The 283914-nt window shown below is 41.8% G+C and overlaps 16 protein-coding genes, 1 long non-coding RNA gene, 1 other non-coding gene and 1 pseudogene across 34 annotated transcripts in view; 7 read left to right on the forward strand and 12 right to left on the reverse strand.

Annotated features, from left to right (window-relative positions):
- Nucleotides 1-37138: 37138 nt before the first annotated feature.
- Nucleotides 37139-45533, reverse strand: hbp1 (HMG-box transcription factor 1). Its single transcript, XM_084933789.1, has 11 exons — nt 45411-45533; nt 43867-44030; nt 43598-43775; nt 43149-43269; nt 42906-43020; nt 42348-42466; nt 41369-41525; nt 41078-41222; nt 40598-40885; nt 38184-38325; nt 37139-38044 (listed from the first exon to the last, which is right to left on the reverse strand). The coding sequence occupies exons 2-11, from the start codon at nt 44003-44005 to the stop codon at nt 38027-38029; spliced, it is 1422 nt and encodes a 473-aa protein (XP_084789915.1). The 5' UTR covers nt 44006-44030; nt 45411-45533; the 3' UTR covers nt 37139-38026.
- A 421-nt stretch (nt 45534-45954) lies between these two features.
- prkar2b (protein kinase, cAMP-dependent, regulatory, type II, beta) lies at nt 45955-52880 on the reverse strand. The gene is made up of 11 exons (XM_084933790.1): nt 52313-52880; nt 51188-51223; nt 50084-50136; nt 49910-49993; nt 49554-49660; nt 49254-49407; nt 47972-48073; nt 47808-47882; nt 47638-47706; nt 47413-47548; nt 45955-47270 (listed from the first exon to the last, which is right to left on the reverse strand). Exons 1-11 carry the CDS (start codon nt 52575-52577, stop codon nt 47137-47139), a joined length of 1215 nt encoding a protein of 404 aa, XP_084789916.1. The 5' UTR covers nt 52578-52880; the 3' UTR covers nt 45955-47136.
- Nucleotides 52881-55360: 2480 nt separating this feature from the next.
- On the reverse strand, nt 55361-60954 carry hsp90b1 (heat shock protein 90, beta (grp94), member 1). The gene is made up of 18 exons (XM_084933783.1): nt 60780-60954; nt 60202-60304; nt 59734-59875; nt 59524-59640; nt 59108-59439; nt 58741-58852; nt 58505-58630; nt 58200-58316; nt 57977-58114; nt 57803-57880; nt 57633-57698; nt 57112-57381; nt 56777-57022; nt 56521-56657; nt 56352-56430; nt 56032-56187; nt 55732-55827; nt 55361-55629 (listed from the first exon to the last, which is right to left on the reverse strand). Exons 1-18 carry the CDS (start codon nt 60826-60828, stop codon nt 55606-55608), a joined length of 2388 nt encoding a protein of 795 aa, XP_084789909.1. The 5' UTR covers nt 60829-60954; the 3' UTR covers nt 55361-55605.
- Nucleotides 60955-64545: 3591 nt separating this feature from the next.
- Nucleotides 64546-76240, forward strand: nt5dc3 (5'-nucleotidase domain containing 3). Of its 2 annotated transcripts, none has more exons than XM_084933786.1 (14): nt 64546-64973; nt 66033-66217; nt 66664-66738; nt 66833-66888; nt 66995-67085; nt 68095-68232; nt 69048-69108; nt 69270-69372; nt 70039-70140; nt 70284-70365; nt 70464-70550; nt 74481-74621; nt 74751-74815; nt 74923-76240. In XM_084933786.1, the coding sequence occupies exons 1-14, from the start codon at nt 64682-64684 to the stop codon at nt 75182-75184; spliced, it is 1740 nt and encodes a 579-aa protein (XP_084789912.1). In that variant the 5' UTR covers nt 64546-64681; the 3' UTR covers nt 75185-76240. The 2 variants fall into 2 exon arrangements, with proteins under 2 accessions (XP_084789912.1, XP_084789913.1); XM_084933787.1 differs by lacking the exon at nt 64546-64973 and adding an exon at nt 65017-65500.
- A 395-nt stretch (nt 76241-76635) lies between these two features.
- parietopsin lies at nt 76636-79761 on the forward strand. Its single transcript, XM_084933791.1, has 4 exons — nt 76636-77055; nt 78590-78918; nt 79068-79313; nt 79451-79761. The coding sequence occupies exons 1-4, from the start codon at nt 76704-76706 to the stop codon at nt 79604-79606; spliced, it is 1083 nt and encodes a 360-aa protein (XP_084789917.1). The 5' UTR covers nt 76636-76703; the 3' UTR covers nt 79607-79761.
- On the forward strand, nt 79622-84585 carry LOC146382841 (uncharacterized; annotated as a pseudogene).
- Nucleotides 84586-84896: 311 nt separating this feature from the next.
- LOC146382842 (A-type voltage-gated potassium channel KCND2-like) lies at nt 84897-116505 on the reverse strand. 2 transcript variants are annotated; one of them, XM_084933784.1, is made up of 7 exons: nt 115957-116504; nt 114470-115657; nt 90245-90407; nt 89608-89706; nt 88423-88521; nt 87152-87372; nt 84897-86287 (listed from the first exon to the last, which is right to left on the reverse strand). In XM_084933784.1, the coding sequence occupies exons 2-7, from the start codon at nt 115579-115581 to the stop codon at nt 86113-86115; spliced, it is 1869 nt and encodes a 622-aa protein (XP_084789910.1). In that variant the 5' UTR covers nt 115582-115657; nt 115957-116504; the 3' UTR covers nt 84897-86112. The 2 variants fall into 2 exon arrangements, with proteins under 2 accessions (XP_084789910.1, XP_084789911.1); XM_084933785.1 differs by lacking the exon at nt 89608-89706 and having other exon boundaries at nt 115957-116505.
- A 3155-nt stretch (nt 116506-119660) lies between these two features.
- LOC146382843 (uncharacterized) lies at nt 119661-150777 on the forward strand. 3 transcript variants are annotated; one of them, XR_014800680.1, is made up of 5 exons: nt 119661-119787; nt 120069-120227; nt 137338-137447; nt 149697-149824; nt 149907-150777. It is a non-coding gene; the product is annotated as an uncharacterized LOC146382843 (long non-coding RNA). The 3 variants fall into 3 exon arrangements; XR_014800678.1 differs by having other exon boundaries at nt 147369-149824; nt 149907-150770; XR_014800679.1 differs by having other exon boundaries at nt 120069-120139; nt 147369-149824; nt 149907-150770.
- LOC146382844 (filamin-C-like) lies at nt 149090-173232 on the reverse strand. 2 transcript variants are annotated; one of them, XM_084933792.1, is made up of 47 exons: nt 172492-173232; nt 169981-170229; nt 168367-168464; nt 167039-167189; nt 166482-166600; nt 164842-164919; nt 164570-164732; nt 164281-164481; nt 164000-164116; nt 163209-163346; nt 162917-163043; nt 162679-162815; nt 162378-162571; nt 162175-162288; nt 161932-162075; nt 161633-161756; nt 161198-161358; nt 161014-161104; nt 160717-160886; nt 160476-160593; nt 160127-160389; nt 159433-160030; nt 159092-159265; nt 158153-158315; nt 157667-157995; nt 157450-157573; nt 157125-157281; nt 156856-157045; nt 156734-156757; nt 156385-156626; nt 156183-156282; nt 155949-156089; nt 155696-155824; nt 155430-155603; nt 155145-155309; nt 154802-155005; nt 154568-154720; nt 154327-154449; nt 153966-154214; nt 153584-153853; nt 153342-153479; nt 153060-153175; nt 152114-152246; nt 151815-151991; nt 151488-151706; nt 150778-150999; nt 149090-149277 (listed from the first exon to the last, which is right to left on the reverse strand). In XM_084933792.1, exons 1-47 carry the CDS (start codon nt 172865-172867, stop codon nt 149090-149092), a joined length of 8235 nt encoding a protein of 2744 aa, XP_084789918.1. In that variant the 5' UTR covers nt 172868-173232. The 2 variants fall into 2 exon arrangements, with proteins under 2 accessions (XP_084789918.1, XP_084789919.1); XM_084933793.1 differs by lacking the exon at nt 164000-164116.
- A 2365-nt stretch (nt 173233-175597) lies between these two features.
- On the reverse strand, nt 175598-196404 carry LOC146382845 (uncharacterized). Of its 7 annotated transcripts, none has more exons than XM_084933797.1 (10): nt 195619-195747; nt 195321-195465; nt 188470-188787; nt 184237-184311; nt 183375-183677; nt 182272-182389; nt 181538-181814; nt 181323-181454; nt 179533-179645; nt 175598-177795 (listed from the first exon to the last, which is right to left on the reverse strand). In XM_084933797.1, the coding sequence occupies exons 2-10, from the start codon at nt 195370-195372 to the stop codon at nt 177783-177785; spliced, it is 1401 nt and encodes a 466-aa protein (XP_084789923.1). In that variant the 5' UTR covers nt 195373-195465; nt 195619-195747; the 3' UTR covers nt 175598-177782. The 7 variants fall into 7 exon arrangements, 6 of the variants coding, with proteins under 6 accessions (XP_084789923.1, XP_084789924.1, XP_084789927.1 ...); XM_084933798.1 differs by having other exon boundaries at nt 195321-195468; XM_084933801.1 differs by lacking the exons at nt 195321-195465; nt 195619-195747 and adding an exon at nt 196297-196404.
- Nucleotides 196405-203727: 7323 nt separating this feature from the next.
- LOC146382846 (transmembrane and coiled-coil domain protein 3-like) lies at nt 203728-216832 on the reverse strand. Its single transcript, XM_084933806.1, has 4 exons — nt 216571-216832; nt 206355-207328; nt 206005-206140; nt 203728-205739 (listed from the first exon to the last, which is right to left on the reverse strand). The coding sequence occupies exons 1-4, from the start codon at nt 216649-216651 to the stop codon at nt 205434-205436; spliced, it is 1497 nt and encodes a 498-aa protein (XP_084789932.1). The 5' UTR covers nt 216652-216832; the 3' UTR covers nt 203728-205433.
- A 3465-nt stretch (nt 216833-220297) lies between these two features.
- On the reverse strand, nt 220298-227457 carry nr2c1 (nuclear receptor subfamily 2, group C, member 1). Of its 3 annotated transcripts, none has more exons than XM_084933803.1 (14): nt 227343-227457; nt 225037-225171; nt 224635-224868; nt 224413-224491; nt 224117-224296; nt 223885-224035; nt 223481-223577; nt 223070-223257; nt 222574-222727; nt 222342-222463; nt 222070-222212; nt 221566-221703; nt 221367-221472; nt 220298-221186 (listed from the first exon to the last, which is right to left on the reverse strand). In XM_084933803.1, exons 2-14 carry the CDS (start codon nt 225106-225108, stop codon nt 221015-221017), a joined length of 1836 nt encoding a protein of 611 aa, XP_084789929.1. In that variant the 5' UTR covers nt 225109-225171; nt 227343-227457; the 3' UTR covers nt 220298-221014. The 3 variants fall into 3 exon arrangements, with proteins under 3 accessions (XP_084789929.1, XP_084789930.1, XP_084789928.1); XM_084933804.1 differs by lacking the exon at nt 227343-227457 and adding an exon at nt 227150-227316 and having other exon boundaries at nt 223070-223254; XM_084933802.1 differs by lacking the exon at nt 227343-227457 and adding an exon at nt 227150-227315.
- Nucleotides 227458-229715: 2258 nt separating this feature from the next.
- Nucleotides 229716-246108, reverse strand: LOC146382848 (FYVE, RhoGEF and PH domain-containing protein 6-like). 2 transcript variants are annotated; one of them, XM_084933808.1, is made up of 20 exons: nt 245176-246108; nt 242687-244538; nt 239602-239740; nt 239272-239339; nt 237969-237999; nt 236247-236398; nt 235663-235819; nt 235463-235550; nt 234880-234930; nt 234692-234750; nt 234529-234600; nt 233699-233767; nt 233314-233397; nt 233133-233212; nt 232865-232967; nt 232596-232742; nt 232314-232502; nt 230879-231007; nt 230647-230786; nt 229716-230544 (listed from the first exon to the last, which is right to left on the reverse strand). In XM_084933808.1, exons 1-20 carry the CDS (start codon nt 245186-245188, stop codon nt 230508-230510), a joined length of 3660 nt encoding a protein of 1219 aa, XP_084789934.1. In that variant the 5' UTR covers nt 245189-246108; the 3' UTR covers nt 229716-230507. The 2 variants fall into 2 exon arrangements, with proteins under 2 accessions (XP_084789934.1, XP_084789933.1); XM_084933807.1 differs by having other exon boundaries at nt 242687-246108.
- Nucleotides 246109-246207: 99 nt separating this feature from the next.
- LOC146382849 (uncharacterized protein C3orf20-like) lies at nt 246208-253480 on the reverse strand. 2 transcript variants are annotated; one of them, XM_084933810.1, is made up of 17 exons: nt 253309-253479; nt 253134-253228; nt 252577-253016; nt 252205-252243; nt 252004-252103; nt 251218-251424; nt 250934-251083; nt 250672-250786; nt 249772-249897; nt 249623-249694; nt 249242-249413; nt 248741-248960; nt 247945-248025; nt 247499-247856; nt 247256-247372; nt 246544-246686; nt 246208-246385 (listed from the first exon to the last, which is right to left on the reverse strand). In XM_084933810.1, exons 1-17 carry the CDS (start codon nt 253363-253365, stop codon nt 246283-246285), a joined length of 2595 nt encoding a protein of 864 aa, XP_084789936.1. In that variant the 5' UTR covers nt 253366-253479; the 3' UTR covers nt 246208-246282. The 2 variants fall into 2 exon arrangements, with proteins under 2 accessions (XP_084789936.1, XP_084789935.1); XM_084933809.1 differs by having other exon boundaries at nt 246208-246686; nt 253309-253480.
- Nucleotides 253481-254036: 556 nt separating this feature from the next.
- On the forward strand, nt 254037-260036 carry LOC146382850 (methionine aminopeptidase 2-like). 2 transcript variants are annotated; one of them, XM_084933812.1, is made up of 11 exons: nt 254037-254211; nt 254931-255044; nt 255259-255321; nt 255864-255966; nt 256274-256435; nt 256621-256802; nt 257045-257139; nt 257757-257853; nt 257957-258060; nt 259064-259179; nt 259296-260036. In XM_084933812.1, exons 1-11 carry the CDS (start codon nt 254067-254069, stop codon nt 259546-259548), a joined length of 1434 nt encoding a protein of 477 aa, XP_084789938.1. In that variant the 5' UTR covers nt 254037-254066; the 3' UTR covers nt 259549-260036. The 2 variants fall into 2 exon arrangements, with proteins under 2 accessions (XP_084789938.1, XP_084789939.1); XM_084933813.1 differs by having other exon boundaries at nt 254043-254206; nt 254908-255044.
- Nucleotides 260037-260211: 175 nt separating this feature from the next.
- On the reverse strand, nt 260212-268681 carry LOC146382851 (netrin-4-like). Its single transcript, XM_084933811.1, has 10 exons — nt 268324-268681; nt 267649-268196; nt 265745-266017; nt 264847-264973; nt 264452-264640; nt 263613-263820; nt 263380-263492; nt 263164-263232; nt 262404-262577; nt 260212-261989 (listed from the first exon to the last, which is right to left on the reverse strand). The coding sequence occupies exons 1-10, from the start codon at nt 268433-268435 to the stop codon at nt 261847-261849; spliced, it is 1956 nt and encodes a 651-aa protein (XP_084789937.1). The 5' UTR covers nt 268436-268681; the 3' UTR covers nt 260212-261846.
- A 7071-nt stretch (nt 268682-275752) lies between these two features.
- On the forward strand, nt 275753-275839 carry trnay-gua (transfer RNA tyrosine (anticodon GUA)). Its single transcript is given in 2 exon segments — nt 275753-275789; nt 275804-275839. It is a non-coding gene; the product is annotated as a tRNA-Tyr (tRNA).
- A 140-nt stretch (nt 275840-275979) lies between these two features.
- LOC146382853 (ETS domain-containing protein Elk-3-like) overlaps nt 275980-283914 on the forward strand; it is a 20469-nt gene continuing 12534 nt past the window's right edge. Inside the window, exon 1 of the mRNA XM_084933820.1 lies at nt 275980-276486. The gene's annotated coding sequence lies outside the window, so the exon portion shown is untranslated. The remainder of the gene's footprint in view (nt 276487-283914) is intronic.
- hal (histidine ammonia-lyase) overlaps nt 276766-283914 on the reverse strand; it is a 7348-nt gene continuing 199 nt past the window's right edge. Inside the window, exons 1-20 of the mRNA XM_084933815.1 lie at nt 283685-283914; nt 283427-283487; nt 283186-283213; nt 283030-283104; nt 282877-282949; nt 282696-282762; nt 282542-282579; nt 282319-282444; nt 282053-282192; nt 281832-281879; nt 281336-281483; nt 281122-281217; nt 280750-280808; nt 280454-280534; nt 280234-280299; nt 279988-280153; nt 279617-279751; nt 277829-277937; nt 277641-277710; nt 276766-277561 (exon numbers count right to left, since the gene is read on the reverse strand). The exon at nt 283685-283914 is cut by the window's right edge and continues 199 nt beyond it. Of these exons, the coding sequence (XP_084789941.1) occupies nt 277430-277561; nt 277641-277710; nt 277829-277937; nt 279617-279751; nt 279988-280153; nt 280234-280299; nt 280454-280534; nt 280750-280808; nt 281122-281217; nt 281336-281483; nt 281832-281879; nt 282053-282192; nt 282319-282444; nt 282542-282579; nt 282696-282762; nt 282877-282949; nt 283030-283104; nt 283186-283213; nt 283427-283487; nt 283685-283914 (1948 nt within the window). The 3' untranslated portion in view covers nt 276766-277429. The remainder of the gene's footprint in view (nt 277562-277640; nt 277711-277828; nt 277938-279616; nt 279752-279987; nt 280154-280233; nt 280300-280453; nt 280535-280749; nt 280809-281121; nt 281218-281335; nt 281484-281831; nt 281880-282052; nt 282193-282318; nt 282445-282541; nt 282580-282695; nt 282763-282876; nt 282950-283029; nt 283105-283185; nt 283214-283426; nt 283488-283684) is intronic.

Genomic DNA, 283914 nt, shown 5'->3' on the forward strand with positions numbered 1-283914 from the left:
CCATAGAACAAGGTGTTACCTCTGGGTAGTGAATAAGAAGGCAACGTGCAATCATAGAATTTCGTAACCTGACCGTAAATATCAGTTGCTGTACATTTAATTTAACTTTGATCAATCTTCCCTTCAAGGAAACCCCGTAGCTCACTTTCGCTCGTACAGTAAAGCACAAACTTGTTTAAATAGCAAAGATTCTGTGTTCAACTCAGCTAACATTCATGTGTAGGGTCATCACTGATGAGAGTTCCCAGTGTCCAAGTCCAAAGGCTGTGCATCAGGTGAGAAGCAGAATCAGGAGCATTTTATCAACATGTGCAGCTGACACAAGATCAAATGCAAATACTGTGCAATGACATCATGGGTATGCTAATCAGCACTGTTAAGCTGTGTGTCATGGGTTAAACATGCCTGTGACATTTGAGCGCCTCATAGAAAATACAGAGATATGCAATATACAGTTTATTGTCATTCAACCTAAAAATACCACAATCTAAGTTTTGGTCCATCTGCATCAGAAAAAGCTGAACAGCTGTGTTACTATTAAGCAGTGCAACTTCTTAACTTCTGCAAGTTTTCAAATATTTAATCTTCATACAGTTACAGTTGATGTGATCTAAAGTGTGCAATGTTTTGTCATTTTAACCAGAAATGTTTAAGATGTGAAGCTTTGATCGTGCTCCTTTTTTGTGTTCTCATCCTAGCCTGATTCAAAGACAATTAGTTATTACACATACAAAATATTCCACGTTTACATTTTTCTGTAGTTGCAAGGTTCCAAGATGGATGTATGGCTCAAATTTTTATGCTAAATGCTAAACACAGCAAAATTCCCATACCACCAATGTATCAGTATCAGATCAGAGCATCAGAATGAGGAGAATAAAACACAGTAAGCCCAGCGAAGCCTGGAGTAGCATTTGTTTGACCCTATCAATCCTAAAAAAAAAAGGTTTGATCCATGCCAACAACAATCCTTTGGAATAGCTTGGGGCAATAATTCATGGTGCATCATACTCCTTATATTGCTCATCATGTCCTAAATTATTCTGTACAAATTTCAAGGCATAGAACAAAGTGTTATTTGGGTTCACTTGTTTCCATGTTTCTGCTTCTGTGTTGTACACAGTGTCCTCTTGGTGTCACTTCAGAGTTAGGACAGCTGGCACAGGACTATTTGTTTCCCTCTGTAACGTCTTTTAATTATGAATAAAATTAGATCTCACAGGGCCGTAGCTTATATGCAGATCCAATTCACACCAGTTTGTCCTTTGGGCTGCTGGTACCCTTTTTGCTACATTGTGCAATATGACGAGCCTGCTCCCCTCTATGAAGAAAGAATTAGCATATCTGAAAAACCCATTCCCTGCACAGGTCTTTGACCATTATGTGCATTTGATAATTTTGTTTCTCTCGAAGTGGCTTTTGAAATAGAATTCACAGATACAACTGTACGCTTCTGTATCTCTTTCCCACTCATTTTGCTCAGAGCAGTGGAGCAGAAAATGGGAGTGTGGTGCATTGGATTGTGTTTATGTGCGTGTGTGTGTGTGTGTGTGTGTGTGTGTGGAAGGGGGGGTGTACGTACTTGTGCATATTTGGAGTGGGTGTCGTTTAAAAGATGTGAGATTATGTGCATGTGAATTATCTGGTATTTTCTTATGTGGTTCAGGGACATCAGCTCATTTATCAGCGAACAGCCTAATTACATTAATTCAAAAGCCGCGTGCTTTTCAGGTTAAGTGACATTTAAATTTTGCAGTCTGTTTTCGAAAGGTCTTTTTAACGATGTTGCACACGATGGAGAAGGGTATGTGTGCATGTGTGTGTTTTTGTGCGCGTGCGTTTTTGTGAGAGAGCGAAGCAAAAAGACAGAGGGGGTGTGTGCATAGAGAGGTGAGAGAGAAGGAGGAGGGATGTGAATCCATGATTAATGCAGTATTGCCCTTGTATGTTTCAGAGGAGAGAGGACGGAGGTAAGCCTAACAGCATTAGCATTCTGCTGTACTCCTGGAGTAGTCTGCTGTGCCACTGTACAGATGCTCCATTGCCTTTCCGATTACTTGATATGTGCTTCACAGACACACTTTAGTCTGGATGCGCACTAAACAGACATTTTCCAAAATCAGTTTTAGGCCTATAGTGTACTCATAGATCGCTTTATTCTTTAATACAGTTTGTTATGCTGTGTCCATTCATCTGGTCTCAGCTGTCATCTCTCTTCATAGCTCTCATTCTAAAGCTATTATTGAATACATAAACAATAGAGTTTGCTACCTACCATAATTGGGGACTCACTTTAATGTTACTGGGAAAGTGAAATATTATTGCCTTTGAGTGACAATGTTGTACAAGGGCCTGGTTTCAAGCTGACTTCAAAACTCATCACATATTTAAATCCCGCCACGCTGCCAAAAACCTTTGGGGTGTTATTTGGAGTAGTGACAGCAGGCACTTCAGGGTTACTGGTATGCAGAGCAAGCCGTTCCAGCACATGGAAGAGCTACTAGCCTGACGGTGCAACTTTTGACATTTCTGGTTCTGTGCTGCATTATAATGTGAAATATGAGCACCAACCTAGCAGAAAACTCCGTCACCAACTTAACTTTGGTTCTGTACATGCCTGAGCAGGACCAATTCTGTCCAAACTACAGACACAGGTGTCCCAATTTAACATTTTTCTTCTCACGTGTGACACAGATCTGAATGTGAGCAGCAAAAAGCACAAGAGCATTATTTTTCTAGTTTAAGTTGGGTCAGCTTTTGTTAAAACCTCAATGAAACAATTTAGAATGCTTACACTGAGGATGAACCCATGCTTGGAACAATCATTCATCAGCACACAATATATGAAGTATTTAAAGTTTCAAGTGTTTCTCCAGCATTATTTGTTCTCAGGAGCAAAACCATGGTATACAAATTGACTGCTGATCATTTTCAAGACCAAACAATCTTCTGTTAGGAGTGTTTTCCAACCTTTAACATATACGTAGTTTGAAAATGACAAATTATTTCTGTTTCTGTTGCTTGTATTACTCACTTATGGCAACAGTACCTCAACAGTGTTGAGGTAGTCTCTCAGAAAATGTAATTCATTATGCGTTACTCATTCATTTCCTTAAAAGTAATGCAATTCATTATTTTTATTCACTGGACAGAGTACTTTGTTATACTACTCATTACCTTACTGTGGTCATGAAGCGTACTGTCACGTAATTAAGGGCTAACGATATGAAACTAAGGCTACCATCCAACACACACACACTTTCTTTTACTTTTTGTATGAACACAGAAATCAAAAACGTAAAGCAAAGTTGAAAACATGTGCAGCTTCAGCATCACTCTGGGGTTATTGCTAGCTTTGTGTTAGCATACTTCTGTCCAGATGCTTGCTTGCTAGCTAGAGTTGTGCTAGCATAAAAATGTGGTTGTTCCGGTCTTGGAAGCAGTTTGAATTTCACCTTTCAGGCAATTAAAAGTAATGTCCAAATCTCCATTCCTCAAAAGCTGTATATCACTCGACCATTTTCCTCTTCCTGCACACATTACAACGCAGGAAGTAGGGTTGATTGTAGCGCTAAGGAAGAAAAGAACATGTTTTTTGGAGTTTTTTCTTTCTATCTGCCCGTCGTGCTGATAACTGCAAAATCTTTGTAATATGAGTAATGACCTTATTGTAACTCTAATGTAATTACTAACTTATTTAGTACGGTAATTTACAGTAATAAAAAGTGCATTTTCTTCTATCTGACAAATGTAATGTGATTGCTGAAGCATGTTATTTTGGAACGCATTACACAAAACATCATGACAACAGTAAAATCAGATGATGGAAAAGGCATTTTTTCATGACAATGCAAGAATTTGCTGTGAAACCATGCGTCTTGGTATGTTGTTTTTACTTTGACATATACTAACCACCAAAACATTGCTACAGTGAGCACCACCCCATAACCTCAGCCCTTTCACACTGAAGAAATTACTTGAGGAATGCAACAAAGTAGACCCCAAACAATTAGCCAGATCCAACCCCAGACCTACTCAGCAAAGAACCCAAACAATCTATTGTCACCTTTGTGATCTGGACATCAAAGGACACCCTCGGAGGTCCTGCATCCATGACCGAGAACTTTAACAGGTAACAAAGGCAGTGATGAGCAGTCAGGCTTGTAGTGTTGTAGCCTTGCACATGCCTATGAGAGACTGAAGTCTCCTGCTGTATAAAAAGCTACATCAACGTAGAGTCAGCCTCAAAAGATGCACAATAATGAGATATTGATATTGTGGGGGAAAATAGACAGCTCTTGACATTTAATTGCGATGGAAAATTGATCTTTGCATTTACTCAGTCAGTACCTCTCAATGGATCAAACCTAGTATTTCATTAACATCCAGAGGTAATCCATATGTTCACACTGGTCGTGTAGAATTAAGTAATGCTTGAAAGTTAATCACAGGTGTAGGTACTAAAATGGTCAAAATCTCATAGTTCTTATATTTCGCGGTATAAAAATTGTCATCTCGTGTTATTGTGGCTGAAAGAGGCTTGTTTCACAAACAACGTGAGCATCTCTTTGTGTTGTAGGAACTGCTTGATTTTTGTGCCGGCAGTGGAGGGGCTGTTTAAGAATGTCTTTTTGATCCATAGAGCCGAGATCATCACAGCTGCCATTGTACCAATCGATTCCTGCATTTACCCTCCAGTGCTTGTCGTTGTCCTCGTGTTTCTCCTCCGCTGGGTTAAGGAAATGTTTGCACACATGGCTTGTTCGGGTACTTATTTCTGCTCCTGCCTCAGGTCACATATTGAGCTGAACCTGGCAGTAATGTTTGTTATATTGTTGGTCAGACATTAACTCTGCATTGTCTCCTTGTTACATGCTATGCCAGAATGATTTTTTTTAGCAGTTTGACGTAACTATCATTCTTAAAGGACAATCAGTGTGGTATGGTTATTTTGTCTATACTCATCCTTAAGTTTGAATATCACCACAGATCAGTGTCATATTGTTAACTAATGGAATCTTGGTTAATCAACCAGCTGATATGCCAAATTTATGTTATCACTGATAATGTGTATACACTCATCAGCCACTTCATTATATCGTGCTAGTTCTGGGTTGCCTTCCAAACAATCCTCGGAGATATATTGACATGATAGAATCACAGAGTTGCTGCCAATTTGCTGGCTCCACATTCATGATGTGAATCTCCTGTTTCACCACATCCCAAATGTCCTATATTGGATTGAGATCTGGTGACTGTGAAAGCCATTTGGAGTACATTTGAGAACTCATTGTTCTGTTCAAGAAACCAGCTTGAGATGATTTGAGTTTTGTGACATGGTGTGTTACCCTGCTGGGAGCAGCCATAAAAATATGGGTACATTGTGGTCATAAAGGCACGGACATGGTCGGCAAATGTACTTAGGTAGGCCGGGACTTTTAAACAATGTTTTCGCTAATGGGCCCAAAATGAGCCAAGAAAATATCACCGACACCATTACACCAGCAGCAGCAGCCTGAATTGCTGATACAAGGCAGCATGGAGCCATGCTTTCATTTTGTTTATGCCATATTCTCACCCCACCATATCAATGCTACTATAGAAATGAAGAGTCATCAGACCAGGCAAGATTTTCACAATCTTATATTGTCCAGTAAGCGTGACAGAACTGGAGCCTCAGTTAGGTTATTAGAAAGGAGTGGCCAGTGTGGTCTTCTGCTGCTGTAGCCCATCTGTTTCAAGGTTGGCATGTTGTGTATTTAGAGATGGTATTTACCATACTTGAGTTATAACAAGTGGTTATTTGAGTTGCTCTTGCCTTCCTATCAGCTCGAAGCAGTCTCCTTCAAGCTCCGGCATCAACAAGTCATTTTCACTCGGAGAACTGCAGCTCACTGGATATTTTCTCCTTTACCAGAACATTCTCTGTAAAATCTAGAGATGGTTGTGTGCATAGTCATCCTAATCTAAGGAGCTTGGAAAGAAAAGCGTCCGGACTTTTTCAAGTTGCTTGAAGACATTTCACCTCTCATCCGAGAAGCTTCTTCAGTTCTAGGGTCAAATCGTGGAGAGTCCCAGATATAAGCTTTGTGGGCGTAACCCACCGAGAGGGACAAAGGACCTCCTAATGATCCTCTACCTAATCACATGAGCCAAGGTGTGAAAATGCTCATGTGATTAGGTAGAGTTTAAATCTGGGAGTCTCCACCATTTGACCCTAGAACTGAAGAAGCTACTCGGATGAGAGGTGAAATGTCTTCAAGCAACTTAAAGAAGTCCAGACGTTTTTCTTTCCAAGCTCCTTAGACTACGATGACCTGGATGACTGAGAACCTTCACAGACATAGTCATCCTAAGTTCATTGAAAATGTTGGGCAGTATTATTATTTGAGTTAATTAGTCAATAAACCCGTTAATTTATGATTACCTATGAAGCAACAAAGTCACTATGTAACTATTATAGGGATAGTATATCTGAAATTATTTTAATAATGAAATGCATACAGATTAGATGAAGTTTAACTTTGTTTGATGGGTGTAAATGTAACCTTAGTATTGTAAAACCTGTTACTTCACTCATTTCAGCAGTTCTGAAACTTTTCTGGCACCACCATAGACTCACATGAGAAACTGGAACAACCTCAAACTCTACACCTTAAAGGTCTTTTATCAATCTTTAGAAAGGAAAAAAAAGGATCCAGGCTTAATTTTGCTTAAATAATGAAGGTCAACATTTTCACAAGATTCAGTAAAGTCCTGCTTATTAACTTCTTATTTTTCACCTGGTTGTCCACACCCTAACCTGAAGGGTTTCGGCATCCCACCATGGGGGGCAAACAGTTTGAGAACCACTGATCCGATCCAACACTGCTGAATAACAGCTGAAGGAACCAGTTTATATCTTCAGATGTTGCAGACAATAGGCACGTAACTACGGTGGCCCCTAGAGACTAAGCACGTACAAACTCCAAAACACTTGCAAACTCCAAAACACTTGCAAAATCCAAAACACATGCAAACTCCAAAACACATGCAAACCCCAAAACACATGCAAACCCCAAAACACAACGGAAGTGCTCCAGGACGCTAGGGGCAGTGTTGAGCTTTTGTTACCTAGTAACTACACAAGCCAGGAAGTACCAATGACTGGATTTGGGCTGTATCCCAATTCAGGGTCTGCAGCCTTAAAGGCCGCATTTTAAGGCCGATTACGTCACAGCGACACGACGAAGGCTGTCCCAATTCGAAGGCTGCTCGAAATGCGGCCCTCAAATGCGTCCTTAATTTCCCTGAATTTTAAGGATGGGCCCAACATATCCCAGATTTCATAGCGCGGTGGTGGTGTGGATAATTTTGCCGAAAAAAACGGCGGAAGCGGAGCCGCCGAAGAGTAAACTTTCAGAAGTAAGTACTGAATATTATGTCACTTATTTATGCGCAAATGTTTTTATAATGAAGAACATTAAAACATTACTGTTGGCCACATGTCGGGAAAGTTATGTGACATTAGCGATGTTTGTACTAACTTGGTTTTAAAGCCTTTACTTCAAAATATACGCCGTTGACTTTAATCTTACAGAGAATGTGATGATTTTGTGGATAATTAAAGTCAGTCATATATCCACAATCACAACAAGCTGAAAGTCAGTGATGCTGCTCGGTTTGCAGTCCTGAATATCACGGCACAAGCAGGATTCACTGCACTGTTAATGTTATATTGCTGCCTCTGTTCGGTGGTGTCGAGCCAAACGGACTTTAACGTGTGTTTGAACGAGCTGATGGTTCACTCGTTAAGCTGAAAGAAAGATGCTTTAATCACAGGAGTCACACATGTGTCCACTGTACCATCTGGGAACTCTTTTTGTTTCGTAATAACACAAACTAAATCCTCCTTCTTTTGTGCTGTTTTGTAGCAGTGTGTACACCTGAGACTGTCACCTGTCTGTCTGTCCTTCACTCTCTCTGTTTCTTTCTCTCTGATTGTGTAATAAAAGTATGAACATTCATTTATAAGTTACACTTGTGTTTGAATCCTGCAGCTTATCACACATTTGATTTCCATGTGTGACAACTGCAAGTGTCCAGAGTGAGGACAGACTGAGGGACCCACTGCTGCACATCATCTGTGAGGCTTTGCACCCCTGATGATCGACCAGGACAAACTCAGCAGTGTGTGAGGAAGAGGAGGAGGAAGAGCCAGCAGCAGCTGACAGATGGAGAGAATAGACAGACTGTTCCCTGTTTGTGAAGGACTGCTAGAAAAGTTTAGAATCACTAATTGTCTGTCCTGAATCAGTCTTATTAGGTAATGTTCAAATAATTTTATCCTCCCAGTGTTTTCAGTGTGGGAGAAAGTACTCAGGGCCTTCAAGTTACACACTATGAAAGGCAGCAACAAGTTTAACATTCAGAAACCTAAAGTATGTATCAGCAGCAGAATGGACCTAAAAATAAATGTTTGTTTCAGTTCTATGAAGCTTTGAGTATTTTGGATTAGTAGTACTGCTGTGTTTATTGCATCATATTGCTGTAATTGTTTATATGCTTTATATATTCTGAGGTAAGTTGATCTATAGTGTTACATCATATTTTATAAGGATGTTATGTGTTTGTATACTTTCTGCCCAGTTTGACCCATTTAGCTATTCTGTATGACTTAAAGCAGTTATGACATGGTCTGATTTTCTCACCCAATAAAGGAATATTCAATATATCAGTCTACTCTTCATTTTATCATAAACAGTTATCACAGCTTGTACATTTTCTTTTTATAAATATATGTAAGCAATGAGCCAAATTTAGTAATGCCAACATACTGAAGGAACAACATTTGTCTCTTATATATGATACACCTATATATGCACTGTCAAAGACACTTGTCTTTGAGTGAAGATTTAAGGTGATAAGACATATAAATAACTGCAACTTGAATCTGTACTGAGGCTCAGTATTTGACACAGAGTTCATGTTCACTGCTGTAATAGCTAATAATGATTAATATTATAACTATAATATTGGCCATATTATATTTACATTACCAAAGTGATATGACTTTAGTCTCATGAACAACATTAGCTAATTGTTATTTACTAACTAATCTTAAATGACTGTTCAGTACAGAAATGAAGCCCAAAAATCATGTTTTACTGTCCTGTGGTCTCAGCCTCAGATACTTATCAAATCACACAAAGCTCTTGTAGAAACAAACAAACAAATTAACAAAATATGTTCTCCTTCATTTCTGTCAAACAAAGTTGTATGACACGTTTCCAGCGGTTAGTATCATGGTTGCTAGGCAACCTGGGAAGCCAGACGGAGACTAGACCGTCCCATACAGACAAACTTGCCGTTTATTTTGCAAATCGAGCTCAACACTGCCCCTAGCGTCCTGGAGCACTTCCGTTGTTTTGGAATTTGCATGTGTTTTGGAGTTTGCAAGTGTTTTGGATTTTGCAAGTGTTTTGGAGTTTGCAAGTGTTTTGGAATTTGCATGTGTTTTGGAGTTTGCAAGTGTTTTGGAGTTTGCAAGTGTTTTGGAGTTTGCAAGTGTTTTGTATTTTGCAAGTGTTTTGGAGTTTGCGTGTGTTTTGTCTCTAGGGGCCACCGTATGTAACTGGTGCACCTGATGTCTCGGTAATTTCAGAAATTGTCTGAACTTATGTCATGGGATGGGATTTTCTCATTCATGCTTTCAGGAATCATAAAATCTTCCCATTCTTTGCTATCGATGTCTCTGCAGAGGGTACGAATGTCAGCCTCAGAGGTAACTTTTGTTCACCAAATTCACAAATGTGATACGCATACTTTTAACCTTATTCACATCAGTTACACAGTTTTAATAGTTTTTTTTCTTTACGTGCTGTGAACTAAAAAATGACTTTCATCAGTTAAAATGTAAAAAATCTGCTATTTAAACAGCAAAACCTTATCCACGGGTAACCTCAAGTATCACATCTTCCTTGTATACATAGTATTTCAGTGTAGTTCATTATGCAGGCATATTGTGTTCAGCCACATTTAAATCAGAATCTGTTTTCAGTTAACAACCCACATTCATCTGTTCACATCTTCTACCTTTGATACTATCATCCATATTTATCTGGCATATTTTAGATGTGCATAACACAGTGGTTTGGATGTGCACTGTGGGACTTGTGAACGTTGTTAGCCAAAACAGCTTGCATATGTTAAACTGTAGGTAATTTCCATAAGTTATCATTGATTACCATGTAATTGTTAACGTCTTTTAGAAGCATAGTTATTAGTTAAAAATCTTGCTGAATGCTAAATCCATTTTATGTCACTTACAATACTTAAACACTTCTGTTAAGACAATATATAAGTTTTAAAATTTAAGTGAAGTTTGTCTCTAGCTCAGAAGTAGCAAAAGTGTTATTTTTCACAAAAAACAAAGCCTTCAGCTCCTGCCTAGTCATGTGTTGGACTGGCTGTCTGAACAGTCGTTGCAGTGGCATCTTCTTCTTTTCTTTCTTTCTTTTTTTCCCCCTTTTTTTTACTGCCCTCTGCTTCACTGCATTGTGGAAACGGATGACAGCACCGATACAAACAATGCTATAAAGTTACGCACCACAGATTCAAGTTTAGAAAACTTTTTCTTCCCCTTTTCATGTTCCGCCTTTAAATATCTTTTGCTGCAGCTTCACCATTTATTGAAACAGACATAACCTTTGCTTTCCCTCATTGTATATGGTTCCCCTGTGCTTTTGGTGCATCCTAAAATACCTCTAAAAATTGTTTCATGTGTTACTGAAGTAGGGAAAGCAGGCAACCTTTGGGCATCCAAATATGGGTCATGAAATAATTTGAGTCCTGTGGATGTGAGGATATCTTTGTGGTGGAGTTAAAAATATCAGCAAGATGAAATGTCATGGGGGTCGTGTCTATTAGTGAATAGATTTTTTTAGGGGGATCAGGACCTGTTGCTGTTTCTAGGAGTGACTTTCATGACTCTTAGCTTTCCCCAGCACCTGGGCCCCAGAGCTGGGTTTCTGTGTTTGATGTAGCTTCATTACTTTACCTGTGCTGTAGAAGTCAAGGTCTCCACCTGTCTCCGATGCCTGAAGTATAGTTCATTTTGCATCTTTAGCTATCCTTTAAAATTGACGTCAATTCACTCCTGCTTGGCTTAAAGTGATAGTCAAGTAGCATCCTTCCTGCCACTTTCATATACACAACTTTTATTTTACAGGAAATTTTCCTCTTTATTTATCCTGCTGTACCTCAAAACATTTTATTCTGAAAGCATCGTAACAACAACAAACCAAAACATATGATTAAAAAAAGTATTTTCAGCAACAAGACGAACAAAGAGTGTGTAACAAATGGTTTGACCTTAACAGAGACTTGATCTAAATATCCTCAAGTCAGTCTGATATTACAGAGAAAGATAGAGACAGAAATACTGAAACAGACAAAATCTGCAGAAGTGGGGCAAATTCTCTAAAATGCTCACGCAGATAAATTGTCTGATATTTGCATTTCAGCATGGACGTCGCTGCCAACTATGTGTATGGACACTTGTTCAGGAACCATTAATACTATTTTTCCATAAGCAGGCACTTCTTTTACCCAAAATCACCACCTTTTCCAAGTAGTTCCCCCAAACTGTGGCCTCCTAGATATGGACAAAGTTACAGCTTAAACATTTGTCATCCATCCTGCCTTTGTATACAAAGTCCTGCTTCAAACAGGACTGTTTAGTGTCCAGTAGCCGTGGTTAATACGTCAAGGCACTGACACCCTGTGTCTGTCACTTAGCATTTGATGCCCTTAGATGTGACTGTATTGAAGATCTTCTTTGCATTGTTTTTGAAGGGGTACTGATTTAACATCAGCGCTGCTAATGCTGTATTTATACAGGGTTTTTCTTTGTTAAAAATAATGCAGTCTGTATACCTCTGTCCACCCAAATCTTACACAGTGACTCATGGCAACATATTTCAGGCTAATGTACTCAGAGCAGGTATGTAGTTTCAAATATTGCAGCTTTGAATAACTGAAATGCTGTCAGAACCACCCCACCTAAAGTATTGCTTTGGACATCATTCTTTGTTACTGCACCTTATGCCCTAAATTATTTTCTGTCCTGTCAAAGTGTTTAATGATAATATGCTGCAGATGATTCATTATCACTGTGGTTTAGAACAGAGTATATAAAATGAGGCTGATATTGCTCAATTCATCTTAACCCATGCATATGCTGTATATGACCGCAGACTCTGTGTTAAACTGCAGCCACAATCACTAATATAAATTCTCAGCTGTTGAATATTTCTCCTGAGATGTGTATGCAAAGCCAAATAATGTACTCTCTCCTCTGTTGATAATTAGAGACGTTCACCTAATCAGGGTTGTGAGACCACCTACAGTAATGTTAATATATTAAAGTCCCCGATCTTCCCGGTGAGATCTTATTCCTCTGCAGTTCACTGTGTTAGACTTTTAAGACCCAGATCTTCTCAGCGGTAGCTTCTCCGACCCTTATTTTTCAAACATTGTATTATTCTCCTGCTGTGCCCCAGGTTTGAGGCTGTTGTCGTCATTAATTCTGGATACAGCGCAGTGTTGCTGTGACCCATTATAACCCACATCTCCATCTTGGTTCTGTGGTGATGCATTGCTCTATAATTCTCATTAATAATCCCAACCTCAAATAGCTTGGTGGTGGGATGAGGCATGGCAAATGCACTACAAAAGGCAAGAAAGCAGTGTTTAGATAAAGCGAAGCAGAAGTAGCTGATGGCAATACTGAATGGAGCATTAAACCACCTGTGTAGGTTAATTACTGTGATGATCCATTAAAGTAGCTATGTCCACTGATGCTCCTGGGAAATGTAGTACTAAACCAACTGGTCACGGTTGTGCATTATTAACTTTCAAGGAGCTAAGACAGACCGAAGGGAGGTTTGTGATATCACAAATATAAGGCAGGCATGTTTCCCTCCCACAGCCTTCGCTGTAGCTGAAATGATAAATATTTTTTAGGAAACAATCTGTTTGTGCTTCCTCAAGTTTTCAGTGTTCAAAATGTAAATTTTAACATTTAAAACATGTCTGAGGAGATCAGTCATCATGTAAAGCTATTATGTTTTCTAGTGGTGAGGAAAAATGTCAAATAATTAATCGATGGGAGATAAACAACATGTAATTTGTGATAGCTGCGAGTCTGTAGCGTTAGTGCAATAATTTATAGCAAACAAAACTGCTGCAATGTCAGGAGAATCTGGCTGTAGTACACAACAGAAGACAGGCAGAAAGATTCAAGGGTTAAGCACGGTTGCTGCCTGGGTAGGACATGCAGGACACGTGACATGCTAGATGTGATTTCTCTGGAATATTACCTGCACTCTACTCACACAGACTTTTTCCTCTGCAGGTTAAAGGCTGTTTAATGTCTCATGTTGGACATTTCAGGTCTCACATCAACCTCCATCAGATAATGTCTACTAAAGTTGTACAAAAAGGGTGCAGTGCATGTGGAAAAATGGCTTTAGAAAAAGGCGAGAACAAAAAACTGTTAATGAATCATTTATTCTGTCGGTTCACAGAAATTTACATTATTGCGGTGCACTTTTAGAGCTTTCAGCAATAAATTGCATGGATTTTCTTAACAACTTGTTGACAGTTTTCTAGTGTCTTTCAGGATGATGTGTAATATTTTACAAAGATGGATATTTGCTGCAAAAAAGCAATGTTTGTGGATCTTTACTGCTAGCGAGCGTTTTTGTAAATTCAATAAGGAAGATCTGATCTCTTATCTGCCTGCTTTCCTGGGTGTTCTGCTGCTTTTCTGTTCTTTACATGACTACAGCTTTCCCACGCTGTCAATCTCAATACTGACATCATTACTTTAGACCAGGGGTGTCCAATCCCAGTCCTCGAGAGCTACCGTCCTGCAGGTTTTAGATGCATCCTTGTTTTGACACACCTGAATCAAATGAATGGCTTGTTATCAGGCCTTTGCCAAACTTGATGGCATGCTGAAGAGGTAATCAAACCATTAGGGATGCATCTAAAAACTGCAGGACAGTAGCTCTCGAGGACTAGGATTGGGCACCCCTGCTTTAGACTCTCCACCTCAGACACCTCAAGCCTCAGTCTTCATCTTCTCCACCACCAGCAGCTAGACTCAGTGGTGTCCTGTCCTAAATCCTATCACCGCTGGGATTCTCTTCTGCCGTGATGGTTCATCGGAGTCTGATCGCTAAATACATAAATTTCACTACCTCAATAAATCACGTTCAATTCTTTGGAGTCTGAAGGCACTACGAGCTCCATCGCCAAAAGTCACGCCATGTGTTGTTAATTTCTGTTATTTTTAGACTACACGTGCACAGATAATGGCCTGCATTGTCAAAAATTTCATGTAGCCAGTGAGCTGATATTTCTAGTGATTGTTGTTAGCACATACTGTACAGTACAGTGCTTTAGGCTGCTGCTGGATTTCTGATATTCTTCATATCATAATTAGATCTAAACAGCTGAGATGGTCTTATCAAACACGCAGAGCTTGTTCGGTAGTCTTGTTAGTAAATGGAACTGAGGCAAAAAATTGGACTCAGACATGAAGGACATACTCTATTCACTGCACCATTCAACATTGTGCGAAAGTCTTATAGTCTATGTCTGTGAAGGTTCTCAGTCATCCAGGTCATCGTAGTGGACGACACCTGGGTCAAAATCAAGACACAAGAAGTGGAATCCTTCACTGCGCACATTAACGCTGTGGATAAAAACATCAAGTTCACCAGGGAAGACACAAAGGACAACTGTTTGCCTTTCCTGGACTGCGCTGTGCACATTGAAGAGAACGGCAAACTCAACATCGAAGTTTACCGGAAGCCCACACACACGGACCAGTACCTCCTCTTTGACTCCCATCACCCTTTGGAACACAAACTTGGAGTAATTAGGACCCTACACCACCGGGCAGAACATGTTCCCTCTAAGCCTGAAGGAAAAAAGAAGGAACACACACATGTAAAGGAAGCACTCAAAACGTGCGGCTATCCTAAATGGGCGTTCTTAAAGTCAGCAAAGAGGCACAGAAAAGAAGACCAGACACCAGCGAGGGAGGATAAGAAGGACAGACGCAACAACATTGTCATCCCCTATGTAGCCGGTGTATCAGAAAAACTTAGGAGAGTTTTCTCCAAGCATGACATCCCGGTGCATTTCAGACCCAGCAACACGCTCAGACAAAAACTGGTTCACCCGAAAGACAAAACGCCAAAACACAGACTTAACAATGTGGTGTATGCTGTACAGTGCAGCGAGGAATGCCCAGACCTCTACATTGGAGAGACCAAACAGCCACTTCACAAGCGCATGGCACAACACAGAAGAGCCACCTCCACAGGACAAGACTCAGCAGTCCATCTGCATCTTAAGGATAAAGGACACTCTTTCGAGGATGCCAATTTTCACATTTTGGACACAGAGGACAGATGGTTTGAAAGAGGAGTGAAAGAAGCCATCTATGTCCACTGTGAGCGACCATCTTTGAACAGAGGCGGGGGTTTACGACACCAACTCTCTGCCATCTATAATCCAGTTTTGAGATCCCTTCCCAGACGCCTTAACGCCCACTCACATCCTGGGCCATCTGACCTCAGGAATTCGCATGATAAGGTGGGGCCAGGTTTCACAATGAACACACCCGAAACTCTGGCTGATTGGGACCCACACCCAGTTTCACACCTTGGCTCAGGCGATTAGAGGATCATCAGGGGGTCCTTTTGTCCCTCTGTGGGGGGATACTCCCACTAGGTTTATATCTGGGACTCTCCACCATTTGACCTTAGAACTGAAGAAGCTTCTCGGATGAGAGGTGAAACGTCTTCAAGTAACTTAAAGAAGTCCAGACGCTTTTCTTTGCAAGCTCCTTTGACTCTTATAGTCTATATTTTCCTGGGAAAAGGCTTACCAAGCAATTTACGTGCAGCAATTTATTCAAACAAGCAAGCATGGAAACGCTGTATAAAAGACTAAAACAAAGCTTGTACAATTATAACGAGCTTGAAAGTCAATATTTGGTATGACCACCGCTATTCTCCAGCACAGTATGAGCACTCTTTACTTTACTGTGTTTCTCTAAGTAGCCTCCAGATTTCTTGAAAGGCATTCAAAGCTCTTCTTTGGATGCTGTTTGCCTTTTTGTTGCATTTGCTGTCCAAATGATCCCACACTGCTTCCAAAATTTTGAGTTCTTGGCTGTGGGGAGGCCAGTCCATGACTGATAGGGTCCCATCGTGTGTTTGTGATCGTTGTTATTCTGAAAATAAAGCCGTTGCCAGTTAGATGTTTTCCTGATGGTATTGCATGGTGGATCAAAATCTAACAGCAATGTTCTCAGTTCATAATCCCATCAGTTTTGACAACATCCCCACCACATTACTGACTGAAGCTGTAGCTCTGAATCAGAACAGAGCCACCTCTGTGTTTTACTGAGTGCTGTTGACTCTCACTGTTGTACCTCACCTGATGAAGGCTCAATCGTCCACATGAAGAAATCCCAGAAAGTTGATTCTGTTCATCTGGATGCAGCTTTTTCAGCTGGAGAAACGTTTCTAACCTATAAGAGAGGATCATTTATGAAGATGACAAAAGCTCAGAGAGTCTGGTGGAAATATGTTTGCTGAAAATGAAGCAGTAAAACTATTTAATATCCTATTTGTTTTGGAGGTTATCTCTCCCATCTTCCATTTTCTTCTTTTCACTATCTCTGACTGGATCACATGGAAAGGCTTACCTGTTTGAGCCTACTCACTATTCACTCAAATACAGGTCTGTCAGGCCTAAATGAAGAAAACTTTTTGGTGCTAATCAAGAGCATATGTTACTTGCCACCAGGGTGACTAGGAACCTCACTGACAACGCAATTTGGCACACTACAGAACTCCCAGAATTAACAGTATGTTGAGTGGCACTGCCAGGACTCCTTGATGAATCCATCACACTGTCACTGTGATACTCAGAGGATTCCTCATTAATTCAGGTATTTTTTCACATGACCACATTCACTTTAATGGTAAATGGTGAATCTTTCTATGTAAGTGCTTTCTATCTACCATTCACACACATTCATACTCTGATGGATGTATCAGAGAGAAACTTGGGGAGCGAACCCTCTGATTAGTAGGTGACCTGCTCCACCACCTGATCTACAGCCACCCCATAATTGTGATACTGTTCTCTTGATTGTCTATTGACAGTCACTGAATTGGCTGATTTATTATTAGTAGTATTTTTTTAAAGACTGCTACTGTTACTTTTAAATGAGATTTCAGCTATATTTGATTGCTCAGGGCAGCCCCTTCAGGTACCGTTTCTCCATCTGTCAATCTTTCTGATTTGTTGCATGGCAAAAAACAAAAATGCAGCTCACAGTATTGACCATTGCAGATTTATGTCTTAAAATTAGTTGTCATTTTTTAAACTGTGGGCAGCTAACTGCAGGCAAAAGCAGAAAAACATTTGATATCTTTCTGATTATCACTGATTCTGATGGATGGACAAATGTTACAGGTTGCAGGTGGGCTACAGCTAATTCAGCTAAAACAAACTCCACTAACTTGTTAAAAAATACTGCCTGTGAGGCATGAAGTTAAGGGCTTATGCAGACAAGTGTGTCATTTTCATCTGGTCATTTTTCAACAAAAAAAGGTGACTACTTGTAAAGGAATGTGCTCTAGCTTGATCACATCCATTAACCCTAAACAAGTTGTGTTTACTGCCGTGACCTAATCACCACATGCTAGAAAAGTTTAACATGAAGGGTAAGGGCTGCCTGCTCACTGAGTTTAGCAGGGGATCTGTATGTCATGAGGCAAATGCAGCAGCCCTGGTTCAAATATTCCCTGAGGCCAGTTATTTCCTTCCCCCGTCTTTCTCCCAGCTTTCCTGCCTTCTCTCTCTCTCTTGGCTGTTATACCTGTCACTTAAGTGTCAACCCAGGGTGGAAACATTAAATTCAAATGTCAGCATACCCAAGATGATGATCCATGTGGAACAGAGGAAAATAAAAGAACAGCATTGCTTTGTATACAAAGTTTACCACAAGTATAGAATAAGAACAAATATTCAGTGTTATTATTTTAGTGTACATGGTTTTTTTGGTTTTTGTAAAAAATGTGTTTGCCATCTCTGGTAACACTGAGATTTCACGATTTTTGTTGGGAGTGACCAGCAGGGACAGGATTGAAAATCAGAGGGACAGCTCAGGTTGAGTGGTTTGGAGACAAACCTAGAGAGAAAAGGTTGACGTGGTTTGGACATGTGCAGAGGTGGAGTGCCACAGAAAAGATTAATGGATGTTGTGATGAAGGACATGCAGAGCATTGGTGTGACAGAGGAGGAGGCTGGGGTTAGAGCGAGATGGAGGCAGATGATCTGCTGTGGCCATCCCTAAAGGGAGCGGACAGAAGAAGGAGACCATCTCCGGTAACACTGACAGGACTGCTAAAAGTAAACATCCCCAAAAACTAATAAAGACCTGTACAGAGCTGGTAATGTTACACTAAAATCTGATATCTGAGAGAAGCAAGCCAGGTCACTGTGCTGTTGCTCTTATGTTCTCATCTTGGAGAGCCCAAAATATGACACCACTCTCCAAACCATCTAAATATGCCTCAGTTCATTCCCACCAATTTAGGTGTTTAGAGGTCAAGTGTGTTTGGTTCTTTTGTATTTATTTGTATTTTCAGTAAAATGCAAATTCTCCGCTGTTTATATTTTTCATAACATTTAGATGGATTGTTGCTGTTTTATACGATTTATACGAGAACCAAAAAAAGACAGATTTGGGGGATTTACGAGTATGGATTTAAACTCCAACTTGCAGAAATGGATTTTTTTTTTACATCTAGTTTTAAAATGTTAAACTGTTGGAAGGCGCTCCTTTAGTTGTCCATAAAGATTAACTACTCAAGTGCAGACATCTGGGGAGACTTCCTCAGCAACTGTGATGCTTATGACTCTGCCCGCACACAGCAAACACTTGATGGCTTAAAAGGAGAGTTTGTGAAGTGCCACTTAATATACTGATCATCACCTACTGTAAGTGTGAAAGTCCAGGCATGTCGCTCCATCTGTTAAGAAGAAGCAGTGATTATTAGCTCGCGTTAGGGTTGTTGTCACTGCTAGAGCTGGCCAAAAAGCAATGTGTTCAAAGATTAACCTTAAAGCTTGGAAGATTTGTGCCAATGTATGAGAGGGGGAGGGGGTCAGAGTACAGCATGTATTATTCAAAAACACTTATTTAATCATCAAAAAAAAAAAAAGAAATTCATTATTGACCAGTTGCTCCGCAAATAACTATGACTTTATTTGTTTGAAAGCACCGGATAGCAGTGGTAAGAATCGGATAACAAGCAAGGGCGCCGATGCAGTCTCCTCGTCTGTCTCTGATCCTCCTGACTTTCCCATCCCGAGAGTATAACCGTCATCTGTGGGCTAAGATCAGTGTCTTAGCTTAGAAGATCTTCTTTCCTCATATGCAGGCTATGCAAGTGTTTTATTTTGTGGGTACAGTCACAGGATGATCACGAATGGTGGCAACCACGTATTTAATGATTGGTTGTTTTTTTCTTCTATGGAAAATCAGAAAGACGTGCTTTATTCACACTAAGTTTTCTATAAAGATAATTTTGCATTTCTGCCACATTGGTTCTGTTAGACTGGACAAAAGTTGCACAGTTTTTGTTCTGTGTAATTTTGCAGAAATATTTCAATGATTTTTTTTTCCTGTGGACGGCTGAAAGAGAATAGAACAGTCTGGCAGACTGTGGCATAACACTCTTTCTTATTTACATAATATGTCAAATTCACTGGAGAAGAAATGATATTAGAGCCCACTGGTGCTTTTGCAGCTTTTAGTAAAATGTTGGGGGGGGGGGGGGGGGTTCTTGCTTCTCCATCACAGCAAGAAAATGTGGAATTTATTGAATTTCATTTCATTTTTTCTCACTTAACATAGCGAGATTACATATCCACTATGACAGAAAATAATACACAATCGACATAATCTTCCCTTTGCCTGGAACAGTGAGGAAAGAGATGAGCAGGTAGCTGATAGTGAAATAAATATATAAATTTCAGAATCAATTTTCCTCAAAAGTGTATGTCACAGAGTTCATCAAGCTCCATCTCTGACCTTAGAACGTGAGGCGAGTGAGCACACCTACATGAATGCATGAATGAATGTGACAATTACGTTCAGGCTGCACTGCGCTTGCTGATCAGATCAGCCCTGTGTTTACATTCCTGATGCCTCCCATTCATCACGTGAAAAGAAGACTATTTTTTAAGCGCTAAGCATCACTATGAATGAATTATGCGATCGTTTTATAGCTGAACGTGGCAGAAGTCCATTTTGATTTGCACTCCAAAGATAAAGAGGTGTGTAATTCAGCAGTGCTTTTACTTATTTTATCCATTTTATTTTTTAGACCTAGTCAGCCTCGTTGATTTGTATTGAATCTGGCAGAGATGCAAAACTCTTTATTATCTGCTTTGACTGGCTAAGAGCCTCAATAAGTGGATTGCATACATGTACAGATAGTAGTGCTATAATACGTAGATATGTAGATTAACTGAAATGTCATCTTTCCAACTTTATTAGATTTTGCAGGTATTATGGGGATTACTGAAACATGCTGCAGAACATAACCATTCAGAAAGCGATGATAGGGCAACCAGCAAATGGTCTCTGGCAAATCCTGCAGAGACCATATGTCAAGCAGTATCTTTGAAAGAGTTACAGCTGGGTATTTTCCTCGCACGTTCACATTTTCCTTCAGTACTGATGGCTATAAAAAAATAAATAAGAATAAAACTGGGCTAGTCTCTTGGCGCTAGGGGTTCCAGAAATACCTGCAGGTGATAACTAGCTGAGACTTTGTAGCAGGTGTCCTGTCACCTTCACCATTATCATAGCTGTGGGTGGAGGTGGTAATTAACTGTTGTTTGCCTTTTTTTAGAATGTTGCCATGACAGCTCTCCTGGTCTCTCTCTCGTTTCACCACTATTTTCTCAATAACTGTCACCTACTTCCAAATGTCTCTGCTTCTACATTTTTACCCTCTAGCTATGTGCCATTACACTCGTTCCTCGTTGTTACATATTTTTTTTAAAATAGAAAGTCTGCACTATGCAGTTAAAATAGAATCATCTCACCTTACAAATGTGTGTGCATGTGTTTGTGTTTTCTTCAAATAAGGATGGTTTTGATGGGCTGACAATGTCATCCATCACGGTCAGATCAGTTCATGCACTCTGCCCAGTGGGCGGTGGCCTGCAGGTAACAACAGCTGCAGCACAGTGTCTCAGCTGTCATCGGGGTACCGAACATCAGTGCGACAAGCCCTGCCCATGTCAGCCTATTGTAATTCAATGGGCACACACATAAAAAAATCCCTGTTCTTGTTGTGCTCTGAGCCCTTTAAAGCCTGTTCTTTGATCGATGTTGATATCCAGGCGTATGGGTTTTAAATTACAGTCTTGCAAAAGAAGAGAAGATTTTTTTATAGTTGGGTTTATTTATAACAGTGAAATGATTAGTAATTATTTGTTAGCTGATAGACAAATGCTTAAAGGGGAACTATTAGAGTCATATCTGGCTCCATATTTTTATTCTTGAACTCATCACAGGTCATCACAGCGGGCGGCTCCGCATATCGGATTTGGCTGATTTTTTACGCCCGCTGCCCTTCATGACACAACCCCCAAGGGATTGGTGTCTCCTCTGGGGGGCTTTCACTTGTCCTTGTTTATCTTACCTACTGAGCTTGTACTCGTGCAGCCCTTCAGTCCATCCACAGTCCAAAACAAGTCGTTTTAGGTCCATTCTCTTGAAGCCAATTTTCTTCTGACTGGCTGCACCTTGCAGGCAGTAGATTTGAAGAGCATAAGGGAGGGCTTGCTGTGTTGACAACTAGAGCTGTGTGCCTGACATGACTATATGAAGTATATCTGCTCTCACTGACATGATTCAGAGCCAAGAAGAAAAAAAAATGGAGAGGTCTGACTCCCGATCTTTTCCACACTGGGATTACTTGCACATATGCTGCCCACAGGATTTGAAACTTTTACCATGTTTAACATGACCATCCTCCATTGTTACAGTGCACAGATGACAGAAAATACTGAAAAGCATATCAGATCTCTTCGAATTCTCAGAGTTTCTGCAGAAATCCTCGTAATTTTCAAGCTCCACAAAGCTATTCTTGCGACCTTTTTCTTTTTAGCTCTTCCTCTTGTCTCATTCAAATGCACTTACTGCAAGTTGCTTTGGGCAAACGTAATTGTCCCGGGAATGTAATGTTAAGGTTCAGCCATGTATTGTGCTCAGAGGGAAATGGAACACTTAGAAATGATTCTCAAATAATCTGTAATCTACTGTACCCGTGGATTTGTTTTTTCTGTGGAAAGATGATTCGGTGTTGCTGCTGTTGGCTTCGAGGTTTCCTGCTCTGTGTGGATTTAGTCATATGCATCTTACAGCGAATAAGCATGTGGTACTACCTCTGCTTATGCTTGTCTCCCTTCTGTAGCACTATAGCTAGATGCTGAAATTCCACTGTCTTAATGCGGGGATGAGGATGAAAAACGGGTGTATAGAGAGTGCAGGTGGGATGATGGGGTGACATTACTCTCTAATTTAGTGAGTGAGTACCCCCGTGAACACCAGGCTGCGGCACACAAAAATGAACTCACTTCATATCGTTATGTATTAAACTCCTATTAGGTCAGTCCCAAATCATTCCGGCCCACTTCAACCCCTGACTGTGCTACCTCCCTTACTACAGATGAGTTTTTTTGTGATGACAGTTTGTCATTCAGAGTCAGTCACTGGTGAGTGAGCACCATCATAGCATTGATGGACAGGTCCCTTCGAGGGGACCCTTTCCCCCAAAGGAGCAGAAGCTCAGACTTGTCCAGGTCGAGTTTTCAGGCAGTCCATCTCAATCTGCTCTCAGATGTCAGCCAGGCAGGCATCAATCTGCATGGAGAGTAGCGTATCTGGTAGCAGATAGGTCAAGGAATATGAGGACAGAAGAGTCTCCTGTAGCGGAATGAAGCTCTCGTGCCACTGCGAGGATAGGCAAACTAAACTGGTGGGGATCTAAGAGGTAAGCAATTCTGTTTTGGCCGTTTGTGGGTCCAGTGTGTGTTGACAGTGTGATAGTGATAGCGGCAAATTTGACAGGAGTAGAAAAACTAGACAGGTTTTGATAGGGTTGGTCCAAAAGGAGAGAAGGTTGGAGGTGACAGACTAGTGGAGGATAGATAAATGGTAGCAGGTGGGAGCAACTGGAAGTCTAAATAGGAGGCGGGGTATAAGATTGGATTATTTTAAATTGAATTAGATTGTCCAGGTGTTACTGAATGAGCACGTTGTTACCAGTACAAATTGTCACATTAAAAATTATGTCTAACCTCTCTAGTTCACTGACAAATAAAGTAATAACATGAAAATAGTGTCACGGCAAAATATTTGTTATTTAAAAACCAGGATAAGAGATATTAATGTTGTGACTGAAAATACTAGTGCAGCATCATCAAAAGGTGAGTATTAGTTGAAGAAGGAGATGATGTTTGAGTAATGATATCTCAGGTCTGCGAAAGCTCTCCTGTGCATCTGTTTCAACACTGGTGATGGAGAACAAAGTTGATAAAGAGCAGACATGCCAGCATTAACATGCTACTGTAAATCACTTAGGCTTCTGCCATTTGGGGGCCTATTTTGTAGATTGCTTGCAAGGCTCAAGCGCTTGTTATCTGTACATGTTTTCACCATCAGAGAGTAAAAGGCTATATCTTCTGTATTTCATCTTCAGCTGGTTGATTGAACTTGATTTGATCCTGTATTCTTCTGTGCTTAAATTGATCTACCACAATGATGTCTAAAGTGTGCTGTGTTAAATCTAGCAGACCATAACACAGACAGCACTGTAGCACATTTTAATGGTTTTACTGCTGGGAGTGTGCGAATGAGGATGATCTGTTTGGTTGTTAAGGATGTTTTACTGAATTAGACACACAGCCCCTGTGGAAATGCAACATAGCTGTTTTCAAATCATGCAGACTCTTAATTCTAAATCTCTAAAGCAGGGGAGTCAAAAAAGTCAGTCAAAATTGGCCTAGTAAAGACTCCAATCCAGCTAACTGAATGGCTTTAGAAAATGTGAAGGGGCGCATACATTTTGGACTTTCAGCTTTTGCTCCTCTATCATGGTCATTCATACTACACCAGAGTAATAAAGAATTAGATAAATAATTACATGACAGAATAGCTTTTTCACAAGAAAGTCCAGGTTTTTATAATTGGGTCCAGAGTAAAATAAATAAATAAACTAATGAAATAAAGACATTCTTAAAAACAGGGTATTCTCTGTGAATTAACAAAAACTGTGCAATGAGCTAGCAGAAGTTTTATACAAGTTAATTTTATACATTTTAAACTCAAAGAATCCTTTCTTTTATTTACCACAGCAGCATGTCTCTATCATGTAGAAAAACTGAGACGTACTGTTGATTTTGCATTTCTTATCTTAAGATATCTCTGGGATAAGATGTGTAGTTAAACTCTTTTACACTGACAGGATGGAAAGTTTGACTGCTCCAGCCCTCTTAAGATCAAAGTGGGCTGCATGTGGCTCATGATGTAAAATGAGTTTGACATCCTGCTCTAAAGAGACACGTATGTTTGCAGGAGCGCTACTAAAACTGACAGTAAATTTCATTCTCGTGATTCCCGCCAGACATCCGTGAGAAGCCGATATTCTGCAACAGCATTGATTTTTTTTCTTTCTTTTTTTTTTGTACGGTCTCAAATTACAAACTTCAGCTGGTGTTTTTGGAAATCTTTGTTGAATGTACTACAGGGAGTGCAGAATTATTAGGCAAGTTATATTTTTGAGGAATAATTTTATTATTGAACAACAACCATGTTCTCAATGAACCCAAAAAACTCATTAATATCAAAGCTGAATGTTTGTGGAAGTAGTTTTTAGTTTGTTTTTAGTTTTAGCTATTTTAGGGGGATATCTGTGTGTGCAGGTGACTATTACTGTGCATAATTATTAGGCAACTTAACAAAAAACAAATATATACCCATTTCAATTATTTATTTTTACCAGTGAAACCAATATAACATCTCCACATTCACAAATATACATTTCTGACATTCAAAAACAAAACAAAAGCAAATCAGCGACCAATATAGCCACCTTTCTTTGCAAGGACACTCAAAAGCCTGCCATCCATGGATTCTGTCAGTGTTTTGATCTGTTCACCATCAACATTGCGTGCAGCAGCAACCACAGCCTCCCAGACACTGTTCAGAGAGGTGTACTGTTTTCCCTCCTTGTAAATCTCACATTTGATGATGGACCACAGGTTCTCAATGGGGTCCAGATCAGGTGAACAAGGTGGCCATGTCATTAGTTTTTCTTCTTTTATACCCTTTCTTGCCAGCCACGCTGTGGAGTACTTGGACGCGTGTGATGGAGCATTGTCCTGCATGAAAATCATGTTTTTCTTGAAGGATGCAGACTTCTTCCTGTACCACTGCTTGAAGAAGGTGTCTTCCAGAAACTGGCAGTAGGACTGGGAGTTGAGCTTGACTCCATCCTCAACCCGAAAAGGCCCCACAAGCTCATCTTTGATGATACCAGCCCAAACCAGTACTCCACCTCCACCTTGCTGGCGTCTGAGTCGGACTGGAGCTCTCTGCCCTTTACCAATCCAGCCACGGGCCCATCCATCTGGCCCATCAAGACTCACTCTCATTTCATCAGTCCATAAAACCTTAGAAAAATCAGTCTTGAGATATTTCTTGGCCCAGTCTTGACGTTTCAGCTTGTGTGTCTTGTTCAGTGGTGGTCGTCTTTCAGCCTTTCTTACCTTGGCCATGTCTCTGAGTATTGCACACCTTGTGCTTTTGGGCACTCCAGTGATGTTGCAGCTCTGAAATATGGCCAAACTGGTGGCAAGTGGCATCTTGGCAGCTGCACGCTTGACTTTTCTCAGTTCACGGGCAGTTATTTTGCGCCTTGGTTTTTCCACACGCTTCCTGCGACCCTGTTGACTATTTTGAATGAAACGCTTGATTGTTCGATGATCACGCTTCAGAAGCTTTGCAATTTTGAGACTGCTGCATCCCTCTGCAAGATATCTCACTATTTTTGACTTTTCTGAGCCTGTCAAGTCCTTCTTTTGACCCATTTTGCCAAAGGAAAGGACGTTGCCTAATAATTATGCACACCTGATATAGGGTGTTGATGTCATTAGACCACACCCCTTCTCATTACAGAGATGCACATCACCTAATATGCTTAATTGGTAGTAGGCTTTCGAGCCTATACAGCTTGGAGTAAGACAACATGCATGAAGAGGATGATGTGGACAAAATACTCATTTGCCTAATAATTCTGCACTCCCTGTATATACACTTGATGGACAGACCCTATATCAAGGATTTAACCATACCAGCGGGCTTAGAGCAGCAGCTTATTAGGTTTTCATTAATGTCTCCAAAGATTCAATAAAAGATAAAGCATCCAGATCTGAAGCAGTGCTTGCCCCTCTTCTTCTGTGTCCTTGGCACAGACTAATTCTCACTCATGCTGGCATATTTATGGTGTGAAGCACAGGTTGACTGCCAGGTTAAAAGATTTACTTTTGAATTTAAGAGGATGTTTGGAGTGAGGGGGGCTTGAAAGAAAGTTCATATTATGTGGTTGGGAAATAGGCCTGTATATATTGTGAGGCTATAAATTTACCAGTCTTCAGATATTTTTACTACACTGTTTACACCGTGGCAGCTGTCACTTTTATAAAGGTAGCTTCGGATGCAGCAGGTCTTTGTGCACTATGTTCTAAAGTACTGAGGGCAGCAGCTTTATGGCAGTATTCGATTTTCAGCCATTCTATGAACTCAAGGAATGTCACAATTGATCTGCCTGCCAGCCTGTCCAGAATAAAATCTCTATTTATTGGACGGACTGCTGAAATTTGTCATTTCTACAGTATAAATCTGGATGTTTTTCGACAATGCCTCGATTTTTCAACCAAACCTATCAAGTACAGTTAATCTTTGCATATTTTATGGGTTTGTTGGCTTGCCAAAAGTTATTTATTTTACTTATGCACAGTTTTCAGGTCAGAATTGATCTAACATCTATCTTAGGCCAATTGATGAAATTCCCTTTTGCTGTAACTGGTGTTAAGTAAGTAAGTAAGTAAGTAAAGTTTATTTATATAGCACCTTTCACAGACATGTGTCACAAAGTGCTTTACAAGAAAGGTAGGAAAACACAATACAGTCATAAAAACATCATAAAACCCCCGGTCTAATTAAAAGCTTTTTGAAATAAAAATGTCTTTAGCTGCGTTTTGAAGGCAGAAATAGAGGAAGTGCATTCCAAACAGCTTGGAAAGATCGGTCCCCTCGAGTTCTGAAAAGAGTGTGGGGACCACTAAAAGGTTTTGATTCGCTGACCTCAGGTTACGAGAAGAGGTACGTGTACGAATCAAATCAGCAATATAGGGAGGGGCCTGTCCCTGTAATGCTCTAAAGGTTAAAACTAGAATTTTAAAATGGAACCTAAATCTGATTGGTAGCCAGTGTAGCGACATTAAAACAGGGGTCATATGAGCTCCCTTGTTCGAGCGGGTCAGTAGCCTCGCTGCAGAGTTTTGAACAACCTGTAGACGAGCTAGCCCTTTCTTGTTTAGACAAGTAAACAGACTGTTACGGTAGTCGAGTCTTGTAGAGACAAAAGCATGGATTGTCATCTCAAGTTCACTTGTTGACATGATAGATCTAAGTTTTGAAAAGTTCCTCAAGTGAAAAAAGCAGATTCTTACTATCTGATTTAAATTTCCCTTTAAAGAAAAAGCTTAATCAAAAATAGCACTTAGATTTCTAAGGTTATGCTTCTGTGAGGAACCTAAATCACCCAGTCGCTGTTTAATATCAGACATTGCACTGTCTGGTGCAATAATCAAAGTTTCTGAACTTTGATCTTATGAACTTCAGAAGGCTTAAATGAGTAGTATAGCTGAATATCGTCAGCAAAAAGATGATCAGATACATCAGGAAACTACCGTATTATCTAGCCTAAAGGAAGGATGTATATTAAAAACAGAATAGGTCCCAGCACGGAGCCCTGAGGAACTCCCCACAGCAGCTATGTAGATTTTGACATAATCTGGTTTGCAGATACACTAAAACTCCTTTCAGATATGTAGGATGAAAACCAGTCTAGAACAGAGCCAGACATCCCAACCAGTTCTCTCAGTCTGTTTATCAGGATGGTATGATTAACTGTGTCAAAGAAAGAGGTAAGGTCTAACAAGACTAGGACTGTGATGATAAGCTGGTGTTAGTAGGCCAAAGGGCTAAGCACACAAGATGAACAGTTGTTTCCATCATTCTTTGTCATTATACGCATGATCTGCTGCCTCACAGACCTGCTACCGCTGCTGAAGACTTACAATATGCTGACAGGCTGCAGGGTCCTGTGTTTGAGTCTTGCTTTCTGTTCCCCCTCTATTCTCCTATCAAAAAAAGGTTGATATATTCCTTTAAATACTGTATAGGAATACTTAAAATGACATGTACTTTAACAGAGGCTTTGGTCTACAATGAACCCCCCTGCTTTGTGCAAAGGCGTTGTCATTGCCTGTCTATGGAAGCATACAAACACCACTACACACAGTCATTAGCGCTGAAATTCTCCTTTTAATTCATATGTAAATTGCTGGAGCCTGATTAAGTCAGGATTAAGATAATGAAATTAAACAGCAAAGGTTCAGAGATGGTAAAAAGGTTTTGAGAAGAGTGTGTAAGGCACCTGTGGGAGTTTAGTAACAACAATGCCTGGATGTCTCAGAGCAGCAGTGTTGTTAACCTGTATTGTTACCCTTCTCTGCGGCTTCCTGGGCTTTTGTTTGGGATATTTAGTATCGTTATGTAGTGTAACACAATAAAGGACCCACGCGCACAGGGTTGTAGGTTGAGTATTATTATTTTCAGAGTGTCTTTGCGGCAGCTTTCAGCTCACCCCCCCTTCTGTTTCACGGCGCACACGGTTTTGTCTTCTTATTCCAGCGACATATTCAAATGGAGAGACATGATCAAATGATGGAGGTCAGATGTGTGAGTCAGCCTCCCCTGACACCACACCCTGAACTCACTGCTCCACCCCTCCAGCTGAGCCACAAACCACACCCCACAACATGCTGATTAAAATGATTTCCTTCACAGATTCATAGTCAAATTAATCTCTCTCTTACTCTCACTTATTAGCAGTGCATCAGATGGTAGCTTATGTATTAGTTAATGAATCACTCACACTTGAATTTATTTAAATTATTGCTAACATATGTTGAAATACAATATATAAGGCAATTATTGAGCTTCAAAGTCGATACTTGGTATGAACACAGCCTGAACTCTCTTACCTTTCTTTAAGTAGTCTTCAAGAATAGTTCTTCAGGCTTCTTGAAGGACATCCAAAGCTCTACTTTGCCTTTTTTTTCTGTTCTCTGTCAAGATGATCCCACACTGTAATATTAAGGTCTGGGCTCTGGGCTCTGGGGAGGCCAGTCCATGCCTAATAGTATTCAGTTGTGCGTTTGGGTTCATTGTCATGCTGGAAAATTGAGCTATTGCCAGTGTGGCGTGATCCACATGGTATTGCATAACAGATCAAAATCTGACAGCATTTTTTTCCACTCATACTTCTATCAGTTTTAACAAGATCCTCAACACCCCTGGCTGACATGCAGCCCCAAACCATGACAGAACCTCTACTGTGTTTTACAGATGGCAGATGTAGACACTGTAACTCTCTCCTCACCTCCTCTTTAGTTATTTACAATGTCAAAAGTACAGCACACTACCAACACCCTATCGGTATTAGATCTCATGGCTGTCGTGAAGAACTAGTCGACTGCATAATTATTTAAAATCTGCTTCTCACAAAGGCTCCTGAGCAAATAAGAGGGCAATAACATTATGTTGAGGTAGTAGTGATTTAATTTAATAAAAGCATTTTTTAATCCACCTAAACATATGAGAACAATCAATGAATTATATTTCCCAGTGAGACCACATTCTACCAGTATTTTATGGCACCTTATAGAAAAACTATTTATTAAGCATCCATTCACTCTCAGTGAACCCACTGGAACATAATGTGAGTAGAGTCTGATGCCTGACTCCATCCGTCTCTCTTTCATGTCTTGAAGTCTCATTAGCTGCATGCTCTAGGGCTATTGATCTCGAACAGACGTTAATTACATTATCAGAGCTCGAGTTGTATCCTTCGTTATAGTAAACACAGGAAATGAGCATATGAGGCTGGTTTTAGTCATGTACTGACTCGGGCCTCTAAGTGAACCTCCAGTTTCACTGTTTGAATAATATTATTCAATTAATATATGAGCAGCAATAAAAGCTCCTTGTATCTTGTTTAATATTTTCCTGTGAGAGATGCCTTTTGCTTTCTAGCTTCCTCTCTCTTACTTCCTTTACATTTACAGTGAACTAACAGTATTTTTTCTTGATTGTTAATTTTTGAGAATGAATCACTGCACCACTTCCTGTCCCAGTCCCAAGATCCACGCTCATTCTTTGGGTTATTATTATATGTTGAATACAACACATAACAGGTAGTAAGCTGATTGGTATCACTTCTAAATAAATTACCACTGAGTAGACTGATCATAAATGTCATCTGTGACAATTAAAGATTAATGGATTCAACAATCATACACCGTTAATGATACTTTAAATAGAATATCTACATTGTGTTACTGTGTTCCAGCAGCATATTGGACCTAATGCAAGTTTTTCTTAGTTAAAGGCTAATTCATCAGTACAAAAGCTCTTTTCCCGTTCTGTTAGCACAGCTGATAAAAGGAGTAATAAATCTGGCTAGCTGGATGCCCGGAAGCATTACCCTGGTACAAATGTCTCAAAGTGGGGGGAAAAAAGGCTTGTTTTAAAACTGTCAGAACACTCTTGGGGTTAAGAAATGCGGGCTACTTTATCAAGGACATTTCCAAATTTCGTACAAACATTATATACTACTCTATTCACAGAACAGCACAAAATGGGAAAATGGGTCTAACCTTAATGGAAGAAATGATGTCTTCTCTGGTTGAGAAGCAGTTGCCTCAGCTGGCAGCTTTGTTACTTCAGCTGGCAGCTTTGTTAAACGGTACCTGCAAACCATCAGGATGTAGGCCTTCTCGCTGTAGTAGGACATAAAAAGACAGGAGTTAGAATGACCCATGAAGCGAGGGATTAAGATAAACACAAGAAGACCAAAAGACTGCAAAAAGATATTAACAGCAGACAAATTAGATTCTAGATGCTTGGATCAAAATTAAGGACATCTGTGAACAGACAAAGACAAGGAGTGCTTGAAGTCTTTTTGTTGGGAAGTCTAGATATTTACTGAATTATCCTGATATTTTGACCTGTACTGTAGTGGATCACAGTTGTTTTGGTGATTCTTTGAGTTTTTATGTCTCCTGATAGATTTTAACAACACTCACTAGATGAAGTGACATAAAAATGACACATTCTAACAACTGTCCTCAGGTTTTCATGATGTTGACATTTTACTTTGTACCATAAGCAGCTTAAATTATATATTAATTAACAAAATTAATGTTTTAATTTTTCATTGCCCTTCTCATTCTCTGATCATTTCAGCCCCAGTTTACTTGGTTTTTAAAAAGTTCTGTAACCCAATTGTGACACAACTTTTTTTTCATACTCCAAAATCAGTCACGCAGAAAGTGTGCGTTGTTAACATTAACAGCTATCGCACATAATCCAGGGCAGCAGCTACTCTTTGAGCATTAGTGTAGATTAGTATGAAACAGCGGCTTCTCTGGAGCAATGTTCAACTCGTGTGATTTCTGTCCTTTCAGCTGTTCTGTTGTTCAGCTGTCAGAGCAAAGTGCAAATTCTATCAGCAGGAGTTTATTCAATCCAGTTTTCCCCAGCCTGAAACCTGTGGACCGAGAAAATGGAACGATTTTCCCCCCTTTCACAGTGTTCACGCACCATCCAATTAGAGCGCCGAAACACAAGGGACAGCGCAATAGGCAGGCAGAAATGTGGGCAGTGTTAAAGGACAAAAGAATGGTAGTACGGCAGGTCATAGAATATTATTAGAGAAGGAAGGACACACAAAGAGGCACAGAAGTGGTGTCCTTGAATGCCAATTATGTGCTTGTATATGAAAATTAATTGAATACATTAACAAATGAAAGTTCACTCTGTAATTACATGTGTTTTCTGTGTGGTGCAAAAACTGAGTATTTTAGAGCTAGGACCAATATATTGCCCAAGATTTTCTTTTGGTTACTAAATCAGATATAAATGTTCAACTGCTCATTATTGCAAATATCCAATTAGCCAATCACATCTCACAACCAGCTCTAGTGTTTACAGAAAATGGTCCAAAAAAGGGAGTAAAATCTCCAGTGAAAGACAGGTCTCTGGGTGAAAATGTCTGGTTGATGACCTGATAGGAAAAGACCCATAACTGAAAAAAACGATTACTCAAACTAAACTAAACAGCCAAGGTATGCAGAAGAGCATCTGTGAACACACACCACGATAAACATCGAAGCAGAAGACCACACAGGTACACTGCTGTGAGCTAAGAACAGGAAACAGACTACAATTCCCATGGTTTTACTACAACTCAGCAACAGAAGAGGCCTTCCAGCTGTTCTGTTTTTCAGCTGTAATAGCTAATTCTATCAGTTCAATTCAGTTTTATTTACAGAGGGTTATATCACGGCTGTGTGTGTGTCGAGATGGGTCAAAATCTCTGAGGAATGTTTGAGACTTTAAATAGTAAAAACACTCAAATATCTTTTAAATCGATGTTTTCTTTCAACTGCATTAGGATTGATTTTAAAAGTCCAAGCTGTCTTATAATTTAATTATATACACTTAAATCTATAGATCAAGTTCCAAATCTCTGACATGAATAAAAATGATTAGTGTTGTTGCAATTTGGCACTACATGAATTGAATCGAACTGAGTAGTGCGCAGGCAGTAGTGGATTTCTTGGTTTTTATACCATACATGAATTCTAGGGTGCATGTCTTTGTGGCATGCACTTTGCCACCAGACAGATCTCCTGCTACATGCTGCCACTGCATCAAAAGGCGTCCCCTGAATCATCGTTAACCTCGGCGAGCAGAGATTTCGTGATGATAGGTGTCGGTCCTTCCCACACAGCACTGATGGAAAGGACCAACACCTTCTTCTTCCAGCGGTCAATTTTAAATCACAGGGGGTGACCGAGTTTCTGCTTGAGTAAGGCAAAAGTGGCAAGATAACAGTCGCTCTTCTTTTCTGGACTCTTTGCAGTTAGAACAAAAGCAAAGTGACAAATATCTTTTAGGTTCGGTGCTGCTGAGCTTATCCATCACTTTGGTAGCAGAGCTGTCAAAAATCGGAGTGTTCGGCAGCCAAATTGTGATTTATGTTTTGTATTTTAGGGCAACTAAAAGAAATAAAAGTACTGACTTTTCTCTGACGCAACTAAAGTGTAGGTTTTTTTTTGTCTATTTCTAGTATCAGTTAAATAAAAAAGAAAAACACAGAAATATGTTTTTCAGCAATGTAAAATTGTTAATATTAAAGTGCTTTTCAGTAGACTTAACACAGCTAAAAAAAGATGCAGGGGCATCTCACTCTTCCAAACCTTTTATTTAATTTGCATCAACTCCTAATGAGAAGTTCGTGCATATTAGATAAAGATCACGAGCTCGTCTTTTTCTTAAATCCCAACCTTTAACTGTTTTTTATGTTCCCCGAGTCAGACTGTCGCGGGTGATAGCTTTGCATTTTAAAGCAGCATTTAAAATTATTCACTGTGCAAGTAAAGTTCAAGGAGAATTAAGCAACCAAGAAATTTTGTAGTAGGATGGGGAAAAAACACTTAGTGCAGCAATATATCCTATCACATTCTCTTGTGACATGTTATATACAAACTGTATGTTTTTGTATATACATACAGACGTTCTAATGAGAACTCTAGTCCCATTTTTAGTAACATCACCATAATGACCAACTGACTGTAAACAAGAAACTCAATTAACAAGGGAAAACATTTCACAAAGTTAATTAAGTCAGCTGGCACATTATTGGAAATATGCTTATTATTATTATTATTGGAATAACATTGATAATCCATATACACACTGATGGAATGGAATGAATAAATCCACAAGTTTTGCTTTTTTTGCCTTTGTAGTGTTGTGTTTATTTCTTGTATTGTACAAGTATCATGATGTAACCAAAATCAATCAAAAATCTTGAAAATACATCATGATATTTGGAGAATATTTGGTCACTTTGTTACAAATACCTTGTTAGTACCAAATTGGACCCTTTTACCTTTTGCATAGTTTCAACAAGGTGCTGGAAACATTCCTCAGAGATTTTGGCCCATATTGACATATTGGCATCACACAGTTGCACATCCATGATATAAATCCCCTGTTTCATCACATCAAAAAATGGGTACACTGTCATAAAGGGATGGGCATATTCAGCCACAATAAGCCTGTTTGGCTCTGGTATTTAAACAATCCAGCCTCAGTTTCCTGCTGTTAGCTGACTGGAGAGGTCTTCTGCTGTCTGTTGCCCATCTGCTTCATGAATGGATGTGTTGTATATATTTAGAGATGTTCTTCTGCATATGGTCTCGCTATTTTCCTGTGATCTCTCACATCAACCAGGCATTTTCTGTTGCTCACTAGATGTTTTCTCCTTTTCAGACCATTTTCTGTAAACATTTGAGATGGCTATGTGGGAAAATTCTGGTAGATCTAAACTTTCTGAAACACTCAGACTAGCACCAACCAACAGCCATGCCATGTTCAAAGTCACTTAAACCCAATTTCTTTCCTGTTCTGATGCTCAGTTTGAACTTCAGCAGGTTGTGCCTAAAAGCATCGAGCTGCAGTCATGTGACTGGCTGATTAGACGTTTGCCTTGAGGAGGAGTTGAACGTGTGCGCCTCACAAACTGGCCAGTGAGTGTATCGTGATAGTATCGTATCTTGTGCTCCCTTAATTCAAACATCTATCAAACAGACATGATTGTGTGGACTGGTGGGGCATGAGATTGCCTAAAAAGAACCCTTTTGTAGCTCACTTAAGTGACACATACGTCTTTCCCGTCACTACTGACAACCCAGTGAGCCTGCAAACATGTTCAGCTCTCTTCAGATGCCAAGGCAAAAGTGAGCTGCTGCTGATGGCTGTAAAGACTTGTCTTTTTACAAGTCATCTCCTTTTTTTCCCCTAAATCGTCAGAGCATCTTACACTGCGACATGTGACAAATAGGCCTCTTGCATGCATTCAGCAATGTACTCACATAATATCACACAATGTTTGTCCCACAGAGCTTCTTTTTTGTGCTTTACCAGATTTTAAAATGTGTAATGCTTAGTGTGTGTTAGTGGGGGGGAAAGGCAGCCATGTATCCATAAGAAAAATGTCATTAACACATTACTGCCAAACACTTTGCTCTTACAAAGACACCAAGAGTCTGCTATCTCTCAGTGAATTACTAAAGCTAATTGCCCCTAATTAGAAAGCCTTGATTAAGGCGCAGCTTTTGATTCAGGAGGAAGCCAGCAGTGATGATCCCCTGAGTTTCTCGCCATTCTAATTTTTCATTTTAGTATTCGTCATTTCTTCCTGCAAAAATAAAGGGGCTTTATGCATGAAGGCAAGTCATTTGTCCATGATTACAATTTTTCTGGATGGCTGTGTGGATTGCAACTCAGCGACCTCTCACATGAATTGTCTCTATCTTTATTCGTTTTCTAGAAAAATCATCCAAGATGGCATTTTTGTAAGATTTTTTTAAGGGTTTCCATCCTTTTGTTAAACATGACAGCAGCAGACCTTTAAAATCCAAATGTGAGAGGACACAGCTTATGGGTTTTTACTGTTGGGTGTCAGGTTTGCTCACTGTCCACACCTTAATGTTCATAAATAAGACACCACAGCCGTTTCTGTGTTATCCTTATGGCAGTGATACATTGTTTTAATTTACAGAGCGGTGACAAGATTTGAAAAATGCTTTTAATTTTCCACCACAATTATGACATTCTTTAGTTCTCCTTTCAGACGTACAGCAGCGTTCAGCCAGGAGCACGTCAGACTCAACTTTTCATTCCCCTCAAAACACCATAAAGTATTAAACATCGACTATTTTAGAGCAGTCTGCTATGGATATGCTATAATTAGATTCCTATGCTTGAAAGGCCTGCAGGGTGTTGATCATTGTTATTTTATGAGGCATGTTTTTCTCGCCAGTTTTAAAATTACCATTTTCTGCTAGCAGCCAAACAGGGGCCCCCCAAATTTTTTCTAAGCATAAAAATGCCTTTATTTGAGCACCAATCACCCGAGGACTATATTACTCTTTTATTGTTTAATTACAGTAAGGAGAAAGGAAAATCATTTTCTTTCTGTTTTTCATGCTGAAGCATCATTTTGTAAAATTCACACATGCTGTTATACATGTTCCCTTTATGATGACCTAGAAATCAGGGTATTTTTTATAAAGAGAAGATTGACATGAAAGATGTTTGTCATGGGGAAAAAGCAACTGTCTCTTTACAAAAACTGGGTGATTGCACCCTCTGGTGGTAACCATACATATCTATATATGTAACGCCTAAAATTATTGCTTAGATTAGACAGACAGACAGACAAACAGGCGCATGCCAAGGTCTGATTCCACTGAGCATAAGATTCAGCTAAAACCTTTAACGCTGCTGTGATTCAGCACAAGAATGAATTCGGCACACTTACAACTTTGTACGTGGTGGCTTTGGTGTGGTAGACAAACAAAAGATTAAACTGCATTAACCTGTGATGAAATTGTCAGTCTTTCCCAGTTGGACTTTCAGCTCAGTGAATATCAAGAGCTTTTAAAACTTGCTCATGTAGGAAACTGATAATTACTCAAAGGATTACCAGAACAAGCTATAAACATGTCAAAATATATTCACACTTAAAGCCAATCATCAAAGAAACACACAGCTGGAGAGAATTTTAAAAAATTATTTATAATATGATACAAGGATATTTTGTGCAAGAGGTTGTTGGTGCTGTAAAACCTGTACATTATGAACAAAAGCATTTAAAATTTAAGAGAAACCTGAAAGCAGAGCATGGCTGCTGGGCCACGATTGTGTCAAATGGCTAACTGTCAAGAGACAAGCTGTATTATACAAACAGTTTCCCCCTGTATACAATGGCTGTATAGGATTAGATTACATATTTATATAAAGTGCAGAAGAAATAAACACTTACAGTGAAAGCCTGAAGTGCTTTATGACTGAGTATAAACCCACCACCGCATGCGGAAAGCCCTGTCATCATGTGACCGGGTGGTCGGGCAAAAACGACCTAAAGACTTGCAGGGCAGTAATCACAAACTGTTCGCCATAGTTCAGCGGCAGAATATGCTGTATACTGTAATACAAAATGTTTTAATAGATTATCTATCTGTGCAATATACTGAATATTAAAAATATCACTATGAACAGTTTTGAAAAAGTTATCTGAAATTCCCCCTTTTGTCTTTTTTTTTTTGACTGAAGCATAGCACCACAGGCTCTCATGTTTTCCCACCACTGGATATGAAATAACCTGAAATTCATTCTCATTTCAGAGGAATAAGACCATTTTGGACATTAAAGATATAAGAAAATATATGCACTGTTAGTGACTAGATTAAATGCTTTGTATATATATCTCATAACTCTGTTTTGTCACTATAATGTTTCATGGTTATAAAAAGCAAGTGAATTCAGCATCACAGTCGAGTCTCAAGAATACAGGAGAGCAAAGAGGCATCAAGCGGTCCATCAGACTCTGTCCAGCACCTCTCCATGCCAAAACAACAGCAGCCAGGGATGTGGGTAGATTATCTAGGTCTGCTGGGAACCCTGTGCAAAGACAACAGGAGTTGTAAATACACAGCAGACTGGACCCATGTTTAAAACCATAAAAATGCAATGTCAGTGTGCAATGTGGAAACGGTTGTGAAATAGAAATCAGTGCGTTTTATCTGATTTTGGTCCTTACCGAGTTGGTTCTTTTACGTTTCCAACAGTCTGGATTGAGCCTTTTCTGCTCTTCGGCCAGGGCCTTGGCCTCCATGGTGTACATCCTCCTCTCCTCGTTCTTCATCTTCTTCCACTTGTCACCCAGAATGACACTAATGGCTCTGGAGCGAAAGGTTAGAGACAAATCGAGATTCAGTTTTTCAGATTTTTGACATGCCAGAATGTGTCTTTGTTTTCCTTTTAACACCGTCCCGTTTGCTCCTTTTGTCCAGGATATAGAAAAGCGGCCCGCATACGTTTGATTAAGAAGTGAAACTAAATGTCTTTAGAAAAAAAAATGTAATTTAATTTAATCTAAACACTGTCAGCTGTCAGTCACTGTCAGTGTTAAATCTGTGACAGAGTTTTAGAGTGGAACCCCAAGGTGTAGATTAGCCTCATCTACATCTAATGTTTCATGTCCACTCTAACTTTTGACCTAAGAAAATAAAAACAGCTACACTTGGTTTTACTATTGCTTTGTAACAATTAAAGCGGGTAAGCCATCTGTGGGTGGAGAATAAAGCCTTAATTATAATGTGCTGGGAGACGTGTGTCTTCATACACGGGTTGGGTTCCTAAATGAGAAAAGAGTTTTAGTCCTTCTGGTTTACTACGACTTGTTTACAGCTTATCTACATATCAGAAATTCTAACCCACCACTGAATGAACAGCTTCTCTATCAGAAGCATGACCCACAGTGGCTCTGCTGTTTTGTTTTGTTTTTTTGTTTGTTTGTTTTGGGGGGAAAGTTTGGGTTTCTTGGAGTGTTATTTTATCCTTGCTGTCAGGCTACAGTGGCCAATAAGGAATTATCTTTGTGTTCAACTACAAGGCTTCATTCACTAGATCATGGACGTTTCATGCGTTGCTTTGGGCTTGTCAGCTCTAGCTTGAAGCATTTAGCAACCTCTAACACAAAAATAATAGTTTTCATATTAAGTCAATTCACACTTTTCTAGCTCTGCAGTCATTCTCTATCAGAAAATTTGCAGTTTTCTATTCTGAAAAACATATTAAAGTAGGACAAACAGTCAAGTTTCATCAAGAACAATGAGCTGAAAGATCAGGAACCAGAGGAAGTTAGCGTGGGAAGGAAGACACAAAGCGATCATAAAGCTGTGGGCATTTTGAATCATGTGAAACTGTTCCACATGTTCCTCCGTTGTCCTGGGGTTACAATAACCCATTTGGCAAACAGGCCAAAGGGATACATTTTGATCCAAGGTCACAGAAAAATTCAAACTAAAGGCCGGATAAAAATTAAATCATTAAAAAAAAATCTAACCAAAGAACATCTAACCATGACAGGGGTTTGGTTTATCAAGTCAATTAATGCTCACCTATGACTCATTCAAGCATTAAAAAAAAAAAAGAAAAAAAAAAAGGGAAACACCTTACTCCAGGGGTGAATCAGTGTCATGTTGACATACAGACAACTTAGCATAGAACCAATTTTAAATTGGTAATAGCAACCTCAAAAAACTTGTAAACTGGAGAAGCGGAAGACAAAAAATTGTCATGAAAAAAAAAAAAAAAAACCCATCTTGAGCAAATGAAGAATATCTGAAAGTCATGTCCTTGAAAAAAGTGCATCAAAGCTCTGGCTGTTAAGTTGATCCGTCTATTGCTCAATGAAACCTCATCAGAAGTTATCTCAATTGCGCTCAAGAGTCCATTATTAAGGAAGGGAAACAAGGAGGAAAGGCTGAGGTATGCCAAATCAGTGAGAACAGGTCTGATGGATCCAAATGTAAAAGTTCAGGTTCAAATCATCGTCAATATGCACAGAGGAGGTAAAACGTAGAGTGTCTACAGCCACCTGTAAAGTATGGTGGAGGCTCTGTCATGGTTTGGTGCTGCATTTTAGCCATTGCTATTGGAGATCTTGTCAAAACTGATAAAATTATGAAAGGTAATGACAAATTTTGATCCGCCGTGCATAGAAAAAACCCACAATAGAACACGAACAGTCATGGTTTGGGCTCCCCAGAGCTCTGACCTCAACATTGTTGAAGCAGTGTGTGATCATCTTGAAAGAAAACAAAACAAAAAAACATGCAACATCCAAAAAAAGAGCCTTGAATGTCCTTCAAGAAGCCTGGAGAACTATTCCTAAAGAAATGACCAAAAAAAGAGTTCAGTCTGTATTGAAAAATAAAGATGTTGATACCAAATATTGGCTTTCAGCCTTGTTAGAATTGTACAGACTGAGTCTTTGCCTTACATAATCTATAGATTTCCAACTATGTTTGCACGTTTCATTAAATTATTGCACTTTTTTCATATTTTCCTAGCAAAATATGGAAAAATTCGTGGTGGCACAAGACTTATGCACAGTGCTGTAACTGGGAATATCTGTAAGTATATTGTATTTCAGTGACATTTGCACACCTGTTGTCCTTCCCAGGATACATCTGTGTGTACTCCACCCTGTACTTCTTGGCAAAGAGCATGAAGGCATTCATTGGCCGCTTGCATTTCGTAGGTGTGGCACCACTGGCTATCCCTGAGTTGTGGCTCCTGTTCGATTTGCTACTGGAGGAGTGAGGGGAGCTGGAGCGCTCGAGTTTATCACAGTCTGGACTGACAGCACCCCCACTGGACAAGGAGGCCCTCCGTTGACGAGCCATGCTGCTCAGAACATACACCGCTGAGGAATCTAGTGGAGTAAAGTCATAGCTGCAGGAGACAGAAAGGAAGAATTCAATTAACCAATCAATAACCAGAACCTTCTTCTGGTGTGTGGCACAAACAGTATTTCTAAACAGCCAGGTTTCATGTGAAAATATTTACAACTATTTGGACTTATCATATATCCAAGTGAATGTGAAACGACTGCAAAAAAATTAGATGACAATCTAAAGAGCATACCTTCTGAAAGTGTCAAAGACGACTGAGTCATCACAGTTAATGGCATCTGGGTGGTTTGGCGGCAGGCACACATCACCCAGCTGCATCTCATAGCAAGGGATCCCATGGTGCACCACAGTAAGGCTTGGATAAAAGGAAGACCACCCTGAAACAGGATATTATATATTAGTTTGATCCTAAAGGTGTTTACTGAAATGCAAAAACTAAATAGATTGGATTCAGCAAATTATTTAAGTGGAAGATTCTAACAGCAAAGATCAATTTAAAAGGAAAGAACATGTGTTTTTGTACCTTTGTTTTTGACAAAAAAGGGGTGATCCAATCGGCATTCAGCTGTTAGCAGGCCTTCATCTTGTGAGCCTGGGTCAAAGGTCAGTTTCAAAACTGCCTGCCCAAAGGATAATGTCTCCTCGTGGTTCACCAGTTTAAGCCCATCAGAGCCATATCTCTGTAAAGGAAACATAAATGCAGATAAGAAATGTTTCTATTAACTGGAAAAACGTGCATGACAAATTCACTACCAGAGAAGAATTAGTGTAGATACAAATCAGTGTCCAACTGCTTAAAGACTCAGTACGCAAGACACCTACAGTGCTTAATGTAATAGACCACCTATGATTAAATAATTATTTTTAATTAAAAAAAAAAAATTAAAAAACAAATATTTTTTGAAATCTGTCAAAAACTAAAAATAACTGAATTCATGTTTTTATACCCAAACTTCAGCCACCACTCTGGAGAATTTAGAAATTACTCAAGCGTAATATTTGACCACTAAAGCTCATTTTTCTGTTCGGGAATGGAGTTAAGTTTATTTTAATTAACAAATAATAATTTGCTTTAATATTATTTTCCCTTTTGCAAAACCGGAAATTTGAAAATTTGTGGATTAAAGACACTAAATTGATTAAACAGTTTGTACACACTGGTGGATCAACCATTACAGAAACATAAAAGATCATTTTAGTTATTACCAATACTGTTAATTTAGGACAGCTGTGGCATAAACCTTACTTGGGTGATAGTCTAATAAATTAGTTAATTACTTTACACCAACACACGCATATATATAAAAACGACCATTGCTGCAAATCATTTGAGACTCATTTGTGCACACAGTTACTCAAATTTACTGTCAGTCACTTTCTATAAAGTACAAAGTAAACTACATATTATAAAGTACCTTATACAAGTGTCCACAATTATTTACTCATCTAGTCAGATTATCAGAATTTTTAAGACATACTAAAGGCACCATACGTTGCCATACCTTGAAAGAGGATGAGGATGGAGGCATGCTTTCATCATCTGAGTCATCATCCGAATCCCCGAGTTCATCAGCTTCCTGCCACTCCACATTTGGACCTCGATGGAAGCGCAGACGAGTCCCTGAATAGCAACAGAACAATGAAGCATGACAAATTAGCATAAGTGTGCTGATGTTGCAGAGAGGATGCTAGAAACTGGATGCAATGCTGCTGTTTGGACACCAGAGGTAAGAACTGGTCTTCTTTGCAATTTGTGCTAATCCTATCGGAAGAAAATGTTAACAAAATCATCCTGAATTAATCTCTAGTTGTCCTCAGCACATTTTGAAGGATTTTCCTGCCTTCATCAAGAGATGACATTTGAAAAGAAAAAAAAAAAAGTGAATTTTGCATTCATGTTTAAATATCAAGCAAACACTATGAGGAATTTTCAAGACAATTGTTTCAAGTACTTCAAACGTTCACCATTAACTCCAACATGTGTGACTGAATTGACTTCTAGGTGTGTGTGTGTGTATGCACTGATGGATGCATATGGTCATGTGTTCTTATGTATGCACCTTTTAGGAAACAATGCCAGGCCGTGGAGGGCCAAGAGTGAGACCATGCCATGTCTTCATCATCAGAAAACGATGATGACATTGAGAAAACCCCAGACTCTGATTCACTGCTGGCCTGTTTTTGATAATTAAGAAAAAAAAATTACAATCATATCAGCATTGAGACAGGTTGAAAATCCATGAGTCTGTCAGAATGAATGATTATCAGGTTTTTGAGGGAGAATGTTAGAAATGAAAGGTTACCCTGACACGCCTGCGCTCCCTGAGGTGGCCTCTGGACGGGTTGGGTGCACTACTGGCTAACGGGGGCCGGGCATAGGAATGTAAACTATTGCTGTTGCCAAAGATGTGAACTGGAGATGATCTGAAAAACAGTGATAATGTCACAAACATCAGTAGTTAATTTGTTGTGCAAGTAGATATATTTGTCACACACTCAAATGCACTTATATGCAGCTTTATGTGATTCTTTTGTAATTAAAACAGATTTTGCTCAGTCCTGGTTGTAATGTTGCATGCCCCAACTGCAGTTAAAAATCTGCACAATTTTAGGGGCTATTTTTGCTGTTGTTCTGCTAAACTGCTACTCTTAATCTTGTGAAATTACCCCCAGGTGTACTGGGGTGTACTGTTACTACATGTGTAAAGGTGTCTCTGTGTTTACATCACACATGCAGGCATTCCTTAAACACCTTTTGTGTGGGGCGTCCTTCAGTAGAGGGCTCTGAGGACTGGTGGCTATGTTGGCCAACTCGGCAAGCCAGTTGGTGCTAGGAGAGCAGCTGAGCTCCTGGTGAGACACTGCTCCAACTTGAAATAACCTCGGAGACCTCTGGTCCTCCTCCACCTCCTGCAGCTCTGGCATGTCGTCTAAGGAGATAATTCAGTACTTTTCATACGCATATCTGAAGGGTTCGGTTTGCTTAACTGCAGACTGCACATTCTTTTTGGCTAGTTTTACCATACTCCATGTGGCACCCAGGAGAGGAAGGCAGGTCCTCATTACACTTGAGCGGATCGAACGACTCGTCCATTTTCAAGATGTTCGGTTTCCTCTTTTTCAAAATAAAAAGCGGGCTACTGTCCAGCTTACTCAGCATCCATCGTCATATTCTGACACATCATCTGGTTTTGGGCAAAACCAAAAGACAAAGTTAGAGCTAAAATGGAGCTACTGCTGACATCTGAATCAGGGCTGTGCAATAACCAGTTGCACTTGAAGCCCTTGAGGCAACTGTTGTTGTAATTTTGCACTATATATAAATATATAAATAAAAATTGAGCTCCATTGAATTGAAATGAACTAAATCAAAATAAAGTTTTTGCGGTAAAATTGTAAAAATTGTATGTATGTCTGCGTTTGTTTGTTTTTTATGGTAATATGGTTTGAAAGAATAATCAACTGAAAGAAAAACACGACTATAACACCCATAAGCTATCAAAGATCATCACCACAGCAAAACAAAAACACCACAGTTAGTACTGAATCATTGCATATCACGTATGACATCAATATTACGGAAAAGGCACAAAGCCTTTGGGGACTCCTTTGTCTCAGAATCGACACAGCAAACCTCTGTGAATAGTCATGTGACTCCCTGCGTGGAGGCCTTGTTTATAAACTTAAAAGGGTTTGACGCATGCGTACCAGAGCTCATTCATTCATAACTGCGCAGCGAAAGCGAAAAATACCAGAAATTCGTCTTAAAAAGTGTCTTACAGACGTTGGAAAACATCGATTTTGAAAACAAAAGTATGTGAGTGTCAATGACAAAGTAAAATATATCATTCTTATTGGGAATTTATATTGTGTTAATCGACAAACAATGTATGGAAAATCGTTAAAATATAAAGGTGACCGTGACTTCCTGAATTTAACACATTTAAATGAAAAACTGACGAACACTAACGGTCTGCCAACCGATCAAAGGCCTCAGGTTCGGAGACACCGTTGTTTCGACTTCGTAAGCAAGGATACACGAACAACATAATACCGTTCAGAAAACGCTTCAACAGTCTTATATTGTCGAAAAAGACGGTTGGGGGCTCGGCCTGCTCTTTCTCCAACATTTAAATGCAGCAGTACTTTCCTTCGCTCAAACCTCGAAGCTCTGGGGTCTAACACTGTAAACAAAAGAATGTCAACAAGTTGAGGCATGACGCAACATCTTTGCCCCGTTCAAAATGAATGACACGAAAACCTATAGAAGCCTTTTGACGGCATTTTCACACTATTCAAAGCATATTCTACTAATTTGAAGACTTGTTTTAATACAAACAACTGCTGTCGGATGGGTTTCTTGCAACAAAAACAACGAGCGTCACAACGGAGGAAAAAAAGCCCCACTGTCGATCTCAATCTTCCAGTCGACGTCAAATTAACGCGTGACAACCTCGCTTAAACATTATACAAGAATTGCAAAGACACGAGTCTCACACGGACCGAGTTAAAAATTACTTTCAACCGTTTATTTCTTCGAAAAAACTCACCAACTTCCCACTTACCAGAGCTGTCGACATCAAGTAACTCTGTGGCATTCACTCGAGGGGAGGGATTGAATGGCTCCAGAGGAAGCTCCCCATTGGTGCGCAACAACGTCAACAAGAGGAATTCGGATATTCTATTGGTTGATATGTTTGAGAAAAATAGGAGAGGTGTCCTGTAGTTTGTTGTTTATACTCTCATTGGATAAAAGTACACGCCTGTTACTAGCCAGTAACAGCTGATTGGCAATAACAGAAACAATACATGACTATTTTTTATCTGCAGTGTTGCAGTTACAGCAAGAATCACATGGACACATCGTTTTAAAGATTAAATTCTCTTTTTCGTAACGAAATAATCTCGTAGAAGATATGGGGACTGCCATGAAGAATGAGTGGGTCAGTAAGAAACTGACTCTTTCATTGTAGTCAAAGGAGCTTGGAAAGAAAAGCGTCTGGACTTCTTTAAGTTGCTTGAAGACGTTTCACCTCTCATCCGAGAAGCTTCTTCAGTTCTAAGGTCAAATCTTTCATTCTTTTAACAAATACTAACCGGAAGCACAAATACAAAAAAAAAAATTTCTTTATTGACATGAAAAGTGAAACATACAGTACTTTTAGCCAGTATTGTGGTTATGCCTTCAAAAATGACCAGTCCTACGGGGAAGGGTGGGGGATAAAATCTGCATGTTTAACCAGTTAAACCATGTAAGCTGCAGACAAAATACAGAAGACCTCAATTACTTTAAAAAGAGAGAGAAGAAGTAAGAGAGAGGACCCACTTTAGATTCCTGTTGAGCGTAAAACTGTAGAAGTTGTTGGCAGAGGTAGACAGCAAATATGGATGTCATAATAATGTATGTTTCACCTATGCAAAAACAGTATTACCTAAATTTTACATTGAAACACAGAAAAATGAGTTGCCTTAAGATGTTGCCTGTAATGACTACTGTCTTGTTGGGCAACTTATGAAGTTTAAAGTGGGCCTATTATAATAACAGTAAATACTCAGTTTTAAAATTATACAGCAATGTGTTGTGTGTTGTTACAAAACTATCAGCTATCTCTCTGAACTTTGCTTTTTTGAAAAAAGAAAGAGCATAGTACTCGGCTAACGGCCACAAACACTTAGCAACAGTGATACGTGGTTTATGAGCATGTATTCCAGGGACTCCATCTTATGCTAAACAGGAATGTATTTTTGTAGAAATTTTAGGATACTGCCAAGTTTTTTTGTTTTTTCATAATCAAAATGTCAAAGATTTTATCCTTTACAAACCGTTTACCCTTTCTCAGGTTTGGGCCCTTTTGTACATGTGACGTTTGCTCGCACTTATCCAGTAAGAAATCAGCTTTGGCTTTTGACTTTGACACGCAATGTTTAGAAATTTACAAACGATATATATAATATTGTACGTGTGGCTATAACACTGTGGAGAAAATGTGAAAGTTAAAAAAAATGCTCAAATTACAAACAAGTAATGCACCCGACACCGACAAGTAAAATGCACACTTACATTTTTTTTTTTTTGTAAGGTGAGTGTTGTGGAAAATGTAATTTAAACAAGCTTTAAGCAACTCTGCTTTGGCTTTACTTTTCGGCCATAACCTTCCGACAACGTGTGTTTTATATATCTGACGCTCAAATGGTTTATGTAGGTGGATATTCACATTTCTTGTAAGAAAATCTGTTTAAGTGGTTACAAGCCTTTTTCCATCCACCCATTTACAGTCCACTGCAGTCGCTTCATGCAGTCTGTTGCTCAATTTCAGGGCTACTTCCAAACAGGGTCACCAGCTGCTCCTCATAGTTAGCAATGTTTCTCTTCATGATGTCCATGCATGGGCCTAGCAATCTCTCAAAGGCTTGAACATCCATGACTGATAAAGAAGAAAACAGATACAGTCAGGACTTGGAGGTGAATTTGAAAAGGATGGTACAAAATAATATGTGTTTTACTGGGAGATGTGCATCTTTGGCGCAATATATGAACGAACGAGCACAAAACTGCACAAAATTTACCCAAGCATTTGACACTCCCCACAGCATAGGCAGATGCAGCTCTGGGTTTGTTTGTGACGAGAGCAAGCTCCCCAAAATACTGGCCCCTGGAGCATGTAGCGATGTCCACCTCTTCTTCTTCTTGGTCTGTTTTTGTCTAGCAGAGAAAAAGAAATGCGTACTCTAAGTTTCCAGAGATTTTTTTTTAATCAGAGGCTTGTCTAAAGGGTGGCGGTGCAAACTTACCCGACTTCTCTTCATAGTGATTCTAACCTGGCCAGATTCGACAATGTAGAAGCAATCCGCTAAATCACCCTATGACAAAAAGCAACACAGCAATTGCAAAGGAGCACAAAAACTTAGAATTTTTTTAAAAAATGTCCAATAAAAGCAGATTGTACGAAGACATTATTCACCTGAGCAATAATCTGCTGCGAGTCGCTGTACACCCTGGTGGATAGCACGTCAACTACCTTCATTCTCTCTGACATCTGTGCATGAAACATATTTGGTTTGCAAATGTTTTACTGTAAATATGTAGTACACTGTGTAAATGCTGCAGGACAATGTTAATCTTGACCTCTAAAGATGTAAGCAGGGGTAGCGTTTCAATGAATGCCTCATACAGCTTCCTCTTCTTGGCATTGTTTTTCACTATGATCCTCCTGAATGTCAGACGATCCTGAAACAGATTTAAAATAAGGCTTCATTAAACACAATTTCTGATAACACTGACCCTGGGGTTAGATAAAAACTAACAATTCACACATTATAAAATATTATTCATAATAGTGCTATACAGTAATAAAAATAATAATAAACATAATGATGAAAAATCCCCAACCAAGAAGTCCAGACTGATCTCATGTTGTGTTGTGTGTAGTGCCGATGTGGGACAGTTTCCAAATTCGTTATACTATTGCACCAGGTATGACTGTGCAATGACAATAAAGAGTTATCTATCTTATGTTTGTTCATCAAATAGCTCACATAAAACAATAGTGTGCACTTATAGTTTGAATTTAAGAAAAGAAAAGAAACAGCATCATCCATGTGTCATTATGTGAATGAAATGAATGAAAGAACACCAAGCCTGAACACAAAGAAAGGAATAATATCACAGACAGCATGGTCAACAAAGCTTGCAGTAACATACTGTGCTGCAGGAAACATATGTGACTGCAGAGGGCGCCCTATAGCTGACAAACCTTTTTCCCCTCACCCAAAGGCGTAAGCAAGGCTGGAACCTCATGGTTTAAAGGTTGCTAAAGTTGGACCCACTTCAAGTTCATATCCTATCGCTTGTTTACAAAATGAACAAGGGCCATAAATAAAGGGTCGACTGTTTGACTGGATGCATTTTTTGGCAGCACTCTTCCTCCCTGACCTAAACCAATCGGTGGTCAAAAGGGGCTTCCTGTTTGAGATTAGAGACTCAAATAAAAACAACCTACAAGTCCTCAGGTCAGCATAGGACATGGCAGCAACCTACCCAGCTGCACTGAGAGGACTTAACTGAGACGTTACCCGCAGTTCAGCGATGGCTCTCATAGTCACTAATAAACAGCAGCTTCTCAGAAACAAGTCAGACTGCGACTGGATACGTAACTGGATGTTTTGCCAGTTTTCCTTAAGTAAAATAGCATCCATGCTGAAATGTAACAATAAAACGAACAGAGCCTGGAGGTAAAACAGCTGCTTTCGCCTTAATTTGTGTTCATCTAATGATGGTTTCCACACCGTCGCAGATAAACTCCCCGTTTACTTAAATCATGACAGCTGACAGCACAGCATGCTATAAAAACCCGATTAAGGATCCAACTGTGCTATTGCAGGGGGGTGCGGTGTAATGGTTTACTCACTAGGCACCAAAGGGCTCCAGGTGAAGTGGCGATTATTGTGGCCGCCCTGGGGGTGTTGTACATCAGCGCCAGTTCTCCAAAGCTGCCTCGGTTGTCATAGCAGCCCACCAACTTTTCCGTGCCATCAACCTTCACAAAAATGTTAAACGTGCCACTGAATGGAAAGACAGCGGGGGGGAAAAATATCTTTAGTTAGCACAAAACAATGATTTCAGCAATTATTTAGCAACTGTGTTCACTTTTTCAAGTTAAATAACCAACTATGATACGATTTGAAATTCCCGAGTAAGTTAAACCCACCTTTCGATAACGTAGAAGTTGTCCCCGTCATCATCTTGATCAATGATATGTTCCCCTTCCGTGCAGAACTTCTCGAACATGGCATCCAGCACCTGAGACATCTCTTCCTGGCATGGTGGGGAGGGGGACAGCAGTCAGACAGTGAAAGAATCACGCAGAATGCACTCAGAGTTTGTTTTCGAGCTTCCAAAACAAATAAATAAATAACTATCTCTAAAAAAAAATTAGGCACGGTGTACTGGGCATGCAGCAAAAAAAAGAAGAAATTTACTGGCCTTGGGCCATGTTTCCTTTTGTTTAATTTAGGATATGGCAGGGCACAAACCAGAGAAGAGCTTATGGAATAATCCACTCACTGGATCCAAATTCTTGAACAGAAGAATGTCCCTACATGCTTCCTGTAGTCTCTGTCTCTGCTCGTCAGTTTTGGGGTGAGTGACCTAAAACATAAATCACGAATCACACTTATAACCTCTGAACAGTTAAACCAATTGTGTAAAAAAAATAATCACTGGATGGATGCAGTTTACCCTTGGCTCTTTATCCTCATCATCGTCATCAGGATTGAATGCTTCAGCACACACTGCATGACACAAACACACAAATCACATTTACATTTCTCTTATTGATGAGCAGCAGTTATTTTGTCCATATAGTGTTTTCGACTCTGGGGCAGTTTTCTTGTTATTAGCGACAGTAGATGTCAAAGGTGTTTGTAAATAGAATTGTTAATTGATCCCTTATTAATTGCTTGTTTCTTCCCGTCCGCGAATTATAATGCTGAAGTATACCAGCGTCTCTAGGGTCTCAGAGAGCTCACTTCCAGTGGAACTGTCTACCAGGTCTTTATTTGAAAAAGCTTCACTTTTTCTTTAAATGAACTTTTAGATGAATAACGACACCTTACATAACATCTGAAAAACAAATGTTCATCTTCAGGTGGCCCACGGCACAGACTTCATCCCAGTCAAACAAAAAAGGCAAATTCCAGGGATGATTCAGGACCAGTTCAGGCAATAAATCTTTCAATAAAAACAACTTTTCTCATCTTGAGTACAGGAATATGCGGTGACGGATGACAGCACTCTTACTGCATTTCCTTCCTATATGTTAACAGAAAGATGGGGTAGTGGTATAAAAAACTTTCAACTTGACACAGGCTAATGTGGAATATGGTAAGTGACCAGCTTAATGTTAACTTAATTGAATCTGTTTTTATTTCATGTGCAAGATTTACGGTTTGCTAAGTAAAAGATGTTCGTTCCCCGTCTGAAGTGATAAGAGGTAAGGTAAATACCCAAGTTATTAATAAATAATTCTTTCCATTCAGAAAGGCAAACCAAGCAGCTATCCAAACACAAAGTTATGTGAAGCCGCAACTTTACTATTGCTACATTACTCACTGACGGGTTCGAGACAAAGTGGCTTCACAAGCTGTAACAAATCAACACTATTACAATAAGTGGAAGACGGTAACAAAAGACAGATGGAAAAATACTTAAGTATCACTTGTACTGAAACCAATCTGACACAGCCTCGCTAGTCATGTGTCACAGAAGGCTTTATTTAATGTTTTCAGCTCAGACACTGTCCAGAGTTTCCCTCCTTGACACAACAGGAAGATGGTAACTCACCTGATGCTCTTCGGATGAATCTGTTTATCACAGGGGCTGGAGAAAAGAAAAAGAAAGATATATATCTGTATTTTTTTTTTTTTTTTTTTTAAAAAGCATGTTAGATTTCACCATAAAAGATATCCATCCATCACAAACTGTTATTGCTAGGAAGGTTTGAGGCTGTTGTATTTCGACATCTACAGCACAAGTGGAGCATTCTCATTAGGGTCTATATTCATCTGAGTAAAAGCTGAATGGGGGACAGCTGCTTTGAAGTGGATTTTAGCCTTTGAATCAAATTTAAATGCGAAAAACAGTACCAAGCTGCTACACAATAGGTCAGTATGAAATATACATTAGATAGGAGGTCTCGTCCATTAATGGCCTGCCAGCCAGTGCTGACCGGGGAATCTCATTGAAATATGGGAGGCATTAATGGTGGTTGGTTGGTTGGGGGGGCACAACAATGACCCAAAACACAGACGTTTAACAACTGCATGCCAGGCATTTCTCCTTATGTAACCATTGCAGCCAGTCTTGCAGAAGCCACCACTCATTGGGATGCTGTGTCAGAGCTCTGGGTTGCTTCTGGCTGCACCTCATTACACTCTGGCAGCAGTCACTGTGTTAAATACTTCAGGAAATGTAGGCCTGTCGACAGCACATTGTGTACTGCCTGCATCTATATAACAGCTGAAGCTGTAGGCCTTTATGTTTTACAAGCTTTGTCTTTTTTTCTTTTTTTTTTTCTTGGTACATATGAAGGGGAGGCCCACCGGGCCTGCACCTGAGACAGAAAACATTTAAACGGTCTAGATGTTTTTATTACTATCATAATTATTTATAAAGCAAAAGAAGCCGCAGTGTGCAGGTGCTATTCTCTGAGCAGAAACGTGAAGAGCATAACACGTTCGTGAACCAGCATTGAGCCTCGGTGACCATATATGGCAAATGACAGAGCCGTTGTAAATGTATGGCGGCAGCATCAGCGCGCTCGATGTGGTTTTTCATTCTCTCCCACAGAACAGCCGCGGTGCGGCCATCCATCCATCCATACATGCTCACAATTCAAAGCAAAGCATCTCGAGTCAAGTTCAGCATCCCCCCATGACAGAAACACGCACGGTGAATGTGTTAGCCCACCTATGAATTCCTCGTCATCGTCGTCGTCCTCCTCTCCGTTTTCCGAATCGATCTGCATGGCTTCGTCAATGAAATTGACCGCTTTCCCAAGTCTCGGGGCCGAATTTTGGTCATTGCCAAATGAGGCCTCTTTGGTCTCGTTCTCCTTAAGCTGGGTGAAATACTGTAGCGCAAACTCGAGTAAGTCCCTGGGCTGATTCCTCAACACTTCCACGGTAAAGCTCTGTAACAGCTCCGTCAGTCCTTCAGGAATTTCTATACTCATTCCTGTTATCAGTCTATGGATGTGGACAAAACCGGTTTGCTGCGAATTTCAGTGATTCAAAAGCACCCAGATCAGGTTTTCTTCCCGTCGTGTTTTTTGGTTGGCTTTTTTTTAAAGATGCCGAAATCAGCAGACGGGTGTGTAGTCAGACCACCCGCTCAGCAAGCCCTCCACAGCGGATCCTCTCTTTTTCTTGAATGAAAATGGCTCTGGATTTTTGGTCCGAACATCTTCTGCTGCTTCTGGCTAGGAAACCCACGCATGTGACCCAGGAATCCATGGCAACCACCTATCCAGAGATTGCGTATGAGCAGCAGCGGCGCAGAAACTGCAGTCAGTCGCAAAATACAAATGATGGGAAAGAGAAGCCCTGGGGAAGGCTCTTTCAGTCATAGATCGATTTTTCACTAACAGAGATTAGATCAAATATCCTGCGGTCTGGCATGTATGTTTGCCGTGGTTGTTCGCTCATACTTACTCTAAACGATTAAAAATATGATTAAATAAGAAGGACAACATCGCATATTATTTAAAAAGAAAAAAAAAACAACAACAGCAGACATAGCAAGGCTAAAGACAAAAAGGTACTGCCATGCAATGATAAACACTGAATCTATTTTTTGTTTATTTGCTTGTTTTGCCACATGTAATTAATATTTAAACAGGTAAACATTAAAACCTAAGACCTCGGTAAAGACCTACAAATCAATAAAGATTCGTTCTGTATTTTTTATTTAGGCTTTCTTCTTTTTAAAGGAGCTAATAAGAAAAGATCGTTTATGATAGTTTAGAGAGTTTGGAGGCTCATTTCTTAGGGAGAAAATAATAATACATGTGCTGGATATTTTAATGTCATGGGACCTGTCACACTTTGACCACGCCAGAATGAAGTTTCATTTCAGAATCAAACGTTCCCCCGTGATATCACGGACTTGTGTAGCTGAACATTTAGTACATTAGAAAAACGGCTCAGACAAAGAAAAAATAAGTCTAGGTCTCAAACTAAAGGCCATTAATCATAGACTTCATATGGACATCTATCAAGAGATGAACTAATGATGCTCTTCTGTGGGTTACAATATGACTGAGCCACAAAAATGTATATCCACAATATGAGTTCAAATTTGGTTGACACTTTCTCATTCCAGAAAATTTGTTGGAGTGACATGAGTTCACAAGCCTGCAAAACTACATTCTGTCAAACAGCTAATCCAAAGAGCTTAGCAGAACAAGGGGAAGTAGAGCAAAACAAGGGGGTAAGGGTTAAACTGGAATGCAGAGCAAGTGGGAAGTCTGCCCACTTGCTGAGGTTGGGTGACCTCAGGTGAGTTTTAGTCATGGCATGTGGTGGCACTACTACTACAGTGTGAGAAATCCCCCCCCCCCAAAAAAAAAAATCCCTTCTCATATTGTGTTGGAATTTCAAGGCTTCCAGCAGAGAGAAGGTTAGTTTGAGGGAACCACTTGAGGAAACAGATAATAATTGTGCTAAAGGAGCACAGCTATTATCTGCCATGGTTATCATTCCACTGTGGCTCCACTATGACACCCCTCCCCCTGCTGTGGCCCATATCTGTCACCCTTTATTAAGAAAGGCGCAGCATTTTCTCACTCCAGCGAATGGGAGCATGTCGATGGAGTGACCTGTAATGTTCCACTGCTGCAGTTTAGCTGTTAGCTTTCAAACTCACTATTCCAGACCACTGTAAACTATAAGACCCCCCCCCCCCCCCACACACACACACCTGAATACAGCACAACGCCATCATTTCATCTACTGTAAGAGTCAGCTGCACAAACACACACACTGTGCGTCAGCCCTGTTCACTGAACCATAGATCCTGAAGACTGTTTCTACTTTAAGCTTCACAATAACAAACCAGTGGAGCTTGCATTGGTGTAATTGTTAACTACACTTAAACAGTGAGTATATATATATATATATATATATATATATAAAGAAGAGAAAAGAAAACGTAACTTCTAGATACTGTTCATCAGATGTAGATTGTTTTTTTAGGCCTGCAATTTTTTCTTTTATTCTTCACTGGCATTCTTGCACGTGCATTTAAACGGAAGAAATGGGGGAAACATGTCTTTTTCCAATACTTAAATAATACTTGCCAAGTGAAGTGGGGCGATATCAGCTTCGAAAGGGCTCCGTGTTTTTATTCTTTGGCTTCAACTCAAAAATGTAAAGCTGAAACCTCTTAAGTCAATTTAATGACGTAATGATTGAGTACGTCCTTCTTTAATTCATTGGCTGCTAGAACCCATTTTGAATGTATTAGTGCCACCTACTGGACATCCCACTACATTACAATGTATTGTTAGACTAGAATACAGTTGATGTTGCTTCCTGTTTCAAGTGCCATTAAGTTGCAGTCTTTCCTGAGTGTGTTGGAACAAATGTATTCCTTGGGTATTACTAAGGGTAAAATAAGCTTACTGTGTAAAATTAGATAATTAATTCAGTGGTGAAGATTTGAGCGGCAGCTCTTTAGTCAGACATGCTGTGGTCGACTTGTTAAATAGTCCGTAATCCAACCTACCAGTGGGGCGTCCACCTGCATTTCCGTGAGCTTATTTACATCATTTCAGTCTGAAAACAAACTGTAAAAAGTGTCATGGCACCCTATGCATGAGTAGATGTATTACACTATAAGCTACAGCCAGACTGTACTTTTGATATGTTGGGATTAAGATGACTGAAAAAGAAAATAGTAGCCAAGACCTGTCTGAAAGCAACTCAGTTTTGAATAAAACACCAGAAACGATGCAAGCATTTTTCCACGAAACATTTATTTGATCAATAGACAGGATCACATCTTTCCATAAACAGGTCAGTTAAATATTAACAAATTTACAGTCATGAGGAATGTAATACAAAAGAAACAAAAACAAATATTCGCTTTAAAAAACCCCAACCCAGGGACCCCACCCAGAATAATGTGACCACGGTGGCACTGAAACAGAGACTTAAGTCCATTTTCCAGCTCCACTGTTACACGCTCTTCCCTTCAGTGCTTCACAGTTCATCCTTGTCTTTTGTCTGCAAGCATGATTAGAGAAAGGTCAGAAGAGTAAACCACTTCAACATCTAGATTCTTAATTTTACATTGTCCTCAAGCAAGAGTGTGTGAAGTCTTCTCACCGTTTCTTCGTCATCATCCTCATCCACAATCTCTTCTTTATCTTCAGAGTCATCTTCTGCTGGTTCTTCAGGCTCCTCCTCAGGTTCTTCTTCAATCTATAAAAGAGCCATGATTATTAAACATATCCTACAGTCTTAAAAATCACTGCACAAATACTTAACATTTTACAAAGAAGATTTAAAAAGCAGAGACAAGACTAAACTCAAAAAGGCTCACTGCTGGAAGAGGAACCATTAGTTCAGACACCATAACATCTGCTATGCAAATTAGTATACCAAACAAGAGCTGCAGTGACTTGCCTGTTCATCTAGTGGTACATTCAAGCTGAGTCGGAGCATGCGCTCTATTCTGTCTCCATAAGCTTTTGTATCAGCGAGCTGGTATCCTGAGCGCAGTGTGGCTGTCTCAAACAGAACCACAGCCAGATCTGATGCAGTCTGGTCCTCAGCATCAGTCTGGGGGGTGTGAGGAAAAGAAACTGTTCAACTATGTGCTCTGATTGGTCCATTTTAAGTTTATTCATGTAATGAACTACATTTACTAAGTAATTTGATGGTAATCTTAGTAAAGGACCATTACTATAGTACAGATGTACAAAAATGACAGTGGTTAAACTCACATTGACTCTATTAAGCAACTGCTTGACAAGAGGATGTTTGGGGTTGAGTTCTAGTGTTTTCTTCTGGCTGGCGTAATAACTGGAAAGATTAAATGGAAATACAGATTTAGAACAACGCAATAGCAGTGGGAGTAATAAATGCAAAGATGAGCCCAGGATTAACACTCACTTTGTGGAAATGTCCTTTCCTGTCTGGTAGGCCTGTGCCTTCATGATCCTCTCCATGTTCCCCGACCAGCCGTACTGGCTGGCAACCAAGGCGCAGGGTGAGTTGGTTAGCCTCTGAGAGAGAACAGCCTTCTCAATCTGTTGGGGAATAAAAAGCAATGCATTAAATGTTGCAGACATAAATGAGCAGCTAGAGCCAAAATTAACTGCTTCTACAGCTGGCGCTCATGCCCATTCTTTTAATATCACAGAATTACCTTGTCCTTTAGAGCTTTGTCCTTCAGCCAAGTTGTGAGAGGTTCGAATTCCTTCTCCAGGGCCTCCCTCTTCTCCTTGGTCTTTTCACTCTCGTCAAATTTGACACCTTCCTTGGCCACGTTCTGGAAGCGTTTTCCATCAAACTCTGGCAGTGCCTGGATGCAGTACTCATCCACAGGCTCTGTCAGGTAGATGACCTCATAGCCCTTCTTCAGCAGCTTCTCAACAAAGGGAGAAGACTCAGCCTGTAGTGGATGGAAGAACAAGAGAATTTCAGCTAGTGTAGGATAGTTTACACTTCTTTCTCCTGACCAAAAAACACACATTCACTCACCTCTTTCCTGCTGGTGCCAGCCATGAAATAGATCTTATCCTGCTTCTCTTTCATGCGCTCCACATACTGTTCCAGGCTGGCCAGGTCTGTTTCACTGTTGGAGGTCTGGAAGCGCAGCAGCTTAGCGAGACGGGTCCTGTTGGAGTGATCCTCGATCACACCCAGCTTGATGTTGGTGCCAAACTCCTTCCAGAACTTATCGTTGTACTGTTCCTCTGCAATCTTCTTAATCATGTCCAGAGTCTTACGGACCAACTTCTTGCGGATAACCTGAAGAAGACAAAGTAGGTAATGACCATTTCATACTGCATTAAATCTAGTGTTAGTTATTCAGAATCTTTAATTTATGGTTTCATTTAACCATGTTCTAGTGCCCCCTGTTATTCCTGAAAGCACTTTATGATTTGCACTACATAAAAATTGCTTTGTTGCTTCATTATCCATTTTAACCAAAGGCTTCATTGGTTAATGATGACTAAATGATGGAATGGGAAGCGAACAGGGCTGCATGTTGAGCTCACCTTGAGCAGTTTGTGCTGCTGCAGAGTTTCTCTGGACACATTCAGAGGAAGGTCGTCAGAGTCAACCTAACAAAATAAAGTTTCCCTTAATCACAGTGCAGGTGATATTAATGTAGAGACCAAGCACATAACATTAGCATGAGACCAAATAAGAGTTAAAAACAACTCACCACTCCCTTGACGAAGTTCAGGTACTTGGGCATCATGTCATTGAAGTCGTCTGTGATGAAAACTCTCCTGACAAACAGCTGTGAATGGAAGGCATTTATTTTGAAACTCAGTTTTTGGGGAATTGCTGAAAAAGTTGAATAAATCTGATACTAAATATTGCTTAGAGTACACACCTTGATGTAATCATTCTTCTTGGAGCCATACTCGTCAAACAGCCCACGGGGAGCTGAAGTGGGCACAAACAGGATGGACTTAAAAGTGACCTCACCCTCAGCTGTGAAGTGGATGTGAGCCATAGGGTCATCATTGTCCTGTTGGAAGATGGGTAAAGTTTATAAAAATCAGACATTAGTATACCAGCCTATAGAGCCGGTTTGATAAAGTATGTGTGCCTACCTTTGAGAAGGTCTTGTAGAAAGCCTTGTACTCATCTTCCTCAACCTCCTTAGCAGGCCTCTGCCAGATGGGCTTGATATCATTCATCAGTTCCCAGTCCCACACAGTCTTCTCAACCTACACATCACACAATTGTATAACTTTTGAAAAATATACATTTTAGATCAGACATATTTTCACAGACTTCTGAGTAAAATAGTCCATAAATCTTAATGACTCGGTGGGACTTTAACCCACCATAAAAAACTGTTAATGATCACACACGTGTAAATATAGTCTCAACCACCATTTCTTCATCAACATACCTTCTTTGTTTTTGGTTTGTCTTTGTCTTCTTCTTCCTCTACTTCAGCCTCATCTTCAGAAACCTCTTTCTCTGGTTCCTCTGCTGCGTCAGCATCTTCCTCAATGGGCTCTTCAACCGTCTCAGTCTTGAATGTTAAAAGAAATTATGCAACCGTTTGTTCATTTCCATATTTGTCAGTTTCAGTCTGGAATTAAGTCTGACTCATAGTGCTGAAGGAAATGACAAAGTAGTCACCTTGCTGGCCCACACATAGATGGGGAAGTTGATGAACTGAGAGTATTTCTTGACAAGGTTCTTGATGGTCTCCAGCTCCAGGTAGTCTGAGGCCTCCTCCTTTAGGACAAGTCTGCAATTAGACAAAGACGAGATTAAATTTAAAATTACAGGCTTTTATAACATTTCAGACTCATGTAGCAGCATGAAAATACTCTGCAGTTCTTCTTCAATAGAGACTGTACATTAACAACACAAAGACATTAACTATGATTTCATAAGCTTTGACAAAGTGAGCCACGCATTGAAATTAATTTCACAAGAGCTGTTTAAAAAGATCAAGAAACCAAATCTGGTGTGGGCAAATGTTAGCACATAAATAACATACGTGATGGTGGTTCCTCTACCCAGTGTGTCCCCACGGGGGTCCTCAATGACAGAGAACTGATTTGAGTCAGACTCCCAGATGTGCTGTGTGTCATTGTTGTGCTTGGATGTCACAATGACCTTGTCAGCAACAAGGAAGGCAGAGTAGAAACCGACACCAAACTGTCCGATCAGCTCTGAGGTAGACTGTTCCTCTTCCTGCATCTCTGTCATCTTGTTAAGGAATTCGCTGGTGCCTGACTTGGCAATGGTTCCCAAGTTCTTTACTAGCTCCTCCTTGGTCATTCCAATACCAGTGTCAGTGATGTGCAGCATGTTCTTCTCCTTATCAGACTGGGGATAGAAATAATGAAATTCAATTAGTGGATGCACAGCTTTTCCATTAAAGGTGTCAGCATTCAATAAGTTAATGCATACCTTTATTTTGATGGTCAGCTCTTCATTTGTGGCCATTGCATCCTCGTTGGTTAGGGACAACAAGCGGATCTTATCCAGAGCATCCGATGCATTGGAAATCAGCTCCCTAAGGAAGATCTGCAGCACAAAAAAAAAGTGATGAACTCTGTGAGAAATGTCTTAAATAAAAATATGTAGACACAGGGTTGAGTAAAGATTATTCCTGCCCACCTCCTTGTTCTTGTAGAGAGAGTTGATGATCAGCTTCATCATACGGTTAACTTCAGCCTGAAAGGCATGTTTTTCAGACTTTTCCCTGAGTTCCTTAATCTGAGCTGCATTCAAACCGTCCAGCTGGATTGCCTCCTCCTCTCTGAAGGCAGACAGATGCAAATACAAACAGGGTAAGAGAGGAGAACGACAGCAAATCTTTGCTGCCAAACAAATCTGTTGTCCTTTCAGATAACTAAGATTGAAGATGAAAGCAAGATACATACAACTTCCTATTATTACAGGCAACTTTACAGTAAAACTTGCACACCTCTGCCTCCACTGTAACTCCAAAGTGACCCTGAGCACCTGTACACAAGCTTTATCTTCTTGACCTTGTTATGCTAAGATTTAGTGGACTTTTCCCTGATAGAGTAACTGTATCAGTTTTCTAGAAAGGTATATGGACTTACGGAAAGTAACACCTACCTCTGCACCACTTCATCGTCTGTTCTGGAGCCATCCCTGCTTTTACCCAAGTCCTCCTCTACTGTCCCGTCAACGTCAAGTTCATCATCTGCCTTTACGGCAGCTGTCAAGGGATGAAGTTGCTCGATTAAAATTCATTATCAATTACCGGGAACATGTGGTAATTTTAGACTCTCATTAAGTTTTTAAAGCACTGTGCAAACACGTGCTCACAGTCACCAAATTAATTAAGACGTAACGTCTGACCGTGTCAGCCTTTTAATCATTATTTAAACGTGCATGTATGCAACAGTGGAGGTTAGCTAACATGAGACAGCTTCAACACAGATGGTGTTTCTGCTAGAAAGTTCTGGAAAGGCAAGGAGATTAACGGACACTGGCGTTACTCTAAAATAACAGGTAAATTAAATACGCTCTCCGTTGCTTTGACACCTGCAAGCCTTTTAAAGTCAAGTACAGAGAGAACGTACAAACTCCACAGTGAATGAAAAGAAAAGCAAAAACCAAGTTAGTGCTAGCATACGGGCTAAAGGTAGCTAAAATAATGAATAATTAAAAAAATATATACCACTACTCACCAAATGCTAAGAGTGCAAAAAGAAGCCCTATCACCCAGACTCGTTTCATTGTGAGATGCTTCCTGACTGACTGCCTGCCTGACGACTTGAGCCTTCAGCTGTTGAGACAATAGCCGGGAGATCAGCGCATGCAGCACTGGCTTTTACAACGAGGAATGACTAGCTGTCTCTCCCACCAAAAGAGCCCACTCGCCTTACCCCGTGACTACCGACCAATGGCTGTGCACCACGCACGACCGTCGACCAATCACAATACAGTCTACGGTACATGTTGTCCAATCAGTTTCTTCAACATATGCCTAGACCCGAAAATCGTGGCTGGACACCATTGGCTAGGAATGAATAATCAGCACATCACTTCCTAAAATTTACCTTTCATTGTAGGGAAAACATCACTGACAGCACTTCCAGTTAAAGTTCCAGAGCCAAGGAACACACTTAGGATTAATAATAGAAAGACGGCGAATGTTTGGTTTATGGCTCCAAGGCCGTTTCAGTCTCTACAAAAGTAAATGATGCAGTGTTTCTTGATGTGTATATGGCGCGTTATTCTGGAATTTTGCATTCCCTTTCCTTTAAATGACTGGATGCACCGTAATGCTGTGGAAGCATAAATTATAATGAATGAGTCTATTTCAAGTTAGTCACCGAATCTAATCCACTTGGTGGCGCTATATAGCTAGCAAGCTGAAATGGCAAATGCTAATGTTTCAGGAACTAGTTCTTAGTGTTCTCCCGCAGATCAGGATATCATTATTGTGCTGCTTGCTCTGTTTGTTTTGTGTCAGGGGTGTTAGCGATCGTGTCAGCAGCGATATTTAAAAGAGATACTGTGAATCTTATTTTTTAAAAATGACAACCATCGTCAATACTGAACATCTCAAATGTATTACACTTGACTGTCTGACCACAGTGTCAGCTCCTATTAAGTGTGATGTTTCTCCAAATGTGAATGGAAAAAAGATCAGAATTAACAATTTAAAGATAAATAATAAAATACTGGACTAGTACTTTTTTGTTATAAGGTCAATAATTTGATTTACTACATTACAGTAAGTCATTGTTCTATCTTAAAAAGGATTTTTCCAGTCTAAGACAATTTTCATAAAGCATCTTTTAAACAACAAAGATTACCGAAGTTCTGTACATAAAAAGGTGGATTACATAATAAAATACAAGATATACACATGTGCGCACATGCCCACACACATCAACCTAAAAGGACTGCAAAAAAACACAAAACAGCCTTAATGCCTTCAACTCTTATGCTGGGTCGAAAGCAAAAGAAGAAAAGCTCGTTTCAAAGGTGGACTCAAACAAATGTTGCGCTTATGGCTGAGATAGCATGATTCAAACATATAATGCAACATCAAAAATCGATTGTAAAATACACAGGAACCAGTGAAGGGAGGTCAACACAGGGGGAATATGCTAAATTTTATGAGTTCTATTAAGAAGGTGAGGAGCTGCATTTTCTTTTTTTAAGCAGAATTAATTTGTTTACCCAATTTTAAGTCACAATCCTTCTGCTTACCCAATCCAAGATCATTATCCACAATTCAATGTGAACCTACACAGGAAAAACATGCAAACTCCACACAGAAAGGTCTCAGCTGGCTGGTGGATTCAAACTCTGGACCTTCTTGCGTTTAAGTGTCAGTGATAACCACTGCGCCGCTATATCATTATTAGTCTCTATTAGTCTTAGTCTCTGTTCACAACGATTGATTGATTTAGAAAGCACAGTGGATTCTAAATCAGACAATCAATATGTGCTTGAAGTGCACACTTTCATCTTTAATTCACTGTGTTTAACAAACCCTTTGCAGACACTGTTTAAAAATTTCAGCACTTTTTATACATAGTGCCCCATTTTCAGGAGCTTCATGGCCAGGTGAGGCCTGTTCCCTCATTACTCCATGACAAATCAAGGAGATCTGCAGTTCATTCCAAGTGCTGAACTTGTATTTGGTTACTCTTCACTGGAAATCTCAATATGAATTCCAAAGAGATATTGATGCAAGTGAAAAAACAACAACAACAATTATTACACTAAAACCCAAATACATCCATCAGAGAGATGGCAAAACCTTCAGGAGTGGCCAGATCAATGAACTGATACCTTCTTAAAAATAAATACACTGGTGAGTTCAGCAAAACCAAAAGACCTGAAAGATCACAAAATAAAGTGGATGATCACAGACTTCTTTCCTTGGATAACTTTGATGAAGGGTAGAGTCTTTTCATTTGAAAAGCTCACATACGTATGTGAGATACTTAATATCTATCCGAAAATGTTAAATGTTTGGACTGAGAGATTTTGCATTTTCTTTTCCTTTTTTAGTACCAACTAATGAGGCAGACTAACTATGTGATTGGTTTGGTAAGAGCATCCCAGAGAGGAATGATAAGTTATCAATTAAGGAATAGCTTCCCACTTACATTAATATAGAGTAAACTGAACCAGACAGTGTTTGTTGTCTTTAGATATAAACCTTGAATTTGGAAAAATTAGCAAAGTCCCAGAGTATCTAATGATATAAGACTCTAAGCCTGTTCATATGGGATTTCACAATTTCTGCTATGTAGCTAGTCCATCTAGCTAATATTAGATAGATGTGATGTCATCTGCTAAAAAAGTAAGAAGCACATACTGTATTAGCCTAATAGCTATATTGTGAGCTATCTGGAGGTGAAATAATGACTTTTGGTGTTGCACTGATCAAAAGTCTTGAGCCTTCCCTCCACCTCTGCATAGGAGGTGAAAGTTTTAGTAGCGTTTGCATGCATATGTGCACGTCATACTTTCAGTCTGTAAACACGATAGTGCCAAAGGTTTTGAATGAATTATGATAAAACTTTGTAGGGGTGTAGATGATGTAATGTTCACAATCCATTAAAATGTAGCTCACATCCACCAAGGTCTTCTAGGTTAGCTTAAGAATTAATTTATCAAAAATCATCGTGTCATGTCACATTTTACCTCTGACCTCTCCCTCAAGATCAGTAGATTATTCCGGAGGTCAAATTGATATAGAGCTACTGCAGTTGTTAGTTGGTTAGATATATGGCGCAGCAAGGTGGCATGGTGGTTAGCACTGTTGCCTCGCAGCAAGCCTGAGTTCATTTCCACCATCAGGCCGGGGCCTTTCTGTGTGGAGTTTGCTTATTCTCCACGTGTTTGCGTGGGTTCTCTCCGGGTACTGCAACACACGTACACACCTGCTAAGTAGATGAGTATTACACCAACTCATCTTGACAATGCTGTACAAGCATACAGCGAATGAGTGTACCGCTGATCTTTATCCACTAAGCGGCACTATTTAGCTACTGACTTAAAATATACACCTTATAGTAAACACAAATGATAGAAAAAACACGGGTGCAAGCTTCTCCCACGAATGTGCATATTATTCTACTGCTTGCTCATTCTGTTTACATGTTTATGTGGGCAGCGGAACAAGCAGAAGCTAAAAGACACACAACTCTTTCTGATAATCCTCGTCCCAAAAGGATAGATAGATAGATAGATTTGATTCAGCATTCAGTCTTTTATTGCTCTCATATTTTATTGGATTTCTACTCTCTAATAACACATTTACTACGTGTTGGCTACCTGTGATCCCAAATGATGGAAGGGCAGTAAGGAGCGAGCATAAAGTATTAGAAATATGCATCTTATATGCATTTATAAATATATTCAGGCTATGGGAGGCACTGAACGTCAAACGCACGAGCTCATGATTGGCTGGCTGGTCGTGACCTTACCAAACAGGGAAGTGACGTAAGAGCAACTACACGGCGACAGTTTCTGTTTTTGCCGAGGGAGCCCGTTGCCTCATGCAGTCGGCTGGGGAGTACACCGCAACCTCCGCACGGTCCGCCACGCTCTGAACAAAGCTATGGCGCCCTGGTCTTTGCCGCTCTCGTGTCTTCTGAAACACACGGACTGTCTGCAGAGGGCCAATATTTTCTGTAATGTCGTACAGGGGTTACACCACCACTACCACCCGGTAAGGTCTCGGTTATGGAAACGGAATTTCAGAGCGGTGTCCCAGGGAGTTGGTCAGCTACTCTCCCACGAGCCCAGAGCCGGAAAGTGCGCAGCATCTGTTTGTAGCAGCTCCTTAGACGGTCAGAACAGGACAGAGAGGCTGTGGTCTGTTTACGATGAGACCAAAAGACAAACTGGAGGTAAGGTCACTGTTCACAGTGAGGCGGCTCCTCATTAATAATTACAGCCCTGCCCTAAATACAAAGCTGCTGTTTCTCTATAACTCTGTTTTGGCTTGTGTTTCCTGCTGACTAATGCACTACATCTCGCCATTCCTCTATATTAATAGCTTCTCAGACAGCAGACTCTAAATGTGGAAATTAGGTTGTACCTGTCTCTGCAACTTGATTTATTTGTGTCTCACTGATGCTAACAAATCCCCAATGTCTACATTTCGGAACCTTAAAACCTGCATGTTTTTGTTTATTGCATTACTGATTGATCTTTTTTAAAGGTCAGAATTTGTTGGGAAGTTGACATTGAAGGGTTAAATCAACACTGTGCTGATGTTTGACTGAGGTGTTCTTTTACTCACCTTTTGTCCACTCCTGAATGAGAGTAACCTTGGGAGTTGGTGTGATTAGCACTGTTGCCTCACAGCAAGAAGCTTCCTGGTTTCCTCCACATGTTTTAGCTTCCTTCCACATTCCAAAGACATTCATGTCAGGTGAGTTGGTGACTCTAAACTGGCCATGGATGTGAGATAGATAAAATATTTTAGGTGCATAGAATCAAGAGCTGTATGAATGCACCCCCCCCCCCCCTTTTTCTAATGTATTAGTTTTTACATATTTGTCACAATTACATATTTCAGATCCTCAAAAACTTATATTCACACCTTGATGGTTAGTATCTTGACCAGACTGGAGCCAGGGCTCAAACCACCAATCTTCCGATTACTATAAATGATTTTAATAATGCTATAAATAAAATAGACGTGACAGTCAATGTAGGCAATATACTTATTAATTATAGATGAAATATATACAATAATGCAATAATTTATTATAAATATTTTTTAAAAACACAGATGTTAATAATTGCTGTACATGTGTCTGTGCAAAGTTTTGCTGAGATTGGCCCACTTGTTAAGAAAGAGGTGGGATATATACAGATACATTCTTCATCTGTATTATTGTATATATTTCTGAATTCAAATAAGCTGAAAAAAGCTCTTGTGTTTTTATTTTTCTTCTCAGATCTGATCTCCGTTATAACTGCCAACTCTGTCGACCCAGACACTATTTTTGCCAACAATGAGATGAGCCTGCGAGACATAGAGATCTACGGGTTCGACTACGACTACACTCTGGCATTCTACTCCAGCCATCTCCACACTCTCATCTTCAACATAGCACGGGACATCCTCGTCACTAACCACCGGGTGTGTGTTGTGAATGATTCTACAACCTGACACTATTGATTAAGTCACCCCTCCGCTCAACTACAACCGGTTGCCCACACATGGCCACCCATCCCTGAGCCCGGTTCTGTCAGGCTTCTTCCTTTGAAAGGGGAGTTTTTCCTTCCCACTGTCACCAAATGCTTACTCGTACGGGTCATCTGATTGTTTGGGTTTAGGGTCTTTACCAAACAATCCAAAGCGTCTTGAGGCGGTGGTTGTTGTGCATTGGCTAAAAACAAAGTTAATTTATGTAACAGATTCTTAAAGGTTGTCAGTGGGCTAAGGTTTAAATGAAGCTACAACCCTGTTTAAGCTCCATGTGCAAAAGTACATTTACCTTTGTGGGTGATTTATGTTGCTCATTGGTTTTAAGTAATCCTAATGCTTTTCTCGTCACTAAATGTAAACCTTTGTTTTTTTTAAAGTATCCAGAGGGCCTGCGAAAGTACGAATACGTTCCAAATTTTGCTGTAAGAGGACTTCACTATGACGTCCAAAAGGTGAGAGTGGAGCTTCCATTGTCTTAAACTGTTTAGACAATCTAAGATCGATGTGAGGACCATCGGTATGATGATTATATTTAATCATTTTTAGGCATTACTGATGAAGATAGATGCTTTTCACTATATCCAGTTGGGAACTGTATACAGGTATGTGTGCACTTTGTTAATTCCATGTCTGAGTAGTGACCATTTATATGACGATACAAATGACATGCTGTTTAGGAATTTACATTGTTTAATGTTTTTGATTCAGAGGTCTTCATCCAGTTCCTGACGAAGAAGTAATTGCCATGTATGAAGGCTGCCATGTTCCTCTGGAGATCATGAGTGACTTCTATGGCAAGGTGATCAGCACTTCCACACTGTCATGTCTCCACACAGATACTGTAACAAACATAATAATTATGATAATGACTAGGGCTGGGCTATATCATACCGTTCACGGTAATACCGGTATAATGTTGGGCAACGATAGGAAAATGAAATATCGCGATAGAATATGGGTAAAACGCGCATGCGCAGTGCCTTTGTTTACATATGCACATGGCGGCGACGCAGAATGAGAAGAGCGAAAGCGGATCGTTAAATGAAACGGATGAACCAGAATTGGTTTGTAAAAATGCTGCAACTTCAGTGGTGTGGAACTGGTTTAGCTTTCATCCGTCAGATACACAACAAAACACTATTTTTGGTAGAGCATGCTAGCGGGCCGTCGTTATTACCGTGTTGTTTGGAAAATACGGCACACTTAAAATCAATCCTTTGATTTTTCTGAAAATCGACAGTGCCCCTTATAATCCCGTGTGCCTTGTGTATGAATTCTGGTTATGTTTACTGACCTCGAAACGATTTTATGTGGTACACGGCGCTCGAAAGTCTGTCAAATGTTTTAGTACGACTTTGCTAAGCTACAAAGCCGCACAGCTTGATGGATTGTCGGAGCATTACGGCTGTCGTAGGCAGGAGCCTCGCGGAGTGATACGTACTGTGCTTCAACATAATATTACCCTATTGTATGTGTATAACCTCTTTTTAAGTTTTGTGGATATTATACATGGTTATGCTGAGGATATGTCGGCCAGTTTTCACTGGAAATGCCTTTTGGTTAAACTGTCAGCAAGGAATTTGCACTGTTACATTTTTATATAACTTTAATGCACTTAAAAAAGCTGCTTGTTTAAGTGAAAATACATTGATGGGTTTTTTTTGCACTAATAAAGTTGAGGAGTTGTAAAGTGTTTTGTCTAGTGTCAATTATATCGTCAGTTATATCGTTATCACAGATTTTCAAATGTATATCGTGATAAATATTTTTGGTCATATCGCCCTGCTCTAATAATGACTTCCCTGCAGAGTTCACATGGCCATACGATGAAACAGTTCATGGACATATTCTCCCTGCCTGAGATGACCCTTCTGTCATGTGTCAACGACTTCTTCATGAGGCACAACATCGACTATGAGCCAGTCCATCTCTACAAAGATGTAAAGGTCAGCTGTCTTGTTATCGCTGTACCTTGTTTTAATGCAATGATTTAACAGCACTCTCTTTTTCCTGATTGGATCTCGAAAAAGGCCAGTGTGTGTGTGTGTGATGAGAATAAATCCAGCCACATGTTCATGACTGTAACTGTATTTACATGTTTCCAGGGAGCGCTGTGGTACTCCAGCCATTCGGTTCCATCTTATATTTAGATCTGAAAAGCAATGTCTAATTTTAGTCAAGCACGCTCGCTTGCAGCCATGTGCGTCTGTTCTCTGGTGGCTCCACGACTTCACAGGGAGACCGGCGAAAAATCAGATCTGCGTTCTCCCTTTGAGGCCAACTGTCATGGTGGGCCTCTCAGTTCTGTGTCACACTGTAGGGTATTTGTCAGATCACTGTCTTTAAAAAGTCCTCACACTGACTCTCTGTTCCGCTAATGCTTCTCGTGTTTTCTCAAGGACACCCCCCTCCTCCATTTTTTAATTACTTTCAAGCCCATTTTATTATTTTTTACTTCTTTTGTGCATCAAACCATCTTTGTATATGTTAAACATCCTAAGTTTTCCCTGAGGGGATCAGGATTTCAGGGGAAAGTTTACTCGCACACTCATTGATTCAAACACTTTCTCAGCGTGTCACCAAAGAAACTAAACTCTGGGGCTTTCTTTCTTCATATTCATTTGTATTCACAGATGCACTTGCTTTGTGCTTCTAAGTCAACTGTTTATATTCACAGCAAAGTTGCTATTGGACCTGAATGTTAACATAGCGTCGCTGAAGTTATAACTTGTGGCTAAGGGCTGTTTACTTTTCTTCACAGGAAGCTATTAGGGATGTTCATGTCAAGGGCATAATGTACCGAGCTGTGGAGGCGGATATTGGTAATTTTACTTTGATTTATATTACTTAGTTTGAACTAATGAAAGAAACGATATGGCCACATCTGAATAGTTGCCAAGAAATAAAAACATAATTTAGGCTTAATGAAGCTGTGATTTACAATTAAAAGCATAGGGTTTCTTTTCCCCCTCTCTCTTTTCAGAGAAGTACATTTGCTATGGTGAACAAAGCCATGCTGTGCTGAAGAAGCTGTCAGCGCAAGGAAAAAAGATGTTCCTCATTACCAATAGCCCTTTTGACTTTGTGTAAGTGAGAGCAAACAGAGTGCAAGTGTTTGTTGACGTGATTAATTAAAAACGTCGTGTATTGGTGTACTAATGTTTAATTGGTGCCGCTTTATAATGCCCCAAGTTTTATGGATGGGCAAACACACATCAGCAGGCTGGTGTTTGTAATTCATTGTAAATCATTCACTGTGAAGCCTTTTGAAGTGTCTTTTTTTCCAGAAATATAACAAGCTTGTGCGTATCCAACCTCGAAAGGTTGAAAAATCACTGAAATTATGTCTTTGATATAATATTTTGTTACACTGAGTTATCAGGATGGGCCTGATGTGTGTTACAGTGTGCAAGATCTCGTGTTTTTATTAATGTCGTAATTGGAAGAATGGGCTTCATAACTGTGTTAGTAAATGTTAAAATGAGATATTGAGATGTATTCAGATATTGATATTTTAATTAACAGGCAATCTAAGTTGTGCCCAGCTGGGTTTGGATTTGACTGTCCTCCATTTTTATGAATTAACAGGTGGACCAATTTGCAAATTTAACTGAGTTTACGCTAGCCTAGTGCTGCATTGACATGCTAATCCAGGTGTAAAGCTATGCCCTAAGCTTAGTGTTATTGCACCCTCATAACGAGCTCTAAGGCGTTGCTGACAAAGTAAAAAGCGGAATCTTTGTTTGCTGCAGGGATCGAGGAATGAACTACATCGTAGGAAAAGACTGGAGGGACTTGTTTGATGTTGTCATTGTTCAAGCTGATAAACCTAGTTTCTTTAATGACAGGAGGAAGTAAGTAATATGCTTCTCATACTATCTTCATGTTATGTTTTAGGGCACTTAAATAACACATGCCAGTGTGGCTACATTGTGTTGATCGTTGTATAAAAATGTGCATCGTTTTACTAAATATCCAATTTGCCGTTTTGTTTTAGACCTTTCAGGCGAGTAACAGACAAAGGTGTGCTGCTGTGGGACAGAATTCACAGGCTGGAAAAAGGGCAGATCTATAAACAGGTACTGTGCCCACTTAACAATTCTAATAAATCCCACTGGATACACTGCATGATGAAACAAATGGTTAATTTTTCTTTTTGTATGACTTTGGTATTCAGGGAAACCTTTATGAATTCCTCAGGCTGACCGGCTGGAGAGGATCCAAAGTACTCTACTTTGGAGATCACATCTACAGCGACTTGGCAGTAAGTTGCATATTTATAACAAAGCATTAAAACTACACCAAGGCCTGTAGTGTTAAAAAATGATTATACTATGAATACAAACAAAGAGTGGAACCCCGCTTTGACCATGCAGTGCTTTGATAATGCTCCGTTTAGTGTGTTTTCCCAGAACTCAAAGGTCTCAAGCTGGATTATTCTTTACAACAATCTACCTGTTCTGGAAGAAGACAACAGGGTGTGAAATATACAACTAAATGCACTGAAGCCTAGTTACTTAGACGCTGCATTGGGTTTGGATGATAAATTAAAGGAAGACTTTTTAATAAGAGCACAGCATCAGGTCAGTTAAACTTCTGGGCATTGATCTGGTCAGTTAAGTAGCAGAGGGGGTTGTTAATAGGTTTTAGTTGCTTTCATGTTAATTAAATTAACAACAGGTGCACTAGTGGAGCAACAATGAATCTACCCCCAAAACAGGAATGGTATTACAGGTGGAGGCCACAGAGATTTTTTTCCCTCCTCATATTTTCTGGCTGTTTTTCACTAGTTTTGCAGTAGTCCCACTCCTCCTCCAAGTCCTCCAGTCATACATGCAATTTCCATAAGGTTTACTGTGTCTCCCAGCACAGTCTCAGGAGCATGGAGGAGATTCCAGGAGACAGGCAGTTACTCTAAGAGGGCCAGACAGGGCTGTAGATCTGTTTTTGCACAAAAGAGCAGATTCAGAAGAACAGGATGAGAATGCCAGAGCTGCAAAATGACCTCCAGCAGGCCATTGGTGTGAATCTGACCAGACAAGTAGAAACAGACTCCATGAGAGTGGCTTGAGGGCTCAATTGGCATTTGCCATAGAATACCAGAACGGCACCCTGTGCTTTTCACAGATGAGAGCAGGTTCACCCTGAGCACCTGACAGACATAAAAGGGTCTGGTTTGGGCTTTATAATTGTGGAGAACGTTATGCTGCCTCTAATATTGTTCGGCATGACTGGTTTGGTGGTGGGTCAGTGAGGTCTGGGGAGGTATATCCATGGAGGCAGGGACAGACCTCTACAGGCTAGCCGACGGCACCATGATTCCCATTAGCTATCAGGATGAAATCCCTGGACCCATTGTGAGAACCTACTCTGATGCAGTGGGTCCTGGGTTCCTCCTGGTACATGACAATGCCTCATGTGTGAGAGTATGCAGGCATTTCCTGGAGGATTACATAATTGATACCACTGACTGACCTCAATGTTCGGCTGATCTGAATCCAGCAGAACACCTCTGGGACATTATGTTTTAGTCCATCCAACGCAGCCAGATTGAACGTTAACTGTCCTGGAGTTCAGTAATGCCCTTGTTCAGATCTGGGAGATTCCCCAACCGTTGTCTCATTAGAAGCATGGCCCAACGTTGTCAGGCATGCATGTAACCACGTGGGCACCATACAAACTACTGAGTGTAGATTGATCATTTTGATTTTCATCAAATGATCCGGCTTCCTTTCATTCCTAACACATTACACAGTAGGTATCAGTATAGATATTCAGTAGGATTTTTTCCCCCATTAACATTTGATGTGTTTTTAAAGTGATCACTTAAGTTTGTATGACACACCTGCTGTAATGATAGATAGATAGATAGATAGATAGATAGATAGATAGATAGATAGATAGATAGATAGATAGATAGATAGATAGATAGATAGATAGAACTTTATTAATCCCTCGGGTAGGTTCCTCTGGGAAATTCATTCATGAGTAGCACAGCACATCACCACTTCTTATCTTTTTATGACTGTAACTCAGGAACTGGCAACAGCTTGGACAAAGCAGGTTACATATATGTATAAACTTAAATAGCAGTAAAAGCTGATAATGACAGTTAGATTTTATATCATTGGCATGATGCCTGCCAGGTGGCAGGCAGCCAGGAGTCAGTTATGTCGTCTTGTTTGTTTAGAGAGATGGAAGCTGGCATTTTGTAGTTTACACTAGTCACAGCTTACACTCAGGCTGTCTGGCTGGTGAATGACGTCATTGCTGCAAGTGGGCACAGAGTAGAAACATTTCTGAGTTTCCTCATTTTAATTACTCAAGTCCAAAACATGTTCCCGCTTTGGATGTGTTGCAGATGGCATTTTCAGAGGTCTGTGTCATGTTCCTCTTAACTAGCAGATGAAATTGTTATAGTTTAGTTCTGGTTATCTGTCTTTACTTAGACTTACTACCGTAAGTACTGAAACACTGTGTGTTCTGTGTTTACTACAGGGAGTGCAGAATTATTAGGCAAGTTGTATTTTTGAGGAATAATTTTATTATTGACCAACAACCGTGTTCTCAATGAACCCAAAAAACTCATTAATATCAAAGCTGAATGTTTTTGGAAGTAGTTTTTAGTTTGTTTTTAGTTTTAGCTATTTTAGGGGGATATCTGTGTGTGCAGGTGACTATTACTGTGCATAATTATTAGGCAACTTAACAAAAAACAAATATATACCCATTTCAATGATTTATTTTTACCAGTGAAACCAATATAACATCTCCACATTCACAAATATACATTTCTGACATTCAAAAACAAAACAAAAACAAATCAGCGACCAATATAGCCACCTTTCTTTGCAAGGACACTCAAAAGCCTGCCATCCATGGATTCTGTCAGTGTTTTGATCTGTTCACCATCAACATTGCGTGCAGCAGCAACCACAGCCTCCCAGACACTGTTCAGAGAGGTGTACTGTTTTCCCTCTTTGTAAATCTCACATTTGATGATGGACCACAGGTTCTCAATGGGGTTCAGATCAGGTGAACAAGGAGGCCATGTCATTAGTTTTTCTTCTTTTATACCCTTTCTTGCCAGCCACGCTGTGGAGTACTTGGACGCGTGTGATGGAGCATTGTCCTGCATGAAAATCATGTTTTTCTTGAAGGATGCAGACTTCTTCCTGTACCACTGCTTGAAGAAGGTGTCTTCCAGAAACTGGCAGTAGGACTGGGAGTTGAGCTTGACTCCATCCTCAACCCGAAAAGGCCCCACAAGCTCATCTTTGATGATACCAGCCCAAACCAGTACTCCACCTCCACCTTGCTGGCGTCTGAGTCGGACTGGAGCTCTCTGCCCTTTACCAATCCAGCCACGGGCCCATCCATCTGGCCCATCAAGACTCACTCTCATTTCATCAGTCCATAAAACCTTAGAAAAATCAGTCTTGAGATATTTCTTGGCCCAGTCTTGACGTTTCAGCTTGTGTGTCTTGTTCAGTGGTGGTCGTCTTTCAGCCTTTCTTACCTTGGCCATGTCTCTGAGTATTGCACACCTTGTGCTTTTGGGCACTCCAGTGATGTTGCAGCTCTGAAATATGGCCAAACTGGTGGCAAGTGGCATCTTGGCAGCTGCACGCTTGACTTTTCTCAGTTCATGGGCAGTTATTTTGCGCCTTGGTTTTTCCACACGCTTCTTGCGACCCTGTTGACTATTTTGAATGAAACGCCTGATTGTTCGATGATCACGCTTCAGAAGCTTTGCAATTTTGAGACTGCTGCATCCCTCTGCAAGATATCTCACTATTTTTGACTTTTCTGAGCCTGTCAAGTCCTTCTTTTGACCCATTTTGCCAAAGGAAAGGACGTTGCCTAATAATTATGCACACCTGATATAGGGTGTTGATGTCATTAGACCACACCCCTTCTCATTACAGAGATGCACATCACCTAATATGCTTAATTGGTAGTAGGCTTTCGAGCCTATACAGCTTGGAGTGAGACAACATGCATGAAGAGGATGAAGTGGACAAAATACTCATTTGCCTAATAATTCTGCACTCCCTGTATTGTTTAATGATTTATTTCCTCCATACCCTGTGCTAAAGATTCACGGCTCAAGCCCCAGACTGAAGGAGCATATTTCTAAATTATTGGCCCATCATGATCATCAAGATGGATCTACTGATCTTTTGTTCAACAGGATCTAACACTGAAACATGGCTGGAGGACAGGTGCCATCATTCCTGAGCTGAGGAAGGAGATTAAGATCATGAATACACCAGAGTACGTCCACATGATGACCTGGTTACAGTCACTGACTGGACTTATTGAACAGATGCAGGTCAGAAACCTAGTATATCATCCCTCCTCTTAGTCTTTTATTTGTATTATTATTGTTATTGTACTTTAAAAAATTTAATTTCATTCTTAAAGTTTTTTTGGTTCACATTTATGCACTGCTCTCTAACAGGTGCACAGGGATCCAACGTCTCGAGCTGTGGTTGAGGAGTGGATCAAAGAAAGAGAAGCCATGAAGTAATAACAACATGTTTTATTTATCTAAAACCATTTTGGATCATTTTTAGAGATATTGTGGAATCGATCTAACCATATCTCGATGGTTGTGTTTTCATATATTACAGGCCTCAGACCAAGGACATCTTCAATGCTCAGTTTGGAAGTCTCTTTCGAACATACCACAACCCCACTTACTTCTCACGCCGACTCTCGCGCTTCGCTGACATCTACATGGCCTCCATCAGCTGCCTGCTCAACTACGACTTCCAGCACACCTTTTTCCCTCGCCGTACTCCTCTGCAGCACGAAGCCCCCTACTGGCCTGAGCACGGTTCTGCCGGTTTAGGTGCCTCCTCTCCAGCTCCACAGGACCAAAGCAGAGTGTGATTAGCAACAGAAAACCACCGTAAAAAGCAAAACGCAGAGGCTGAATGATCTCCATCATTCATTCATTTTATTTTATTTTCTTCAGTTTTCAGTTACTGTATTTTAAAGAGGCATGCCACATTTTGAAGTGAGCTCCAATGGTGACAGTTGATGTAAACTGTTTATGAAATTTGTGCTTTAAATTAGTAATTTATGTCCTTGTAAAACAAGTCTTAAGATGAGTAGTTTGTGTTTGACAGAATTGTTTAATTAAACAAATAGATGATTTTATGCAGTATAAACAACAGGGGGCAGTCACGCACCATTTTTGTTTTTTCCTATTTTGAGCTGTGAATTGCACACAAATCATCTATGCCTTTTATGTCCTTTGCATCTGTGGGTGTAATGGATATTTACAGTTACATTACAGACTGCGTTGCCTTAATCCCTTTGTTTACGTTACTGCAGTATTTTTTTTAGCAACACCCTGATATAACTTTGTTGCAATTAGCTTTTTCAGAAAAACATTTGCCAGCCACAATCTCCGTTGATGTCATTATTTGCTGCACATTGTCAAGCAAACTGCACTTTGATGTTCTGAGACGTTTAATAGTTTTAGGAATTCTCACACAGCACAGCCTGTATGTCTCATTTTAGCACGTGAGAAATGTTCAATTTTCTCAGGAGAAAAAAAAAATAGAACATCATCGCTATATTTAGCATGAATGTTGCTTTTTGATGTGTGAAGGAAGCTGGGTTTTGGGTTTGTTAGGTTTGACACTTTTGTAGGAGATGAGTAAAATGTTTTGTGCTGTAACCGTGGCTATATTTTGTATACATATATATATATATATATATATATATATATATATATATATATATATATATATATATATATATATATATATATATATATATGCTGGAGTTTTTAAAAAAGGAATATCAAAGGGAAAATTACAGTGGCCACAACCATGACCTCATAGTCTGGGTCTGTAGTTTAAATGATGTGTTTATGAAGTGTTTACTTACGGTTTATTTCATTATTTATTAAACTGGAAATGGCCTGATCCTAACCCAGTGATTATGTCGTCATTTAAAAGGGCATGATCTGATCTGCCGACTTAATTAGCACGTATGTGTTTACTGAATGAGTAATCCATTCATTCTTTGCTTATGTTATTGGTATTATTACCTATACAAACAACAAAAGGTTTCATAGTTGAAATTTAATTTTCAGGACTAATTGCACCGGTGTTAATAACCACTCAAGTTTCTAATTACAGTTATAGCAGAGGGTTTATTGGGATTAATCCCCCACCCAAATCGTGTTACTGACTAATTTACCGTATTGCATCTGGGGCTTTAACTGTCAGGCAGGTGCAGGCTCTGGGATCTTAGAAAGAAATAAAAGCCTAGTGCTTTGACAGGGATCAAAAATGATCAAACCAATGATATTGGCTCCTGAGCTGAGGAGAGAGTATCTGGGGGTTCAGTCCCTGACCTCATAGATGCTTCATTAAGGCTGGATAGTTTGGGCACCATGGACACCAACAGCACACCTCTGAGCTCCAGCTCTCCATTCCCTTTCATCCAAACTGAGGTGGTGACCGTACCACCAACCATCTTCCCTCATGTGGGCTACAGCATCCTTTCTTTCCTCATGTTCATCAACACGGTGCTATCAGTGTTTAACAACAGTCTGGTCATAGCCGTGATGCTGAGGAATTCGGCTCTCCTACAGCCAATGAACGTTTTGATCCTCAGCCTCGCCGTGTCTGACCTCATGATAGGCCTTTGTGGCTCCCTGGTGGTCACCATCACAAACTACCAAGGCTCCTATTTTATTGGACACACAGCCTGTGTGCTCCAGGGATTTTCAGTCAATTACTTTGGTAAGTTTAGTTGTTATATGCGGTGTTTTTGTGTGTGTGTGTGTTTCTGGAGTTCAGACTTTCTGTCTGTCTTACTGTCTTTGGTCCATAAAATCACATTATATTCTTCCATTCTTATGCAGGTGACACTCAGTTGTATCTATCATTTTACTCTGATTATCTAAATTCTGTTCTCAAACTAATGAGCTGCATTGATTGCCATATGCCTTGAAACTTTTTACAACTGGACAGGGACAAGACAGAAATACTTGTAGTTTCTTATTTATTATCCCTGTCTCTGAAACACAGTGAGCAGTGAGCTGAGTCAGGAACCTTGGCATTATTTTGGACAGTGATCTCAGTTTTGATAATTACTCATTTAACCAGAACTGCTTTCTATCACTCAAAAATATATTAAAAGTTGGAAAATTCTTATCTCAAACTGACTTTGAGAAACTGGTTCATGCTGTCATATCAAGGATGTTCGAATATTATAACGCTGTGTTTTCAGGACACTCCAAATCATCAGTAGAATTACTTCAACTCATTAAAAATGCAGCAACCAGAATTCTTAAAGGTATGAAGGACAATGATACCCCACTGTTGAAGGCACTGCACTGGCTTCTAGTACAGCATGGAATTACCTTTTAAATCTTTTTAATAGGTCACAAAGCTCTTAATGGTTTGAACACCCCCAGTACATCTCTGACTTGCTCACTGTTTATGACCGAGTCAGACCTCTCTGGTGATCAGGTGTAGATCTTGACGTTCCTAGAATCAGATCCAAATATGCTGATGGTGCTTCTTTTAGATACTGTTGTCCTGCTCTTTGGAACAAGCTGCCTGCTGACCTGAGATCAGTTACACTTTTTTGTTCAAACAGACCTACACAAAGAGGTTTGTATGTTTGTTTCTTCTGTTAAGCACATTGAGTTTACACATAATAAAATGTAGTGTATGAATCCAGTTGCCACTGTCATTCTGTCACAGTGAGACATACTAATTAAAATGACTAATGCTTTATTTCTAGAAAATTAAGTTTTATTTATACAGTGCCAAATCACAACAACAGTTGCCCAGGGAGCTTCATATTGTAAGGTAAAGACCTTACAATAATCGAGAGAAAATTATCCTTGTAAACAAGCATTTAACAGTGGAAAGGAAAAACTCAATTTTAACAGGAAGAAACCTCCAGAAGAACCAGACTTAGGGAGGAGCCTGAAAGCTGAAGGCTCTGCTTCCCATTCTGCTTTTAAATATCCTGGGAACCAAGAAACATTAGAAAATCTTACATTTTTGGAGCATCTTTTTTAGCATTTCAAGAAAGGACTTTTGTTTCTTCCTTTAATTTGGCTTTGATAGTTTTTGTGTTTTATGAATGTTTTCTTTGTATGTAGAGTTTAGTCACGTGTCAGATTTATCAGATATCTTCTTCATGACACCCGAGCATACTCAAAAATCATTGGAGTTGATAACTCTATAAAAGAAAAGAAATCCAAGTATGCCTTGAACTGTCTAAATGTCAGTTATGTTTTTTTGTTGTTGTCTTGTTTAGGTTTGGTGTCTCTCTGTACTCTTACTCTTCTTGCCTATGAGCGATACAATGTGGTATGCAAGCCAAAAGCTGGTTTAAAGCTGAGCATGCGGAGAAGCATCTTTGACTTGCTGTTTGTCTGGATCTTCTGCTTGTTTTGGGCTGTGGCGCCATTATTTGGCTGGAGCTCCTACGGACCTGAGGGGGTCCAGACATCCTGCTCACTGGCCTGGGAAGAGAGATCATGGAGCAACTACAGCTATCTCATTTTCTACACACTCCTCTGCTTCATTATTCCAGTTGCAATCATCATCTACTGCTACTTTAAACTGCTGAAATCCATGAATAAGGTGGGTGTGTAATAGCTTTTGCTTATTCATTACGCCATTTAAGCAACATTTAAAATTCATGCATCTATCTATGTTTTCTTGCAGTCTACCGCATGCATAGTAAAACAAGTAATTAGCTTTTAATGTGGCCCAACTTTGCTCTCTTCTAGCTGAACAGGAGCGTGGAGCTACAAGGTGGGCGTTCCAGCCAGAAAGAGAATGATCATGCCATCAGTATGGTGTTGGCTATGGTAGTAGCATTTTTTGCCTGCTGGCTGCCCTACACAGCATTGTCATTGGTGGTAGTTATAGATCCAGAGCTGCACATTCCTCCTCTAGTTGCCACCATGCCAATGTACTTTGCCAAGACGAGTCCAGTCTACAACCCCATCATCTACTTCCTTTCCAACAAACAGGTAAAAGCACACAGATACTGTAGAACTGAGATAAAATCTTGATTGTGAACAAAGATTGAAGAAACACTGTCTGTGAAATTATTGCTCATATATTTCCTGATAGTTCTTGTTCTTGGTTGGTTTTTTTTCCCTATCAGTTCCGTGATTGTGCTCTGGAGGTGCTGTCTTGCGGCCGTTACATTCCTCATGGGTCCACCAGTGTCAGCATCCGCATGCACTCTGTGAACAAGGGGAGCTGGCTGTCCTCCTTTGGCAGAAGCGTCAACACACACAGCAAGGTGTTGCCTCTGTGACAAAAAAAAGCTGTCATGGTTGTCAGCGTTCACTGGTGCCTCATCAAGAAGACAGACCAGGACACCTACAGACTCGAGTCTGTCACAGAGGTATCCAACGTTGTTAGAGAACAGAATCAGCTCAGAGGCTGACAGGGATATTCAGAAGGTTGGACAAAAAACAGGAAACTTCATAATAAAATAAAATGCTGTAATGCAACCCAATACCATGTAAATGTTGTGTTATTTTTTTGTTTTAAATTTATATATAACAAACAGAAATACACTACATAAAAAATGTATGTGGTTTTCAATTTCTTTCCATTTTTAAACACACTAGGATTTTTAAACACACCCAGACTGCAGAGAAAGACTGCAGGAAACTGAAATCCTAGACTTTTTTTCTTTTTTTTGCATAAATTAAATGCAGTGGATCTTTTTCTACTCATTCTACTCATATAAGACGTCATTTCCTATTTTTCTTCCTAATATTGTTGAACTGTTAGGTAATGAATTGTTAATTCATGCATATAGTAGACCGTGTGACCCTTTTTACATTAGGAGGACTGTTCTGGGAATAGGTGATCTGTTTTTATGGAAGCTATACAGCATACCATCCTCCTGTGTGATAGCATTATGCAACAACAACAACAAAAAAAATTTAATTAAAGTCAACAGTAGCCAGCTCCGTGGTCTAATCAATGCTGACAGCTTGGTCAAATAATTTTATTTGTTTTTGGATTATGCAATAAGTCCTGCCTTTTCCCAACTCTCACACTTTCCAAACGTCTGCTGCACAAAAACATTGCTCCAGTGTATATAGGCATTATTTCTTTGTCGAGCGCCTTTGTGAATACACAATGTACTCGGTAAATTTATTATTTTTTATTCTAGGGAAATAGCAAAGAAAAAATAATATGCTTAAATCAGTTTTTCTCTACCCACAAAATCGCATTAGGAAAACATGAGAAATTTCGGTGCACTTGTTAAGCAAGCTTGCTGCACAGCTCACCTTGTGCATGTTTTAACAATGAGTAGTCAGTCAGGCAGTAAAAGACTTTCATTTTACTTGGTTAGCCTGCTCTGTGGTCTGGCAATTTTTCATTTGTATTATTTTGTGCTTTTTCATCTGTGTAGACAGTTCAAAGAGGCATTAGGCGGTTCAGAGAAGGGTAACATAATAACATCTCTGGGTCTGATTCAAAGGCAGGACATCGTGTCCCACATGACACGTTCCTGAAGCAACGATGAGTCACGAAGAGAAAAATGCATTGCTGATTAACGATGGAGTAAAAGCACCCAGTTGAGGAAAAAAAAATTTCACTCTTGAGTTGGCGCTAACAAACAGGAACATTTAAATCAATCACTGTAACAATCCATCATTAGTTTTACTCATAAAATTACTATGTGACAAGTCAAACTTCAGCTTTGAGCAGCTGGACCGTTCCATCTGTGAGCAGCAGATCAGTTTCTCAGTGGTCCTAATCAATGAAATCCAGCCACTCAGTCTCAGGCTTCAGGAACAGCCACAAGCACGGAGAAAGAGCTAGTTTCCCCTTTGGTGCACTGTAGTTATAAAACTGTAGCAGTATTTTTAAATTAAATCTACACGTCATTACATCACATTACACTGTGCACAGCTGAGTGATATCTTTCAGGTAATTGTTTAGTGCTCTGGTAGAATATTTTACATTGTTTTTGTTTTTTTTTTGTCTGTATGCAAGCTTTGTTATATTAGTGTGAATCTGTTTCACTCTCTTGCTCACATTGTTCCCACCCACCTGTTTGGTGCGCTGTAAATATTGCAGATGGGCATCTGCTTCGGAATAAAGTGTTTTTGATCTTTTATCTTGTAGTTATAAGCTGCACATTGTCTTTGGCGTCCAGATATTGTCAGATGTGCGATAACTGATTTTGTTCTTTTCCAGAACTTCTGATTTGATTCCATATGTTACTGGAAGATATTTGATCAGCCTAATATGTTAGATGATCAAAAGCAAAATGCATTATATATTAATCTAATCCCAGATTTGGTGTAGTCCATAGCTTGCATATTTGAAGCAAAGAGCATTTCACACTTTATCTCCAAACAGGATTACACAGTGTCGTGCAATAATCCTGCAGCATTGCTCGCTTTATATCCTGAGCCAATTCAAGAACTCCCAAGTCATCCATCTGGCATGCTTAATGCAAAGCTTTTAACCTTTGTGGTGCACTGTATTAATATGACACGGACAGCTGTTCAGTTCGCACATATGCGTACAGTATCCTGTGCATTACAGTGCCATGCCGTCATCATCGCCGCATTATAGATTTGAACCCCTGCCTGGCTTTTTTTTTTTTTTTTTTTTGCAGTTATATCAGGATTGAGACAATGATGACGTAATTGCTATTTAATTAACAGCCATCGTTTTCCCCCAGTTGTCTCTGCTGTGAATACACTGCAGAGCTTTTAATGAATGTGAACACTGAGGACTCCCAGGTGACCCGCCGGTGCTGTCGAGTGATAATGAAAAGGGCGGATTCTTCGGCGCAAATTGTCTGAGCTACAGGTTTACCAGTTAATATTATTCATTCAGTGGCGATAAGGGACGCAGGCTTGACGTGCGTTTGGTCAGCGTGGAAAGAGTGATGATAAAGAACTAAATATGTTGGCTCTTTGAATCCAGAGATGAGAGGCGAGCCCACACCTGCACTAGACTCTGGGAACAATACAGCCTTGGAGGAATACGTTGAAATCGCATTTGTGCTGGCGAACAGCTTTATTCTCTCCAGCACTTCTGTTGTGGGGGCTGCGGCAAATGTTTTTGTCATACTGGCGGTGTATCGGCAAAAGTCCCTGCAAACTTCCAATAACGCGCTGGTGGTCAGTCTGGCTGTTATAGACTTTCTGAGATGTGTAATCGATTGCCCGGTTCTCTTAACCATCGTTGTGAGTGTGTATCGAAACAGAAAAGTGGACAGTTTCATCTGTGATATACAAATGGCCTCTTTTTCATTCAGCTGCTGTATCCAGTTGTTAACACTGGCGTGCATAAGTGCAGAGAGATACCAGGCCATTGCACAGCCCTTCAAAGCCAATCAAAGGAAAAGGCGAATTAAGGCGCTGATTCCTCTCACATGGACCTTCGCTATTCTGGTGTCTGCTTTTTGTGTGATATTTTTGAGGGACTCACCTTTGCATATGAAATGCCAACGACAACAGAGAGAAACGTTATTCTCTTTTGACAAATTTGGGCTTTACATGCTATTCCCACTGTGGGCAGCGTGTTTTGGTGTCATCATTGGATTCTACGCTCGCATATTTGCCCTGGTGAGATCACACAGCCGTAAAATATTTGACAAAGGTACTTTTACTCTTGCTACAAAAGACAAAAATGAAGAGAAGCCGGAGAAAGAAAAAGCCGCAGTGGTGGAAAATGAATGTGGAAGATTTGAGCAAAACCCCACTTTGAGCTTAGGCAATGCTCAGACACATGCTGAATCAAATTCACCCAAGGAAAAATCTGTACAATCTGTCTCCATCAATTCAGAGGATAAGAAAGAATTTAAAGATACAGTGAAGATGAGCAATGCAGAAACAAAACAAGCTCGGCCCCTTCCAGTACAGGCTACAGTGCTTACTGAGAAAAAACCTTTAAAAACAGAGCAGTCAAACCCCCATGTCATGAAGGTTGAAGTGAATCTGTCAAATGGAGATGCTGATTCAAATGTTAAGAGCTTAACCACAAAGCGGGCGTCAGTCAGTTTCAACACACAGGAACAGTCCAAAGACAGACTGAAGTCTGAAGAAGAATCCAAAGAAAACAGCCTCCTGCAGCCCCCATCATTGCCTGCACCAAATGTAAATTCTCAGTCTACTACTATCTTACTGACAGAGCCTGACCAAGCCCTAAACAACAATGAAGGAGAAACACTGACTGTTGCCTCACAGGCTCAGGTGACCGCTTCACCTCCAGTCTCAAGCAACGTCCCCGAAACAGAAGCAATGCAACTCCCTGCAGCGGTAGAAGGGGCTGTTTGCATGATGCCTTCAAAAGCAAGTAAAGAGAGAGCAAACAAAAAGAAAGAGGGCAAAATGGCTAAACGTGCTGGCTATATAATTCTAACCTTCCTCTTATTCTGGTTACCACTGATCACAACGATCCTGGTGAATTACTTGGTTCACAAAAACACAAACTCACAGGTAAGTGCCAGCAGCAATAGGCTTGTGATTTCTCTCTATTATTGCAGGGTCGTTACCTTACAATATAAAACACGTCGGGGGGGCTGTTGCTGTGATTTAGTGCTATGTAAATGAAATGGGATTCACATGAAAATCTCTGTTGTGTTATACAAAGTTAATCTAAAGATCTCTTAATTCTTAAAATTGTCTGTTGTTTTTCAGATAATTATCACTGAAGACATGGAGGTACTGTCAGTGTCTGTTGCCTGCATCACGTCACTAAGTGACCCAATCATATACGCTGCAGTAAACCCTCAGTTTTCTTCAGAATTTTATCGGCTAAAAAACAGGATGAAGTCCATATTTCATAAGAAAATATAGACTTTCCACCCCTATAAACTTCTTTTAAGTGGCTCTAGACCCAATGACTGTATTCATATTCACTGTGCAAGTGAATATAGAATTTAATAACATTTGTCTAGTCATTGTCCAAATATTAACTAAATTAAATCCCAGTTGTCAGAGTGGGATTTTTCTTTTTTTTATTTGGGTATAAGAAGCTTATTATTTTATATGCCGCTGCGTTATCTTAGATTTTATGCAGGCTGACTTCTCAGCAGTTACTAAACACTGCAGAGCAGAGGCAGTGCATGCTGTGAGAAGCTGCCTGGACTAACGCAATCAGCTCTGCAGGGGGGGACGGTGCTGCGCTCTCTGTCAAACAATCACAGAGGCCTGCAGTCTGCCTCCAGAGACCCTGCAGCCGCGACCCACCGCTGGGCCAGTCAGGTCTTCACATGTCCTCCAGCAGCACCTAATTATTATGCCATCCTGTTATAAAAGATGCTCTTTGAGTGGTCGTGAAAAAAACATTACCAGATCTACCTAATTATTTTCTTTCTTTTTTTGTAATAAAAGAAAAGACATGGGTCATTTAATGGATGTTTCCATAGAGCTACAGTATTTATTCTATCCACTGCACCAAATGCACAATGTGTGTGATCATTTGTCCCCTTTTCCCTTGCCGCTTACATATGTGGTCCGTGACAAGACTTGTGTTTCATTAAAAGCAGAATTTACATCATGACATACCAGGCTCACTTGTTTCCTTCCCACCGATCTCGTTTTTACTGACAAACCAACAAGAAGCAGAGACATACTTTAATAAAACAGAATTCGGCAATGAGAGCATGCAAATCCTTAATTCAACCAGTTAACAGACAGAAAGAGAATGCCAACAAGTGTCAACTAAATCTAGAAATAAGAGAGGAGCCAGCTTCAAATGTGGTTGAGAAAGTCCTAACTGAGATATTTACAACATGAAAAGTGTACAAAATGGCCCTTTGACACAGTAAACTCCACCGAGGCTTGCTTTTGAATATCATAAGAATTGATAAGTCATTGGAATTGATGCTCAAAACTCTCTCATATAGTTTTCAGTCCAAATACCACACGTCCACATTAGGGTTAGTATTAGTTAAGTGCCGCCGAGAACATTCACTTATGTTTCTACCTTGTGACCTAACTAATATATACCCTGTATAGTTCTCAGTATCAATTATTAACTAACGACAGCGGCTGTCACACAGATCCATATCAGGATGTCAAATATGTAAGCTAACACAGAATTCGTCATTTGACTTTCACTTTGCACATTTCACAAACATGGTCAGGATGCGTAGTATATTTTACTCGTCATCAAGCGATGTTTTTCAACTAGTTAATGAGTCAGTTAATGAATATTCACAACAGTTATCCATTCCGGTGGATGTACGATTTTTGGAATTTACAACAGTGAGGGGAGCGTTAGAAAACATTTCATTGAAGGGGGTTGGGGGGGGGGGGGGGTTCAAAACAATCGATGTAACAAGCAGTGAGTGAAACGAATGTCCCGCGATGTGTAAAGGAGACTGATTTAATATTCACAAAGATCGCCTTTAGGCAATGAATATGTGTGCTTTGTCATCAGAGGCCATCGAGAATGACCTTTAAACATCCGCATTTCCTCCTTAAATCATAGACAACAAATATGACTACATTACATAATCAAAAATAAAGTTATTTTTCTTTTTTCCTCAGTATTTTTAGGCAACGACGATGACCACGCGTTCCTCGCCCTCTTCCTTGCTCTTGCTGTGCTTGATGGAGCAAGATCTGCTGGTTCACTTCCAAGGCAGCTGTCCACATCATATTAATACCATGCAGAGTTTGACATCAGATGAGATAACAACTTCAAAAAAACCCTCGACCTCTGTTAATCTTATAATCCTTCTTAGATTATGGCAGGTTGATGCTCAGTGGTCCCTCTCCTCAGCATCTGGTGCTTCTTGAGACCAGTTAGCCGATCAGATAGGCGTGACATCTACAAGGCAGATACTCGGACAATGTTGCTCTGAGAGTATGCTGTGGTGGTGGAGCCGTCCCCGTCTGATGAAGTCACCACCGGGGCAGATAAGCTGACCATGGAGGGAGTGATGTAAGGTTCATCACATTTCAAGGGCACGGTCTCGTCGAGTTTAGCGTTCAGGCTGGCGCGACTGTGAAAGAAAACAAGGGATTAAAAGAGGCTGAAAGGTCTGAGCTTGCAAATGTACACGGCACAAACCTGTTATTTAATATGTTCTTGTACAACGTATACATGAGTGAGGATTGTATACATACATGAATACACCCCCTCTTTATGAAGTGGTTCATCCTGTGATGCATATGCTGTAAAAATCCTACATTTTTAATTTACTGTCCGAGAACAGTCCTTTATTGTAAATACTGAAATGATGTTCCACACACGGTAGACGTTTTCAGAGCAATAGCACCAGACTACTCCACCCAGTTTGGAATCGCAGATTCTTTTTTTTTGACCTTCTGAAGTAACAAGAACTGCAGATCATTTATATTGTACTTGCCTATGGGAATGGGTTTGCTCAGGGGAATCTGCTGCCACCCGTTATAATGAAGAGGAAGGGTATTTAATTTGTGGTACTCACAGGGGGAGAAAAAAGACCTGTTACTCTGCATAATCCACTGAATGTGCTTTCAACAGTTTTCATGAGAGCAATTAGGCAGGAAGCAGTTCCAGTGAAAAACAGTGAGGATTATTCCGAGATAACAGGAACACTGTGCTGGGATAACACCATTAACTACAGCACGTTAGTGCATTTATGTCAATACAACCTACATACTGTATATGCCAGCTGTACTGTCGATCTTTTTTATCTTTCCTTGTGCTTGTAGCTGCTTGTTCATTTGTTGCTCTTTGCTGTTGCTGCATATCTCCACATTTATTGAGGAGGGAAGAGGTGACATCACTTGTAGACGTAATGATCAAACCAAAAAACACACAAGTCATTTATTTAATTTCTCAGCATCCCAAAAAGCACTGTGAAGTCAGAGAGACTACATACCTGTTAGCCACTGGCCTCTCTCTTATCTGTATGGTGCTGAGCTCCTGGTTATTTGTGCTGGGCAGGCTGAAGCTGCTCTTCTTTCTATGGCGTCGAGAGCAGCATGAGCCCAGGCCGTGCGGAGACGAGGACACGGAGGAGGTCCGGGAGCCGGACTTGTGCATTACAGAGACCTCCATGCAGTTTGCCTGAAAGGTCTGCTCGTCCACAAACTCGTGATTCTGGAGAAGGAAAAAAAATTGGATTCAGTGTTGCTTATGAATCACTCTATTACATCGATGATTGGCTCTGCTCAATGATGAGTATAGATGTTTCACAGTAAAGCCTAAACAGACTGAACAGAATCCACTGCAAAATTGTTTAATAATTGGAAAATGAATCATCAAGGGAATAGAAATATATTGGCCCAGATGTCCATATTAAGTGCCATCTGTGAGAACATTCACAACTGTTATCGCTGTGAAAAACGAGCAGAACTTGAAGGTCAGGCTTCAAGTGTGTTTCGGGCCCAGCCAGCAGGTGGCAGAGAGAGGCTGTGCAAGATCTGATGCCGTGCCTTGAATCTTATAACTCACCTCTGTCACTCTTGGTCTGCTCTCTGTCTGTTATCGATAATGCACACTGTAAAAGACCTGATGTAAACCTTTTCATCGCCACGGGAATAGTGTGAAACCATTTTTTGGAGCTTTTCCCAGATGAGAGGCAAGCCGGTTAATAGGAGAGGGATCATCTCATGACAAGAAAAACTGATTCACTCCCTGCATACGTCTGTTTGCAGAGTTTAGATCTGCACGAGTATAAAACTCATGTCAGAGCAAAGAATAAAAGAGGCCCCTGCATCTCTAAATTATTGATACAGTAAAATGAAGTACGCCGGTTTGTTTAGATGAAATAATCCTTGTGGATGGCAGAGCCACGTTATCTTTAGCATGTCGCTGGCTCGGGGACTCAACATTTCCCAGCCCCATTTAAAGCTATTTTTAACTTATGCTGAACAGGAAATAGATTGTACAGTCTGAGCATAGATGAAAAAAAAAGTCACTTCGTTTCTATTTGCAACTCACTGTAACAGGTTGGAACTACTGATGATACAGCGCAGACTGTAGGAGTAATGCAATGAAAGGAGCTTTTTTTTCCCCCCCACAGAGAGCTATTTTAAACCGTGTGAAGTCTGTTACCAAGATAGTAAAAAATGAAAAATACCAAAGCTTTCATCTAACAATCGACATGGCTTTAAGGTCTTCTAAGATTTTTTTTGTCTGTTTTTTTACCGTGGTCTTTTCCAGGCAGTGCAGCAGATGATGATGCTGGCTCTCGAAAGGAGGGCTGGGGGCCTTTCCCACCAGGGCTTGTCCTGCCTCCTTGGAAGCCTTGATAGAGTTAAAAGAGAAAAACAAAACAAAACAAAGAGAAAACCACAGCAGTGTAGATGAGCAGGGTTACATTCTGCTAGTAGACAGTCAACAGCAAGTAGCTCGGCGATGTAGTGGCGAGGACGCAAAAGCACCGAGAGTTGAAATGCTGATCTGTAGCATGGCAGCCAGTCCACTGAACCTAGTGACACGGCGACATTTTAGGGGCGGGTGCACAGAAACTGCGACTAATCGCAGCGTGTTTACGCTGAGAACTGGTTTTCTTATTCTTTCACAAATTTGATGATAAGAAGCAGGAAAAGTCCAATTCAAGGTGAAATCGCTTTCAATGCGGCAGCAGTGGCACACCTAGACACAGATCAAACACAGCGTACCAAACACAGCAACAGCATTCTGCACCATAATGTCACCACACATATGAGACACACTTTATGAAGCTCTGCGCGGCTCTGGGATGGACGGTATGCTGTATTAGTCTGCACTACAACCTGGGATGCTCTAGAAAATACGCACAAAACACACAGCAGATCCAAAAAAAACAACCCCCCCCCCCTTCAAAAAACCCTCCCCAAAACAAACAGCAACAAAAAACAAACCAAAACAGAGTTTAGAGGAGATGTGGGCTGAGCGGACAGCCTCCACAGGTGACATACTGTCTTGTAAGCCTTTGTCTCCCTCCTTCCCCTCCAAACCCTGTTGGACAGACATGCAGAGCTTGGTTAATGAGTAAGTGTGAGTGCAATGGCTGAGGCTCCACCAGAAGGCAAGTATGCCTGCCTGGTCCTCCTGCTGCATGGACAGAGAGAGGGAGTGTTGACAAGGAATGTCAATGCTGCAGCTGAGAGGGTTGATGTAAGAGAGGACGATCACACTGAAGCACTGGAATGACAGCAGCCCCTGTGTTACAGCATGAAAAGCTTCCCCGTGTGTGTGTGTGTATGGTGTGTGGTGGCATGCCCCCCCACCCCCGACCACCCTACCCACACCCCTGAGCAGAGTGACATGCAAGCATCAGCGAGGCCCCGGTCAGTCAGCCCCCACCCCCCACCCTCAAGCCGCTGCTTGGCCCCCAATCCGGTTTACCTCCTCCAGTGAGTCGATCAGGAGCCCATTTTGTTTGTAGCGCATATAGGCATTAGTGCCTCGAATCTTCGCAGCACGGATTCTAGCGAGGCGAGTTTTCTGTTTGAACAAACAGACCTCTGTTTTAGCCTCTGACAGTTTGTCCGTCACACTAATTGGCTACGTCTTCCTCCACCACCCCTCCTCCCCAACCCGCCCTCTCCACCCGCCCCGGCAGCCGCAGTATTTAGTGGAGAAAGGTTATGCCCAAATCTACGATTAGGAAGTTCTGCCTTAGCAAACACTTTTAGAAAGAAATGCACATATTGCTATCGAAAAAGCTGCTGACACAATACTCTGAAGATCATTTGTTCAGTCATTGTCATTCGCTCTCTTATTTCCCTCGTCCCCCCCCCTGCCCCGAAATATACTTAAGCAAGTCAATACACACATACGCTCAATAGACACACAACACGCAGAAGCACAATAAAAGATTAATATTCTGGAAGATAGCGTTTGCCCTGTCATTCTGTTACATGCGGATAAGACAGGGACAGAGAAGAGGGGGAGAAAAAAGGGCAGATAGAAGCAAAATAAAGACAGATAGGGGGAAAAGGAAGACAGTGGCAAAGGAAGGGGGAAGGCGGGGAGCCAATACCCTCTGTGCTCGTCGTTTCTCTGCCCGCTGGCTTTGGTGGTAGATACGGCTGAAGTTTGACACTATGACAGGGACAGGCAAGGCAATGACCAGCACCCCACTCAGAGAGCATATGGACCCAAACACCTTCCCTACGATTGTTTTTGGCACCATGTCACCGTACCTGAAACACACACAAAACAGATAAGAGTGAGCACACTGGGTAGGAACACAAACAGGGAAAATCTTCCACTCAGGAGGTTTATTTAGCATGTCAAGTTGTTGCGTGTGCCTAATGGTATTTTTAATAGTCTTGAAGATAGTTACGGTGACCTTGGGATATTTCACAACTTCAAATAAAAAGTCACACATTTGAAGTGGGCGAAGAATAAATAGGACTCCCTCTGATGTCACCTCTCCCCGGCCTAGTTTCTACACGCCATTGCGATGTTCCTCTTTTAAAACACTGTTTCATATATAATTACACACCTGCTGGCATCGGCTAATGCTTTCACGTCGTGACCAAATGCGCTACATATCCTCCGTGACCTCTGTTAGCCAAACAGCTTGTGAAAGATACAGCGAGTAGTATCACGTTGAGTAAAAGCAAAAAGGGGAAGGGAGCAGTGTGATGCCGAACCCCGGAGAGATCGATTAAGTCTGTGGTCCTCGGCGACAGCCACCGGTGTGTTTTGTTCTTATTCCCACATTAAAATGGAATATGGAGACAAAAAGGGAACCCAAAAATTCAACACAAGGAGAAAAGAGCTTTTCTGGCACACATGCATGACACTGATGAGGAATGTTTCATGGTATACCTGAGCACAAATAAAGCATGTCATTTTTCAATGGTGAACAGGCTGCATTCAACAGATTAAAGGCTGCGCTTCTGTCAGGTTGGACTGACTCATCCCCAGTCCCATCAAATTAACGTGCCTGTCTTCTGCTAGAAAGCCAAATCCGTCTCTGTTCAAGGCAAACCTGAAATCAAACTGTCTTCATCACCTCGTTTTCTTTATTTTAGCAGACACCCTCAGCACCACTTATAAGCACTAAAACCAAGGATACCAAACTGAAGAAGAGAGACACTTCCTGACTTTCCCTGAAACTTTGTTGTCTTTTCACCTGTTTTATAAAAGACATAGTTTTGGAGATACTAGGCCATTATATGCTCCTATTTTGATGACAAAATTTGATTTAATGCCAACATGTGCAACAAAGGTAATTCAGGTCATTCATAAACACTGTTATAAAATGATATCGCAAAATGTAAAAAATTGCAATACAATCCCAGGAATGTCTGAAAGCAAGAGACCTCAGAGAACCAGAGGTTAATATGTTCAAAACTGAGCTTTTGAAAAACTGCCACAGTGAAGGTTTTAAAAACCTCCGTTTCTATTTTTAACATGTGGTCGAATAAAATGTGGATTTTGTCTCACAATGTTAAAGGTGTGCAGCTTTATTTCCTTTTTTGATGTTGGACTGTGCGCCGTGTTGAGCCGGGTTATGCTTGATTGCGGACACGGACACGGATAGCTGGACGGCCGAGTTGTAGTTCTTATTATACTTCTTTAAAGTCCACTGCCTGGGCGCATGTGTAGTTGGTGCACTGTTATCTAAATTATCTGCGCTGTCACAAAAATTGCACACTACTCACTGTTCGATGATGAAATTTATGTTATGGGGCCCAAGCAGAAATCGTGTGCACGGAAAGTAGAAATCTCGCTTTATTGTTTGTGGACTTTTAATTGGCCAACATTTCTTTACGGTTAAGGTTATATTACCACTTGTTCTTTTGGTATGCATGAGATAATTTTTTGCATGTGGACGGAGACTTTTTTCATAACAAATTTGGAAAAAAGTCCCCGTTGCCCGAAGCCTAAAATGGGAGCTACTTTAACAACCTCTAACAAATCACAGTGCTTTGTAAAACACGCAAGAAAACTGTCTCCACTAAATGTGGAAACGATCAATTCAATTCACCTCATGAGGCACAAACACACCGTCTATTACAACCAGGCTACAAGGAGGAGATGCTAGCAGCTGGTGATGTGCAAAACACATGTAAACAAATGACTCCACCGAGTATCGGGAGAGGACTTGCTAGTTTCACTCCATGTGACGGGAAGAGCAAATGGTGGACGGAAATTACTGATGCGATTACAGGTGGAAAAACAGGGTGGTTAAAAAGCTGGATCTAAGATACAACATCCCAGGTAGGAAACATCTTTCAGTTTTATTAGGCGACAATATTGTGCAGCTACTGAGAAGTTATTTATACTTGAATTTTGCTGGGAAAATGCTACCTTTGCATTTGACTTGCAATAGATTCACACTTCAAACTAGGTAATGTGTCATCAGTGAAAATGTGTCCTCATTGTAAAGTTTCTTCAAACATTGTGATATAAGGTTGAGGCTATAATGCCTGCCCCTAGCACTCAGGAGGAAATGCTGGAAAAAGATGGAGGTATTCCTTCTCAAAAAAGGCCAAATCAGATCATTTTTGTGTTTGCTGGGTGGTTACAAGCTGTAGCCCCTGCTACTATATACACATTTCAATATGGATTTTTGTATGGACGATGGATTTTATGTAAATAACATTTTTCTAGTGCTTTACCAGCTCACTGCTAGTTTATTACAAATGCATCCAATATAGTACATTATATATGTACTTATGTTTTCTCATTCATTTATGACATGTGTGGGTTGCATAGACTACCGTTTGCAATCCAGATAATCCCCCCTGGGACAATAAAGACAATTCAATCCAATTCAAACATTTAGCTGCAAACACAGTGACATCCTGTAGCCACATGCACATCTGATTACTTTTCAAGATTATTACTTTATCAAATAGAAAATCCCGATGTCTCCAAGGCAATTAGCAGATCCAGGCAAAAAATCTGCAAATTCATTCATATGAGCATAATCTGCATATTCACATGCGGCTCTGTGCTGACATGCTAGGCCACCAGCAGCACTGGGATTTAAAATGAATGATTCAGGGCACGTATGTTTTCCGTGTCATCTAAACATCTCTCCGTGTGCTGCAGAGGACCGGCAATTCACACGTTCGCAGGTGGGTGAGATGAATGAGTGAGACCCTAATGCGCAAATGACCTGAGAAGACCATTACCTCCCGAGAGTAAGATGAATGCAGGTAGGAAGGAACATCAGCATTGCTCAGTGGCTGTGACAGTAGTCCGTCTCTCAAGTGAGGCAGGGTAATGTGAATGTATCGCTACACGGGAGGTTGACTATTTCATAAATGAAGTTGTCTAATGCCCACAGACGTCTGCTTGAGTCATTAGCTTCAGGTTTCCATCATGTTGGGCCCAACAGTCTGGGCTTTTACAGAGCTCGGGCGGAAAGATGTAAAAGTGGACATTTTAATATCACGCTTGATGGGACTTCATGTACAACAGTTTGCTTTCAAGTTGACTAATCTCGCACAGCTGTCATTAGTTTTGCAGTTCATTACAGGTCAAGTCATTTTCCTATCTAATGGCAGACAATGACTGAAAGCAGGTGTCAATTATAGGTTCTGGATGTGCTGCTGAAAGCCTATTAAGAGATCCATAAAAAAATGGAAGACAGCATTCCCTCGCATGTACTTTACTGCGGCGAGTGGAGTGGTGAGATGCAGGCACGTCTGTTGTAGGAATACAGTGTGTTGCAGTGAATGTCTTCTATTGGAAGGAAAGCCTAGCAGCGAGCAGATGAGAAAGGAAAGCAGCAAGCGCACTCTGGAGAGAAACAGTAACAGTGATGGATTGTTCATAAGGGAAAGCTGAGATACACAAAGCCTCGTGGATGATGGCAGAGGTAGGAATTAACAGCAGCTGCAGATTAAAGTAATGTTCCTACTTTGTTCTTGTTGTCTCTAAGTACCAGGTACTCACATTTGCTACCCCTGCTACCCTAAGCTGACACGGGTGAGACACAAAGACGGATGACCAGATTCTTATCCTCACTGCAGAGGATGAAGAGGAATGTCGAGATGACTGAATATCAATTCCCCACTTCCACCCACCTAAAACCATACTGTGCTCGCGCTGGCGCCGGCCTTTAAAAACAACGCATTCTGTAGAATTGTCCGACAGCGAGATGACAGCATTGCAGATGAAGCTCGGCGCGCCGAGAGAGAGTGAAACCGCGGGGTTGCCTCAGAGTGTAGGAGAAATGTCAGACTCAAAGGAATATTTGAATTCCAGAAACGGGGGGATGAATGTCCTCACCTGGCTTTGGATAATAGACCAATCAAACATTCATGAGTCCCTGTATCAACCTGCGTGGCAGAGTTTGTGCAGTTGACCTTAAAAGCAGTGCGGTATTCAATCAGGGGTGCTCTGAGACAAATTTCTGTACATGACCTCACCGCCTCACAGCTAGCGCCAACACCTAAAACAGGGACACGCTTGGACACACAGGAACTGACACACAGTCAAAACAGACGCTTGTTTGTGTGTATATGTGTGTGCGTAGGGCCTTTAATTTGACATATAGTTAAACCAATCCTCCTTCCTAAAAAAGCAATCTTGTTCCTTGATTGTCTTCCAGAACCCTGTGTCTGAAATCTGACTGCCATCTGGTTAGTGGGAAGTGAAAAAAAAAAAGATATCTGGATGACTTTGCAGACACGTCATTTGTTTATTTCTCTTTTCAGAGACAGGGCAGGTTCGTTTTTTCCCCTAAAGATTAAACTAAATGAAATGAAATGAACCTTTTCAGGTAATAAACTATGCCTGAATGGCCTTTTCTGGTCATTTGTACCACTCTGTCTGCTGCACACAAATAGTGTTTGGTGGCTGATAGAAATTACAAATCCCTACTTTAAGCGAGCATAAGCTCAGGTTTCTGAAATAAGCACAGAGGCCTGAAGTAATCACACTGCTGTCCCAACAACTCACATTCCAGTTGCGATTACTGCCAACAGCTTACCAGTGCTGACAATTAGGATCCAAGGAGAGCTGCGGCAGATCTTTCAGAGGCTTCGTCAACAGCATCGAAGACCAGTCGCCCAGTGGCGCCTCTGTCGCGGTCTTCCTACCCTCCTTTTTGTGGATTTTAGTACGAAATTAGCTCACACACTGCACAAGTGACTATAGTAAAGTGCATTAATCAAAGCAAAGTGAATATCTAACGTTCAAGAAGCCTCACAGTGTTCGCCTGTGCCGATAAGCGATCAAGGTCAAGGTGTTCAAAGGAAGAAGAATCCTATGATTAAGATAGTGAAACTGCTGGACTGTGAGGTGACATCCTATTAAATCCTTCATGGTAAAGACATTAAATCTCACTTTCATCAAACCACACTTTGATCTACTCCAATTTGATATTTCAGTGAGAAGCAGTGGAATGAAACTAATTTAATTATTAACCGTTTTGATTCATCAGCTGATTAGAATAAAGATGAGTTAAGCACACTGTCCTTATCTTGTGCGCCATCTATGCATGTTGTTTTATAGCAATAATTACTAAGGGACCTGCAATCTGAAAATCTGAATCTCAAATTAATTTCGGTCTCATTTTCTTCCCTGAGACTGATTTAACTTCACATCCCACTCAGCATTTGTCTTTTATGCTCGGAAAGTCACAATGAGCTTACTGTGCTAAAACAAGGCTTTCATATATTATAAAAAAAAGGACTTTTATCAAGCAATTATGTGCAGGTGAGCCACTTTTACTCTACATTTTCTTAGACTGGTAAACTCCCACCGTGCATTGTGAATCAAGTCTCCTCAACACGTCTTTGATCATTCTGGGAATGCACAATTTTCTGTTTGACCTTCACCGAACATCTCATAGGCGCACCGACTCCCCATCATGCTTCCAGAGGTAATTCACTGGCTCCGTTTCACAGTTCAGTGGTTTCTACAGTGCAGACAAGCCCTCCAAACCTGTGAGACCAAATCCTGTCAATTATAGTGAAACTCTGATACTGTCACCGACTGTACCAATCAGAAGTTGATAATGACGGCGAGAGGCATTAAAACTGTGCGGGAACAACGGGACAGTGGCAAGGTCAGGAAGTATTAGGCGCTCTTGAAGTGAAGACATCTCTTGTGGGCAGTGCTGTGAAATGTACCACAGAGATTAAAGTGTCAGAGTGGACGCAACATTAAAATCTTCTCTAAGGACTTAACACAGACTCTTCCAGATATTAGCCTGACCAGTTGAAACAGTCTCCATTTCTTTTACAAGTCATGACAAGGAGCAAATGGAGCAATGCTGCACAACAATACTGCTCTCTGTACCTTCTCCATGAGGCTGAAAGAGCACAATATTCATCCGTGCTGACAGTTAAATAATAGATGTTACCCACCCACCCCCCACCCCCACATCAAAAAGAAAAAAGTAATTTTCCTCCAGAACTCTATCATACTATGAACTACGAATTGAGAATTTGAGGAAAATAGATTACACTGCCTGGATGTCATACAAGGCATATGAACATGAGTGACAAGAGGATATAGATTCTCTGACGTTGTATTTGTGAAGATTGCAAGATTTATGGGTTACTGAGAGGTTGTAAGGGTGCTTATGTCATATTAAGAGCCTTTATAAAATGTTTGTTTCTAAAAACACAAATGAGCTGACCAGTCGGCCATTCTTTTATGTGCCAGTAGGTAGTAAAACTGACCATGTAGTAAGAAAATCGAAGCTGGATATACATTCTTGTATGTACAGATGTACAAGGGCAAGTGAAGGTAGCAGAATGAAAGAAAACTCCCTCTCTCTTGCTCTCATAAATTTATATTATTGATGCACCAAATGTGCATCTGTTTCGTGTTTAAAATAAATAAAAATATTAAGGACATTTTGTATTTATCTATTTCCACCACGAACAGACTGCAAAACAGTACAAATGAAATCTTTGTAATTGCCAGATAGACTGGCACAATCTTTGGAGGCTCGCACTCAATACACGCTAGCACACCTACAGTATGTACCACTGCATTGCTGGGAGACACACCACAAGGGTTCAACAGTCTGACACACAATAAATGAACATGATCTCCAGCATGATCCCTGAACACAACATATCATTCCTGATGTTCTGCACCGCATCTCTGGCAAGAGGCCGGGAGCACAACATCCAAAATGCTCCCTCTCCTGGGTTTGGACACCAAAGACTGATGGGATTAAGAGTGTGTGGGCTGATAGGACTCTGCTCTGATGCTATCCCTCAGATATACATCATTATAGAGAGGGGAATCCCACAGGCACTGGGATTAGCCCGCTAGATTTTCACTGCAGGTGATAAGGGAAAGAAGGAGAGGCTGGCAGAACTACACAACATAATGGGGAGACGAGGAAGCACAGATAGGGGAGGACCAGAGGACCGCACTGCCTGGTGTTATGCATGCGGTAGGAAAAACAGGGTGCTCAGGTATGAGTAACTGCAAACAATAGCTACAGGGAAGGACAACTTTGTGATAGGTGCCTGTCGCAGTCTCTGCAGGCAGTAATGCAAAGGCTGCATTGTTCTGGCTGTTTGCTGAAATGCAGGGAAAAAAATCAAATTTAAAAAAAAGAAGTGTGGAGCAGATGCGCGAGATCATTTTTTATGATTTTCACAACCCAGCTGAGATCCGGTCTCTGCAGATTTGTGAAAGCTGACGAGTGGAGCCAAAGGTTGGGATGTGAAGTTTGCGGGAGCAAGAATGTGTGGCTGCGTGCCAGTCAGTGTTAACGCATAGTAAATGAAAGCTTCTGTGGTGCTGCAGTGTCTATATAACTTTGATCCTCCAGCTGAATGTTCACCTCAGAGTCTCAGGAACCACACAGACCCAATAAAGAGCGGCAAAATTCCTCTCTTCGAGCCACGAAGACACAGATAAACCATATAAAATAATCCCTCACGTATGGCTCTGGCAAAGGCACCTCAGCTCTCTCTCTCGCTCACATATCAAACATGTATTCCCTCAGCCCTGCAAATCCCAGCTTAACCCTCACCCTGCAAAACCAGGCGGCTAGTTATCACCGCGGCTTTGACATTAGCATGCACGCCCTCTCTCATTTGGGAGATCTTCTTAAGAGTCAGGGATGATAAAAAGCTTTCCTCTTTACCGCTCTTCCGCTCCTGACTTTGACTCACCCTTCCTCTGCCTGGACCTGCCTGCCTCTAACTATGAGTTGGAGATGAAACGCTTCATTCGCTTTCTTTTTCTCCTCCTTTTCTATTATCATGCAGTGCTAGCACAGCCCTGCTTGACATTTTTCTTTTCTTCTGCTCCTCTCCAGTCTCCAGTCTACACCTGCTGACACTTGAGAAACAAGCGCAGTACTATGCAAAAAAGCGCCCTTTTTCCCCCCATTACTGTATATGCCGAGTCACCTCTAGGCCCACTTGAGCTCCTTATGGTCATAATTACAACCATTTCCTTGTGCCAATTGCTTTCGATAACTAAATGAAAGGCTGTTTTGTATTATTAAAAGTTTTAAGAGTGCTGACCTGGACCAAGAAAAATAGCATGCCACCGTGTAAATATGAGAATTATGATTTGTGGCTATTAAAGCGAGGCCTGAGAGATGCTTTAATCAGTCTGGACATGATGAAACCAAGGTAAGCCAACTCAAACATTGCTCAGAATCTTAATTTGTCATTGTATGTTTATATTTCTGCCCATCCGCCTTACATCATTCCAGAAAGCCAAGGGCTAAAAATATATTCCATAACGTCGGTATAATACTTTGATAATGCAATTACACTCCTTCGTGACTGAATGGGGAGGGCAAAGGAACATGAAAGACTGGGCTGAAAGCACGAAGGGGCGACAGAGCTATGGATTATAAGGGAACGTGATAATAAAAATGAAATCATCAGACACTCAAGCGATTATGCTAATGAACTCGTTCTGTATTCATCGTAGGTTAATCTGAATGCTGGCAAGAGAGCAGTGGCATTTTCTTGAACGCCGAAAGCTTTCATTGAACTGGCAGCAAGTTACCTCACCTCTGGAATCTAAATGCCGGAGGCAGGGTTAAAGGTGAAAACTGAATTTCTTAAGACGATCAATTAAGGAAAAACTAGCAGTGATGACAGCGGTTGCTGTGTTCGTGGCATTCGCCGCATTAATACTTGTGTTTTTTCCAGTCTAAAGTAGAACAAAAAGTACACTTCAAAGTAAGATGTGGCTCTTAAAGGCAAAATGCACCAAAACCAGCTTTTCTTAAACTGAAACACAATAAACACCAAAACCAGTGGCGATGCTCAGCTAGTATTGACCAGACGAGATTTCAAAGGGAACCTTGTGACCTTTGTTGTCTGGTCAGGTGATGAAGCAGAGAAAAAAACGTGAAAGGTCTTGTGGATTAGTGCCTCTGTGTTGGAAAGGGGAACTGGTCCAGGAGCCTCATCACGCTGACAGCAGATTAGTGCTCCGTGGCGCCGCCAGAGCAGACGGCGCAAGATTAACTTTGATGTGCGATTCCACGCAGAGCAGCCGCTGGATATCAGCTTCCTCCACCAAATGGCCCCTTTTGCCCTGACTTTGCAGAGTGTGCATTCACAAGCTACGTTATCTAAAAGTATCTGCTCATTTAACAGGAGAGTACAGCGTCACCAGGCAGATGTAAAGATGTATAGCTCTTTTTTGGGCTATTTGTCCCTTTAGGTCTGCATTTACAAGTTTCATTATGTATCAATTCATCACTTAAAAAGGTAGGGGGGGTGTTTTGGGGTTTTTAGATGACATAAGGGTACTCCATCAATTTTCCAGATAAAGATCAGTTTTATAATGAGGAGAGCTACTTGTAAAAACAGCTGTGTAATGTTTTCTGTGGATCTCAAAGGAGGTTTATCTGGTGTATATATAACCCCTGACTATGTCACAGCAGTGTCAACAGGGTTATCTGTACTATAAGATAAAGCCAGAGTAGAATGGGGTTTGAAAGGTTTAATGAAACAGTCGCCCGTCGAATGCCTCACAACTGCACATGTAATACAAAAATGAGTAGGCTATTAATTCAGCAGCTGTTTAAACTATTGAATTAAAAAAACAAATTGGAAATGCCCGTCACAATATAGCAGAGCTGAAGGTGATGTCGCGATCCACCATTTCAAACCCAAAGGTTATTCGATTTCCAATTACAGAAGACAAATAAAAGCTGCCCATTTGAGAAGCTGACATCCAAAGTAGTCAGCTGACGCGTCAATTGATTCATCGTTATGACAAATGATGAAAATTGTGGCATTAAAAGCTCCAGATAAGCTAACAAATGGACTGGCTTAAAGGGTTACTCATGAATGAAGTCGAAAAATGAATTTTGGTCTTTAGCTGCGGGCATGTTAACGTCATAACAAATGGTTAAAAGAAAAAGACTGAAGGTAGGCAAAATAAATAAATAACACAAAAAAAAGTTGCAGGATAATACGTGTTGAGGAAGAGAATCAATTGTCCTCAGGCTTTAAAAAAAAGTTCTATATTCTGTTTGAGCTGCAACTTTAAATTGTCTGTATCAGCTTTTTGCACCAAACAGCTGCAGCCTCTCATATATCGGTTCACTTCCTATATACACAAGACTATACATACATTCAGGATGCTTTGTAAGTAGTTACAGTACTCAGGGCATAAATGGCCTGTGCCAATGGAGCATTGTCTTTGAAATAAATATCAAGTTAGAAAAATACAGCTGTTAAAAATTATATATGTATATATAAATATAGGAGCAGTCGCCAGTTCAAAGGGACACTTCAAAATCTCACAGTAAAAGTGAGAGGAATAGCCGAGGTTGGAATGAGACGGAAAGAGTGGCGAAGCGTAAAAATGTACTGAGCGCGCTCTCTCCCAGAGAGTGTGGACGGCAGCCAGACCAGCAACAGCAGCGAGCCCAGATAACAGCGAGTACCAAGGAAGCAGCGAGAACCTGCAGGGAAGAATTGGGAAGAGCTGCAGCTCTCCTAACAGCTGCAGACTGGCCCCCGGGGCAGAGCAGAGCTACTAGCTGCGGCCCTATCTACCATCGCCCTACCTGCACCACGCTACATCACACACATGGGGACATCATTACTTTTTCCATTTCACTCCTCGAGACTTCTCCTGTCAAATCAAAAAATGACATGAAAAGTAATAACTCGGGGGCCGTGGCGACAACAACAACACAAGCAAAAGGTCATTTTGCCAGCGAAAATTGGTCTTGCATCCACACAATCTATCAGTCATCAACAGGTTTATTGCGATGTCTGCATTCACAGCAGGGGTGGCTAAAAGCCTGAATTAAACCGACCTGGGCCCAACGCGTGCTTGATGACACAACTCCCATTATTTATAACTTCGGCATCTTTGCCAGCGCTGAGGACGAGCTTCCTGGTGAATAATGATGTTCAAACTTGGAGGACAAGGCAGATAAAGGCACAGCTTTGGCCCCCACCACAGACAGCACATTCAAATGTACCGTTAACAAACGTGACTGAATGAAGGTTATTCGTTTTAATCACACCACAGCACGCCCTTCCTTCTACTATCCCAGGGGGGTTGCTATACTTAAGCACTTTTTCATTCTTTCTCCTTTTTTTGGTCTTGGCTAATGGCAAGGCAATTGCTATGTGGGATGTTTGCCCTTGAAGAATCAGACAACATAAGGAGACATTTATACATATTGTAGATGTGGCGCGAGCAAACTGTATCATATTCGGTGGCTTCTTTTTTGACTGTGTCATGTTAAGAAATCAAATCCCAGCCTCGTTATCCTTTATTTCTCTTTTTTTTGTGATGTTTTCCCTCCGACACGTGTTGGTTTTAATACCTGTGCTGAAAGAAAAGCTGTCTGTCCCGGGAGAGAAAGAGCAGGGACATTCATCTCTCATTTTTCCCACTTTCTAATTGGACTTCTCCATCTGTTGAGGTCTACAAATTGTCTTCTGGGGATGCTTTAGCTAAACCATCCTATCAAACACGCAAATACAGGAGGGACGCTCTTCTTGGAGCTCTGCCATAGCAGGCACTGAAAGAGTAGTGTGTGTGTGTGTGTGTGTAAACCTGTATGATGTATGATCAGTCCAGCAGCATACTGCCTGGAGATAAGTAGATCTACAGGATGCGCTGAACTCTGATTGGAAGCTGGCAGAGTTGGCTTCTTGGGAAATTAATCTATCTAGCACGCAGCAGATCTGTCAGTAACAAGTGACATACTTTAATAAGAATTATTTCACCAGATGACAATGTGGATGGGTGCCTGAAAAACAGCGTCAGTAGTATTGACTGTTTGTCACATATGCATCTAATAAATGTTTCTCCTCTGCAGTCCCAGAAGAGGTTGAGCAAACAGAATCTAAATCTGAAGAATAGGCAAAACTTTTTTGGGGGCGGTGGGTGGATTCTTTTCCAATTCTCACTCGGAGCCGTTAATGATATGGGAAATTGTGTTCCTCATGCTTGTCACTCTTTACATCCCATTGACTGGGAGTTGAATACTCAGGAGCGAGCAGTGGAACGTGTGACAGTGTATTTGTGGTGATGATTACAGCCCATTAACTTTGATGGATGCCATTTCATAGAAAAGACGATGGGAGTTGAAACAACAGCAGCGCAGCTTGTTTTCTGTCTCTGACATACGTGCGCAAAAATCTCGGGGAAAGAAACTGCAGTTAAATCCATGTAAAATGGAATTTTTGGATTCAAAATGAGACCGTGTTTCCTTTGGAGGTTGCTGAATGTCACATCTGACACTTTGATGCTGGATCAGTCTACGTGAAAGCTCGGGTATGATTGTCCTGCGACCTCCAGAGGACAGTCTAACTGTACCACAGATTTCACCATATAATACATTGCCAGTGAAAATACTGTGAGACGCATATGTGTGCAATTAAATCAGGCTGAGCTGGTTCTGAAATTGACTGCAGTGTCTGCCTTTATTAAGGTTAACTATCTGGGCAGCTTTTTTTTCCTCTGCACAACTCACTTTGCCTTTTGGCCTCAGTCAAAATGAGATACAATCCATTTGTCTGTGTCGGTTGTGTAAAGATAAGAGAGTGTATGCCAGAAATCTAACTCTTAAGCTCCTTCGTAGGGATTACAGACAATTGGCTAAGAGGAAAATACAAATAATCATCAACTGTTTACGATTTCCCACTAATACCTTTGAAAAAGGAAAAAAAAAAAGATGAAAATCCCCCACATGGAAATGCAGTCCTTAACTGAGATACTCCTGTGTAGGACACCTGCAACAAGATTCACAGGCAGGAAATCCTCTAGATGGGAGCTGGACCCACACTGCAGTAACACCCAGACAAGCAGAACAATCTACAGTAGCTACCGTCTATCCCTTTTCAAATAACGCTTTCGAGTATTGTTGTTTTTACACCCAAGAAATCCAACCAGCAAAACATCAGAAGGCACTGATAGGCAAGATAGGATTGGAATTTCTCTCCCTCTCTCTTTTTGGACCTTTAATATGTCTGCCTTGTTTGACCTTATTAGTTTTCTGCCTAGCGTCCCCTGTGAGGCATGTAATCACTAAAATAGGGGCTTAAACTGTGGGCTAAGAATCAAGCTTTTTTTTCCCCCTAATGATTAAGAAGTACTCTGTTCTTCTACACAGAAATACTTTGTTTGAACTACATGTTCAGAGGATAACACAGTCTTCCTTTTCAAAAGATCTGTATAATTCTATCTATTATATGGATAACATAATGCACCCAGTTAAGCAAAAAGTGTCAGCCTAAGCCGCTGTGCTCACGCACCTCTAACCGACAGTGTTTTCTCTGAATCACTGCCCAAAAATCATTCATTAGACACATCCAAGTGATAGATGGTTATGCATATGTGGACTTGATATTAACTGGGCAATAATCAGTTTTTTGGGCAGACAACGATCACTGATCACTTTCACCTCCGATTTCTTTCTCCAGAAGTCGATGAATTCACCCCAAGTTGTTCTGTGCTGTAGCAGGTGACACATTATCAGGGGAACACAGACATCCCGCATGGGTGCTTTAAGTAATGCTCAGCACAGTGATTCAGTAAAATGTGAATTAATCAAGGAGATAGCCAGAGAAAATACAGCTGAATACATTTCTCTAACAAGATATCCTGTAACACTGATGTCAAAGCAATCAGACATGAAACTCCTTCAGTGTGATATTTGAGAAAATTAAGGGGTCTTAGTATTGAATAGTTATAGAGTTATATATTTTAACAAAACAAAGTAACAGGGTGTAATTGAATTACAAAAATCGGAATACTTCTACAGCAACACAAACACTGTGAGGCTGTAGTCAAACAGATGGTTGCTTTGAACAGACTGCCTACATGCTCAAACCTGCAGTACCAACATGCTGGTGTTAAGTAATGTCACCGTTTTACAGTAGCATGTCAGGACGCTCATATCTGGACATTGCAGCTATTTTTCTTTTCATTTCATCATAAAACTTCATTGATCCTGAAGGAAATGCATCAGTGTTGGTCAGCGGTTCACACACACAATAAAATAAAGTGTTTGCTCTATAAAAAAAGAAGAGAATAAATCAAATAATAATTCAAAAATATCTTAATTAAAAATACACTCGCTCATCCTTAAGGTCCACTAGGTCCACAAGGTGCTCCTGCACTTTTCTAATCCTTCCCCCTGGTAAAGTGATGGGAAAGTCCATTTTTGAAACAGTTCATGGATTTCTGTATTAGATTTCAAATCCCTCCATACATGTGCTAGAAAATAAATGTAGGGATGAGCTTGCAACACACAATTCCAATGTCATTTCCTTTTTTTGGAACACCTTTCAAAAGTAATTTCTTGCAGAAATACAGTGGTGCACAAGAGTTTTATTTTTGTTGGGGTGGTACAAATGTTTTTCATGCACTTTGCTACCAAAGTTTTATATATTTTTGTTATTTCTCTGATATAGTGAGGAGCAATCATAAGGGTTTTTATAAGTTTCAACAAAACCTTTTAGTGGCAAACAAAAGAAAGATTTTGATTGTGGCAGTGGTGCCTCTGCCAAAGCTTTTGGCCACGATGCACTTCCTTTCACTGCAATTCTTCATTGTGTTCATTAAACAGTTTGTATGTCATTAGTTCAGTTGGACTGTGTTTTTTGTGTTGTGGAAAAAAATGATCAGAATTCACGGCAAAAGCAGATTAATTTTAAAGCCAATTCCCAAACTTTTACTCGCAACTGTAGATGTGACTAAAGTGGCGCGCTGAATTTCAGATCAGCTTTGCCATTCATGAAGCCATGCCAGTAAATTGGCTTAAACAACTTCTGCTTCTAGCTGTTTATACAGAAACCTGGAAGGAAAATACTATGCTTTATCACAGTGGGACAGTAAATTACGCTCAATACACACAAGAGACTGACACTGATATGTGCTGCTTTCCGCCGGTGGTGTAGCTGCTCTGAGTTTACGATGGGTGGGCACAATAGAACCAGCATCGCCGGTTCCCTCTGTGAAGATTTAATGCTCGGTTCTCGAGAATGTGACAGCAAAGAGTTGATTTAACACTCTTTCTGTAGACCGTAGTTTGTGGTAATTTAATTGTGTCGCAGCGTTGTGTGTGACTGAAATGTTGATGAGCTAAAACAACACCTTTCTGAGACATTAAAAAAATAATAATCACACAATGAAACACTATAATAGTCACAAGCTGATCCTTATTGCAGGCCTATCGTGCCGGGATCATTCAGACTGCCTTTATTTACAGCGTCAGGATTTTATCTCTACAATATCTCATCAAAATGTTAAAATTATAGAAGAATACTAATGAAACCTGTACACAATTGTTCTTTAAAGATTTTTGAGCGTGCATTAGCTCAGCTGAAGCTCTGAACCTGACGTAAAGTGATGGCACTGCAAAATCGCAACCTAATATGTCATCAATCGACGTTGGACAGGAAGGAGATAGTCACAGAAGGATAAAACAGTGACGATTTGGTGACACCACCGTGCATGAGAAATTCGTTTGAGGTGAAAGGGAAACATATAGACCCAGAGCTCATGCCCTGTTTAGTTTCTGTTTGACCAAATGGCCTACATTAGGTGATATATTTAGCTATTTATAGTAGCTGGAGCCGGCAGGAAACAGCTGCCATGTGTCAGGGTGACAGGCTGACATCCCTCATCTCAGCAGGACCTCCCTGCCAGGCAGACAGGAGGAAGCTCTTTATACCTAAACTGAAATGGGACATAGCCTCTTATCATTCATGCTGCATACAGAAACTAATAATCTATGGAGCCTGTGGCAAAGACTCAACAATGAAACTGGGTTAACAGTGGCTAGCATGGGCAGCTCGATTCAAAGCCAGACTCGTGAGCTTTGCACAGCTCTGTTTTCTTTCTTTTTTTCTTACAGAGAACACTGTGGATTTCATTCAAGCCGGATCAGTATTGATCACGAGGAGCTTTTATTGTGGCATCTTGGCGGCGTAAACTGGCACAAGATTCCTCAGTTCTGATGAAATAATCTGTTGATTCACAAGCGCTGAAAGAAACGTTCAGACTGACAAACGGGCAGAATCAACATTCACGACTTCGCTCGAATCTACAGGCGTTCAGGTATTACGGATGGCTGTAAACAAAGTTTCCATTAATGTGCTAGCGTCAAAGTCTTATTGTTTTCTCGAAAAACTCATGAAAAACCATGCCTTACGTTTGTTTGGGGAACATGAAAGTCCATATTGATTTCAGCTTTTTTCGCAAAATGCATGGCATTAAATGGCGTTAACATAACATACTGCTGTACAATGAAAGTCTGCCACAGCCAAATGAATGTATGCCGTGTAGCTTTTAAAAGTAGATACTTAAAAAACTGGGGTAGGTGTCAAGGTAATGTGCTTCTCTCATTTCAGCCTAGTTAATGTTTTGCTGAGAGGCTTTAACACCAGCACCGCTTTCTTTTTAAAACCTTATCTACAGTGAAATCCTATCGCTCTTCAAATGAAGTGTCAGAAAAAGCACGCGCGACTTTGAATCCTTTTTTGTTTCTGTTTCATTCACGCAACAGACTGATTGTTGCTGTTAGCTATAATCTCCGAATCTCTGCTGATCACAGATGTAGGCTTGTTAGCTGAGGGGTATTTCTGATAAAGAGACAAATGTCAGGGGGGGGGAGATTCGCACTCTGGCATTACAAAAGCTGGCACCATTTCAAGATATTATGTTTGCTGTGCTGTCCCCAACGCTCGAGAGAAATAGTGGGTGCAAAGAGCAACACATTTCTCCCAAGCTCCTCACAGAGACGGGCGAGCCTATCGTTCCCATCGTCTGCTAAACTTTTCCGCCCCACGCCCGTGCTGCGACGTCGGATTTTGAGGTCAAGAAGGGTGCGAGGGCTGGTTCGGTCTTGAAAAAGCAATATGATGATTGCTAGTTCCACATTTATTGTAGTGACGGTGGCATCTAAAAATGTAAGAAATAAAAAAAGGTGACATTTTCTCCCTCAAACTACTCCATGTTGCAAGCCAATATGGGCGCTGTGCAGTGTTCACATAGGAACAGTGGGCATTAAAAATGTTGCAGCTCACCATGAAAACAAACACAGCTTGTACTTTGTATGCTGATTAGTTTGAGAGCTACACAAAGGTAATAAGTGCAAGGGCATTGGCTTGCATATGTAAAACTCAACAGTTTATTATCGGTGACTTTTTTTTTCCCCTCCGCAATGTTAATGTGACCATGTGGCTCATACCAATTAATTCCTTTGTTGTTTCAACACCATATTGAGCTGATAATGAGTTTGTTGACCTCATGGTGAAACCCACACCATGAAATTTTAAACAAGTAAGTGGTACTCGCTGTTTTTCTCCAGGGAAACTTTTTAGTTGCTGTTCTTGTAACTATAAAAAGGGGTCTGTGCAATGTGTGAACAGTTTTGGTGTAGCAAGCAACGACGCTACACTTAAAGCATGGTTTGGTTGATTGGCAAGAATCACTTGATTAGCTCTGAATCATGATTATGTTAAATAAGCACTCAGCTTAGGTAAAAATAACTATTTTGGTAAGGTACCTAAATGATTGCGGTAAAAAACGTTCTCTCACTTTTTTAGTGCTACTTGCTGAAATTATCGATGCTGTCACTGTTATTCAGAGGACAGTGTCAAATAAGAAAACTGCTTCCACTCAGTAGTTGTTTGCTGTAACCAGCTCCTGTCAAGGTTGCTCATTAAGAACATATATGGGTTATATGTTGCTTCAAACACAAGCAAACGATGCTGCAAAGAAACACAACAGAATATGACAACACACACACAAAAAGTAAAACCACCTCGTCTAGTGTATCAATACATCATCATCAGCAGGATCAATAACGCACAGGCCGGCTGTTCCTTTATTGCTGTGCTTGCACATGGCAGTCGCTTAGCTGGTTCATAAAAGTCACGCAATATTATTTTCTTGTTTATCATTAAAATTGTCTTGCACTTTAGCGCACGTGTAGTTATTTTATTAATAAAGAACTGAAAAAAAATAAATGAGCAACGTCGGAGATGGTGAAGATATCCTCAGAAAATATATTAGCCTCGTAAATCATGACAAGTGGTCCTCTGCTACATATATTACCTCCGTGAATATTACCACCTTTATAATGAAAGGCCTCTAATTGATATGGGTGATTCTGGGATTATCGCAATAATAATGCATCGCACACCCTCTGTGTGTTGTGCTGAATACATTTTTATTGATCTTGATATGATAACTGAATTGATCTAATGCTAAGCTCTTTGTAAAATATATGATTAAACCTAAGAATCTATTTAGAGTACGTTGTACGTTTCAACAAAGTGATGAGGAGGCATTATGTGCGTCTGCATGGCAGACAAGCCATTTTCATCTGTATGTAAATGCTGAGTATGTAAATAAGCCATGCAGCACCACAGAGGGAAATAGCTGTTGGGCTTGGATTTATCATTTGCAAACTGTTTGATCCTCTGCTCTTGTGGCGCATATACACATCCGATGTCTTTTTACAACATATCAAATTTCAAGATCATACACAATCACATAACAGGCAATATTTCCTCGTTTCATTCATTCACTCAGGCTGGATCGGGGTTTCTTGGCTGTTAAGATCGGGTGGGAGTGGAACCAGGCAGAACAAATGCTTTCTAGCAACAATGGAATCTAGGTGATGTTTTTTTTTCTCACATATCTCCTTATTTCCTAATGCAATGATGCCGCATTCATACGGTGTAACTTTAATCTTGTTCTGAAAAATTCCATTAATCTCGTACGTTGCTCACAATACAAAAGAAGAAATGCTGAGGAGTGGCAAAAAGAAAAGAAAAAAAAAGACACTGGTGCCATATTTTACATCCTCGCGCTGCCTTACCAAGGCCCAAGTGCAGAACATGCTAGTCGATTTCCCTGCTTAATGCAGCACATTGAAAGTGAATTAATGAAAATCCCCCCTCGTGGAATGAGTGTTATTGGGGCTGCCTCGAAGATGGGCTGTCAAAGAAATCGAATCAAATGGGGGGGGGACAGCCATTTTGTCCTTGCCATATAGATTATTTATCAATCTGACCATTCGCAGTGACGCATGCTTGCTTTTAAAGTCAGTTCACATACACAGTAACCTGACATCAACCTACCAGCTGGCCATAATCTGTTTTTCAGTTCAGGGTTGACTGACCGCAAATGCATTTTCTTTCTGATGCTGGATTTTTTTTTTCAGTGAAATATATATAATTGAAAACTCATTTAACACCCAAATAACCAAATAGAAACATCTACCTTTCAAAGCACAGGAGTATGATGTAATAAATATGCAATATGTGAATGGCCTTAAGATTTTAATCGATCATTCCACTTCAAACCTTCAAAGCACCCTTTTAAATCTCTAACTGCCAGAGTGAAACTGTTTGAGCAAACAAAGAGGAGAAAGAAAATGAAGGGGCTTGCGTGTTTTCAATTTAGCACTTTTTTTTATGAATTCCTTCTTTCACAATGATCTTAATCTCCTCTGAAGAAAGCTGCCTGGTACCCTCCCCTCGCTTCCACTCCTCCATTTCGCAGTCATTTGCATGGGCAGAAAGGAGCTCGCACAGAACACATTTCAGTGCCAGGTTCCTCTCATTAAGTCACCTGTCACTTCAGGACTATTATACCAGCCTCGTATTAGCGTCACCTCTCCTCCCCAATAAAGCACCTGGAGGACCGCCGTGAGCCCACAGGCTGACGGCGGCCTACACATTTCACATTAGCCACTTCTGTTTTACACGGCGCCACATCACGTCGCTCAAAATGGATTGCTGATTTTCATAATGTACATAACATACACAATGGCAAGTGGTGTAATTTATTCTACTGAACACAAAAATTACACCAATTGCGCTACATAATCAAACGCACCAAATGTTCTCGCTGACTGTCGAGCTCAGAAGGGGGGAAAAAAGAAGAAGAAAAAAAAAGAGTGAAAATTCTCTGCATTGGCTGCCAGGGGCACGGTAACTTATCCAACCGCATGAGGACTATATCATCAAGAATGCGTTTGTTATCTCTTGGGTACAGATACAGTAAAAGGCCCTCCAGATTGTTCCTGCACGTTTCAATTACATTTGACATGCGGTGAAGGGTTTCGACTTCAAAAAGCTTCGCTCTCTGCACCACGCTAAACCGTGAAGATGATGCTTTGCGTTGTAGTTTTCGATCGCCAGGGGGCTGAGGTGTCAGAACTGGCAAGCATGATAATGGTTATACTTCTGCTGGTTTATGGGCCCTACAGTGACCCTCGTGTCTGTTAACCTTGCTTTCTCTGTCTTATAAATCCTATCCTGAGAGGTTTATAGGGCTCACTTGTCAAGCCGTTCCGGTTGTATGTGGTGGGTGGAGCTGCAGCACAGACAAACGGCATGGTGATAAATTCTGCATCTGTTGAGTGACTACAGCGTACACGTGTATTTGTTACACCGCAGGACAATTTACATAGTAAATGTCACAACAAATCAGTAATTATAATGACCACTCCTCCTAGGCATCTTGGCGGGCAAAGAGTACATTTCAATATACGGAAACTGTGTGTGGGCTTGCGTGTTTGAGTCAGAAGCTCGAGCCTATCGTGTCTATCAAAGGTAATGTTTGCCAGTGTCCAGAGGAACGTGTCTAGGTTTAGCCTACGCCAGACTAAGCCCTGTCCTCCCCACTCCTCTTCCCCTGTGGGTTGCGCTTGACTTCCACCGTTTTCACAGCTGCTCTCAGCAGTGCACTCCATTACACCTTACATCACTTAAAAGATCTGAAGTACCAAAAACTCCCTCTGCAGCTAATTCACCCTGACCATGTGGATCATCCAGAGAAAATAAGAGCAGGAAAACACTGCAATGTCCGATTCCAACCTAATAAAGTGCAATACCACCTTAAATGAACAATATTAAATCAAGACACTAAATTATACCCTCAGACTCGCGTGCCGTTATCAAAGATACCGCAAAGCTGCAGATAAAAATCTCATATTTCACACCCAGTTCTTGAAGTTCTCGGCAGAAGCAGATTCCTCTTTGTTGGATATCCGAAAGCAGCCAAAGAGATTAGGCTCAATAAAGAAGGAGGGATAAGTGGGTCTTGTCCTGTGTTTGGTGGCACAGAGGAGTAGACACACAGAGGCATGACACGCAGCTGCACAGTGCTATTGATTCTCCGCTGGTCTCCAGGCACCCTTCCCTTTCATTCAGGCTGCCTGCCAAGTGCCTCTGAACAGGAGCCCCTGCTCTCCCAATGTCTGCATGTCTGCTTAAGCACAATCAATGGGCCATCAGCAGGGGAGAGAACGCACACCACAGTCTTTACTTCCACAGGGTGCAAGTGAGGGGAAATTGAAAATATATGTAGTGGAAAGGCATCATGATACCATGCAGGCATAAAGCATCATTGACTAACAGAATGAAATCAAATGCTTTCAAAGGCTTCAAATGGAGGTTCCAGCCAGTAGTGCACCCGCTAGTCTCTAAATAGCTTATTTGCCAGCGAATGAAAAGACAACCCCATTCATATGGGTCTAAATACCTATTTGTCAGACGTGGATCAATTTTTCTCCATGCTGAGCTCTGATACAAACCATCAGAATACCTCATTTCCCCTGATCAGATAAGCATCTGAAGGTGATTGGAGAAGAATATAGCAGATGCTTTTCTTACATCGCTGTATCAGTAGACATGACTCTAGTTTGTAGGCTTGTATGAGATGTGTTTTTTCAGAAGCACGCCTTTAAAGACAATGATGGATTGTGAGAAGGGGCTGACTTTGTCTTACACTGATGAGTATTCAGCCTCTCCAGCAGTGGTCCACTATGCAGCATTCTGCAGCACTGTAAGGCTTCGGTTCAGGTTGCAAATCTGTCAGCCGGGCTGTCACAGATCACAATGGAGTGACAAAGATGTCCCCATTACCAAGGACATTTCAGTTTTGTTCTCTCGCGGCAAAAAACATCTTTTTCAAATCCATCTTGAGCAACACAAAGACTCCGAGCTGAATGCAGCAATATCTTTGTTTCTCCCCAAAGATAAATAATGAACCCTCTTACACAACTCATCCTTCACCCGCGCTTTGAATCGAAATGGAAAGCACGGCCGATGCAGCATTGTGTACGAGGTGGCCCGCTTCAATCACCAGATCGTGCCCATTACTAATTATGCTCTCATTGGTCATTTCGAGGGTGAGTGGTAGTTCGACTGATATTGAGTGAGCACAGAGGGAAGAGTTGTATGCCATTAAGAAGACAGAAAATCCACTAACTCAGTGTCACCCGCAGCATGAGCGCAGATAGAGGGAAATGTCACCGTTTAATTATATAACAATTACAATAATGATAATAATAACAAAATATGCTGCCTGCAGAGCTGAGGGGTACTCAGGTGCTGAGTGGCTGCATCAATGCAGATGTGAAGGAAGACAAAAACAAGAGGGATTATTTACCCCCCCCCATCAGGTTGTGCGCAATGTGGAGATCCCTGTGTCAGTTCAAACCAACAGTAATAATGATAGTAATACAAGAAGGAACACATTTTGAACTTAATATTCTCAGGACTGTGCCTTACATAGCTCCAGCTTATACACTGCTTCAGACACGCACACACACGCACGCACACACACACACACACAAGTACACACTGCCAGAGGCAATTTGTTTTTGCAGTGTTTGCTTTGCGATGTTGTGACTTTGAAATTAAAACCCGGGCCCTAATTTCTGTGTCATCAGCGAAGAGGAGGACTAACACTGGCTGAGCTCAACCTCATACGAGCAGCAGCAGCGAGTGCAGAAGCAACCGGTATACGTTGTTGTGTTTTTCCTTTAGTGTTATTGCGATTCCCCCGTTGCTTAAACTCCGCATTATCTTTTTTGTTGAGTTTTTTTGTTTTGTTTTGTTATGCGAGCAGGCATCAGGTCAAACATAACGACGGTGACAAAAGTTTGCAACACACAGAGGTGGTGCGAAAGCGCATCACCAAAGAAGACTGGGAATAATGCTCATAACAACAACAATAATAACAACAGCAAGCCACACAGTGCAGCTGAGCGCGCTCATCAATACAAATTAATTTGATGTAATCGTCCAACCCGAGTTTAATCATTTTATGCTACATCAGCACGTGGTTGCGACCGGCGGTGTTCGCGAGCATGAAATTGGCATTCAAATATTTACTGCACCTTGTTGAAGCGGAGAGAGGGGAGCTGAGAGAGGGTGAATGAGAGGCGGAGAGGAGAGGTGTGTGTGTGTCCCCTATACGTTGCTTTGCCTTTAATTTGGCCTGTTAATGCGGTATGTGGGAGCGTGGTCAGTGAGCTGTAGTTTGTTTGCTCCTATAGCGCGACAATAAAAGCGCCTTTTTTTAAAGACATTGCGGTAACCTTTGGAAAGGCATTCGGTAACGACTCTCAGAAACCGGCAGGGACGGTAGCTTACCCTCAGAATGATAAGAGGTGCTTGTGAGGGGAGGCTCGCTGATTGGGGAGCGAATCGACCACGGAAGCTTCTATAAAGCACACTGCTCCTGCTCTCTGATTGGCTGAGCATTAATACGTTAAATGACCTACACCTGTGGCCCAGCTACAATTTTCTAAAATATTTTTTATGCAAATTAAGATCTACTAGCTAATTGTAAGTGCTCGTTGAGGACACTACTACATAATAATTGTTTAATTGTTGGTATTATTGCAGTAATATTAATTTTGAATTTTTTCATTGTTGTGTGTTATGTGTGTTTATCGACACAGTAACAAAGCCGAGCTGGTGAGTTGTGGTGTGTCTCGAGCGCTTGAAGGGTTTTTTTTTTGTTTGTTTCTTTTGTTTTTTAATGGACTTTTGCAGCCACCTACCCCAGTGTTGTCATGGTGACAATGGTGTACCAAAAGGCTGCGGGGATACTGGTGAACTTGCTGGCCGTGGAGCCTTTCTCCGCATAAAACATAACCGTGGCAAAGATAATGATGGCCATGGTGAGCGAAAAGAGGAGGAAGCCCAGCTCGGAGGCGCAGCTCTTCAAGGTGTAGCCCAAGATGCGCAGCCCAGCGGAGTGCCGGGAGAACTTGAAAATCCGAAAAACCCGGAAGACTCTGAGGGTGACGAAAGCACCGCTCACCTGGTCGTTGTCGGTCATCACCAGGCCGATGTAGTAAGGCATGATGGCGACCACGTCGATGACGCTCATCACACTTTTCATGAACTTGTACCGGCTGGGCGCCGCGATTAATCGGAGGAGGTACTCGACCGTGAAGATCATGACGCACGCAGTGTCCAAACAAAAGAAGGCTAGAGCGTAACGGTCTCCACAGGAAATCTCCTTTGACCTGTTGGGCAAAGACCCACAGGGAACCGTCTCCACCACGTTGGCCATCACCGATATGGCAATGAAGAACCCCGTGACATAGTAGAAGACCAGAGCCAAGGTGCTGGTGTGGGGGTTTTCAAAAGCCCGCCACAGGTACTCCCGGAACGTCAGGTTGACTGGCGTGACGTCATTGTTCATGTCCATCTCCTCGTCATCCTGAAGCCTCTCCGCGTTTTCGCGCCTTCGGTCTTTGTACTCCTCGTAGCAGCAGTCCCCGATGATCTCGGGAATAATACCAAAGAACGCGAGCTCCTCGTCGTACGCGGATATGCATTCTTGGCGCGGATAGTGTAGTTTCCCCGTGCGGTAGAAATTGAGGATGTGTCTGAAGATGTCAGGGTCGCGGTCGAAAAAGTATTCGTTCGTCTCCTCGTGGAAAAAGAAGTCTCTCTCCGTGCTCCCCAGCAAAGTGTCCGGGTACCTCTCCAAAGTGGTTCGCCACGTTTGAAACTTGGTCCCACTCACGTTGAGGATAATAAGTCCGTCCTGGGCTTTCCTCTTGTCTTGAGGAGGCATGGGCATCGGGGTGCTCGCCACGGGCATCCATCCTATGGCCGCTGCTCGGGCGAAGGGAAGCCATGCCGCTACACCTGCTGCCATGCTGACCTGTAGTTTCTTTTTTTAAAACGACCCTGCTCCGGTTATCACAGTGCTACGGCTCGGAGATGAATTGCATCTGCAGGAAGAACAGATAGGGACAGTGACGGTTATAGGCTTGTGGAGCAGAATGTGATAAGAAAACGCATGAGCCCATTTACTTTTACTGATACTCTATGGTGTTATGCGCAGTATCACTCTCCACAGCCTTATCAACAGTGTAACTGTTCAGTTATGGAAGCCCACTTTGCGGCAGAATATGAATTAGATTTCGATCATCATCCATCAATAAAAGCAGGCGTGTTTCTTCTTCTTTTACCCCCGGTCTCAGCAAAAAAAGAAAAAAAAAGAGTAAGAGAAAAGGGGAAAAACACCCACCTTAAAGAAGGTTTCTCTTTAAACTGCATCCACGGCGAGTTCAATAAATACCTATCATAGGAAGAGAATACTTGCGATTCCGCCACCCATCTATGTGTCACTGCACCCAGACGACAAGGGGGGGAAACAGTAGAAAAACGTTGCATCAACAAGTTAAACAATTCAAGCGCCAGTGTTTCAACAGAGCGGTCATCTGTCCAGGCGCGAGCCTTTCTTTTTTTCTCTTCTTGACATCCGCAAGGCTCATGTGCACAGGCTTTTCCTCCCGTTGCAGCTACTCCTCAATAAACTCCTGTTCCTTTCGTCGACTGCAAGACCATCCTCCCCCTTCCTCACCAACAAGCCCCGACTGTGGAGAGAGGAGAGAAAATCGTATGCAGAGAGAGGAGTGGTCCTATATCTGCACCCAGAAATTCCTCTGCTGCTTCACTGTGGGGGGAACTAATCAATGCGTAATGGTGGTCTCAGTAGGCGGCATCGCCAAAACCTCAAGTTAACGCTTTTGTTTGTGTGTTTTTCCTCTCGTTGCACACCAGGGACTTACTCCCAGCCGTATATTACTCCGCTCTAATATTATGCATATTGTATAATGTCGCCAATATAATGACATGTCTTAGATAGAGTGATTTGTTTTCTATGGAGGTCGTAATGAACATCGGCTTTATGTCGACGCATTAACGCACATATAGTTCCTAAAGGCGCATTTTTATAAATGTACTCATGTATTTTTTTTATTTTATTTTTTACCAATTTAGAGGGGGAAAAGTAAACCTGATACCACTCTAGCTTAAAGGAACACGTGAGTGCGCGCATACTCGAAATTTTCTGACTGTAATCTTCAGCCTGAGTTTGTTTAATTTTTTTCTACATAAAAACAAACATCCGATCTCAGATCTGCAACAAATCCTGATCAATACGGTTTCCTGGACTTGTACTGTTGTGTAATGCTGTTGAACAGAGTTACACAGCTTAAAAGGTCAACATCATTGGGCTACACCGCTCTACTGACATTTTCCAAAATAACCATAATCAATTAAATGTCTCGCGTGCTCTATAACGTAACAACACTGGCTTTCCAAGGGAATCGAGACAGCTGTGTCCACTGTGTAGCACGTGTTTAGACTCAGGTCATGTTTGGCTGTGAAAACAGCAATTTGGGACATAAAGAGCACGTTCCCAGTAAGGATTTAGCTCCCGTTTTAGCCAGTTTTGTTTTTCAGCACCGCGGACAGCACCCGGGCTTTCAGCTCTGCTGCTCAAGACGGCTTCTCGTGCAGACGCCTGCGTGCAGGTTACAGATTACAGGCGTGTTTTGCCCTGCAGTCACATAATTGTAGAGCTTCTCCAGCTTCAGCCAAACGGTCATGCTTAAGTAAACGCGGCTCCTTGGAAATGGACGGTCAGTGCAGATATGTGGATTCACTCACTTTGGCAAATTTACTGCAGCTGTTGCTCTTATGTAAAGTACTGTAATTTGAAGCAAATGAATAGGAAGGGGCTCCCTTTCTTGCCAAAGGACAGTTTGGCACTATAAATGGCTCCTGATGGACACATTAGATGTTGCACCAGTTTGACCTGTGGCCTCTTACTTTCCAGATCTTCAGCCAGTGCACTACATTCACACCCAGCCTCTGTTCCCCTCTGGCACCATGCCGGGTTTTTGTAGGATGAATGCACAAGACTGTCAGAAGTCCCATTAGTGTATGCTGAGCATGTCAGAACACACTCGGTGTTCAGTTTGAGCCATCGGGCCCAGGGGCTACGTATTCATCAGGGCATTTAAATATTCCAGCGGTTGCCAAATGGCACCAAACACAGGCTGAGGTGGTTGCCAGACTAGCTGCAAGCTTGTCACATCACACATAGCATCAGTGTTTTAGTTTAAAAGGAGGTAAATGTGGTTGTTTAGCATCTACATATGGTGTAATTTAGACTGCACACGGCATTTATCAGAATTTCTGCTATTTAATAGTTGCTTTATGAAATGAATACACGATGACGCAAATTAACAGTTTGGGTTTTCTTTTTTTGCCTTTTGTTCTTTATATTTCTGCTTGCATTCAGTTTGTAAAATCAGTCATCCCAAGATATTCCAACAAGTAAACCCACCATTCAACCATATGTTCTTTTCGAAAGAACAGTACGAACCTGTCATTTTGCACAGTTTCAGTCTGTGACGTGATAGGAGGGTCGGAACGACATCATCCAAAGTGCCAACGTGCAGCACTTTATGAGCACACTAATTTTCAAGAAGCTCCAAGGTCATTTCAGATGGCTGGTGTTGACACAGAGCTGTGCAGATTATTTAATTACAATGTCTGTGTGTTTATGGATTTAGTCTTTGGATCATGTAATTAGCATTTGTCCTTAACAAGGTTGAAAACATCATCCTGGTGTTTTTGTGGTATTTTGCTTGGACGTCGGGTCATAAATGGAAATCTTTGATGTGGACTTGAAATGAATGCATGTATATTTTTACAACAGTCTGTAGTATTAATAATAATAGTAATAATAATAATGATGATGGTGGTGATGCACATAATTACACTCTTGTTCTATCTAGATTGTGCTTCCTGACATTTTGATGTTGTACTACTGAAGTGACTCGGAGGCTTTAAGGATTAGGTTGTGTAACAGAATAAATTCTGTAAACGGTTCCTTAAGTGTCGTAACCCAAAGGCACGAACCCAAAACAAACACACACTGTCTGATAAACCCTTAGACATTCATGTGGGCTTACACACACACGCACAAACATACACGGCTATATTTTTTTGGATTTGATCCATTGACAGTAGCAGTCTGCCCGCTGTAGTACACTGATGCAGCCCACACTGCAGCCTGTTTTCTGTATTCCATATTTAGTTGGGTCCAGCTCAGTGATTGAGATGATTAAACAGATGAGTCCCCTTCACTGGATATGCGCCAGGACTTGTTAAGGAAGAAGCCAAGAGAGCAGCCACCATTTGATTCGGGTCATCAATAGAGAAACTCCAAATATTTGAAACTATTGAGGCAGTCTCAGAAGTTTAGGCCAGAAATAACTAGTGAGCACGATGAATCATCTGCAGTACAAATACTCACAGCAATGCCTACACCGCCTTTAAGGAGAACCCCATAGGCGAACACTCTCCAAAGGCTTTGATGGAAGGACAGTGGGCTAGTTTAACCTGATAATAAACTTTACATTTATAGACTTCTTCAATGAGATGCAGGTCCATGAAAAGCAATATAAAGGTAATAAATAAAAAACAAAAGGATGAGCCGAAAAAAAAATCCCAGTTAGAGAGAAAATGTCAGAGGAGAATTAAACAGGCAAACTGCACGTGTAGTACCCCATTTCGGGCTTGGTGATGCCCTGGCACGTTTTATGAAATGCTGCTAAATGAAGTCATAATTCGTCATCATGACCTCTGAGCACAATGACACGCTGATATCCTCAGGTGAACAGCCCACAGTCACACCGCCCATCTCCCACCACGTCATCTCCCTCAGCTGCCTCTGCCTTTTCCTTGGCTCTAATGAGTTATTGACCCCCTGCGGATGTGTAAAATAGAACAGGTCTTTTTGTCTTTTTATTGCAAATGCCAGCTGGTGTGTTAGTATCTGCATCCGTGCGTGCGCGCATGCGTGTAAGCGCACATTCATGTGTGAAGCTATTTATATGCGTGTTCATGTGCTCCAGTATGTACTGCAAGGAAGGGAGTTGCCCAGAGTGGGAGGCTGATGCTTGAGGACTTTATGACTAGTTTCATCCCTGTCAGGATTGTTGGGATAATCTGTAATTTAACAACTGCTGGTTGTCAAGAAGCTGCAAATAGGACATACAGGGTATGTGCGCTTCAAAGTACCTGTATTGTGTCATTACAAGCATATCATTATTTTTATTTTATTTATTTTCTTGACTTGACACTGCTGACATAACTAAAACAATGAAACTAACAGCACTGGGGAAAAACATACATTTGCTGTTTACAAATCTACTCATTAATTCAATTTATCATTTCTATTCAGGACTTTCTGCTCGGGAATCAACGAGAAGGGGACAAGCGTTTCGCCCACTGGCGCATTTTTAATTGTTTTCACCCAACTCTTTCTCACTGTGTCTACAGGGAAAGTGGCTCTTGTCATCTGGTGAAGAGGTGTAGAAGGCATTGCAAGGGGAACGGAGGTGTCTGTCACTGTGAGTGCTTGTGCCTATAGCTAAAACAATATGCTGCAGCATGTCTGGGGCTCTGAGAAGTGGAGTACATCACTGCACCATCAGCTGTGTGAGTCTCTTAACTACTAATGCACAAGGGCGCATCAGCTGGAAAATGTAAAGCATGGCCGTGAGACTGAACTGAACCGTACTTTCCCTTACCTTGGCTTGTCTGTTCAACCTTTTTAGAATCTCTTTGGCCTTGCAACGGCACAGAGGAATGCATTATGTGTATGTCTCTCAGTGTGTAATTAAAAACCAAAGCCAGCATGGTGCCCAACTGGCAAACCCTTGTCGAAACAGTAATTCTTTGCAAGGGCATTGAGTTGTTTACCCGCCTCATCTGTTGATTGCGTTCCCCATTGCAGAGGTGCTGAGCAGATGCTCTGTGTGGATCTAAACACAAGGCTTTTAACAGGTTCTCACTGTCTGTGTGTGCAGACGCAGCCTCCAAACAAAAAAGAGCTCTTTTCAAATGTGGCAAGTGTTAAAACCTTTATGTTCCAGCTGCTTCTCTGCAATGAAGTGATGGTGAAGAAAGGACTTGAATTAAGAAGCTTAGAATCAGATCACACATTCATCGGCACACTGTTCCTCGCGTATGTGCTTGAACTGGAGCACAGGGGATAGCAGTTGGAAAAAAGGGGAAAAAAGATCGACTCTCCTTCAGTATAGAAGTCATATTTGTTTGGCAGATGTGAGGTACCATTTCTCTGGATCATGATTGCATTGCCATTTCACTTGATTGATACGTAAATGTCACTGGCTTTAATAGTTCTGCCTCAGACAAAGGTATTCTTTTTTTATTCTCCTTTCCTTTCTTCTGTTTTTCTTTTAGATTATCCGGCTGACCATCCTCCCTTTAAGTCATAGGATGCATTTCTTTCCCTTGATTTTAAGAATTCAGCTCAAATCCAGAGTGACTCGAGTTCGAGTATCATGCTAGGAAAAGCTTTAATTCCTAGATTACCATCGCCATCATTACAAGGAACCGACAGCGCGACAAAGGGTCAGGAGGGGATCAGACTCTGTGGAAGGGTTGTTTATTTGGGCAGTAGCAGTGTGGGCTTCTCCTGACGTCATTTGTCGGGACTTGGCATTGGTTGGCCTGACCAGTGACATTTGCTTTCCCACCATGTGGCCCCTGTACTTTGAGGCCAGATGGCAGATGATGCCTCCGAAGCAGACGACACACAAACACCCAAGCGAGTGTATCCACACACACGCACACATGCACGCGCATGCGCAAGCACACACACATGCACATAGACTGCTCACAATCAAGTTTCCCTTCTCTCAGCAGGGGGGGGGGGGGGGGGGAAGGCAAAGCAACAGATCGATTTGTCACCCAAAATAATTTATAAAGTCCTGATAGAATGCCAGAAAGTAAACTTGGGGAAAAGTGGATGTATTATGATTGGAGCCGGGTAGATCGATGCTTTCCTCTCTCTGTGAGGCTCAGCTTGTTTGTTCAGGGTGAAATATCATCATGAAGGCACAGCTCACAGCTCTTACACCTCCCCCTTTATGTGCACTGCAAAATTTGTTCTTCGTTCGCTCTCTGTCTCATGTCCCCTTCCTTTTTTTTCTGCTTTTATCTGTACCTTTGTCCCACATGAAGAAACGGTCAGTCATCTGTGAACAGCATACAGTGGAACCACCGAACAGGGATTTGTCATTGAACCAGGTATCTGGTGATTTTGTCCGGGGAGACAAATGTTGATAGGCACGCTGTACTTGAGCGTTGTTGTTGAGCGCACATAAGCGTGGCCTATTAACCCGCAGACAGGAGGCAAATCAATTTACTAGCTCTGAAAGTTTTATCAATCATAAGCATCGCGGCTCGGAGGAAGACGGAATGAAGAAGGGCTTTCTCTAAGTACATCATATCAGTAAACTGAGATAAGCATCAGCACTTTAATCTGAAGCTTCTTTGAGCCGCTTTTGTAAAATGATTTCTGCCTTACTAGAAACCGCACAAACCACAGTCGCAGAAAATTATATGGACGGAGGGATGATGACAAGGAGCGCGCATGGTGATTAATCCTCAAGAAAAGCCAATTGTGAGCTGCTTTTCTTAGCTTCTTTAATTATTTCTAATTTGTCTTCCTGCCGCATGTTGTGTAACTTCCGAGGCTATAAATGAACAATTCTTTTTCAGCGAGAAATTTATTCCGAGTTCACAATTTGTGGAGGTTTATTTTTAACCTATAAAGCACAGTGTGAACTGGTAGCATCATTATGAGGTCACAGAGGAGGGTATTGGTAAGGTAACAAATCAAGCAGAGGAACGGAGCTGCACACTGGAGGGGAAAACAATTCATTGCTTTCCACTAACTTTGTATTGCATATAGGTTCCTTCTTGTCGATTCTTTCTGCTAGCATAAGAAAACCTAAAAAAAAAAAAGGCCTTAAAGTCTCAGCCTGATGGGATGCACTTGCAGCATTGTAAAGAACCCCAGCTAAGCAGGTGAACCGAAAAACCGAGTGTTTCAGGAGACAATAGTGGATAGCAGCAATGAGATGTGAGGCATCAGCAGGAAAAATGGGAAAACTGTGGGATCTCAACGCTCAGTATGCCTACGTGTGCTGCAAGAAATTTGTCAGTGAAATGTCCTGGCATCATGCAAGTTGTATGAAAGTGGAATTTAAATCATTTAGAAAGGTATGAGTAACATAATTTGTGCCCTAGAAAACTACAGTAGTTTCCTGTAACACATAGCTACATAATTTTTTTTTTACCTCTAGCCAGTTAAAGGGTTTTTGTTGGTGTTTCAGACCTCAGTTGCATATTGTAGTGGTGCCTGTTTTACACTCCAGTGGGTGTGGTTTGGTGGCAGGAAGCACTCTGTCTTTATAAGAGCTGAACTGTAATGTCAGTAGATGACCTGGGTGCAATTTGTTGTGGGTGGGCAGCTGTGAATCAGCTCATCTCACTTTTGTTTCATAAAATTATGTATTTATTTAGTTATTCATTTTAAGCTTCAACCTCTCAGATTCTCACCTTTTTTTCAGGGATGATGGTGATGATGCCTAGCAACAAGAGATTACAGGTTCTGGCTATGATTTTCAAACAACAAGGTGAAAACTCCAACAATGAGAGCACCTTTCTTCCAAATGAACTAAAATTTCATGTTGGTAAATGGCCTGTATTGGTATAGCGCTTTACTTAGTCCCTATGGACCGCAGAGCACTTTACACTACATTCAGTCATCCATCCATTCACACACTGGTGATGGCAAGCTACATTGTAGCCACAGCCGCCCTGACAGAGGCGAGGCTGCCGGACACTGGCGCCACCGGGCCCTCTGACTACCACCAGTAGGCAACGGGTGAAGTGTCTTGCCCAAGGACACAACGACTGAGACTGTCGGAGCCGGGGCTCGAACCGGCAACCTTCCAATTACAAGACGAACTGCCAACTCTTGAGCCACGATCGCTCATATTATATATATTCTTGAATGCCAGGCAATTTGATGAATACAGTGAGTACATGTATCAGTTGATAAATAGGTGAAGGATGTTCTTCATCTGTGCTAACAATTGTTAATTGATCTAAAGTCCTGAGCCACTCAATTCTTTATATTTTGTAAGAAAATGGGAAATAGGTGGAGTGATTTATTAAACCTACAGAAAAATAGTCTGCAAGGCAGATTCTAATGGTCTTGAAAGTCAATATTTGTATAACCACCTATATTATTTAACATAGCCTGAACTCTTAGGCCTGCTTTCTATAAGTAGTCTTCAGGAATCCTTCTCCATGGCTTCAAAGCTCTTCTTTGGCTGCCCTTCTGTTCTGATCCCACTCTGCTTCAGCATGTCATACTAGGGGTTAGCATTGGTGCACGAAGCAGGCTCTGATGAGAGTTAACATGGTTAAAGTCTTTATTTACAGTCAAGTAATAAAGCACAGATAAAGTGGTGGGGGTAATGGGATTGGACAGGCATTAAGGTTGCACATACAGGAGCTCTGCAGAAAAGAAGACACAAAGTTGCTTAAATTGAGTCTTTTTTGTGTCTTTTTTGTCTTACTTGTAGGAGAGGTGAGCTTGAGCCCCAGGTGCAGCTCTTGAGCATTGGGTCTCCAACAGAAGTGGAAAAAGTACAGATATTCTATACTTAAGTAGAAGTACTGATACTAGTGTTAAAAAAATACTCCAGTAAAAGTCAAAGTACTGATGAAACTTATTTACTCAAGTAAAAGTAAACAAGTACTGGCACTTAAATGTACGCAAAAGTAAAAAAAAAAAAGTAGCTCTTTGGTTTATAACCTACAATGTAGACGGGGGGCTTTGCTCTAAACAGGAAAATGAGTATTAACAGGGTCAAAGTGGTTAAAGTTAGGCACATGGGGAAGCCCTACAATCAGTGTTAGTGGCTCAGCATGGGGAAAAGAATTACAACAGAATCATTTATATTGGGAGCCCCAGTGAATTTTTTTTAATGTACAGGCTGCGATTAGCTGATTTGGGTTACTGCTGCTCTGAGGTTTACTGCTCTTTGTGGATTTACACAAACTAACCCTTTTATCCTGCATTAAACTGCAGAGTATTTTGTCACATGCATAATGTCACATGTACAGACCCAATATCTGATTTAAAAACATGAGGCGTTACTTGTAAGAGTTAAATTTTCCGTTTATCAGATACCACTGAGGAGTCCTTTTAACGTCTTTCTTATCTTTCTCCATCTCTGAGTGAAGTTAGCATCTTTCTTTTCTCTCCCTGTCAAAAACAGCAGCTGGACCTTTAGCTAGCAACACAAACTGCAAACAAACACTTTGTGTGTTTGCTGATGTTTCTTTAAACTGATAGAAATGCTGCATTTGAATTTAGCTGCCACTTTAAAAATGTTACTCCCTTTATGCTCATCTTCTATAGGGCTAGCTAGAGGCTGAAGTACCTCAGCAACTTATGGACATCTGGACTCATTCCAGTGTTGTGCCAAAATAAATAAATAAATATGTCCCACTTTAACCCCAGACTATGGGACACGGTGCCATTCCATCCGTTTTTATGCAACATCCGCTGATAATATATGAACAGGACTGTCTTTCATGTGTTACTGTTTAGGCTCAAATCAGTTTGATGTTTGAAGGCGTGCAGTGACATGAAATAATAACTCTCCTCAACTCCTCAATAATAACTCTCCTTATTCTTTTTTCAGTAATAAGAGAACAAGACAATTAATTGAAAGGAACAGAGAGGCTAAGAGTTAGCTGTTGAAAAATACTTGTTATGGGATCAGAGTTGGTGGTGAGGAACCAAGGCAGCCTTCTGCTTCAAGATAACCTCCACACGATGAGCTGATTTGGAGCAGGTGCAGAAAGGACTGGAAACGCCACCCAAGGACGACTAATATCAGTGAAATTAAACTTAGCGTCAAAACCTCACCTTGCAGCACCACGACACAGCAAAGTTAACCTTCGGGCTCCAGGGAGGCCAATCTCTGACTAATAGTCTTCCATTTTTGTGTTTTTCTGTCCAGCTGGGTTTTTTCTGTATTGGCAGTGTGTTTGGTATCATTGTCATGTTTAAAAAAAAAATCACACACAAATTGTGTACCAGAGGCTCCGATGACTGCAACAAAGCCAGACTGCAAGCCAGAAGCCCGTATGTCTGATTTATGTATAGAGTGGATGTATATCACCAAATTATTTAAAATGTGGGGTTGTGGATGCAACCATTACTATCACTTAGGGGGCTAATGGTATCTGCATGCAGATACCATTAGCTATTAGATACGAATTTAATCATGTTGAATTGAAATCTGGCTGCAGCCAGATTTCAATTCAACATGATTAAATTCGTTTTATTTATATAGCACCAATTCAATTCCCAGCAACTGTCACTTCAACTGACACTTGATATTATAAAGACGCTACTATATTTATATATATATATATATATATATATATATATATATGTCTGTGTGTGTGTGTGTGTGTGTGTGTGTGTGTGTGTGTGTGTGTAAAAAAAACAAAAAAAACAATCAGATGATCCCTTTTAACAGGAAGACACAGAACCAGGCTCAGAGGTAGCCATCTCCCACAACTGGTTGAGGGTGAGGGGAAAGATAAGAGAGAAATGGGAGGCAGGACAAAAGACCCACTACTGAAGGGAGAGCCAGAGTTTAATAATTACTAATGATTAATGCAATAGCGGTGTGTATATCCCTGTAGGGAGTGAAAAGATATGATGTGAAGAAACGCTCAGTGCATCATCAGAAGCCCCACAGCAGCCTCAGTCTACTGCAGCATACTCAAGGGATGGTTCAGGATCATCCGATCCAACCCTAATTATAAATTTTAAGCCTAATATTACAATCAATCAATCAATCAATCAATCAATAAAAGCCTTTATTCGCCACGTGCAGGTTGCCCCCCCCCCCCCCCCCCGACCTTACACACACAACACAGACATCACATGGGGATACAGGTCGGAGATCGGTAGCGTTACAGAAAAAACACTGAAATATACACTACAATGGGAAAGTACAAGAGGAAAAAAAGAGACCTCTACTCATGCTGGGCTCCTGGGAGGACAGCATGAGAGCAGGAAACAAAAAAACTCCTCTGCACAAAAAAGCACATAAATGTCCACAGCCCAGACTTCTCGTTGAGAAAAGGGTGTCAATAGCGTTCTCTTTTAGGTTTTAGAAACAGACTGTGAGAGAGTGTTCCAGGGAAACGTAAAAACACAAGACAAGACAAGGACATAAGAAGCTAAGCAGGGAAGATAAGGGAGAGGAGAGGAGAAAAAGTGCGACCGCCTTCGCCGAGAGCCAAACGAAACATCCAAAATTGAAAATAAAGAGCACCCGTCTAAGCGAGACACCCGTCTAAGCGAGACCTACAGCGTACATCATTAGCCACAAACACACAACTATGGGCATGCTAAGATTTGTCACATGGAATGTGCATGGAGCTGGCTCTAGGGAAAAAAGGTTAAAAATACTTAACCAACTTAAAAAATTACAGGCAGACGTTGTTTTATTACAAGAAACCCACATGCCTGTCACAGGTTTGAATAAACTTAAAACACCTGAGTTTCCTAATGTGTTCTCAGCCTGTTATAATTCTAGACAAAGAGGAGTAGCAATTCTAATACATAAAAATATTAATTTCACAGTACTCGATACAGTTATAGATCCAGAGGGCAGATTCCTAATCGTCAAACTATCTATACTTAACCAAAAGCTAGGTATTGTAAGTATATATGGTCCAAATGTTGATGACCCCTCATTCTTCCACGGTTTTTTTAGTACACTCTCCGAACACCTAGACTGCACAATTGTTCTGGGGGGAGACCTCAACCTGGGACTAAATGAAGAAATGGATAGGCTCAATACAGCAGGAACTCAGCGTAACTGGCAGTCCACAAATATAATCAAACAGTATATGAGCGACTTTGGTCTTTGCGATGCATGGCGCTCCCTTCACCCCAATAGTAAGGAATATACTTTCTTCTCACATGTCCATCACTCCTACTCTCGTCTGGATTATTTTCTGGTCAGCAGCTCACTGCTGAGTAACATTACAGACACTGAGATTCATCCTATAGCTGTAAGCGATCATGCTCCTGTATCTTTAACACTAATACAGATGAATAATACTACACCAAGAAAAAACTGGAGATTTAATACATCACTGCTCAAAGACGAAGAGTTTATCAAATACTTTAAAAAAGAATGGACTCTATATTTAGGCTTTAATGACATTCCTGGAACATCAGCATCTGTCCTCTGGGAAGCAGGGAAAGCCGTGATGAGAGGTAAAATAATCTCGTTCTCATCACATAAGAAGAAAGAAGAAAACAAAAAAATTCAGGAACTAGAGAAAAACATCAAATCCTTAGAAAAAGCCTATGTGTCACACCAAGATCAAGAAATATTAAACAAAATACGCAAGACAAAACTAGAATTAAATGAAATTATTAATAAAAAGACTAAATTCTTAGTACAAAGACTTCGCCTGCAAAATTATGAACACGGTAACAAATCCGGACAATTTCTTGCTAACCGGTTAAAAATCAATAAAGAAAAAACAACTATATGTGCTGTTAAAGATTTATCTGGGAATACAATATATGATCCTAAAAAAATAAATAACATTTTTAGGGATTTCTATGAAACTTTATATACACCACAAATAAACCCATCTAAAAACGAAATTGATCAATTTCTCGACAACATAACTCTTCCAAAATTATTAGACACCCAAGCAATGGCACTGGATTCGCCACTGACGCCAGGTGAACTCCAGGAAGCTCTGATAAGTATGCCCAATAATAAGGCTCCAGGTCCAGATGGTTTTCCAACAGATTTTTACAAAGAATTCTGGACAATTCTGGGACCAGTTTTTCACAGGATGTTGCAGGAAATCAAAGAAAATGGTAGACTACCACCAAATATGAACTCTGCAAATATCAATCTCTTACAAAAACCAGGCAAAGACCCTGTATATCCCTCAAGCTATCGTCCAATATCCCTTATTAATGTAAACCTTAAAATAATCTGCAAAGCTCTCTCAAAGAGATTAGAGAAAATAACCCCCCTTTTAATTCATCCTGACCAAACTGGTTTTATAAAAGGTAGGCACTCATCAACAAATACACGTAGATTACTTAATTTAATAGACTACTCATGCAGTAAAAACACTGAAACCATAATATTTTCTTTAGATGCAGAAAAAGCATTTGACAGAGTTAACTGGAAATTTCTATTTGCAACTTTACATAAATTTGGTTTCGGACCCTGTTTCATAAACTGGTTAAAAATATTATATAACTCCCCAACAGCTTGTGTCAGAACAAATGACCAAACATCCTCCCGCTTCTCTCTTCTGAGGGGCACCAGACAGGGATGCCCACTCTCCCCTTCACTGTTTGCAATTTTTATTGAGCCATTAGCAGCAGCAATTAGACAGGCTACAACAATTAAGGGCATAAAATGTAAGAATATAGAACATAAAATCAGCCTTTATGCAGATGATGTGTTACTTTTTCTCCAAAACTCACAAACCAATATCTCTGGGGTAATTGCATTGATAAATTCCTTCTCAAGTGTCTCAGATTATTCAATTAACTGGTCGAAATCAACAGTTCTTCCGATTAATTGCTCCTTCCATAATTCTTCTCCTTCCCCACTGCAATGTGGAAATATAAAATATTTAGGTATTAATGTCTCTCCTAAACTTTCAGAATTAACTAAATTAAACCACATCCCACTTTTAAAGACAGTAGAAGGCGACCTGGCTAGATGGGAATCTTTACCCATATCACTCATGGGAAGGGTCGCCGCTATAAAAATGATGATCTTGCCAAAAATAAACTATTTATTTTCAATGATCCCAAATAAGCCATCACAAGATTGGTTCAGATCTCTAGACTCGTACATTTCTAAATTCCTTTGGAAAGATAAACCCCCACGTATCAGCTTAAAAACACTACAAAGGACCAAGGATAAAGGAGGATTAGATCTGCCTAACTTTAATCACTATTTTTTAGCCAACAGGCTTCAGTTCATCTCTAGATGGTTTAAACACACCTTCTTAGATGAACCTTGGATAGATGTAGAACAGGCACTATGTAATAACCTAGAAATTTCAGACCTACCATTTATCAGCTCAAACATCAAACGACATGAATGCTTTAAAAGCATCAATATTAGCTCTTCTCTGACAGCATGGTGGGAGTTTCTAAAAATGACAGAGTCTTCATTAATCCCATGCAAACGTACACCTATCTGGAACAACCCGGATATATTACAAAACAATAATATGATAAACTTTTCAGATTGGAGTTGCAAAGGAATTAAATACTTGGAACATATATTGGAAGGAACAGACTTTATTTCGTTTGACAGACTAGTTATACAATATGGGATCAACAAGAAACGATTTTTGGAATATCAACAAATTAAATCCATAGTAAAAAAGAAATTTAATCCCAGTGAAGCTGAATTACAAACACCACCAAGTGTGGTACAATTTCTTAGTCTAAAACCCCCCAAATTATTGTCTAAAATATACAGAACACTTTCTAAAATAGATGAATCAATATCCCTTCCTATTGCAAAATGGGAAGCAGATTTATCAGTCAACTTAGACCCAAACCTTTGGTCTCAGATATGCTTAAAAACCTTTCAATGGATCAGAAATCCCAGTTTGCAATTAATACAATACAAAATATTACACAGAGTGCACTATACTGGTCATAGGATGTTCAAGATGGGCTATACGCCTTCCAACAACTGCTCACACTGCACAGCAAATACACCGGACAATTACATCCACGCTCTTTGGTTCTGTCCACCAGTTCAGAAATTTTGGCGTGAGATATGTGAAGACTTATCAAAGTGTCTGAAATGTAACATTCCAGCCTCCCCTTTAGTATGCTTGCTGGGCAACTTGGATGAGGTCACTGCAGAAATAAACACAGCCCACGTTGTTTTTACGGCCCTATGCATTGCCAAGAAAATGGTCCTCATTAACTGGAAAAATAAAAATAATCTTAATTCTAACCAATATAAAAACCATCTAATAGATCACATTAGTCTTGATACAACCTCTGCCATCACATTTGATCAATCCCTTTGGGCTCCTTTGATCGGCTTCATCACCTAGTGGGGGTGGGGGGTCATGGTTTGGTCCTGCCTTCGCTATTGTGGTTGATGTGGGGGTAGGGACGACCTTAGGGCGTCTGGGGAGTCCCTAGGGACGTTTCCCTGGAGGGCCTAACCTGGGGGCTGTGGCCATGACCTGGTTAGAAGCTCTGGGGCTCTTGGATGGTGTTTTCCTTGTGGCTGCGTACAGCGGAGATGGGGGAGGGTCTGTGCTGGCGGACGTTGGTTACTGGCCTGGTAGCCTGGCTGCCCCTGGGAGGGTCCGGGACGGGCGTGGAGGCTTGGGGGTCTGGGGGTGCTCCGCCCCCCGGTCTGGGGTGCTGGCCGGGCCTTGGGGGCTTGGGTCCTGGCTGTTGTGTCGCCGGAGCAGTGGGCGGGTGGGTGCAGGGGGGCTCAGCCCCAGTGCAGGGGACCTCTGGTGCATCGGCCCAACTAGGGGGCTCTCTAACTGGTGGGGAGGTTGTTACATCTTTGCAGGTGGTCTCCTCACTACAGGAGCTCACTCTGCAGGTGGGGGGAGAGATATAGGAGAGGGGGAGAATGAACTCAACCTGGGTGTCTATTGTCTTGTGTAGTTTGGGAGATGATTGGATGATGGGGTGGGTGCAGTTTTCTCTCAGGTGGAGTCGGGTGGGCTGCCCCGGACTCTGTGGGGCTGGGCAGTGCTGCTGCTGCGGGCCCCGGTCCGGATGGGCCTGGGCCTCCTTGCCCTGGTGGGTTCCAGAGCGTGGGGGTGCCTACTGGGGTCAGCGGGGGAGCTGGCCCCAGGGAGGGGCCGCTTGCCCCTCCCTTTCTTCCCTCCCCATCCTCAGCTGCCTCCCTATTCCCGCTCTACCACACCCACCCACACACGCAGGGCTTGGGGTGCAGGTATGTCACCAGGGTGCAGGGGAGGCACTCCCCCTCTGTCCCCTTCTGGCCGCCTGTGCCTCAATTTTATTCTGCAACCTAGACATCCACATTACTCACACTCTCACATAACACATACATATAGGGCCTTGGGGGTGGGCACGTTTTACAGCATCCAGAGGATGGTCGTTGTACTCCAACCCACCTCTGGCGCTGGTGCCCTACCCTCAATTTTAAATGCATTTAGACACTGAGGGTTTTCGGGAGGAGCCGTGCTGCTCTCTGAGAGGAAGCTAGTACCATGCTCTCCTGAGTTTTAAATGCACTTTAGAACAGCACACAACAACATTACATATGAGCGGGCGTAGGGAGGTTTGAGGTCTTCACTCACCCCGGTTCTGTTAGCCGTCAGGGCTGGGGGGCTGGGAGGAGGTGCTGGCCGTCAGACTGGGGTCTGGGATGCGGGGCCTCCCTGCTACTGCAGATAAGGAGGTGGTCCGCTTGCCTCCACCCCAGAGAGAAGGGTTACATCTCCTGGGTCTAGGTGCGGCTTGCCCCTCTGGGGGCGGGGGTACCTGGACCTGGGATATAGAGTATGTTTGGGGAGTGCGACTGTCTGTGCAGTGTCTATTTGTGTCTGTCTACACGTTGGGTGAGTGCTGAGTATTTGGTTGTGCATATGGGGGTGGGAATGCACGTCTGTGTCCGCGTGTGCCTGTTTGTCTGTGTCTATATGTCAGGTTGGGTCTTAGACTCAACCTCTCTGGGTACATCTCAGGCCCTCTAAAGTACGGAGGCCTATCTCCCCTCACCACACTCCCTGCCGGTGGCTGGTGCCCTTAGACGTTGGTGTGTTGGTGGTCCTTGTCATCTGGGGCTGGGCGCTCATGCATGTACCGGCTCACTCCTGGTGGCCGATTGGCGGGGCCGGGCGCCTGTGGCCCGGCTGGGCTCCTTCCGGGGGGTGGGATGCCCTCAGGCCTCTGGCCTCTGGGCCTGAAGCTCGGTCCTCTCTGGCACAGCTGGCTGCCGGCGGAGCCCGCGGGCACGCCACTGCAACCCCCTCTGGCCTCTGCTCCGTAGCTGCGGGGTGACCTCTCGTTTGGGGCTCTACTCAGCTCTTCCCAGGCGGGTGGCACGGTTCCCCCCCCTTTGGTGGTCCTCCTCGGGTCCTTGTACTCTGGGGCCTCTGGATATCTGGGGCCTGGATCTCCTCCATACCTGCTTCATACCCTGGTGGACGGGGCTATGGCTCCCCACACTCCCTAGCAGATCGTTACATGGAGAAACCTTTGGAATACAAGCATGCTGATCCACACAGGTATGCACACAGGTGTACACACGGGTGTTCACAGACGCGGACTACACCTTTCTTGGCTGCTGCCTCAAAGCACATTGTGCGCTGTCTATCTTGCGTGCTGCACAATATCGTTTATTATTTAGTATCTACTGTTATCTACTGCTAGCTAGTTTATTGTGATGGTGCTGTTTTTATTATGTTGCTCTTTGTTGTTTGCTTTCTCTTCTGTTTTTTTTCTCCATACAGGTGATCCAGGCGTTTTGTTTGTTTGTTTGTTTGTTTGTTTGTTTTTTCCTTTCTTCCCCCCCTTCTCACCGTCTCTTCTCCCCTTTGGTTTTCTTTCTCTCCCTCTCTTTCTTTCATTCTTTCTCCCTGTCCTATCCCCCAGTCACGTCTGTCCCGTTTGTAGCAACCGAAAATAAAATAAATACATAATTATAATAAAGGTCAATCAAATGGACCAATATGGCAAGGCCATGATGATCCACTTGGTAAAATAAATCCGCTTGGCATCTTTCTTGGCCTTAAGACAACAATTCTGATGGCTAAAGATCCAAACGGGACACAAAAAAAAATAAAAAAATAAAGAGGGTGTCAGTCTCCTGAATCCAAACTGGGAGCTGGATCCACAGAAGAGGGGCCCAGAAGCTGAAAGCTCTGCCTCCCATTCTACTTTTAGGAGCTCTAGGAACTACACGTAAGCCTGGAGTGTGAGAGGAAAGTGCTTTGCTGGGATAATAAGGTAGTATGAGCTTTTTAAAGATATGATGGGGCCTGAAATTAAATTAAATTTTGGATTTAACAAGAAGCTAGTGAAGAGAAGCTAATGTGGTAAAAATATAGTCTCTCTTACTGGTCCTTGTTAGTACTCTCTCTCCAGTGTTTTGGATTAAGTGGAGGCTTTTCAAGGAGCTTTTAGAGTAGCCTGATAATAATGAATTAAAATAGTTAAGCCTAGAAGTAATAAATGCATGAACTAGTTTTTCAGTATCACTCTGAGACAGGACGCTTCTAATTTTACAGATGGAAAAAGCAGCCCTACATATTTACTTATGCACGTTGAAGGACATATCCTGATCAACAATGACTCCCACATTCCTCATGGTGTTATTGGAGGCCAAGGTAATGCCATCCAAAGTATCTGTTTAGAAAACACGCTTTTAAGATTTTTAAGGCAGGGTATATGACCCCAGTTTTATCTAAATTAAAAAGTAGAACACTAGAGGTGATCTAGACCAGCTGTCCCCAACCCCCAGACCACGGACCAGTACTTGAGGCTTGAGCGTGAAATTTATGGTTTTCAGGGTTTTTATTGGTTTTCATCATTATTTTTTTTAATCGCTTTTCTCGTTAACTCGGTTTCCCTAGGTCTTTTGCCGTGTGTTATGAATAAATCTTTCTTTTTTTGGTACTGGTACTGGTTTTATTTTGTTATATTTATCCGCGACACCTTAAAGACCGGTCTATGAAAATATTGTCGGATATAAACTGGTCTGTGGCACAAAAAAGGTTGGGGACCGCCGATCTAGACCTTATGCCTGTAGTTTAATTAATTAGCATCATGTGGCTTCTTGGATACTCATCATCTACGAAGCAATGACAATATATACAGAGTTTTTTAATAATATTATCTAAAGAGAGTATAATGTGAAAAGTATTGGTCCCGACACAGAACCCTGTGGAACTCCATGAATAATTTTTCTGGGTGACAAAGGCTTAAATTATATTAGGTTTATATGCACAAATCAAAATCTGTCAGTAATGTGATTAATTGAACATTGTACTGAGGTCTAACAGGACAGAGATGAGTCCATTGTCAAAAGCTATAAGAAGATCATTCATAACCAGGGGTGCACACAAGTGGTCCGCAGGTGCGCATGCGCTGTCAAAATAAAAGACGCGCACCAGATAAGAAGTTGTAACACGCGCTTGCGTACATATAAAAGGCACTGTTTTTGTCCACTAGAGTGGGATTTTTACGGCATATTCTGCACCACATCTCTGTGTGTTCATTATTTGTTTGAAGCCAGCTCACCTCCTGCAACCACTTTTCTGAGAATGCGCGCTTCTTCTGACATTTCTTTGGAGGTGGAGGAACACCAAAGTAATTGCTTAAAGGAGCTTGCTTCTTCGACATCTTTAAGAGTTCTAAACAAATGTCTGTCCTCCTCTAGAAAATCTTATGTACGCAAACGCGCGTTGCTACTTCTTATCTGGTGTGCGTCTTTTCTTTGACAGCGCATGCGCACCTGCGGACCACTTATGTGCACCCCTGTTCGTAACCTTCACTTGTGCTGTTTTTGTGCTGCTATAATGGATTCAGATCCTGACTGAAACCCTTCAAATAAACCATGCCTCAACTGATTATCCAGCAGTTTCACAACTACCCTTTCATGGAATTCAGCATTTTGAAAAGAGATAATGAAAAATTAATTAAAGGATTGATAGCACTCATATCTCATTTTTTAATAGAATGATACAGCCTGCAGCAGGTTTGCATACCTTAGCATAAATACTAGCTAGACCGTCATTGTTCAAACATCACAAAGTCTGCCTAGAATTTTACACCATATTTGTTTATCTGTCCAATAAGGACAAAATTTAAGAAGACACTGTTTGTCATACCATGTAGAGGTATGTACCGCTTTCTTTCCTGTTTTCACTCTTGGTGCAGAACTAAGTTAGCCAACTGTGGGATGGGTAGATATGACAGCCATGGTAATCTTCTCATCTTACTCTCAGCAAGAAAGTAGGCAAGTGTGTTCCCACAAATGTTTATTTATTTATTTATTTATTCATGTGTTAGTATCAGAGTTAGATATAGTTATATACCACTGAGCGAACCTTCTAATCGGCATCTTTAGCAAACAGTGTGTATAGAGTAACAGGGAAAAGACCAGTATGGGTATATGTCATAAACTCAATAAAACTCAATTGAAATTCCATTGAAGACACGATTGTCTTACCCTTTAAAGAAAATCTTTACATGGAACAGCTTGATACAAAGATAATGATGTATTTCAGTCTTGCAGAAAGAGCAATATAACAAACGAATGGGTGAGCTGCAATGAATAACGAGATAACCTGCCTATTAAAGATAAAGCGGAGGTGTTGAGGTCGTCAGCTCCTGAGCAGCTGCTATTGGATGGCAGTTCAATTTAAGAGGGGGTGGACCGTCCTTTGAGAGTTTTGTAATTAATCAAAGTCCCCCTTTCAACTCAACTATTTCACATTCAATTTTATCTGTTCGTCTCCCACGTGCAAAGCCCTTGTGTGATGTGAGCCCGTATCTTAATTACTCTCAGATCACTGATACCCCCCCACACACACTCACAGTATCTCTTGAAGAGACAGAAAATCATTTTACAGCTGAGCAGATAAGTCCCCGTGCTCCCTTTAACAGTCGTCGTCTCCCCCCCACTTCCCTCACCACCACCACCACCCCTCGCCAAAGCACATCTGACAGTGTTTTATTGACAGACAGACAGCGAAGGGCCTTGTTCTGATAATTCCTCAGCTACATATTCAGAATACCCCCAACCCCTCCTTGCATTTGTGATGGATTTCAAATGGAGCCCTTGCAAAAATATTATAATTTCAAAGCAGACATACATCGTTAACATGTTATTAATGGCAGAGGCTGGTGGAAGTTGGCTGCTACTGTACAAGTTTTTCAAGTTGAGTGAAAGATCATTATGGAATGTGTGTTTGAGCATGGAGCATGGATTTGTGAGCGTTTATTGAAGATGTGTCCGGCGTTATTATTGACCTACTCCAGGGCCACAAATCACTGAGTAGAATTCGGTGTCATGTTCTGCTTAATGCACCATTTTATCACGTTTTGTAAGGGGGGGGGGGGCACTTTATGTTTTATGCTGAGCCGCCACCTCTAGGTCAGCATCAGTTCTAGCTTAGTCACCCAAAGAATTAAAACTTCAGCGTGGTTGGATGTTTCTTCTTCCATTTTTTTGTGGTGATACCTTTAACTTTCATATCATGATCATAGGAACCCTGTCATAACTTCATCACTGAGTGTTTTCATTTATCTTTCACAGGAAATCAAATATTTGGACACATCCATGAGCTACTGCTGTAGAAAGCAATTGCAGAGGGATGTTTCTGTTCATGAATATCTAAATGGAACAACGTTTGGACAGAGAGCATTACTGAAATCACATGAAAACATTGCCAGAGTTGGACTCTTGCTCACAGTGCACACAGTGAAGCGCCTGGAGCTGCTTGTCAGATGTTATGATGGCAAGGAGCACATACAGACTTTAGAATGACACAGAGCGTGCCTTTTGATGCTGAAATAATTATAAAACCTTCATTCTATAAATAAAGCTGCCACATTAAGGCGCAACATTTTGATACGCTAAGACATTGGTATCTTTTTTTTTTCCTACAGAAGGGAAAAAAGTGCCCGAGGGCAACGCTGAGGCTTTGAGAGCAGCTCAGGGGCTACGCTACAGCACAAGCATGTGGTTAAATTAAACAAGAGGCTGGAACAAACACAAGGTGAGCGACACAAACTGAACTGCTGATATTAAATATATTTCCACTTTCTGATCTGCCTGAGCGGCACCATAAAAGCACTTCCATTTCAGCCTGCCTCGGTGTGCCTCGTGTCTAAATTAGAGTGGTAAAAACCCCATTTTATTACAATTTAACTTTCTCATTATGGTTGAGTTCACCACCAGGAGTATAAACATCATTAGATCAACTTTTGCTGCATAAAGCAACACAAATATTCACCTGCAGCGGCTTGGTTTTTTTTCCCCCACTGGCGGATGAATCAGCATGCCGTTGTCTAATCACCTCCTTTCGCTCTTCCAGCTTGTTACTGGCTAATCATGCTCATTTAAATAGCTCACATGTGTAATTACTGCTGTCAAGCAGTCCCAAACCTAACAGGTCAGCTTGCTCAGAGGGCCAAGCCCATTATGGAGACGTTAAGTTATGATCATAGCTATAGGCCAGCTGTAGTAATACAGCCCAGGGGAACAAATGCCAGCATCTCTCACTGGGAAAATAAAGTGTTTGTTTAACATAAAACGAGGTGCTTGTATGGTGTGTGTGTGTTGCTTGGATTAGCATAAATGACCATAACTCATTTATGGCTCATCAGTGGTTGCTGTTTTCTAATCAGACCATTTAGGTAAAAATCACCAGGCTCTAGTAATGAAAGCGGTGACTTTGTGCTTCTGTTTTTCTTCCAACAGCAAATACAGTTCAGTTTTGTTGGTCAGAACAAAAGACGATGATGATGAAGAGTTGATTGGTTTTATTTTTCCAAGGTTGTGTGAGGTGGGCTAGAGCCTAGTCACGTCTTGGGAAGTGTCTGCACATACCGTACGAAAGGATGTTCTTATTTAGGATGCGGAGAGTGACACTCTGAGGATTAGCCGCAGCTTTTTCCGTATGGCAAAAGCACTCTCAGGACACCTTCAAGTTTTTCTCACTTTCCCTTTAACTCCCTCTCACTTTTCTTTTACTCTCTTGCCACACTCCCAGGAGGTGAAAGAAATAAGCCCTGAACTGCTGGAGGAGAGGAAGAATGGGAAGTGAGAACATGGTGAACACAAATTCACAAGGTGTTTCACTGAGATGTGTGTGTGTGTGTGTGTTAGCTGCATGTATGGGAATACACAGGCAGACATCTGGGGATCTACTGGTTCCTGCAGGCGATAAAATAATGTTAAAAAGCAGTGCAGATCTGCAGCTGACTGAACCAGTGTTATGGCTGCTTTATGAGCTGTGAACATCCAATCAGAGCTCTAATTAAGCAAGAACAGTGGTGGTGGAAATGGCGAGGATGTATTGTTTACCAGAGCCTCAAGACTGCACTGTGTGAACGCTGCAGCACCATGTTGACACAGCCGTTTTATTATGAGCAAATAGCTCAGATTTTTTTTTCCTTTCTTTTTTTTTTTCCTAGCGTCTTCTCTGCTTTAAAGACTCTTGGTGAGGCACACCCAGGAGACTGTACATTCTATTTCATTTCCATTTGAAAAACAGCGCAGTGGAAATGACAAATGCGTGAGGCCTATCGAGAAGCCTTCAGGGCAGTAATGTAAATAACAGAAATTAATCATCTTCTCCAAAGAGAGAGAAACATGCCTTACAGTCACAGCAAAGGTCACAAATCTGGCCTACGCCTTCACATCTTCCAAACAAGAAATGACAGACTTCTGACACGCCGCTAACGCGTGTGCAATCGTCTTCCCGTGCATGCCTTATTTTTGATTGCGCGTGCGCATTTTTGAGCTCGCCTTTGAATTTGTTTCGTTTATTTGTGTGCGAGTGTCAGGTTGTGCACGTGCATCTGCATCCGCACACACCTCTGTTGTCTGCGCGAGCGAGTGTTTGGTCGCACATTCTCAGAATACCTTTTTCTCCGAGGCTGAACCATCTACTTTTAGCTGACAGCAAATAGTTGAGCAGAACCAATTTAATCTTGTTTTTCAGTCCAGGATGACATACAGGGGAATAAAGCAGTGAAGCTTGTCCTAACTCTCCTGGTGGAGGCAGCCACTACAGGCAGACATTCACTGAGGAATAGATGGTAATTGCAATGTGTTGATTTGAACTTTATAGGCATCATGGGAAGCTATGGCAACGCAGTGTGGTATTACTTTATACTGGGCAGAGACACTCTTCAGCCCTCTTATACTTAGTGTAACAGCTGCTGGGGAAACTAATTTGCAGCTCGGGAAAATACTACCTGACAGATCGATTCACCAGTTGTGCCCACAATTAATGGACGACTCACTCTCGTGGAAAAAAGAAAGAAAGAAAATAAATTCCTCCGGGTAGCTTTGGCACAGGGGAAAGGTGGCATAAATGCTGCTCTCCTACAACTCATAAATGTCACAATTAAAACAAACCACAAGCTCTGTGTGCATTGCAAAGCCTCTTAAGGGACAACTTGACATTTGGACAATCAAGTCAAGTTTCTCATCGCGAAGAAAGTCGGCTTTTTATGTACCCTGGCGAGAGCTTGTGCGTCGCAGCGTTACTGCACTCATTTGGAGAAAAGGAGGCAATTGCGTCGGAAATAAAGCACAGGGGAATGTTGCACATATATTCATAGCACCAAGAGCAAACCGAAATAGGCTTTTTCAATGACAGCGATCTATACATAGAGCTGGTCTGTGCTGAAGTGTTGGCGGTGAAGAGCACACACCAGCTGTCAGTGTGAGGAAAGAGAAGAAAATAGCTTTCATCGCAGAGGGGAGAGGACTGTCGGGCCACTCGGAGGCAGAAAGTGAATCAGTCATACATTTTCAAATAAATTCACATGGGAAGAAGGGAATGTGCAGGAATTCAGAGTGCTACGTAACGCAACCTGATCTGCTGATGATCCCCGGGGGGAATCTGCAGATGAACCGAGTGGAGCCACAAACAACAAATCCTTTGAACTCCTGGAGTCCAAACCAGATTAACAGTGGCTGTGCACCAAAAACAGTCAATGAAATTTTAAAAGCAAAGCCTCCCTGATTGTTTTACATAACACCGGGGTAGCTGCGTTTGTGTGTCGACTCCGTCTTGACTTCCTCCGTTCGCAATGGCTGAAGCTGCAGCTTATTCTTGCCCTGTTGCTTGTGTTTTTGTTGATGGACAAAATTATGGGATTTGACTAAGAGGATTAAAATGACAGCAGTTAATGAGACACAGCTGGGACTGGATCACAACACACAAACTGTATCGCACCCCCTCACACTAACCCCCCCAGCTCCACCATAAATATAGACAAACACACACACACACACACATAATTTGGGCATGTACATCAGCGCGCGCACACATATTTGAGCTCCCTCTTATTTTCTTCACCTAAAGACCCAACAACAAGCTGCCAATCACTTTCACATAATGCTTATTACACAGGGTTTATTATCCCTGTCAAATGAACCAGATTAATTATGTCTTTTCTGATGGATTTGAAGTATTTAGCCTAACAGGGCACACTGGGAATAATAGCATAATTGTAAGCTCTCCCTAACCCCCTCCCCTGTCATGTTAAAAAAAAAAAAAAAACCCACAACAAACAAACAAAAATGCTCCATTAAATGTTCGTTACAGAGAAAGGGGCAATATATGCACATGACAATGAGACTCCGGATGTTGCAAATGAAATTCAAGGTTGAGCCACATCTCATTACCCACTTGATCCATGTTATTATGTCTTATAAAGTCTTCCACCATGACAGGATAAAAAGGAGAGGCTGGCATCGGCAAGACAACATTTTATTGCTTTGTTGTGATGTAGAATTAATGCCCGCCCGGCAGAATTGATAGTGACATATTATAATCTTGTAAAGTTGATACGTGCTAGGAAACAGCTGTCTGTTTGCACATAAAGCAGAGCTTAAGCAACACTGGGGTTATGTTTCAGTTCGCACTACAAGTGCAGTTGGTGTTTCCTCGGCACGCAGCCAGCAGCAGTAAATTCGGGAGCTGTAAGACTAAAGCAGTGAGCTGAAAGACGTCAAAAGGGTCCAGCGCTCTGAATGGAAACAACAGAATCAGATGATAATTTTCTGTGGGCTTCTTTGTCTTTAAGAGTGGCTCATTTCACACTTCATAAAGTCATCCAACCCACTGTTTAAAAGCAGTGGGTTGGATTAAGGGTTTAAAAGCAAATGATCCACATAATCCAGAAGTATTTTTTTTAAAATGAAGACAACGGGGTTGTGACAGGCATTGCCTGCTTATTTAATAAATAGTCGATACTCATATCCAAATAAGATGTCTGTCTTTACTCGTGGATTAGAATTTACGAGTTAGCAGTCAGGGGAAAGCCTACATGTTTAAAGTAACTGTGTGTAAAATCTCACCACTAGATGTCAGTACATTGCACATTTTAAGTGCGTAATTCTTTCGAGGCTTCCAGGTTTAAACCTAGACCGTTAGTGAATAAACTCTCGTACACTGTGAGAATGTAATCAAGCTGTTTATCAGAGTTAGCTAACATAATGTTAGCTTAAAACCAGCCGGGTTGTTGTCAGCGCTTCAGAGGTATTGGGGTCACATGTCTAATCTGCTGGCAATAAATATTTATGCACGTTTTAATGTCCTAGAGCAGCGGTCCCCAACCCCCGGTCCGTGAGTCGTTTGGTACCGGGCCGCGAGAGTTGAGGCTCAGGTGTGAAATGTATGGTTTTCAGGGTTTTTATCGGTTTTCAGCGTTATTTTGTTATCGTTTTTTATCGTTAACTCGGTTTTCCTGGGTGTTTTCACGTGTGTTATGAATAAATCTTCTTTTTTTCGGTACCGGTACTAGTTTTATTTTGTTGTATTTATCCGCGACACCTTAAAGGCCGGTCCGTGAAAATATTGTCGGGCATAAACCGGTCCGTGGCGCAAAAAAGGTTGGGGACCAGTGTTGTCAACTTAGCGACTTTGTCGCTATATTTAGCGAGTTTTCAGACCCCTTAGCGACTTTTTTTCTAAAAAAAGTCGCTAAAAAAAGACGTGAAAGCGCGTATCACTTTTACTCTCAACAAGCAGCGGGTGCTGTAACGCAGTCAGTTCTTCTTTTACTCTTTTACTCTTATGCTGTTTTGTGGATCACAAGGTTTAAAACTACTTATAAACACACACACACAAAGTAACTCCACCAGAGTGCCTATTTCGGGTCACTTTTGCCGGTCCAAGCCCGGGTAAAGGAGCAGGGTTGGAATTGTGACATTAAAAAAAACAATAATTGCTAAAAGAAATTTAATTTGTAGTTCTAAATAAATTCTAACTGCATTTAGGACGTTTTTTACTCACTTTATGTCTCTTCCACGATGTTATTTCTCTCTCCAACAACATAGGTTACAATTAGATTAGCATGACCAATTATGCAAATTAGGCGATGACCTCTTTTAGCGACTTCTAGCGACTTTTAGGACAGCCAATAGCGATTTTCCTTACTGAGGAGTTGGCAATTCTGTTGGGGACCGCTGACCTAGAGTACTGACTTCCGTACATGACATGAGGCTTGAAGTGAGGAGGAAGTTCACGTTGTTTCTTTCACATCTGTGGTGAAGGGAAACCCATCTCTGACGATTAAACAAGCTCTTTCATATCTTGAATCTGAAGCTAAAACATACATAAAAATTTGCACATGAACACTTACGAGTTCTCTTGTCCTCGGCCTTTGGCAAACTAAATGTGTGACTGGTCTCTCTCGGCCCCTGTATTCAAGATGGTGGGACAACATGGCAGCTTCCACAAAGTGGCGCCCGCTCCTGTGTGTAATGGTTTAATTGCACGTTTATGAGAACGTGCAAGTTTGTTAGAATACATAATCACCCACTAATTAATGTGTATTCATGAGTACAACATTGTTTTTTCTATTAAGTAAACTCAAAATAACAACTGAGGGTGCCTTTAAGGGTTTATGTTTACTCATCTTTAATTGAATTTAAACACTTTATTTTGTTAAATCACCACTTCTGCTGTACATGAATAAATATCTGTAATCTGCATGGTTGCGCTCTCTGCCTGTAGGCACAACAATGTCTCGTGTGGTATGTAAATGTCACCATGTGATATTTAGTGCAGCAATTATAATATCCTATATATGGACTAGCTTTCATGACAATATTAAGGATTGATTTTCTGTGATGATCACTGTCATGATTACATCTGCCCCCAGATTTCCAGAAAGTCAATATTTTCATTCTTCTGCCTTAATCAGTCCACTGTCGAGTAGTGAGAAATCTACTGAATCGTTCTGATGAAGATGGGGGAAGGGCACGAAATGTATTCCGCTACGTGACGTCTTTATGAGCAGCCCGTAGCATACTAAAGACAACACGCTTAATTAAATTCATGGGGGACTTTGATGGGCATACATGACAGTAATGTGGCCTGGACCATCTCGATAATGTAATATGCGTGTTAATAAAGAGGCCTCTAGTTTAAAGTTTTAAAATAATGTAAGCAACATGCTATTAAGCATGGCCCGGAGCATGTCAGCGAGAAGCTGCACTGCATGCTTTTTGGTGGCTGCCCTATGCTTTTGTGTGTGGGTGTGTGGGTGGGTGTTTTAATCTATGTGACTTTGATGCATTATATTGCATTTTCTCTTACAGCAGTCAAAAAAGATATTACCTGTGCGAGTTTGCTGCGGCGTGTTATTTCAGATTCCTCTTATCTTTCAGTCTTACAGAAAGCCCACCATGAGGTTCAGGCTGTTTTGTGGTACAGTGAAAAAAGGGGTGACTGTAGAATAATGAAACTTTGATATAACTAGTTGTGGTTCATGTTTTGAAGCGATGCTGCGCTGGTCAGTCGCATACAAAAGATAAAATGAAAAGTAGGGCTTTAAATCAGAGGGAGCTCACAGCGTTAAGGCTGTGGCCGCGAATTCTGGTTACATGGTGTGATTTGGGACCAGGATTGAGCCTGCCAGATCAGAGGGATAACCCATTGCTTCGCAGCTTTCCTGTGGTCAAGCCTGCATGACGGGCATGACATCTCACCGTGCAGTGCTGTCTGCTTGTATTAGCATTCAGCAATTAATTTGAGCACTTGTTTAGACTGTACACAGTGAATCTGCTTCAAATATTTGAAATCATGTCGCCCCTTGAAAGCTCAAGGGCCGCGGTATTATTTAGCTTGGCCCGATGCTGTGATGAATAAGTGAATTTCTGCAAGTGTGCTCAGAATGCTATTATGCTAATATTAACAGACAAGCCATCTGCAAGGAGCGTCGAGTAGGATATGCTTCTTCTTTTTTTTTTCCCTTCAGAACTATTTCTGCTTATTGGAACATAGATTTAACCACCTGTGCGCATATTTTAATACAGCATTTTCAAAAAAATCTGCGCCTGTGACCGAACAAAGTGTTCCGTAATAGGAATTGGGATACTCACTAAAATGCAAAAGACAGCACAGGTGGTGCCCAATGACCCATAGGCCCCTATCATCTCCAGGTTTAAAGCTGATTGAGACCAATGACTTTGACTCTTACAGTAAGAGGGAACAAAAAGTTATGCTTCCATTTGGAATCAGCCTGAGTTTCAGCCCACACACAGGGCACGCTTCAGTGGTCTGAGAAATTACAGGATACCACCCCTTCCAATTTCACCATCACTGGACCGGGCTGTTGCAGGCTTCTGAAACAATTACCCCAAGGGGACCAGAGAAACCTTGTTTATACCTCATTGAGCAGCCACAGTTCCAATTTAGCACAGGTAATTACAACATCGTTATCTTCTCCTAAATCTTCACCAAAGGTGCTATCACAGAAAGCTACCTTTGGCTCAGCTCGCCATTTGGACAGTGATCGAAACAAACACAGCATCAGTATGCCCAGGCATTTCTTGGACGGGCTTATGTTCGTTCTCCAGGTGTCGGTGACCCAGCACAGCCTGCTCACCCAAAACACATCAGTCACACTAACACACATCTGTCGTACCGGTCCAACCCACTCCATCACAGCACACGGCTGGTCTCTCTCCTTGAATGTTCCACCCCGCTTGGAGAGGACAAACAAATCTTCTGATTTGCCTCTAATCTGCAGTCTACCCTCAGCAAGGGCTGCCGTCAAATCGCACATCAAGGACAAGCCCTCCGCAGGGGGGCTATCCATTAGCACAGCATCCTGCATTCACCATAGTGTGATGGGGACAGGGCAGAGGGATACGCTCCAATTAGAGATGGAGACATGGGGACTTTGCCCCTGACATGTCCCTGCTGCTCCACAAAAGAAGTGTGAGCACACCTTTCTCAGAGGAAAAAGGACGCTTTTTCTCCCTGTCATTTCTCCTGCCTCGGGCTGTTGCTGTTCATACACCTCATGAAGCTAAACCATTTCACATCACGCTGTTTCTTTTCGTGTGCTTGGTGCTGCCTGCCTGTTCGAGCATGAATGACTGGCCAAGCTTATATGTATGTGTGTATATGGCAGAAATGTGTGCCTCTTGCTTTGTGTGAAAATGCTTTCTTAGGGTGGGAGGTCTTTGGTATGCATCTCTCGTTGGAGGCTTCCATCAACAGAAATCCATCCCTCTCTATAGTGCAGCAACTATTCAGCAACTGGTTTGAGGGCTTGGACCAGCTTCATGCTTTACGCATTTGCATGCTGCATGAACACAATCTGCTGACGCCCATTGGGAACTCCTTCCATCCATTTGCATTGTTTTTACACCCCTACACGAAGCTAACCAATTTGCGGCCGTAGTCCGTCTTGATTTTTAATCGGCTTACGTGTAAGAGACACAGACAATGAAGGCTAATGAATATTTCATCTATATGAATAAAACACATCGCGGTCCTGATTCAACTACAGGAGAGCATACCTTTCACTGGTCCCGCGTGTGCCTGCTCGTTTTAAAGGAGAACGTTGAGCGCTCAGATATGAATGAGTTTTTGCGTTAAAAGCAACTCCAAATCCTAACCTTCCAGTGGCCCTCAAAGTCCAGATCTACACAAACAGAAAAAATCCAGCGTATTTGGTTGATTATGCAGTGTATCAACTATGCATGAAGCAATTACACAGCAGAATCTTCAGGCTTGGATGGAAATTGAATGGATGCATTGCTACAACAATCCCTCTCTCTCTCTCCCTACATGTTCATTCATTAACCCGGCCGGGCAACCATTTGTTTGTGCAAACACTCGTTTAGCTGTTTGTTTGCTGGTTCATTTCCCCTTTTTTTCCTTTATTTGCTCCGAGAGATGTCAATGTCTTGTGACCCAGTCTTCCGGGATTTCCATCTGAGTTGAGGAGACAGCCGGCATTGACAGATAGAGGTCAAAGGTAGAAGATGCAGGCCTGGGGACAAGGCTCTCGGTGACAGAGGAAGGAAGATGAGAAATAAACTGCAGAAGCTTAGATTGATAGGAGTTTAAGGAGCGAGAGGAAAAATTAAACTCGGGGGAGGCGGGGAGGGAAGGAAGAAAGGGAGGGTGGGAAAGGCTGGATCAGAGTAGATGGAAAAGAGAGAAGAGAACAGGAGTCAGCATGATAGGGGCACGCTGGAGAATGAGTTTTTTGCCCCGAGAGCACCATCTTCAAAAGCTTTTGGGGGCATGCCTTTACACAATTTTACTTTTAACATAATCCAGACTTTTGTATTTGTCGGTAAGTGTGTGTGTGTGTGTGTGTGTGTGTGTGTGTGTGTGTGTGTGAGAGAGAGAGAGAGAGAGAGGGAGAAGCATCTCCATGCAGAAACACCCCCCCCTCATCTTCCAATAGTCGAACACCAGTGCTATTACCACTGCATTAGCATGCTCTCAATGACCTAGAACAGCGATTTGATTGCTTCATCTGCAGTCAGTTTTTTTTTTTTTGGTTGTCTTTAATGTACTTTTGTTTGTCTGCTTCTCTGTTTTTGTGTCTTTGTGTGTGTGTGTATGTGTGTGTCTGTGGGCCTGTCTTCCTTTCTTCCATCTGGATTCTTTTAATCCCATTCTCTTCCTCTAATCCATCTTTCTCAGCCTCTTCCTCCCACACTCTCTTCCCCTCTCTTTGCCCTCTCCGCTCTCCTCTTCCCCCCCCCCTATGCTTGTACACCCCGCCCCCCTTCCTTTTTTTTTCTATGCTGCTGGATCGCTGCACCCGATTCACTTGGCATCCACTCGAGATAAACATGTTGTGGTGGACAGACGCCTGGGTCCCGGTCCGGAGGAGCGGTACGGGGAGGACAGACTGACGTGGGTGGGCCCTGCCCCGGTCCCAGCGTCAGCAGAGACAGCAGCGGGCAGCGTCAGCCACTCGGCCAGATGGTCTCGAGTCGAGTTCTCGCCACTGTTCATCAGATGCACCCACGCGCTCTGTCTTGCCTCGCCATGGCCCCCAGCATCATGTCACAGTGGAACCAGAGAAAATTAGCACCTAATTATAGGCTCCTCTCTGTGAAGAATGGTATTGGTTCAGGTGAACTGTGTCACCGTGTGGAGGCTGCTTGGCTGACTCACTGTCGTACCAAGGCCCACAGACCACACAGCAGCCATAGGGAATGTGCGCGCAATTCATGGAGCGGTACACACATACACACATACACACAAGCGAAAGGGTAGACCTCCCTCCTTGCTGGTTGGTTTGCGCCCCACCATGAGGACGCCACAACAGAATCCACTTGTGTTCCATCTCTGATCCAACAGGATTAATTACACAAACAACAGAAGCCGTTTCCCCCTGCTTTCTACGCTCCGCGGGCTTCCTCGTGTTGAGCATGGTGTAGTCAGTCTTTACTGGGAACAATGGAGATTGCATTATGGTGTATTTTCTGGAGATATGAATACAGATGTGAGCTTGCCTATGCTGCCATCTTGTGATTGCATCTGGACAAGTACAGGATGCAAACAAGGTGAACTCGAAGAGAAACCCTTTATTATTTATTTGACGCAACACTGTATCGTGATATCGAGTTAAAGGTAAATGAAGACCTTTAGGAGAGTCGATTTTAAATGTTGGTTGCACAGTCGGAAGTTTGCCGGGAAGAAAGTTTTCAGCTCTCAAATATCTAAAGGGCAGCTACTCAGCTGAGAGCTGCTGTGATCGAAAAGAAAAATCCTGACAGCTGCTCAGACAGAGGAACCAGCAGTGGTCAGAAAATAGCTGCATGATGAAACTATGGAAATGTAAGACGTAAGAGATGCCTCTTGCAGAGCCCGCGAAGCATCTGCCAGCACAGCGTGAAATCAAATAAACCAAATCATTTTCATCTAGAAAGTTAGCAATTAAATCTTTATTAGGTCTGCAAAGACTTACCAAAAAAAAAAAGGTTAATATAACAAAAAAAAAGTCAATTTTGTCATTCTTAAATCATACAAAACCATACTGTATCACACTCTAAACACTGTTACTCTAGCATCTGTTTAACATTCGTGTACTTGTGCCATTTGGGGGTCGCTCAAGGACTTCTGAACCACAGTGCTGCCCCCACACCCGTCTGAATGTGGATGCATACCTGTGAGTGTACACACACACATCATCTGAAGTTTAAACAATAATTTGGCACAACAGCTTCTCTGCCATCAGTAATTCTGTAAGCAAATGTCCTTGCAGGTTTTCTTGCATGTTTAGTAGATTGTGATCCTTGCTGAAGAGCAAACAGCGGTGCCGGAAATGAAGTACTGAATGATGCATGCACATGAGGAGGAAAACGTGGAGGGTCAGAAGGGATGGAGTCTTTTTGTCACTGTTGCTGTTGTTTTTATGGTACAGCCACTTTGTACGGGCTTCCTGGCACGTTATCGTCGCCCCATTTAACAATGACGGTGTAACTGCCCTTGTCCTTCACGGTATAGGTGACGTTATAGAGCTTGTTGCCCATGTGCTTGACGTAGACCTCCTCACAGGGAGCATGGGGTCCGTGTACGCCCACCATCAGCATGTTGGTACCTGGATGGAGCAGCAAGAGGGAGATTTAATGATAGTGGCCTACAAAAGCTGGTGGTTGTGCAAGTTTAAATATTATTTTATTCAGCCAATGAAAAGAAAACGTATGATGTCAGAGAGGTTTCCTAAAATGACAAAGTAATAGAGAAATATTCCTCGCTTCTGCAGTTCATCATGACCTCTGTGATGACATTGTCTTGTGTTTTTTATACATTTCTTTGGTTCTGCAGCTCTTTTCAGGAAAGTAGACTTTATGTTTCTTGCATAGCATTAAATATTAGAATATTACACTAAGTTTGCAGCTGTCTGCCGAAAGAAAATGAGCAATTTTGTCACGGCCTGGGGGTTCAGCTGGTCGCTGATCAGCTGTCTCTCCCTCTTTCTCTCTAGTCCTCTCTCTCTCTCTCCCTCTCTCTCGCCAGGGCTGAACTCATTATGGGTCCACGCCCTTGGCCCACGCCCTCAGAGGAAGAAACACCTGTGCCTCATCAGTGTGGTATTTAAGATGGGAAGCAACGGCTGTTCTTCGCTGGATCGTTGTGAGAATCGCGTCAGTGAAAGTCGAGCGTCCCAGCAAGTATTTTCCCGTGCAGTGTGTGTTCAGCATCTAACAAGCGTTTCTTTGTGTACAGATTCCCTGGACTGTTTCCCTGGTGTGCGAGTGGATTCGTGTTTGGATTGTGTGGAGAGAGACGAGCGTGTTCCCCTGGATTTTCCCCGGAGCCCTGCCCCTCTCACCTTTTGTACATAGCACTGCCCCGCACCCTTGTAAATAGCACTGCCCCGTACCTGTGTATATACACTCATTGGACATTGTTCTTTAATAAATTCTCTTGTGTGCATCATCCCCGGAGTCCAGCGCGTGAGTCCACCTTGAACTTCGTGACAAATTTAACATTTACCAGGCATTTATGATGATGATGTTAACAAATTATTTGGTTGAGCCTGAAATAAGTGAGGGAGGTAGTGTAAAAAAATATAGAGAGCTTTGATTGTATCAAAATTTTAGGTTTGTATGATGATTTATTAATGTATTAATCCCTGACTCTCTTCCACAGTTTGTCTTTTGTCTTTTCTTCCTCCCTTCACTAACAACCGGTCACAGCATATGGATGCCCCTCCCTGAGCCTGGTTCTGCCGAAGGTTTCTTCCTGTTAAAAGGCAGTTTTTCCTTCCCACTGTCACCAAGTGCTTGCTCATAGGCGGGTGACCTGATTGTTGGGTTTTCACCTTAAAATATAAAACACCTTGAGGCAACTGTTTTGGGGAATTGAAACTAAATTTGGACTTTTATATTGTGAAATATGTAAATCCAGATCCCACTCATTCACTGCATAAAAAACCTGAGATTACTGAGGTCATAGCAGCTTAAAACTACCTGTTAACATACGGTTACAGTGTGAATCATTTAATAAACCTCACTTTGGTGTCTGTATATACCAGTGCTCAAATCCTGTTTTTTTCTGTATTCACGCAAAATATGTTTGATCTCTATCGCCTCACCTGCTGTGCTGCAGTCGACAGTAAAATTGTTTTTCTGCCCAACCAAAGCCTTGGACAGCCCTGTTCCACGACAAACCACCTTGCTAGCATCTGACGTCATTTTGGATGAGGTGGTAGAAGAGGAGGAGCTGTAAGCACCACCCACTTTGGATGTTTTGGTAACCGTTTCGACCAAGACGGAGGAGGTCTCGTGGAGGCTGTGTCCCCCAGAAAGCCTCGGGCCTGCGGGAGAGAGAAAAAGAGACAGAGACAGAAAAAGAGAAAGAGAAAAAAAAAGTTATCTCCAGTCATCATGGCTTAATCCAGACATTACATAACACACTGGGTATTGACAAAGATATGAGGGAGGAAAAGCTGCTGTTTATAGGGAGAGTTTTTCCTCAACGGAAAAATTCAAGGAAGCCCAAATTGGAAAAGATTTTATACCACTTTCAAATAAAGTGAACTTTCAGGGACTCTTGGGAGTTGTTTTCAAACTTGAAAGCATTTTTATGTAACACTAATAAAAAAAAATGGGAATGTTTTTTTTTCGTCAGCCAGTGACAGGAATATATTGCTGCAGTGCAAGAGAAAAACAGCTTTTATCTAAGATGAACACGGAGAAGCACACACATGGAAGACGTGACATTTTCATTACTTCTGCACTTTTCAGAGATGCACTTATCTCTCAATCGAAGACCTATCATGCAGATATATACTGTCAAGCACACCTGTGATTTTGGCTTTGAAAGGGCTGCCCACTATGTGCTGTGGCCCGCCGTATTTGATGGTGATGAGATAGTTGCCGGGTGCCATGGGTGTATAGGTGATCTTATAGCCTTCAGGACACTCCCGACAGTCCATCTTGACCTTGGACGGCCCGTCGATGTTGACCGACAGAGTGCCAGAGCCTGCGTTACAGGTTTTGACCACAAACTCTGAGGGTACACCTGTGAGAAGAAAGATGCAGATGTTTGAAGGGCTTCCCCCTTGTTGCAATTGTGCAAGAATATAAAAAATAGCAGGAGCACATGATGGTGAATGGCAGTGAAATGCACCTGTGGTTCCCCCTTGCAGTCCAGGGCCATGTGCAGTCACCATGCCAGGGTCTCCAATAAGCCCTGGATCTCCCACTCGCACTTTGAATGGGCTCCCAGGAATGTGGCATCCATTGAACTTGACATCTATGGAGTGAACTCCGTTCTCTCGTGGAATGAAGCGGATTGCACTCTTGTCTAAAAACACAAGAGGAGACATTTCTGCTCTTATGCTCACAGATGACGTGTTGAAATTAAAAAACCTGAGTTATCTCTGTTGTGCAGCCTACTTAATGCTAAAAGCTGAGGGTGGTGCATACCGCTGTCAAGCTCGGTGACATAGCATTCCTCAGAAGAGCCAGAGGGGGTGTGGACCTTGGCATCAACCACACCTCGGGCGCTGTTGCGCTGCACCATGAAAGATGCCTCTTGGTTCACCTTCAAGTCTTTCTCCTGCAAAAGACAGGTAATAATAGGATCAAAAAATGTGTGTGTGTGTGTGTGTGCGTGCGGCCCACACATTTAGGGACACAATGTGTGTGACTCATCATGCCTGAACGAGAATAGATAGAGCATTTGCGTGTGAGAGGCAGAAAAGGTCAAAGATTACAGCGAGGCGTTTAGTGTTTTTTGCCCCACAGATGGACAAGAGGTCCTAGCAGACAGAGATAGCGTGACATTTTAAATGCTGCGGTTGCACTTTACCTGCCTTTTTCATTTTCTAGTGCGAGAAAAAGTGCTCTGAAGTGGCATTTCAGTTAACTAAAAATACATGGTTTTAGCATCGTTGGCAGCTGTTACGGAGACTATGAAAGCAAATAAAACAACATCTGTCTGCCACTGACACCAATATCGTGAGCTGTCAGAGGTATCTTTATCTTCAGCTCACAATTTGCTTTCTTGCTTTCGCTCAGACGGAAACACAATCACAGCAGAGCAACTGAGTGCTCACATAGCACAGCTTGTGATGCCCCACATTACAGAGGGACAGTTAATCCAGCCCTTCATCACTGGCCAGCATCACAGTATTATATTCATGGGTACTGCTCCAGCGCTGGCATTCAATTACACTTCAAGGGCAAAGTGCTTTTAGAAAGATCTGCAACCAATCGCACATTATGTCACATGCCATCTGCTATTCTACCTTGATATTCTGTGATTGCGTATCTATTTTGTCTGTGATAGCTGCTGAGACAAATAATTAATGTGACTATTGACAGCTGCGTATGTGTGTGTGGAAGTGTGCATATGTGTGCGAGTGCTAACCTGAAGGCTTGTGACAGTGAGCCTGCGGGCCTCGTCTGACAGTGTAGCAATCGGAACGATGAAGGGGCTGTCAGGGATGTGCTCGTTGTTGAACTTGATTGACACCTCATAGTCACCTGGGGAGGCAGACAGGTTATTTACTTCCACCATCAAATGAAGTGGAGGAGGCTCACAGGAATTACTGAAAAGCTTAGCAGCTCAGAAACAAACACACACACACGAGTCGCACTGCTAAAACATGCATGAGGAAAATACCACGGCTGTGTGTGATAGAAGTTCTACCTGGTTCTTTCACTATATAGGAGACACCGCAGGAACCATCTTTTCTGTCCTCAAATGAGATTTCAGCCTTGCTGGGCCCCTCCACGGCAATGGACAGGCCACCAGCACCTGCCTCTCTGGTCCAGATACTAAATTCAGCTAAAGATGATAAAGTAAAGGAGAATGTTAATCTTAAGGAAGAAGAATGTCAAAACACAATCATTCCCGTTAACAGCGTGGCTGTTTACAAACAGGAAACTCACAAGGCGCTCCAGCAACGCCTCTCTCCAGCCCGGGACCGCCTGCGCGGACCTTGTGTGCTCCACCCTCCCCCATGGGACCCACGGTGAACTGGAAGGGGCTACCGGGGACGTGCTGGCCTCTGTACTTGACGTTGACTGTGTGGGGTCCGATTTCCTGAGGGATGAAGCGCACACTGTAGGTGCTGCTGCCTCCATCCACGATGTCGGCGTCCACTGTTTTCCCACTGGGGCTGGTCACCTGAGCTGTCATGGCCTGGGAACCACTCTCAACTGGTATGGCAGAGCAAAACGTCAGATCAGAAACAATCCAGGATACATAATAGGCATACAGTACATCGGTGATTTAGCAGGCAGCTAAAGCTGGATTCAGAGTTAGACTCACCCTCAGGTCTGGCAGTGATGCCAGCGAAGCTGCTGAGACTCTCTCTGCCTAGAAAATCTCCAAAAACATCTCTGAATGGGCTTCCTCTTCCTCCCACCTGAGTGCTCTCCTCCACTCGTACTTCCCTCTTGGTCTCTCCACCGCGGATTTTGCTGATCTCTGTGCGTTCGGTGCGGGTGTAAGTGTGGCTGCTGCGAGTGAATGTCCTCGTTAGCCTCTCCTGAGCTGAAACCATCTGGAACCAGTTTCCTAGAGCAGGGAAGAAGCAGTGAGAGTATAAATGTAAGAACACCGTAGCTTCATTTATTCATTTATTTGTTCCTCTGCTCTCTAACCATTTCTAACTGGCTTCTGTGCTCACCTGGGATCTTAAGGTTAAGACCACATGTGCTTCCCACTGACGCAATGGATGAGGCCTGTCTCTTCCTAGTAATACTCTCCTTGATCCTTCCCTCTCCGGTCACCTTCACTGTGAAAGGACTTCCTGGAAAGAACACACACACATATACAGATTTAATTCATTTTAAGATGCCATTTTTTAAAACATTTATTATTCTTAAAGCAAAATATCCTCTTTTTTTCCCAAAGTAAAAGATTCTAACCTGGGATGTGCTTTTCTGCAAACTTGATGTTAACAGTGTAACTTCCAGGCTCTGTTGGGCAGTAGGTCACCCTGCAAGTCCCATCCTCCACATCTTCACAGTTGATGTCCACTTTGCTCGGACCCTCGATTGACAGTGCCAGACCTCCGTAACCTAAGCAACAGATTTGACTGTTTATTTGCTTCTTTTTTGTAAAACTATGTCTGTGTGTCATGTACCACTTAAAAAGCATACCTGCATTCCTAGTATCCACAAAGAATTCAGCCATTTCAAAAGTGTGTGCCTCCACCAAGCCTTTACCGAAAGCCTTCACCCTGCTGGCCTCACCAATCTCTGACTGGCCAACCATGATTTTGAAAGGACTGTTGGCCACATGCATGCCATTCTTCCTAACGCTCACTTCATGCTCACCAACCTCTTTAGGCGTGAAAGAGATGCCTGTGGGCATAAAAAGAAGGGTTAGAGGAAAGAAATTCAATGCGACCAACCTGGGAAAAAAAGCCTAAATCCGTCAGGTGAATCTTATCAATCTTCTACTCTTCTTAGTCTTTGTGTAACAGGAAAATTAATATCCCACCGAGGTGTCTGTTGGGCAGTCTCTTAAGTAGGCACGGCTCTTCGTTGCCAGATGGTGCTCTGATACTGGCAGTCAGAGAGCTCAGATCAGTTTCTGCGATCTTTAGGGACACATCGGCCGCTGTGCCGACATTCAGCTGGGATGTTCTGGTTATGGAGTCATCCCCTTAATTAAAAAAAGAGATGATTTAGATCTTTGAAGAGCCATAAATGCAAGTGATAGTTTAAAGATTCAATATATACATCTATATGTATAGTGTATACATATTATAATGTACTTCCTTACCAGTGATCTTGGCAGTAAAGGGACTGCCAGGAATGTGCTTGTTGTCAAATTTGACAATGATATTGTAGTCTCCGGGTGCTGTGGGCAGGTAGGACACAGTGCAGGTGCCGTCTTTGTTGTCCTTGCAGGTGATCTCAGCCTTGGAGGGGCCCTCCACTGCTAGCGACAGACCACCTGAAAGGGACACAAAAAAAACTTCCGCTATGTATTTTCTCTTTTCAGTTGTCTCATAAATATCACTAAAAAAAAAGCGTATGTTCTGCTACCTTCTCCTGCATTCTTCGTGACCACTGTGAAAGTGGCAGCCTTGTTGACCATGCCATAACTCAGACCTGGGCCATAAGCAGTCACCACTCCACTGTTCACTGCATCCACAAAGAACTGCAGAGGGCTTCCTAAAGAGGGCATAATCATCAGCAACCAGTGATTAATGCTGCATTTTATATTTTTAAATCTGGAGCAAAATTAATCAATAGCACTAAATTCCGATCCATCCATCCAACATGGTGTGCTGCTGACCTGGTATGTGGTTTCCATCATATTTGATGTCCATTTCATGCAGGCCTTTCTCCGTGGGCTGGTACTTAATAGTGATTGTGCCATCCTTATTGTCAGTGATGTGTGGGCGAGCAGTCTTGCCAGAAGGCATCCGCACTTCACCTGCAGAGGTAAGACGGTTAAATGTCAGTGACCTAAAAAATAAGATATTTTGTGGGCATGTGTGTGCAGACTTTTTGTGTGTGTTTGTCACACCTGTGATTTCGCCTTGCTGTGGTGTGAAGGGGACGAGAAAGTTAACGGGACGGAAGAGAGGATCCACAGTATCCCGGGGAACGACTGGCTCATTTGTGGCCTGTCAAGGAGCAAGAAAAAATAAACTGTTGGTTTCATTCGACTGAATGTCAGTTTAAAAGCACACAGAACTGTGGCAGCTAGCGAATAATCCTTTCCTCACCATCACATGGAAGGGGCTTTTAGGGATGTTTTGTCCCCCAAAGCGGATGGTAATTACATATTTCCCAGGTTCAGGTGCTGTATAGTAAATGTCAAAGGTGCCATCGTGGTTTTCCACCACATCCATGTCCACCTCCATCCCCTGTGGGGTCAGAACCTTGCAGGTCACCTTGCCTTTCCCAGCAGCCTTGGCATCCACTGTTATAACTGTATCCTCAGAGGTCTGCAGCTTTTGCAGACTTGCTGTTAAGGACAGAGAGGAAAGAAGGATAAGAGGTAAAATGTGCTGCATTGATTCCTGTAAAGTCTTCCAGCAGTGCAGATATAAAAGCAAAGCTTTGGATACTCACATACGCCGTGTCCTCCAATAGAAACTGCGGAAATAAAACAAGAGCATGATGGTTAAAAAAAAACATGAACATTAAATCAAAATTGCTGATAATATTGTTATTTATCATAAGTATTTTCCTACCTGTGACGCGACATTTGCTGGCATCTCCTGTGGGCAGAGACTGGATACGGTATGGGGAGTAAGGGATCTCATCTCCTCCATATTTAATGGTGATAGTGTAGGGGCCAGTAGAGTCAGGCACATAGGAGACAGTGTATGTGCCATCCCTGTTGTCCTGGATGGTCGCATTCTTTGGCTTTCCCTCTGGGTCCTGTGACCAGACATTTCATGTTATTTTACATAGTGTCTTATTGTTTAGAAAATACTGTGTAAAAGGAAGGAAAACCTACCAGAATCTGCACAGTGAGCAGTCCCTCTCCAGCGTCACGAGCATCAATGGTGAACTCAACAGGCAAGCTAGCGGGCACACCTTTGGTATCGAGACCAGGGCCACTGGCACGTACTTTACTGGCATCGTGCCCAGGCTGAGACATTACCTTGAATGGACTGTTGGGGAGGCCAGTAGCAAATATAATTACATATTCAGTGTGACAAAAAGGTAGAAATGGGACACAAAAAATGTGTTTAGCGCTTCTAAATCCAGACACAAAGAGCAGAGATTTAAACAAGACATCAAAACAAATTGCCTGGATTACTCTTATACTCATACTCTACCTGTGTGGGACTTCCTGGTCAGCATATTTGACTGCTACAGTGTACGGGCCATCCTGGGCTGGAGTGTAGTGAACTGTGTGGGTTCCATCACCATTATTCTTCACACCAACAGGCTCCACGGTCCCTAGAAATAAAGACATGCCACATAATTACTGATATTTGTCACTCACTTGGTGCATTAATGACAGTTTTTCTTATTAATAGAGCCCATTCACACCTGTTGGGCCATAGAGTTTGACATCCAGTGGGGCCTGTCCAGCCTTGGTGCAATCCACAGTGAAAGTCTGAGGAACATGGGCTCTCACTCCAGCGCCCAGACCTGGACCTGAGCACTTTACTTTGCTGGGATCCACGGGATCCTTAACTGGCACACGGAACGGACTGCCGGGGATCGGGTGACCTCCGTAGTTAATATTCACATCGTAGTCTCCAGGAGTGAAGGGCACATACTCCACACTGCAGCTGCCATCTTTGTTGTCCTTGCAGGATATTTTTGCCTCCGAGGCTCCTTCGATGGTCAGACCCAAGCCTCCTGTACCAGCACCCCTGTGACAGAAGCCGACAATTTAAAAAATGTTCACACTGGGGTTCTAATATACTCTCTCTCTCTGTTTTATCCACAAAATACAGAAAAAGAAAAACATTTTAAAGAACATGCAAATTTTCTTTATATTCTTTTGTCTTATATGTGGTTCAGCAGTACCTGGTCTCCACGGTGAAACAGTTTGGTTTGTTGGTTATTCCTCCCTCCAGACCCGGTCCAAAGGCACGGACCCGGGTTGGATCACATCCCTCCACCACAGACACTCTGAAGGGACTCTTAGGCACCGGTGCGTCATTATACAGCACTTCAATCAGATGCATCCCTACACACAAACGAATACATCACTTACAGGTCTGACGCCAAACCTCTGTGTCTGCTTGTTTTTAACGCAAGAATATATATATATATATATTCTGTTACTGCTTCTCGTTTTAAATTATGGGCCAGACAAATTCCCTTTTAGGTAGGTAAACATCTGTTTATTTATAAAAGACACTATCAAAAGCGCAGACGCTCGAGTGAATGTACAAGGCGTTACATCTGTTCCCTATTCATTATTCTGTTACAACTTTTTTCTGACAGAGCCCTCTCAGTAGGCCTATACACCAGATTCCCAGCCACACTGCTGTGATATTAGAGCATGTCTGGTGGTAGAGAAGTGCTCTGTGATATCTTTGCTTTGTGCTATAGGTCTCTATTAATATCCCCTGCCATTCCCCTGCTGTACTGCTGTGTGCAGGCAGCCTTCAGCACACATACATACCTGGTTAAGAGCTTCTGTGCGCACTATTTATAAAACAGAGCCTGTCTGACTCTCTGCTTCCCTGCTCTCTGCCCCTCACATCATTGCACCACTGCATCATTCTGTATTTATACCCCCCTCTCTCTCTCACTCGCTCTTTCTTTTCCATCTCTTTAGCTTTATTCCCAAATGGCGCCCAATGCAAGCACTTGTTAGCGATTTTTTTCTGTCTGTATGAACTCTTTCACATGCCCTGTCCATGTAAAATCCTCCATTTATCTGCATCGGGTCAAATCTGGACATTTTTCACCACAGTTCTTAGTTTATGTATGATCTAACATAATGACTGCTCCTACCGTCCTCGAACGCCGTATATTCCACTCTGTAGGTGCCGTCTCCCTTGTCAGTAATGTAGGTGTCTGTATTGGTGCCAGAGGGGTTGATAATGTGAACCTTCACGTGATTTCCTCCAACCTTGTTGAGGGCGCGCGCATCCACAATGAAGTGGGTTGTGACTTCTCTGAGAACACCTAGAGAAGAAAATAGGCCTTCAGGTGCTGAGATATTAGATATCTTTACTAATACTTATTTCTGAGCAGTTGGCATATATATTAAGGCGGTAACGACCAATAAACCAAACCTTTATGTCTATAATGTAATGCAGTGATTTATTTTGAGGTGATTTTGTCATGTGTACCTCTGGGCTCCACTCCAGGCCCGTAGACGTGAACACCCGTGGTGTCAACAGAGGGCTCGACCTGCAGGACCTTTGGAAAGTGGGGAATCATGTGGCCGCCGTACTTGATCGTGATGGTGTGTGTGCCATGGAAGGGTGGGATGTATGTGACAGAAAAGGTGCCTTCAGCCGTTTTCTGGATGTGCACTTCCGCCTTAACCCCAGTCTCTGACACAATCTCGATAGTGAGCTCGCCGTCGCCTGCTCTGGTACAGTCCACAGTAAAGGTCGCTGGTTCACCTGCCTTGGCCCTCTCTAGGCCGGGCCCACTAGCCGTCACCTTGCTGGGGTCAAAGGCTGGGCGGACTGCAGCTTTGAAGGGAGAGCCTGGAATGTGCTGCTCTGCAAACAGGATGTTGATGGCGTACTCGCCGGGCTCAGTGGGCAGGTAGGCGACTGAGCATGTGCCGTCTCCGTTGTCTTGGCACTCAATTTTTGCCTCGCAAGGACCTTCCACCGTCAGGCCGAGCCCACCTGCACCAGCTCCCTTCGTGTCAATAGTGAATGGAGCTGGTTTACCCACAACCCCTCCCTTCAGACCTGGGCCGAAGGCTCGCACCTGTGATGCAACAGTCAAGTTAGTTTGCGAGAGATGGTAGAGAAACATGTCTTCATACATAGTGCAGAAATCTATACAATTTTCATGATCTTTTACCTTTGATGGATCAGCAGGCATTACTGCTTCAACCCCAAAAGGGCTTCCCATCACAGGGTTCCCATCATAGCTGACATCAACCTTGTACTGCCCCTCTTCTGGGGGAATATACTTCACACTGTGAACGCCTTTGGCTTTGTCTGATTCCAGCTTGCACGGGATTGGTCGGCCAGAGGGCGAGGTCATCTTCACACCTACGTTGCCCTGCCCACCAGCGTCCTTTGTGTTAACTGTGAACTCCTGATCCTTTCCAACCTCCACTTCTGCACGAAAGAGCACAATAAATTTACATAAAACATGTAATTACACAGTTAACTGGACTATAGATGTGTGATGGGTTATAACTTACTGGTATCTAATCCCTCCACTTTCACTTTTCCGATATCCATAGCTGGCGACACTGTGATGTGGAAAGGGCTCTTGGGAATGGGATCTCCTCCGTGAGTCACGGATATTGTCATGTTGCCCTAAAAAATAAATAAATAAATAAATAAACACCAGAAGAAGAATGAGTATTTAATAATGCATGGTATTATTGTGAATAATTCCTTTTCTAATCTAACTGGACATCGAACAGAGGTCCACTGTACCTGTTGAAGAGCCGTGTACTTGACAGTGTAGGAGTAATCGTGGTTATCGATGATCTCAAAGTCACGAACTGCCTCTCCTGGGCCTGACGCAGCAAAATGCACCTCAGGCTTGGCCTTGCCAGCTCCCTTTGTGTAGATATTGAAGTGGGTTGGAGTGCCCACCTCCACACCTGAAACACACGTGCGTCTTGTCAAATTGTTCTATTACTTTGTATCAAAGCTAGAGCATTAAAGCAATGTAACGGAAGTGGTTGCGAATGTAAATACCTATACGGTATAGATGTCACGAAAGCTCACCTGTCTTGTTGAGGCCAGGCCCTTCTGCTCTCACCTTTCCAGCATCGTGGGAAGGATCCACTTTCACTTTGAACGGACTTACTGGAATTTCCTGAGGAATACAATTACCAAGTAATGAAAATGAAAACTACTGATAATTTTACAGCCCGGCCCCCTCAGCTCAGGTAAAAAACTGTTTTCTTACCTGATCTGCAAACAGCACCATGATGGTATATCGGCCTGGACCGGGTGGAGTGTACTTGACAGTGAAGGTGTCATTGTCATTCTTGATGATGTCAAAGTCGATGTCAGCCTCGGCAGGCCCAACCACCCCCGGGGCGCATTTTATTCCAATGCTGATGTCCCCTAACGGTGCATAACAATGAGCACAGTTCACAAAGGTTATTTAAAAGTTGAGCGTGTGAATATATTGAAGCAGTCACTCAACTCCTCTGGCTTTATTTATAAAATACTGTCATCCATTTCAAATAAATTCAGCTTCACAGATTCACTTATTCTTCTCTTTCTGTGCTCTACATTTTTTTTTACATTTGCATGGTGCAGCACTAGTTTCTTTAGGGTCGACTAAACTTAGGAGTGTTTTTGTAACCACCCACATCATCTCCTTGTTCAGGCTCACCTTGCCCAGCCTCACTGCAGTCCACAGTGAAGTATGTTGGCTCGTTAGCCTTGAGCCCCGTCTTCTCTACTCCGGGCCCATAGACCTTGACTCTGTCTGGATGAGAACCCTCTCCAACCAGCACCTAATGAATTCACAGTGAACTTGAAGCAGATGCAATTGATTGAAGTACAACCACTGCGGTCCTCTTATTTTGTCTATATCTGGTGAAGTATCATCTATTAAATAGACTTAATTTCGAGAGCGGTATAAAGTCATGTGTGCGCGTGCGTGTGTGTGTACATCTACAAGTCTCTTACCCTGAAGGGGCTGCTGGGCACATTGACCTCGCCCCAGGTGATGATGATGGTGTGTTTAATGGGCTTGACAGGAGTGTATGCACAGTGAAATGTGCCATCTCCCCTGTCAGTGATCTTGATGTCTATGGTGGAGCCTTCAGCATCCTTAGTGGATACAAAATCTTGTCAGGTCTGGCGTGTACACCCCACATGACTATAAATGACCCACTCCTATGAATGCAAAACAAGGATTCCAGGCCATACCTGTGCGTAGATCTTGAGTTGACCCTTCCCAGCCATGCGGGCGTCAACAGTGAATTCGGCCGGTTTGTTCACAATGACGCCAGTCGGCTTCAGGCCTGGACCATAAGCTTTCACCTTGAAATACATTATTTGGGATGCACTTGAAGATCTCGGCGATGTGATTTGTACTTTCTCAGTTTATAAGTGATATCAGCTAGAATTACCTTTTCAGGGAAAACATCATTGGCTGCGGGCAGAATGTGAGCCATGAAGGGGCTGTCCTTGATGTCTTCATCATCACAAATGACATGGACAGCATAGTCACCGGGCTCGGTGGGCCAGTAGCGTACGTCACAGGAGCCATCGCCCTTATCATCACACTCAATTTTAGCTTGCGATGGGCCTTCAATCGAGAAGCCTGAGAAAAATGAAGCATTCACCACGTATAAAGCTCAGATTTAAAAGCACTGAAGAATGGTATTACTTTTCTTTCATAAGAGCTTGCATAACCTGCACACATCTTACCCAGAGTTCCAACTTCAGTGCCAATGGCCTCTACCACAAAGTCAGCAGATTTTCCCACCATGCCAGTCTTCAGACCAGGACCCCAGGCCCTCACCTTCTGAAAACCTGCCTCTGCACCCACCTGAACTTCGAAAGGGCTGCGGCACACAAGAAGAAAAAGAAGTATACACAATATTACCTGGCACAAATGTGACCGCGCATTATTAATGAATCGCTGAAGGCAACAATAGGACCCTACCTGCGTGGGATGGGCTGGCCTCCCCAGGTGATGGTGACTGTGTATTTACCAGGTTTAAGGGGGTAATATTCACACTCATACACGCCATTCCCCACATCTCGCACTTTCACTTGCTCCTCTGCTCCAGCTGAAAAGGAATAATATCAGCTCAGACGCATTTTATGCATTTCGTTTTGTTGTTTAGTGCCGTATCATACGCGTATGTGAATGCAGACAAAGGACCCAAACAAAGGAAATCATTCTAAAAATGCACGAGGAGGAGTGATGCAGAGAACAGAGCTGTCTGACTCACTTGGTCCTTTGACTGAGACGCTCAGTGCACCGCTGCCGGCTCCCTTGGTGAAAACTTTGAAGTCTGCAACCTCCTTTACTCTCACACCTGTAGGCTGAAGCCCTCTGCCAGTAGCTCTGCAAGCATTTGGGTTTATGGCTGAAAGGAATAACAACAAGTGTGAGAAAAATATTCAGCAGCAAAAAAAAGCTCAGATTAGCCAAGAGCTGACTGCAGCAATGTTAGTAGCAAATTCCAATTGAAGTGGGATTCCACAAATGTTGACAGACTGAACCTGTAAATGAGAATGATGCTTTCTGCAGCACAAATTTCAGTGCAGTGCTGCACAAAATATTGACATATTACGGGGCATCAAGGAAGCATCTGGCAACATTTCAGTCAGTCACTCTGAAATGTTGAGGGCGGGCTTTGAATGGAATATTGGCTAAGGCAAATGCAGCCATGATGAAAACAAACATGTCGACAGCACAAGCACAGATATTTTAAGAGAGAGGAGCAAAGACAGGCAGGAAGTGGCTGAAATTCTAACTGGGAAAAACTGCAAACTATGTGTACAACACTGCATTTCCTCTCTCTCTCTTTCTCTTTCTCTTTCTCTCTGAACATGACTAAACCACCAAGCTTCAGGACACGGGACAATAGAGCAGGCGACCAAGCATGGCATAAAGCCACGGCACCAAAAACTCAGAGGAAAGCACAGAGGGGCATCTGCAGGGCCTGGCACACAGGATTGCACTGTGTCGATCTGGCTAGGCAAGAGGCACAAGCTCCTCCAATGAGACAATACTAACTTGGACGGCCAGGTTTTGGGGGAGGAGCCCCCGTCGCACCCTTCGCTCCAGGAGGGGTGCGCACTGACTGAGGAGTTATCGGCAGTGGCGCTCCCTTGGGAGGAGCAACAGTTGGAGCTAGAAATGACAGATAGGAAGGATTATGGACTTTACAGGGTGGCTGTTTCCAGGATAAATAAAGTTGACTGCAGACTGTGATGGATTGATCACCGCGACACTTACAGCACGGTAAGAAATCAGATTTGTGTGACACTAATTTACAACACAGACAGATGGCTCACCCTCTGCGATGTTGACAGTAAAAGGGCTCTTGGGGATCTCCTGGCCTGCGAAGAGCACATGAATCTTGTGAGGGCCCTCCAGAACAGGACGATAGGTGCAACGGAAAACACTGTCCCCTTTGTTTTCCAGGATGAGCTCCACCGTGTCCTTTTTGCCTTGAGGATCGACGATGACCACACTGACATCGCCATTACCAGCACCTACGTTTGCCAGAAAACCACTGATTATTGGAGGACTGTTGTTTTCTATATGATTTCAGTAAGCAGTGGGTGTTTTTTTCATGCTTACCAGCTGTGTAGATGTCAAAGTATGTGGGTTTGTTTGCCACATTGCCTGTGGGCTCCAGACCTGGTCCCCTGGCCTGGACTTTGCTTGGGTCCCCTAAAGCTTTTGCCACATTCACTGTGTACGGGCTCTTGTCAATGTCCTGGCCTGCAAACAACACTTTCACCTAATGTTGAAGGAAAAAACAAGACAAATTTAATACAGAGTCCGTTTTATCCTGTCGTGACCATATGTATAGTTAAAACACATAATAAATATTGCCAGTGGGCTCTCACCTTGTGAACTCCCTCAACTTTAGGAACATAGGTGACAGTATAGGTTCTGTTTTTGTCATTGTTGGGTTTTACTTTTGCCTGAAGAACAAAAAAGTCAAAGTGAGAGACATTTAGTCAAAGATGAGCAAATCTTTGTGTGTTGTTGCAATGGTCACAATGTAATATTCATAAACTGTATATAAAAGCTGGCCATATCTTCAATTTCTGAAAAGTGACACCAATGTGTCTGCCTTCAACCAGCGCTCTTTCTGATTACTAGAGGTGGGAATACCCAGACAACCCACAGTACTCAGCATATTGCAGTTATTAATATTTTGCAATGGATGATTAGGATGATTAAGCATACCAACACTCTAAAACGCCATAACACAGAGTCAGTCTGCTATCAGTCTGTGATTGAATGGGGTCAAGTTGGCAATTACATGTTTCTGATAATAGAGTAATTAACTGTAGTAAACTGTTAAAGCTAAGTGTGTCCAGTGTTTGTTGTGTGCATTCGAGCTGATTTAATGTAAGTTTACTCAGCTCGCATCATCTCAGGATGGTGGTGTATGAGATGAGCCCTCTTGCTCACTGTATTTCCTGAGAACTTAAATGTATTTAATAAAATATCGAGTTTTTTGTCGACACAAAGTTGGAAGGCCCCTACGACCTACTGTTCTGTCTGCAATGAGTCCATATTCAATTCAGTTCAATTTTATATACACCACAACAGTTCCCTTAAGGTGCTTTATATTGTAAGGTGAAAACCTCAACATTCAGACAACCCTCTATGAGCAAGCCCTTAGCGACACTGGCTGGAGTGAGGGAAGGGAGACGGGACAAGGACAGGATATGGGTGATGTCACTGTGGCTACACCCATCTTTTATATACAGTCTATAGTCAGACTAGGCGTCTACAGAGTTAGAAAATCTTGCCTTTCCAGAACTGAGAGGCATGACAGGCTTTACACTTCTCCTTGATTAATCACGCTTACTGCCTGCTGCTAATGCTTGTTAGTGATTTCCACGTACATGTGTATAATACTGGCTGTCTTGTGTTATTCCATTTGACAGTTTCACCTAACTACACCAGGAACATCGTTCCTAATTTGCTTTGCCATGTTGACAGTTGTATACAGACAAGCAGTAGAAAAAATCTCACAGAAGTGACAGAACTTCCACGGAAAACTAAAAATATTTCCCATCTATGTTTTTCTGCTGGGATGCAGCTTTTGTTTTGGTCCATTATGATGAGACGCAGCAGTAGTCATACACAACACCCATTTTTTTTGGTTTCAAACCAATGCCCCAGTGTCACCTGGATTAGGTCATTGCTGGGCTGACAAAGTGAGGTCTAAATTTAGCATTAGGGTTAATAATTCAATAATTTGACTGATAATGGCACTAAAGAAAATGTAAACCTACAGTTTGGTACCGTGTACCTTTTTCCTGAGGGCATCATCTCATACTCGTTATGAAGGATGTGATTTTCGTCCTTAGTAATTTTCAGACCCTGCTTTATCACTGACTCTTCAAATACCTCCTGGAGGGATGATGAAGGGGGCATGCCAACTATCTTTCCAGCCCTTTAATCAAATTTTGAATTTGGGGCTGATGAAAGATTGCCAAACAACCCTTGGGTATCATGTATGACTCGCCTCCTCTTTGTGTCCCTCTGGATCCTCCACGTAGACCAGGACTTCACCACTGCCAGCTTCCAGAGTTTCCACAGTGAACACAGCTGGTTGCAGTACCTTGTTTCCATGAGGCTCAATGCCTGTGATATAAATATAGAAACACGAGGCATGTTTTTTCTTTCTCATCAGAGCAAACAAATAGGCCCCTCTAGATTACAATTATCCAATTAATATACAGCATTGAGCTTACATTGCTGTGCAAGGCAGGCAAATGCAGTGAGAGTACAGAAAATAAATTGTTTAATGCAATCGGATAAAATATGAGTTTCTTTCACAAAAGCTTGGGGCAATGCAACATTTACAGACAACCAAATGCAACAAAGTGATGCACCACCAAAAAAGAAGTATTAAAAGGTTTCCCTGAGGGAACACACTTGTGTTACTGCTAAATTATCTATACAGTAACAGTACCTAGCATCACTGTTTTCAAGACTGAGAAGGTGAACATTCATTATTCATGTCATAGTGCTTGTACGAACTGTTGTGAGCTGTTCATTCATTCATGTTGGGATGCCCACCTGGTCCATAGGCTTTGGCCTTGTTTGGAAAAAGCTGTCTGGGCTTGAGAGGAGCTCCAGGCTTCAGTTTTGCCTTGGGGAACTGAGACAGGTAGGTCATCACCGAGTGCTCGTCCACATCTGGGTCGACAATTTCCTCGGGGGCAATCACCTGAAGCATAGAAATCGGTCAGCGTTAAAGCGGTTAGTCACACAAACTTGCTGACCTTTTCTGTGGGAAAAATTTGGTGTTCATTAAAAAACTGTTTTCAATTACAGAAGACACGGTTTCGCTTTTAAGCAAAGAGCACGATAACAGCTGTGACCATAAAAAGACAGCACGGCTTTATTTATGTCTTAATTAAACATACTGTCTTTTTTGCAACAAGGGTTTTGGGTTACTCTTTCTACAAATTTGCCTTATTAAGTATAGTGCAGTGGGATTTAATGAGGATTAAAACTTATTTATTCCCTCCACCCCTGCTCCTCTCCACCCCTTTAGCACTTGTTTGCCTGTCTATCACACACTGGCACAAAGCCCTGCGCCACACTGGTTATATTTAACCTCAGGACAGCAGGGTTAAGGATTGTTGCCCTCAATAAGCCAGCAAGGGGGGGATTTATTCTGAGCCAGACCTCTCCCACATCTCCTTAACAACACCACAATGGAATCCAGCCCCCAGCCCTGCAACTCCATGACATACAGCCCCTGGCTATCTCACCAATGCTAAGCCTCATGGAGAGTAACTAACCCTGTGCCTTAGACAAACAAGTAAACAACGCGCACGGTGCACATTTCAATACGGAGACTGGGTCTTACAGACGGGACTGAAAATATCGCACACTTCACATTGTTATTCTGATGAACGCAGGCATATTTACACCTCAGTTTCAGAGGCTGGCTCGGAAGGTGTTAAGAAATCTCACACCTCCACAAATTCACAAAATGAAACTCCTACACACTCACTTACTAAGAGCTACAATAAACTAAATGGAAATATTAGACCTGAGCTGGGTAATAAATATTTCATGGCATCCTCCAGCATAACCTCCCTGGAAAAAACTTTGGTCTCTTTATAGTTCTGTTGTTTTTTTACCCCCACTTCAGTGTTGCCTTCCATGTGTATGAGATCTGTTTGCATTTGCAAATTAGGCTTTGGTTTAATCTGCCAGTAGTTGGTTTGTTCTCTCTGAACCTATGTCCCATGAGTATAACTAAGTTTCCAATCAGAAAACTGAAGAAACACTCTTGCTTTTCATGTTGCATTGTTTCATGAGATCAGCCCCACCCAGCTGAGCTGCAGTACACTCAAAGGCAGTTTGTTACTGGCGTCTATCATGCATCTTACCTGTGGCACACCCAGCCAGTCATCAGCCTGTTGCATGGCTTCTCTGGCATTCTGCACAGGCTTGTTTGGGTCCCAGTCTGCCCAGTCCGGACACAAACCTGACAGGACGCAAAAAGGCAATTTAGCTCTGGAATGACTGACGTAGGCGGTGTTAAACTGCACGTGGTATAATAGGGCCATTTGGGTTGTCACTACTATCTCTCCAACACCTCTAACTACAACAGCGACTGACCTTACCTGCACTTCTGCTCTACAATCTCTCAGGACTGTTCAAAAGAAACAGCTTCGACAGACGCAGTGGCATTTTCACTGTGGCCGAAGCTAGCCTGCTCTGTGCCGCTAATGCCTAAATTGGATTAGTGTTGGCAATGGAGTGGCCACTCACTCAAAAGGCCCACGCAGGCACACCACAGAATACCATTATCCAATTAGTATGGACAAAGAACTATTGTATTAACAAGGTTGAGTTTACATGTGTCTAAAAGCAAGTTTTTTTCAGCACAACGCAAAATAAACCTTTATAAAAATGTCACTTGAGAGATGTCAGGGAGTTCCTGCCACGATACTACACTTGATGCTTTTAAGGCATGCCGTAAAGGCCATTTTAACACCAAAGGAGAAAAGAGCATCTATGCTTTAGTTGTATGAAAACTGGACAGTAACAGAAACTGTAGCTAACTGCATGTCAAACAGGATATCCTTTTGTTCAAGGTCAAGGTCAAGGTGACTAATGAACCAGCTCCTTGTACTTTGGTACGTGAAGTGGAAGCAGAGCCTCTGTGTTTTGGTTTTTCAGGACAGAGCTAGTTTCATCAGCTACCCTGCTGTATTTCGCTGACAGGACCTTGTATGGTCAGTGTTGCAGCACAGTGTTTGAAAGATGCGTCTCCCCAGATCAATGGTTCATGTAAACACAGTTAAACATGGTGTTGTACACTCCTCTTGCTACTCCTCCACCTTTCGCTCTGTAAAGCACAGCTAGGAGAGGGTTCTCTAGTATTCATTGCTGGACACAGAAGCCTTAACTGGCAGAGATTCACACTGCGGCCTTGTGGTCTTTGGATCTGTGGCTTAGGCACCTCCCTGTGACAGATTATTCTGCATTTTGATGCAGGGCCAAGCATCCCCCTCGACAGAAGAGGAGGAATGCTGCCCAAATTTGGGGGTGTTGTGTAGCAGCAAAGCTATAAACACTAAAGCTGGGCCTGGGCCTCAGGGCCTGATACAGTGAGGTTGAAGGCTTCAGTGACTGTGGGACAGCTGGCGGGGACATCCTCCGGTCATCAGCAACCTCTCTGCAACCCCATGACACTACCTGTTCTCCAGAGACAGATTACGCTGGCTGACGTCTGAATCTGAATCGAGATGCGTGTTTGTGTGTGTGTGAGTGTGAGACTGAGAAAGAGTAAGAGAAACCAGGCCCCGATTTCTAAATGAGGAGACAAATTCTCCCGAGGAAGTGATAGCGTTTCAAATGGGCACATGCCCGACCTCAAATTCCACTAAGAAAAACTGCCACGCAACAAGCCTGTCAACAGACGCTGTGCATATTCTGACTCAGCGCTTGCACGACCTGACCTGTAGAGTCAGTCGATGCCACTACAAGCTTCTTACCAGGGGCACAGTTGTCAACCAGAGCTCCCAGGGCTTTGCCATCCCGCCAGTCACGGTTGAAATTGTTGATTGGCAGCTGAGGCACCTTGTTCTGTATCCAGCCCAACAAGCGCTGCTTCGGGGTCAGCTTTTTGGCCTCCTCGTCGTCCTCGTCATCCCACATGGGCATGGAGATGGAGTAGTGGAGGATGAGAGTCCAGATAAGACCCAGGATCAGCTTTAGATTCCCATCCACAATGGCTTTGCTATCTGTAGTTGGACAACAGTGACAGCGGAGTTCATGAGGATTTAGAACTTGCCAAAAAAAATCAACACGATGAACTTTCACTCTCTGTTTTCATGCTTATGGGCCATCCTGATAAGATACTAGATAGATTTTAGGATAGTAAGATGTAAGCATAAGTGTAATCTATCAAATAGTGCTCCCCTGGCATTCTGCAGAGTTGACCAGGCTATTCTGGGTAAAAATATAAACAATGATGATTGACTGCTGAGAAGACAAGAATCTAATGCTCTTCACTGTCCCTCACCACTCACCCCACCCCCCCAAGTCCCTTTCTCTCAGACAGCTGTCTGGCTGAGGACCCCTGACAATCTGTCATCCAGTCACAATGGTAGTCTGAAGATAGTGACAGCTGAGGATATGTGGAAACGGATCCCTCTCTGCATAAATACCACTTGGATTTCAATTACCTCCTGAACTTGTTGCGCGAGAGTGCGATAAATCAAATAGATGGAGATTAGATTCATTGACAGTTAGCAGCGTGCGGCTCATTTCCTGAAGTTCATGACGGAAAAGTTTGTCAAATAGCTCCCGATAACATCCACTCTAATTTTCGAACTTCAGCCATTTAAGCCAAATAACCTCCGACGAGAGGCAGGACTTTAATGTGTAATCGACTAATCTCATTTGATACACCCCACTTAATTCACCGAGGCTTTAATAACGAGGCGCCTTTGATGCCAGTTGTTTATCACAAGAGCGTTTTATTGAGACTCTTCTAACTTTTCATAGATCTGCACACACACCCCCACCCCCCCACCCCCTGTCAGAAGGCAGTGTTTGATGTGTTGCTGTCTGACTGACAGAAGCAGGTGGCACAATGTGGCACAGTGTGGTTTTGATCCCGCTGTGTCCGGCACCAGCGTGGTCAAAGAGACAGCCATCAAATGGCATCTAGTTACACATGGTGACACATGAGCATCTAAGCCCGAGGTGATTTGTTTTTTTTATGTTACTTTATATTTTTCTTTGTGTCTCTGGGTCACTGTAATGAGGCTGAGACATTATCTCGAGACGGCTGCAGTAACCCCATAGCGCTGCATGAAAGGAGATGGTGCTAGGAAGCAAAATGCCAGGGCTTTTATTATCACGCCCTGTTTCTGTCAAAGCAGTCTGACCTAAAGTGTGTCTGTACAGCTGCGACAACTGTGCCAGACACACACCACCATATTAACTCCTAGACACAATATCCAGGACATGTACTCTGCTAGACTTTGAGGTAATGCCTGTGATTGTGGCCTGTTCTTCCCTGTGATGAACAGAACTCCTGAGATTTGAGAGATGAGTGTTTTCCCCCGGTGTCATCACGCACACCCGCAGTGCTCTTTCATTTGGACACGCTGTGGCCTTCACAGTCCAATGGCCAAAGCTTCAGATATGCCAGGAATTTCACTCAAGTGTGTGGCAAGGATCATTAGACACCAGAGCACAGAAATGTAATAAATACTCTCATTTATAAAACGCAGGGTTGTCTACAGTCAGTATGATGAAGCCATATGTCATCTTACTTTTCATTTAGACCTAAAATTCTCCTCCCTGTTTGTTAAATATCTTTAAGAGGTGGCTTTCTGTTCACTCTGCTGGAGAAAAGTCTTTCTATTATGACCCCGTCGACGTGACAAAAACATCCACAAATCCACAACAATTTATTGTACCTTCAGCTCTCTGCAGCACTGTCTGATCCTCAAATCCCACCACAGTTAATCCTCACCTCACATACGTTGCTGATGGCTCTGGATAGAAATTGGCTATCAGTAGAGAGCCTCAGTGAGTTCTTTCTGAACCTTGACCTGACGGAGACAACTGCCTGTGTGTCCGTGTGTGTAGCTGCGCTCTCATTAGCGCAGTCCTACTGAATTTCCAGCCCGTAATTTACCACACTGCTGCAGTGCGAGTAAGCAAAAGCAACAGTGTGGAGGCGCCAGGTTTTGGCCCTGGCACAAGTTAATGACCTCAGTGGCACCTCCACAATAATTTTCCAGTGAGCTGGTGACCTCTCTCAGCACTGCCTTCAAGGGGCCTGCAAAAGCCATGTTATTGCTGACTGACACCTGGCCTGATAACATACCAAAAGAGAGTGTGTTTGCCATGGTCCTCTGTATGTTTTAGGATCTAGGCTACATAAATTTCTCTTTTTCATAACTTGTTCCTAAGTAATAGTGGCCTGTTAAGGTTTTAGGATAACAGTGAACTTTCCAAACAGCTAATAGAGCCCGAGGCTGGCTTACCTATTGAGACCAGTTTGATATGCTCTCTGTCCAGGAACTCTAGTGCCACAGAAACATTTTCCAGTTTCATCTGACGGAAGTTGGGTCTGTTGTGGTGCTTTCTGTACATTTTCTTCTGGCTCAAAACTTCCAAGAGCGAAATGAGCTTCAGCCCATCACTAAAATCCTTCTGCAAGTCGGTGACGGTCTTGTTAACGCACTTGAGGTGCTCGTTGCACCACCTGGTGAAGGTGTTCTGCTGGATCTTCTTCCACGGCGCGTCCTCGGCCAAGTCCTTCTCCGTGGCGGGCATCTCGTCGTCCTCCTCTTCCCCGAAATCAGTGGCCTGGTAGTACTGCGGGGGCAGCTGGTCGTCGCCGTAGTTGGTGCTCATCATGATGGCTTTTTCCGCGTCCACTTTTATACCTCGGTGACACTTGTGTGTTGAATTGTGCGCAAAAAAATAAAAAAACTTTAGCGGCTCGGTGGCAAGCGCGCTCTCGCGGAGGAAAGTTCAAACTCGGATGAGTTACAAAAAAAAAAAGCAGCTTAGAGATTTTTCGGATGTACTTGCGAAGAAGCCTCTGGTGTCAGTGATGGATTAAATGATCCGAATCACAACGTGCAAGACAGCTGGCCGTCTGTTTTGTTTTTTAATTGGCACCCTCCTGATAAGTCGTCCCTTTTAATATGGCCCACGGGGGGAATGAATGTCGCTTTTTCAAGTTTCGTGGCAGGTGAGCTGGAACAGCACCGTTAAGAGTTCCCTCTGTTTTAACTTGAAAGTCGGGTGAGGAGAGAGATGGGTTTATAAAGGACCCCCCGGGCCACGTCACCCAGCGTCTGTGATCATAGTCTATTTGCTAATCCACGCGGATAACGGGAGTCGGTTTACGGGGAAGATGGGCCAGTGATTGGTCAGACATTAGGCAGCGCAACAGTTGTGGCATGCTGCTTATTTTTAGGCGCTCCTATTTGGGCTGTTGAGGCGGGGGGGCTGGGGCTTGCCGATTGTTGTGAATGTGTTATGCAGCTCGGGGTCCAAGTGGCTGAACCACTGAACTAAGAAAAGAAAATGAAACGTGCCCTGAGTGTCTCAATGGCTCTTTTTTTTTCTAACGATACAGAAAAGTAGGACTTTACATCCTGAAAGTCCCTCATTGTCGCCTGGGATAAAACATCTTAAAGGATGAGGTCACAGAGGTGAAGATGAAGTCGCTGCATTACGTGGGGTTGACTGCTATCTGCCACCACTGAGTGAAATACATCTGTGTGCAGGCAAGCAAAGCTCAGAAAAGCTCGTGAGATGATGGTTTTGAGTTATTGTCTCTCTCAGCTTTCAAAATTCAAATTTTAAAAGCCAGCTCCTTTGTGGGTCAAGGTTATCCAGGCTACATGAGTAGAGTTTCATCTCCAGCTCTGATAAGTGACAGCACGATATCAGCACCTGATGAACAGTGTGTTTGTGAGAGAGAGAGTGGGAGTGTGTGTGTGTGTGGACAGCATCAGCTCACTGAAAAATTGATTATCTGTATTCTAAATGAGTAGGTCAGAATAAACACCAGGCTTGCAGCGGCTTCAAGGATTGTGGTGGTGCTGTGACTCAGCACTGACATGGCAGTGACACCAGATGCCAGCACCAGCCTTGATGAAGTAGTGGGAGGTAAGTATAACTGTGACACATGCAGATGGCATTTACAAGATACTCAGTATGGACACAGCAAGGGGTGCCCATGGTGATCTCCCACCTGCTAGTAAGATACCTTTTAACACTGTTGTTCCACTCAACAATGACCTGTTCCAGTGCTTCATATAAATGACATATGTTGTGAAGTTACTGTAAATTTTACATTTTCCTGCAGCTGAAAGAGTCAGAGCCTGTCAGGACCTCTCAGGGCTGACCACGAAGCACACCAAAGTGAGTTTGTTTCTTTCTGAACAGAGGATTTCTCTCCTTTATGATGGAAGCAAGGTGTCCCTGAGACACTGCAGTGTTACTTTACTCTGCTACATCTACGGTGGACCATAGCACTGCAGGAGAAATGCACATTCTTTTAAGCTTCATCCAGAATATTGTCCAGAAAAGTTGTGTCAGTGGGTTTAACACAGGCACAGTGAACTGATACTTCAACTATAATCTTTTTTTTTTTAATATATTCGCACAAATTACAACATCACTGAATATTTACACAGAATCAAATCATAATATAATAATTTTTTAAAATACAATTAAATAATGAATCAGGATTTACAGAAAAAACAGAGCACTATTCTACATTTTAATCACTAAAAACATTGCAAATATTCAAATTCTACAATGGTATTTCTTTAATTTGTTGGTATAAAGTGTCTTCTTTTTGTTCAACTCCAGCTCCCATCTTTATAAGGAACTATAAAGAATGGTGAATAACTAAACTCAAGCAAGAACCGTAACACGGAGCAAGATCTGTTGACCTGGACTCTGTTGAGTTGGCATTATATCTCCACCAGATTGCCCATGGCTGCTATCACAGTCAGCGGTCTACCTTTTTTAATTAGCTTTTCCCTGTTAGTCTGTCAGGTGAATATATTAAATATTTAATAAGGGATTTGGGGTGAATTTGCAGGACAGATAGGCCTGAGGCCAAAGGCCAGCTGATTAGATTTTGCTGGATCTGACACTTCTTTAGCCCTAACTCTGAGCCAGAGCAAAATAGAAACCTGGTTCACAATCCGAAGTGAAATATTTTGAAACTTGGAAAAGTAATTTCATGTGAACCAAAAGTGAAAGACAGCCGTGCAGTGAAGGGTTTTACCGGCACTAGTTTTCTATAGAGCTGCACATGTAGGCTACTTTTAGATAATTGGATGCACTCAAACTCAGTAAACCATGAGCTGTGGCAGTGGAGTCATGAGTGTAACCTCTGTGCCATCTGTAAGGAAGCCATGTCTGTCAGCTTATGTCACGCCGTTGGAAGGAAGTTTATTAATATCCATACAACCCATGTAATGTGACTCCACCAGGGAGACTGCTCTTACTCAGGCTGGACTTATGTTTTCATGAATGGGATTCCGTAAGACCTTTAAACCTTGTGACTGATGCCGGGTGAGGCCACCACCCAGGAAAAAATAAAGCTCTCAGACATCATGTGGGTCGGGTATATTTATTTTCTCAAGTCGTGTACAGTGCAAAATAGACCTCCGGGTAACAAAATAGCCACAACTATATTGAAAACAACAATGCTATCCAAATGTAAAGCAGTAAGCCGAGAAACACTGCAGTTACAGAAGCTCGTGAAACTATGATAAAAGTCAGTATTCATGAAGGAAACTCGGAGTGACACATTTATCAAATCAGACAGTATTCTATACTAATGCAAGTAATGGCAATTCCATTTCTATTGTACGATTGATCCAACAGACACTGACAACATTTGCAGTCCAGCGGCACATTTTCTGTTTTCTTAGCCTATGTGCATATGCAGAAATAAAAATTGTCAGGCATTGCTAATGAAGGTTGAGGCTTCAGAAAAAACTTCCAATACGTTTCAGAAACTCAACAGGTTTTAAGAAACAGGAGTTGCACTTTCTGGCACCTACGGTCAACTGCAATCTAAACGCATGCAACGGCTACACCACCTCTAGACACGGAGGTACTGAAAATGGTAAGCGATGCTATCAATCCTCCTGAATGACATCACCATAAATAATGAACATTAAAATTACATATATTTCGGCTATCAAATATACGATGCTCTTTCAAAATAGAGTAGACTTTCTACAAAGCTAGTACAAATGGATTTAAGAAATATCTCTCCCATAGTACTATATGTCACATCTATATACATGAAATACAAAGAATCCACATAAACAACATAAATTATATATTTGTGCTTCTATGTTTTTCTAGCATGCCGTTTTCAGTTCTAAAAGATTTTTCACCAAGAAAATAACATATATCACAAATGTAAACAAAGTCCTGCCATAGATACATAAGTTTTTCCTAACTGATGCTTAGCCTAACTCTTTCTGACACTTTCTTATTTACATATTTTGGACCCATAACTGCGTCTGTAATGCCTTCGGAAATAGCTGTGCTCGCTCATTTCACTACATCAGTGTTATAATCTGTCAATATCTGGATATCAACTGGTAGTAATCAGACCTGCAGGGGTTTTCCCCCCCATAAAGCATGTAGTAGGTAAAGCTGAAGGTCGACATTCTCACACTGTGTACCTTGAACAATCTGCAGTCGCCTAAAAAAAACACTAACAAAACACTCAAAAGCCAGTTTAAAGCCTTACAGAGGAAAAAGAACATGAATTCATTCACAATGACATTAGCATTAGCTTAAAGTATACGAAATAATAACTACATAGACTCTCCCCACCAGGATTTGCTCCTAACGCTGCTTCATTATGTTGGTACATAACAAGAAATCATATTGTTGGGGTATTTCAAAGTGAAGTGGCTCTGCATTAACCTCCTGGTGTGTTGGTTCATTGATAAATTAAGGGGAATGTGAAGAGGGGCTGACCACAATCAGCCTTCTCGTGCTTGCAGGCCACAGGGCTTTGTAATGAAGGCTGTCTAATATCTAATTTAAGGGCAAAATAACACAATAATAGATATGATAGACTGCTAATTCATGAAGACTTGTTAACTTTTGTTCATGCATATATTGCATTGTTTTTTTGGCGGGTGGGTGGGGGGTCAGTAACTGATTGTTAACAATTCTTTCTGCTATGTACACTTTTGGGGGTTTCAGCGCATTACTCCAAATCAAACGCTTGTCCTTATGATCAGAAACACCTATTAACAACAGTTTAAATAGCAAATAAATAAATAATGGTTAAATAAACTAAAACCAATTTAGTACATACTACTGAAAAACATAATTTGTCACATTGTTAAAAGAGAAAAAAAATCATATTCACTGACACAGAAGAGGAATGACACAGCACTAGCATACATTTAAAGGACAGTCCTTGTGTGCACTGTCTGCAGGTCAGCTCATTGTCATTGTCGTCTTCAGCCTTGAGTGATGCCGGGCGCATCTTTCTCAGCCTGTGCGTGCATGTAGTACCGTCTCGTTAGAGATAAAGGTTTCCCCGTAGGTGTTTCTACTACAAAGTTGTCACTTCTATCACATTTAGATCATTCCGGGTGACTCGATATAGACATGGCAGGAGACGTGAGGGCTGGTCTGAAGCAGACGTCCGTCCCGTGCGGTTGTTACCCATCCAGTCAGAATCGGACGAGAGCTCTCAATAAGCTAGTCATCACTAGAAGCACAGCTGTGGCTGCAGTGATAGTCACAATGGAGCTCCAACCTACCTCACTCCCCTGAGGGAAGACACGAAAAGAAGAGTGTCAGGAGTCAGCAGAGGTTAACTGTCACCAATAGATACAAACTAGATGTCTTATAGAAAGAATAGTTCCACGTTTTGGGAAATGGGCACAATTGCTTCTCTCAGAGATTGAGATGAGAAGATTGTTACTGATTTAATGTCAGTGCAAACAAATCAGGGGGTAATTGGTTAGGGAAACACCAACTCACACCTCCAAAGCTCACTATTTACAAACCACATTTTAAAATAAATACTAATTTAAGCTAAATATCATTTGGCTGTAGTTTTACATTTGACACAAATAAATGGTAACAATCTTCTCATTTAAATCTTGGCAAGAAAGCGGTAAATCGTATTTCCCAATAAAATGGTTGAGCTTTTTCTTTACATTATTCATTCGGTGAAGCTCAAAGATTTCTAGTTTTTCAGTTTTGCCAAACTGCCCACCCGTCCCATGTTGACCTTTCATAAATGGTGCACAGACGGCAGTGGTTCATATTATCTGTTTTTCAGTGTGTTTCAGATTTTAAAGGCCGTATTTGGAATTTCTTCAGTTTATATTCTCCCATAACAACTAAACACAAAGATTCCTGACAAATAAAGGATTAGTTCACCAAAATAACAGAAAAACATATTTACCTCTGACTATATGGACTAAAAGCACTAGGCTATCAACACTTTACATCTACAGGAGCTGCTCGGCCATGGAAACCCATCCCATGAAGCTCCTGGTGCAGTTTATGTGCTGACATTAATGACAGAGGAGGTTTGGAGCTCTGCAGTTATTGAGTCAGCAGAGTGTTGTTGACCCTGCTCTGTAACTTTACATATCTAACAGTAGCTCTTTAGATTGGCCCATTCTTTCACAAATGTTTGTAAAGCCAGACTGCATTGCTAGATTTGCTTTGCAATGGAACTGAAAACACCTGATTCCCAACATAACGAGGTGTGGACATGCTTGTATTCTTTGAATTTCATCTTTGATACCTCCAAAGATCATTCGTCAGCTGTGTGGTTTATTAGCCATGCATTATCATTTCTCCTCCCTTATTTCCACATATTGCTCTTCCTCTTCCTCCTCTCAGCTGAAGTCAGGACTCTAACACATAAAAACCTGCTTATTTATTATTGACCCAATTACGTATTGTCAGCAAATTAGACATGCAACCCTCCCATCTCCAGACAGCTCACAGCGAGCCAGCTAAACACTTTGAAACTCCAGGATTTCAAAGCTGACCTTGAAAAAAATTTCATGAAACTATAATGAGTAAGATATCATATGAAAGGGCATGGAGAGAGCTGTACAACATGTTTCATTTTTTCAATACAACATCACAAGGACGGCTTAAAGTTTTGCAAATGACACACCGCATGAATATATCTTTTACAGCTTAAAAGCCAAAGATTTCAGCCAGTTCTGCTCCAATCATCTGGGTAAAGATAATAAAATGCACAATTTTAATATGTAATGCTTCCTTGTCTGAGGTCAAACATCAGAGTTGTTGTTATAAAAGCAGGCTGATGTCAGCATGTTGTAATAAGACATCATAAAACCTTAAAGTTTTAGTATAGCCCTTGCATTCTGGGGGAGGGGGGATTACGCTCTTGTTTTTCTTTTGTTTAGCATATTATTGAATTTTTTTTGTGTAATTTAGGTGAACTAATCCATAGTATACTTTGCGAGAACCATAAGTAGCATTACGCTTCAGACAGATATAAGCTCCTCCCATACCTTGCTCTCTGGGACGCCAGCTCCGACAACCAGCACCAGACCACAGCCACAATTACAATCATTCCTATGAAGGGGATGGAGAGAACAGCGTGCTCAGACGGATGGATGAATCTCTGAGGAGGGAACAGAAACAAACACAAGGACCATGGCAATGAAGGGGATGAATGAATGATGGAGCGAGGTAGCCAAATAATAAAACAAACAGATAAGGATGTGTGACAACGGCACAAATGGACCACCACTACACTACACAAATCACTCAATTCTAAGTGTGAAATGGCCTGTGGCTGTGATATACGGGGGGAAGGACTGTGATGGAGTGATTTAATATTTCCTATTAAACAAACAATGCATAACTTTACGGTGACATAAACATCAACTCAGTGTGAGTATGCGTGAGCAGTCCCGTGTGGCATTTCCTGGCTGCGTGTGATATCATGCTAGCAAAAAAGAAAAAGAAAAAGAAGGAAAGGCACGCAGGATGGACTTAGCATATGAAGGTGTATTAGTCTCTCTATCCTCATTTTGAAGTTAATTTGTTCATAAGTCGTAAGAAATTTGTCGCCAAACAGGCTGAGAGGTCATGGACATTCAGAGAACAAGGACAGCATCAGAGACAGGCACGGGTAGACAGTTTGACACGATGTGGAGACATCTCATCATGGCTGTTGCAGACAAAACACAGTTCTGTTTTCACTGGATGATTTCAACCATCGCAAAAATATGATCCAAATTCTGAGGTTTTGTTTAGATTTTTCATTGAGTTTTTACCTGCTCTTTTTAAAACTTGATAATACTCGACTTTCAGAGTAGCGACTGTCTTTGCATGGCAATGCAGGTGAAAGCACAGACTGTTCTACCGTCAGTGCATTCTAATTCCTCGGGAGCTTTGCAATGGAAATCACAACCTATGCTTTCATTCAGTGGCACCTGGAAGGCTGAGAGGTCATGAAAAATACATTGAACTGAGAAGTTATAACTCATAGTTCAATGTACAAACCATGCTGGATGCTTTCAAGTACTTATTATGTAAGAATAGTCGCGTTTTAAATGAATATGGCATGAATTGTGTTCAGTTTCATTTCATTTCCTTTAGATTTTTCATATGTAACTTTATTAGAAGGAAGAGAAACCAGTCTGGTATTAAATAAAATGTCTAAACAAGAAAAAAAAAAAAAGCAGTTTAATTACATTTACTGTTTTAAAAAGATCTCAAGTCTGCTTATATGCTTCAGTGGTATAAAGTGCATTAGCTCCAAGGCGCCTGAATGCGTTTTATTAGAGATTTTGTGTTTTTGTCAAACAACAGTATTTAAGCATTGCTCTAACTGAGCAGTCAGGACACAGACACAGTGGGGGGAACGTTCCCCAGCCCAAAGCACACAGTAAATACTGATATGGGCTGACAGGCCAGGTCAGGTCATATCAACACATGTATCGCTGCAGTATGGGACACATAAAAAAGTGGGCTCAACAGACACAGGATACAGTGAGGAGCAATGTGAGGTTCGTTATGTGTTAGTAGATAGTGTGACTGCAAACAACAACAACAAAAACAACTTTACATTTTCTTCATTGTGTAACTGGAATATTGCTTTTAGAATAAATTCATATCATTTAAAAACAAAATATAGGAACAAGTTCAGAAAGCGATGATAAATATCTACTAAATATATTATCAGTAATCACAGAAAGCTGTACAGCTTTTCAATCAGTTGCTCTGCTGATGCCGGCGCTATATTTTTATTATAGTTTGTCCCATGATGGGCTTGAGCTCTGTGGTTCCTCACCTGCGTCCCCCCCGACAGCTTCTCCAGCTCTGCCTTGCAGCGCTGCAGCTCCTCCTCCAGCTCTGCCCTCTCCCTCTGACTGCTGTCATACAGTACCTGCAACTCCTGCAGCTCCATCTTCAGACCCTCACACTGGAGGACACAGAGGCCAAAAGAATCAGAAGAATAATGTGTACCAAATCTGTGCCACTTTCTAGCAAAGTAGGGCACTGTACCTCTCTCTGAACTTGTGAGGCCTTCTCCTCAGCCTGTTTCAGCTGGTCTCTCAGCGAGAAGATCTCCCCGATCCCTCCGGTCCAGCTCGTCGGCGTCATCGGCTTCCCATCGAATGAGATGTTCTTCTGGATGGAGGCATCCACCAGACGACAGTTCTCAGACTGGGCCATGGTCATGTAGCTCTCTGTCATGACCTCATCTGAGCCGGTCTCCATCTCCTTTCCCTCTGTGCCCTCCCCTGCGTCTTCCTCTTTCAGCGACAGGTAGACGCTAGAGCTGCGAGATCAAAAAGCGGCTCCAAATTAACCGGCTTCTACCATTTTTTATTTCTTATTGTAAAAACGGGAGGATGGGAGGATGTGTTAACCCTTAGAAGAAATGTTGATATCAAATGGTGACACTGTTTTGTCAACCTGCTTTTCAGCTACACATAAATTTAAACCTGAAGTTAAAATATTTACACCCTATAGCACAGTAACAACTATTCTTTTCAATTTCCCAGTAAATGGCCAGACATTATTGGCAAATGCTCATCACATAGAACAACCTTACAATTCAAAGGCATTCTTAATTCTTAATTGCTTATGTGTAATCCCTCATATCATGCTACAACTTTACTGAAGTGCTTAAACAGGTGGTCGGTGCTGTGATGGGAACTAGTGATACCAGAGGGTATCCCCTCCAGCTGATCCAGTGAGCACAGCTGACGAGCGAGCAGTCGTTGACCTCTCACCATGTCCTCTGTCTTTGCAGCAGCTGCAGCCTCTCGGAGAGCCGTCTGTTGTCCTCCTTCAGGGTCTGACACTCCTCCCTCAGCATACGGCACTCCTCCTTTAGCAGGTCGACGTCACCTGTCGGAGCAAGAAGGGCACAGATGAGGATGTTTAAAACGACATTGTATACTCCTACACATCTTTATAGTACAGACAGTGTAAAACGTACATTTTAGTCAGCCGCTCTCTTGTCAGAGCACGAAAAGCTTTGGAACAATCTCATATCTGTCTGCTGAAGATGAAGCGACAGCCAGCAGCTGGTTAGCTTAGCCTGGATTGGCAGCAGGATGACACATCCATGCCAGCTCTGTCTCAGTGGTATCAAAATCCGACTGGCAGTTCCTTTAAGGCTTACAAATATTTTAGTATGTGCAAGAACTGAAGCAGAAAAGCCATTTCCACCAATAATGTTTGTGCATTTTGGGTGATGTTCCCTCCACCCACGGTCCCACCCAGCTCCAGACCCCGGCAGTGACATCATGCACTGGAAGTGTGGATCCCTCCCTGTCGTGACCTCATGTCCCTGGTATTCTGAATATACACACACATGTCACTCCCTTTTCAACTCCCAGCAATCCTATTTTGTAGCATTTACTGAACCCGCCAATGACAGATGTTCTTGACTGCAGTTTACTAACATGCTGTGAGGGAACGAGACCATCCTCGTGCAAAGACTGATCACAGGCTTTTTGTGCTAAACTTAAAAGCTTGAAGAAAGAAGAAAACTTTATTTTTAAGCTTGTGAAGATGTTTTTACCTCTAATCCAAGAGGCTTCAGTAAGAGTCCCAGGTATTTAACCCCTACTGAGGGTTGTTCCTGTGAGAGGTGGTCATTGACCTACTACTTCTCATGTCCTACGTCACATGAGTTAAGATGGGGGAAAAAGGCGGATTTAATGCCTAGTAGGGTTAAATTCACAAACTTAAAAATGACCAGTGGCCTTTTTTTCTCAAGTTTGTAAGACTACATTGACTTGGGTAACTAAGAACCTAATAAGACACACGTGATGCAACCTCACTTCTTCTCTGATTGCATCTGTCCCCCCCCTTCCTCATCCCTCACCCTCTCTCCTCTCGGCCTCCCTGCGCTGGCTCTTCATGCTGATTTCGGCCCTGAGCGTGGTTATCTCCAGCTCATACTCCTGGGTTTCTTCACTTAGGCGCTGGAGCTCGGCCCGCCGGCGACACAGCTCTTCCTGCAGTGAGGCGATGTCGTTCTCCCTCTCCGCCGCTGCCTCCTCCGCGGCCTGCTGGAGCAGGAGCACCTCCTCCTGAGCCGTGCGCAGCTCCTCCTGGGCCTCGGCCAGCTCGCTCTCCTTCTCCTCCTCCAGGCTGTACATCTCCTCCTGCACAGAGCGCAGCTGGGCTATGGCAAGCGGGGGAAGAGGAAGAGGAGGAGGAGGAGAACGTTAGGTTTTCTTTATGGCAGATGTGTGGGTGAGACTGCAGTGTCAGTATGGGTGTATATGTATGATCTCACCTGAGGCTTTGCAGTAGTGGGCCTGTGTGTGTTTGTGTGTGTAGGTGGTTGGTGTGCACTTGCATACGCCTGTGTGTGTGTGTGTCTGTGCGGGTACTGTTTGAAAGAGGAGCTGATGTAACTGATGGTAACTGGCATGCTTTTTATTCAGGGTCAGGTTGGGATTATTAGTTTAGTCATTTCAGGAATGGAGAGTTCTCTCCACCTCGCAACTTTAAAAAACTTTTTTTCCCTTCTGATTTTCTTTGTCTGTCTTTGAGAACAAAAATTCTGCATAAGTGGTAGCATGAAACAGAAGTCAAGCTAATAAATTAGCAGCTTAAAGATCAAAATCTGCAGAGACCTTAAGCACTGAGGGGTGTAAAACTTTTGATTTTTTTAATCCAAGGGGAAAAAATGACACAAAATGTTATTTTAGAGATCCTTAGGCATATTGTGTTGATACCTTGCAGATTCTGGATCTGCCGTGTGAATGCCTCAGCCTGATGGGCACTTGCCAGACGCTCATCCTCCAACAGACCTGGAGAGGAGAGATGGGGAGTCAGGAGTGGGTAGTGAGATAAGAGGAAAAAAGTGCAGCAGGCCAAAAGAAGAAAGATGACAACTTGATAAGCTGTTCAACCTTGAGGCATGACTGGATGACACAAGCAGCTTTGTAGGTCTGCTTCCGTTAAAAGCAATGAACAGTACGTGAGCAGACCATCAATATTACTTAGCAGGATTTTTCTTTCTGGTATGCGAGTTCCTAATGATCCTTTTCATTGGAAAATTCTCTTCTAAACTTAACAGATAGCAGTAGAAAAATAACACAGAGTGTTTTGGCTGCCAGTTTCACAGCTTTTGGTTTGCTGCTATTTTTGAATTTCTGTTTATTTTTGGTCCCTATCAGGATGTCTCATGCCAAATGTTTTCTGCCACATACTTCAGGCAGATTCACTGATGGCTTTTATATAGCAGCAAGAGGAGCTAGAAGGATAGCGAGAGCGTATTCTTAAATCAAATCATATGTCCATTCAATTCAGTTTTATTTACATGGCACCAAACCACAACCAATTGTTGTGGTTTGGTGCTTTAAATTCTAAGGTCAAGGCCCTAAAATAATAGAGATAAAACTCCAAAAATCAGACGACCCCCTATGAGCAAGCACTTGGTGACAGTGGGGATGAAAAACTCCCTTTTAACAGGAAGAAACCTCCCTTATGTTAATTGGGTTAATTACCCATGGGGTAATGTAAGCTGAATGGTGAAATGTCTCTATGTGTTAGCCTGCGACAGACTGGCGATCTGTCCAGGGTGTACCCGGCCTCTCGCCCTATGGTAGCTGGGATAGGCTCCATCCAATCCGCAATAAAGATAATGGAAGATAATGGATCGATGGCTAAATTATAAACACTTAGAGTGACTTAAGATACTTGTAAAAAAAAAACATGCACACACACAAAGTACTTTCACAAGTACAATTTAATTGTAAAAAATGTTTTTTTTTAAATCAGTGTTTGGTGCGCCTTTCATTAGTACAACTTCTTCTACACATTTTTGGAAACAAGTGGGTTGCTCCAAGTGTTTTGGAAAAGTTGCCACATTCCTTAATTGCTTGTGTCTCTTTGTGTAATCCCAGGGTGACTCCATGTTGCTAAGATCAGGGTCTCTGTGGGGGCTGGACCATCTGCTGGAGGATGCCTTAGCCTTCTTGTGGCTTGTGTACTTAATGGCAGTGAGTTATCTGCAGATCAAATGGCAGATGAAATGCCTCCTTCGTTGTGTTGTGTCCTGCATAAGAATCTAAACATGTAAAGTGCCTGTTATGCCCACTGACTTCAGGCTGCTGCTTGGAAGAGTGTTTCAGGTCTATCTGCGGCACCCCTCCAGGGGCCAGATCACCAACACCTGCGGCCTGTAATATGAAGCAAGATCAACAGACCCGGGGTATATTTTCATACCCCAACGTTTGGGTTCCTGCTATACAGTCACGCAAAAGGTGGCTATCAACCCTGAGTTTTCCAATCTATTCACATAAAAAGGCGTTGGCAGAAGGTGACCAGTCTGCTGGCAGCACGCAGCAATATTTTACAAAATAAGAGCAAACTATAAAATTAGAAAGCTCATCATACACGCCAAATGCACAGTTGCTGCAGCCAAAGCAGAGGTGTGTGAGTGTGTGTGATAGGAAAAGTGCTGTACTAGCATGTGTATGCGCTTTAAGTGATTTGGTGGTCAGCAAGACTGGAAAAGCGTGAGACGGCCTGAATAAAATCTATTTAAAGCCGGGAGGAAAGTTGGAAAAAATGTGCACGGGAAGATCTGACTAAAAATACGTCTGAATTCACGCGCTGCCTAAATGTGAGTAGCTGCTTCTTTTCTGTATAAGCCAGTTTTAGCCTTACTATTTAAGCAGCAACCCGGTTGCATTAAATGGTGTGAGAGTAAATATAAACACATAATTCAACCTGGTAAGTAGGCTTGCTTGCAAATTTTATATAAGGTCAACGAGTACAAGTTTGAAAATAGGGTAGGTAGGTATAGCCTGGCAATATACTTCATTATGAATGATCCTTGTAATACAGAAAACTCAGTTAAACCCTGAAATTCTTTACTGACTCTTATTCCTGCTTGATAGTGCTGGTCTCTGAAGTCCATGTGATAATCACTGGGGCTGGATAACTGTCATTTGTCACTGGAGATTTTGAGACATTGTATGTCTGTTTTTTGATCACCTGCTGCTTCACTGTTTAGCTTTCCTTATGTCCTGTTCAGTGACTGAAAGAAGTTTTTGATTCAATTTAGCTTTAACGATATAACATGTTTTGTGTTTAAACAGGGAGCTTAGCATTGTGACATTTTGTTCGTTTAAACTATCATACCAAATGGAAAAGACTGTGATAAGCCAACTTTAAGCTTGAAATGAGGAGCAAGCCAGTCACTGGCTATAGCTAAGATAAGGGCTGGCCTCTTCTTAGAGCGTTGGGGTCACTTAGGTCTCATCTATCTGCACTGGGCCTCTCTCAGCGGAGGGTGACTTCTTAAAAAAGACAGATAACCACTGACTACACAGGAAGCCCTCCATAACAGGCCATTATTTCACCAAACTCACCAGTCGCTTCCCAGAATGTTCTTACCAAGCTCATGAAATTCATAAACAATCTACTTGCTGAACATCAGCTGTTCAGTATCACCTCACAGTGCCACTTCCATGGATGTAGAATCTCACTTTTTTATTTTCATAATGTTTAAGCTACAGTTAGTAGATTGTTATCAATATTATTTAGAACTTTTTCCATTTTAAATTTGGTTTTTAACGCCCTCAGATTAATCCATTCATCAAGCTACATCATTACTGGTGTGGGGGTAGAAACCCAAAACCGAGACAACCGCATCTGCATGCATCAGCTGCCAACGCACCGAACAGCTGACTGTTCCCAGAGGGTCTCGACCAATACTGAATTCTGGTTGAGGTCTAGGACACTCCGTCTAGAAACTTCCCGCAGTGTGAGCGCAGTTGTCTGAGGAATGGTTCCCCCCGCTGCCAGACAAACTGCTGAGCTCACCATGCTATGTCTCTAAGAATGACACACTGTTAAATGCACACACTCAGAAACACACACACACACTGAGCTCAGTGTAACCTCATACCCAAGGCCTTAGTCACTGCTAGTGTCTCTGAACATTATGCTCATCATTTCTAAGGTATGAGCTTATGCTCTTTTTAATGACTATGAGCAACAGACTGTCTGTAACCACATATAAACAGTTCGCCTTCTATATATGCATCTAACATAATTTCACAAGGATGCCTCAGGTACAAAGTTAAGAGAGGGTTTTTTTCTACTGATCAGTGTAGAAATAGGGGAAAAAATAGTGCAAACATTTATGTAAAAGTACTCTGAAGAAAATTCAGGCTGAGATTGTAACAAGAATTTTATAATCATGTGTCTTACAGCACAAATGGAGTTTTTTTCACAGCGAGGGAAAGGCCAAAAACAAGGTTAGTAAAAAATGTTAGGTATCGTTTTTAGCTCACAGAAAATTTAGCCGCAATTAAATGAAACGTTTTTTTATCTTTTTCAACTTTGCTTGTTGGTCTTAGCTATTTCCATTATTTTTCTTTTCCACTCACTGAATATGCATGTGTTGGAAATGTAACAAATGAAAGCCCAGGGTTATTGCTTTTGTAAATGCGATTTGGGAGCGGTGCTGGCAAACAATTTGCAGATTTGAAAAATGATGGTTAACTGCAAAATGTAGATTAATTTCTAAGCAAAGCGCTTGGTGTAGCATTGCTTTTTGCAAAGCTGACCCAGAATTAAAAGAAGGAAAAATTATATTATGAAGAGAAATCGGTGAAAGAGGCCCAGCTATTTGTGTTTTATTACCTACGTGTGTTAAAATGTGACATGCTTTTTATTCAGCTTTTGTTACCGATTCCAGTTGTGACTGAACATGACAGATAAAAATGTTAGAACAGGGACTATCATGGCAGTCAGCATATTCTATAAATGCCAGAATAAATGTTACAGAATTAATGCATGTTGATGGATGATTAGAGCATTTGCATTGATTTTTATGGGAGATGATTTAATGTTAATGTTAATAAATTAATAATTAAAGGTATTAAATAATGAACATACATATTACAGTTAAGGGATACAGTCCTAGAGGTATTCAAGGCTAGAGTTCTCACCTTGCAGCTCGTGGAAGCTCTCCTGATGTTTGTTGGAGGTCTCTCTGGCCTCCTCCAGCTCCAGCAGCAGCTGCAGCACCTGCGCCCTGAGCTCCTCCAGCTCCTGCTCCTCAGTCAGCGACTCTTGCTCCTTCTTCCTCTTCTCCTCCCCTTCACCTTCCTCCTCTTTCAGTTTCTTTTCTTCCCCCTCTTCCTCCTGAGATCTCTCCTGGTCCATCTCCTCTTTCTCGTTGTTCTCCTCCAGGACTCCTCGCTCCTTGGCGGTTATCTCGTTGTCCATGTTGGGGCTGCTCTCGGCTTTCAGATCACAGGGGTCATCTGGTAGAGAGATGGCAGACATTACGAGAAGGAAAAGGGATGGAGAGCCTTACAGGTGACAAACCCATCTGTCATCGCCTAAAAACTCAGTCACGCTTGGCTGCAGAGCAAATGGTCTCTTCTCCCCCGAATCAACAGCACCATCTTGTGATTAAAGTGGCACCGACTTCTTTGTACATCACATCCTGTTCACTCTGATTTAAGCGTAGCTGTTCAATTACACAATATAACTGAAAATCCTCTTTTGTGATTAACTCTAAGACACAATCCTTTTTCTTGAGTGATTCCACTGATTAAAGGAAGAAAATCACACGTGCCTTAAAATGTCAGAATTTTGTAATAAGCAGATGTTAATGTAGCAGCATTCACACGCAACATATTTCTCTTTATTCACCGCATTTCAAGCTTTGTGTGTTTATGGCACACGCATCCTTGTATCCGCACTGTGGATTTAAATGTTTGGCCAGCAGGTGGAGCAGGTTAGCTGACACAATGCGGAAACAGAAGTGGGGAGGTGAAGCAATCGCTATGACTCACCACTCAGCAATGCACCTCAAAGTCCACAACAACAGAGCTACCACTCATAGTAAGAGAGATGTGACACACAGCTCTTTCACGTGATCTTGTGTCACATTTTTGCCTTCTTCTTAAAAGATTTCGCTCAGTAATAAGCTCAGGCCCAATCAGAAGCTCTAAAACCAAAAATGAGACATTATATGTGAGGCAGACCAATAAGAGTGAACTTGATTTTGCATTACAGCTCTTTGTCTCGCTGCAGCTACTGAGACAAAGTCAGAGCAGTTAAGAAGAGAAGGCATCCCTGGCAGTTTTGCTTGCATTACACACACGCAAACACACACTGACCTAATATCCTTTCACTCTCACTTCTCAACAGCATGCCCTCCTGGGTCAAGTCCTTCTCAGAAATAAATCAATATGTAGTACTGCGCATTCATGTCTGAGTGGTCTCCAAGTGGCCAAAAATTGCTGTTTGTACTCAGAAAGCAATGTGAGGATGGGAGAGGGGGAATGGTGTTCACTGAGGGACAGAAGATGGAGAGACGTGATGAGAAAAAAGAAGAAGGCTGCAGCAGGGGACGGAATAAAGCATTAACTAAAGATCTACCCTAATTAAGAGCGATGCTCACCGGTGTAATCTCGGCTCTGGGGATGCTTCCGGTTCTTGTGCTAATTATTTTTTCTTTCTTTTTCTCTGCTCGCTAGATGTAACCGTGTACATCACAACATATTTTATCATGCATCTGTGACAGCCTTATTCCTTCCTGTCTCATAATGATGTTAATTTAAACAATGCGGCCCCTGAGAGGCATGCGAGAGGTTTCATGAGCGCAGGGCTATTTTGTCATTAAACTTTGATGCTGGTGTAACGAGTTAGTCATAAAGAAAGAGAGAGACGGAGCTCTGTGGCGGGGAGTTTTAGCCGGAGCTGCTTGTATAGCCAGGGGCGGCTAAAGGCCATCAAGAGACAAAAGGCTTCCCACTGAATATCACTCACATCCAAATCTCTTACAGGATATGTTGAGCTCATGGTGGGTAACTCCAAAAGGCTTTGGATCAAATGTTTTCTTTTGTAAATGTCTATTCTGTATAGACGGTCATTATTGTCCTCACTTTAAAAAAAACACTTTTTAGGTATATTTAGGAGAAAGAGTCTGGCTTTGCATGATGCATCGTGTGCAAACCCTTACCACCACCTCTCACCTTTCTACTCATCGTATCACTCTTAAAAGAAGCTTAATCTTCTCACCTTGTGGGTGAATATCGAGCACATTGTGCAGCCAAATCAGCTGCAGTGACACCTGTGCTCACTCCACTGTGCTTGATTTTTTCTTTTAGTCACGCTGGGATTGCATTAGACATGGACGCCGCGCGCATACAAGAGCAGGCGACGGACAGCGGTGTCATCTCAGGAGCAGTGCAACAGCTCCGGGGAGAGGACGCCTTTTATCTATGCACAACACATTCTTTCATAATCACACTGCAGCACAGCACTCTGAGTATGTTGGTATACATACTGTGCCACTTTAGAAGAGAGGCAGCAGGCAGAGCCAAGTAGTCTTTGTCAGCATCTCAGAAAGGCTGCCTGAGATTTAATTCAAACATTTAATGTGTCAACACGAGCCTTTTTGTTTTGCTTCTGATTTGGCATTCTGCGATGGAGTGTGGAGCATAATGAAAATTGCACTTTGCAAAATTGAAGAGCAGAGCGGGGAGTTTTAGCCAGCAGAGGGGTGGGTGAGGGACGGGCTCGCAGAGAACAGCGCTTCCATCGAGCAGCGAAATCTGAAGCTCAGCCTCGCAGACTAATTAAGTAGACAGGAATTTACTGGGAAAAACAGCACTTTTTTTTTTTTTACAGTCTTTATCTTTAATGATACCGCTTCGTGCAATCAGGTGTAATATAATAGGGAATGTGAAGCAAAGTGCTTTCGAGAGAATAGTCTCTCCCTATTGCTGCTAGTTAAATGAATTGACTGCTAGTTAGGTAGTTAGGAACATCTGGAGTCAAATCAGCCAATAAAAGAAACGACTGCTCGCTGAAAGGCGGCGCTGGAGGAGGCTGTCTACGGGTGTCGTGTCCTGGGTGTGTTGTGACTGAGCAAACAGGTGTGTGCCGCGGTGTCAGTGGTTCATTTGTGCATATGCCCCAAGAGTTTGCATTTGCATATGAATACACGCCAAGAGTGACCACTTCTCTTTGGTTTTGCATGTGTGTAAATACATAGAATATGAGCACGCATACATGTGAAGTGAGATCCCCACTTCTGATGAGTCTATATACACAACATACTGTATTTATGATCATATATGTCTGTGATCTGCTCTGTGTGTGTGTGTGTGTGTGTGTGTGTGTGTGTGTGTGTGTGTGTGTGTGTGTGTGTGTGTGACGGATGTACGTGTAGGAGGCCATGCATAATGCACAACACCCCCTCCTACCCCAGCTTTGAAATCAGCCCTGCTCTGATGTTGTAGCTTTTTCCCTGCACTGGCACACTTCCTCAGCAACACATAATACAGAGGAGGGAGGGGGAGCTGAAATAACAAGGAGCCACCGTAGAAGCATATGTGAAAGGGAGACAGGGGAAAAAAACAATGAGAGACACACAAGGAAGGAGAAAGATTTACGACGTTAACCCCACGCATTCCACATCCACCATGCACCTTTGGTCAGCACACCAACAACCCAGAGCTTCAACATATAGAGAATCACCATGGTGATAAAGCTGTATTTTGGTCCACTGCTTTGCTTTCCATAGAAACCTTTCCTTTACCCCCCCCCCCCCCCCCCCAGAGAAGAGTCTGTGCAACTGTATCAGGTGCACTGTCACGAAGCCCACACGGTGAGGTCACCATCATATGAGATGCACTGCTTTCAAGCTGCGTGGAGACTCACCGGCTCCAGATGAGCAGCAAGCGACAGAGGTGGAGGTCTCGTGAGGTTAAAGTGAGTTTATCTCTTTCCCTCGCTCTCTCTCTGTACTGCACTTCAGAGGCTGAAAAGTCCAGGGAGAGTGAGGAACAACAGCAGCAGGAGAAGAAAAGAAAGTTGAAGCGACTTAATCAGCCGTTCTGTTATTTAAATGGAAAATTCGTATTTGCGCTTTCAAAGGGGAATAAGGGAAAGTGGGTCAATGGAATAGAAAAGCATCGCAGGATGTGCTATAATTTGGCCTCATTAGATGAGCACGCACAAAATCTGTGTCAGTGTGTGCACGCTGTAGGTGATTTATTCAGGGAATGTGTGTTTTTTGGGGGGTTTTTCAATACGAATCTGTGGTGGTGCAGTGTGTGCGTAAGCTTGTTGCATAGCTATTCCATTAAGGGATATGAATAGCATCAGAAGAAGAACGCATGAAAACGAGTCATGCAGTTATACCCATTTCATCACAAATTAACCCTCCCCCCAAACCACCACCCCCAGCAAAGCAATCACTATGGAAAGGGTTTTTTTTATCACTTAGGTCTTATTTAAAAAATAGGGGATACCACAGCTCACTGTGTAGTTGCCAAAATTCAAAAAAGATAAATCCAGAGCGCGAGGAAGGGTGCGCTAATGATAGGCTGACAATGCCAAGCATTTCTGCGAGGGAAACAAAAAGTTAAAGCCATGGGGGCGGGAGGGGGGCTGAAGGAAGGAGCTGCGGGAGTTCGTGAACCTTCTCCATTCACTTGAAAGTTTTAAGAATTTTTCCATTATACAGCCGAGTAAGAATAAAGAACACATGGCACACTCGGTTTAGCCAGGGACCTGCAGAGTGCCTTAAGGGCCCTTTTTTCCCCCTATTTTTTTAAATGAAGCACTTAAGTCTGGTGGGAGAGACCAGAGAAGTGGGTGGGGGGAACATGTGACAGTGAGAAACAGGGATCAGGGATGCTTGAGGGCAGAAAAGCATGCGAGATTTGTTTTCGTTTGTTGGGTTTTTTTTGGTTTTCTCAAAGGTCTAAGCAGCTCCCACATCTACAAAGTTTGTCCAAGGCAGCAACTTTGCTGTTTATTAGTTCCGGAGAGCTGAGAGAAATTCTGTTTGTGTACCTTTGGGGAGTATCACTGCTGATGTGAATTTTTGCAGCATGAGGGCACAACACTGGAGAGAAGATGAGGGAATGGAGGGAAAGAACAGGAGAGAAATGCTGCGTGGGCTGACGCGCTGGCAGGTGCAAAAGGTTTGTGTGTGTGTGTGTGTGTGTGTGTGTGTGTGTGTGTGTGTGTGTGTGTGTGTGTGTGTGTGTGTGTGTGTGTTGGAGGGTGTGTGGGCGCTGAAGAGAGCAAAGGATTCCATCTGAAAGAGGGGGACGAGATACTGAGTGGGAAAAGCTGAGAGAAGGATGGAGAGAGAAGTGTTCGGCAGCTCGTGCAAGTGGGAGGGAGGAACAATATGGTGGCCAGTGGCGGCATCGTATGCAGACACCTTGTAAATGTCAGATGTGCCTGTGATGATCTTGCTCGGCGGCAGCATGTGTTTGCACAGGAGCATCTGCAATCTCTGTTGGTAGATGTGGCAAGGCAGTGTAGAATTAATCCTCAGCAAAAGTGCAAAAACCAGAAAAATACTGCTGATTTTTAATAAAATTGCTTTTTTGAAGAACCCAGACTTATGCTGAGAGTTAGGGCTGACCTCAGCCAGGGCACAATAAATGCACTTAAATCCCTTTAGATCCCCCAAAGGTACATAATTCAAAACTATATCAGTTATCAACTCAGCTCAATCCACTTTCTAGTTCTTTTTATGCTCCAGAAGTCAGCCCTGACACCACCATAAGCTCAATGTTGGCCATCACGAGCACTGAATTCCCAGCTTTAAAAACATGCCTCAGGTTGTGATGAAAGGAAAACAATAAAAGAGTCCCTGGAGTTAAGAGGCTAGATAACAGGAACAAGCTTGTTAGGTAAGGAAGGATTTCTCCTGAGACAGCATCCGCGTTACGGCGATCAGGCTTCAGCACAACAAATGTAATAAACAAAACTGCTCACAAATGCAAGTGGTTCGATAAGTCTACGGGCATCTATGGCGAGCATATTAAAAGAAATGAGCCACCCAGTCCTTGCTCCTGAAAGTTCACTTTTAGGACATTAACAGAGGAAAAGGAAACATGACTCTGAGCAAACTGCTGACCTGTGTATGTGTCTGTTTCTCCGAGCCCCTCCACACCAATAAACATCCTCCTTCCAGCGTCCACACACACACACACACACCCACACAGGGCCACTCTATCTGCAAAACACATACTTCTTCATCATTGTGAATCATGGAAAGAGAGAGAGAAATACCACACATTCTTCTCTGCATAGTTAAACAGTACTAATTCTATCTGAGGCGAAAACATAAAATAAAGATGCATTGTGTTCGGTGTCATGCAGCAACTTTCAGTGGAATGAAGTTACCAAGCAAGCCTAAGTGAAGCTGCTCATCTGCTCCAAGCCACTATGTGCACTAAAACGACGTCTCATTCCTCCGCAGATGATAATCTGTGTAAAACATGAGAGAGATTCAATCTTTAACAAAAATAACACCCAGCTCTGTATGACTCCAGATTCCATCAGTTCTCCATCGGGATAACATATGCAACAAATTCAACAGTGCTAAACGCTAGGCCTAAATTATTTCCTGCCTTTGGCTGCCAGCAAATCGTTACCTGGCAGCGTGTCGCCTCCATCAAACGTCCACAGATGCCGTATCTTACCGTGCTGTCCACTCACTCACTCACTCACTCAGTCTGTCAGCTCGACTGCAGCTCTTTAGAAACACGCTCCCACAGTAAACACCTCGACACCAGACCACCCTTCTCCCGTTCCACATCCTGCCCACTTTACATCACTCACTTTTAGAGAGCATGCTCTTTCTTTGAAAAAAGAAAAAGAAAAGAGAGAGAGAGATAAACATTAACCATCTACCTTTTCCCCGGCTGATCGCTGTCTATATAATCTGTAGTGCAAAACACAGCCACACGGCTGTATCCAGCTACGCGGAGTCGCAGATGAACACACACTGACAACACAGCAGCACACAGACCTGTGGAGTCCAAAGCCTCCTCTATGAGTGGAGGTAAACGCAGTCCATCCATAGCCCCCCTGTCGCTGCTGCGAAGAGGGAGAGACGGAGGAAGAGTGGGCGAGAGAGGGTCAGAGGGTCCGCACGCCCACCTCAGCTGCCGCTGCTGCTGCGCGGAGAGGAGAGGAGGGAGACAAACACACGGAAAGTACTGATCGCGTGTCAAGTACTCGTACAGCACGCGCGCGCGCAGGCTTCGAATCTCACAAACTTGGCACACGCAAACACACGCGCGCATGCACACACAAACCGCCCGTACCTCGGGAGAGTTTGGGAAAGATCCGGGGAGCTGAAGGCTGGGCTCTGGAGCGTGGGAGAGATGCCGAGAGGGAAGAAGAGGGGAGGAGCGGATCGGAGGGAAAGATGCTGTTTTCCAGATGGCAAGCTCCGTCTCCCTGCCCTCTCTCTCTCTCTCTGTCTTTCACATGCTCCCTCTCCCTTCAGGCTCTGTTTACTATGTTTGCACTCCTTTTTTTCTGCACCATCCTTCTCACCAATGCCTCCACTTGTGCCCCTTTTGCATTTGCTGACTTTTTACATTTGTTTACGGATTCACGATCATCGAGGCTGGGACGCAGATCTACGCACAAACGCGGACAATGATCACCAAGGCCCCTTTTTTCAAAAATCTTTTCACAGGTCCAAATGTGTGTGGTGATGCTTTAGACTAGCTTGCTAAATGTTAGCTTTAGTTGGAATCTTGGTGGTTCGTTTTTAGAAGCCCTAATAACAGGTAGTGTGAAAGGCATCACTGGCAATGCATTAAAAGTAGTTCAGACAATCACAGAACCAAGATATATGCAAATCCTACTTATAATAAAACACCGACCCGTGCTTCCCTTTTTTGTACACACATTTACACTCACATACAGTCTCTCTGTCTCTCTCAATTACTTGAGCATATTTTGGCCGTGGCCCCAAAGCCAAATGAATTTACCTATAATGAGATCCAGAATCCAGACAGGCTGTTGCAGTGGAGGCTGACAGCTAGCGTCGCAGATTACTGATCATTTCCCCTCCATTGTTCATTTCCTCCCCTCCCCTTGCTGACTCTCTCTCTCTCGCTCGCTGCTAATGAACAGTGTCACTTATGCTATAAATATATACATCATCTCAACCATAACACCACTCGCTCAATTTTCATCACAACTTTCACACACACAGCTTTTTTTTGTCTCTCCGTCTGTCTTTCAGCCCCCCACCACCACCCATACACACAGTTTCTCTCTCACACACACACACACACACACACACACACACACACGCGCACTTTCTCACACTCAGTTTCAGCTGCCATCACATCTGGCAACTTCTGTGCAGTAAGGAGCCAGAGATTTGAGGTGTGGCGTGAAAGCCTGAAAATATGTCAGCAGACAGAGAGAGAGACAAAAAGAAGAGGAAAGGAATGGGGGGCCAGACTTAACCGTTCGCTGGCTCAGGAGGGGGATATTTCTAACACTGCACTGTCAGGAACCAGCAAGTGCTTTGCAGACAGAAGATGCACACGCAACATTTGACACATGCACTCTCATGTGCAATCTGGCAGCATCTGAAAGAGGAAATGTGTTTAAAAAAGGCACAAAAAACTGTAGCGGAACGGAAATAGAAGGAAGCAGAAAACCCGTGTCTGAGTAGCAGCATGTTCCTGTTGTTTGTATCTGTAATGAACAGCAAGTGATTTCTGAGAGGTCGACAACACAAAACAAGGGATAGGAAGAAAAAAAACAAAAACTGGAAAAGACCGATGGCTCCTTGTAAGCACTTCCTTTACTTCCTTGTGCAGCTTTTCTCGGGCAGCCTTAATCCTCAGACAAGGAGCCTGAGCAGGGAGACATCTTTCAGCTCTTAAGTCATCCCACAGTCTCCTCACCACACACAATAACACCCCCCACACAGACACACACACATACACAGGAAGGGAGAGCTGTCGAAAGCGCAGGCTGACAACACATGACAGAGTGTTGATAATGAGCTGACAATGTCTGGCTTCAATCCACGAGTGTCACTCTAGTGTGGCAGAAGCAGCCGGGCTGCAAAGTAGAAGTGCCAAAGAGGAAATGCAGATACTGTCAAACCTTGGTCAAAATATTTTTAGTAGAAAGTTGAACCAGATCGATGTCATGTACCTGCCTCTCCACAGGCCCCACAGACTCAGCCATGAAGCTGCAGTGAGGATAGCGCTGACTGCTGCACTGTTAGAGGCTTAAAAATCACTCAGAAATGTTGTTTTGTGGGAAATCGCGAGCATTTTATAGCAGCAAATGTCTCTACGAGTGCCTGTTGATCAGGATCTGGTCATCCTGCAGTGAAACTGTTAGAGATGAGTTGTTTGTTCTGCTGCAGAGAGCAGTCCCACAGAGTGTGAGGTCACATGAACGGAATCTGTCCAATCTGCTCAGACTGTGGTCTTTGTCTTGTCCAGATTCAACAAGTTACTGTGCCCACAACCACAGTGCAGACGTCAGGAATGCGAGCCTATATTTGGCATGAAGCAAATGAACAGATACGCACAAACATAGAAGCCCCTTATTTCTTACTATTCCTCATATCTGGCATCACATTAAGCATCTTGCATTAGCGTAGCGACTGAATACGAGCGTTGACAAAGGATTTACATAAAAACGTGCATAACAACATGAAGAATTCATGCAATGACTGAGAGTATATGTCTCACTACCAACTCATTTGATTTGCTGCAAAATTTCCATAAACATACATAAACAGCTGTGGTCCCCAGAGAAAAAAATCCTACTGTTTTCAGCGATTAACATTTGTGATTTGTAATGACGTGTGTCTGTAACCTTTGTACCCCCCTCCACACAACCGTGAGGCTGTAGCATATAAGAGGTCCTTAACTGGTGGACATTTCTTAATAGATTACGCACTAAGTACTGCCCTGTTTAACAGTCACTAATTTTATTTGTCAGCTGGGTGCTGCAAAATACAGAGAAGTGATTAGTGGTGAAGCTAGAAAATAAAGACAAACCACACGTTACTGAAAATCTGCTAATGCTTCCATTTGATGCTTCTGTACCTTTAAAACCAGCTTTAGAGGTGGCCTGGTAAATAACATTAAACTCTGGGCAGATCTGGGGCATGTAGATGTTTTTCACCAGCGCTGTAAGCTGAAACACTGTATACCGCAATGCACCGAGCACTAGAGGACTACACTGTAAAATTTAATGAGCTGGCTTTACTTTAAAAAAGGAAAATGCAAAATTGATGACTCAAAGAAAAAGTAACCTCAACTTAAGAAGAGTAAGTTATACTTACTTAACAGGGTACCAAGGATAGTATAGAGCCACAATTTGAAGCTAAAACTGTATTTTAAAAAGTCTATAGAGTTGTATTTTTTATAACTTTAGTGAATATTTTGGCAATAAATTCAGAAAATGTCACTATAAATGGCTATTATATTTATTAGTCAAGTCAAGAGTACTCGTGCACAATATTTACATTAAGTGTTATAAGATGTGGATCCAATTCCGTGTTACACTCATAAGCCTCATACGCTACACAGTCATAGGATGGCTGATTTTATTAGTATGCATAAGAGCCTTTCACTCCATCCAGTGCATCACTCCAGAAATCTCAGACATGGTGGTCCGTTGCCAGCGAAGCCTTTACACTGTTCTTGCCCACACAAACGCTTGGCACCACATCACACATCTGGTGAAATAATCATCACAATGTCAACAATAACAGTCTGATGAGTCTAGACTTGCAGAAGTATTAAAAACAAATCAAGCACACATTATAAAATTAATTACGTATGCACAAATACTCTTCAGCATTTGGGCAAGAAGTGCAAATAAGAAATTTCAGTTAAAATTCACTCATTTATTTAAAGTAAAGACATTGTTTGGAGTTACAGGGTGGGAGTCAAAATGGGTCCAAAGCACATTTTTAACAGCAGTTAAATCACAAACCAAAATAAACCTAACACAGATGCACCTGCGCCGAGAAGAGCTATCGCAAGTGTCATGCCGACCTTAAAAGGAACTTTGCAAGCATTGATGGCAAATTAAACACACTATCAAAAAACCACTTTCTTGTTGTTTTCACAGATCACAGATGTTGATTTCACAGAGCTTGTTAAATTTCTCAAAAATGATCATAATGACCAACTGCTGGTCCTGCGGCACTGGTCAACCAGCAGAAACCTCACTACAGCCATTGAGCTGGCATAATTTGCTTTTGGATACACCAGAGGGATCAACAGGACGTATAATTACTCTGCAGTGACAGTGTATCATTGTCATTGTCTGCAGGCCGTGTAATGGAACCTCAGAGCCATAAAAGACAGTGATTCACCCCCACAATCGACTTTACACCACTGGGCTGCCAGCCTTTAACTCCGAGCATCACTGTGGCGCTCTGTGGTTGCTTAGCAACTAAAGGAAATTGGAGGTGCCTTTGAATTAGGGCATTTTAAGAGGAGATTTATATGAAGACCTTGATGATAAATGCCTCCATAAATCTGGAACTTTCTATTTCTATGAATGAATCGCTGGAGGTTCTAATTCTGGTTTTAGACACTGCAGCGTCACGGGGGCTGCAGATCTCACGCTGGCTCTATTATGAGACTGTGGCTCGTTTCCAGATGCAGGCTACATTTTCATGTTATAGTGCAAAAGCAGAGGAAGGGAACATGGCCTGTTTCCATGACACCATAAACAGGAAATAGGAAGGGCCCAGTGCTGCCAGAGCAGTCTACGTAAATCACTGAAGAAGTTAGCAGAGAGGTCAGAACTTTCCCATAATTTCAGTCAATGCACGAACGACACCAGAGGATTTCTGAAGAGTAGCGCCTCCACCCTTGGCTTCAAATGGAGGTCCGATGAGCCTGTAGCCCAAAAAGTGTTGCATTTGGGGATTTTTGTTTTCAGCATTTATTTTCAATGAAATGAGCTGGAGCATGGGATTTCTAGCTCTAGCCACCTGATAGTGGTTTACATATGCTCCCAACTTTAGGTGTAGTTTGGAAATGAGTGCAATCAAGAAAGTATGTTCCATCCTAAATCCCTGACAGACCAATCACCATAGACATACATTTGATGGGTACTCTTTTTATGTGTAAAACAGGCTATACTAAGGACCCTTAAAATAATGTTTTTCTTTTGATTTGAACCAGATTTACGCAATCACTTATGCCTTCAGCTCTCTTCACTCAAATTAATTGAGGCCTACGTCGGCAGTGCCCTCTAGGTAAACTCCAGCCTATGTTTTTATTTATGGGATTATTTGGAAGTGAACGGACTCTACGCACTCAACCCACATTTTTATAAAACGCACGTAAACAAAAAGACAGCGGTACTTATAGCTAATTCTATCTACACACTTCCCACTCTGTTTTCCCGCAAGTGAAAAAAAAGTGTCCCTCTCACTCCTCCTCCTCACTAGAGGAGAAAGCAGGAGTGAAGCTGCGGCAGTCCTTTTTGGCGGCCTCCTCCAGGTCCTGTCCCCTGCAGTCACCATGCCAACCTATGTGAGGAGGAGGCTTAGCTGCGGGCCCAAAGAGACTTGATGAGGTCCTGTGATAATTAGCACCTCATTATGGAGCCCAGTGAATAGGCCAGCGGGCTCCAGGAGCCACAAGGGACAGAACAATGGAAAAAACACACACACACACAAGACAGAGGCTCACATCAAAGGGAAGCGCCCACTTTTTAGACCACGTAATAAAGAGGAGAAGGAAGATTGGGGAGGAAAATATTACTCTCCATTCATACCTAAAAATATAGCTCATAATCCCAGTTTTTAAGCTTCCGTGTGTGGGTGGTTGGGTGTATGTGTGTGTGTGCTTGTGTGTTAGGATCTCTGCGTCACTCCAATCTGAATTTTCCCCCCTCCGGAGGCCTTAGTTGCTCCTCAAATGCATGAAACATAGTCAGTCCTCCCACTCTCTCTCTCTCTCTCACACACACACACACACACACTCAGAGACAGAGAGAGACTTATGCATAAGCAAGTCACCATTTCAGTGTTGAACTTCAGTGAGAACCAGAGCCAGAGGGACCCTGGTTAAGCAACGTGTCCATCATCAGCATTCCTGTTCCTGTGTCTCACCATGTGTCTGTACCTCTGCTTGGCAGGAAGGCGCTAATCACACAGACATTACCATGCACATGCTGAGCCAGGTGAACCGTATTGCACTGCATCTGAGTTTAACCACGCACTGGGGTTCATTTCGGGTGTATTGTGTCAAACACTGAACATCCTTTAAATACTAATACATTGCTACTGTTTCACAAACTTAAACTTAAAAAACAAACAAACAGTAGTCTTGGCATATTGCAAAAGCAAAGCACGTAAAGTAAGCACTTATTCTGTTCTTCCCTCTTATCCGTGCAGTGTTTCCTGTACCTCTGACTGCCACACAAACCCCCCAAAAGCAGAATATTTTCACACCTATGATTAACAGTTGTCAAGCTGTTCTTTTCATCAGGCGCTTTTCCTGTTTCACTCAAACACACCTTTCGTGATTGTGCCCAGCGAGCTTAATGTTAACTTCATCAGTCCACTCCACTTCTTTTTCTAAAAGAATCTGGCTTAATCAGCTGTTGCTTTGCAGACGTCAGATTGTTGACGAGGTCGCAGGGATTGTTGATGATTCATCCATATATAGAATGTGTTTGTCCTATAAAGTTGCAATGTTTAACAGAGCACCACTCAACACTTCCTGGAGACTTTTTTCAGTGATATGTGGGGGCACGGGGGGTCCTTTCAAATGCCTTTTTCCTCCTTCCTTGTCCATGACATCTCAGGAAGAGGACATTGCGAGCTGCATTTTATTTGCTTAGCCTAATTTTCAGTTGCTCAGTGAGTTGTCATGGTAAGTAAGTGTTATCACAAGGTTTTAATTTACACTTTACCATTAGGTCCGGAAATGTTTGGACAGTGAGAAAATTGCAATTTTGTCTCTCTGTTCCAGCACAGTAGAATTTAAACGAATCAGTCAAGTGCACTTTCATCTTTAATTTGAGGTGCTGAAAAAAAGAATGTGTCATTGACTACTGAAGAAATCATTTGTATTTTTATTAAACAGGTTGAATTAAAAAAAAACAAAAAGGTCCCAAGGAGAGCAGGAACATTAGGAGTAGCCTAATTAACAGTTTTTGGTTCTGGGAAAAAAACAGAAAATGCATTGGTTGGTTTGACAGGATTAAAAGCCCCGGTCTGCTGAACAATGGTGGATAATCACAGATTTCTTTCTGTAGTAAAGAAAATCTCTCTCAGACCATTCAGCCAAGCAAAGAGCACTTACACTTTCACAAAAAAATAAGTGTCACATTAGACTTTACCAAAAAAAAAAAAAATAATACTTTGATGATCATTCACTGTGATGATGTGGCAGGAGACAAAATCATCTGGATGATTTCCACAGAGCTTCATGTTCATTCAAAGTTAAATGAATAAACAAAATCTGGTTGGAAAGAATATTTCAGAGGTATTGTAGCTTTACAGTGATGTGATTTTCTATCAGGCCTGATTGATATCACTGTAATGTGCTCATTCATTAAGCTGAAGGCATCTATGATCATCAGCCCCATGGGTGCTAAAATCCACACGGATGGGAGTCACACCGCTCATTTATGGAGAAGCATCTCACTGTACTCAAATGGCCTCCACAGTCAGCAGATCCCAATCCAATAGACCATCATTGGGATGTGGTGGAACAGGAGATTTGGATGCAGGAATAACTGCATCAGTTGTGTGATGCTGTGATTACAATATGAACCACAATCTCTGAGGAATGTTTCCAAAGAATTAACCCAAAAGAAGGGGCAACCTGGTGCTAGCCCAGTGTACCTAATAAAGTGTCCGGTGATTGTATAGGGTAAACTGTAACTTTCAGAACAGGGCACTACTTCTCCACACTGGTTTGAATATTACTGTTTCAATGAATCTTTGTAGTTTATATATTTGTTTGAAGTGATGGCTTTTTTCTTTCTTTTTCTTTTTGACTGAATCTATCATTTAGATTAAAGAAAAAAGAATAAACGTGTATAGTACTGCCATGCAGACTGTATAATGCTCTGCCCCGTTCTTGCCTACGTTCATGTCAAAAGTGCAGCACTACCACCCCCTAGTGGTGATGAAGGAGATAGTGTTTAGTAGAAGAGCCATGCAAATACTTGGACTGCTTGAATTAGGTTTATTTATCCCATAAGAAAATAAGATAATAAGAAATAAAAATCAGTATTATTAACAAGGACTGCACTGATACTTTTCCGCTGATATAAATATCTTACTCAGATGGCGTTTTACCGAACTTTGTTGTTTTATAACAGCAGTCCACATTTACAGAATGACACCAAATACAACAAAAATATCACAGTCACTCAACACCAATTGCATAAACAAGTTGATTTAAAAAGGTTTAATTTAACAGAAATGGTTAGACGAAGGCACATGATGCATAAAAATACAACTGATTGATCAGATAGTGCACCAGAGATGAAAACAGCATGTAAACCAGATTTTAGTTCTGCTTGTAAAACTTCCTTTAAACATGTCAAAACGGGAACAAACAAACAAACAAAACAAAACAAAAAAATCATACAGTCATTAAAACAGAAAGATGACGACAAATATAAACGCAAAGCTGATTATTGTGGCAGACAGACATTAAAAGTGGTCCACGGCTTCATGTGGAATTCTTGTAGGCAACGTTTACAAGACAAAATGAAATAACACAACTGTAAGTCCAAGAGAAAAAATATATAGGCTTGTAGTTTTTCACTGAGAGCTTTTCGCCTGCATCCTCTCTGCTGCGAGTAGTGAAGGCTTTTTTTGTTGGTTTTTTTGCTCTTTTAAGAAGGGAATTGCATTTTTCCTCAGAAAAAGGCATTGTATCACAGTATACCCCATCATCTCTCTGTCACATTATTAGTAAAAGTCCAACATGAAAGTGGAAGTAGGGGAAACAAAAAGCCTAAGACATTATTTACTGTATATACAGTGAACCAAGTGAGCGACTGTGCTGTGTGTCTATGCTAGAGAGCTGGTGTGTGCTGATATTACACTACTAGCATGCGCTAATGCAGATGGATTGATTTTTTTTTTGGCCCTTGAGAGAAGAGACAGCTGGTCTTGTCAGAGCTCAGCAGTGACTTCCGTGGTTATGGATCTCTCGTGCTAACATTAGTGTTGTTTTCCTTCCTTCCAGCTCCCTGTCACTGATGTAAAAACGCCCACTCCTAAAAGAATAATTGTTAAAAACAAACTGTGCTCTTGGAAATCAAATATATTGCACTTTAAAACAAGGCCAGACAACGTTTTAAAAAAAAGTAAGAAGAAAGAGAATGCATAAAAATAGGATGTCCAGTGTCGCTAATTTTTGTCTGCAGATTCTCCAGTGAAACAATTACTTTCACAATTAGAAAATATGGTCATTCATTCTCATGCAACCTGTTAATGTACCTTAAAACTAAGCCTGAGGACACTGAGGAACAACTTTGCAAAGTCTACCTACCAGCAGCAAAACCTCTTAAAAACCATATAACAGTTTATGTTTTGTGTAAACAAAATGTCTGCTAGCACATATTTAGCAATCAGAATATCAAATAAATGCAAATATTCCTAAATATGGAAGCGTTCCTCTTCAGTGGAATTAGAAATTCATAGGCGTGGACAACAAGACACGACAACTGAGGTCTTGTTTGAGTTTTTGAGTGTAGTTTGATTTATGTTAAAGTCAAGCTGAAGACAAACGAGAAAGAATAATTGCACATCTTTATCTTATTTATGGATTATTTACCTAAAACAGTAACTCAATAATAAAAACATCACTTTTCCTTCCCCCCTCTTGACTCAGGTAACTAGCAGAGTTTGCTGTTATGTAAATATAATTTGAATGTTATATGAAATAGTTAGTAACACACATTCAAGTTCTAGAGGAGAAAAAAATCAAAAGAGTTTCATTTCAGTCTGACTAAAAAAAGAGAGATCTGTGTAATTGCATGGCGACTACGTCTTCTGACGATTGTACAACCAATCCTCTCAGACTGTCCTCTCCTGACAACTTACAGCATCTGTGTTAATGATATTTTCAGTGTGTTTTCTTTCCTACTAAGCAGGCATCAATAACCTGTCTAAGGCATACTGTAAACGGTCCCAGTTCTTCCAAAATACAGTCAAAAAACAAATCCCCAGGCAGGTAGCTACCACATGATACCGGCTCCTCATCAGTGGAGCGGCAAACTTGGCAGCAGTGGAGACGCACACCAGGATGACGGTGATGATGGCCACCATGACGTTGATGCTCTTCCCCAGCAGGACTCGGGCGTCGTGGCTCTCGAGTTGGACCGTCTGCTGCTGCTGCTGCTGCTGGAGCTCCAGCTTGGACACGCGAGTCTGACACGACTCCAGGGCTTCCTGAGAAAGATGGGGAGAGGGTTTTTTATGGGTCAGACCGTCTCTCAACTTGCTAAAGGGCATTTCGCTGACCTTTAAACACTCAATTACCCAAATTCCTCTGAAAGAATTCTTCTGCATCAGCAGAGAGAGGCCGCTTGGACAGATGACAATGGCCATGTGCTGAGATATTACACACTTACAGGCATGGTGTATTTTTGCGATCCATCTTACGTGCTGCTTATGTGTGAAGCATCGCAACATAAGTAGATTCACCACTATTTACCTGTATGTCCCTGGCCCTTTCGTGAGCCTGGTAGGCCACCCTCTCCTCAATGCTGGCCAGCTCCTGCTTCAGATTTGCCATCTCATTCTGGTGAAGTTCTGTCAGGTCGTTCAGCTGGTCTTCCAAACGCTCATACCTGCCAGTCAACACAAGGGGATGGTTAATATTCATATCACTGCGGATTTTAAAGTGGTTAATGACACGTGTTATTAAGCTTATTGTTATCTCAAATTCTCCTAGAGTTATGCTTGTTTATTTTAGATGAACATTTTATATTGGTATGTCTGTTCTTATTAGGCCGGACGGTGTGTTATTTAACAATAATGAAATGCCAAGTTCTGTAATCGTACCTGTATCTCTCATCCTGCAGTGATTGGCTGATAATGCCATACTCTCTATCGAACTGTGCCTTTAACTCCTCTATATCCTCCTCCAGCTGATTCTGGGCATCTTTAATCTCCCTCACCTCCTCCAGGGTCAGGGCAAGTCTGCCCTGGTTGTCTTCCCCTGTTTGGTCCCCCTTAGCTTGGCTCTGACACGGCCCTGCAGACGCTCCTGCCCCTGCTGGGTTTCCATTATTGTCTGAAACAGAAGCGCTGCCTGAGGAGCACTCGTCATCACTGGGATACTTGGGTTTGCCCACTATAGAGGTGCTGTTACTCAGTCCCTTCACTTCAGTGTCAGTGGACAGTGGAGAAGAAGAGTCCAGAGTGGTTTTGAGGTGGGCAATGTTATCAGCGCTGCCAAACTTGTTCCTGATGAGGTTGGCGAACTCTCTGGGCTTGCTGAAGAAGAAAGGAGGAGACAGCGAAACACCTGGTCCAATGGTTTTAATCTTGTCCATGGTCGGGTGTCGGCCACTGCTTGTCATGTCCCTCAGCTGTCTGGGTGACTCCCGGGGTATGGTGCTGTGTTTAACAGAAGAAGAGCGAGCGGGAGGGCTTTGATAGTTTTCACTGTCTTTCATCTTTCGATGGTACTGTTCCAGCTTCTTTTGCATCTGGGCAATGTTCTGAGCTGACTTCTGGTTCTTTTTCTCAAACACCTGCTTGATGCGCCCCACCTGCTGCTTGTCCGCACTGTCCATGAGCTTCAGATACTCAGCTAAATTCTCATCTCGTGTCGTTTGCTCGATCTTTATCTGTTCTGTGACTTTCAGTATCTTTTGCTGGAGGCTGTCCAAGCACGAGCGACTACGCTGGACCTCAAAGCCGAGAGCAGGATAGGGACTTCCATCACTGAGCTCCAGATCCAAATTATTCTCTGAAGAACCCCGGCGCATTGACAGCGGGAGGCCTATAAAACTGCTCTCTCTACTCCGGTCCTACAAAAGAAGAAAATCAAAAATTAAGCTTAAACAAAGTCCTATAAAAATATATGAAATTTGGTACAGTCAAGTATCAGTCAATACCACAGCGCTGCTATTAAAAACAAGCTACTGGTCATCTCACAGTAGAATAAAGGATTTTTCCTTTCTTGGTTAAGAGACACTGGACTCATTTTGCACCACCTCCAAAATATATACACACATACATGCTAGTCACTAAAAGCAACCATCCAAAATTCAAAAAAGAAAAGTAAAACGCGCATCGTACCACACACACAAGGCACATAATCTACGGACACTCATCGCACAAATCCACTGTTTTCAATTGCAGTAGGTATCCTATAACTGTTTCATGCTTTTAAATGTAGATGACAGCATTTTACTGTAATTTACAAGAGATATATTTTTCAGTGTAAATAATGTATTAAACTGGTGCATTTACAGGAAGGACCTTTTACTACCTTTTACTCTGCTTAATAAAAAAAACAACCCACAGCATTCTGGGAAAGCAAATATTTTATCAAGACTTCCAACTAAAAAAGTCTGAATTCAAAAGGTAAGGTTTTTATTTTACCCTTTTTTAAGATCAGGGCCTGTTTTCTAGTTTTGGCCCCAATTTTAAATTTGATCATATTATTTTATTCGACAATAAAATTACATGTACACTTCCTGGGTATGAGTCTTTAATACAGAGGGTCTTTATCATTATCACAGAGACACAGCTATGCTAAACAACCAAAAAGTAGGTCAGCATTTTTAACTAAGCATTACAATCTACAGCTGCAGCTGTAAAGCAAAAGCACATGTGACCAACTGCTCATACTATGAATCCGATAATGTTTTCAGGCGCTCATTTGCTTCAAATTACTAGCTTAAATAATTGGGGTAAACATCATTATTTTCTTAGATACATACAAGAAAATACAATATTTCCACATAGTAATCTCTGGCTCGAGCACTATTCAGCATTTCACACTGTGAGGCCATCTGGGTGTGTCTATAATGCTCTTATTTGGAAAATCTGTTACATTTTAAGAGCCAGAATTTAATCCTGTTTGTTTATAATATAGAAAAAAAACAGTTGACAAAATTCATACAACTACTCTTAGTATGTGTGAAAGAAGTGGAGCATGTATATCTAATGTAGGTCAGTGATAATGTCACACAAAGGCGCAAGGCAGCAGAAAATCCCTATTCCAGACAATGTACCCTAGTTTTACAGTTAATAACCGTTTTTTGTGATTAAAGCTGAACGTTATGCTCACTTTTTGTACTCTGTTGTAGATTTGAGGAAGTAAGCATAATATATACAGGCTGAGTAAGCAAGATTGCATTTAGTAGGGAACTAGAAGACATCCCGTTATGAGGAAACTGTAGGAAAGCAGAGAAGCAAAAATTTAATCATGCTTCTGAGCTGCACTTTAAACAGCAGAAGTGTTGCTTAAAGTGTAAAAAAAAAACTGCAGCCCATCGGTGGCTCAACAAACCATTTCGTCTTGCAAGCTGATCACAGTGCAACACCCCTGTAGTGAAAGAGGGTGTAAGCTATTAAAGCCTTACACTAAGTGTTGTACAATAAGCACTATAGGCGGCACAAAACTGCACTAATCCTTAACAAATGTAACACCGCTAGTTAGTAAATAAACAGCTAACTCAAGCAGGCTCAATCTTACTTAGCATTTCAGCATCGCCACGTAATGGTCACTTATTGCAAGCTAAGTATCTTGACATCAGCAAATGCACCCACAGTTAACCACATAATGAAACTTCTCAACACATGACTCCCACGTGAACCTCGAGAGAAGGTTTACAGGATGATGTATGAGTACATGCCTGGTGCACACACTGAAAAACACTGCTCAGACTAAAACAAAAACACAGTCAGCGGGACCATCTCTCTGAATTCAGCTTAATTCAAGGTATCCAATTACACAGGTGAATAGGATTTACCTGCTGTTGGCTCTATGATGTCACACCAAACTAGCCACACTTGTTTAATAATGTGAAGGCAAGAATCTAATGACATGATTATTACTGCAACACACTGTGTTTGTACCACAGTGAACAAGCACAAACTGCTTCACGTATATTTGTAGCCATGCTTGTGGTCACGTTGATGCAGACTGTAATCAGTCTGCAGCCACTGAATGACATGCTGCATGATTTAGCACACATAACTATGACTCCAGGAATATATATCTACTGGTGTTGTAATGCCATCATCAGGCAACAAGGCAATTTTCCCCAATATTTAACCTAACTATCAACGCAACTAATAGCATGTTCAGTGCCTTGTTCTTAAAGGGAACTTCTGGCAGCAACTTTAGAAGTCCAAAAATAAAAATTATTTCCACACCAGGAAAAAAGACTTTTAATCAACTATCAGTTAATTAATTAAGCATTGATAATATGCAATCAAACATACAAAGTGAGGTTACGCTGTTGTTTTATTCATTGCTATTCATTCAAGGTATCCTATTACACAAGTAAATTCAGTTTACTTCCTGTAAACGGAGTATGAGGTCAGGTAAAGGAGGTAAATTCCATTTACCTGCTGCTGGCACTATGACTTCACGCTCAACTAGTCAAACTTGTTTGATAGCCTTATAAGTTAGGGAAGAACTGATTATTACTAGAAGAAGCTGGTGGTTACGTTGGTGCAGACTGCAATCCTCAGCAGCCACTGGATGAACTGTGACATAATTTACGCATATCTGTGATCCCAGGAATATGTATCGTGACTTTGTAATGCCATCATCGGGTCAAAAAGTCAACAATGCCACTAATGGCATGGTTAGTGACATGTTCCTCAAATGTGTTCTGTTCGGATTCTGCTTTCAAAGTCCAAAAAGTTACTTCCACCCCAGAAACAAGTATACTTTAATCCACAATCAGTGAACTAATCATGCTTTAATAATACACAAACAAAAACTTAAAGCTAAAGTTAAACTGTTGTTTTATTTATCATAATATAAGATTCAAGCTAGCCATGTTAGTATCAGACCATTTCACCCATCCTGGATGCTCCCCTTGAACTGAGCCCTCTAAGAAGGACACCACTGGGATAACATGATCAGCTCAAAAAACAAAAAAAAAACATGGTGGCAAACTGTGATGGCTGAGCTGACATTTGCTAATCCAACATCAGCAAATGTTGGAATGCTAACAGGCTCAGCTCATTGTGAAAACAGTAAAAATTACACTTGTTAAACATCATTATGAGCCTGTTGCAAAGGCAAAATCAGCATTAAGCTGCCATCATGGATTTAAACTAATCTCATTTATACACACACACACATATATAAATATATATATTTGTCTGTAATTTCACAGTATATTCTTCATTATGTGTAGTGTGTAACTGGAGAACAGCTCGCTTATTTCTACAAGCAAGCCAGGGTTTTTTTCAGCCTCTGTCCTCATCCTACTCTCACACTCTCTCTGGCATCTGTCCTTATTGAACACAGAAGTCTTTCTCTGCAGAGAAAAAAGCTTACTTTGTCATGTTCTACCTCTGCCCTGTCCAGGACTGAGCCACTGCATATGGAATCACTGGCCTGACGTAAAGCCAGACGAACCCTGCATCCAGTTGTGGTCTTGCCCCATCGGCTGTGAAGGCTCTAATTCTCCACCAAACAATTGGTTTCACATATAAACCGACCTTTTAGTCAAACATGATTTCCATACAGAACAATGAGAAACTTAATGATGCCTCGCTTAAGAGGAAGTGTAAAGTAAGCTGCTGTATTGCTCGCTCAAATTACCAAATCTTTTCAGTGTTCATATTACAGTCACAAAGAACTGCCTGTTCCACCAGACAGCTTAGACTGCATGCTATTTCTGCAGTGCTTGAACAAAGCTAGCTCCTCAGGCACTCTCCCACCACTAGCATTTACTTTGGAAATGTTCAATATTGTCCTCTGCACCATTAGGGGCTAAACACTGAGCACAGGGGTCTTACTCTGTTGCTTCAATGTGCTGAGATAACATAAATATGGAACAAGTGCAAAATAGATCAGATGGAAACCTGGCAACCACTGGTGAATCACTGCCGAGGCCTGCAGTAAGATTTATGTAAAGGGTATTGATAAAACTTCCACACTTGTACTGCACCTGAATTTCAAGCTTAAAAATGATAAAACAAGGAACTTTGTGATATAAACACAAGTGTCTTTTAACTGGATGAGGCCATAATCGTGAGAGCGACCTAAATAACATAAACCAGACATTTTTTACATTCTGGAAACCATCTGCAAGTATGACAGCTGGCAATTTCCTCACACGAGATTGATGAAATTGTATCATTTCAATTTAATAAGCACATCTGCACCACCACTGCTGCTGCTACTTAAGATTTCGAACCACTCTGAATAACCGCAGGAGCAATCTGAAGGTCTCTGCGGATGAGTGGTCCTGCTAAATGAAGTAGGCTCACGCTGATGAAAATGTCCTCCCCAAATCTGCTGAGGAGCTGCCCTACTTTTCACTCACTTTCTCCAAAAACATTTGCGCAGCCAGAGACCAGTGAGATCCCGGTTACATTTTTGATCCCCTCTAATCGTGCCTTTAAAATATGTTTTATCACTACAAATGAGGTGTGTTCTCACCCTAAATAAAGTCTTCGAGATGCTGTCTTTTGAATTAGCAAGCCAGGCAATACGCCCACTGGTGTTTTGACTCACAAATAGATTTTAGTGTGTCAGTAGAGCAGAAGAAGAAGAAAACAGAGAGCGGGAGACAAGGCAGAGAGAGAGAACTGAAACAGATATAAAAAGGACAGGAACAGAGGTTGCTCCCAAACAGAGCTCAGCAGCACACATCATCCCAATCATCATCATCATCTCCAACAGCAGGATCAGCAGGAGTCCTCCGTGCCCTCAGGGTGCCTCCTTCACAACTCAACCCTGCATGAGCCCCCTGTTCCCCCTCCCACGCTGTCCTACATAGCGCACAGAGTCTGTCCAGCACCATGACCCATTTAATAAGCCCTGACCTCGCTTGACAGCATAACATAAAGATCCATCTGCATTAGCCTCAATCTTAACCCAACAAGGAAACGCTGTGTGTTGTTAGGCCTGAGAAAACCCACTCAAAACTTAGCTACAGTTCGAGGGCAAAGTCGCTGCAGATGCTGCTTATCTTGCACTGAAGTGTACTCTCTCTTGGATCAATGATCTAGTTAGTGATTCAATTTTTCATGCAAAGGCAAGCCTCGCACTCATCTGCCCACTGCACCACCACGAGAAACAGACTGAGCAGCAATTCAGCATTTAAGTTCTGAGGAAGAGCAAGGGTGAGAGCTCACAAATTATTTAGAACTGGGTGGATATGCAGGCAATGTTTACTAAATTCTGAGTAGTATGGATAAAATAAATATTGGTTTAGATTGATTGAACGTGCAGCTGATTTCTTTTCATCTTGCTGAACCCACTGCCCCTTTCAGTTTGAGTGAACATTATTATAACCACAGACATTTTCTTATGCAAACACATTGTCCCCAATACCAGGAAGTAATGTTTGCTAGTACTCACAATCCCTTTTGCAATCTAGAGAAACCATCAGTTCACAGGGCCTGGTCATGCAAGTGCACAAGCACATTCAAATACAAGCACAGGTGTTTGCACCAGTTTGATGTAACTGGATCCAAATGACAAAACATTTGGTGTTTGGTGTGCTGTCACTGGCTCTTGGCACGCCCAAGTAAACACGCACAAACAAGGCAACGGAGCTGGCACACTTGAAGAGATGGAACAAAACCGTCCCTTCAGCCGAGAACAGAATCACAGAGGGGAAGAAGCCCTCGATGCTTATTGGTATTCCCTCCAGCTGATCCTCATGGATACAGACGCTCTCCCACTCAGGGCTCACACAGGGAAACAGGAAGAAAACCAGCGATATGGAGCGTGAGAGGGACAAGGAGCACATCTTTCATTTTAAAGAAACCTGACCCCGCGTCTCCCCCCTCCGCCCTCTCCTCTCATCTGCATCCCACAGCTGCGTATGTGGTCAAACTTTGATTGCTTTCTTTACTGAGGGGCCAAACTGTGCACCTTATTGGACTAAAAGGAATGGGGAAACTTGCAACAGAGTCTAAAGTCTTAAATTCCCTGAATGAATGATCCCCAGGGGGTCGGGGGAATTAATTGCTTAGGACATATTCACTATTATCTTAGAAGACAAGCTGCTCCAGGACTAAATCAATAGTCCATTAACACTTACTAGTGCCTGCTTGCCTCCAGTGACTGAGAGAGTATTGAGCGGGATTCAATTAAGATAAATACGCAGCTATATTCAAGTGACCAGAACCGTTGATGTAACGAGGCTGGCGAGGACTCGAACACTTCAAAAGATACTTTCGGCTGCTCCCTTATTCACGAGGTGTCACGGCAGGTAGCTCTGCATGTTTGGTTTGGCAGATTAATTTTTTTATAACACTGGTGCTCTTCCTGAAACAACACTAAAAGGATTCGTGTCTCCTCCCGGCATCGAACAGGAGATCTTTCATTAAAGCACTACATCACGGAGCCACTGAGGACTGAAGCACTTCTTTAGCCTTAAAAAAAACACACAGGACCTACTTTAAAAACTTTTATTTAAGGACTCTGGCATACAATGCACAGCATGTAAATATTATGCCGACGTGAAGGTCAATGTGCACCTTTTGCACGATAACACGCATGCGAGAATAGCATTACAGGTAAAGGGCACAGTTCACATATGGAGAGCTGGGTCACGGAGAAATGCCACAATCTCAGTAGAGCCACCACTCAGTAAGGGTTAAAGGCAGTCTCTGGAAGCCAGCCACGAAAAGCCAAGTTGCATCATTTTTGGCCTCTAACCCACTATATCTGCTGCACAATGGCTTTTTGAGAAACAAAACTGGAATGCCATTTACGGGCAACAAAATGAGGAAAAGCAAAACTACACAGCATTAATAAACCAGCTAACAGTCAGATGAGCTGATCCACTTTACTGTGTTAGCGATTATAACAAAACTGGTCTGACTGCTTATATAAGAATCCGGCTATAAAGTTATTCCGCATGATTCTTTCAAGCTGTACTCCAGGGGAGAAGTGACCGATTTCAATTACTTATACTCTTAATTCAGTTTAAATTCAGTCTATTAACAGGAACCTAAAAAAAAAGGGGGAAAAACCCGTAATAGCACTTTTTAGTGACTGGGTGTCAGATGTAAAGGTTCATACTGAAAATGAGAAACAGTTTGCTGCTTCATGCCACTTTACTGAAGCAGCGAGAGAATCACATGTTTTTATGTGTTAAAGTTTCTGGCTTTTAACAGATAACAGATCTGCCCCAGCCATTAGGGGACTTCTGACTCCTCGTGTGGTTTTCCCCCTAACCACCCAGTTTTAGTTAGCTACTTTTGTCAAGTTTCTTTCAGCTAAAAGACTTGTCATGGGACTTGAGTTAAGTGCCATTCTGATACTGTGTACTCTTAAGATTTTGAGGATATAAGCATATAAATAAAAACTTGCTTTTTTCCTTACTTTCATGAAATTGTGATATGAGTCATCGGGAGATTTTGTGATATAATCCTCCTTACACTTCATCTACATCTGAAATCCTAACTTATGTGGTCGCTGACCACAAAGAAAACTCAACTGCGCTATCAAAAGAATATATTATGGTATAGTTTCCTTTAAATATCTGCTGTTATCGCTTTAATATAGATGAGCTGGGATCCTCATATGGTTGTGAAATAGTAAATAAATCCAATCAGAATAGGTGGCTCTGAACAAGCAAATATTTGATACAGTGTTTGTGTGTTTGCGTGATTAAGGTTTGTATTTGAACAACACCATAGCTGTTTTTACAAAGACCGATTCGGCAAAAATATTCCCTGGTGGAGAAAGTCAGTAAGCAAGCCGTTCGGCTGAGAAACTTGTATTGTCCCCTGTAGAGGAACCGACTTCTTGTAGGTGCTTTGCATAGTTTCTTATCAGTCTCTGACACCAGCTTCCTGGGAGAATTAGCAGTGAGTGCGCATATTACATGTTAAATATTCGGTACTTACTTTAGATTTTTTCTTTAAAGTGAACATCTTTCCAAGAAAGAATTGATGATCTTTTATATTTACGAGCAATCATCATGACAGACTTGCAAAGGGAACAGCAGGCACTGATTCTAATTGATTTGAAAGTCGAATAAATGCGGGGAGCGTATTTACCTTTTCTGTGTGACTGACCTGCTTTTTATTTTCTTAAATTGGGAGAAATCACTAGAAAATATTGATTTTATGTATCACTTGATTGAGTATATCTCTTTGATTGTTTAAAAGACAGTAAGCTGTTTACGTGTCCAAATATGTTTGTTTTTTGTTTTTAAGTTAACCCTTTCCATGGGTTCTACTTACTACTTTTTCACAGCTGTGCATGTCAGTAAGGTGGGGATGGATGAGAGTTTATGTTTTTTTACCCTTTAAAAACTAGGTTATGAATTGAGTCACTGAGCACAAACACAGAAGCACCTGTAAGACGCAGCGCAGTACAGTAGCTTATAACAAACACACTACCTAAGCTATTAAGTTTCCGCTCAGACTATTAGTTCTGCTGATAGCAAAACTGATAATCCAGCCAATTTTCTTAGAAACAATGGGGAAAAATGACCAGCTCATAATTTACTTTCCAACAATACCTTTCATAAACTTGTTCGCAACTTAAAGCTGGTCCTCATACCAGCTGGCCTTACTGAACATTTACCCAATATTGGCCTAGGCTGACTCACATATCGGGCAGACTCCACACCTAGGAGCAACACAGCAGGATCACAAACCATGGCCTCGAAAATAAACAAATGCATGGGATATGTATTAAGGAGTCACGTGTTTGTTTGGTTTAATATGTTTGCATGTTTCCACTAAACTTACCACCCTTGTGTTTAGAAACCATATTTAGGAGTGGTGGGCGTGTGTCTCTAAGAATCAATAAAACTTTTCAGATTATTATTAAACCATAGGATCAACCGCTTTCGGTAGCCCGGAGTTCACAGCCTTGGAGTCCCTTCACATCCTCATGAAGACATGCCCTTTTCTACAGTATCTGTATGAGAGCGGCTCACTGAAAGCTCTTTGTTCGGGGAAACACGCAGCTTTAAAAGCGGCGCAGCTGTCGGTTTCACATGACGTGGAGCTCGAGAGGCAACAATGCATCGCTGGTACAGTACGGGTCCTGCCGTTCATCACACAACAATGCTGCAAAAACAGTCATTCACACACTCACCATCCGGCTGCTGCTCGTGCTGCTGCTGAGGTATTTCTCGACTTCGGACAAACTTCGCACGGACACGTTTGCGCTGGGCATAATAACCTCCAGTTAGTGGCCAGTCAGGAGCTGGTGGGTCGTCACTTCGGTGTCAGGACTAGTTTACAACTGTCGCCTAAACTCGTATCCATGTTTAGCCCCCCTTTTTTGCTCTCTCTCTCACTCCCTTACTCACTCACTCACCCGTGCACTGGCTGCTCCCTTCAACAAAACTGCGCGTGAACCTAAACCCCGCCCACTCGTCTCTCTGAAGGGTGGCTCAGCTGAAAGAGGAGGGGTTAACTCTTTAAACACGCGTACCTGCCTGCTGAAGATAACACAGCCTTGAAACTCTTTTTCTCTCTTACTCTCTATTACCACAACAATTTAAGGTACTGTAGTTAGAAATATGCGCATTAAATACGGTTTTAGATATATTATAAATGGAGGTATCTCGTTTTGGAAAGCAAAAGTAGATAATAACTTATGAATATTTAAACCACTTAGCCTACATTTGTTATTAAAGGGGGGGAAAGGCATTATAAGCAGCCAATCTAGTTATCATCGATTGAACTCTTGAGAGCATTTGCTAGAGTAAAAGCTGAAGGACTGTGGTTTAAAATTACTGTTGCAAATATCAGTTTAAAAGCTCATTTGTTGTTCTTGAAGTATCAAAGTGCACATCCTGAATTGGGTTCTACTTACCCTACAGAGCATTACCTCGGTCATTCAGTCAGCTGAATAATGCATACATTTTCTGAAGGACTGAGTTTTTAAATTTAGTAAAGTGTGAAAGGGAGGGTTTACAAGATGTGTGGTTTGGAGGTGGCAGCACTGACTGAAAGATAGAAGGACGAGTTGGAGACTGTGGTTTGAGGACGAAGTTAAGGAGGCACACTTGGCTGACTTGGTTCAGACATGTGCAGAGGAGGGAGAGTGACTATATTGGACAAAGGATGTCCAATATAGTATATGGAGGGAGAAAGGACAACAGAGGAGGGTGAAAAAGTCACTTGGATGAGTGATGAAAATGTTCCTACAACCAAAAATGAACAGAGCTTTGTGGGATTTCCTTAGCTGGACGATTGAGCATGGATCAACACACATCAAAGAATCTCATGGATGTCATGAAGGAGGACATGTAGAGAAGGGTGTGGATGATCTGCAGTAGGGGCCACTGAAGGGAGCAGTTGAAAAAAGAAGTAGTACTGAAACTGGGTTACTAGTACCCAGCTGTTAATGTGGTGTTGTTGTGGTGTGAAAAAGAAAAAAAGTGCTTTTTTTTCCTCTGAGCTATGAAGTTTTGAAAATTTAAGTATCACAAAGTGCATGAGGATTCACTCAGATATTACTTACTGTGTCGTTTTAAAAATACACAGATGAACATGTAAATGTTTTATTATTATATAAACTATTAAAGTAATTACTTGTGGGGAACAAACCCTTTGTTTCTTACTGTAGGGTTAATTCCATTGAACAATGCAGTCATTTTTAAAACTGTGCAAAAATAAATACAAGAAATGAAAGTGCAAAAGTGCAAAAAAAAAAATGTGAGGACAGTTATTACGTAATAACATTTCAGCTTAAGTGGTGAAAAACAGGGTGGCAGTCAAAATGCGGAACAAAACTAAGCAGTACACACTGCTAAGTGAAAAATGTTTTAAAATAGGGTGATGATTGCATGTATCTATAACCAGACGATCAGCAGGCCTAACAGGAAGGAAGGAGGTTTGGCCTGATGATACTCACAGCAAGTTTGATCATCTTAGATAAACCGACAGCATAACTGACATATCGTGCTGATGTTTCCCTCCAAGAAGTATTTCAATTTGATGTAAAAGAATCTGGCTTACATATAACCATATAACCCCCCCCCACCGCCCCCCTCCTCACCCCCCTCCTCACCCCTCCCAGCTGCACAGACACCCCAGAGGCCATGAGAACAACCCAACTGGTTCTTTCATTCAGATTCAGCTCAGAATGAGCTAATCCACCATAAACACTCAGGCTCGTGTTGCATCACAAATCCCCAAACCTTAACAGTTACCGTGTTGTTTCCCATTTCTTAACTGGTTTGCATCACACATTGATATGCAGCAGCTTATGCAGTTCAAAGGTGGTGAATAAAGCGATGTACTAGTTTGGCAGGACTATGGAGAACCACACAAAGAAGCTTCTGGGATACACTGGACAATGGATTTCCAAAAACAGCAGCAGACAACATCATTCATTTGTTCATCAAGTTTTAATGCTGCTATCTGTGCTTTTAATTAGCTGGACACACCCATGTTGTAACTACCACAAAGCCTGCAGACACTGTCCTCCGCTCTGATTAAACATTGATGAGCTTATAACACAAGCTGTAAGCACAGCACCCTGCAACATCTTCCACCGTATGTCATTTGACACAAAACACAACAATAAGTCAGTTGGGCAGGATGCAGATTTTGTATTACTAATTCATAAGGGAGATGTAAACAATCTGGTGTGTTTATAGAAGCGGTTCAGGTTCCAAGAATTAGCATTTAGACTGAGTGAAACCAAAGTCCTGCTAGAAACAGGTCTTGCAACTCAGGAGACATCCTGAAATTCTTATTTTGAAGCATTACTTAAATGTACTTATATACAGAAAAGGTTTCTGACAAAATACATTTATTCCCCCCTGGAAGTTATACTTTTACCACCATCGTCATCATCATTGTTTACAACAGGCTGAACTGCAGGACCAACACAGGGAGCTGTGTACAGAAAGGGGAGTAGTAAGTTTGATTTCCCAGGTAAGATGATATCTCTCAGTGTGTGCCACAAAATGATGGAGATTTTCTATCACTAAGCTGTGGCAAGCACTGTGTACTCTGCTGGGGGACAGCATCAGAGCTGGTGACACTGAACAGACTGAATAAACTGATTAGGAAGGCTGGCTCTGGGATTGGCTGCAAACTGGATGCTTTTAGCGCTGTGGTGGAGAGGAAGCCACTGAAAATGTAAATGTGACAAATATCACCTGATCACCCCTCTGCACTTATGAGTACATAGCTAGGGTTAGCGTTATTTCTCTGTGAAGTTCTGAATAGATCTCAGTTAAATGGCCTTTTGAAAGTGGGATTTTCTGCTTTGCATGAGACAGTGGGTTTACAAACCCCTTGTGGTCAACCACTTTGAGCCAGTTTCGTTCTGAGAATGATTTAGTTCATGAGAAAGGTGTTTAAAATGGTGTTTGAGCTTTGTCTCTGCATGCTCAAGAACATTTGTCTCATTTACTTCTAGAAAGCTACTTTCAGATGCTGCCTTATTCATACGGGGTCACCATAGCAGGCAACTCTGCATGATTGATTTTGTGCACTGGATGCAACCCCAAAGGGATTTATGTCTCCTCCTGCAAATGAATCTGGGAACTTTTGCTTGTTAGGTAAATATGTAAACAACTACACTATTAAATTCTTATTGAAGTATGAATGTTCATCCATCCGCAGATTATCACAATTCACAAGCTGTTGTCTTTAAAGACAACAGCTTGTCAGTGCTATTTTTAAAGCACTTTTGCAGTCATGACTGAAATATTTTCACCTAAAATGAAAACAAAACCTGTTTCTGTGCAAAGTTTTCTTAACATGACTGGTAATGGTGCAAAACACGTGTTATATTTGTGTGCGCTATATAAAAGTATCATTCATTCAAAATCAGTGCCATCAACTCCTGCTGACAATCATGTTTGAAAGATGTTTTTATTTTCAAATGATATGACCATCATTTTCTATTCGTGTGAATTTGTCCAAAAAAGATGAAATCCACGAACTACCAAGTGCTGCCCGTTAGCCTTGGTCAATTCTATATACAAAGCTATATACACAAATACTTCAGATCCAGATGACGTCAGTTTTTTGAAAAGCGACGTTGCCGATCCTTTGGACTGGCAAACAAATGAAAAATAAAAGTTTTAACTTTAATTGATCTCACAATTCAGTTCACATTATGACAACTTTTTTTTCCTTAATTACTTAATAATTACCACTATAAAAAAAAGCTGTGTATGAAAACAAACCATACTGATGTCGTCAAAAGTACAAACAAGATTTGCCAAAAAACAAAACAAAAAAAAACACAAGGCCTGGAGTCTTTTAAGGATAAAATATTATGTACAATAAAAAGCACGCACCAAGCCTACCATCCAAGTTTCAAAGGGTTTGTTCCTGAACAGGCAGATACAGATAGGCTTCCTTGCAATTGGGAGTTGATTTTATTTGTCCTAATTGTGAGCTGCGCTCTACTGACAGGTTCCTAAGGGGTCAGATGAAGGACAAAGTTAAGATGTGAAAAAAAAATTCACAAGTTAAACTGGGTCATTATGTTATGACCTTTCAGTGACGTGAATAGGCGGCCACTGAATCTTCAGTCTCGTGTCACTATAATAAATAGCTGCGCGTCAGACAGCAGAGACGGCCTGGCTATTATAATCAGTGGACTCCATTTTGAGGATGTAAGGGATGATGCTGTCAATCTGCACGTTGCCAATGAGCCCAGCGAAAAACAGCTCCTCGGTGACAGCTGCACTTATCAGCCTGAGGGCAGGGAGACGCAGCAACAGCTTGGATAACCTGGGATTGATGAGAAACAGACATCAAATTCAACATGTAACAAGTAAATCTACGAGAACAGCACGCACACACGCGCGCACACACACACACAACTCTGTCCTGCTTTTTAAGAGTTAAAAAACTTATGGTGTGTTTCCAGCATTGCCAGCGTTATGCAGCACAGAGGTGAAACCTACAAACCTGTAAGAGTCTTCTGGATATGTTCTGGTTACATAGTCCTGCAGCTCCATGTAGGCTTTTTCCTGGAATCTCTCTATCTGTGGGATATTATCTATGCCCGGATGATCTGGTACAAAAAATAATGTATACGCACAGTCAGACTTGAGTACACCAAGCAATCTGCTTTTGTGCGAATCGGGGGGGGGGATTGTCTACGCACCAGGGCTGAAGAGTACAATAGCTTTGAGGTAGGCATATTCATACGAGTCGGGGGAAAGCTTGGACACGCTGTTACAGAACTCCTGCATCCTCCAAATGTGCTCCATCACTATTTTCACTCTCTCTGGGGACAGCTTCTCTGTGAGACCAAGGAAAAAAAAAAAAAAAAGGACACGATGTAACAGACATGCCACAAAAGTGAATAAGACAAGATAGGGGTAGGAATTGATAAGCATTTGCTTCCTCGTCCTCCTTTTCGAACGGGAAACTGTCAACATTTTGTTTTTTCTTTGTGAATAGGATGGCTTTTAATGATTTTGTGTTTATTTGTTTTTTTATATGCATTAGCACTTGTTGCTTCCATTTTCAAAATAAAGATTTGTTTGACTCATTGAACATCTTGTGTTACTGTCCCCTGAGTCTGTCTAGCTTAACAGCTTTCCTCTTTCTCAAACTGTACACAAGTATTAAACCTCTCAGGAAGACAGCAGCAGAGCTCTCCTACCTTCCTGTAAGCTGGTCTGGAGATGGTTGATAATAGCACTTAAGATGGTGCCGACATTCATTACATTTGAACACTGTGCCAGACCCAGGGCAAAAAGTTCATTCCAGCAGGCTTTCATCAGGTTAATGTCATTGTCTTGCCCGCTGTAAAACAAAATGTACATGGTTAATGTACTACAAAGGACAGTGCGTGCACATGTAACGGCGCACTTCAAAGACACGTGATTTAACAGACATTATCCACAAAGAATATTCTTGCAACAACAGGCTTACCCGAGGGTTTGAAAGGCAGGTATGGAGCGTGCCCAGTGCATAGAGAGAAAAAGTAGCCGTGAAGCCGATTCACAGATGTAGTTGACATTGAGGTACTCTGGCACAGGCAAAGGCATCATAAGCTGCAGGAATGGGGAAAGAAAACAAAAATATGCTAACAATACAGCTCTGTTTAACACAATCAGGTGTTTTTATCAAAGGGGAGAGTCACAATCAGTGGCTGTCCTTTTACCTTGAAAGGGATATGGCTGTCAGAAAGTAGAGGTCCTTCCAGCTCCACCACAGGGCCCGACTGGTCCCCTGATATCAACTGCATTGTAGCCTCCAAGGACTCTCCTGCTGAGCCATCACCAGGGTGCAGGACTTTGGCCAGGGTGTCAAAAGCTCTAATGATACACAACATATACACTTATTATATTTTAAAAAATGCTTGCACTGAAAGATCCTCACATTTGGATTTATAAGTTGTATATCACAGGAGATTCATCACAAAGCAACACAGCACCACTGTCACAGATGCAAAATGCTATACTTTTGATCAGCAGAGTGCCAGTCTAATTAAAGCCTTAAGATCAAATTAGAAACCACATGGCCCTGCAGGAAATTCAATTACAGCTTTATGACAAACAGAAAATAGAAGCCAGAGAGTTTCGTGAGTTTCATTCTGGTGCTTCTTTAGGCCTTGGCATCAGCATCGAAGCATCTTGATTTCTTACGACAGCTCTCACCTCGAGATATCACTTGCAGTTTGTTCATCTCCCTGGATATCGGTCATTGAGCTGTCACCGTTGCTAAGTGTTTCAGCTCCCATCAGATCATTTCCGCTGTCACTCGCTTCTCTGCTCTTGTTGAGGTGGGCAAGGGATGTTACTACATTTGCCAGTGTTCCAAGGTCACCCTGGCATGGGTCCTCCTGCTGAGGAGGGGACAGTTGTTATCGAACATTCTGGTCACTGAACTGCTCCCAGAAACAACAGGGACAAAACTGGTTCACAGCAAACTTATTAGGACACGTCTTCATCAGTGAACGTGCAATGAGTTTTGTTTGTTTGTTTAATCCTAAGCACTCTAAAGTTCTCTGCTTGTATATAAGGTAGAAAACATATAAGCATAATACAGTTTTACTGCATCCGTGTTACCTTTTCAGGTGAAGCTGGAATCAAGATGGTGTTTTCCAGCTTGGAGAAGGGTTGCTGGATGTTGAGCAACATGCTTGACTCAAGCAAACTTGTAGATCTGAAGTTAAAAGATTTGACATCACATATTGCATTATACTTTACAAGGCCCGTGTAGCAAAATAATCATTTCCAGGCAGAAATATTAATCGAGCTTCTAATTGTATATAACGTTACATAAAAGACTTCCAATGTAAGTTCAATATAACTAAGCAAAGGCATTGGAAATGTAGAAAAATAACATGTACAGCACATTTTATTTATTATGTTTTCTTACACTGTGGACAGTTAAGGGGAAGCAGAATTCAACAAAACTAATAATAATAACAACTGTCTTATCAGTATATTAGAGTTTAAGTAAGATTTACCGAGCAGTTTCCTTGTCGGATGCAAAAGTAGGTGTAGCAGCCAGAGGGCTACACAAGTTCTTGCGGATGTAGATCTTTTCAGTGGAGGCTGCACAGTTGACGGATTTTTCTCTCGCAGTGACTTCAACAGGCTTCCTCTCACACTGAACAGCTAAGAGACCAAAGTCATAGTCACGTCAGTCTTTAATCATGCAGGTTCTTAATAACTTAATATAGTATTACAGTTTCTTACAGTCCTGCTTCATGCCCAGAGCTATACAGCGCTGCAGTCGACAGTACTGGCAGCGATTTCGGTGTAGCTTGTTAATAGCACATTCTCCGGAGCCCCTGCATGTGTACACCAGGTTCTTCCTTATGCTGCGTTTGAAGAAGCCTTTACAGCCTTCACAGCTAACGGCTCCATAATGACGTCCTGAAAGATGAAAGGGAAATGTAATCAGGTGTGCTTATGTGTCATTTCAATACCAACATTATAAAAAAAATATCTCTTTCTCTCTATACACATATATATATATACCTAATGCATACCTGAGGCCTTATCCCCACAGACAACGCAGTACTCCACAACAGGCTTCACAATAGACTGGTCTGAGCTTTCAGTCACAAACTGCCAAACAACCCCAGAAATTGAATAATTTAATACAGCAAACACTGCAAGCAGGCTGACTAAACATATTCATGCCCCAGTCATTAGACTTTTCAGCTTGTTTATCAAAACTGGAAGGAGTCAATAACATCTTCAGGCAATACCTGAATCTGCTGCCCAGTGAGTTCAGGGGAGGCAAACAGCAGCTGGTTAACCCCAGAACCATCTGGAGTAGTGAGGATGACCTTGTTGGGTGAGCCTTCCTGCTTGGCCAGAATTACTTTCCCCCCAGAAGAATAATCAGCATTTGCTAGGATAAACTGCTGCTTTCCAGGGGAAGATGGCTCAAGTGCTGTGACGATCTGGATCTTCTGTCCAGTCTGCTGATCAGTTACAATCTGTTAAAAAAAAATAAAATTATATATATATATATCAAAACATGAGCAGGTGTTTACTGCATGTGCTGAAATGATAAGTGGAAATGACACATTTTACAAGCAAATTGCGCATCTTTATTTATTCACACAAATTCACAGTCTCTGGGGGAGAACGGGCCATATCGTCACCTGGATTCTGTGTCCTAACGCCATGTTGTTGTCTGCAGACACAAGCTGAATCCTTTGAGCCTGTCCATCCATTCTGATATTGCACACACCTTCCTCCACCACCGTTCACATCAGTGCCCCATGAAACAGGCACACCTGTACAATTAAACATCTGTATTACTCTGTTGGGATCAGAGAATATCCTTTCAAAAAAAACAAAAACAATTACTTCACAATGTTCTTACAGTAAACAAATCCCAGAATCACTTATCAGCACTTCTGATTTATCATCCTTTCCCCCACGATAAAAATATGTTTTTCTAATGCTGAGGCTTTTTCTAAAAATATGCATGACTGGTTGTTTTGCACAAAAATTCAACAGAAAAGCAAAGTCAGCAGTGGCTTCACAGTAAATTGCCGAATAGTTCTTAAAACAAACTGCCAGTCGTTTCATTTTTCAACACACTGATTGACTGGCTAAATAAAGTCAGTCTCAGCTGATATACAGAAATGCTTTCCTATCTAAAAATAAACATTAAAGTCAACCTCAATAATATTCTATAGGTTGAGATCTAGCAAATACATTTTAAGAACTGTGATATAAAAATTTAAAAAAAAAAAGAAGTAACACATTTTTCAAAGTAGTTTTCTTTACTCAATTGTAAAATATGTTTTTGTTCATCAAATGGCATCAAATAACAAGAAAAGGCACAGACTTCTCTTAAGTAAGCAGAAATTTGGCGACCAAAGAGGGTTTGGCCTTCTACTACAGTGAAATCACGAGAACTTGATGAAAGTATTTTTTCAACAATTTTTTTTCAATAATTGGGGCCACATTGCCCTTTGACTTAACTATATGCAGTTCAGTCGACACCACCACAGGTCAGTTTGAGTCAGGAAAATCCCTCAGTTCACAGTTCACACTTGTTGAAAAGTGTTTTACAATGAACAGTGCAAATAATGCAGGAAGAGGTCACCCTGGAGTTACATTTCCTCTGTTATCATTGAGCCACCAACAACAACAATAATAATTATAACATTAACAATAATAATATTAATGATAATCTCATATTTCTGGACAATAGCCGTAGTCTATAAATAGGAGGAACAAACACAATCAAAGTTAACCTGATTAATTAACTGATAACATGTTAATAAAAATAGTAATGTAAAATAGCAGAAGACTCATCTTTTAATCACAAAAATATTTCTTAGGTTCTACCAAAGATCTGATTAGTGTTTTTTAATAATCTGATGTCTGCAAAGGGAGCTGGGACAACGTGATATATTTCAACTAAGAGCAAGTAAGTCTGGCAGAACTTATACTTACATAACCAATAATTATTCATACTCCAGTTTTCTCCAGTAGCTGTCCTTTTAGTTACAGCCCGACATCTGTTTATATTTTTAAATTATGTCAAAAGCTAATAAGTCATGCATTGCTTGAAATAACTTTTACTAAACCAATATAAAAATATAGGTATTTAATCTGTTATGTTCAGTGTCAGTAACTACACGTTAATTTGTGGCCTGTGCTAACCAATCAAGCCGGTGCTAGCTCGAAAATGCACTATTGGTGGCCTTGCGATAAAAGACAGCTTAATGTCGCGGTGAAGTAACAATAAATGAGCGACAAAGACACTGTATGAAAACATACATGCTCCTGACAGCCAACTATTTAAAATCGATACGGAAGATAAAGGTATTTCTTTTCCTGTGGGTGAAAGGTCAACATTGAAGGGTTAAAGCATGCTAGGGTTCAAGGCCCATGATGCCGAATCGTACAGTGAACAGTTGCGCTCCGTTTTTCATAACTGACCAAAAATCGCAATAATTCTGGCACCGGACTTCCACGCGAGTCGGCATTTGAGAACAGCTCACGATTTAACACTTTTAAATTGCTGCTGTTATACTCACACTTACGGAAAGGATGCTGTTGCTTGCTTTACGCAGTGTGGTTTGCGACGCTAGCACAGCAGCTAACATTAGATAGCCGTAGCACGGTTAGCTAAAGCGGCTAACATAGCTAGATAGCATATATGTTGACGATATTACTGACGTTATGCGCTAACCTATGATGTTAGCTCTATAACTGTCTGTAGAGTCTCCCAAACATAGCAGAATCTTTACATACTTGCCGATCTTATGTCTTATGCTCCCAGCTCCACACGACAGTGCTAGCGAGCTAAATTAGCTTTTTGCTAGTTGGTAGCTAATGGCAGCTTCCCTACTGTAGACCTACTGAACACTCCCTCCCTTCCTGTGTTACTGGCCGCTCACAGATCCTTCTTTAACCTCTCCTGTCCGCATAACTAATAAAGTCTTACCTTTCGACGAGCTGTTGGGTCAGATATTTTCCTGCCTTAAATAAATTAATATTTTTAAGTGTTTGCTGCAGGTAGTGGGAGGGTCAGAGTTCGTGACCTTTTTTTTATCAATAAATAAGACTCGCACATGCGCATTTGGGCAACATCGATTCATATCGTGTACACTAAAACCTACAGCAATTGTCATGTTTAGACGTCACATTCCTAGTAAACCGTTCATAATGTAGTCTTCCTTTCATTATACTCTTTCATGACAAAAATCTTTCATTTGATTAATTTTTTTCTCAATGACAATATACTTTAAATTGTTAAATCATTTTTTTTGGTTATTTTTGTCACATAGTTTTAGGTTTAAGTTTAATTCTGAAATTATTTTAAAACAGCTTCTGTCACACCAGCTATTATTCCATTGCCTACAATGTCCTAGACCATTTTCTCACAATCCCTGCACTTGAATGATTTAGCAAGAGTACACACAACTGGGCTTAAATTTGTGACATATTACATTAGTGAGGATTAGAGATTGCACAACATTTTTCTTATCTGTTGGGTTACGATGTCTTCACAGCAAACTGATAAATTTACATTGAAGATTACGATAAATTCAGCAAACTGTTATGAAGACATTGTAAGCCTTTTGAAATTTCATAATCAAATGTTGAAAATATTGCACCTTTATACTAAAAAGGGACACAATGACAAAAAATGAACCGCCCTCTTTTAAGCGCAAATAAATTCATTTTACATACCCAGCTTTTCGATACATAAAGTGCAGATAAAAATAGCACTTTGTGATCTTTTTATCTAGAAGGGTGCTATATAAATAAAATTTTAAATTGTCTCATTACATGTCTTTTCCAGTATATTCTTGACTGGTTACTGGTTCTATATTATTATAATTGAGAGTGAATAAAGTGACATAAATAAATAATATTTAGTTCCATATAACAGTAGCATAAAAATAAGTGATGCCATTTGCTCTGCTGTCATTACTTGAAGAATTATAATTGTAAAGATAAATGAATAATCCTAAAACTATGCTTTGGTAATTTATGTTATGTAATGGATGGTCTTACAATGCTGTGCATGTCATGAGCTGCCCATATTTTGCTAGCAAAGTAGGAAATAGGTGCAATAACTTAATGACACATGTAAACATAATTAGAAATAGTCTATAAGGCAAAAACAGAGTGTGTACAATTTTAATGACACTGAAAGTCAGTATGACAGTCAGTATGACTTTCAGTATCATGTGTTTCTTCAACACAGCCTGAACTCTCGTAGTTAAACTTTCTTGTAATTTCTTAAAGAAATTTTCAGGAACAGTTCTCGAGGATTCTTGAATGACATTATTTTTAAAAAAGGATGAACCCACACTGCTTCAATAGTGTTGATCTCTGGGGAGACCAATCCATGACTGACACTGTTGTGTGCTTTGATGTTTCATGGCACATCAAAATCTGCCAGTGCTTCTTTGTATTCATTCCATCAGTTTAGATAAAATCCCCCACACCACTGACTGAATTCCAAATCCAAACCATGTTTACAGGTGACTGTAGACACTCACTGTTGTATCTCTTTCCAGGCCTCTTCTGGACACATTAACAAAATTTGGGGTCATCACCTCATAAGACTGATTTTAAGTCCAGTTCTTGTGTACTTTGGCATATCTCATCCTTTTCTTGTTTCCATCCCTTAAGAATGGCGTTTTGCCTGCCACCCTTCCACTGAGACCATTTCTGATGAGGCTTCAATGAAAAGTAGATGAATCAGTTGAAGGACCACATGCATCTCTCAGGTCCTGTGTCAGGTCTTTGCTTGATTTTTTCCTATTTCTTAAGGACATAATTTTCAGATACTGTCCAGCTGATGTTGAAGCGCCTTGGGGCGACTGTTGTTGTGATTTGGCGCTATATAAATAAAACTGAATTGAATTGAATGTTGCTAGTAGCTCTTTGAGAATCACTTTGTTGGTGCAAAACTACTATTTTTATGCCTGCCAAACGGTGTTAAATTACATCTTTTTGCAACAGGCTGCTAGTAACACAGCGTGTAACGATAAAATTTAGGTACAAGGACTGGACTGAAAATGAATGAAAAAGCAGACATGTCCAAAGAAGAAACTTTTAAAGACCTTCTGAAAGCCTTGAAGAGCTATGGCTCAAGAGCAATTCTGATAATGAAATGAGGGGTGACTCAAGATATCTGCAAAAGATTGTATAAACCTTTAAGATCCATCATGAGGACTTATATAATATAATTCACTAAACTGTACAGTCAATTTGCGGCATTTGCACCCAAATCACTTTTACTTATAAGTATAGCGTTAACATTGGAAAAGAATAACTTCAGCAAATATACATGCAACAACAATAAACACATGAAAATAAAAATTTATTACAATGACAGAATTTGAGCAGTAAAAATTAATTTCTTGTCAATCTAATTACAATCACTTCTGTTTACATAGATATATATTTAGGGTATAATCATATGAAGCCATTTGATTGACTTAAGTGCAGAACCCATTATGGGACAGTTTGAACGGTGAATTCTCCACCAATACATCATTGAGACTTCAGATTGCAGACTCCAGTCTAAGAATATAAAGTAAACATTTCTTACCCAAGCAGGAAGTGAACATTGCTTTAACATTGCTCTGAACGTGCTCTATGGTAACTTATGAAGTGTGAAAAAAAAAAAAAAAAGCATTCCCAAACCACAAGAAATACCCACATAATTTATTTAGGAATCTGCTGGATAGACGTGTGTTCACATGTTATGACAGCAGCCGTGTCCATAGTAACTAATGGATAATTCTCTTTTTCACCAAATCTGTGCTATGGCAATCCAAGCACAACATTAGACAATTGCATTAAAAGCATAACCCAAAATTAAAGTCTAAAAATGGATTTCTGACATTGAAGCCTAAACTTTTTAAATGCATGGGGAAAAGATTCATGTGACTGTGCAAAAATAAAAATGGGTAAATCCCATCTCCACAAGAGAGCTCTAAAAACAATGTAAAAGTAGTTACAGTAATTACAATAAAAACAAAACGCACAAAACTGGTGACTCCAGATGCTGTTTACAGATTTCTGGGAGCACTGAGGTAAAACATTTTCAGCCGAGGCAAGCACAGCCAGCAGCTTCACACAACAGATATTAAAGCACAGCAGCCTCTTTAAAAGACGTGATCCATCTGTTAAAAAAGAAAAAAGAAATATTAATATTATTACAATATTTTTATATTATTAATATTGTCACTATATGCAATAATAAATAGCATAGCTCTCTACAGTACTTTTGGGCAGTCTCTGGGCTGTCAGCTTTAAAAATGTAGTAAACTTTGTTTTTGTGGTAGAGTTTGAACTGCGACGTCTGTGAGGAATCAGCTTTTACAACAAATCCCAGCAGGGGCAGACTCTCCAAAGCTGCCACGTCCTGCATGAAGAAATGAAAAACAAACGTCGCATTAATTCTCTTTGTTCCAACTGCCATACTGAGCTTTTATTAATACAAGTAGAAGACTTTACCTCACTTGCTGCGTATTTGTACAGGACCTTGTCTTTAATGACAAACCATAACCTCTTCCCGTGCTTTTTAGCCACCTTGGACGCCTGCAGGTACCCACTCATAGAGGAGTCGTCTGTGTTGGCCGTCACCTTTACAAAGTAAAAGCAATCTGATGAGTTTTCTGAACATTATATGAACCCAAGTTGGGACACTGTAAAATGTAAATATAAACAGAATGCAAATCTTCTAAATCCAAATTTTTATAACAAGAATTGAAAACATTAAATGTTTAGAAATTTTACTATTTAATGAAAAATATTAACTCATTTTAAATTTGATGGCAGCAAAACTTCTCAAAAAGTTGGAACGGGGGAAATAAAGGCTGGAAAGGACTTTCTATAACTAATTAACCTGGATACATAAAGTCTTCAAAAGATTCAGAGATTCTGGAGAAATATATCATGCAAAGAAGAAGCCATATGTGAACATGATCTAGAATCACTGCCATCTTCTCTGGACCAAAACTCATTTAAAATGGACTAAGGCAGGGGTGTCCAACTCCAGGCCTCGAGTGCCGGTGTCCTGCAGGTTTTAGGTGTGTCTTTGATCCAACACAGCTGATTCAAATGGCTAAATGACCTCCTCAACATGTCTTGAAGTTCTCCAGAGGCCTGGTAATGAACTAATCATTTGATTCAGGTGTGCTGACCCAGGGTGAGATCTAAAACCTGCAGGACACCGGCCCTTGAGGCCTGGAGTTGGGCACCCCTGCAATAATGGGTCTTCTGGTCCTCTGGTGGTGTCCACGGAACAGTTTTCCGCTTTCCCTTAGTCCAGGGGTAGGCAACTCCATGCCTCGAGTGCCAGTGTCCTGCAGGTTTTATGAACTTGTTGAGGAGGTAATTTTAAATCAGCTGAGTTGGATCAAGAACAAATCTAAAACCTGCAGGACACCAGCCCTCGAGGCCTGGAGTTGGACACCCCTGCCTTATCAGCATTCAGTACAAAAGCCTGGATCTCTGATGGTACGGGGGGGTCGCACAAGAGCTTATGGAATTTGTAGCTTGCATATCTGAAAAGCCATTATTAGTGCTGAGAGGTATTAAAAGCAATATATGGTCCCATACAGATGACATCTTTTTCAGTGAAGACCTTGTATACTTCAGCAAGAAAATGCTAAACTGCATACATCAACAGTCCGGATCTTTAACCTACTGAAAACATTTCAAGCACCATAAAACAATAAATACGTTAAAGAAGACCCAGGACTGTTCAGCAGTTAGAATCCTATATCAGACAAAAATGGGACAACATTCCTCTTTTGAAAGTCCAGCAGTCCAAAATTTTAAACATCTGGGAACTGCCCAGATGTTTAAACTAAATAAATAAATAAACTACTGCAGTAATAAGGTTGTAATGGAAAGTGTATACAGATGAGGGCGACATATGAACTACCTCTTTGAGGGTTGCGGGTATCAACTTCTGCTTTTTGTGGAAAGTAAACGCAGTTCTTTTTCCAAGTTGATGGGTCTGTTCGCCTTTCTGCTCCAAAAGAACTTGGAAACACTGGTCACACACTCGAGTAAACTTGTTCTTTTTATATTCGAGAGGGAATTCATTGGAGGAGCAAGATTGGCACACAACCTGTGGAAGAATAAAGCACAAGTTTTACTTTTTTTGCCCTTCCATCTCTCCCTCATTCTGGACAGTAAGCATGTTGTACAACTGATGCCCCACCTTTCCGCACGCACGGCAGTGATGTCTCCTCCACGTTTGGGTGAACTTGGAGGTGCAGACCATACACATGGAGGCCCGCTTGTCAGGGATCCATATGGGGGCTTTGGATCCCAAAGGAGCACCATCGCCAACATCAGTGCCATCCAGCTGAATATGAGTGGAACAAAACAAAATGAAGGCACACAGGAGTTTCAGTGGCTGCTCATACAATGTTAAATGTTGCTCACATATGGCAACAGCCGGAGATGTACTTTTTTAAGTGATCTTACCACATCTTGAGGCTTGCCAGGGGTAAAGCTGCTCGTCTTCTTGGTGTGTTCACTGATCGCTGTGGAAATCGCTTCAAGCCATTCGTCCTGTTCCTCGGCCGAGCTACAGAAAGAGAAAACAGAGCATATGTAAAAGAAACAAAAAAACAAAATAGATTCAAGAAAAAAAAGAAAAAAAAAAAGAACATACACTAATGAAATAAAATGTAATAACAACAACAACACACCATCTTAAATTACAAAGGCCTCTTTCATTTCTGATCATTACCTCGCGGAGAGAATGAAAGAGCGCTCCACGCTCACGATGTTCAGCTCGTTCTGATAGGCCTCTTGACTCGGTTTGCTAACCTGTAATTATTTTCACTGTGAGCCGTGATGCCAGGATAAAAATGATCTCGTGATGTGAGAAAATGTGAAAATTGACAAACAGAATAAGAAAGAGTTCTCACCTTCATTCCTCTGAGGGGCAGCGTGTTTTTGAACATGTACTGGCCTGACTGAACGGGTTTGGTGTACAGCAACATGTCGTTAAACTAAATGGAAAATGACATGAAACATTTTCATTCTGTCATGACCATCGAGTCTCAAATACACCAGTAATAAGATTAATGAGATCATAAAAATGTGGGAGAAATATCAAACAAATGTGGAAAGACATCTGAGCACCATGAAAGCTAAATCTATTAATCAATCCAAGTTCCTTATATCAGCTCAACAGAATGTATGACCACATGTTTTACTAGGAAGGGAACCATGAGTGGAGGCACATGACAGAAACACTGCTGTTTGATTGTGATTTGGTTATGAAAGCATAAAAGGAAATATCGACTATACCAGGAAGAACATTCTGGGCTGCATGACTTTCCTGGACAGCTTCATCAAGATCCCCTCTTTAAGGTATATCTGGGAAAAAAAAAAAAGGGGGGGGGGGGGGGGGGGGAAGAAATCACAAAAGTGTAAATTAGCAAAAAATATCTGACCCTGATCCTCCCCATATTTTACTTTATCACTCTTCTAACTGCCTTTTCTTTATCCAGAACTACTTCTTGCAACTTGTGAAGAAAAGTACTTTGCAGAGCTTGAAGTTCATTATTTTCTCCAATTGATGGCCTAGAGAAGGTCAATATTAGCAGCCCGCCTTAATAATCACGTGGCAGCATGGTGGCTCAGTGGTTAGCAAGAACATCCTGGACTCAGGCACACTCATGTGTGCTGTTTTCATGGTGTCCCAGTGCTTGTGTGGGAGCTTCAGTTTCGCCCATCAATAAATAACATGCTACGTTAACGCTGCCTATGTCAGCCCAGGAAACTCTTGCAAAACATATTGTTAATCTCAACTGAGGAAACATTGCGTTCCCACTTTCTCACCAAGTGGAACAACTCAGTTAAATATGCCCAAGCATGGTATGTAAAGATCAGGCTACTCAAATAAACCAGACTCTGGTGGTTACACCTGCTTGAGTACAGTATGTATCGCCTAACGGGAAACCAGTTTAGCTGCTTCAGTTTTTCCCAGGGTCCTTCATGCTGGAAAAGCGTGATGGCTCACATGGCTCACATTAGAATCAGAGAGACATCATCCGTGTTAGCACAGCCTTTGCTTTTCCTACATTGACATTGCCTGTGTGTACGTACTAAATCTTACAAAAGCTTTATGACCTCACCCGGCCAGGCTGGACAATCTCATGGTTGCCAATCAGACGGCACTGGACACGGATCAAACTCTGGAAGATATCCTGAGAAAAAAAACGAGTGGAATGTGTAAGTAACGTGTATTAGGAATTTACCACGTGATTGCTTATCATGAAATTTCTATTTTGCTCTCACCCCTTGTTTCATGAAGTCATTTGCATGACTGGCCACCTCTTTCACTATAGCAAGGGCAGCTGAATGGACACAAATTTGTAATTGTCACACACATGACATGAAATATTTCCATTCCACTAACACCATCAAGAATATTTACGGATCTGCAGATTTAAAGAAATTAATAAAAATAAAGGTTATGTCGTTACCTTCTGTGTCTTTGTAGTCGTCTGCATCTTCAGGCAGGTTTTTTAGATAATCTAAAACAAAATAAAAAAACATTTAAGTTTTGCTATCAACAGTGTAACCACAACAAGTGATCAATAAGTACGCAAATGGGTGTTAAGGGCTCAGTCTCTATATCCAATTCCTGGAATGATTCAGAACTTAAATCCTGGATGAAAAGGTCTCCAGGTGTTTACGTAACGCAGCTATACAAGAGTGACGTGGGAAACATTCATCATATGTTGGCACTGACCGATTAACCAGACTCGTGAATCCACAAGCTCACTCTTGTTGAAGCTTACGTTATGTCACCAAATCTGATTCGGACTGTACTTCAAAAGCCTTATTATACAAGGAGTCAAGAAGGAGCACAAAAGATTTTCGTAATAAGCACCAGAGGGCAGCATGATGCCTGAGATGAGACATCAAAGGCTGCGCCAACGTGTACAGTTTAGGAGTCCAAAACTACAACAGTGAGCTGAGTTTGTACTTAAGTTAAACTCACCTTTAAGTATTAAATAAGAAACGTAAAGATCTATTTCAATGACTCTTTATTTACAGGTTTACCTGTGAGTAGCAGCTGATACTGAGGAATCCTCTGTACAGGTTTTAACAGGTAATGCTTCAGAGCCAAGCTGGCGCAGCGTGGACTAGCCTTAACGAAAAAAGAGAACAAAACCAAATCAACATTTAATGGTTTTTGTTTTGTTTTTGAAAAAGTGAGCAAAGACACCCACTTACACACGGAACAGGTTGAGCACCATTACCTCAAATTCCCGTACTACTGCGCCAAATGCTGGATTCTTCTTAGTCTGCTCATCCAGAAGAACCACATTCCTGTCAAACTCACGAATGTATGTCGAGTACATCTTCAGATAGGGCCCCTGTTTCAGGAAAATGTCTGCTACCTGGGGATTCTCGCTCCTGTAAACAAAACCGAGCAAAAAGAAAAACACTGGTCAGTTCCTCGATCCATCTAGGTGATTAGGTGGGGGGGGGGGGGGGGGGCATATTTTGGTTTTATAGTATCTATTTTTTCTCCTATAGAGTAAATGAAAAATCAAAAACATGTGAAAATATATATTCTTACCCAGAGCTTGAATACTTCCTTGTGGATCATGAACAGAAAAAATTCACCAATGTTCTGAGTTTCCTCTTTACCCGACTAACCACACTTTCAACAGGCACTAACAGCACCACATAGGACCGTGGGCATTAGTATGGAGTTAAAACATAAAAACATCCCTCTACCTCTGAAGACTATCAGTTATTACTGCATGGTTTAGCTCCCAATCTGCAACAAGAGCACATGTAAAGCTCTCAGTAAAAAAACTAAAAAACTTCGTTATACCATTTAGCTATTCTTTGTCTCAGTTCAGAGAGGAGGTTTTGGTTGAGTTCGTAGAGCTGTGGGAGGGAGTACAGTATCTGGTTTAGAAGACGGTCCTCAATCACAGGCTTCCCACTCTGGCGAGAGGCTTTAGACACTGCATCACGGAAGTCCTGTTGATAGACAGATAAAAAGTCAGATGGACACAGCTTAAGTGCATTCTTAAAAGACAATTAAATTCTGTTTTATTTGCATAGTGCTAAATCACAACAGCTGCCTAAAGGCACTTTATGTTGCAAAGTAAAGACCCTACAATAACACAGAGAAAACCCCAAAAATAAAATGACCCCATATGAGGAAGCACTTGGTGGCAGTGGGAAGGAAAAACTCCCTTTTAACTGGAAAACTCCGGCAGAACCAGGCTCAGGGAGAGGCGGCCATCCCCTGTGACCGGTTAGGGGTTAAGGGGGCAAGACAGGACAAAAGACTCACTGTCATTCTTATAAAATAAATCAGGACCAAAGAAATAATAAATAAAGAGCAGCAAACACTGAGGGTACCATTTATGGTTCGTTTTCTGGTGGTTTATAGAGACACATGGCAAATAAAACTGCCAACAGACCATGTACCCAGCAGAGAGCTCCTGTGGTTAACGTGCGATTTCCTTCTACCAAAAAAAAAAAAAAAAAAAAAACAGCTGACAGTGTAGGAGGCGGCTCACATGGTGAAGGATGTAGCAGAAAAAAAATTAAAAACATATACGTTTCACGAGATAAGAAAAAAAACTACGCTGCAGACAGTCAGCAGTAACAAACGTGTGACGTTAGCCTTGTTGGTTTTGAGCAAAAGGCCAGTTTGGTTATCTTGTTTCCATTATAACACATGGGTTAGACAAACAAAGCAGCTAAATCAAAGTAGCTTTTATTGTCTGCATTTAGATCCCGAGAACGTCTAAGAATATGCATTACCAGATAAATCAGATAGAATACACATGCTGTGGTGAGTGCTGATGTCTGTTTGAGGATCTGACAGAGCTGGGTAAAATAGAAAGCCACTTCAAAATTGCTTTGAACTTCATCTGATCTGTTCTTCACAACTGTGCAATCCACGGAGACTTGAGCGCTTCCCGTGTATGCTATACAGTCATAGACGGGAGTCGTCGCTTATCACTCAAGGCTACTACGTCTTATGTACCAGCCCTGATCAAATTTCCTCACACTTGACACTGCAATTCCTGAATTTATCACATCTCCTCTTCCTGAGCAGATATGATGAACTGTCAAGAAAAAGCGACTCAACAAACAAACAGAAGCAGATGTGGAGATTCTCGTAGAGGTAGGGAGTGCTTTACTTCACCGATCTAAGAGTGGGTTGGCAAAGAGTTGGTTAGACTGGTTGGACGACACATAAAAAAATATTGTTCTTCCCTTCTTGTCGCATAGCAAACACTGCAGGGGAAGTACAGCATAGGAATCAGATCATTTTTTTGGCAGCGGTTAAAACAACGCGACTGTGTATCATTCAGAGCAAGTGTAGTGTTACAATAAGAACCTTTTATTTAACCTTTTCCAGAAGGACGGAGAAAAGTCTATTCTGCCCTTCTAGGAGGATCAAATCAAACACATATGGAGAATGTGGGCTCCGACACTAGACCAGCACTGGCTCAAATATATACCCACAGCTCTTTTCATGGCAAACACAGTGGTTGCTTTTGTTTAAAAGGTGACATGTGGAAGTACTCACAACATGAAGCAGCTTCAGGACGTCAACAAACCTGGAAAAACAAAATACAGCTATAATGGTTACACAATCGCTGCCTCCATACAACAATACATCATCATGTTTTGTGAGGTTTTGACATATATGTGTGTCTACCCATTACAATGAAGGTGAATGGAAATTGTTTTGTTTTTTTCCAGTCAGGCGCTTACACACAGATCCTGCAAGACTCTACCATCTGTTGGGTGCAAGTGGAGCAGTGTGTCAAACATATGGCCCAGGGGCCAGAATCAGCCTGACAAAGATTCCAATCAGGCCCGCTGGAAGGCTTTGCAAAATGTGAAGGAGTTCATAGATTTTGATCATTTAACTGTACTTTCACGTTTTACAGCTTTCCCTATGGAGAAAGACCTCCCCCACTGCCATTCATACTACACCAAAGTAGTTTTTTTTTTATTTATATAGCACATTTAATGACAACAGCAACGCTGACCAAAGTGCTGTACAGAAATACAAAATAACTAGTACCAAGTAACTTTTATTATTAGCACCAAGCACCAATTACCTCTCATACTGTATTAAAAGCCAGTGAATACAAATGTATTTTTAGATGAGATTCAAATTGATTGACAGTAGGAGCCTGTCTGATGTGTTGGGGTAGATTATTCCACAGTTTAGGTGCTACGACCCCAAACGCTCGATCGCCTCTGTGAACCAGCCTAGACCTTGGTATGGCTAAAAGCAAAAGATCATTTGTTCTAAGACATCTAGAGGGCGCATAAGGCTGCGAGAGGTCAGACAAATACCCAGGAGCCTGTCCATTCATGGCTTTATAATCAACAATAACATTTTAAAATCAGTTCTGAAGTGAAAAGAGAGCCAGTGGAAAGAGGCAAGCACCGGGAAATACGTTCACATCTTTTAGTTCGCATCAGAAGGCGAGCTGCAGCATTCGGGACCAACTGCAGTCTTGCAAGGCAGGTCCGACTAATTCCAACATATAATATAGTTAAACAATACAAGACACACACCAGATGATCTGGATGAGCTACTAGAACTTTTTCTTTAATATTTCATGTAGAAAAACTGAGACGTACTGTTGAATTTGCACTTCTTAACAATTAAATGTTTAGTTAAATGGCTTTTTCTCCAGTCTTTTTCCCCCAGTGTGTAAGTTAATGTTGCAAACACCAAGAGAAACTTTTAATCTACAAAAACCCACAACAAACCTGAGAGACAGACATCCCAAAATCTGGGCAAAATTATCCTAGACTATGTGCACACGTGGAGTTCAAGAAATGTAAACGAGGGAAAAAAGGACACTCACACACTCTCAGAGGTCATAATTTCTTGTGCAATGTTGAATATCTTGTTTTTCTTCTTTTCACTCGCCGTCTGATGAAGACAATCAATAAAAACAGTACAGTTTGAATAAAACAGTACAGTAAATGTAGCACACACACTGCTCGCAGCAGACGTACAAGATGCAATAATAATATGTTAATCTATTAGAAACAGCATGAGGATGATGCTATAAATGTTTTTGTTTTTTTTCTTGTTAAAGGAAGGCGTGTTCTCTCCTGCAGGACTAAGTTGCATCCTTGAAATTCTTGCAATGAGCAAACCCTGTCAGGATCTAACAGCATCTGCTCCTCACCGTTTTCTCCTCTGGCTGCTCAGGGTCACCTTTACTTGAGTCAGAGCTGCTGTCATTCTCGCCTTCGTCTTCTGAGGTGGTCTGGATAAAGTCATCATCAAACGGCACCTCAAGAACAATGTCTTTTTCAAAGGAGCTTCTGTAAAAAAAAAGTCAGAAACACATGTTAGTCAAAGAGCAAAACAGGGACCGACAAACACAAACAGGGCAGGTAGTCTTGACACAGAACTACCTGAAGGCATTTATTCTGCATTTGAAAGGCGCTGACACACCTTTAAAATACACATGGCACACGAGCGAGGGGAAGGGAATTTCAGAAGAATGAGGAAGATTTCTGATATAAAAAAACCTCTCCTCAGCATTTAATCCCGAGAATTTCTTATACGGGAGCATTTATTATTAAAAGTCATAGAAATGCACACAGGAAAGGGAGGACTTGACACCTTTAAATGTTAAATCTAATTATCAATACAATCACAAGCCTACTCCTACTGCATCTTTTTACATCTGCTCTCAGAACTCAGAAATAAGGCATCGTCAGCAGTTTTAACAGGACTTCACATGAACAGCTAACAGGAAATTGTGCTAAAGATGCGCCGCATGTCTAAAATGCCACAATTCCCAGAGGATTCTCAGAAGGCACCTCCCTGAACAAAACTTACAAAGAAAGAAACCAGACAAAGCTAAGGGTCTGTGCCCATTTTACAACAGCTGTAGTACTTCGCAGTGAGCGGTCTCTGCTATGAGCCAACGTGTTTCCAACATGTGAGTGTTTGAACCAAAGCGCTGCGACATGCTAAGCTGTTGGAGGCAGCGTGTACAGTTACACAAACTGTAATCCTGTTATCCAGCTGACTTCTGCAAAACTGCTCATTCAAAACCAGACATGTGAAATTCTTTGCCTACTAACAGGATTACTACAAAGATTACTTCAGGGAATATACACACACAGGAAAAAATAATAATAAATTAAAAACTGGAGCCAATGAAGACGCAAACTCAGAAACATTTAAAAAAAAAAAAAAACAGAAAAGAATAAAAAGGGTCAGTTCAACAAAAGTGCAAAAAAGTAAAAACGTATCTATTTAGCACTGATCTGCTTCTTATGATGAATGTATGTAGATCTGCAGAAACGGTGCAATATCGAACAGTGCAAACACAAATCTGTACATAAACGGATTTAATGCACAAATCTGTGATATTTTCTCAGCTGAATTTGTTCATAATCTGCAAATAAAGTTAGAACATGTTCAGGAACAAATAATTAAGGCCTGGATGTCTTAGAAAGCACATCTTAAAACTTTACTACAACTACCACTAATAATGTTGATGATCAAAAATATTTCACCCATCCATTTTCCACTGATTCAATTTAGGATTGAAGGTGGAGGGGAGACGGCAATTGTTTGGACAAGTCGCTAAAATATTGCAAGAAAGCCATTTACAGTCACATTCACATCTATGGCCAGTTTAGAATCACTAAATAGTACCTGGAGAGGAAATGCAAACTCCACACAGAAAGAGCGGCCAGCCCGTGGATCAAACCCAGGAGCTTCTTGTTATGAGATGACAGTGCTGTCCAGCACAACACCGTGCCACGGTAACACTTTCATTAGCCATTATTTACAGTTTTCCAAAATGACAGAAACAAAATAAAACACTAATAGAATTTAATTAATGACAGAGGACAAAAATTATATTAAATGTTAAGAAAATGGGAGCAAGAGTAGACAGTGACTCAACATATAGTAGTTTAACAAACCAATACAAAGACCAAACAAAACTCGTCCTTCACACATGACACATTTGGAACAAATGTTCCAGTTACTATGATTATTTAAGTATATCTTATCCTGGTCAGGTACTTATCAATGAATGATAAGATGATGGTTGGCAATATTGCGCGTATGCTGGAGGATGTTTTTTGTTTTGTTTTTCCAGTAAGTGTAGTGCCTTTTTTTATTTTTTTTAATCTTGGGCTGATAGATCGCACGCTCCTTCCTTCATTTTGTTCTGGTCTGTTCATGCAAAGTCTTTTCTATTTTTATTGTTTGACTGATTTTTAAACCCTAGTCTCCAGGAAAATACTAATCATCAGCTCTATTATCTGAAACAGTTTTGAAAGGTGTTGCTGTTTTTGTGGCTTCCTCCTCTGACACTACTGTTTCCATTTCTTCACCCCTTATTTATTTAGTACTAACTTGATGCATCACCATCATCACTTTCTTCATTACATCTTAGTGTTGATCATGACATGCAGATTGCAGATTATTCTAAGTCACTACAGAACAAAACTGGCCAGTGGACACGCTTCATGAATCTGACGGGAATTTTGTGAGAAGCATAAGCACGTCGCCACCCACACATTTGCGAACAAAGCCCAGAAACTCCTTTTGTTCCCCTAATGCACACATCACTAACGGTTTTATAAACATATATACTTTTTAGCATTAGGTAGTTATAGTTGGGATTGTAGGTTTTTGGTTTGAAAACAAACAAATCTAACTATTCAGTAAAAGGACTAGATGTTGTAGTCCCTGATAATGGATAATCATTGAAAAATAAAGTCTTATATTGAGTTCTGATGAAAGGTTTCCTCTTTAAGCAGCAGATTTTTAATTCTATCACCTCCACTCTATTGAACTGAGCCTTTAAGAAGAGAAACAGGTGTCGTTTTAGCGTCTTCCTAACACCAGATAACCGCAGAGCTGCAAACACAAAGACACTGTGAAAGCGCTTCTTAAACCACAGAAATGTGGATTGCATTGATCTAGTATGTATTCGTCCCTTCTAGGCTAAAGATTGTCTCTGCCTGTAATAATAACAACATGTTTATACTTTAAATTTGTGTAGTTTAAGTCAGTGTGTCAAGGCTATGCAAGCACACCATACCTGTCAAACTACCCTGACAGGAATTAGAAAAACAAACAATGTGAAGGCCCTCTGCGCTCTTCCTTTTCGCCCTCTGTCATCAGAAACATATTTTGCAGATGAATGGTTGTTTAAAAGAAATTTCAGGACACAATGAAGAACATGCTGTTAAAAATAAATCAGGTTCAGAGGTAGTCGAGTACATCAGGTCTACCTGTCACAGAGTGCTGGTGTCTGTTGGTGGTCTATCTCCAGGGACATATATGGATCCTGCTCCTCATAAATGCCCTCATTATCATACACCGAGCTCTTCGAGGGGTCAGGGTGTAAGTATAAGCCCTGTGGGTCAGTGTAAACTGAGCTCTGCCATGGTTTAGGCTGTGAGTAGGGGTCCTGAGGATATGGCCCTGAATTTTCCACATTGGCGTAGTCTGATATCTCCTCATACACAGGGCTGTCCTCAAATGGGACAACTTCTTCATTTTCTCCGTCCACATTTTGCTCGAACTCAGTAAATGGAGCGGAGAATTTACGTTCGGGATAGTTCTGCCATAGGTCTTCGTCGTTGTCAACACTTAGTTCATTATCATCGGGAGTGTAGTCTGGGAACTGGTCTTCTTTTTCCGTCTGCCTGGGTAACCTACTCTTTGATAATTTCAAGGGCTGTTTCCGGAAAGAAATTGTCTTCTGTACTTTTTTAGAGCGAATGATGTCAGCGCCGGAGAAGGACTTGGCTTTGCTCACACTGGAGCGAGAATGCCTATTAACTTCAGCTGCTGGATGGTCACCGCTTGATTTGTCAGTGGAAGGCAGAGGCAGCTCCTTCTTTTTCCCATGTCCTTCAAACTCCCTTGCTGCTCTCTCCTCAGAGGATCCCTTATTCTGATTCAGCAGCTTCTTTCTCTGGGGCTTCTTTGGAGGTACTTTACCCATCCCAGTTTTCTCCGCTGCGGCAACAGGCTGGCTGAGGGCCGGCTGGCTATGCAAAATGCCACAAGCTTCCTCCTCATCACCCTTTGCTTTCCTCTGAATCTTTTTATTATCCTTTTTAGCGGAGAAATCCATCTCATAAGTGCCACGGCCCCAGTCGAGATGTTCCCCTTTCACGTCCTTTGGAATTGCCTGAGGAGCCGAGCTCAGTACTTTTTCGAGCTCAGACAGAAAAGGTTTTTTCTTGGGGGGAGCAGCTGGAGGGGGACAAGTTTTCACTGACGGAAAAGCTGGCAGTTTCTTTTCACTTTCAGGTGCACTGACAGACAGTGATGATGTGCCCTTCCTGTCTGGTGACACCGCCATATTTTTGGTGTTTATTTCTCTGCCATCTTGGCTTACAGACTCTTCCTTCCCCTTCTCCACCTTTTCCTTATGGTCCTGAACAGCTTGCCTGGGTTTCTGTGGTACAGGGATAGGACTGGGCTTCCTAGGGGGAGCTGGGATTAGTTTGGGTCGTGGCACACTGAGAGCATCTTCCTCTGGTACTTGTCCAGGTACACCGTCAAGAATTTCATCGTTTGCCTCATCACCCCGCGTTCTGTGAGGAGAAGTCAGCCGAAAAGCCACCTTAGGACGGGAAATATTAGTATTTACAGTGACATTTTGGTAAATAGCATGTTCGTCTTGAACAGACTGACTGTGAGTATGGGTGGGAGAGGCGTTCGTTGTTCTGAAGTATTCATTGTTTATTTTCTCTCTGCTATGATTGCGGGTGCATTGAGAATTGACGCACGTGCAGTTGTCACTGCTGCACAGACAAATAGGAACAACGTAATCCCAGTCAGGCCTTTTGCTCTCGTGCTGCAGTCCATTTTGGGAAGCAAGACGACCTACAGTCTGGGGGGTATCCGACGCAGATGTCTGACGTGGGCTCGTCCAGACAGGTTGCCTCTCTTCCACGGGAGCGTTGAATTTAGAGGGGCAGGGTTTGGGGGCTAGCGCCGGTTTCACCTTCATCTGCGTGCCAGGAGATGGTTGCGAGAGGCCACCTTTTCTGGGGATCAAAGGAGATTGCCGTGGACTTTCGTAGTAAAGCAGCTTTGGTTTAGGGGCCACAGGTGGCTTATGCATGCCTGGGAATAGAGAAATGAAATATATGAAGTTGGGACTTGAGGTAAAGTTATTTCCTCTGAGGGAAAACAACATCTAAATGACTGTAATGTAAACCCCACGAAAGTTACAACACTTACTGTGTTTTCTTTCACTGTTGATCCTAACCTCGGTATACATCATAAACAACCTCTCCAAGGGTTCAAATATCACATGATTTATGTTTGCTCCTCTATGTAGCAGCACATTACTCCAACTAATAGCTCGCGTCAACACGCAAAAGTGGGGATTAGCAGGTGGGAGATGAAGAGTGGGAGAAGCAGTAAAATGCAACCCTGTTGACAAGCAGGTTTTCAAGGCGTTGTTTTCAAATATTTCCCTGTTCAACAAGACACAGTTTGAACTGCTGACTGCGAACAAAATCAATACAGAACTCGAGATAATCAAATGTAACTTCATTTAGAGCTATGCTGTTTAAATGAATACCAAGCAGGCTAAACCTAAACAGGTGAGATTTATACTGTGTAGGAATAGAAAGAAAAAACATGCTGAACTACAGTATAGAAGTACATCTCTGAGCATTTACTATTCCCCGATTAGCCATTATAAGCTCACCGTGTTCACGTATAAACCAGAAAAGTCATCGAACGGGGAACTTACCTGAGTTCATCATCGCTCCACTCACTTCGCTTCTGTTTTTCTTTCTTTATTGTTTTCCGGTCCTTATATTAAAAATAAATAAATAAATAAATCAGTGAAGACAAAAGTCCTTCATATCCGGATAAAGTTCAGATCGTCGATTCATAATGTGTCAAATAATCGACATTTTCTTTGATTTTAACCCGAGCGGCACACGTGATTCCGCCGCAAACAAGTTCTTCTCTCTGGAGGCGCACCGGCTGTTGATGTTCTGCGATATGTAGCCAGCCAATAGCCGCGAGCTTCCTTTTTGTTTCCGAGGACGATCCACTAGAGGCCCCCCAGGAGCCACAGACGGCCAGAGTCAATCTTTGCATCCAAATCTTCCACAAATTGGCATTATTATGAGTTGTCACACTGTAAAATCTCTTCTCCACACGGAAACAATGAACACTGACTTGTAGTAAGATTTAACGCTGGCTCGTGACTGCTCAGGAATTTTGCGAGGTGCCATGCACGCATATCTTTCCTCCTACATCATCTTTTCTATTATTAATGGTATGACTAAGAAGCCAAAATTATGCCAGGAAGCCAGCAGCTCCTTTGTAACACATATTTTACGCAGAGGAAGAAATACTTGAAAAATATATATATATATTTCCCATCAGTTCCCTCCTTGTGTCAGCAGGTTGATTCTGCATTTAGTTATTTACAGGAAGTCACAAAGAAAGTCAGATGACTGACAGCTTGACTTGGTGAATAATATGAAGGATTGAATATAAATAATGGATTAGTTGTTGCTTTTTGCCATGTTTATTTGGCCAAGTCGAAACTCACTGAATCCAGGAACTTGTGGCAGATCTCTTGCCCCTGATCCATGTTTTATTTCATGGAGGAATATCGAGTGTGTGACAAGACAAGGGAAGAGAGGGCGTTTTGGTCTGTTGCTGGAATGATGCAGTGTGATTCCCGTCCCTGAGGAGGAGTTACATATCTTAAAGAAGCGAAAGTGAAGACTTAATTGATAAGATAAATAAGGACTCAAGCATCATGTTATGTTTCAGTTTCATTTTTTTTTTATTCCACAGAGAAATCCGTCCGAATTTCACGTAAATGTTGATGAAAATTTTACATTGCCTTCGCCGTTTCCCTTTTCTGTGAAGGACTCGGTGTGATGTCGTCGCCTCGGGTTAGTGCTGTGTCTGCAGCCGCAGGAGTGTTCACAGAATCACTGTGTGCAAAGATCGGAAGAACACCAGTAAAGTGTTCAGCTTTAGAAAGCCGACTTCTGTTATTTGTGGTTCTGTGGTGATGTGTTCCAGTATGCAATAACCGGTTTGATTCATTGGCTTACAGGACATCAAATCAGAGGGGATTGTGGAGTAATACCTGAACTTGTAGTCTGACGGGAGAATCAGACCTAATCTGTAGTCTCTTCTGCTTCTGGAGATTTGCTTTTCAAGGACCCTGGCTGAGAAGCTGTGATCGCTGCATATGTAGCCCGCGAACAGCAGCTTCCCTCTGATATACATCTATCACATGAGCATATAAAAAGTACTTTACACGTCTGAAAGTGGAAGAAAACGCCTCTGCAGTCCCCCACTGCAGTTATTTTTACCCTCCCCACATGTAAAAATGTCAAGCAGGGAGGGCTTTTTTTTTTCTGCAGAGAAGTGGTTTACAAAAACGTTTCACAACAAAGGTCATACATCATGAGGTTATTTTTAAGTTTTAGATTTCAACACAGACTGGCGTTGATGCGACACCACATCCTGTTATTTGTAATGTATGTGCTTTCAGAGTTTCTGAGTAGGGCCTGCTGACCTACATTATTTAAGTGCTGACAGTGTGTCATGTGACTATAACTCAGACCTTTCTGTTTGATAGTGAAGGACGTTAGCAAACGTCACTGAAGCAGTTGTCATTAGAGCTCCCTTTTGTATTTCCTACTTTTAATACTTTTAATACTTTTACACGAATGTTTGGACATCAGGGGAAAGTAGTGGAGCGGTGCTTGTTGCTGCCACCCAGTGGGGACCATGAAGGCGTGCACTTTGCATAGCATGCAGCTTTTGGACAAGTCTGCAGTAGGTTTACTGACCAGGACCGTGCCAGGAGCAGCTCTGTGTCGCTGGCGCAGCAGGATGTTCTTGGATTTGTAGCAGGGATTCTCCATTTCTATTTCATACCTCACCACACGAAAAGAGTCCATCTGACACTGGATTTTAAGAAAAAAAAAATCAACCTGTTACTGAATCTGACTGGCTCTAAGCAACACTGTTTTTATCCTTGAAAATGTGCCTCAGTATCACTAACATAACTCTTATTTTGCCTAGATTCACACCTGAGTGCAAGGCGATGTTCTGTGTTTGTTCTTCCTCCTGTAAAGATACTCCAGCGAGTCCTGGCCAAGCGTTGCTTGCGTGTCGACAGGCTGACGTGGACAAGTCACACACACAACAAGGATCTGTTGACTCTGTGGAGGCTGGCCCATAATGAGAGCATCATACTCCAGGTCTGTCACTACCGGCATTAGTTTAGTGCTGCAGCAGCAGCTCCTCCGCTGCCCTTCCCCCAGCAGTGCCGCTCTGAGTAGATCCGGGCACACTGTGAGGGGGACAGAGGGGGGGAACGGTGCCACTGCAGGAAGGTGGGTGACGGCGGACATCTGCAATTCGGGATTACTTGGAAGAGACACTGACCTGGGAGACAGGGAATCTGATGTTTTATAAGGCTAGTAAAACATGTAGCAATTGACTTTTTTCATCAAACTAGAGCGTCTGGTCTTACTCTGGTTTGATGCTCCCGTAAATCCGAAGAGGTCCTAGCTGCGTGAATCCACGTTCCTTCTTTTCAGGCTTTTTAGGTGTCCTGACAACAAACAGGTCAAAAAAAGTTAAACTGTTCTTTAGTGTGCCTTTCAATAATGCAGCAAAGAGCTAGTGCAAGTGTAGCACAAGTGAAGCACTGAAACTGCTCCGCAATGTGTTTATGTTACTGCAGCTCAAGAATAACTAAAGCAGGTGCCGTTATAACTCGCTGGTTGAGCAGGTAATCCATACACTGTAAAGCAGCGGAGTCATTTTTGTCCCCGCTGGCCTCTCGGCTAAGTCCATCATGAAAAATACATATTTTAAAATCTCAATGAGACTTTTACCTGGATAAATAAATAATATATATAAATTCTCTTTAGTGTGTTTACTTGGTTAAGTTATCCAGAGTAGAAACATCCAGATATCGCTGTATGTCACATCATTTTCACACATCCACTGGAGCACTGAGCCCTTCTAAATGTCGCCCAGTGGAGCTGCATGTCAGGAGGAAAATGTCCAACTCATTAAATGTTTTTCAAACTGCTACATCATCAGGGTGAAGACTGTGTAATGTTTAATTTCATCTCTGTGAGAGTAGCGAAGGTATTTGCCCAGTGAATTTACAGAGCACCATCGGGTGCCATGTGTCCTGTTTCTAGCAGTTTTGGAAATCGACTGAAGAGCAAAATCTCCTGAAAATGTCAGAAAATGACCTGATCCTCCTGACATAACATTGTTCGGAGTTTGTGTGTGGAAATGGCTTTAGCGTGCACCTAGGCAGCACAACGGGAAAGTCCGGTGCTCTTTCGGCTGATGGCGACAGGTGTCCGTGAGGCTCCCGAAACTCATCTCTGCTATCCTCCGGCTGGACAGGGTTAGCATTTACTCGTTCAGGTAGCTTCACAGAGGGCAGAGCAGCTGACTGTGCCTCTTTTCTCGGCCTGGTCCTCGGTGGGGCATCTGGCATCGGCTTTGAGCCAGGACACTTGATACCTGAAGGAGAGGAAGAGGTCACTCAGAAATGCACACAGATACAGAGTTGCACAGATGACCGTGAACAAGATCCTCATGGAACTATTCAATAATGTCGAGTTTGCAGGATAAAGTGATCCTGTAACTTTTTGCTTCATTGAACTATTCCAAGCAGCTCCGACCAGGTCAGGTTTTCTTGATGTTACAACCAGCTGTTGCAGTTTTATCACATGTTGGAAGAACAGGGTGAATGTCAGAGAAGCTAGAGAGGCTATGTTTGGAAGCTGTGAGCGTGTAAGTACCGACAGCCACACGATAACAGTCCAACCAATCTTCCACGGTTATGTGTACTCTTTGCTGAAGCCTCATCAGTGTCCCGCTAGGATGACCTCCTCTTTTCCAGTGTGCTGACGACTCCTCCTGCCTCTTCCCTTCTCTCACCATCTGGAGAGCATCCCGAGAGCACACCGACTTCTGCCACACAACATTATGTGCGCATGGTAGATTATGTTATGTAAAGCATTTAGCTAGCTGCTCTATACACAGCAACCACCGGCTATTTGTGCACAAACGCACTGGTGGCTATTAAGCTAACTGCTCCTCTTTATCTAATCAGCTGTTTGATTCACTCAGTGTCACTTTTCCACTCAGACACAATCATCTGATCATTAAAAGTGTCTTACATGTGTCAGTGGGGGATACAGGAGGTCTTGAGCAGCATCAGAGATAAACGTTTCCCGAGTCTTCAAATAAGGCTGCAAATGCAGAACTGATATTACAGAGAAATATTTTAGCTTCCTCAATATCAAGGTGAAAAACAATGTAATCTTACTGTTTCCTTTGGCTGATTAAGGTGAGACCGAGCAGAAAGCGGAAGCTGGGCGGTTTCATTTTCACACCTGAAGGTGAGCACTGCAGACGTACCGCTGAACAGACTCACAGACGCGTGATCAGAAATCTGCAGGAGACAAGCAAACACTTTTATCGGTTATTAGAAAATGAAAACCGTAAAGAACAGCAAAGTGGCATAAAGAGTTAGCAAGTTCTCCTGTCTGCGTCGCCTGAAACGATCCAATCTAAAGCAAAAAAAAACCCCTGCAGACAATAAAATATGAATCTCTGCGTCCTGTCAGAGACAATTAGTGTTGCTGGGATTTATGCTTGAGTAGGAAATCTACACCGTAGCTACATCGTAACCGCAAACCCCACTGAAACCCTACAAAGTGAGCTGATGTGCATGAGAGTGGATTAAATATCCTGAACCCTAATGTATAACATTGACAACAAAACTCCCCTATCATATTTTTATGATTTTTTTCCCAAGTCTCTTGTGGTTATAGTACCATAACATATGATTTAGCATATGTAATTCCAAAGGCAAAAACCACAGGGACCAAAAATCATTTAGATAGTTTGCTAAAAAAATGTAATATTCATATTTATTTTCAACTTAGTAATTTTTTAAAGGTTTTTCAGATGTAAAAACATTCTTGCCTAACAAAATGAGGAGTGCTGCATAAAATATTTTTATTATTTCATTGAAATTCAATCAGCTGCCTCCCCAGAAATATAAGTACACACTGTGGCAGTGCAGTCCTTAACTATTGTGATTAGCTTATTCGGTACTGCCAGTTCCTCCTGTGTGTTTCTGGCTACTTTTGCTCTGAATTTTTCAGTTTATTGATGAGAGAATAGCAACAACATCGAGAGGAGATTAATTCGTAGACCCCACCTGTATTGCAATCTTTTCCCTGTGATATGTCTTCCAACTCCACTCCTTAGTTTTGTTTCCGTAATTATCACACATGAATCCACCGTTCTGGTCCCACAGTGCTGTGACGGCCGAGCTGCATTAACAGTTACAGAAGATTTAAAACAAACAGGCGAAGCATGTGCAACAGAATTTTGTTATACGTGTATTTTTATATGTTACTTCATATTTTTCAGTAAGAAAAAAATATGAAAAGAATGGAAGTCACCTGGCATGCACTCACCTGAGAGGATGCGTGACGGCCCCGCGCCCAAATGCTGTAATAGTCGCGAGGATGGTGGGAAACTTGCTGTCAGTGAACACATTGGTATAGAAGCCTCCGCAGGGCAGGCCTGAGTGACTCTGGCACACTGCCATGCAACCAGATGGGTAACTGAGGGGCCACAATTACAGGTCATAAGGTCAGCAGCAGTGACACATTTTCCATATGCCCAAATCCACCTTTAATGCTGGACACTCATTAAAATTGAAATCTTTATGAATAAACATGATGAGAAAAGATGATACTATATGAATGAGGAGCCATCGTTGATCCTGTAGTGCAGTTTTTGCCGGGCAGGATCCTGCTGTTTCACTTCTGGTATCTGTGGCATCCCGTTGACTAAAGAGGAAGGATGGTCCTTTCTTCTCCTGCGTGTCACGTTAGCCTTCGTATCCCCATAGTGACGGAGGATAAGCTGTTCGTTCAGATCCAGCTCAGTTGTTGGCAGTTTTCTACGTTAAAAAAAATACGGTTAAGTGTAAAAGTTTTTGGACAAATTTGACTTTTGTCGTTTTCATGTGAGTGTTCTTGACTGGCTTAGATGTTGTGAAGGGGTTTTTTTTAACCATGGAAATAAGCCGTCATCTTTTGGTGTTGTTATATTTGTTGATTTTGCTACTCCTAAAGTTTTTGCTCTGTCTCTGATAGGTTTGTTTTTTCCCCATCTTCTGATGGCCTTCGTTTTTACTGACCTTTCTTTGTACCTCATATTGAGAATTTAAATGAAAAACTATCAAATGCAATTGCATCATTTGAAATCAACTCCAGATCTTTTATCTGCCTAATTAGTCATGAGATAAAGAGGTCCAAAAGCCCATGGACCTTAATGTATATTAAACAATGCATGTGAAAGTACTGGATTATATTGCTTTAACCAGATAAGGATTTCAGTAACTGATGACCAAATGTAAAATATTTATCAATAGCCTGAAATTCAATCAAAATGGATTCATCAGATCAGCTGACCAACAGGATCTGATCATTTGGAAATGCAAATGCTATTAATGCAGAAACAGACGCTGACAACTCACTCTGGATTTTTTGCTCCCTGCAGTCTCTCCACCACCCACTGATACAAACTGATCCCGTTAGGCACATTACTGGAGGCCTGATTAGGCTGAGCGATCAAACCTGCACACAAAACACACGACACAGCGGAGGCAGCGGAGGCAGTGACAGAGTCATCTACGCAGTGCTGCAGCTGCATGTCATACCTGCATGTTTACACTTACTGGATGAGATGGAGGGAGTGGCTGCTGTGGAGCTGCGAGCTGTTTAAGAGCAAGAATGTGAAACTTAGTCTTAGAAGGATAATAATACAATTTCCAAACAATTTCACGTAAATGCACCCCAAACTCAGAGTGTGCAATGCTCAGAGAAACTGCAAAAAGAAAACAAACAAACAAAAAAAAAAAAAACAAGAGCTACATCTCAGTTTCTACATGCCTCACAAAAGAAGAAGACTGAACAAGTATGGGCTGTTGGAAAAGTCCAATGGGGGGGAAGGGGGGGGGGGGGGATTGGATGGATACCTTCCTGGTATGTTATCTTCCCTTGTAGTGTTTTTATGGCCACAGAAATGTGCCTGAAATTATTTCTTTTACCTCTACTGCATCTTTCCTCGCTCTTTTTCACATGTGGGTTTAGTTTGGCTCGCGACTTTCTCCCTGTGAAACCAGCAGCACTTCCTGCTGCGCACGGGTTCTCCTCTGCCGTTTCCTCCCGGCCGCTGGCTGACACCTGGCGGGGTGGCTGCTGCAGCTTCAGGGAGCCCACAGACTTCGGTAGCTTGTCAGTCAGTTTGGGACTTGAACGCAGCGCCCCTGCAGTCAGATCGTGCCAGGAGCAGTTCAGAATATTTACAACCCCGTGAGGAAGACGCCTCTCATCAGCCCACCTATGCTGCCAAAGGAGGCGAGCCAATTCATTTAATAACTGAGGCGCTGCTTGCTTGTATGCCTCGATCGAACCGTTCAGGGTTAAAGCAGACGATGTGCCAGGTTTATCGCCTTCTTCCTTCCTTCCCTCGTTCTCCTCTAGATTACTATGAGAAAATAAGACAGTTTATTTACAGTAAACCACGTTTCCTTCTCCTCCTATTTTCGGATGCTCCCACAGCAGATCATCTCTGTCAGAATGTGCAAGCCTCTAATTAGCCTACCTTCGTATCCTGCCCTCGAATTGTGCTCCTCCATTTATCACACTCAAATGTAAAATGTTTCCTCGCTCTCCTTTAACTCGATTTCGTCCTGCTGGCTGCAGAGAGGCAAGTGGACGGTAAAAGTTGTGCTCTTTCTTTTAAACTACACAGTCAGCAAAACGCATCCTCACCTCACCTGATCAAAGAAATAAAAGGGCCCCCGTCTGCCTTCTGTCCCACCAGAAGAACTCATTTCCCGTTACAAAGGGAGAAATCCCCCCACACTGTATCTCTTTGCAGCAAAGCAAAAGTAACCTAGCTGAGAAAAAGTGCTTCAAGATCAACATTTCACTCCAGCAAATACCCCCCCTCTCCGTTCATGTTCTCGCCTTGTTGCTTGGATACGCACTTCTCGCGTTACGCACGTTAATGATCGACTCTGGGCATCAAATTGAATCTGTGACAGTGCAAACAACAATACGTTACTCTCAATAACAGATAAGGTGTCGAGCGTTTGGCAATGTGGACACACAAAGAGAAAGAAAGGGCGCGCAGGTTGATACTGAGGAGCTGCAGCAGTCAGGTGTGCGCTGGGCTGCCAGGTAACCTGAAACTCAGCCGCTGGACGGTCGGAGAAAGTGATGAGTCCAGCGCAGTGCAGCTTTTAAAGGCCACACACCGGGACAGGACTGTCACATACATCTGAGCATCACAGGAACTGTGAGTCCAAACAATGTAACTCTAAAAATCTGATGACGATTGAAACTTTTTTTTTTTTTTTTTTTTGCTGCTTGGCGCACAGGAGGATCGTCTTCTTTTGTTCTGGTTAAGTTGTTGCATAGAGATCGTCTAATAGCTCGTTATTGGCTGAAGCTCCCTCCAGCACACTTTTCTGCTTTGACCACTGGAGGCTCCCAGCAGCTTATGCGTCACTTCGTCTCTTAGCCGCTGATCATGGCGGAGCTACAGTTCCAGGCTGAAGTGGAGCCTCAACTTCTCAATGGGGATGACTTGAACGAGGAAAGAGAAGAAGCTGACGCCTCGGAATCGGTAAAGAAAAAAAGAAGAAAGAAGAAGAGGAGCAGGACCACAGCGCCAGGTAAGAAGCGCATTTTGCGGTTAGAGAATCCTTTTAAAGAAAATAGCGCAAAAAAAAAAAAAAAATGTTCCCCTTACTGCTCGGTGTTGTGCAGAGCATTAAGTGTACTGGACAGGAGACTTTTTCAACCTGTCAGAGGGTATTCCTGTCCAGATGTCCCAACTCTCAGCGGCTGCTGCTGGAGCTGAGGGCGCTCATCTGGAAACGGGACAGACTCCGAAAATGAAATGTAACGTCAAAAATGGATTGGAAGCTGTCACTTGAAGATATGAGGGGAATAAATGTAACTTGCCCAGATTAAATATGTTTGATCCTATAATTCTCCACATAATCTGCGTGTAATTATGTAATAGACCCACAGTTTTAGTGCAATAAGATGACATGTTGCCAGTTGCAGCATTACTGCTTCATCAGCAGTAAAATCCCAAAAGGTTAAGTTGCTGAAGCTGCCCTAAGTCAAGCGTGGTCCTCACAGCTCTGTCTATGAAGGGCTAAATGTCATAATGCTGCAAGCTACATATGCCCTTGAGGATACTGACTTCTCAAGGCAAGAAATTATTCACACATCCTGCCAAGTTCAGATCATGGTAGATGCACTTTCTTGAATGGACTCTGAACCACAGATAATTTACTCCCTCTGTGTATGTGTGCGTGCGTGTGCGTGCATGCACGTGCATGTTCACCTGCACATACATGCACGGCATTGTGTGACTTTGCAGCAGGGACAAGCGAGGCTGAGGGGGATGGAGACGCTGGAGGTGTTGGTGATGTGACAAAACAGTTGGAACAGCAAACGCTGGAGGACAAAGAAAGGGCCGAGGATGGAGAAGAAGGTATCTTCTTATTACAGCCGCCCACTATCAGCATCATTGTCTGCAGCGGTCATGCTGCTGGACTTCAAGTCCCAGAAAGTGCACTGTGAAATTCAGCTGATCATATCTGCAATGTGATATTTGATTTTCAGTAGCACTCCGGGAATTGTGCCCAAACGCCTGTCGATATTTCTCACTTTGCAAACTGTATTGAAACTAATGATGCTTTCAACAGATGGGGACGAGGGAGAGAACTCAGCTGGAAAAAAGAAGAGGAAGAAGAAGAAGAAGAAAGGATGTAAGCTATTTTTTTTCCCGTAGCGCACCAAAATGCACCAAAGAATTTAAATTCTTCACTCAGCAAGAGGATTTTTCTTATTGTTTGTTCATTTAAAAAGCAAACACACGCACACTTAAGATATTAAGCAGATATGTAGCATATGTTGATAGCATTGAAAGATCGTTCAGTAAAAGCTTTGCGGTTGTGTTTGAGCATCGGCGTGTATTCGAAAACAGACGTCACCGCGTTGAAAGCGCTTTGGAACACCAGATGATTGCAAACAGAGCACAACAGCAGTTTGTCTTTTTTTAAATCCATGTCATTAGTCGTCAGTATTGCAACATGCAGTCGGACAAAACTGCATGTTGTTCAGACAGGACGATATGAATGACTTCCCCAGCACTGTAATTCTCTTGCTGTACCAGAATGCCAGGTATTGTTCTCATAAAGTCAAAATATCAATGTCATGAGCACAAGGGCTCATAACTTGTTAACGTGTTTTATTTCCCCTCTCCTGCTGCTTTTTCCTCTGCTCCGCCTTTTCTGTATCTGGGCCACAGTGAAGGGACAGACTGACCCTCCCTCAGTCCCTATTTGTGAGCTGTATCCCAACGGAGACTTTCCAAAGGGAGAGGAGTGTGAATATCCCCCATCAAAAGACGGGTGTGTGTGACCTCTACGTTGTTCCTTCCGTCTTCCGTTATGTGGCATTCCTACATTTAACTTAGCTCCCACTTTCCGCCTATCCATACAGGCTATAATATACTAATTGATCGTGTTTCCAGTAAAGATGTAAATCCATTCTCTTTTTTTTAGTATATTTTGCTGCAGTTAAAAATATCAGCACTGTTTTCACCTGTGCAGTGTTTTTTTTCAGGGAGCATGTGTCATAGCCTCATTACAAACATTTGTATAATGAGAAAATAATGAGTGCCTCCTCTCCGTGGTGCTCCCCTGCACCCACCCCCAGGCGCAGCGCAGCGTGGCGGACCACCAGTGAGGAGAAGCGGGCCCTGGACAGGGCTAACGAGGAAATGTGGAATGATTTCAGGCAGGCGGCCGAGGCACACCGGCAGGTCCGTGCGTATGTCACGAGCTGGATCAAACCAGGGATGACCATGATAGAGATCTGGTGAGAAACACGCTGATTTGTCTTTGAGAGTTATTGATATGGTCTGAGAAGATGAGAATGTTATTAAGACCTTGAAAGAAAGGGAGGATCTGCTCTCATCTGTTCCTCATTTTCTCCTCTGAATGTTTTACCTGGCTTCTCTCTAACATCTGCTGCCTCTTTGTGTTTCTTTCTGCTTCTGTCAGTGAGAAGCTGGAAGACTGCTCCAGGCGGCTCATCAAAGAAGATGGGCTAAAGGCGGGCCTGGCTTTCCCCACAGGCTGCTCCATCAACCACTGCGCAGCCCACTACACCCCAAACGCCGGAGACCCGACTGTGCTGCGCTACGACGACGTCTGCAAAATTGACTTTGGAACGCACATCAACGGTGAGAGCTCGCTAATAACTTTTTAAGTGCTTTTTCAAGTTACGGTCTCCCATTCCCCATTTGGCACGGTGGAATGATGATTGCCTTATGATTCTGGCCGCCTGGAATAAACTGTTCTCATAAGTTAATTAACGTCCTCTTTTTCTGGATGAATACATGCTGAATATTTCTGCAAAAAAAAGTGTAAAAAATGAAAATAATTAGCCGCTGCCGGCACTAACCAAACTGTTTGGTATTTTCAGGTCGAATAATAGACTGTGCCTTCACCGTCACTTTCAATCCAAAGTACGACCGACTGCTGGAGGCTGTGAGAGACGCAACCAACACTGGCATCAGGGTAATGGGGCCTGTCCTCCCATGCACCGTGCTTACACAAAGACTTGTGAAAAGAAACGAGAATCATCAAACCAGATCACAGTTTAGGTTATAATTCATATCTAGTCTGAAATGCAACTGTGATAACGGGTGACGATAACTCTGAAATAACGGCACAAATCATAACGTACAGTGGCGTGTAATAATTCAGGGTGACATAAAATGTGCACGCTGTTGAATTCCTGCCAACTGCAGGGGACACACAGTTAATATCTGATGTAATCTTATAGTGAGAAAGCATAAAAGCAATCAAGTGTAAAATAGAAATGCATGGATATACAGCAACTGAACAGCGCATAATGCAAAAAACCCATAATTTATATTTTTTATTAAACATGTGGCTGGAAAAAGATGATATCTCACTTAAATGTGACTACTTTGGTACCTGATGTTACCTGATGATGCTCAGACTGGATATATTAAAGCTGTCAGTATACAATTCACTTATTCAGAGTTAGTTCCCCCTCAAAAATCAGAAAAAAAAGAAGTGGGATATGATTCTTACTCTCCAGACCTTCAGTGTGCGATGGATGGCGTGTTATTTACTGACGTGTGTGTGCAAACTCTCATCTGTCCCAGTTCGCCGGAATTGATGTGCGCCTGTGCGATGTTGGCGAGACCATTCAGGAGGTGATGGAGTCTTACGAAGTGGAGATAGATGGGAAAACATATCAAGGTAAAAAAAAAAAATGATGCCATGCTTCATCCTTTTTAATCATGAACAAGGCTTAGAGCTGCTTCCTGTTTATGAAACCCTCTGTGTGCCGCTCTCTTGACAGTGAAGCCGGTAAGGAATCTCAACGGCCACTCTATTGGACAATACAGGATACACTCAGGGAAGACGGTCCCTATCGTAAAAGGTGGAGAAGCCACAAGGATGGAGGTTTGTACACCATTTACCACAGATTACACGTGGATTAGACTGTGGGGCCCAAATTAAAAAACCGCAGACCTCTTTTTTTTTTACTAAAGCGTTTGAAATTAAACCTTTTCCACCTGACTGACCTTGCGTGAATGCAAATGGACCCTTTTTAATTCTTAAGTGCAACTGGACGAACATGTGGCTGGTTAGGGTTACGACGGGGTCTGGAGAAATGTTCCAATTCGCCGCTTTAACAGCTTCTCGGTCACCCTCCTAAGCACCTTAATTACACTTTTTAATGGAATTAGCGGCCCCATCGAGTTGCAACACGTGTTAGAACACCAGCCACTCGTTTCAGTCGTGGGCATCAAGAGTTCATTAACGGGGCCAAGGAGAAAGACGGCTTCGCATTATGCAGGGAACTAAAGTGAGCCTGTGCCTGGCTGCACAGCTGTGGTGCACGGCTGGGGTTTTTTTCTTGGATAGAAGTGGGCATTTTAATTGGCAAGTTGCTGCGTCAAACCTTTCACCTGATGGTTCCAGGAGAGTTGAGAAGGGGTTGATGCTGATGTGGCAGCTTTGTGTATTGTATTTTTAGCTAAAGTTGTTGGTGTAAAAGGGCAATTACCCTCTTTGTGATCAGAGAGTGGCAGCTGGGTGTGCCACGGGGACTGCTAGCACTTTGACTGATTATCGGTGCAGCGAGAAAGGGCGTCTCAGTGCTATCAGCTCGTACCACGGGGGAATCCGACAGCAGTCACGTGCTGATAGAGACGCAAAGTGCCAGTGAGATCCGACCAATCAACGGCTGAAAAGAGCACTACCGCCCTTTAATAGACTCCACACGAATATGTCATCGGCTGACAACTTGAGGTTTTTGTTAAATTTGCTCTCAGCCTCCCCTCCTCCCTCTAAAGTGCTTTTGTCCTATGAGTGCTCAATGACACCTGCCCTGCTGTAACAGTCTTTCATTTCTGCACTTTAAAGTCCTCGTCTCTTTTTGCTTTTTTTTGCTGCTTCTCAGGAAGGTGAAGCTTATGCCATCGAGACATTTGGCAGCACTGGAAGAGGCGCTGTCCACGATGACATGGAGTGCTCGCATTACATGAAAAACTTCAACGTGGGACACGTGCCAATAAGGTTTCTGTTTTCACCTCATCGCCTCGTGCTTTATGTTTTTATATGGTGGCTTTCTTCGATCTCCAGTTTGTCACGTTTCTCTCACCTCTCTTTCCGTGTCGCCACCAACAACGCAGACTTCCGAGGGCTAAACATCTGCTGAACGTGATCAATGAGAATTTTGGCACTCTGGCATTCTGCCGCCGCTGGCTGGACCGCCTGGGAGAGAGCAAGTACCTCATGGCGTTGAAGAATCTGTGCGACCTTGGCATCATAGACCCGTACCCACCTCTCTGCGACATCAAGGGCAGCTACACCGCCCAGTATGAGCACACCATCCTACTCAGGCCCACATGCAAAGAGGTGGTGAGCCGGGGCGACGACTACTAAGCATGCGCCAAAATCCACAACGAACCAGGAGACGACAGACCTCTTCAGACTGACAGCAAATATGCAATATTTCTCTGACCCAAATTTCCAGTGCTTGAATACCTTTAGATAATTGTTTTAGCAAAAAAAAAAAAGACTCTCATGAAGTTAGCTTAGATAGTTTTGTTTCATTTTTTTCTCTCTCTCCAAAGGATCAAGCCAATAGGAAAAAGGGCATATCTTTAACTGATTCAGCGTTGTCATTTTAGCTTTTTTTTTTTGATGTGCTGCTTTTAGGTAATATGCAAAAGAGATTTATGCAAAAGAATCATGCAAAAAAAAGGAGGTTTAGGATGTTCAGGCACCTTGCCTGAACATGCTGTGCTTTATTGCCTTGTTAAGCTCATGTGAGGAAAACTGAACTGCTATCAAATATTTATACTTCTACATTTCTTTGCTTTATTTTAATTTGAGGCAGTTTTATAAGAAATAAATTGTTATAAATCTTGCATCCAATGCTGCATTCAAGTTCATGGAGCTCTCTGGCAGCTCTAGAGACATCACCGATACACAGCAGTTTTACAGTTTATTAGGAAGACTACTCCAAAACCTAATGCAGGCTGTGCTGCAGTGCTGAAACCTGAGGAAAAACCTCCGTCTTAAGAAAGAATTTGACCAAAAATAAACATTACAACAGTGAATGTTTATTGTTTCCACTTATACTGCTCCCTCTTTTCTTAGCTAGTAAGCAAAAATGTCAAATGATGTCAAACTTTAACCACATACATGTGTATTTCTCTCTTTTAACCAATGGAGGGCGGTACTCAAACATGGGTTAAATATCAGTCAGCCACCTCTGCTGGTGAAGATGATGCAGTAAGGCACATCAGGCTGTTTATTCATAGCCTGGTGCTTCTGCATAATGTGACCGAGGAATGAAACCGATTTTTCCCAGAAGCATTAAGAATGAGCACACTGATGTTTAGTTTATGCAGTTTAGATGAAACAGAACGGACAGGACACAGAAACAGCGTTGCAAGCATCACGATGACGACAGAGCACATTCATTCACCCTAAAAAAAAAAAAAAAAAATCACCACCTTGTCCTCTAAAAGAAAATTTCCAGCCCATTTCTCTTATTTTGGCAAAGTCTTTCAGACAAGGGCATGGGTGGTGATGCTATGGCTGAGGAATGCATCATGTCCCCTCATACAGTTTGTCCTTTCTCCTTGGAGACAGCAGACCAGGCCTATTCTTAACTGGGGGCTGGCTCTAAAGTGGCTTGTGGACTCCGGATCTGATACACTGTGATGTCCATTAATACCCAGGCTTTTAATACATATTTATTTTGAGGCAGCAGGAGTCACAGGCCAAAAAGAGAAGCATATGTTCAGAGAGCATTTGCAACACCCAAACACGCACAGCCTCCTGCAGGGCTGACTTAAGAGAGGTCTTGTCAAGCGAATCCCCCTCATGTGGAAGCAGGTCTTCCAAAGAAGGTGAAATCCTTTCGTAGCGAGCCGGCTATAAGAGCAAACAAATCCCAAGTGTTTTAGCCTGTTGTATGCAGAGAGGGTGGAGAGGGTTTTGTTCTCATCAGTCAGCAGGGGGGCGAGTGGCCCAGAGTAAAGTGGAGCTGCTCAGATTTAAGCCGTCTGATTCCTTTAATGTTTTTTCATCCTCTCCCTTCATCCCGGAGTTACTTGTTCTGACCTGCACAGTCCCAGACTCACCATCAAGGACATCTAGCATATGTACTCTTCCACACACGCTGCCTGATGTTTACTCGTTCATGATTTATCGGCAATATCTGTGTGACGACAAGGATCATTCAGTCTGTGCCTTTGCAAAATTTCAAAGTAAACAGTCTTCCATAAAGTGGATACAGCAGGACGCGACTGTTTTTTGGCTCGTGAGCTCCGACAGCGAGGAAATCGAGCCAGGAAATGAAGTATAATTGAGTATTTAATATGCACTTCTTGCTGCTTTATAAATAATCTTGAAAGTTTTATGAGCTGAGGCACAGCATAACAGGAATACAATTCAGACAGCTTTGTGCGGATGAAGGTTTTTACGGTCTGCTTTGTTCTCTTTGATCCTACAGTGACTGTAGTCTGGAAGGTATCTGCTCTCACATGCTTATTTTTATCACAGGTTCACAACCTCAGTCCTATAGCTTTTCCCCCCTTTTGTTCTGAGACCATGGACCATGGAAAAAAAATAAAAGAAATAGGCAGTGGTTTCACTTTCATGTCCAAGTGAGGCCTAATTCAGACAGTCCTGCTGCCAGCTGCGTCCACTGCACTTCTCGGTGGTTCCCTACCAGTGGCCGCAGTGTTTTCTGAGGATGTGGAGGAGTTTGCGTCCGAGGCTTGCCTTCCAAGGTTTAACAAAGCTCTTGGTGTTAACAATAAGTCGGCCTTTCTTCCAGTCTTCATGACCAGCCACCACATACTCAGATCCTATATTGGAGAAGGGGGAAAAAAAGTAATAATGTATTTCAGATCTACTGAGAATGCCACTACAGCAGGGTGAAGAAAAAAGAGAAAAAAAAATGACTATGGAAATGTACATCATTTAGCTATAACAAGTTAAATACTGCGCTTCCCTGGCTAGCTTAGCAGAAGCGATTATTGTGGAGTGTTAGACGTGAAATAGTCTCATAACAGAGAAGTGTGTCTAATCTTTTAGTTGTAAATGTCCAATTTAAATGAGTAATGCTAGGATGTTGGCACTCACTCAAAGCCTCTGTGAGAGGCGACAGGGATCTTTCACTCTGCACAAAGCCGGCACTCTTGTGGACTCAAGAGTCGACTAATTATACACTTCTGCATCGTGAGCAATAAAGTTTCTCATTGGAGCCGGCTGCAGCTGACCTGGGTTGAGGATGGGGCAGGTACAGCCGTGGGTGGTCCAGGACTCTGGGTAAAGGGTAACACTTCCCCTCTGGATCTTCATCTGAGGGTTCTGATACAACAACTTCTTGACCTTGACTTTCACCTCTGCGTGAGAGCCTTTGTCGTGGGCTGACATCACCTTTGCCACCAGTACTGCCGAGGCAAGAAAACAGCGATTTAGACCAAAAGAAGTAAACAAATAATAACCATGTGAGAAACATTCTAATCGTTTAGAATATAAGTGTTGACTAATAGTAGTACTAATAAGGCTCTAATTAGATATGGGGTGGTACCTGTGGTCAGTCAGATGTGACATAATCATGAAATGTTTAACCTGCTAGCTCCGTAGACAAAGTCCACACGATGTCCAATTTTACTGATTTGCATGATGTCTTGCGTCAAAGGTGAAGGTAATTATCTAGTGAATTCCCCCCTGAGCCATCGGGTGTCATATGTCCTGCCTTCTGCACATTCTTTCCAGGTAGCAGCCTCACCTAACCCAAACTGATCACTTCAAGTCAGGAGAGCACGTCTGAAGCGGACTTTGTCCTGTTGTGTGCTCCCTGTGAGACAGGACCTGATTATCTTGACACTGTCCACAGGTCATGTGCAAAAATGATTTAAAATATGAGACCCTAACCCTATCCTGGCCTCAAGACATCAAGCATTTCATTATAAATCATTCGGATTGTTAAGATTGACTCTCACAGGTTTACAATAAATGTAAAAATTTTTTTACCATAGTCAAACTCTGCAGCACAGAAGAGTTTAGGGTTGCCAAGGGTTACCTCTATGCATTCACATTTCTCTGGAAAATGAAAGTCAAACAGATAACAAGATTAATACACATAATTTCACCGTGAAGTATAGATTGTTAGATGAAAGCAGCCTTATTTGCATCTATGTGGGCCGATGAGCACGCAGAGTGTTTGGCGTGATGTGACCTGTGACTCACCAGAGTGGTGCAGTGCAGAGAAAAGCTCCTCTACCCTAAAGAGTGCCGTCTCACTATATTTGCTGCTGTGTCCCATGTGGCCACTGGCTGTATAGAAGACCTCCACATCTGAGCTGTGCCGCAGAGGTAAAACCAGTCAGAGCCAGTTAATAACCCAGTATGCTCTCAAACTCCCCAGCATAAATCACCTGATTTATTTCCATTAATACATATGGTTGAGTCTTGGCTCTTACCCAGAAATGCAGTCACCAGTGTAGGGGTCACAGTCCCCCGTGCAGTCACACGGACGGCAGCCGTATTCATTAAGCCCCCAGTATCCCGTCATGCAGCTGTCACAGTAGGAGCCTCCGACACCGGGCTTACAAGTGCACTCCCCGGTGTTAGGGTTGCAGAGAGTGCTGCCACCTGAGTGGACTGAGCCGACAGGGTGGCAAGAACAGGCTGTGCAGGAGAGAGTGACAGAACAAGAGAACTGCGTGTTAACATCTCTGTAGCAAACACTTCTGAACTTCCACATCAGCTGAAAGGCAAATGTATTTTATCATTCCACTCGTTACAAGCGCAAGTATGTTATATAGTCAGTGTGCTTTGAGCAGATGCAGCAAAAACAAACAGTGAAGGACTCCCTCGGCTTGCTGTCTGAAGGCTCATTGACATGACAGATTGATTTTTTTTTTCATTTCTAGTTTGTGTAAGAGAGAATGTTGCAGAATGCTTGGAAGGATGGAAGGGCAACAATGGGGAAAAACATGGAGAAATTCCTCCACTGTTTGCAATTACAACCACACTCTGAAACCAATGCAACTTAAGCAAGAATTACAGAGACTCCTGTTAAGGAGTGGGCTGGAAGTCTGCTTAGTGTCTCATTAGTGACTTAGGAAGGTGCTGGAGCAAAATCCCCTTATCAAGGAGATCAATGTGCTTTAATCCAGAGGGTAAAAAAGAAAAATCAAAACCCTCCAAATAGCAAATTCTGCAACTCTTAGTTGGACTTTTCAGCTGGCGTTGCTCCAAATAGAGTTTAAAGTTTTGGTTTAAGGCCAAAAAACAAAGACACACTGTGGGGTCTTACCTTTGCAGGAGTCAGGTGCCATTTTTGGTCGGCTGGGATCTCTGTAAAAGCCCTTCTTACAGCTCTGGCAGTGACGGCCCTCCGTGTTGTGGCGGCAGTCGTCGCACACCCCGCCACGCCGTCGTCCCGTTGCGAGCCACAGCCCTCGACTGAAGTGACAGCTGCTGGCGTGGCTGTTACACTTGCACTCTTTGTTCAGACGAGCGTGGGAAAAGAAAAGAAACATTCAAGTGTCACGCTTTAATCAGCTCACCTCTCAACTTTGAACCCCAGTGACACTCTTTAAGCAGTGCATCAGCATCTAAAAGGTGTGCGTGTGATTTATGACGCTAAATTCATTTTCCAACGAGCCGCGTGTCCTACGCTGCATCTCACTCTCTCGCCCCATCACTCACTCTGACACTCGTGCGCCGTCCCCGTGATGCCGTTGGCGGCCTGCCAGGGTTGATCGTTGTAGAGAGGTGCGCAGCGCTCGCAGTGGTCGCCGGCCGTGTTATGTCTGCAGGCACACTTGCCGTGGACCTGCCAGACAAACGCACCAGACAGAGAGAATTTTACAGTTATTGAGCGTTTTATTGTATCTGCATGCACTAAAGGAACATCGCTTAGAGATCAGTTATGACTTCATGTGTCATGTGACCAATTTGAAATTGTTAATTTAGCTGTTTATAGTTAATTATACACAATAATAGCCATTTTAAATAAATGTGTATTTTGGAGTCATTGTTGATCCATTTTCTAAAATTGATGCTGCACATAAACAACCATGCACATTGTAATAAGCACCTAATGTACTTATAACCAACCTCCTTCTTAAGTATTGCAACATAGTGGCATCTAAATGCACGCTGACAGTGTTTACACACTGTGCAACATGTCTACACCTCTTAGGCTGTGTTGGAAATAAACTATTGTTTCTATTCTCCACTTACAGTTAAGAGAATAACATGACTGAGACTATGGGCTGTTAAAGTATTAGGCCAAATACCATAATTAAGGTTTCCACCCCCTTAAATCCCTGTAATGGTAGGTAAAGCTGTGGCTTAATATTCAGTCTTCACTGCAGCCCTACAGTTCAGCAGCACATACCAGCACACAGCTGGGTAACGAGGGAGTGGTGGGAACAAAACCCCAAACCCAAACCACATCACAAACCTCGAGACAAACTGGGGGCATCAGCAGATTTCAACGTGACACAACATATGAGTACATTCTCACAACGGGGCATTTTTGTTAGTGGGTTGTCATGTACCTGCAAACCGTTTCACAAACTCAAGCTCAATGAGTGCTCACCATGTTGCTGATGTTCTGTGTGCCGGAAAGGTGGGCACTGGCCGGTTCGCAGTGGTCGGCGTGTCCATTGCAAAGGCAGCTGCCTTTGACTATAAAATCATAGATGGCGTAATGATCCGTGGGGAGGGCAGAGGCACCAGGATGCTTGGCCTGGCAGGGGCACGGCTGATTCTGCTGCAGACGGACTCTCAGGTTGGTGACCATGAGCTGGTCCTGAGCAGCCGGGCCATAGGGATCCACTGAGTGCCAGGGCGACAAGGCTCGGTAGATCACCTGGAGGATGAAGGGCAGCACATGTGAAAACCTCCAAAAACCTCTCTAACAAGTATTAAAAAAAACAATCTTAGATGCACTGACGGATCACGACAAAACATAAATTAAGTTTCTAAAAGCAGGCACCAGCCTGGATTTCCTCACACGCTTGTGCTACAGCTGCTGTTACAGAAATACACGAATAGTTTAAATGTGAACATCAGTGTATGGTTCTTCTTCTCCCTCGTTACATTTTGTTAAATGTTGATTGTTTAGACGAATAATCTCAGCCCGCCTCTGAATTCTAAGAACAGGGATGAAAACTGTGAGTCACACAGAGGAGAAGGAAGTTATCACAGACTCAAAACATTCACTTTTAATATCTATGGACCAAGTCTGTGTATAAAATACACTATATACTACAATATCCTCTCCAAATGGCCTTTCCTGCATACGCATTAGCCCATATAGATTATTTTTAAACATGTTGAGCCAACTGGAAGTGAATTATATATTTTTCTGCAAGCATACTTGAATTTTGTCACTTCACAATGTCACTTTTCCTTCAAAACCCACACAGTCACCTGCTGTTTAAGGGACACGCTTGCAGAAACCATTTGAGGGAGTGGAACTAAAGGACAGCAAACAAACTGAGGGCTCGTACCGAGGCCCAGCATGAGACAATGAGAACTCTAGAGAACCTCAAGAATAGAAATATGAAGCTGAAAATGAGGGAGTGATTTCTTTGCTAAGGTTTGTACAAATCATGAGCATGAGAGAGACTTGTTGCTGTGTCAGAATGGTTGTGCAACACTGTGGCACCACGCACTTGGTAAATATACAGAATCTGATGTGCAATCTGAAAAGGCTGATTTATAAGGAGCACGTTTTACTTCATCTCTTTACCGAAAACAAACAACAACAAAAAACAAGGTTGACTCTAAATATTCATTTCAGCAATTAACATTTCAGGGCTTCATTGAGTGTTAGCAGAAGAAGGGACGCTAATTATAAAGGATGAGAAGCAGAGCTCACATACTGGCAACACACACACTTCAGGCAAATGCACTGCAATTATGAGATCAGCCGTATATTCATTGTGTTATCCAACCAGAACCTCCCAACATGTTCTTAGGCAAATTTAGAGCAAAACAAATCTTTACTGTCCAGCGAGAGTCGAATGAAACATAGCTGGTCGTAAGGCAGCATATGGCTTGTGTGTGTAAAAAAAAAAAAAAAGTGTCAAAATGAACTCTGATACTGTAGCTGTGCATATCACAGCAGCTTGAGGCCTTGAAGGCACGGCCCATGAGAGGGAGATTAGTTTACAAAGCTTGGTCAACTGTTTTGGTTGGTAGTTTGTGTGATAGCAGCTAATAAAGTGCCAATAAATAAACCACAAAGGTGAAGCAGTTGCTGTGAAGTGCTGGGATGTCTGGCAGCACTGATGTGATCACTGTCATATCTCAGAAATGACACTCCAGATCTGCCCTCCAGATCTCAGTCTGAGCTACAGCACATCACTCTTCTCCCCTTTTCAAGGCTTATTTCAAAATGATTCGACTTCAGATGACTTGTTTGATTAGATATGTAAATCCGAAAAGTTCCATAATTCCATAAGCACATAACTCAGATTTCAGGACAACACTCACCTCTCCTCTGCTACAAGGATAAGCTCCTGAATACTTGGAGGTGCAAGTTGCCCCGCCCTCGCCAACTGGTGACCCCTCCACCAGGCCAAACGTCTCGTCGCAGTCTCTGGCAAAATATCTGAGGGTCTTCCATGTGCGTCCACGGTCCTGGGAGCGCTCCAGCACCATGGCAGCAGGGCGTGGGGAGCGGAACACCAGGATCAAATGGGTGAAGAGGAACTCCGTCTCCAGATCCAGCTGGAGCGTCTCCTCCTTTACCCCCTCCGCAGATTGCCACCAGGTGTCAGGGTGGCGGAAAGAGGAGTCACTCATGGCAGATGGAGGGTGCTCCTGGCTGGGGATGGCAGAGTTACACCGGCTGCACGTTGCCGCCGAGCAAGACCCCCTGCTGCTGCGGGGGGCGGAGGTCTGTCTGTAGAAGCAGAAGGGCTCCGAGGAGTTGAAGCCGCACACCGACCGAGTGCTCAGCACTCTACCCAGGGCCAAGTTGCCCATGCGGGGGTTGCAGGCTCGTCCAGAGCAGCGGTGATTCCTGGCTTTAGACGTTACTGGGGAGAGAAAGTGTGTGTTTGCTTTTGGGATATTAGTAATTGGAGATCCAGCTAGCATTTTCCTCCAGTTAAACGACTTTCTTAAATCACACTGAAAAGAAACACCAAGCAGGTTCATACTCACCGGCTAACAGAGGAGAGGATGCGCTCACCGGGAAAATGAGCAGCAGAGTCCACAGCCTCATCCTGACTGCGCTGTAAGTCTGCATAAGGTAAAACAAGGCAAGAAGGCGCATTCAAGTGCTTCATCTAAGGATGCCCATTTGCTAATAACGTTCTCTTTCCCTGTTATAAAACTGCTACTACCGACATTTAGAAATGCTGAGTTTAATTCCGTCTTTTGTCGTGTTTAAATCCTCTGCAGGCTTAGCTTGGACTAGTTCATCCCAATCCTCGGCACGCATTATTCTTCAATTATTTCCACTCCACCCCTCAGGATTCAACTTTGCTGTGGAGAGTTTTCATTGACATTTGGGAATATGAAGAGATTAGCACCGCCCTCTTCTGGTCTTTTCCAGACCACTCCCACTAATATCTGAAAAAAAGTATTCCGGGAAGACCTTATGACGTAAACGCTTTAAAGATGATAGTTTTGGAAAAAATGATAAAGTGAGGTGATTATACTGAAATATACAGGCTTCTATTTTTACTTCTAATAATCATCCAACACAGTTCTAATAAGCTTTCCATTTCATTGATTTTCTTTTCTTTTTTTTATTTGTGTGCTCGATTTGTTTTCACTTTTAATTTTATAATATGAAGTTGGTTGTAATGATCCTCAGTGCAAACACATTAGCTTATCCTATAAAGAGAATACACAGCAGGTAAAATGAGACAGAGGGCACCATGGCTGTAGCTAAAGGGAAGGGTATGGGGTGGCACTATAAACTGTAAATCAAAGAAGGGAGTAGCCATCATGACATCACTGACTGGTCAGTGTAGTCCAGTGTTGGGATAGTTAGCCCCCCCAAAAAAGCAATGCATTACACATTCCTTTATTATGCCCTGGAGGAAATAAACTGTTACACTACTCGTCATTTTACTTTTCTCATGTCTCTGTCATGTCCTGAAATGCCTCATCAGTTCACAATATAAAACTTAGGTTAAAGTCCCTATCGTCATGAGCACATATAAACACACACACACACACACACACACATATATATATATATATATATATATATATATATATATATATATATATATATATATATATATATATATATATATAATGCTTCTTTTTAGAGTTTGGAAGGTGACAATATAAATCTGAAAAGACACTTTGAAGTGGCCGACTGTGATTCTGCTGTAGAAACATGTACAGGTGGAAACTGAGGTTTCAGTGTTGCAAGTCTGATTGTTCGTCACTTCCTTTGTTACCCATTGAAGATCAGGGTCTGGCTGCTGGGCTGGTATTGGCAGACACTCAATTTAATGTCAGTCTGGGTCCTTTGCTAGCTTTGCGTTAACATGTCGTGTCTGTATAACACAATTGTTTCTGCAGTTTGCACTTTATCACTAGACTTTTGTCCTTTCATGCAATACAAAGAAAAGTAATTTTCGTATCTGCTTTCCTCAAAACTTGTAGCCGGAAACCATTTTTTGGTTCTTTTTATTTCTAATTAACAAATAAAGAATCATCCGCTCAACACAACATCCATGAATGTGCCTTCCTCCCTAAAGCAGGATTTAGAATTCCATTCAAAATCCACACAGGTGTTACATTCCTGCTACATATCAGCACTTATTTCTAACTGCAGCTCATTAACCACACTTTATCTGTCTGAAGTTGTCAGACAGGCAACAGCCCCAGACCTGAGGGGGTCACGCAACCCTTGACCCAAATAATTATCCGGTTGCATGCCTTTTTTTCTTTAGCTTTTGTTGTTACTTGACCCCGAGAGTCAAAAGAGTCATTTCAAAGAAGAAGAAAAAAAAATGTGACAAGCAGGCAGCAGATTTATCGTGCTCATTTGATACTGTGGAAAAGGTTTAAAGTGCAGATAGATAAAAGAAAATAAGAGTAAAAATGCCAGAGACATAGTGACGAATGATGAAAGGAGGAACATGCTGTCAGGACTAATGTTTTCTCACAGTAAAATAAAATAAAATAAATGCCTATCGTATGACTCATCCTCTTACACGTGTGCTTGTATATGTTAAAGGAGAGCAAGTGGAGAGGTTATGAGCAATCTCAGTCTCTTCCCTAAGGCATCCCGGCCCCGATGGATCAGGACATTCCTGGAATACTGTGACTCTCGTCACAGTGACAGCGTCTTTAAAGGGGACAGGGTTCATGTCTGTGTGTTTTTAGATTTACCACGGCTTATTTTAGGTTTCTCCACATGATCCACTGGCGCACAGGGTGATGCACCTTGAGCCGTTCTCTTTGCGCATTGCTTGCATGTTTTTCGATCTTAAAATCCCAGGAGTCACCGTGAAAAATGCTGCAGGAAGGATGTCTAATCTTGGCCAGTCTGCGCTGTATTCCCCTGGCAGGATGAAAGCGAGGCACGTTACAAGAGAATTCCTCTGCTCACTTTAACTCCAGCTGTTTGTTGTTTTTCTTTGTTACACAACTTCCACTCGGCCAAACTTCATACTTTGACATTGTTGGAAAATCACCTTATTGAGCTTTTTAGATCAAAAAGGCAAACACCATCTTCAAAATTTGATCTGGTTAGCGGTCAGAGAAAAATGTTGAGTAAAAGCTGCCCAAAGCACACGATTAATTACGTAGCTTGTTGGTGTGGCAGACTGCTTTTCATGCGGTCATGTGTAGGAGTCCTTTTCCACCCAAAGGTTGCTCCCACAACCTTCTGAGATGCCGGGAAGTCCACTGAAGAAATAGCTGTGCACAAAAACTTCTGTAAAAAAAACACAACTTGAACTTTTGTGACATATAACATGTTACTAAAGGAGCTTTAGAGCGTCTGGCAGTCTTTATGCTGGCTGCTTCATAGCTACAAGTCTGTGACAGTTTTTCTTAACCAGGAATTATATTTGATTTCTCGCGTATATACATAAATGACCAATGTTTAAGTGTATGTCAAAGGCAAAGACGACTGTCTGATTTGTTGTTTGATGCAGATAAATGCAGTTATAGATGTAAAAGGCCAGTATGGGGAAGTTCAGTAACACATGAAATAATGCTTCCCATGTTAAATTACCTCCCTGCCTGCTGCAGTCTGGCGCTGGACCTCCAACAGCCAGCGCTGCTGTGATCCTGTCATCTATGGCCCAATAAGAAGACAGACGCAGGGCTGCTGGCCAGCTTTATTTCCAGACTGTAAAAGGATATGGTTCCCTCCCCTCCCGTGCTTCCGTGTCACCTAGTACCTTCAGCCCACTGAACCATCTCAACCTTTGCAAGTAATCTGTCTACTCTCCTGTAAAAGCCAGACAAAAAGCCAGACATGCTCCAGGCAAGCAGAGAAGGTGCCCTGCCTGCAGGATAAGCATTAAACAGATGGCTCTGAACACCCGCTGTCACTGCTTTTCCTGCCGTTGCATTTTTATGACGTTTATCACTACTATCTGTCTGCTCGATCCTAGCCATAACATCGCTCCCACCCACATTTCATCAGGCAGTGTAATCTGCAGTGCCAGCTCTAAAATGCAACTCTTCTTGTGATGTAACTCATTTGGAATTTAATGCTGTTAGTAATTCATATCATATAGTAACAATAGCAACAGCCCAACACATATTATATTCTGCTCAAACACTTCTAGGAATTTATATTGTGTACCAATGAGCTTATGACACATTAGGAAAGAATTAGCAGATAGCTGAGTGCAAGCTCGATGTAAAGACAAGAGTGGACACAGAAAGAGGGAAGCTGTGGAACTTTCACCTTCATGTAAGCCGAGCAGCCGGACGTGTCCCATTTTTTATTTTAAGTGTTGTGAGAGGGGAAGAGTCCCACAGAGAGATAAAGTGTACTGATGTCATGTCATCCGCTCCATGACATGAACAGTGGTAAGAATAAAAACGGAAAAACGAAACTACAGCAGGAGGGAAGCTGTAAAACGTTTTAACTTTGCAGAAATAGCAGGTGTGAGTTCCTCATTTTGTCTTGTTGAAACGAGATAGCCGAGGAAGGAAACATTAGAGAGAAAAGACTTTGCAGATGATGTGATTAGTTGGGTATATAAGCGGGATGTTTCGGGTGAACGGACCTGTCACAGTCTCATGATTCAATATTTTAAAGGTTTTCAAAGGGAACAATAACAGTGGGAAGCAACCAAGTATAAAGCGCAGCTTCATTTTAACTTTCACTCAAATTGTTTGTTGCCATCACGTGTATGCTCACTGATTCTGCTGATGAGCAGTGCTTGCATGCTTTAGTATAAAACTAATGGTGTATTTACATTTCATTGACTTTTTTTTTTAGGTCTCAAATAGTTTATGCGAGACAGAAAAAGTTTTTTGCTAAAATATCTGTTTTCACTTTTCCTTTTATAATATGAATATGACACTGGTTGCAGTGATCTTCAGTACAAACATTTATACTCTACATTAACTTATTGCAAACTAATATCAAAGAGAGTGCATAGTAAGTGAAGTAAGAGAGAGGGCACCATGGCTGTGGCTAAAGGTAGGGGCATGGGGAGCACCAAAAACTGTATATAAAAGATGGATGTAGCCATTGTGAAATCACTCATTTGACAGTGAACAATGTTGGGCTAGTTAGTCAAAAAAAGGAATGCATTACACATTCCTTTATTACTCCCCGGAGGAAGTAAACTGTTAAACTACTCATCACTTAACTTTTCTGTTATTCTGTAACATCCTGAAATGCATCATCATCAGTTAGCAATATAAACTAAGGCTAAAGTTCCACATAATGACACAAATCCCTATTGTAACAGGCAAATACATACGATGCTTCTTTTAGAGTTTGAACACAAAACTGAAAACCAGGTCAAAGAGACTTTGAAGCAGGCGCCACTTCCACTTAAATTCTGCTATAGAAACGCGCAGGTACAAATTAAGGTCACAATGCTAAAAGCCCGATTGTTCATCACTTCCTTTGTTACCAGTTGACTATCACGGTCGGGTTGCTGGACTGCTGTCGGTGAACACTCAGCTTTAATGTTACTCTGGGTTCTTTGCTAGCTTTGTGTTAGCATGCCATCTTTGTCGATCCTTTCAATGAGCTGATGTTATATTAGCAGCACAACACAACATCAGTTATTTTGCATTCAGCATTTAATGCTATTGCTACTTTTTGAACCTAGAATCAAAAATGTGGGGTGAATCTTTCTGAGGAAAACCACTTGGTTATTAGCTACCTGGCTCTAAAGCATACTCTGCTTTATTGGCATTTTTTACTGTAATAGGGTAAAAAGTTACATTTAAGATGCGGCGATTGAGACAGTAAACCAATTAGAGGAGCATTTACTCAGTTCCCAGTGCAAGTGAGGTTAAGACCATTTGTCCTATATAATTGAAAAAGCCCTTTTGCAACTAGAGAAGTCGATATCTACTGCCCACATTTAAGGCTCTTCCTCATCTGCCTTACTTTCCAGATCAGAAGGCTACATCCATCTTTTCTTTCCTCCCAAAACTGTGTCACATTAAGAGTGCAAATTAAGAGTGGAAATTATGGGTGGGACACAGGGGAGCAGATCCCAGTATTGTCTTTGTCAGTGTGCTATTACAAATATAGCAACATAATATTCAATAATATGATCATTTACATTGAATGCTTTTGTGCTAATTACAGATGCAAAGCAATACCCTTTCAGTCCATGTACAACCAAAGGCATTTTTTCCATTATATATAGTCTATGTGAAGGACTGAGGTCACACTGCTTTAAAAAAAACCACGTGATGATTTATGAATTATGGGATGTCAGACAGCAAACTAATGACCTTAGCCAGGTGTCTATCACTGTTATTTCAGGCTAAAACCTTAGAAACAGCTGATAATTTGTATAGAATTGCATCACTAATATCTTCTTGTTTATTTACTACTTTTAAACAAAGTTCACTGATAAGAAATGTGCAGGTTAAAAAAGTTGTTTGCGAATGCAACTTCTCGTGTTCCTGATGAAGACCCACCCTTTAAACCTGCCGTAGGGTTTTGGGTGGATATCTGTCGCTCCCAGTTGAGACCAGTTGAGACTGGATGATAATCTGGGAAAAGGCTGGGGAAGATCTGGGGATTGGAGCCTGTGTTATGAGAAGAATGTCTGCTGCCTCACAAGCGTGACCCTGTGGTACATACAGTACAGACATGTAATGTAACACATTGCCTCACTGTCAGACAGGTCAGGACAAGAATGAATACATCAGAGAGCAGCCCGACAGCAAGCCCTGTTTATAATTAAAATCCTTTTTTTAAAAAAAAATATGGGTTGTGTTTGTCAGATGGAAAATTTAGGACGTTTAGAAAAATAACACTCACATAGATATCCCACTGTGGGATGTGCTGGTTGTGTTAAAAATGTTAGTATTTCCTGGTCCTAAAACTGAGATATAGATTTATGGTGTTTATGAATATTTATGAATAGAATCATAGAAACCAGTCACGTTTTGACTGTATGCAACAATTTCTTTTTTCTTTTTTTACAAGAAAGAAATTGTTTGTTAACATATAACATGTTAAGTTCAAGGAGATTTTTTTTTATTTCCTTACATGGTGAAATATTACCACCTAGTGGTTGATGTTGGATATCCTCAACTTAATTTGTTTTTTCATAACAAAGCAGAAAACTATGTTTAAGTCTCAGAATTAAAATAAAATAAATAAAATAAAAATTAATTTATGTTTAATTTTCAAGTTTTGCGCTTAAAAAGATAAGCAGTTTGGATTTTTACCATATATCAATTTTTTACTATATATCAATGCGTTTCCTTCTTTCTTTCTTTCTTTCTTTCTTTCTTTCTTTCCTTAAAAAACAAAACAAAACAAACTTTATTAGTCATAAAAATGACTCCCAATCAAATGAAAGATTTTCAAATCTTTCTAGCTTTTCCGCAAAGGATATTGCAGAAAAGCTAAAGCATACCTGCCTGCTGAGATGCTCCTCAGCAGTGCTAATGGCCATTAGCACTATATGTGCAATATATGTAACTACTGCCCACTGTATTTACCTTGGGCTCTCACCTGCGGAAGATTACATGCAGGTTCGTTTCGTTTCCCAATCTTTAGCTAAATGTTTGTCACTTTTGTTACAAATAGAGAGCGCCGTTTAGCAAAAATATCTCAAAAAAACAAAGTCTTTATTCGGTGTTTTTGTTGTTTCGGTTGTCACAGTTCTGCTGTAATGGAGGAGCTGTTGACTTGATACTATTTTAAGTTATTTCGCCTAAAACATTAGCTACATCTGGACAGTTCAGTTTTTTGCGAGAGACTTTGAATGGAAGCAGTGTGCTAGCTAGCTAGCTATTTATCTAAAACCGGTCGTTGTGTGTTCGCGTTTTCATCAATGATTGTACCTCAGCTGTGAGAATGAACTTTCATACATTTTGAAATATGTGATATATGACGGGAATAACGGTGTATTTTATTAAATACGGTGGAGTGAGTAATGTGGGCACCGTCCCTTCGATAGCTCAGTTGGTAGAGCGGAGGACTGTAGAGGCGAAAGCTGAAATCCTTAGGTCGCTGGTTCGAATCCGGCTCGAAGGAGGCATACTTTTTTTTTTTTTTTTTTTTTTTTACTTCTCAGTAAATGTTTTGACATGCAGCCAGTCGTTTTTGTACTGTTTAATTTAAACGTGTGCTCATTCATCTTTCATTGACAGAGGAATGCGATCAGTTCAGTTGTTCAGCAAGATTACTGTGAAACTCCTAAGTCAAATTTAATGAACCTTGGTGGAGAGGTGGCGCACTGGAAAAGCAATAAAGCATTAATGCTTTAAAACTGCAAGGTGAGATTGCTGAGAGTGCCTTTGTAATCGTTCATGCAATTAATGTTAGTATGCTATTATTCTGTAAGCTTCTTTCAGTTCTTGTCCTGCTAATCTGTCTCACCCCTGTGATAAGGCATACCCCACCTCTTACTGAAATGTGCCCCAGCTCTGCCTCACTCTGGCTGGTAAAGTAAGGAATGGAATGAGTGCATATATGTTAAACTAAATCTATAATTGTAGAGCTATAGCATTTTTTCTGACGTTGAACCGCCTCTGTGCATGTCAGATTTCTGCTCCTGTGCTGCTATCTTGTCCTGAGCTGTTTGTGCAACCTTTGAGTTTGTTGACTGCAGACCTTCTGCTTTATTTTCCACAGGCTCTTCATTTTGGCACCTCAAGGTGGTGGAGCAGCTGTCCAGCCGGGTAGGTGCTGTTTAACTGGGTAAGGAAGCTTCTGCCAAACCTAACTTTCCTGAAGTTCAACACACAAAGACAGGACAAATGTAGCGCCACCTCCAAACTAATTAGCATGTTATTCTCAGGATATGCTGATGAGAGGCTGGAAATCACTGGTATCACTGGCACATTTACTAATTTTGTGTTACTTCACTGAAAACGGTCAGGTTTGATTGATTTTTGAGATATATTTCTACAAATTTGCCTCTCTGTCCCTGATAATAGTATAAGGAACATTATTCACACAACATGACCTAAATGGATGAGAATAGGAGCGCTTAAAAACTTTAATTATGTTAAGCTGGAAATGTATTAATGACAATTAAATAGGATTTAAAATACATCAGCAAAATCACAGGTTGTGCTAAGATAATTATGACTTGAACATTGTACAAGAAGAAATCATGTGACAATAAAGAGTCAATTAGGCACGTTTAAAAAGGGACAAAAAAGTTTAGATATAAACAAGTGGAATGTACATCAGGGTAAGGTGCAGTATACACAAGTTAAACCCAATAATTGCTTGAATAATATTCTGTATGTAGAATAGCCAGTTCATACATTTAGTCTTCAAGGGACATAAGAATACAGCATCCTGAAATCACATCTCCTGAGGTTTGGGTGACTTTTTAACAATTCTTTAATGGGAATAGAAAATTCACAAATCCAACAAACTCAGATGCAAGAAAGAAAGAGCCTGCACACTGCTCTTGTCAGTGAAGTGTCACAGTGAAGCGTAAGCATCCGTTTCTCCCATTCTGCTCCAGTTGGTCTCAGATAATGGCCACACACTTTTGACTAGTTGTGGTGTTGACCAAGATCAGTGTGTAGGATCTTTGTTTTTTTTGTGACTGAAGTAATTGCCCAAAAAATAAAAAAAAAAATAAAAAAACTTGTTTGGCGTGTGCTTTCATTCGTGGCGAACACGCTTCCTGGGGGAGGCCGGAGAGTCCAGGGAAAAGGCAGTGGGAGAGACGGGGCGGGACTCGGGGATGTACTCTGTCTGGTACTTCTCAATGTAAGGTTTGGCCACATTCCACACCTGGGTTGAAAATAAAAGCACATTTAACGACATACCACGTGGAGCTCGCACGTGCACTGAACAACTTTTTAGAACTTGCCTTTTGATCAAGTAGCAGGCGGTGAACTGCTTCGATATCAGGTGACATGAATCTGTCTTTAATCCACGGTCTGTTCAACGGCAGGAGAGTAAAAGGAGAAAGTGGAACAACGGGTAAATATTAACTGTTAGGTATATAGTTTCGACAGGCTCAAAATTTTGTACCTTGGCCGCATCTGTTTGACTTACTTGACCACGCTGCGAACAAGTTCATAGACCTTCTCCAGTGGAGTGGTGGTACGGAGTGGGCGCAGGAACTCGATGCCCTGACATGCGGCCAGCAGCTCTATAGCGAGGACTGGTAGCAGGAAGTATCAATTCAGTTTGGCCAAATCCCAAAAATATATCTCTCATTTTAGTGATAAATATTGAAAACATTAAATAACATAGATCACAGCCAATTGAAAGCCATCTATGGGTTTTTACTGCTGTTTGAGCCTTTAGTTTATTCCATGACTTACAAGAACTGTGGATTTTTTTCCTCAATATTTTTTCAAAAGACGGAGAAAAGAATTTTAAGCACAGAGATAAATGATATTTGATGATAGTTTAATCATTTATCTGTTTTTTAAAACCTGTTGGTTTAAGGTTAACCTCTGTATCCGCCCAGTAACCTGCGGTTTTGTCTTGTCGGTGTACACTGGCATGGTTTTCAGCAGCGACCTTTGCACTTTTTGCAACAGAAGCAGTGGAAACTGACCGGTTAGTCTCTTTGATTCAGGGACGCTTGTTGTTTTCAAAGAGTTAGAGTAAAAACAGGTGGTTATTTGTAAATCTGGTAGTGGTAATGCAGCAGAACTATGGAACAGATTAATCATTTTACTCACTTATTTGTTGTCTGTATAGAGTTTCATTGGAATTTTAGGACTCTCCACCATAAATCTATTGATTATTATACATAATCACAGAATCACGTTGTTAGGAACACCTGCTCAGTTGCTCGTTAGCACAAATGTCTAATCACCCAGTCACATGTTAGCAACTCAGTGCATTTAGGCATGAGACATGATCAAGACAGCCAACTGAAGTTCAAACTGAGCATCTGAATGTGGAAGAAAGATGATTTAAGTGAACGTGGCATGGTTGTTGGCACCAGATGGACTGTCCCAAGTATTTCAGAAACCGCTAATCTACTGGGGATTTTCCCAAATAATCATCTCTAGGGTTTAGAAAGAATTTTCCAAAAAATATCCAGTGAGTGGCAGTTCTCTGGGTGAAAATGCCTTCTTAATGCCAAAGATCACAGTAGAGTGACCAGACTGCTTTGAGCTGATACGAAGGAAACTGTAACTCAAATACTGTTGCTACACATTAGAATCACAACAAATCACACTTTAAAGCAGATGGCCTACATCAACAGAAGACCACTCAGGTGCCATCTATGTCAGCTAAGAACAGGAAACTAAGGGTACAGTTTTCACAAGCTCACCAAAAATTGAACCACATAAAACTGGAAAAATGTTGCCTGGTCTGATGAGTCTTGATTTCTACTGCAAAAGTTAGATCCTTATGACTGGTAGGGTCAGATTTTGGCATAAACAACATGAAACCGTGGATCCATCCTGCCTTTTATCAACAGCTCAGGGTTGTGGTGATGGAGTGGTGCAGGGAACGTTTTTTGGTGCACTTTGAACCATTTCATACCAACTGAGCATTGTTTAAACACCAAATCTTACATATTGTCCATCTTTTAAGTGCTTCTTACATCAGAAGATGGACCAAAGCTCAGATCATCTCAAAGTGGCTTCTTAGACATGACAGTGAATTTGCTTCACAGTCACCAGATTTAAATCCAACAGAGCACATTTGGGATGTGATGGAGCAGGAGATTTATGTGATGGATGTGGAGACAAATTGGCAGCGCCTGTCATGATAGTATGAGGAATGTTTCCAGCTCCTTGATGAATCTGTGGCACAAAGAATTAAGCCAACCCAGTACTTGTGAGGTGTACATAATTTAACAATGCTATACCTTACCTTGCTCCACGTGCTCTATTACCCTCAGGGCCTTCCTAGCAGCCCATCCTCCCATAGACACGTGGTCCTCCGTGGCAGCACTAGTGGACAAAGAGTCCACAGACGATGGGTGACACAAAACTTTGTTTTCTGAAACTGAACAGCGTGAAAGAGTTGAGATTAATGTCAGTGCTCCTGCTCAAATATTGGGTAAGAAGAAAAGAAAAAAAACCCTACAATTTTGTAACATTAGATCTTTTATTAAAAAAATGCACTCTGAAGTGTAATATTCAATATCAAAGCCTGTTTAGTAAATAATGTTATCATAATCCCATTGGAGTTGGAATAATTTAGTAGGAGATTACATGTTATTTCATGTTTTTCACACGAACCTAAGGCGGCTGCAGTGCAGTGGGCAATCATGAAGCCTGAGTTGAGTCCACCCTCGTTGACGAGGAAGGCAGGCAGCTCACTCAGAGAGGGGTTACACAACCTCTCGATCCTCCTTTCGCTGATTGAAGCCAGCTCGTGGACTGCAATGGCTAAAAAATCCAGAGCCTATGAGAAAGAAAACAGTTGTTAAGAAAGAAGAATCAAATCTAAAGCGAACCGAAACAAACTATCTTATTACTACATACCTTAGCTGGGTATTCCCCATGGAAATTCCCACCTGAAATGGTCTCACCTCTTTCTGCAAATACCATCTGGTGAGACCGTTAAGACAAAATTAACTGATTTCCAGTAAAATCCTGTGTGCAGTTTGTGGCAGATCCAACTTCAGTTATCAGACTTGAGACCAAACTGGCTAAATTTCATAGATCAGACTTTTCCTCTAGTTTGAAAGACAGAAAAGGATACAGGGTTGTCAGTGGCACTGTTGATTTCTGTGTTGATGATATTCTGGACAAATGCAATTGTGTCATTGGCAATTCCATGAACCTGCGAGCAGAGAGAGGACACAACACTCAGAAAGAGATGTACGATGCTCAAACATAGTTTTGCTCCAGCTCCATATCTGCTTTCTATGTGGTAGACCCACTATCTAGCACGTGAGAATTCAGAGTTTTCCCTTTCCCATCCAGAAGTTGCAGAAGCTTTAAAACGCTGTGGGAGAAACCTGTGATTTGGGGATATATAAATAAACTTGGGGTTACCTGAGGACAGCACCGCATGGTGTAGGCATCCTGGACTCTGTCACAGAACCTGTGGCTCTCTGTAAAAACACACCAGAACAATATGACACTCATTAAACATAGCATATTTAAGGCTGCATAATATTAGAAGGCTATACTCCATTAATGCCTGTCGGCAAATGCACCCCCAGCAACTCATGCATCTCATCTTTTTTTTTTTTTTTTTTTTTCATCTCATCTTGAGTTGGTGCAACGCTGAAACCACTGCCTTGATCAAGGCCAGTGGTAAGAGCATTTCTCATATGCAAACAAGTTTTCGGGAGGAGGAAGGCACACAAACGTAAAATGCAATGATCAGAACTTTACATGAATATTGTTTGATGTTCATCAAACCTGCAATCTGGGATGGGTGGTGATCAGAGTCCAACAGTGAGCGGAAGCGTTGAGCCACCTCTATTTGCCCCGGATGTGGCCGCAGTGCATGGATGTCTGTGGGAGGAGACCAGAAATTGAATAAGGATGGATGACATGTAGTGCAGTTATACAATTGGAGGTAAATAATTTCATCTAGTTTCTGGTTTTCTTCGGATTTATAGCTTCTGCGCACCACTGTCAAAGGCCTTGGTGGTTCCCTTTAGCACCTCCAGGGTGAGAGCAGCAATAATATCTGCCTGTTGGGCAATCGCCTGGGCTCGCTCCACGGCCTCTGCCCCTAGAGAGGTAATCATCTGTGTCCCATTGATCAGAGCCAGACCCTGTTAGGGAATCCCAGAGAGTGAGATGGGTGTGAAACCCCAATTGCAAAAGAAGAAAAAATTTGAGTAGGTGTGTAACATGTAAATATAAACAAAATGCAGGGATTTTGCAAAGATAATTTTTTTAAAGGACAGTGCCGTTATTTTTACAAGTTAACCCTCATATTACTTTTTCTTTTGCTAAAATTATTTTAATTCCATATATTTGGCCTAATATGTATTTTATTGTATATTTATGATGCAAATGCAGTTTATACTTCAAAATCTGTTATCAGTGAACTCTGGGTCAAATCACAACAGTGCAGACAAATCAAATAGAAGAGCTTTTCTTTTTTTTTTGAACATTACCTCTTTAGGTTTTAGTGATATTGGCTTTAGTCCATGTGCCTCCAGGACCTGGTCAGGAATGAAAGATGAAAAACATTTAAAAAGTCCAGGGTCATCAGAAAGCAAACAATGTTTCCATGTGCACCCTGAAACCTTTCACTCTTGTAAACAAGAGACACGTTTTCCTACGATAGTAGTTGCCCTCTTGTTTTACAACTCCAGAAAAGTCACTCTGAGCTTACGTATTTGGCATCAGCCCACCCGCTCGTGGGAGACCACATTTTTCCCTCTCCCATGAGTCCGAGGGCCAGGTGAGAGAGGGGTGCCAGGTCACCACTAGCACCTACTGTTCCCTTTTCAGGGACAAAGGAGAGGCAGGAGGCTGAGGGGACAAAGTTATAGAGACAAAGGTAAGTCCTATGACAGCTTTCCTACCCCTGTCCTTAAATAAAGTTATCAACAGTTTACTGAAGCTGATATCTCACCAGCTAACTGGTTTGAAGCTTACCGTTAAAGGCCTGGATCATGGCCTGGAGGGTTTCAAGAGAAACACCACTGTGCCCTTTGGCCAAAACATTGATCCTCAAAGCGAGCAACATGCGGGTCCTCTCTGGGCTTAACGGGTTCCCCACACCTATACGTCACAGCATAACTCTGATTAAGATGATTGACGTACAGAGGGCCTGAAAACATTAAAATCAACATATCTGCGTCACAAAGAGTGTCATCACCTGCTGAGTGTGAGCGCACCAAGTTTTCCTGGAGCTCCCTGTGGAACGAAAAGTGCATGGCATCAGTCAACAAACAAAAAGGGCTTTGTGTGTATGATTACAAAGACCAGAAATAGATCATAAAATGTATTTAAGGACAACTTAAAAACTCTACTTGAGTTTGCTGACAGGAATGACAGTTCGGGCAAATTTGCCAAAACCCGTTGTGATCCCATAGACAACTGCAGGGAGAACGCACATAGGGAACTGAACACACAAAGTCTCCTGTTTTTCCAGATACTGTAATTTAGCCAGTTTAAATTAAGCTCATTTGCACTGAATCACTGTATTTTAACCTTTGTTTTCTTTGACAATGGTGTCCAAAAGCTCTCTGGATTGCACAACCTTTCTTTCTGCCTCAGGAGTCAGCTAAAAAACAATGATAAAGGGAGACATTGGATCAAGTAAAAGATTACAACGGACAACAAAAGAGGTTTGTTGATCATTACCTTTATCTTGTAGAGTCCTCTGCCTAAGTTGATGAGATCTGTTGACGTCAGGCTGTTGCCATCCAAAGAAATATACTGGACAGAGAGTTTCACATTTCACTGAGTTAGTTAATATGATATGAATATGTTTTCAATTTTATCGGAAAATACACTTACCTCTTCAGGCTCTTTGTATGCTGCAGTGCTAGTTGACAAACTTAATTAAGGATAACATTTGGCAAAATGTAGTGTCACTCTCAGATTAATTATAATTTCCCACAAGGACAATTTTAACCCAAAATTAAAACAGTATGTGAAGAAAAAATGGCATTAAAAAAAAGATTCAATCGTTTTTAGTGCACACTACAGCACCTACTACAGCTGCTATGGCACAAATATCCAACAAGTGTAAGGATACAGATGAGAAACTCCCGGCTCACACGGAATAAAGTCAGGAGACATGGTATCTCCTTCAATAGCTGAAATGCACAGGAAAATAAATCACAATGTGTGCATTCCCCCCTTGGTTCACACAGTAGTTATATTTAAAGTAAATTACTTATTATACACAATTACGCATCACTGAAGCAGAGTTAAAGGTAAACCATCGTCACCGTCCTTTAAATGTGTTGCACACATTTTTAATATATGCATTCTTCGTGTAGAAAGTTATTACCAAGCTCGACAAAGTCGTTATCCTCCAGTACATCTTCGATGGTGTCATCCGCGTCCAGCAGACCCAAACCCTGGCACCTGCGCACAACAAAACGTGTATCTTTCACAGCCGTGATGCCGCCGTTGTCCGGTTTGTTCTTTATGTAACGTTTAAGCGCTTCCTGTCCGAGCCACTGGATGGTTTTGGAAGTGTCCCGGCAGGGCACTGCCAGCCACTCATCTCGGATGTGT

This window comes from Perissodus microlepis, chromosome 7 (genome assembly GCF_051167445.1).
Source record: "Perissodus microlepis isolate ML-2025 ecotype Zambia chromosome 7, ASM5116744v1, whole genome shotgun sequence".
NCBI lineage: Eukaryota > Metazoa > Chordata > Actinopteri > Cichliformes > Cichlidae > Perissodus > Perissodus microlepis.

Coding starts and splice junctions, on each gene's coding strand:
- LOC146382845 (XM_084933794.1), bottom strand. CDS start 195,597: ATGCGCGCGTGTGTTTGCGTGTGCCAAGTTTGTGAGATTCGAAGCCTG. Junction 181,455..181,537: donor CCTCACAAGTTCAGAGAGAG/GTACAGTGCCCT, acceptor TGTGTCCTCCAG/TGTGAGGGTCTGAAGATGGA. Junction 177,796..181,322: donor AGCTGTCGGGGGGGACGCAG/GTGAGGAACCAC, acceptor GTCTTCCCTCAG/GGGAGTGAGGTAGGTTGGAG.
- LOC146382844 (XM_084933792.1), bottom strand. CDS start 172,867: ATGATGAGCACCAACTACGGCGACGACCAGCTGCCCCCGCAGTACTAC. Junction 158,316..159,091: donor ATATACGGCGTTCGAGGACG/GTAGGAGCAGTC, acceptor GTTTGTGTGTAG/GGATGCATCTGATTGAAGTG. Junction 155,310..155,429: donor CTTTACTGCCAAGATCACTG/GTAAGGAAGTAC, acceptor TTTTTAATTAAG/GGGATGACTCCATAACCAGA.
- parietopsin (XM_084933791.1), top strand. CDS start 76,704: ATGGACACCAACAGCACACCTCTGAGCTCCAGCTCTCCATTCCCTTTC. Junction 77,056..78,589: donor ATTTTCAGTCAATTACTTTG/GTAAGTTTAGTT, acceptor TGTCTTGTTTAG/GTTTGGTGTCTCTCTGTACT. Junction 78,919..79,067: donor TGCTGAAATCCATGAATAAG/GTGGGTGTGTAA, acceptor GCTCTCTTCTAG/CTGAACAGGAGCGTGGAGCT.
- LOC146382842 (XM_084933784.1), bottom strand. CDS start 115,581: ATGGCAGCAGGTGTAGCGGCATGGCTTCCCTTCGCCCGAGCAGCGGCC. Junction 90,408..114,469: donor GTCACCATGACAACACTGGG/GTAGGTGGCTGC, acceptor TGTGTGTTTCAG/GTACGGTGACATGGTGCCAA. Junction 88,522..89,607: donor TGATCGACTCACTGGAGGAG/GTAAACCGGATT, acceptor AACTCTATCAAG/GCTTCCAAGGAGGCAGGACA.
- hsp90b1 (XM_084933783.1), bottom strand. CDS start 60,828: ATGAAACGAGTCTGGGTGATAGGGCTTCTTTTTGCACTCTTAGCATTT. Junction 58,853..59,107: donor GGTAGAGGAACCACCATCAC/GTATGTTATTTA, acceptor GTCTAATTGCAG/ACTTGTCCTAAAGGAGGAGG. Junction 57,382..57,632: donor AGCAGCACAAACTGCTCAAG/GTGAGCTCAACA, acceptor TGTCTTCTTCAG/GTTATCCGCAAGAAGTTGGT.
- LOC146382851 (XM_084933811.1), bottom strand. CDS start 268,435: ATGCGCCTTCTTGCCTTGTTTTACCTTATGCAGACTTACAGCGCAGTC. Junction 263,821..264,451: donor GGCACCTGACTCCTGCAAAG/GTAAGACCCCAC, acceptor TCTCCTGCACAG/CCTGTTCTTGCCACCCTGTC. Junction 263,233..263,379: donor CTCTGCACTGCACCACTCTG/GTGAGTCACAGG, acceptor TTCATTTTCCAG/AGAAATGTGAATGCATAGAG.
- LOC146382846 (XM_084933806.1), bottom strand. CDS start 216,651: ATGCCCAGCGCAAACGTGTCCGTGCGAAGTTTGTCCGAAGTCGAGAAA. Junction 207,329..216,570: donor GCACGAGCAGCAGCCGGATG/GTGAGTGTGTGA, acceptor CTTCTTTTGTAG/GACCGGAGTAGAGAGAGCAG. Junction 205,740..206,004: donor AAAGGGCCAGGGACATACAG/GTAAATAGTGGT, acceptor CATCTTTCTCAG/GAAGCCCTGGAGTCGTGTCA.
- LOC146382850 (XM_084933813.1), top strand. CDS start 254,067: ATGGCGGAGCTACAGTTCCAGGCTGAAGTGGAGCCTCAACTTCTCAAT. Junction 255,322..255,863: donor GAAGAAGAAGAAGAAAGGAT/GTAAGCTATTTT, acceptor TCTGGGCCACAG/TGAAGGGACAGACTGACCCT. Junction 259,180..259,295: donor GTGGGACACGTGCCAATAAG/GTTTCTGTTTTC, acceptor CCAACAACGCAG/ACTTCCGAGGGCTAAACATC.
- prkar2b (XM_084933790.1), bottom strand. CDS start 52,577: ATGAGTATAGAAATTCCTGAAGGACTGACGGAGCTGTTACAGAGCTTT. Junction 48,074..49,253: donor CTGGAGCCCTTTGGTGCCTA/GTGAGTAAACCA, acceptor AATCTGTTTCAG/GATCGTCTGACATTCAGGAG. Junction 47,549..47,637: donor TCACTATGAAGAGAAGTCGG/GTAAGTTTGCAC, acceptor TTTCTCTGCTAG/ACAAAAACAGACCAAGAAGA.
- LOC146382849 (XM_084933809.1), bottom strand. CDS start 253,365: ATGAGTTCTTCTGGTGGGACAGAAGGCAGACGGGGGCCCTTTTATTTC. Junction 252,104..252,204: donor CACTCCCTCCATCTCATCCA/GTAAGTGTAAAC, acceptor TTTTGTGTGCAG/GTTTGATCGCTCAGCCTAAT. Junction 249,695..249,771: donor TTAATCAGCCAAAGGAAACA/GTAAGATTACAT, acceptor CTGCATTTGCAG/CCTTATTTGAAGACTCGGGA.
- nr2c1 (XM_084933803.1), bottom strand. CDS start 225,108: ATGGATGGACAGGCTCAAAGGATTCAGCTTGTGTCTGCAGACAACAAC. Junction 223,578..223,884: donor TCCGACAAGGAAACTGCTCG/GTAAATCTTACT, acceptor TTTTAACTTCAG/ATCTACAAGTTTGCTTGAGT. Junction 221,187..221,366: donor TATCCAGAAGACTCTTACAG/GTTTGTAGGTTT, acceptor CATCAATCCCAG/GTTATCCAAGCTGTTGCTGC.
- LOC146382848 (XM_084933807.1), bottom strand. CDS start 244,611: ATGTTGTTTTCCCTCAGAGGAAATAACTTTACCTCAAGTCCCAACTTC. Junction 239,340..239,601: donor AGCAGCCAGAGGAGAAAACG/GTGAGGAGCAGA, acceptor TGTCTTCATCAG/ACGGCGAGTGAAAAGAAGAA. Junction 233,398..233,698: donor AGCCCAGAATGTTCTTCCTG/GTATAGTCGATA, acceptor TTTTCCATTTAG/TTTAACGACATGTTGCTGTA.
- hbp1 (XM_084933789.1), bottom strand. CDS start 44,005: ATGCTGAGTAAGCTGGACAGTAGCCCGCTTTTTATTTTGAAAAAGAGG. Junction 41,223..41,368: donor CTTTTTTGTCAAAAACAAAG/GTACAAAAACAC, acceptor ATCCTGTTTCAG/GGTGGTCTTCCTTTTATCCA. Junction 38,326..40,597: donor TATCCTGGGAAGGACAACAG/GTGTGCAAATGT, acceptor CTTTCGCTCCAG/AGCCATTAGTGTCATTCTGG.
- nt5dc3 (XM_084933786.1), top strand. CDS start 64,682: ATGGCGCCCTGGTCTTTGCCGCTCTCGTGTCTTCTGAAACACACGGAC. Junction 68,233..69,047: donor ATCTCTACAAAGATGTAAAG/GTCAGCTGTCTT, acceptor TTTTCTTCACAG/GAAGCTATTAGGGATGTTCA. Junction 69,373..70,038: donor AATAGCCCTTTTGACTTTGT/GTAAGTGAGAGC, acceptor TGTTTGCTGCAG/GGATCGAGGAATGAACTACA.